The following is a 288,358-nucleotide window of genomic DNA, read 5'->3' as shown; positions in this document are numbered from 1 at the left end:
CACTGCTGATTTACTACCTTTACTATATATTTGCCTTTACCAGTGAGATTTTTCCTTTCATCATTTTCATGTTTCTAGTTGTGGCCTTTTCTTTTTCGTTTAGAGAAGTCCTGTTGACCTTTGTTGTAAAGCTGGTTTGGTGGTGCTGAACTCTTTTAGCTTTTGCTTGTCTATAAAATTTTGATCTCTCCATCAAATCTGAATGAAAGCCTTGTCAAGCAGAGTATTCTTGGTTGTAGATTTTCCCCTTTCATCCCTTTAAATATATTGTGCCACTTCCTTCTGGCCTGTAGAATTTCTGCTGAAAAGTCCTTTCTGTTGATAGCCTTATGGGAGTTCCCTTGTATGCAACTTGTTGCTTTTTCCCTTGCTGCTTTTAATATTCTCTTTATCTTTAATTTGGGTCATTTTGATTACAGTGTGTCTTGGTGTATTCCTCCTTGGGTTTATCCTGCCTGGGACTCTCTGAGCTTCCTGGACTTGGGTGATTGTTTCCTTTCCCTTGTTAGGGAATTTTTTTAGCTATTATGTCTTCAAATGTGTTCTCTGCCCCTTTCTATCTGTCTTCTCCTTCTGGGACCTCTGTAATGTGAATGTTAGTATGCTTTGTTGTGCCAGAGGTATCTTAAACTGTCCTCATTCCTTTTTTTATTATTTTCTCTTTTTTCTGTTCAACTTCAGTGATTTCCACTACTCTGTCTTCCAGCTTTCTGATCCCTTCCTCTGTATCACTGACTCTATTGTTGATTCTTTCTAGTATATTTTCATTTCATTTATTGTATTCTTCATCTGTTTAGTTCTTCTTTATATTTTCTAACTCTTTTTTAAAAACTTCTAACCTCTCACTCCATTAATCCAATCTTCTCCTGAGTTCTTTGAACAACTTTATGATCATTACCTTGAACTCTATTGAGCAGGTTGCCTATCTCCACTTTGCTTAGTTCTGTTGAGGTTTTATTTTGTTCCTTCATTTTGAACATATTCCTCTGTTGCCTCATTTTGCCTAATTTGCTGTTTTTATTTCTATGTATCTGGTAGGTTGGTTATGTTTCCCAATCTTGGAGAACAGGCCTTTTGTAGGAGACATCCTATGTGTCCCAGCAGTGCACTCCCTTCTGGTTACCAGAGCTACATGTTCTAGGGGTGCCCCTTATTTGGGCTGCATGAGTCTTTGTGTTGTGGTGGGCTGACTACTGTGGGTGGTCTGGTAGGTGTGGCTGGTAACCACTCAGGTTTGTTGCCAGGCCCTGCCTTGTGTGGAGGCTGCTGGCCCTGGTAGATGGGGCCAGGTCATAAGGGTGCTTGTTGTGGGGCCCTGGGGGGTCCTAGGGCAAGTGCTGGCCCACTGGTGGGCAAAGCTGGGTTCCTAGGTTACTGGTTGCAGGGCCTTGGGGGTTCTGGAGCTGTTGTTGTCCCTCTGGTAGGCAGGGCCATTTCTTGACACATATGGCTGTGGGGTCCAGGGTGCCCTGAAAATGGTGTTGAACAGCTGGTGGGTGGGGCCAGACTCAAGGTTGGCTGGCTGAGAGGCCTAAGGTGTCTCAGAGCTGGTGCCAGCCTTCTGGTGGGTATGCTGGGTCCTGGGGCTCGTAGGGCTGGTGCCCACCCCTTGGTGTGTAAGGCCAGATCCTGGGGCTAGAGTTGGCCCATTAATGGGCTGAGCCAGGTCCTGGGGTCTCTTGCTGTAGGGCCCGAGGTTCTTGGAGCTGGTGTGGGCCCACTGGTGGGTGGGGCCAAGGCTCAGGGGTGTCCCAGGGCTAATGCCAGCTCACTGGTGGGTAGAGCTGGCTCCCCAGGGTCTCTGTCTTCAGGGTCCTGTGGGTCCTGGAGTTGGTGTTTCAGCCTGCTGGTGGGCAGGGTCAGAGGTCAGGTGGTCCTAGGGCTTGTGCCTACCCACTGGTGGATGGATCCAGGTCCCAGTGTCCCTGGCTGCAGGTCCCTAGTAGTCCTGGAGCTAGTGCTGGCACACTGGTGTGTGGCACCAGGTTCCAGATCAACTATGGGTTCAGGGGTTCTTAAGGCAGCAGGCCTGTAGTTGCTTGGTCTGAGGCATCCTAGTACTGGCGATGACAGGCTGGTAGGCAGGGCTGGGTCTTGGTGCTGATAAGCTAGGGGGAGTATTCCAAAATGGCACTTGCCAGCACCAGTGTCCATGTAGCAGAATGAGCTCCCCCAAATGGCTGCCACTGGTGTATATGTCCCCAGGGTGAGCTACAGTTGCTTCCTGCTTCTCCAGGAGGCTTTCCAAGATCAGCAGGTGTTCTGACCCAGGACCCTTTCAAATTACTGCTTCTGCCCTGGGCCCCAGAGTGGGTGAAATTTTGTGTGCCCCCTTTAAGAATATCCCACAGCCATCTGGCTCTCCTGAAAGTAAGCCCCACTCACCTTCAAAGCCAAACATTCTGGGGGCTCATCTTCCTGTTACAGGACCCCCAGGCTGGGGAGCCTGATATGGGGCTCAGACCACTTGCTTCTTAGGGAGAACCTCTGCAGTCGTAATTATCCTCCTGTTTATGGGTCACCCACATGGGGGTATGGGTCCTGATTATATCATGTCTCCACCCCTCCTACCTGTCTAGTTGTAGTTTCTTCTTTATATCTTGTAGAAGATATTTTCTTCTAGCCTTCCAGTTTTTCTCATCAATAGTTGTTCTGTAAGTAGTTATAACTTTGCTGTGCCCATGGGAGGAGGTGAGCTAAGTGTCTTCCTACTCTGCCATCTTGGACACTCCCTCCTCTTGGGGAGCACTTTGAATATGTTATCCTACTGCCTTCTGGCCTTCATTGCTTCTACTGAGAAGTCTGCTGTTAATATTACGGGGGTACCCTTCTACGTGACATGTGGTTTTTCTCTTCCTGATTTCAAGATTGCATCCTTGTCATTGATGTTCAGTATATTTACTATGATGTGTCTGTTTGTGGGTCTCCTTGCATTTAACCTTCTTAGAGGTTGCTGAGTTTTCAGGATGTGTAAACAATTCTGGGGCTTTTTTCAGTAAATGTGAATTTCAGTCATTCTATCTTCAATTTTTTCTTCTCCTTTCTCTTCCTCTCCTCTCTTTCTTGCATTTCATTTATGAGTATGTTGGTGTACTTAATGGTATCCCACACTTCTCTGAGGCTCTGTTCATGTTTTCTTCAAGTTTTTCCCCCTCTGTTGTTCAGCATGCACAATCTCTATCAATATCTCTTCAAGTTTATTGGTTATTTTTTAGGCCAGTTTGAGTGTAGTGTTGAGTCCCCATAAAGATTTTTAAAAATTTTACTTATTGTACTTTCGACTTCAATATTAATCTGGTCACTCTCACAGGTAGTTTTTGTTGCCTGTTTTTTCCCAAGTGTATAGGTCATATTTTCTTGTTTCTTTGCATGCCTTGTAATTTATTGTTGGAAACTGAACATTTTGGATAATATATTATAGCAACTCTAGGTACTGCTATCCCTCTCCAACTTGTTATTTGCTTCTTTATTTGTTTAGAGACTGGTTGAATTTTTTTAGTGAAGTCTGCTTCCTCCTCCATCTTCAACACTGTTAAGTTTCTGGTTTTGCTTCTCAGGGGAGCACAGCTTTGTGTGTGCCACAGTCACCTTGGAATAACAGTAGTAAAGACAGTCCCTGAATTATGATTTTTCCACTTTACAATAGTGTGAAAGTGATACACATTCAATAGGAACTGTACTTCAAATTTTGAATTTTGATATTTTCCTGGGCTTGTGATATTCAGTACAATACTTTCTCATGATGCTGGGAAGCTGCAGCAAGCTGCAGCTCCCAGTCAGCCACATCCCATGAGGGTAAATAACCAATGCACTTACAACCATTCTGTACCCACACAACCATTCTGTTTTTCACTTTTATTAACAGTATTCAATCAATTACATGAAATATTCAACACTTTATTATAAAATAGGCTTTGCGTTACATGATTTTTCCCAACTGTAGGTTAATGTAAGTGTTCTGAGCACATCTAAGATAGGCTAAGCTCATGCTCTTTCAAGCAGTAGACATTGACTTCTTTCTTGTGGGGTGCTCTAATTTCAGAGAACCTCTAAAGTCAACAGAAATATTGTAACAGAAGCCAAATGCAATATGAAACAGGGTGCCAGAGTATTTCATCTCAGCAATAACTGAGGATTGTGTCAAGACTTTTGCAAGCAGGTACGTATGAGATCATAGTCTTCTAACTTCCTTTTAACAAATCAAAGCAGAACACATTTAATTAATCTTGTCATTCCAACTCACTGATAACTAGGTTTGATACTGCAATTTGTAAAGTAGGAGTCTAAACAGCTACAGCATTGCTTCTTTCCTTTTGATTGTTTTGACAGTTTGAAGCATCAGGTTTACACAGGTAGTATGATAGTGGGATTGTTTGGAATTATATTTCTTTCCATCATAAGTTGTGTGCCTTTGGAAACAGACTCTGAAGTAGAGATCTGTGTACAAGAAGTTTAATATGGAGTGATTTTGAGAACCACACTTAGGAATAAAGGAAGCAGAATTGTAGAGAAAAAAGTTGCAACAGAGGACTCAGACAACTTCATGAGAAGCTCTGAGGTTGGGATGGCCTTTCAGAGATGTTTCAAATTGAAGCAAGGGGTCTGAGTCTTTGTATCCTCACATGGAGCTGTCAGTGGATGCAGGCTTCCCCTGGAGAGGAGAAAGGGGTGTAGTACTGTGTGGAGGCAAATTCCTCAGCATAGGACAGTTCCTGTAGAGGGAATAAGTTGTGAGCTTGGCAGGTAGCTGCAGGGATGAATGCCTAAGTCCTTCACAAGGGGGTGAGGGTGACACACTACAGTATTCACACTTTCCTTCCTTTATATTGGTCTTCTCCCAATTCCCCACACCGCCACCTCCAACTGGTTTCTTTAACTCATTCCTTGTCTTACTCTTTGCACTATTAAGCCTGTAGCAGGGTTCAGCAGAATTGCACTCTCTTTCTTTTTGGTTTTGAAATACAGCTTTTGTTAATTACTTAAAATCTTCAGGCAGGAAGAAGTGAGGGAGACTGACCAGAAGCCAAAAGCCAGGAGCCATAACACCTCAGTTCTTTATAAAAACTTTTATTGTGGTAAGAACACTTAATGCGAAATCTATCCTCTAAACAAATTTTAAGTGTACAGTACATTACTGTTGACTATAGGTACAATGTTGTACAGCAGATCTCTAATGCTTATTCATCTTACTTAAATGAAATTTTATGCCTATTGATTAATATCTTTCCATTTCCCCTCCCCCAGCCCAAAGTAACCAGTCTTTGATTTTATGAATTTGACTATTTAAGATACTTCATACAAGTGGAATCATGTAGTAGTTGTCTTTCTATGTCTGGCTTATTTCACTTAGCATAATATCCTCAAATTGCATCCATATTGTCACATATTACAGATTTTTCTTCTTTTCTAAGGCTAAATAGCATTCCATTGAATGTATATGCCACATTTTCTTTATCCATTCATCCATTGACAGACACTTAGGTTGTTTCCATATCTTGGCTACTGTGAATTATGCTGCAATGAACATGGGAGTGCTAATATCTTTCTGAGATACTGATCTCAATTCTTTTGGATATATACCCAGGAGTGGGATAGCTGGACCATACAGTTCTATTTTGAATTTTTTTGAGGAACATCCATATTTTTTTCCATAGCAGCTACACAATTATTCATTTCTACCAACAGTGTGCAAGGGTTCCAATTTCTCCACATCCTCACCAACATTCGTTGTCTTTTTTTTTTTTTTGCAGTTCACAGGCCTCTCACTGTTGTGGCCTCTCCCGTTGCAGAGCACAGGCTCCGGACGCACAGGCTCAGCAGCCATGGCTCACGGGCCTAGCTGCTCTGCGGCACGTGGGATCTTCCTAGACCGGGGCACAAACCCGTGTCCCCTGCATCAGCAGGTGGACTCTCAACCACTGCGCCACCAGGGAAGCCCTCTTAGCCCATTTTTAAATGAGGTTATTAGCTTATTCAGTTGTATGAATTCCTTATATTTTGGAGATTAACCCTTTATCAGATATATGCTTTACAAATGTTTTCTCCCATTCCACAGATTGCCTTTATTCTGTTGTACAGGAGCTTTTTAATTCAATGTAGTATGACTTGTTTACTTTTGCTTTTCTTGACTGTGCTTTTTGTGTCATATCCATGAAATCATTGCCAAAACCAATGTCATGAAGCTTTTCTCCTATATTTTCTTCCAGGAGTTTTACATTTTCAGGTCTTATATTTAAGGTTTTTTAAATTTTATTTTTTTATTGAAGTGTATAGTTGTACAGTATTATATGTTACAGGTGTGCAACATAGTGATTCACAACTTTTAAAGGTTATACTCCATTTATAGTTATTATATTGGCTATATTCCCCATGTTGTACAATATATCCTTGTAGCTTATTTTATTAAAAATATTTAAGATTTAATCCATTTTGAGTTGGCTTTTGTGTATGGTGTAAGATAAGCATCCAATTTCATTCTGTTACATGTGAATATCTAGTCTTCCCAACACCATTTGTTGAAAAGACAATCCTTTCTCCGTTGTGTATTCTTGGCATCTTTCTCAAAGATTTGTTGACCAAATAAGCATGGGTTTATTTCTGCACTCTCTATTCTGTTCCATTGGTCTATATGTCTGTCTTTATGACAGTACCATACTGTTTTTATTACTGTAGCTTCATACTATATTTTGAAGTCAGGAAGTGTGATGCCTCTAGCTTTCTTCTTCTTTCTAGGATAGGCTTGGCTGTTCATGGTCTTTTGTGGTTCTATATGAATTATAAAATTGTTTTTTCTATTTCTCTAAAAAATACCTTTGGAATTTTGATAGGGCTTGCATTGAATTCGTAGATTTCTTTGGGGAGTATGGACATTTTAACAATATTAAGTCTTGCAATTCATGAACACAAGTTGTCTTTTCATTTGTTTGGGTCTTGTTTAATTTCTTTCATCAATATTTTGTTGTTCTCAGTATATGAATCTTTTACCTCCTTGGTTAAGTTTATTCCTAAGTATTTTATTCTTTTTGGTACTATTATAAAAAATGATTATTTTCCTAATTTCCTTTTCAGATAGTTTGTTGCTAATGTATAGAAATGCAAATGATTTTTGTATGTCGATTTTGTATCATGTAACTTTATTTAATTCATTTGTTACTTTTGTTTTTAAAGAAACCCATGGTCATTTTTTAAAAATTTTATTTATTTTCTTTACTTTTATGGCTGTGTCGCATCTTAGTTGTGGCACGTGGGATCTTTCGTTGCAGTGTACAGGCTTCTCTCTAGTTGTGGTATGCCGGTTCTCTAGTTGTTGTGCACGGTCTCCAGGGCACATGGGCTCTGTAGTTGTGGCACGTGGGCTCCAGAGTGTGTGGCCTCTGTAGTTTGCAGCACACGGGCTCTCTTGTCGAGGCACACAAGCTCAGTAGTTGTGGCGCGTGGGTTTAGTTGCTCCATGGCATGTGGGATCCTAGTTCCCCAACCAGGGATCGAACCCATGTCCCCTGCATTGGAAGGTGGGTTCTTTACCACTGAACCACCAGGGAAGTCCCCATTTGTTAGTTCTAATAGTTTTTTTTAAAATGGTGTCTTTGGGGTTTTCTATATATAAGATCATACCATCTTGCAAACAGGGATAATTTCACTTCTTCCTTTCCAATTTGGATAGCTTTTATTTCTTTTTTTGCCTAACTGCTCTGGCTAGGACTTCCAATACTATGTTAAATAGAAGTGCTGAGAGGTGGGCATCCTTGTCTTGTTCCTGATTTTAGGGGAAAAGCTTTCAGTTTTTTACGATTGAGCATGATGTTATCTGTAGGTTTTTCATATATGATCTTTATTATGTTGAGGTATTTTCCATCTACTCCTAGTTTGCTGGAAGTTTTTAACAGGAAACTGTTGAATTTTGACAAATACTTTTCCTGCATCTATTGATATGGTCATGTGATTTTATCCCTTATTCTCTAGATGTGATGTATTATTTGATTTTAGCATATTGAACCACCCTCACATTCCAGAGATAAATCCCACTTAGTCATGGTATATGATCCCTGTAGCTTGCAGACACCATAGTTCCCACTCCTGCCCAGTACAGAGCATGTGGACAAAAGGGTTGAGCTCTCTGCTTCCCCCTGGAGAGGGAAAGAGTCAAGCTCTGTGTACAATGACCCAACTTCTCCAAGACCTCACTCCCAGAGTACTGACCTCTGTCCTGCCAGTCTCAGCCAGGTCCACCACAGTCAAGCAGTCTGGGGGGAGAATGGAAATGGCAGCTTGGGCTGGAAGACACCATAGGTCACCCTGCTGGCTCACCATAAAGTGACCTGACAAAAACCACAGCTGCCTCCTTCTCCCTGGGGAGGGAAATGGTTGATAGAGGACCCCAGAATCTTGGGCTGGGCTGACTGGTAAGAGTTGTCTCCTGTACAAGTCAGTGTGAAGACCAGGAGACGTGCTTACTTTGTCTAACACAAAGATATCAACATAGAGAATCAATAAAAATGAAAAATCAATCAAAGATGTTCCAAGCAAAGGAACAAGATCAGTTTACAGAAATCAACCCTAATAAAAGGAAGCTATATGATTTACCTGACAGAGAATTCAAACTAGGTGTCACAAAAATGCTCACTGAGGTCAAGAGAATTGTAAGCGAGAATTGCAACAAAGAAATAGAAAATATTTTTTAAAGCCAAATATAAATTAAGGAGCTAAGGAATGCAATAATTAAGTGAAAAAAATCACTATAGGGATTCAACAGCAAACTAGATCAAACAAAGAAAGGATCAGTAAACTTGAAGACAAGTCATTGGAAATAATCCAGTCAGAGTAACGAGAAGAACAAAGAATGAAAAAAAGTTAAGAAACGTTAAGGGACTTATGGGAGACCATCACAACATCCAATATACACATTAAGGGAGTCCCAAAAGGAGAAGAGAGAGAGAAAGGACCAGAAAGGTTATTCAAAGAAATAGTGACTGAAAACTCCCCATATCTATAGAAGGAAACAGATATCCAGATGCAAAAGTCCCAAAATCATCAAATAAGATGAATCCCCCCCAAATCCACAATGAGACATTTTATAATCAAATTGTCAAAAGTCAAAACAAAGAGAGAAATTCGAAAGCATCAAGAGCAAAGTGACTGGCCACATACAACGGAATCTCCATAAGACTATCAGTGGATTTTTCAGCAGAAACCATGCAGACCAGAAGCGAGTAGGATGACTTATTCAAAGTGCTGAAAGACAAAAACTGCCAAGAATACTATATGTAGTAAAACTGTCCTTCAAAAATAAAGGAGAGATAAACACTTTCCCAAACAAAAGCTGAGGAAGTTCATCCCCACTATACCTGCCTTATAAGAAATGCTATAGCCAAGATATAAAAGCAACCTAAGTGTCCATCAACAGATGAATGTAGCAATATAAAGATGTGGGGTATACACACACACACACACACACACACACACACACTGGAATATTACTCAGCCATAAAAAAGAATGAAATTTTGCCATTTGCAACAACATGGATGGACCTGGAGGCTATTATGCTTAGTGAAATAAGTCAGGTAGAGAAAAACAAATACTGTATGTTTTCAAATTATATGTGGAAGATAAAAAATAAAACAGATGAATGAATATAACAAAACAGACTCACAGATACAGAGAACAAAGTAGTGCTTACCTGTGGGGACAGTAGTGGGGGTGGGGCAAGGTAGGTGAAGGGGATTAAGAGGTACAGACTACTAGTTATGAAATAAATAAGACACAAGGATGTAATGTACAGCACAAGGAAAATAGCCAATATTTTATAGTAACATTATATGGAGTATAACCTATAAAAATATCAAATCACTATACTGTACACCTGAAACTAATATAATATTATAAGTCAACTATACGTCAGGAAAAAAAGTGCTAAATGATGTCCTTCAAGTTGAAACAAAAGGGTGCTAGATAGTAACATGATAGCATAAGAAAATATTAAACTCATTGGTAAAGGTAAATATTCAGGCAAATAAAGAACACTATTACTGTAATGGTGTAGGTAAATCTATTTTAATTCAAATATAAAAGTTAAAAGAGAAAATTATTTTAAATAGCTATAACTAAAATATGTTTAAAGATACATATTAGGAACGAATGTAAATTGTGACAACAGTAACTTAAAGTGGGAGAGAAGTTAAAATGTAGAGTTTTTGTATGTGATTGAACTTAAGTTGTTAACAACCTAAGTTAGACTGTTATAAGATATCTTATGTAAGTCCCAAGGTAACCAGAAAACAAAAATACCTCTAGAATTTACACAAAAGAATAGAAAGGAATCAAAGCATGTCAATACAAAAAATCAACAAAACACAAAGGGAGACACCTCAGTTCTTAATATATCATTTTTACAGGTTCTCTTTTATACTTTTTATACAAGGTAAACTCTTTTATAGAAGATGGTATAATCTTTTATACAAAATCTGCCTGTCCTGCCCCACACATCTGCCAGGAATTGTTTAAGATCTACAGGAGAGGTTTTGTATTCACAAGTAAACTAACTTCATAAGGCTGTAAATATGTATTTGAAAAGTGATTCAAAAATTTTTGAATCTATGGGGAGTAAATGGTAAAGAAGAAATGATATATATATCTGAAAAGATATCCAAATAGACATTTTGAGGTCATTGGGAACCACAGAACAAAGGTAAGGTATACATCTGAAAGGTGATACAGCTATTCATTTTGAAAGCAAAGTGAATCACACTATTTTCTCAGAACATTGGCTATTCTTTTAATTAATAGATTTTTGTTCACAAGAAATTACAATGCAATGGTGTAAGCATCACCAAGTCAACTTCAGTTAGAGAACTGCTGGAGTTTATGGCACGAAGGGATTGTCAAGGAGTTCATCAGAGTGCTAAGCATTAATAGAAAACTATATCGGAATTCCCCAGCTCAGTCATAAAGTACAATTTTGGGTTCATAGGTTAAATCTGGTATTGTAGGTGAGATACTACATAGTACAAGCAAAAAGTATGGTGTACAGTAGAGGAATATAACCTGGGCTACTCTAAGGACCTGGGTTATAGAAACAAATTAACCTGATCACACTTAGGTTCAAATCCCTGCTCCTGCACTTATCACCTGTGTGACATTATCAAGATACCCAATCTCACTACATCTATTTTCCTATCTATAAAATGGGGATAACAAAATAGAGGCTACCTCCTAAGGTTGTTGAAAGGCTTAAATGAGATAACTAAAGCATACTGCATGGAAAATAGAGTTTAGTATTAATAATTTAATAATAAATTAACTCTTCTGCCTTCTCCTAACTCTACTACTTATGATGTGACTATAAATTCGGCTCCTAAGTTTCAATTTTCTCACCTGTAAAACAGGAATTGTAATACTGAGGCCAACTGCTCCACAGTGTCGAATGAGCTAACCTATATAAAAGTGTTTTGTAAAGGCACTGTGTAGACGCATGTGAAGGATATCTACTGATACATGCAATTGGTTTACTGCTTCCCATAATTTTTAGGGATCATCTCAAATTTATAACTCAAAACCTAAAATGAAGTTTATAGTCATCTCAATTATTACAGGAGAATTTTCCAGCTTTTTGCTTTATCTGGCTTTGTACCTCCCTCAAAAAGTGGGAAGCAAGAGAGCTATATTCACATTTGTCAGTTCTGCTGTTAGTATCTTTAGCATAGGCTTCCATGCTGCCTAACATTATCCTTTGGTTTTCAAAGATCCATATTATTCATGACCTCCATGCCCTCTACAACCATGGAGAATTCTAAGATCTTCATTCATTTTTCTTTGTATCTGTTCTAGCACCTAGAAACATGATTGGCAAATAGTAAGGACTCAACCAATATTTGTTAACTAAATGATTTCATGAATCTGTAGGTATGTGTAAAAAAGACTGGATTTAAAGTGAAAAGACTGGGGTTTCTGTCTCTGCTTTTCTCCATTTTGGATGTGTGACCTTGGAGAAGTCACTTTAGGAAAAAGAATTACATAGTTATCATCTATAAACAGGGCTTGGTAATCCTCAAACTTTTTTTTGAGAATGTATAGAAGGTCTTTGTAGGTTATAAACCACCAAATTTAAGGTGTTATCATTAATCATCAGTGACTTTTACTTCAATAGCATCTTAAATAATTAAATTGACTAGATAAATAGATTTGCTAATGATTATTGGTTAATATAGGTAAGTATATGCATGGGTGTTTCTTATAAGAGTGAAAACACAAGACACACTGGTGGTTGTACTGTTCTAATTCATATTCTGTGGCACTGAGAACAAGGTCATTTGCCTGATGAAACACTAGACAAAAATGACTTCAGTACAGTTTTGGTCCTGGGATGTCTCACAATACCATTTTAAATTCATTACTGCATTTAAAGTACTGATAATGAAAAATATTGTATTTCATTGTTTTCCTTAGAGTATTCATTGGCAAAGTAGCCATTTAACTGCTCCTGCCCACTTCATGTTATCAGATTCAGCTTTTAAACCCAGAGATCCTTTGAGTCACATTGTGTGCTAGGAGAAAAGATGCACAGGCTTTCAAAAATGAGTGGGATTACAGTTTAAGGCTGCAATTTTTATCATCCAATCAAATTTAAACTCTCTATAATTACAGCTAACAGTGTACTGACCTAGAGGGTAAGACACAAAGCAGAGAATATGGGAGAGAAAAAAGGGAGAAAAATACCATTAATACTGATACCAAAACAAAAACCAAACAAACAAAGAAAAAATGGAAAAGAGAGCCAGATCAAGGCTCAAGTCTCACCAAAGGCCTCGATATTCCTGTTATCCGTTACTCATATTTGTTTGAATCTCTGCATATGCTGGTTATGTTCCGGTGTGGAACAAGGAATTTTAAGAATTGGCTTTTGGAAGGCAAAATAGAATTACAGAATGTCAAAATTGGAAGAACATTTAGGGGTCAAATAGTTAATGCATCTCATTTATAGATGGACAAAGTCAAGTCCAGAGATGGGAGGGAAATTGTTAAATACTGCTCAATAATTTTTTAGTAGAATTAGCAGGTTTCTGACTTTGTAGCTCTTCAAAAAGGGAGCCTGTAAGCCACTGTTCTCAAAAAGTACCATTTAAAAAAAATCAGAATTGTTGGGTTACGTGTTAAAAATAAAGATTCTTGGGTCCCATCTCAGATCTACTGAATCAGAATCTCAAAGGTAGGCCACGACAACCTGCATTTTAACAAACTTTATAATTGTTCTAACACACAAAGGTGTTGAAAAGCACTGCCCTAGACATTCTTAGCTCAAGCCTTTATACTATATCCTCACGTTAAAAACAAACAAACAAACAAAAAAAGTGTCTTTCCAAGTATTTAAAAGAAGCAAAGCGGTAGTGGATCTGAAATGCTGTCAGAATCCTCATGGTAACTGTACAGTGTAGGGTCCAACCAATAAAGATAAGGAAAGCTCTAGTAGTCAAGCACACTTGGGAAGCTGCAGCTGGTACAACAGTCTAGTAGAGGGCAGGCTCTTCAGCATGCTGCTAGGCATTTTTAAACTTCCTTTTTGGGCTACACAGACAAGCATACAGTAGATGCAGTTACCGAAGTTTAACTTTTCTGCCAAGACACAAAGTCTGAAAACATGGGTCTTTGTGTGTCATCATTTTAGCACTCTCCAGCCCTAGTTTTCTCCCGGCTCTCTCACTCACTCAAAGTTCTGCAGGCAGAATCCCTAGAGGCTCCCGGGAGACCCGGAAACCAAATATCCCTGGCCTCACCTTGTCTGCCAAGTTCGGTGTGGGATCCCCACGCAGCTGGGGCAACGCAAAGGGTTAACAAGCCGTTCGCTGCAGAGTGGCAGGGAGCAAAGCCAATCGAGTGTCTAGGCGGGCTGTAAGTCTGGTGTGGGCGGGGCCGGGACGTAATGTGCGAAAGGGAAGCGGTGGAGGCCAAAGGGGTGAGAGGGCAGCGGCGGTTAGAGGTTGCGAGGAGGCGGGGCGACCGGGAGAGCATAGGAGCTTTGGTACGTTCTCCCTGCTCTCCTTTATCCTTAGGGGTCGGGGACGGCCTGGTGCCTGGTGTATGGCCACGGAGTTACGGTGTCTGGACTCCATGCCCTGTCACAACCAGCAAGTAAACTGTGCCTCGACCCAAAACCCCGAGCCGCAGCAAGCTGGCGAACTGATCCCGGACCATGCCGGGGGAAACAGCGACTTCGCGGGCAAGCTGACTCTCCTCAGGGGGAGAGTAAGCTCTTCTAGCGTACCGGCTGAGCGGGACTCACAGGCCTGCGGCGGCGCCACCCTCAACTCAGAGAGCAACGGTGGCACTGGCAACTCTGACAAGCCAGCCAGCGACTCCCTCCTAGGGGACTGCGAACTCTCCCGACAGATCGGGGCGCAGCTTAAGCTCCTGCCAATGAATGATCAGATCCGGGAGCTGCAGACCATCATCCGGGACAAGTGAGCCAGAGCGGAAGGGGAAGGGGAGGTGGAGGGTCTCTCAGGGGTTGGGCGGGGATTGGAAGTAAAAGGGCGAAGGTTCTTGGCCTAGGGAAGCTGGTCTGGAGATTTCGGCAGGGCATTTTCTTTGCGGGGCGGTGTCACTTGACTCAGGCCTCCTACCCTGTTTCCCAGTACCTGTGTTTAACATCGCTTTGTGTAGTTTGGAAGCATTTTAGGTAACCTCCTGTTTCCTCTTTGTCTCTTATGAGCGGAATACTCAGTCATTCCAGTCAGGTAAACGTGCTGATCAGCCCTGTGCCTGTTCTCGTGGGCAGTAACCATTTCTGGGTTGTAGGTTTACCACGTGAACAGACACAGGGCAGAGAGCGTAGCCCTTTCACTTCATACTGTTTAATAGACTCCCAGTTTGTTTCCTTGTCTCCATTTCTCTCTTCTACGTGTACCCACACATTACTGAACAATTAATCTTCTTAATATACTGCTTTGATTCGCTAACTACCGTACTCAGCAGCCTTCTTTGGCTTCTCTGAGCCTACCAAATAAAGTCAGGATCCTTAGCTTGACATTAAGGCCCATCTTCGTGGTCCCTAGCAACTATTCTGAAACATCCCCACTTCTCCTCGCATCTCAAATTCTCTTTACTCCTCTGCATGTTCAAATCCTACCTACTCTTCAACATTCAGCATTAAATGTCCACCTCTGCCAAGAAGCTTTCCTTCAATCATTCTTCCTCACTGATCTTCCCTGGCCTTTTTAGTGCAAGATTCACCTTCTGTTTTGTGTATTGTTGTTCGTTTCGCTCTTATCGCACTTGTTAGATTTTAAGCTCCTTGAGGGCAGAAGTATCTTTTACATTTTTGAATTCCAACTATGCCTTGCAAGCAGTAGTCATTCAATTACTAAAAGTTCTTTGTAGCTGTTAAAGTTATATTTATGAAAGTATTTAATGGTTTTTAATGAATTAATATTGAAAACTGTGGTCACATGAACCAATAAATGAAGTAGTGATCTTAAAAAGTAGGAGACAGGCTTGGTAGTTGTGGTGGGGGGAACTGAAATAAGACTTAATCTGTAAAACAAAGAAAATAGGATGATTCTTGTTTCTATAGAGCAAGAGTTACTGACTTTGTGTCTTGGACCTGTGCTGTCTTGGACCTTGTGCTGTACCTGTAGATGGGCTTCTGGGCTTTAGCAAACCCTCAGAAATTATCTGGGAAATGTTATTTGTATGTGCATTTAAAATGATTTTTTTAAATAGCATTATTTTTTAGTATTTTTAAAATAAATTTATTTATTTTTGTAAATAAATACAAAAATATTGCATTGGGTCTTGGTTGCTGCATGCAGGCTTTTTCTAGTTGCGGCGAGTTGAGGCTACTCTTCGTTGTGGTGCACGGGCTTCTCATTGCAGTGGCTGCTTCTGTTGTGGAGCATGGGCTCTAGGTGCACGGGCTTCAGTAGTTGTGGCACACGGGCTTAGTTGCTCCATGGGCATGTGGGATCTTCCCAGGCCAGGGCTCAAACCCATGTCCCCTGCATTGGCAGGCAGATTCTTAATCACTGCACCACAAGGGAAGTCCCATAACATCTTTATTGAGCTATAATTTACATACCATACAATACACCTTTTAAAGTGTACAATTCAGTGGTTTTCAAGTATGTTTATTGCTTTGCAGCCACCCACACAATTTTAGAACATTTTCATCAGCTCAACAAGAAAGCCCACACCCATGAGCAGTCACTCCCCACTTCCCTCCAACCCACCAAGAGCCCTAGACAACCACTAATCTACCTTCTGTGTCTATTGATGTGCCTATTCTGGTTGTTTCATGTAAATAGAATCATATGACATGTGGTCTTTTGTGGCTAGTTTCTTTTATTTAGCATAATGTTTTCAAGCTTTATCCATCTTGTATCAGTACACCATTTCTTTTTTGGCTGAATGATATTCCTCTGTATGGATATACCACATTTTGTTTATCCATTCATCAGGTGATGGACATTTGGGTGGTTTGGTTTCCATTTTTTGGCTATTATGAATAATGCTACTATGAACATTTGCATATGTGCTTTTTTATGGGGTGGGGATTCCTTCGCTTTCATTAGATTTCACAAAGGGGTCTTCCTGACCATGTAAAAGTGAACAGTTGCTATAGAACTTGGAGAGGGCATGACATTCAGCATTCATATATGACAGTATTAATACCTGATTTTACTGCATTACTCAGAAAAGCCTGGGTGGTGTAGTAAACCTGGGTGTAAGCAAAATATTTTTTTTCTTTTTTTTTCTCTGAGTTTGGGAGGAGACAGCAGGATCCAGAATCATCTTAGGCAAGATGTTTAGCATCTCTGTGCTTCAGCTTTATCATTTGTAAAATGAGGATGTTCCTAATATCTCATGAAGCTCCTGGGAGGCTAAAACAAGATACTCTATGAACATTTGTTGTAAACTGTGAACAGTATGCATATTTACGGCATTTCAAGCCTTTATGTTTAGATTTGTGCATGGTTCAGATTGTATCCGTAAGTGCTGGTTTCTTCAGCTTTTGGGAGACAGTAAAAGGAATTTAACTACATAGAATGCACATTCTTATTTTAAAAAACAACACTGAGAGATCCTAGATTATTTTTATCCTGCTATGATACAGAATAGAAAAACTCATTACAATTTTTAATAACTAATTGATGCTTATTTAGGGTGGAGACAGAGTTTTAGTTTTGTTTCTGTTAATCAAATCTGTTAATGGAGGCCTCTGTTCCTTTATCTTAAAAATTTGGCATCCCCTCACACAAACAGGACCTGTTTTATCCGGGGCTGGTGTGGAGTGCTCGTGGTTAGAGGAGCTATATTTACAGGGGTCTAGTTATGGAAGGTGCCATCAGTTATCAGTCTGTCTTCCTTGTACCCTTATGCTCTTCTCTATTTTGATGTGACATCATATATGTGCACTATGGAACTGTCTGATGATAGAGGCCATTGAAGTACTTGTTATTCCTTTTATTGTTCCTGGTCCTTAGTGTCTATCTAGTGAAGGGATTGCTTTCTGAATTGACTTGGCATGGGGAAATGGGGTTGAGCCAGAGAACTGCATGTTGTTGTAAATACATAAAGCAGGCAAGATTGAGAACATTGAACTTATTTAAAATATCTTTTTACTTATTTTTTTGAAATGTGCTGTATTTGCAGCATAAAATGTTGGTGGTATTATTGAATTTCAAGGAAATGTTTTTTTCTCTATTTGAGTATGCAGTAGTCTAAACATCAAATGATCAGATAATTTACTCTGTCACACAGGGGTCACTCATGAACTCAGGAAGAAATGACTGCTTCATTTGCAGTTTTTGTTGTTGCAGTGGATTTAAACCACACATCCTTCCCTTTCTGCCTCCTTTATATACTAAACCCAGCAAAATCTGAGTGTAATGCACTGTTCCCTTGAACACAGTTCATGACCTCATATATAAGGCAGTGCAGTGTATTTAAAAGATCATCTCCTAGCCCCAGTTTTTGTTTTCTTTCGTTTTCTGAAACATTAAAGTAAAGCTGTTTCATGAGCTATTGAATGTTTCCTGTATATTTGCCCTCAAAGGGGTTTCACCATGGCCTCAGCAGGCAGCTTGGATGAAAGTTGAGCCATCTTAGAGTATTTTAGTCCATGAAATAGCGCTAAAGAAAGAACACATTCATTCTTGTGACTTTTTTTTTTTAGTCACCTGGTGGGGAGACAATTAACCTCAGGATGGATGAACATCCTGTGCAGCCCTAATATGAGCACAGCCTGATGTGATTTGCGTCATTTGGCTAGGTAGTGTTCTTAACCAAAGCTGTACATTTGAATTGCTTGGGGAGTCTTTTTTTTTTTTTGGAACCCATCCTTAGAGTGGAGTAGTAGAGTAGTCTTGGGTGGAACCTGAGCACTTGTAGCTTTTCAAACACCACAGGTTATTGTGCTGTGCTCAGGCTGGGCCACTGCCTGTGGGAGAATGGCCATTCTCCCTTGCGTGGTGATTTGGCTAGTTTTGGATTTAGGGTGTAGGCTGAGCCAAGGATTCTAAACTAAACAGAACCAGCCTAGAGAACCTGGCCTGGTATCACCCTGAGACTGGAGGAATCTCAGAACTGTTCCCTTCAACTTATACAAAACCAAAATGTCCACCACAGAAAACACTATGACCTACAAGTTATTTATCAATAAATCACGGACATGGTTTTGGTTTTCCATGTGAATTTTCTAACTGGCTTTTAGGCCAGGAGTGAGGAAGTCGACTTTTTATACATACCTCTGTTATAATATTTATTGGGCATATCCTAGTAATCTCTTACCAGCTAGTCTGGACTCTGGGGAGGCAGAAAGAAAGTGTGGCCTGGCACAGTACCTGGCATATAGGGGAATTAATGTTCCAATCATTATAAAAATTAATAAATCAACTTGAATGACTGAGGCCTGGGTTCTAAAGGAAAATGATAGCTTCTCTTCTTTTTCTACCTGATCTCGAATGTTTACATTGAACTCTGCTTTGAGGTGCAAATAAATAATTAATGACACTATTTTATGAGATTCTTAAGAAGGTGCTGAAGATCTGTGGCCCTGATGACATGCACCTGGCAGGTAGTAAAAGCTATTTTCATTTTTTTTTGTTGTTTGTTTTGGTTTTCACATCAGATTAGGTTTGCTGCAAGTACTTCACTGCATTTTGTTTTTTTTGAGGGGGAAGGAAGGAGGAGGAAAATCATTTATAAATCATCTGCATACAATGACAGACTGAGCTTAGAGCTTCTTTATTTTAATGATCACATAACAAAGTAGCTATGGAAGTAGTGCTTGTGTTTTCAGAGCTTCCACTAAACATTAACTCTAAGTGAAACATTCCTTTGGTTTAAACCTGCCAGAAAAGCTTATATTTTTTACTTCCCTTTAAACTGTTGCTTAAAAAAACAAACAAAAAAAAAAACCAAGAACATATTAGAGCTAAAACTGAGTCCATTTAGTTCTTCCTCCTTAGCTTAGATTGCTAGATAAATACAGGACACCCAGTTAAAGTTGAGTTCAGATAAACAATGAATACTTTTCTTAGTATATCCTAAACATTGTATGGGACATACTTCTGAAATACAAATTTAACTGGGTGTCCTGTATTTTTATTTGCTAAATCTGGCAACTTTATGCCCAGACTTAACTTCTCCCACCCCCAATGCTAAAGACAATCTTTGTGTATAATCCTCATTTTCAAAAATGAGACCTAGGACAGCAGAAGCAAGAATAACTACAGTCCTGCAGCCTATGGAACAAAAACCACATTCACAGAAAGATAGACAAAATGAAAAGGCAGAGGACTATTTAGGAACAAGGAACGAGATAAAAAGAACAAGATAAAACCCCAGAAAGACAACTAGATGAAGTGGAGATAGGCAACCTTCCAGAAAAAGAATTCAGAATAATGATAGTGAAGATCATCCAGGACCTTGGAAAAAGAATGGAGGCAAAGATCAAGAAGATGCAAGAAATGTTTAACAAAGACCTAGAAGAATTCAAGAACAAACACCTAGAAGAATTCAAGAACAAACAGAGATGAACAATACAATAACTGAAATGAAAAATACACTAGAAGGAATCAATAGCAGAATAACTGAGGCAGAAGAATGGATAAGTGACCTGGATGACAGAATGGTGAAATTCACTGCTATGGAACCAATAAATAAAAAAGAATGAAAAGAAATGAAGACAACCTAAGAGACCTCTGGGACAACATTAAATGCAACAACATTCACATTATTGGGGTCCCAGAAGGAGAAGAGACAGAGAAAGGATCCGAGAAAATATTTGAAGAGATTATAGTCAAAAACTTTCCTAACATGGGTCAGGAAATAGCCACCCAAGTACAGGAAGCACAGAGAGTCCCAGGCAGGATAAGGAGAAACACGCCAAGACACATAGTAATCAAATTGACAAAAATTAAAGACAAAGAAAAATTATTAAAAGCAACAAGGGAAAAATAACAAATAACACACAAGGGAACTCCCGTAAGGTTAACAGCTGATTTCTCAGCAGAAACTCTACAGTCCAGAAGGGAGTGGCATGATATATTTGATGAAAGGGAGGAACCTACAACCAAGATTACTGTAGCTGGCAAGGATCTCCTGAAGATTCAACGGAGAAATCAAAAGCTTTACAGACAAACAAAAGCTAAGAGAATTCAGCACCACCAAATCAGCTCTACAACAAATGCTAAAGGAACATCTCTAAGTGGGAAACACAAGAGAAGGAAAGGACCTACAAAAACAAACCCAAAGCAATTAAGAAAATAGTTATAGGACCATACATAACAATAATTACCTTAAATGTGAATGGATTAAATGCTCCAACCAAAAGACACAGGCTCGCTGAATGGATACAAAAAGACCCATGTAGGGTTTCCCTGGTGGTGCAGTGGTTGAGAGTCCGCCTGCCGATGCAGGGGTCATGGGTTCGTGCCCCGGTCTGGGAAGATCCCATATGCTGCGGAGCAGCTAGGCCTGTGAGCCGTGGCTGCTGAGCCTGCGCGTCTGGAGCCTGTGCTCTGCAACGGGAGAGGCCACAACAGTGAGAGGCCCACATACAGCAAAAAAAAAAAAACAACCATATATATGCTGTCTACAAGAGAATCACTTCAGACCTAGGGACACATACAGACTGAAAGTGAGGGGATGGAAAAAGATATTCCATGCAAATGGAAATCAAAAGAAAGCTGGAGTAGCAATACTTGTATCAGATAAAATAGACTTTAAAATAAAGAATGTTACAAGAGACAAGAAGGGACACTACATAATGATCAAGAGATCAATCCAAGAATATATAACAATTATAAATATATATGCACCCAACATAGGAGCACCTCAATACATAAGGCAAATGCTAACAGCTATAAAAGAGGAAATCGACAGTGACACAATAATAGTGGGGGACTTTTAACACTTCACTTACACTAATGGACAGATCATCCAGACAGAAAATTAATAAGGAAACAGAAGCTTTAAATGACACAATAGACCAGATGGATTTAACTGATATTTATAGGACATTCCATCCAAAAACAGCAGATTACACTTTCTTCTCAAGTGCACACGGAACATTCTCCAGGATAAGTCACATCTTGTGTCCCAAATCTAGCCTCGGTAAATTTAAGAAAATTAAAATCGTATCAAGCATCTTTTCTGACCACAGCACTATGAGATTAGAAATAAATTACAGGGAAAAAAATGTGAAGAATACAAACACATGGAGGCTAAACAATACGTTACTAAATAACCAAGAGATCACTGAAGAAATCAAAGAGGAAATAAAAAAATATTTAGAGAAAAAAATGACACCTAATTCAGTACTACTTGGATTTAAATTAAATTGTTTTTTAAGTTATGAGTCAGAGGTTTTAATTTAATCATTTGAAAAGGGTGTATTCTTGTTTTAACCTTAATTACATACTCTTTACAAGCCACATTATAATAGCAGCTTCTCTATCTTGAGAAGGAAAATTTTAATGATGTTTTATGTGCCGGCCAGTCTCTTTATTTCATTATTTGCATTGTATGTACATGCCAGTCTGATTGACAGGGAGAGAAATCTCATTAAAATACACCTAAAAACTGGCTACCTTTTAGTAAACGTTCCCTTATTAGAGCAAAATATAGATAATGGCTTTACTCAGGGACTTAAGAGAGCTTCAGTCTGGGAAGAACCTTGGAATACTTCACCTCTATAAGCCTCACTACTTTCTTCACTAAAGAGGTGGTAAGAATAGAATCTACCTTTTAAGATTATGTGAGGATTAGACCAGGTAATGCACGAAAAGTGCTTAATACTTGGCACCAAAGAAGCTTTTAATAAATGATGACCTGTGGGAATGAAGGGAGTAATATATGTATAATATTACGTACCTGCTGTAACTTTTGGACCTTTTAAGAAAAGCCTTTTAAATAAATCTTGTACACTTGGGGGTGTGTGTGTGTGTGTACAGTTATTAAATGAATTTTCTTTAAAAAAGAAGAGGAGAGGTTGTCAAGTTTATTCTGAATAGAGAGAAGTAGCAGATAGTGATCAAATGGAAGTTTCTGCTGTAGAAATTGAAGTGTAATTGCCCCAGGAGAGGATGTCTTCCAACACACTAGAGAATCCCTCTAGTGGTGGTGATGATGGTGGTGGTGATGGTGGTGGTGGTAGTAGTAATAGCAGCAGCAGCAGTAGTAGTAGTGAGGTCTAGTAAGAAGAGGGGAGAGGATCTCTACTTGAAGTCTTAATTTTTTAATATTATAAAGACATTCCTCTCATAGTTCCATATGTTATGGATGATAAGTAAATACCTATTAGCCTTTTGGAAGAAAGGTCAGAGATTTCTCTTGATTTCATCTTCGTTGGGGTTTGCTATGAGATGTACGTGTCTTAAAATATATAAATATACAATTGCTATAGCCTCTCTGGAAATTTTAAAGTGCTTTATAGACGGTCTTAAGTAGGGAAGAGTCTGGTTTACCAAATCCACATTAAAATGAGGATTTGGCTTCTGGTATGATTCTCATTCTTTTGTTGTTTCTGTGTGAAGATCATTTTTTTAAAAAATGGCTACCTTTGGCTTTCATTTTGTTACTATAGATGTGTGACATATTTGTTGGGGGGAGTGTCAAGAAAAGTATATTCTCAGATATGGTTAGGTCTGCATTGTTAATCCTATATGGGGTTTGCACAATTTAAAAGATACTCTGCTTAACATTAGTTAGATTTCTATGCTCTGAATTATGAGCACCTGGATCTCACTGTTTAAATATTTGAATATATTTTAAAATATTCCAGGGATGTGTGTCAGTGTGTGTGTTGCTTTGTGATAATTTTGCATTAGATATTATTTGGGACAGTTATCAGATACAAGATGATTAAAATCTCTTTCAAAACTTTGTTTCCAGTATGATAGATTTTTTTGTCTCAAAAGTAGTTTTGAGACAAAAGTGTATAGAGTTATGATTTGAAACAAAGCATATGGAGTCAATAAGACCTGGGGTCTGGTTTACATTAAAACATCTTTATTAACACATACTTTAGTCCAGTGTTGGGCCTAAAGTAGGGGTCCAAAGATTATGTGCAACTCAGTTGATCCAACAAGTAAATATCTGTTTTATGAAACTCTAGTGTTAACAGTGTAAGGGATATAGATGTGGATATTGCAGACCACTGTGGGTTTTTTGTTGTTGTTTGTTTGTTTGTTTGTTTTACATCTTTATTGGAGTATAATTGCCTTACAATGGTGTGTTAGTTTCTGCTTTATAACAAAGTGAATCAGTTATACATATACATATGTTCCCATATCTCTTGCCTCTTGCATCTCCCTCCCTCCCACTCTCACTATCCCACCCCTCTAGGTGGTCCCAGAACACCGAGCTGATCTCCCTGTGCTACGCGGCTGCTTCCCACTAGCTATCTATTTTACGTTTGGTAGTGTATATATGTCCATGCCACTCTCTCACTTTGTCACAGCTTACATTTCCTCCTCCCCATATCCTCAAGTCCATTCTCTAGTAGGTCTGTGTCTTTATTCCTGTCTTATCCTTAGGTTTTTCATGACATTTTTTCCCTTAAATTCCATATATATGTGTTAGCATACGGTATTTGTCTTTCTCTTTCTGACTTACTTCACTCTGTATGACAGACTCTAGGTCCATCCACCTTATTACAAATAGCTCAAATTCGTTTCTTTTTATGGCTGAGTAATATTCCATTGTATATATGTGCCACATCTTCTTTATCCATTCATCAGATGATGGACACGTAGGTTGTTTCCATCTCCGGGCTATTGTAAATAGAGCTGCAATGAACATTTTGGTACATGACTCTATTAGAATTATGGTTTTCTCAGGGTATATGCCCAGTAGTGGGATTGCTGAGTCATATGGTAGTTCTATTTGTAGTTTTTAAAGGAACCTCCATACTGTTTTCCATAGTGGCTGTACCATTTCACATTCCCACCAGCAATGCAAGAGTGTTCCCTTTTCTCCACACCCTCTCCAGCATTTATTGTTTCTAGATTCTTTGATGATGGCCATTCTAACTGGTGTTAGATGATATCTCATTGTACTTTTGCTTTGCATTTCTCTAATGATTAATGATGTTGAGCATTCTTTCATGTATTTTTTGGCAATCTGTATATCTTCTTTGGAGAAATCGCTATTTAGGTCTTCTGCCCATTTTTGGAATGGGTTGTTTGTTTTTCTGTTATTGAGCTACATGAGCTGTTTGTAAATTTTGGAGATTAATCCTTTGTCAGTTGCTTCATTTGCAAATATTTTCTCCCATTCAGAGGGTTGCCTTTTGGTCTTGCTTATGGTTCCCTTTCCTGTGCAAAAGCTTAGAAGTTTCATTAGGTCCAGTTTCTTTATTTATGTTTTTATTTCCATTTTCTAGGAGGTGGTTAAAAAAGGATCTTGCTGTGATTTATGTCATAGAGTGTTCTGCCTATGTTTTCCTCTAAGAGTTTGATAGTTTCTGTCCTTACATTTAGGTCTTTAATCCATTTTGAGCTTATTTTTGTGTATGCTGTTAGGGAGTGATCTAATCTCATACATTTACATGTACCTGTCCAGTTTTCCAAGCACCACTTATTGCAGAGGCTGTCCTTTCTCTACTGTACATTCCTGCCTCCTTTATAAAAGATAAGGTGACCATCTGTGCGAAGGTTTATCTCTGGGCTCTCTATCCTTTTCCATTGATCTATATTTCTGTTTTTGTGCCAGTACCATACTGTCTTGATTACTGTAGCTTTGTAGTATTGTCTGAAGTCAGTGAGCCAGATTCCTCAAGCTCCGCTTTTCTTTCTCAAGATTGCTTTGGCTATTCAGGGTCTTTTTTGTTCCATACAAATTGTGAAATTTTTTGTTCTAGTTCTGTGAAAAATGCCAGTGGTAGTTTGATAGGGATTGCATTGCATATATAGATTGCTTTGGGTAGTAGAGTCATTTTCACAATGTTGATTCTTCCAATCCAAGAACATGGTATATCTCTCCATCTATTTGTATCATCTTTAATTTCTTTCACCAGTGTCTTATAATTTTCTGCATACAGGTCTTTTGTCTCCTTAGGTAGGTTTATTCCTAGATATTTTATTATTTTTGTTGCAATGGTACATGGGAGTGTTTTCTTGATTTCACTTTCAGATTTTTCATCATTAGTGTATAGGAATGCCAGAGATTTCTGTGCATTAATTTTGTATCCTGCTACTTTACCAAAGTCATTGATTAGCTCTAGTAGTTTTGTGGTAGCATCTTTAGGATTCTCTATGCATAGTATCATGTCATCTGCAAACAGTGACAGCTTTACTTCTTTTCCGATTTGGATTCCTTTTATTTCCTTTTCTTCTCTGATTGCTGTGGCTGAAACTTCCAAAATTATGTTGAATAAGAGTGGTGAGAGTGGGCAACCTTGTCTTCTTCCTGATCTTAGTGAAAATGCTTTCAGTTTTTCACCATTGAGGACGATGTTGGCTGTGTGTTTGTTATATATGGCCTTTATTATGTTGAGGAAACTTCCCTCTATGCCTACTTTCTGGAGAGTTTTTATCATAAATGTGTGTTGAATTTTGTCAAAAGCTTTCTCTGCGTCTCTTGATATGACCATATGGTTTTTCTTCTTCAATTTGTTAATATGGTGTATCACATTGATTGATTTGTGTATATTGAAGAAACCTTGCATTCCTGGAAAAAACCCCACTCGATCATGGTGTATGATCCTTTTAATGTGCTGTTGGGTTCTGTTTGCCAGCATTTTGTTGAGGATTTTTGCATCTATGTTCATCAGTGATATTGGCCTGTTGTTTTCTTTCTTTGTGACATCCTTGTCTGGTTTTGATATCAGGCTATGGTGGCCTCGTAGAATGAGTTTGGGAGTGTTCCTCCCTCTGCTGTATTTTGGAAGAGTTTGAGAAGGATAGGTGTTTGCTCTTCCCTAAATTTTTGATAGAATTCACCTGTGAAGCCATTTGGTACTGGGCTGTTGTTTGTTGGAAGATTTTTAATCACAGTTTCAATTTCAGTGCTTGTGATGGTCTGTTCATATTTACTATTTCTTCCTGATACAGTTTTGGCAGGTTGTGCATTTCTAAGAATTTGTCCATTTCTTCCAGGTTGTCCATTTTATTGCCATAGAGTTGCCTGTAGTAATCTCTCATGATCTTTTGTATTTCTGCAGTGTCAGTTCTTACTTCTCCGTTTTCATTTGTAATTCTATGGATTTGAGTCTTCTCCCTTTTTTTCTTGTTGAGTCTGGCTAATGGTTTATCAATTTTGTTTATCTTCCCAAAGAACCAGCTTTTAGTTTTATTGATCTTTGCTGTCGTTTCCTTCATTTCTTTTTCATTTATTTCTGATCTGATCTTTATGATTTCTTTCCTTCTGCTAACTTTGGATTTTTTTTGTACTTTTTACTCTAATTGCTTTAGATGCAAGATTAGCTTGTTTATTCGAGATTTTTCCTGTTTCTTAAGGTAGGATGGTATTGGTATAAACTTCCCTCTTAGAACTGCTTTTGCTGCATCCCATAGGTTTTGGATCATCGTGTCTCCATTGTCATTTGTTTCTAGGTATTTTTTGATTTCCTCTTTGATTTCTTCAGTGATAACTTCGTTATTATGTAGTGCATTATTTAGCCTCCATATGTTTGTAGTTTTTACAGGTCTTTTTCTGTAATTGATATCTAGTCTCATAGCGTTGTGGTCGGAAAAGATACTTGATACGATTTCAAGTTTCTTAAATTTACCAAGGCTGGATTTGTGACCCAAGATATGATCTATCCTGGAGAGTGTTCCATGAGCACTTGAGAAAAATGTGTATTCTGTTGTTTTTGGATGGAATGTCCTATAAATATCAACTAAGTGTTTCTTGTTTAGTGGATCATTTAAAGCTTGTGTTTCCTTACTTATTTTCATTTTGGATGATCTGTTCATTGGTGAAAGTGGGGTGTAAAAATCCCCTACTATGAATGTGTTACTGTCGATTTCCTCTTTTTTTTTACGTCTTTATTGGAGTATAATTACTTTACAATTGTGTGTTAGTTTCTGCTTTATAACAAAATGAATCAGTTGTACATATACATATGTTCCCATATCTCTTCCCTCTTGCATCTCCCTCCCTTAGACCCTCCCTATAGCACCCATCCAGGCGGTCACAAAGCCCTGAGCTGATATCCCTGTGCTATACGGCTGCTTCCCACTGGCTATCTACCTTACGTTTGGCAGTGTGTATATATATATATATACACTATATATATAGTGAGAGAGCCTCTCTCTCGCTTTGTCACAGCTTACCCTTCCCCCTCCCCGTATCCTCAAGTCCATTCTCTAGTAGGTCTGTGTCTTTATTCCTGTCTTACCCCTAGGTTCTTCATGACATTTTTTTCCTTAAATTCCATATATATGTGTTAGCATACTGTAGTTGTCTTTCTCTTTCTGACTTACTTCACTCTGTATGACAGATTCTAGCTCTATCCACCTCATTACAAATAGCTCAATTTCGTTTCTTTTTATGGATGAGTAATATTCCATTGTATATATGTGCCACGTCTTCTTTATAAATTCATCCGATGATGGACACTTAGGTTGTTTCCATCGCCGGGCTATTGTAAATAGAGCTGCAATGAACATTTGGTACATGACTATTTTTGAATTATGGTTCTCTCAGGGTGTATGCCCAGTAGTGGGATTGCTGGGTTATATCATAGCTCTATTTGTAGTTTTTTAAGGAACCTCCATACTGTTCTCCATAGTGGCTGTACCAATTCACATTCCCACCAGCAGTGCAAGAGTGTTCCCTTTACTCCACACCCTCTCCAGCATTTATTGTTTCTAGATTCTTTGATGATGGCCATTCTGACTGGTGTGAGATGATATCTCCTTGTAGTTTTGATTTACATTTCTCTAATGAATAATGATGTTGAACATTCTTTCATGTGTTTGTTGGCAGTCTGTATATCTTCTATGGAGAAATGTCTATTTAGGTCTTCTGCCCATGTTTGGATTGAGTTTTTTGATTTTATGCTATTGAGCTGCAGGAGATGCTTATAAATTTTGGAGATTAATCCTTTGTCAGTTGCTTCATTTGCAAATATTTTCTCCCATTCTCAGGGTTGTCTTTTGGTCGTGTTTATGGTTTCCTTTGCTCTGCAAAAGCCTTGTAGTTTCATTAGGTCCCATTTGTTTATTTTTGATTTTATTTCCATTTCTCTAGGAGGAGGGTCCAATAGGATCTTGCTGCAATTTATGTCATAGAGTGTTCTGCCTATGTTTTCCTCTAAGAGCTTGAAAGTTTCTGGTGCTACATTTAGGTCTTTAATCCATTTTGAGCTTATTTTTGTGTATGGTGTTTGGGAGAGATCTAATCTCATACTTTCACATGTACTTGTCCACTTTTCCCAGCACCACTTATTGAAGAGGCTGTCCTTTCTCCACTGTACATTCTTGCCTCCTTTATCAAAGATAAGGTGACCATATGTGTGTGGGTTTATCTCTGGGCTTTCTGTCCTTTTCCTTTGATCTATGTTTCTGTTTTTGTGCCAGTACCATACTGTCTTGATTACTGTAGCTTTGTACTGTAGTCTGAAGTCAGGCAGCCTGATTCCTCCAGCTCCGTTTTTCGTTTTCAAGATTGCTGTGGCTATTTGGGGTCTTTTTGTTTCCATACAAATTGTGAAATTTTTTGTTCTAGTTCTATGAAAAATACCAGTGGTAGTTTGATAGGGATTGCATTTAATATATAGATTGCTTTGGGTAGTAGAGTCATTTTCACAATGTTGATTCGTCCAATCCAAGAACATGGTATATCTCTCCATCTATTTGTATCATCTTTAATTTCTTTCATCAGTATCTTATAATTTTTGGCATACAGGTCTTTTGTCTCCGTAGGTAGGTTTATTCCTAGATATTTTATTATTTTTGTTGCAATGGTACATGGGAGTGTTTTCTTGATTTCACTTTCAGATTTTTCATCATTAGTGTATAGGAATGCCAGAGATTTCTGTGCATTAATTTTGTATCCTGCTACTTTACCAGAGTCATTGATTACCTCTAGTAGTTTTGTGGTAGCATCTTTAGGATTCTCTATGTATAGTATCATGTCATCTGCAAACAGTGATAGCTTTACTTTTTCTTTTCCAATTTGGATTCCTTTTATTTGCTTTTCTTCTCTGATTGCTGTGTCTGAAACTTCCAAAACTATGTTGAATAAGAGTGGTGAGAGTGGGCAACCTTGTCTTCTTCCTGATCTTAGTGGAAATGCTTTCAGTTTTTCACCATTGAGGACGATGTTGACTGTCGGTTTGTCATACATGGCCTTTATTATGTTGAGGAACGTTCCCTCTCTGCCTACTTTCTCCAGGACTTTTTATCATAAATTGTTGTTGAATTTTGTCGAAAGCTTTCTCTGCATCTATTGAGATGATCGTGCGGTTTTTCTCCTTCAATTTGTTAATATGGTGGATCACATTGATTGGTTTGCGTATATTGAACAATCCTTGCATTCCTGGAATGAACCCCACTTGATCATGGTGTATGATTCTTTTAATGTGTTGTTGGATTCTGTTTGCTAGTATTTTGTTGAGGATATTTGCATCTATGTTCATCAGTGATATTGGCCTGTAGTTTTCTTTCTTTGTGACATCCTTGTCTAGTTTTGGTATCAAGGTGATGGTGGCCTCGTAGAATGAGTTTGGGAATGTTCCTCCCTCTGCTATATTTTGGAAGAGTTTGAGAAGGATAGGTGTTAGCTCTTCTCTAAATGTTTGATAGAATTCACCTGTGAAGCCATCTGGTCCTGGGCTTTTGTTTGTTGGAAGATTTTTAATCACAGTTTCAATTTCAGTGCTTGTGATTTTTCTGTTCATATATTCTATATTTTCCTGGTTCAGTCTCAGAAGTTTATGCATTTGTAAGAATTTGTCCTTTTCTTCCAGGTTGTCCATTTTATTGGCATAGAGTTGCCTGTAGTAATCTCTCATGATCTTTTGTATTTGTGCAGTGTCAGTTGTTACTTCTCCTTTTTCATTTCCAATTCTATTGATTTGAGTCTTCTTCCTTTTATTCTTGATCAGTCTGGCTAATGAGTTATCAATTTTGTTTACCTTCTCAAAGAACCAGCTTTTAGTTTTATTGATCTTTGCTATCATTTCCTTCATTTATTTTTCATTTATTTCTGATCTGATTTTTATAATTTCATTCCTTCTGCTAACTTTGGGGTTTTTTTGTTCTTCTTTGTCTTATTGCTTTAGGTGCAAGGTTACTTTGTTTATTTGAGTTGTTTCCTGTATCTTAAGGTAGGATTGTATTGCTATAAACTTTCCTCTTAGAACTGCTTTTGCTGCATCCCATAGATTTTTGTTCGTCGTGTCTTCATTGTCATTTGTTTCAAGGTATTTTTTGATTTCCTCTTTTATTTTTTCAGTGATCACTTCGTTATTAAGTACTGTATTGTTAACCCTCCATGTGTTTGTATTTTTTACAGATCTTTTTCTGTAATTGATATCTAGTCTCCTAGCATTGTGGTCAGAAAAGATACTTGATACAATTTTAATTTTCTTAAATTTACCAGGCTTGATTTGTGACCCAAGATATGATCTATCCTGCAGAATGTTTCATGAGCACTTGAGAAAATGTGTATTCTGTTGTTTTTGGATGGAATGTTCTATAAATCTCAATTAAGTCCATCTTTTTTAGTGTATCATTTATAGCTTCTGTTTCCTTATTTATCTTCATTTTGGATGATCTGTTCATTGGTGAAAGTGAGGTTTTAAAGTCCTCTACTATGATTGTGTTACTGTCGATTTCCCCTTTTATGGCTGTTAGTATTTGCCTTATGTATTGAGGTGCTCCTATGTTGGGTGCATAAATATTTACAATTGTTATATCTTCTTCTTGGATCAATACCTTGATCATTATGTAGTGTCTTTCTTTGTCTCTTCTAATAGTCTTTATTTTAAAGTCTATTTTTCCTGATATGAGAATTGATACTACAGCTTTCTTTTGTTCTCCATTTGCATGGAATATCTTTTTCCATCCCCTCACTTTCAGTCTGTATGTGTCTCTAGGTCTGAAGTGGGTCTCTTGTAGACAGCATATATATGGGTCTTGTCTTTGTATCCATTCAGCCAGTCTGTGTCTTTTGGTGGGAGCATTTAGTCCATTTACATTTAAGGTAATTATTGATATGTATGTTCCTATTCCCATTTTCTTAAGTGTTTTGGTTTGTTATTGTAAGGCTTTTCCTTCTCTTGTGTTTCTTGCCTAGAGAAGGTCCTTTAACCTTTGCTATAAAGCTGGTTTGGTGGTGCTGAACTCTCTCAGCTTTTGCTTGTCTGTAAAGGTTTTAATTTCTCCATCAAATCTGAATGAGATCCTTTCTGGGTAGAGTAATCTTGGTTGCAGGTTTTTCTCTTTCATCACTTTAAATATGTCCTGCCAGTCCCTTCTGACTTGCATAGTTTCTGCTGAAAGATCAGCTGTTAACCTTATGGGGATTCCCTTGTGTGTTATTTGTTGTTTTTCCCTTGCTGCTTTTAATTTGTTTTCTTTTTATTTATTTTTTGACAGTTTGATTAATGTGTGTCTTGGTGTGTTTCTTCTTGTATTTATCCTGTATGGGACTCTCTGTGCTTCCTGGAGTTGATTAACTATTTCCTTTCCCATATTAGGGAAGTTTTCAACTATAATCTCTTCAAATATTTTCTCAGTCCCTTTCTTTATCTCTTCTTCTTCTGGAACTCCTATAATTCGAATGTTGGTGCGTTTGATGTTGTCCCAGAGGTCTCTGAGACTGTCATCAGTTCTTTTCATTCTTTTTTCTTTATTCTGCTCTGCAGTAGTTACTTCCACTATTTTATCTTCCAGGTCACTTATCCGTTCTTCTGCCTCAGTTATTCTGCTATTGATCCCTTCTAGAGTATTTTTAATTTCATTTATTGTGTTGTTCTTCGTTGCTTGTTTCATCTTTAATTCTTCTAGGTGCTTGTTAAATGTTTCTTGTATTTTCTGTATTCTATTTCTAAGATTTTGGATCATCTTTACTATCATTATTCTGAATTCTTTTTCAGGTGGCTTGCCCATTTCCTCTTCATTTGTTAGGTCTGGTGGGTTTTTATCTTGCTCCTTCATCTGCTGTGTGTTTTTCTGCCTTTTCATTTTGCTTATCTTACTGTTTTGGGGGTCTCCTTTTTGCAGGCTGCGGGTTCGTAATTCCCGTTGTTTTTGGTGTCTTTCCCCAGTGGGTTAGGTTGGTTCAGTGGGTTGTGTAGGCTTCCTGGTAGAGGGTAGTAGTGCCTGTGTTTTGGTGGATGAGGCTGGTTCTTGTCTTTCTGGTGGGCAGGTTCACGTCTGGTGGTGTGTTTTGGGGTGTCTGTGGACTTATTATGATTTTAGGCAGCCTCTCTGCTAATGGGTGGGGTTGTGTTCCTCTCTTGCTAGTTGTTTGGCATAGGGTGTCCAGCACTGTAGCTTGCTGGTCGTTGAGTGAAGCTGGGTGTTGGTGTTGAGATGGACATCTCTGGGAGATTTTCGCCATTTGATATTATGTGGAGCTGGGAGGTCTCTTGTGGACCAGTGTCCTGAGGTTGGGTCTTCCACCTCAGAGGCACAGCACTGACTCCTGGCTGCAGCACCAAGAGCCTTTCATCCACGCGGCTGGTTGCAGGTATTGATGTATATGCCCACCTTGAGATATTCCACTACTTTGTCTAAGTTGCCTGCTCTGGCAGCACGGAGTAAGCTTGCATTGCTGTCAGACATTTTTCGCCCCTTCAGTCCAGAAATTGTGCTTGAAGTGTCTGCTCAGAAATCCCAAATGATGCTGCTGATTGATGTGGATAATTTAAACATAAAACCATAACCCAGAATGAGGACTGCGACAGCCCCTGGTCACAAACCCGTGCGGTGTGACTGTGGGTTTTTAAGGAATGCAACCCACTTACTGTATTCTAACTGTACTTTAATTTCTAAATTGATTTAAGTAAACAGTGTCCATCTGAAGCCTGTCAAAAACATCAGGGGATAAGTTAGTAATTACTGTTTGTAGTGGGATGACCTGGAGCAGTGACTACTTTAACTGGAAGTCAAATAGCTATGAAGAGATAACAGTTCACATTAGGTTCTCATAGTGTGTACCTTTTTTGGAATGTAGAGAAGTGCTTATCATCCAGAAGTTATCAGATGATGCTGATACTTTTGAGGAGAGTGTGAAGATGTTACAATGTCTGTTTCTAAAGTAAAATAATGAATTTGGGCAACTCTGATCAATTAACCTAACTTTTCTATGTAATATATTTGTGTAACTGTTTAAAAATTAAAGACAAACATTTCAGATGTGTTCTCAAGATATACTATTGAATATTTCTTTAAGACAAATCCAGACTTATCTTCCCTATTGAAAAACTGTGTTCTGGCTACTTAGACAAGTTTATGTAGGTCTAGCAAATGGGGAAGTAGGCGTCAGTCTTTTTTTCTTTTTTCTTGGTAGTTCGCTGACTTTTACTTCTTTGACAAGCATGTTGTGAAGGTTAATTATAGAAATGAAAGGTGAAAGTGTAATATTATTAGTATAGTTTCATTTGAAAACCACAGTACATAAAGCCTGTTTTAAATGGGCTGTCTATGTGTAGGTGTGTGGATAGAGTTTTCTGAGTTTAGGGAGTATTTATATATAAAGAATACAGACTTAGGGATTTTGGAAGATGGCAGAAGAGTAAGATGCGAGATCACCTTCCTCCCCACAGATACACCAGAAATACATCTACACGTGGAAGAACTCATACAGAACACCTCCTGAATGCTGGCAGAAGACCTCAGACCTCCCAAAAGGCAAGAAACTCCCCACATACCTGGGTAGGGCAAAAGAAAAAAGAATAAACAGAGACAAAAGGATAGGGACAGGACCTGCACCATTGGGAGGGAGATGTGAAGGAGGAAAGGTTTCCACACACAAGGAAGCCCCTTCGTGGGCAGAGACTGCGGGTGGCGGAGGGGGAAAAGCTTCGGAGCCACGGAGGAGAGAACAGCAACAGGGGTGCAGAGGGCAAAGTGGAGAGATTCCCGCACAGAGGATCAGTGGACCAGCACACACCAGCTCAAGAGGCTTGTCTGCTCACCCGCCGGAGTGGGCAGGGCTGGGAGCTGAGGCTCGGGCTTCGGTCAGAGTGCAGGGAGAGGACTGGGGTTGGCGGCATGAGCACAGCCTGCAGGGCGTTAGTGCACCACGGCTAGGCGGGAGGGAGTCCGGGGAAAAGTCTGGACCTGCCGAAGAGGCAAGAGACTTTTTCTTCCCTCTTTGTTTCCTGGTGTGGGAGGAGAGGGGATTAAGAGCGCTGCTTAAAGGAGCTCCAGAGACGGGCGTGAGCCGCGGCTAAAAGCACGGACCACAGAGACGGGCATAAGATGCTAAGGCTGTTGCTGCCGCCACTAAGAAGCCTGTGTGTGAACACAGGTCACTATCCACACGCCCCTTCCGGGGAGCCTGTGCAGCCCGCCACTGCCAGGGTCCTGGGATCCAGGTACAACTTCCCCGGGAGAATGCATGGCGCGCCTCAGGCCTCTGCCACCGCAGGTTCACCCCACACACCGTACCCCTCCCTCCCGCGGCCTGAGTGAGCCAGAGTCCCTGAAGCAGCTGCTCCTTTAACCCCGTCCTGTCTGAGCGAAGAACAGACGCCCTCCGGCGACCTACACTCAGAGGCGGGGCCAAATCCAAAGCTGAGCCCCGGGAGCTGAGAGAACAAAGAAGAGAAAGGGAAGGCTCTCCCAGCATCCTCGGAAGCAGCGGATTAAAGCTCCACAATCAACTTGATGTACCCTGCATCTGTGGAATACCTGAATAGACAACAAATCATCCAAAATTGAGGAGGTGGACTTTGAGAGCAAGATTAATGATTTTTTTCCCCTTTTCCTCTTTTTGTGAGTGTGTATGTGTATCCTTCTGTGTGAGATTTTGTCTGCATAGCTTTGCTTCCACCATTTGTCGTAGGGTTCTATCCATCCTTCTTTAAAAATTTTTTTCTTAATATTTTTTATTTTAGTAACTTTATTTTATTTTTATTTTATTTTACTTTATCTTCTTTCTTTCCTTCCTTCCCTCCTTTAGACAACAAATCACCCCAAATTGAGTAGGTGGACTTTGAGAGCAAGATTTATGATTTTTTCCCCTTTTCCTCTTTTTGTGAGTGTGTATGTGTATGCTTCTGTGTGAGATTTTGTCTGTATAGCTTTGCTTCCACCATTTGTTGTAGGGTACTATCTGTCCATTTTTTTTAAATGTTTTCTTCTTAATAGTTATTTTTTACTTTAATAACTTTCTTTTATTTTATCTTACTTTATTTTATTTTACTTTATCTTCTTTCTTTCTTTTTTCCTTCCTTCCCTCCTTCCTTCTCCCTCTCTCCCTCCCTCCCTCCCTCCTTTCTTCCTTTCTTTCTTTCTTTCTTTCTTTCTTTCTACTTCTACTAATTCTTTCTTTCTACTTTTTCTCCCTTTTATTCTGAGCCGTGTGGATGAAGGGCTGTAGGTGCTGCAGCCAGGAGTCAGTGCTGTGCCTCTGAGGTGGGAGAGCCAACTTCAGGACACTGGTCCACAAGAGACCTCCCAGCTCCACGTAATATCAAATGGCAAAAATGTCCCAGAAATCTCCATCTCAACACTAGCAGCCAGCTTCACCCAACGACCAACAAGCTACAGTGCTGCACACCCTATACCAAACAACTAGCAAGAGAGGAACACAACCCCACCCATTAGCAGAGAGGCTGCCTAAAATCATAATAAGTCGACAGACACCCAGAAACACACCAACAGACGTGGACTTGCCCACCAGAAAGACAAGATCCAGCCTCATCCACCAGAACACAGACACTAGTTCCCTCCACCAGGAAGCCTACACAGCCCACTGAACCAACCTTAGCCACTGGGGACAAACACCAAAAACAACGGGAACTATGAACCTGCAGCCTGCAAAAAGGAGATCCCAAACACAGTAAGATAAACAAAATGAGAGGACAGAAGAACACACATCAGTTGAAGGAGCAAGATAAAAACGCACCAGACCTAACAAATGAAGAGGAAATATGCAGTCTACCTGAAAAAGAATTCAGAATAATGATAGTAAAGATGATCCAAAATCTTAGAAATAGAATACAGAAAATACAAGAAACATTTAACAAGGACCTAGAAGAACTAAAGATGAAACAAACAATGATGAACAACACAATAAATGAAATTAAAAATACTCTAGATGGGATCAATAGCAGAATAACTGAGGGAGAAGATGGGTAAGTGGCCTGGAAGATAAAATAGTGGAAATAACTACTGTAGAGCAGAATATAGAGAAAAGAATGAAAAGAACTGAGGACAGTCTCAGCGACCTCTGGGACAACATCAAACGCAACAACATTTGAATTATAAGGGTTCCAGAAGAAGAAGAGAAAAAGGAAGGGACTGAGAAAATATTTGAAAAGATTATAGTTGAAAACTTCCCTAATATGGGAAAGGAAATAGTTAATCAAGTCCAGGAAGCACAGAGAGTCCCATACAGGATAAATCCAAGGAGAAACATGCCAAGACACATATTAATCAAGCTGTCAAAAAATAAATAAAAAGAAAACAAATTAAAAGCAGCAAGGGAAAAACAACAAATAACACACAAGGGAATCCCCATAAGGTTAACAGCTGATCTCTCAGCAGAAACTCTGTAAGCCAGAAGGGACTGGCAGGACATATTTAAAGTGATGAAGTAGTAAAAACCTTCAACCAAGATTACTCTACCCAGAAAGGATCTCATTCAGATTTGATGGAGAAATTAAAACCTTTACAGACAAGCAAAAGCTGAGAGTGTTCAGCACCACCAAACTAGGTTTACAAGTGCTAAATGAACTTCTCTAGGCAAGAAACACAAGAGAAGGAAAAGACCTACAACAACGAACCCAAAACAATTAAGAAAATGGGAATAGGAACGTACATATCGATAATTACCTTAAATGTAAATGGAATAAATGCTCCCACCAAAAGACACAGATTGGCTGAATGGATACGAAAACGAGACCCATATATACGCTGTCTGCAAGAGACCCACTTCAGACTTAGAGACACATACAGACTGATAGTAAGTGGATGGTAAAAGATATTCCATGCAAATGGAAAGCAAAAGAAAGCTGGAGTAGCAATTCTCATATCAGAGAAAATAGACTTTAAAATAAAGACTATTAGAAGAGACAAAGAAGGACACTACATAATGATCAAGGGATTGCTCCAAGAAGCAAGTATAGCAATTGTAAATATTTATGCAGCCAACACAGGAGCACCTCAATACATAAGGCAAATACTAACAGCCATAAAAGGGGAAATCGACAGTAACACATTCATAGCAGGGGACTTTAACACCCCACTTTCACCAATGGACACATCATCCAAAATGAAAACAAATAAGGAAACACAAGCTTTAAATGATACATTAAACAGGATGGACTTAATTGATATTTATAGGACATTCCATCCAAAAACAACAGAATACACATTTTTCTCAAGTGCTCATGAAACATTCTCCAGGATAGATCATATCTTGTGTCACAAATCAAGCCTTGGTAAATTTAAGAAAATTGAAATTGTATCAAGTATCTTATCTGACCACAGCGCTATGAGACTAGATATCAATTACAGGAAAATATCTGTAAAAATACAAACACACGGAGGCTAAACAATACATGACTTACTAATGAAGTGATAACTGAAGAAATCAAACAGGAAATCAAAAAATACGTAGAAACAAATGACAATGGAGACACGATGACCCAAAACCTATGGGATGCAGCAAAAGCAGTTCTAAGACGGAAGTTTATAGCAATACAGTCCTACCTTAAGAAACAGGAAACATCTCAAATAAACAACCTAACCTTGCAACTAAAGCAATTAGAGAAAGAAAAACAAAAAAACCCCAAAGTTAGCAGAAGGAAAGTAATCATAAAGATCAGATCAGAAATAAATGAAAAAGAAATGAAGGAAACGATAGCAAAGATCAATAAAACTAAAAGCTGGTTCTTTGAGAAGATAAACAAAATTGATAAACCATTAGCCAGACTCATCAAGCAAAAAAGGGAGAAGACTCAAATCAATAGAATTAGAAATGAAAAAAGAGAAGTAACAAGTGACACTGCAGAATTACAAAAGATCAGGAGAGATTACTACAAGCAGCCCTCTGCCAAAAAAATGGACAAACTGGAAGAATAGGTCAAATTCTTAGAAATGCACAACCTGCCAAGACTGAATCAGGAAGAAATAGAAAACATGAACAGACAAATCACAAGCACAGAAATTGAAACTGTGATTAAAAATCTTCCAGTAAACAAAAGCCCAGGGCCAGTTGGCTTCACGGGTGAATTCTATTAAACATTTAGAGAAGAGCTAACACCTGTCCTTCTCAAACTCTTCCAAAATATAGCAGAGGGAGGAACACTCCCAAACTCATTCTACGAGGCCACCATCAGCCTGATACCAAAACCAGAGAAGGATGTCACAAAGAAAGAAAACTACAGGCCAATATCACTGATGAACATAGATGCAAAATCCTCAACAAAATACTAGCAAACAGAATCCAACACATTAAACGGGTCATACACCATGATCAAGTGGGGTTTATTCCAGGAATGCAAGGATTGTTCATTATACGCAAATCAATCAACGTGATATACCATATTAACATATTGAAGGAGAAACACCATATGATCATCTCAATAGATGCAGAGAAAGCTTTCGACAGAATTCAACACCCATTTATGATAAAAACCCTGCAGGAAGTAGACATAGAGTGAACTTTCCTCAACATAATAAAGGCCATATATGACAAGCCCACATCCAACATCATCCTCAATGGTGAAAAACTGAAAGCATTTCCACTAAGATCAGGAAGAAGACAAGGTTGCCCACTCTCACCACTCTTATTCAACATAGTTTTGGAAGTTTTAGCCACAGCAATCAGAGAAGAAAAGGAAATAAAGGAATCCAAATCGGAAAAGAAGAAGTAAAGCTGTCACTGTTTGCAGACGACATGATACTATATATAGAGGATCCTAAAGATGCTACCAGAAAACTACTAGAGCTAATCAATGAATTTGGTAAAGTAGCAGGATACAAAATTAATGCACAGAAATCTCTGGCATTCCTATACACTAATGATGAAAAATCTGAAAGTGAAATCAAGAAAACACTCCCATTTACCACTGCAACAAAAAGATTAAAATATCTAGGAATAAACCTACCTAAGGAGACAAAAGACCTGTTTGCAGAAAATTATAAGACACTCATGAAAGAAATTAAAGATGATACAAATAGATGGAGAGGTATACCATGTTCTTGGATTGGAAGAATCAACATTGTGAAAATGACTCTACTACCCAAAGCAATCTACAGATTCAATGCAATCCCTATCAAACTACCAGTGGCATTTTTCACAGAACCAGAACAAAAAATTTCACAATTTGTATGGAGACAGAAAAGATCCTGAAGAGCCAAAGCAATCTTGAGAACAAAAAACGGAGCTGGAGTAATCAGGCTTCGTGATTTCAGACTATAGTACAAAGCTACAGTAATCAAGACAGTATGGTACTGGCACAAAATGAAAAAGATAGATCAATGGAACAGGATAGAAAGCTCAGAGATAAACCCAGGCACATATGGTCACCTTATCTTTGATAAAGGAGGCAGGAATATACAGTGGAGAAAGGACAGCCTCTTCAATAAGTGGTGCTGGGAAAACTTGACAGGTACTTGTAAAAGTATGAGATTAGATCACTCCCTAACACCATACACAAAAATAAGCTCAAAATGGATTAAAGACCTAAATATAAGGCCAGAAACTATCAAACTCTTAGAGGAAAGCATAGGCAGAACACTCTATGACATAAATCACAGCAAGATCCTTTTTGACTCACTTCCTAGAGAAACAGAAATAAAAACAAAAATAAACAAATGGGACCTAATGAAACTACACAGCATTTGCACAGCAAAGGAAACCATAAACAAGACCAAAAGACAAGCCTCAGAATGGGAGAAAATATTTGCAAATGAAGCAACTGACAAAGGATTAATCTCCATAATTTATAAGCAGCTCATGCAGCTCAATAACAAAAAAAACAAACAACCCAATCCAAAAATGGGCAGAAGATCTAAATAGACATTTCTCCAAAAAAGATATACAGACTGCCAGCAAACACATGAAAGAATGCACAACATCATTAATCATTAAAGAAATGCAAATCAAAACTTCAATGAGATATCATCTCACACCAGTCAGAATGGCCATCATCAAAAAATCTAGAAACAATAAATGCTGGAGAGGGTGTGGACACGCTTGTGCTGCTGGTGCGAACGTGAATTGGTACAGCCACTATGAAGAACAGTATGGAGGTTCCTTGAAAAACTACAAACAGAGCTACCATATGACCCAGCAATCCCACTACTGGGCATATACCCTGAGAGAACCATAATTCAAAAAGAGTCATGTACCAAAATGTTCATTGCAGCTCTATTTACAGTAGCCCGGAGATGGAAACAACCTAAGTGTCCATCATCGGATGAATGGATAAAGAAGATGTGGCACATATATGCAATGGAATATTACTCATCCATAAAAAGAAACGAAATTGAGCTATTTGTAATGAGGTGGATAGAGCTAGAGTCTGTCATACAGAGTGAAGTAAGTCAGAAAGAGAAAGACAAATACCATATGCTAACACATATATATGGAATTTAAGAAAAAAAATGTCATGCAGAACCTAGGGGTAAGACAGGAATAAAGACACAGACCTACTAGAGAATGGACTTGAGGATATGGGGAGGGGGAAGGCTAAGCTTTGACAAACGAGAGAGAGGCATGGGCATATATACACTACCCAATGTAAGGTAGATAGCTAGTGGGAAGCAGCCGCATAGCTCAGGGAGATCATCTCAGTGCTTTGTGACCACCTGGAGGGGTGGGATAGGGAGGGTGGGAGGGAGGGAGACGCAAGAGGGAAGAGATATGGGAACATATGTATATGTATAACTGATTCACTTTGTTATAAAGCAGAAACTAACACACCATTGTAAAGCAATTATACTCCAATAAAGATGTAAAAAATTAAAATTAAAAAAAGAATACAGGCCTATATTCTTCCTATTGCTCAATTATAGTCCATATTTTAGAGAGTTAGTATCTGTAATAATGATAGAACTGTGGTTACTCTAAGAAACCTAATGCCATTTGTGTCAGGGGTATTTCATTGCTTTTCCCTGTCAGAGAAAGTAAATGAAGCTTGAAAAAGAGTCATGATTAATCGTATAGTGAGATAATATATGCTTGCATATGCCATTTCGATGCTGTGTTGGGGAATATTTTAGGTATGCTATGGATAGGCAGATGGGGATTTTTAAGTACATAAACTGTAAGTCTGTCAGATCGTTTAACTTACATGAGAGAAAGAGGAGGAACAATGCTAGGTTTTTACATACAGAAAAAATGTCAGCCTTATAAACATTCTTCTTTTGGCTGGGTAACAGTTTGTGGGTAGGTGCAACCCTCGATTATTATTACTTGGGTACCTCAGGATCTGAAAGTACTGGCCAGAAGGAAGTGTACAGGAAGTAGGTAGAAAGATGTACGGAATAAACTATTTGGTTGAAAAACAGGCAAAGGGAAAAAGTTATCAATAGTTTGAGAAAGGTCTTGGAAATTAGGTTATGTCTTCTTGAAAGCAATGGCAGAAACAGAGGATTTACTTGTTTGTGCCATTCTCATTCCAAAAAGGATTAGAGACAGAGTATCAGTAGATGGGTTACTTATGTTGGTAATAGGGTTTTAGATCAAGGTGAATGGTGCGTGAGAATGGGGAGAACCTGGTTTTCTAACTGCAAAGTTTTTTTCTTAACTTGAGCTCTGGACTTGCTGCCATCTTCCAGGGGGAACTTGTTCATCTCCTGATTGAAGAGTATATACTTGGGCAGTTCCGTGGGAGACTGCATGATCTTTTCAATTCCTCTCTCTAGTGTTAATATCAAATGAGCATTTTCAATAATATTTACCAAGTCATTCCATTTAGGTTCCTGTATCCTAGTGAAAAATGTCATGTCTCAATAATAGTCTGTTACAGGTAAGCCTTTAAGCTTTTAGCATGTAATACGTTTTAATATCAGAGTTACTATATATATTAAGTAATATTTCACTTTAAAGCTCTAATCTAGACTAAAACTTGTACTTTTTTTTTAGGACAGCCAGTAGAGGGGACTTCATGTTTTCTGCGGATCGTTTGGTAGGTGGATGGAGGCTTTCCATTTTCATTTCACTGTTGTTCCTAGTGATACAATCGTAGTAGGCCAAGGGGCTTTTTTGTTCTAGAGCATTCTGGGGTCAAAAGAGATTGTACCAAGTAACCCACATCTTGCTAGACTTTGCAAGTGTTGTTTCTACTGTTGCATTAAAGCTCTGCCTCAGTCCCATTCACCTCAAAGCATTGTCCATGAACTAATTCTCTGTAGTTCTGAGGTACCACTTACTACCTTTCAAGTGGATCTTGGTAACCTGATCCTGAGGCTTAAATGCCTCCTCTTAGGGCAGTGAAGTGAAGTAAATTAAAAGGAAATCAAAGATGTAAAAGACCTAGTAGTTACCCTTGTGGGATCCATCGAATGCACAAAAACTAATACCTAGCTTGTAGTTTACATGGGGTTGGATATCTATTTTGCCTCTTCTTTTCTGTAGTATCCTCACACGTGAAATACTAAGTTGTACTGTCTATGCTCAGGGACTTGCTGTTAAGAATTGACCAAGCCCAATTCTGTTTAGTTAGTGTCATCTGAGAGGTTCTCAGGACAAATTGGGCTGTCTTGGGTAAGCCCTGTTTACTTCTTGTGTTTATATCTAAATTTTTTCAGTGCTTAGAATGAGGTTGACACATATTCTGCTGTGGTTATTAGTATTCATCTGTTCATGAAATATACATTGAACTCATGTGAGTCAGACACTGTGCTAGACTGTGTTGTGGGGGGAGGAGATACAGTGGTAAAGCATATAGCATGGTGTCTGATATTGTGAGGTTTACAATCTAAATATTGTTCTCAGTATTTAGTTTGGGAAAGAAAGAAAAGTGACTTATTAAGCTTATAGTTATAATCAGATAGTAGAAGATATATTATTAAAGGGAATGTGATGGTGTTGGTGGGGGGAGGCGCGAAACTCTTTATTTACCTTTTCCCTAGGGAAATCTTTATTCCAAAAGAGTGTAGACAACTCCTGTTCCATTTTTGACTTTAAGTATTCTTGGTTCAAAGGCCACTTCTATTTGAGCTTCCAGGGCCAGTAATAATCCTTGGACTGCATCAAGATAAATGTAGTTGACATTCTTGGAGTGATAGGTTATTCTGTCTTTATGCTTTTATCAAACCAAAGGGACAGGGTCAAGGCAATTGTGTCAGTGGCTGCTGTGGGGAAAACAGAGGTCTTGGTGTTCACTGGTAGAAAATGATTGCTCTTTCTTTTGCTCTCCTTGTTCCATTTTTCTGGAGAACATAGGAAGTAAGTTCATGGTTATTGTAAAATGCTTGCCTGGAAGGGCAAGTATTATATCTTAGTCAAGTGAGATAATAAGGATCCAGGGCATAATTCACCTCAGGGGATGGTAATTAGGACCTGTTTGTTCTCTGCAGTTGGATTTGAAGGTCCTGATATTGGGGGTGGGGGGTGTGGAGGGTCAGTTGTGATTGTGGTAGGGACAGGAGCTGTTGAGGTTTCTAGTGTTGAGGATTTCTAGTACACTGTCTCTTCTAGCACAAGGGTCCTGTTATAGTGGACATTAATTCTATCCTGAATTTGTCAGGATTGGCTCTCCTGGCGCTCAGATCTTGAGTTCTTTATATTTTAGTCACCCTTCTTCTGGTTTTATGTTCTCCTGTAAGGCTTGGACACACTAGTTTCTGTCCCAGAGTTGCAGGAGATGGGCAGGAGGTAAGACTCTTTAGAGGAGTGTTACTAGGAGAACTAGGCTCTTCAAAGAAAATGATCCTCTTCTTCCCTTGTACTTTTTGCTCGTAAGAAACATTAACCTCCACAGAAGGTGGTGGCTAGAGGTGAGTATGCACACACACACGGTATTCATGAGCTTCCTTGACCCTCTGGTGCTGCAGGTTGACAAAGTGCTGGCCCATTTAGCATTGATCATTTTAATGGCAGCAGGATGTTTTGTTGTGATAACAGAGCATGGGGCCTGACATTTCTCTCTGATGCTCCTGAGTCTCAATCAGTAATGTAATATTGATTGGAGAAAATGTGCTTTGCAGACTCAGCACTGCCTTTTTGTAATGGGCTCTGGGTAGTCATAGAAATACCATAACCGGTGGTTTTTGGAGGCTATTCCTAGTAGTTCTGATGGATTCTTTCCTCTGTACCACATATTAAGATCATTAGGAGCCTTTTTTTTTTTTTTAAGCTGGGAAGTCCCAATGCATTCGACTGGATCCTTCTTCAAGTTCAGTAAATTGGTTCAGCCCCATCCACTCATTTATTTCCTCCTAAGAAATTCAGGCTTTATTTTGCATTATGGTGGGCCTTTGTTAAAAAGTATCTGACTTGACAGTTTCAGAGTACTAAACAAGGCAAAGAAGTTTCCAGTGAGCACTATTTCTAGAGTAGCCAGAAGTATATTACTTCCAAGTGTTCCTGCCATGACTCTTGACACTTGCTGTAGTATTGCATTTCTCATAATATAGCCTGGACTGACTGAATGAGAATCAGAAAGCATACTTGAGCCTTTTAGTGGCAATCATGTGCCTAACCGAGGTTGGATACCTAGCAGCAAGCAGCCTGGCATTTGTTTCTATCTCTGAATCTAACACATGATAGGGGCCCCCTTCCTACTTCCATAAGCTAAATCCTTGCCTAGTATGTTACTGACTTTTTGCCTAGTTTTCAGCTCCTGAGGCTTACAGCTAACAGGAGATTCTTAGCAAGTTCTCAACTTATTCTTCCTTTGACTCTCTAGATCAGACTTGTTGTGGAAGAGGGATTGAATCAGCTACCATATAAAGAATGCATGGTGACCACTCCAACAGGTAACCAGGGCTGTTACTCTCATATTCGCCTCATAAAAATTCTGAGATAGAATTGGGGGAAAATGGAAAAAAAGCAGTCTGAGTAAATCAGTATGCAAAATGAGGAGTCTATGTGGAGCTGTTCTTTTAAACAACTTAATAAACTTGGAGACATTTAGCAAAGAAATTTATGTGGATGACCTTTTGTTAATGGCTTGCTGGTCAGTTCAAGTTAAAGGTTAATAAATATTCTTCAGCATGCAGGTGTTGCCTTTGATGATGGCACATTGGGACCAGAGCTAAGAATTGCTGGCAGCTTATCTTCACCTCTGTAGGGAAGCTTCTGGTGTTAACAAACGGGTGGGCTGGTTTGGCATTGAAACTCCAGGTAAAAGGATGAAAAGTAAAAAAAAAAAAAAAACTAAAAATGATGAGGATTAGAGAAGGGGCTTTGTTCTGCTCTAATAGAAAGAAACCAAGGATCCCTATTTTAGGGATTTGAAATTCTGATTTGGTTCTTTAGTAAATAATGGAAGCTGTTATATCCAAAGGTTGATTTTATGAAAATTGGGGGCTGAATTTGCTGCATCATAATTGATACAAATTCAGGATGAGACCAAGGCATGAACATGTCTTGATAATTACTTCAACCTTTCTCTTCTGCTTTTTAATGCAGAATGGAGGCTCATAAAAAGGGACCGGAATGAGGAGCTCTCTGCTGTGGCTCACAGTGGGGTCCCAGTTTGAATTGATGGGCTTTCTAGCATTCTTGGAGTACAATTCTTGTCTGAATTCAGTTTGAGGAACATGTATGTGAATATCATTCTATCATAAGGCCTGTTCCCAGTCGATGAAGTCTACCTCTCTCCCAATTATTCCCACAGGTTTTTTATGAAGAATTAAAAAGTAAATATGAAAAATCATGGCTCTTCTTATTACTTTCACAGGGAACCTATGATGTTATACAGTATGTCTGGACAAGAGTTGCTCTGTACCCATCTGCTTTAAAGCTTAGATACTTTATTAAATAAGTAGGTCTCTCCAATGATGAAAGATAAATTCTTCGGTTTTATTCCCCAACAGGGTACAAGTATGAAGGAGTGAAATTTGAGAAGGGAAACTGTGGGGTCAGCATAATGAGAAGCGGTAGGTTTGCATATGTGTGACTTTGTCTCTTTGCGTGCATAGATGCAGTTGCTATTTTCCAGGAGAGAGGCGGTCTTGTCTGTCACAATTGCAGCCTTCCTTAGCTTAAATCTCACCACCTGTGTTGTCTATCCTCATGGTGCCTTGGAATCATAGCCTATGTGTCGCCGAGTTTGGCTAATTTTAACTGCAGAGCATCTTCCCTAGTGGCCTATCCCCATGGGCAAGCCAGCTTTGAAAGATTCAGAGGAGGGTGGGAGAACAAGAGGATGCAATGATGCTATCTTGGAGAGAACAGGGCAGCTTGAATTTTGAGGGAATACAGCACAAATTCAGGCCTGCAGAACTCTGAGCACCCAACTAGAGAAAATCTTTGTTCTGTTTTTTTTAATTTCTTTTGTGAGGAACAGTCCTACCCTGTCAGGAACTGGACTGAATGGCTTGTTTAATATTTTTAGTTTTATATTTGATGAGTATGTGACTATGTAGGCAAAAGAACTTAACTGTGATTAACTCTAGGTATTTCCAATTGCTAGTCTTATAAATATTTGTGTTTGAGTCCAACCGATTATCCTTCTAAACCAACCTTTGTGCAGCAAAATCACATGCCTGTAATTAGGACCTATACCTGTTACATGGGGATGATTATTTCCGTTCAGCAACTTAATTCCTTAATTATTCTTTGTACAGGATCCAAGGTATGGTAGAAGCCCCACTTGCTTGCATTGGAAACAGATTTTTTTTTTTTTGCCACACCATGCAGCATGTGGGATCTTAGTTCCCCTAAGGATCCAACCTGTGTCCCCTGCAGTGGCAGCATGGAGTCTTAACCACTGGACCACCAGGGAAGTCCCCGGATTTTTATTTCACATATAAACATTCCCTTTTCTTCTCTGGTTATGAAGTTCTGTTTGTGAACAATTGAATATCTCCAATAAAATAGGAGCTTTAAGCTCCCTTTTTTATAGAAGGTAGCTCTTAAGCAACGATAGGATTTTCAGGACAATGGTGTTCAACCTTTTAAAACTGGTGAAGACAATGGAGATGGGCTTTTAAGGCACAATTTCTTCTGTTTTAGTCCAGCTTCTGCCCTAAAGGCAGCAGCATGGTCCTCGCACCCCTAGTGTATACAGGATGACCTTGGGGGTGATGCATAGACAGGGTGTTTTTAACCTTAATAGCTATTGGTTGATTTTCATACCTAATAGAAAGAAACTGTTTTTATATTTTCACTAGTGATATAAAGTTTCCTTTTAAAATAAATGTAAAAAAACCAGTTAATTTAAAGAAAAATATTAAGTAAATAACCATACAAGTAGAATTTTGATGTGGCCTAAAATCTTGACGATGGTATGAAAATGGTTGACCTTTGGCAAACACTTCCTTAAAGGAATTCAGACTCAAAAATAGCTCTGTGTTCAGAAACCAAGGGTGTGGTGGTGGTGTTGGTTGTGGTTCTCTAGCGGGGAGAGGGAACATATATTACTTTTTCACTGTTTGCCAATGAAGCCTCTGCCATTGAAGTCATTGCTGGGTCTAAGTGATATCTCTTGACGCCAGCTTAATCTAAATGGAGAGCCTTTGGTCTGTAGCCCCCATTCTTCCATAAATATTTTATATTTTTGCCAGATGAAAGTAACACAGATTCTTTAAAATAATAGGAGTAAAATGTTCCTGATATTAGAAAAGTTCAAGGAGCAGCTTAATAAAACACTTTATTTACTGTAATCATGGAAGCATGACAGCTCTAAAACTTGCAAGCCAGCAATAAAACTAGCGTATCCTAGTTTCATTGACCTGAACTAAGTATAAAATATGAGCATATCCGAAGTAAAAGCTGTTAGCTTAAGAAGAATTGCTTCCATTTTGACAATGTCTTTATTTATTGTATTAATAACAGTCAAAAACTCTGCTTTGGCCTATTCTTGGACTTTCACTGTATCTCCTCCTAATCCCTCTTTCCTTCTTTTTTATTTCCTTCTTCAAGGTGAGGCAATGGAACAAGGTTTACGAGACTGCTGTCGATCCATACGAATTGGAAAGATCCTGATTCAGAGTGATGAGGAGACACAAAGAGCCAAAGTATATTATGCCAAGTTCCCCCCAGACATTTACAGGAGAAAAGTCCTTCTGATGTATCCGATTCTCAGTGAGTGGCTTGTGTTTAATTTGTAACCTTTGGTTAGGGTTTAAATTCAACTTAGTGCCTGCCTTCTAGGTACCCTTATATAAAGGCGAAAACCATTTCTAAATGTGTTTTTTGTTTTTCTCAAAAACCATTCTTTAGAAAGCCATTTCTAAATGTTTTGTTTCGTTCTAAATGTTTTGTTTTGATTTGGAGTTGCCCTGGGCAGTTCTCTGGGGAATTCTTATTGTGTAATAAGAGAATACACATTAGTCAAACTTTATTAGCTCCAAAAACTTCTATCTTAAAATTAACACATTGAAGCAAAGGATTTAATGAGGCAAAATATATAGAACACAGAAAATACATTGAAATATGTCCCTTCTCTAGCCCAATGAGTATAGCAATGATTTTCTCAAGGATTTATCCTCTTTGGAGGTAATTTTTTTTTCCTATTCTAGTCTGTTTCCTAAGCTTACTCATATCCTGGGGTTAGGGGTGGTGGGTGGGTGTTATATTTGATATCTCAAATACTGAACGAATTTAGGGCTTGTTGTGCATTTGAAAACTGAAAAGTATATGGGTTATGTCTGTTATTGAAAATAACATCATTGATAAAAAACAGGCACCTTCAAATGAAGCTTTGTCTTGTAGTATCTTTTTTTTTAACAGCTTTATTGGAGTATAATTCCTTTACAATGGTGTGTTAGTTTCTGCTTTATAACAGAGTGAATCAGCTATACATATACATATACCCCATATCTCCTTCCTCTTGCATCTCCCTCCCACCCTCCCTATCCCACCCGTTTAGGTGGTCACAAAGCACCGAGCTGATCTCTCTGTGCTATGCAGCTGCTTCTCACTGGCTATCTGTTTTACAATTGGTAGTGTATATATGTCCATGCCACTCTCTCACTTCGTCCCAGCTTACTCTTCCCCCTCCCTGTGTCCTTAAGTCCATTCCCTACATCTGCATCTTTATTCCTGTCCTGCCCCTAGGTTCTTCAGAACCCTTTTTTTTTTTTTAGATTCCATATATATGTGTTAGCATATGGTATTTGTTTTTCTCTTTCTGACTTACTGCATTGTATGACAGACTCTAGGTCCATCCACCTCACTACATATAACTCAATTTTGCTTCTTTTTATGGCTGAGTAATATTCCATTGTATATATGTGCCACATCATTTTATTTTTATTTTATTTTTTATTTATTTATCTATTTTTTACATCTTTATTGGAGTATAATTGCTTTACAATGGTGTGTTAGTTTCTGCTTTATAACAAAGTGAATCAGTTATACATATACATGTTTCCATATCTCTTCCCTCTTGCGTCTCCCTCCCTCCCACCCTCCCTATCCCACCCCTCTAGGTTGTGCCACATCTTCTTTATCCATTCATCTGTTGATGGACACTTAGGTTGCTTCCATGTCCTGGCTGTTGTAAATACAGCTTCAATGAACATTGTGGTCCATGACTCTTTTTGAACTATGGTTTTCTCAAGGTGTCTAGTAGTATCTTTTTTTTAAATTAATTAATTTATTTATGGCTGTGTTGGGTCTTCATTTTTGTGCGAGGGCTTTCTCTAGTTGTGGTAAGTGGGGGCCACTCTTCATTGCGGTGCGCGGGCCTCTCACTATCGCTGCCTCTCTTGTTCTCTGCGGAGCACAGGCTCCAGACGCGCAGGCTCAGTAATTGTGGCTCATGGGCCCAGTTGCTCCGCGGCATGTGGGATCTTCCCAGACCAGGGCTTGAACCCGTGTCCCCTGCATTGGCAGGCAGATTCTCAACCACTGCGCCACCAGGGAAGCCCTCTAGTAGTATCTTGTATTACATTACTAAACTGCCTTTACTTCAAAGAAACTCAAAGACATTTTGAGATGAATGTTAAAGTTGCCAATGCATTTGGTTGTCATTTTATTTCAGGCACTGGAAACACTGTAATTGAAGCTGTAAAGGTTCTCATAGAACATGGAGTTCAACCTAGTGTTATTATCCTACTCAGTCTGTTCTCCACTCCTCATGGTGAGTTCATGCTCTTGATGGTCATGGGGTGGTTAAGTGTACATCTGCCCAGCCTCTTATCCTGAGGAAAAGTTCATTTGCTTCCACATTAAATTCAAATTGAATTTTGGTAGTTATAACTTGTGTTTGTCATCTCTAAGCTTAGTGGTAATACTTTACACCATTCTACTGTTGTTCAAATTCAAATGAAGAAGTACGAACTAATTCCATTGAAGGGGATTGCAGTTGTTTTCATGGTGGCCCTGTTTGAGTAGAGCTTGCAAATGGCTGAAAGGTCACTATTTCTCCTGCCTCCCGACCTGAGCCTGAAAACTGCTCTCAAACAGCAAGAAACTCGAGGTTCTAGCTAGCCCTGTGGTCTTACTGAAGTAAGCTTTGCAGTGTGAAGCAAAGATCAAAAGTTTGTAAAGTTAGACTTCTGCTCAAAGGGCACAGTGAAAGAACTTGTGTCCTCTATTTCCTGAGAGAGGTAAGCCTAATTTATGACCCTAGTTTTTTTTGCCATGTAATCTAAGACGATTGTGAAAGTATCCTAAGAAAATAATCATAAAGGCATGTAGAAACTCAGCATTTAGGATAGTCACTGTAAAGCTGTATTTCATGTAAGAGAAAATTTGAAAGTATATAAATGACTTACTTGGAAATGGTTAAATAAATATACAGTTGACCCTTGAACAACGTGGGTTTGAACTGCGTTGGTCCACTTATACGTGGATATTTTTCAATACTGAAAACTACAGTACTACACAGTCCATGGTTGGTTGAATTCATGTATGCAGAGGAACTGCAGATACAGAGGGTCAACTATAAGTTATATATATGGATTAACCCCCATGTTGTTCAAGGGTCAACTGTATATTCAAAGAGTATAATATTATATAACTGTTAGATCATGTTTTTGAAAAAACATTTAATGACATCAAAGAATCTGGTAAATGTAAGAGCAGAATAAACAACAGCATTAGAATAGTATAAAATGTCATCACCAAGTTTAGAGATGACTAATACAAATTATGACTATTATGACTACCAAAATCAGACTTGGATTAAGATGGGACCTAATAAATCTTTCCTCAGCATGAAAGGCTAGACAGATGCACAATACTATTTCAATTTTCATTTTAAATCACATAATATTAATAGTGGTTGTCTTAGGGTGGTGGGATTCTAAGTGATTCATTTTCTTTTTTAAGCTTTTTTTTTGTATTTTCCAAATGTTCTACAATGAATTTGTATTTGTTTCATAATCGAAAAGAAAGAAATATGTGGCTTCTAGTTAGGGCGTTTCCTCATTTCCAAAGGTTCCAAGTCTCAGCCAACCCTGAAGAGGCTACAGAGAAACCAGTTGGGATGGCTGCATTTAGTATGCCATTGATTATCTTGCTGTTTCATAATAAAAAATTACCTGTAGTTCAAATGTTGTTGGTGACAAAGGGTAATTTGCTTGGTTATCCATCCATATAACAGAGGTGGCATTGTAAACACTGAGATAACCAAATAATTATTGGGTTTTCTGTCTTTGGGAGTAGAAAAGTAACCATGTTAGTTGTAATAGTATACATTAGAATAGTATACTAATTCTTTGACATTATAGATGAAAAAATCTTATTCCGTGGCAGCCTTGCTATGGCTTTTTAGTTTGACTGGCATCCTAGCTAGTCCCTTTCCTTTCTTCCTCCATCTCCTCCCCACCCAAGCTAGAGTCATAACTTCTCAAAAGCTAGCTTTCTCTAACATAACAAAGAAGTCTTTGCACTTGTTTCAACAGTGTTCCAGTTGAGAAACCAGCATCTTATGTATGATCCTGTTTCCAGAAAGGACTGTATTCTCTGTATTCCAGCTGCCTTTAAAATAAAACAAAAAAAGACCCTTCAGGGGAAAACTTGCTATAACTGAATATATTTTTCAAATCTTGGATAGAAAACAATTTGATTCTAAGAATTTATTAGTGAGTGGGTGGAAACATAGTCTGACTACTATCAACATTTTTCAGATACAGACATTATATAAACTAAGAGATTAACCAAGTCTGACTATGTGTCCAAAGGTCATTGCTCTTGGTCTGTCAATATTAGACCTAGTGACTGATTATAAAATTACTGAATTCCAAGTAATGTTATCAAAAAATTCTGCCATAATGACAATTCTCTTTTATTTTTTGAAGGTGCCAAATCAATCATTCAAGAGTTTCCAGAGATCACAATTTTAACTACTGAAGTTCATCCTGTTGCACCTACACATTTTGGACAGAAATACTTTGGAACAGACTAAGTTATTGAAGGAAAATTATCCTATTGTGTAATATTACAGTTATGAGTTTCTACCTGTTTGACTAATTCACTTGAGGAATGACATAGAAAATCATTTTAAAGATACTTTGTAAGTTTTGGAAATAGGTATATTAAAAGGAAATACTTGAGGTTTGTTTTTTTATTTAGCTATTTCTTGACCGTTGGCACCAAATTCAGCAATGAAGCACACGCAGCTCTTCAAAAATATTTTAATAATGTTCTTATGCAAATTGCTGATCCATCAGTGCATTAAACTGTTCCCTAATTTATGAACCTCAGTTTAGAGGTTGCTTGCAGCCACAAGTAAAACCCAAATGGGAGTCAGTTCATTGGCCCACTCTAGTTTGCATTTTGTTTAGTTTGCTTTTAGTTCTAGGGAGATTTCATATATGTGGCTGTTGTCACCTTCCTCTACTCTTTACTTCCTAGTACAATACACACTGGTAACTTGGAGAGGATGAATAAAGAATGCCTCATATAATTTTACGTTTCCATTAGTGTCCTTACTCAGTTGGCAGATCCAGGGTATACAGTTAGCTCTTCGTTCAAGCCATTATGTTCTTCATGGCTCACTTCCTACCATGTGCATTGTTGGTAGGTGCCTTGTCAAGTGTAATGCAGTGAAGACGATGGTGGGGCATTCCAGCAACTGGAAATGTAACACTACTTGCTCAGATTGAACCAGGGATGTCTGGATGTTGACAAGGGAGGGCTAAATACTGTTAATGCCATCAATGACCTAGAAATGAATTGGTGGTGATTTTTCTGAGGTGTGGGGGAATGGATGGTTTTTTGCTGGGCGTATGGCCAATAAGTAAATTAAAATGCTTCATTTTTGTGTTTTCATATAAATTGTGAAATTTTTTGTTCTAGTTCTGTGAAAAATGCCAGTGGTAGTTTGACAGGGATTGCATTGAATCTGTAGATTGCTTTGTGTAGTAGAGTCATTTTCACAATGTTGATTCGTCCAATCCAAGAACATGGTATATCTCTCCATCTGTTTGTATCATCTTTAATTTCTTTCACCAGTGTCTTATAATTTTCTGCATACAGGTCTTTTGTCTCCTTAGGTAGGTTTATTCCTAGATATTTTATTATTTTTGTTGCAATGGTAAATAGGAGTGTTTTCTTGATTTCACTTTCAGATTTTTCATCATTAGTGTATAGGAATGCCAGAGATTTCTGTGCATTAATTTTGTATCCTGCTACTTTACCAGATTCATTGACTAGCTCTAGTAGTTTTCTGGTAGCATATATAGGATCCTCTATGTGTAGTATCATGTCATCTGCAAACAGTGACAGCTTTACTTCTTTTCCGATTTGGATTCCTTTTATTTGCTTTTCTTCTCTGATTGCTGTGTCTGAAACTTCCAAAACTATGTTGAATAAGAGTGGTGAGAGTGGGCAACCTTGTCTTGTTCCTGATCTTACTTGAAATGCTTTCAGTTTTTCACCATTGAGGATGATGTTTGCTGTGGGCTTGTCATATATGGCCTGTATTATGTTGAGGAAAGTTCCCTCTATGCCTACTTTCTGCAGGGTTTTTATCATAAATGGGTGTTGAATTTTGTCAAAAGCTTTCTCTGCATCTATTGAGATGATCATATGGTTTTTCTCCTTCAATTTGTTAATATGGTTTATCACATTGATTGATTTGTGTATATTGAAGAATCCTTGCATTCCTGGAATAAACCCCACTTGATCATGGTGTATGATCCTTTTAATGTGCTGATGCATTCTATTTGCTAGTATTTTGTTGAGGATTTTTGCATCTATGTTCATCAGTGATATTGGCCTGTAGTTTTCTTTCTTTGTGACATCCTTGACTGGTTTTGGTATCAGGCTGATGGTGGCCTCGTAGAATGAGTTTGGGGGTGTTCCTCCCTCTGCTATATTTTGGAAGAGTTTGAGAAGGATAGGTGTTAGCTTTTCTCTAAATGTTTGATAGAATTCGCCTGTGAAGCCATCTGGTCCTGGGCTTTTGTTTGTTGGAAGATTTTTAATCACAGTTTCAATTTCAGTGCTTGTGATTGGTCTGTTCATATTTTCTATTTCTTCCTGATTCAGTCTTGGCAGGTTGTGAATTCCTAAGACTTTATTCATTTCTTCCAGTTTGTACATTTTATTGGCAGAACTATCAAACTCTTAGAGGAAAACATAGGCAGAACACTCTATGACATAAATCACAGCAAGATCCTTTTTGACCCACCTCCTAGAGAAATGGAAATAAAACCAAAAATAAACACATGGGACGTAATGAAACTTCAAAGCTTTTGCACAGCAAAGGAAACTAAACAAGACCAAAAGACAACCCTCAGAATGGGAGAAAATATTTGCAAATGAAGCAACTGCCAAAGGATTAATCTTCAAAATTTATAAGCAGCTCATGCAGCTCAATAACAAAAAAACAAACAACCCAATCCAAAAATGGGCAGAAGAACTAAATAGACATTTCTCCAAAGAAGATATACAGACTGCCAACAAACACATGAAAGAATGCTCAACATCATTAATCATTAGAGAAATGCAAATCAAAACTACAATGAAATATCATCTCACACCAGTCAGAATGGCCATCATCAAAAAATCTAGAAACAATAAATGCTGGAGAGGGTGTGGAGAAAAGGGAACACTCTTGCACTGCTGGTGGGAATGTGAATTGGTACAGCCACTGTGGAGAACAGTATGGAGGTTCCTTAAAAACCTACAAATAGAACTACCATATGACCCAGCAATCCCACTACTGGGCACATACCCTGAGAAAACCATAATTCAGAAAGAGTCATGTACCAAAATGTTCATTGCAGCTCTATTTACAATAGCCCGGAGATGGAAACAACCTAAGTGTCCATCATCGGATGAATGGATAAAGAAGATGTGGCACGTATATACAATGGAATATTACTCAGCCATAAAAAGAAACGAAATTGAGCTATTTGTAATGAGGTGGTTGGACCTAGAGTCTGTCATACAGAGTGAAGTAAGTCATAAAGCGAAAGACAAATACCATATGCTAACACATATATATGGAATTTAAGAAAAAAAAATCATGAAGAACCTAGGGGTAAGACAGGAATAAAGACACAGACCTACTAGAGAATGGACTTAGGATATGGGGAGGGGGAAGGGTGAGCTGTGACAAAGCGAGAGAGAGGCATGGACATATATATACACTACCAAATGTAAGGTAGATAGCTAGTGGGAAGCAGCAGCATAGCACAGGGAGATCAGTTTGGTGCTTTGTGGCCGCCTGGAGGGGTGGGATAGGGGGAGTGGGAGGGAGGGAGATGCAAGAGGGAAGAGATATGGGAACATATGTATATGTATAACTGATTCACTTTGTTATAAAGCAGAAACTAACACACCATTGTAAAGCAATTATACTCTAATAAAGATGTAAAAAAAATCTCCCACGTGAAAAAAATAAAAAAATAAAATGCTTCATTTTTAATTTGGATGTTTCTACTAGAGGCTTTTAATTTGGAACTTAGTTCTTTTGCATGTTTGTCAATTCTAGATGTATTAAAATGGGAAAAAATACCATGATATTAAAAAAAAATCCCTAAGATTTATATGTGTTCATATATAGGCTTCTGAAAGGAAGATAAATCATTTTAGGAAAGGATGTTCATGTTCTGAAACTTGCTTGTAAAACCCTGATCTCATTTTACATTGATATTAAAACATTTTAACAATGGTGGCTGGCTGATTACTTGATTAATTATACTCCTATAGCCCCACAGGCAGCTCTTGTGGCCTTCTGTTTTTTTAAAAAAAAAAAAAGCAGAAAAGAACAGAAGCCCATTTCTTAGAATCAAAGCTGACAGAAGTCAGCAAAAATTCCGGGAAAGGAAGGAAAGCTGGTGTAGAATGGACTGCATTTTCCCTTTGGAGCCTAGAAGGACTTCACTATATTTTTCCCTTTATTTTTGAAGACTGTCATAATAAACTGAGATTAATTGATAGATTACCCATATTACAATTCTTCCAAGGCAAATGTTGCTCTCATGTTCTTGTTGAAATTATCATCTGTATTTGTCAGTTAAGTATGTTGATACAGTGTCGATTTTGTTTACTACTGATTAGCAGAAGCTCTAACTGAAGCCCATTAAAACCAAGATCTTTATCTCCTTGTCCCAGGAAAGATGTGAGCCAGCAAATTTAGATAGAGACCAGGTTGATGCACTGAATTAGTTTGGAAAGGTGATGTCTACCACTGTAGGAATCAGTGCTTCTGAGTTAGTGCTTATATTAGGGTTTCAGTATTTTGTTTGAAGTGACTTTCCAGAACATTAGACAAATTCATATTCGAGTATAGGTATAAAATATTTCAAGCAAATTAATTTTATATTATCAGCCATTTAAATTTAATGTGTCTCTGTTCCTTTTCATCACTGAACATGATTGGGAATTGACTACATTTGGTTCCCACATAAACGGAATTCCTACTATAAGCAGTAGGAATTATTCAGTGGGGTCACATTTCCCACTGGTGATTGTCCTCTACCCCTCTGCAGATTTCAAGAGCAGTTGTAACTATGTCTTTTGAAGTCTGAATCTTTTTAGCAAATGAGGCATTATTTGTAGGGTTAACCAATTGCAGGACTCTTTTGAACCCATGAAATTTTCTAAATGACACAAAATCAACAGTCTATTCAAAACTAGATTGTTTTTTTTTTAAAACTAGATTGTTTTTAAGGACGTGAACTTCACAACAGTATAAACTGTGTAGATTCCTTATTGAAGAAAGAAACCCTAACACAATAAAAACAAGAAGCAGTATACATGAGTGTCTATCAAAAGTTGAATGTGCATCAGAATCACCTGGAGGGCCACAGATGGCTGGGCCTCACACCTAGAGTTTCTGATTCAGTAGGTCTGGAGTAGGTCCCAAGGACTTGCATATCTAAGTTCCTAGGTGATACTGATGTTGCTGGTTGGGTGGCCACAACTTGATTTGAGACATTTCTTATATAAGCATTTAATTATACAAATTTCCCTATAAATACTGGTTTGGTTATACCCCACAAATTTTGATATGTTGTGTTTTCATTTTCATTTGGGTCAAAATACTTTTTTCATTTCCCTTTTGATTCCTTCTTTGATCTAGGGCTATTTAGAAGTGTGCTATTTAATCTTCAAATATTTATTGGATTTTCTAGATTTCTTTTTGGTATTGATTCCTAATTTAATTCAGAGAATATACATCATATAATTTGAATCCTTTTCAATTTTAAATTTATTTGTCTTATGGCCCATAATATAGTCTCTCTTGGTAAATCTTCCCTGTGTGCTTTAAAAGTATGTGTATACTACTGTTGTTGGGTGGAATGTTCTATAAATGTCAGTTAGCTCATGTTGATTGATGGTGTTGTTCAGGTCTTTGATTTATTTACAAATTTTCTGTTTATTCTATCAATTATTGAGAGGGGTGTTGAAATCGCTGACTTAAATTCTGGATTTGTCTGTTTCTCCTTTCAGTTCTATCAGTTTTTCCTTCATGTATTTTGAAGCTCTGTTGTTAGGTGCATAAACTTTTAGGATTGCTATGTCCTCTTGATGGATTGATACTTTGTCATTATGAAATGTCTCCTTTTATCCCTAGTAATATTCTTTGTTCTGAAATCTACTTTGGCTGCTGTAAATATAAAAATTCCAGCTTTCTTTTGATAGTGTTAGTATGGTATTTGTTTTTTTCATCCTTTTACTTTTAACCTATTGTGTTTTATGTTTATTCTGGATTTCCTGCAGGCAGCCTAGAGTTGGATCTTGCTTTTTCATCCAAGTCTCTTTTTTAATTGGGATGTTTAGATCATTTTAATTTAATGTGATTATTGATATGCTTGGTTTTTAAATCTACCATTTTGCTATTTGTCTTCTATTAGTCCCATTTGCTTTTTCCTCTTTTTTGACCTTCTTTGGATTAATTGAATATTTATGATTCCATTTTGTCTCTTTTAATGGCTTATTAGATATAATGCTTTGTTTTTTAGTGGTTCCTTTAGGGCTTATAGTATACATCTTTAACTTATCACAATCTATTTCACATTTCAGAACTTAAACAATATATTGTACTTCCATTCCCCCCTCCCCAGCCTTTGTGCTATTATTGTCATACATTTTACTTCTACATGTGTTACACTCCACAATTCATTGCTATTATATTTTGCTTTCAACAGTTATCTTTTAAAGAGATGTAAAAAGAAATAAGAAAAAAAAAGAAGTCATTTTAATTAATTTATCTATTTTGGGTGCTTTCTATTTCTTTGTGTAGATCCAGGTTTCCATCACATATTATTTTCCTTCTACCCAAAGGACTTCCTTTAACATTTCTTATAGTGCAGGTCTCCTAGTAAGAGATTCTTTCAGCTTTTGTGTGTATGAAAAAGTTTATTTCACCTCTGCTTTTGAAAGATATTTCTCCAGTGTGGAATTTTAGCTTGGCAGTTTTTTCTCTTTCAGTACCATAAAGATGTTGCTTCACTCTCCTTCTTGTCATGTTATTGATAGGTCTGCTGTTATTCTTCCATTTATGTTTAATGCAATTACTGATAAAGTAGGATTTACATCTGCCATTTTGCTATTTGCTTTCTATATGTCTTATATATCTATTTTGTTCCTCTGTTCCTCCATTACTGCTTTCTTTTATGTTAATTGGATATTTTCTAGTGTGCCTGTGTCAGATATCTTCAAGACCACTCTCAGGGCTCATTAGGTCTCAGAATTCATTATAATTATGGTTATGATTTATTACAGCAAAAGAATATGAAGCACAATCAGCAAAGGGAAAGGCACATGGGGCAAAGTCTGGAGGAAATCAGGTACAAGCTTCCAAGAGTCCTCTTCCAGTAGAACTGCACAGGATGCACTTAATTCCTCTATCTATAGATTGTAACATGTGTGAAGTGTAGTCTACCAGAGAAGTTCACTTGCTTAAGATTCCAGAGTTTTTATTGAGGTTTGGTCACATAGGTACCCAATGCCTGCATGATTGATCACAGTTATCAAAACAGACCACCTTAAGGAAAGCAAGTGTTCACCATAAATTACATTATTTACAGACTATCTAAACATATTGATAGACTGTGTTTCAAACCTCCAAGTGTGCAAAAACACTTTTATGAGTTAAAATATTCTAAGAGCTCAATTCCTGGTAGTTGGACAAGGGCCATTTATGAAAACAGACTCTTAATGGGAATGTGCAGATTTTGAGCAACTTAGACCTGCTAAGTCAACTCTTTCTGCAAAATTCACCCTCTTGGCCTTTGGCTCTCTTACAGGAAAATGATTGTATTTTTCTGAGTACCTACATTTAGTTTAGCATTTATATTGATATAAAAGATGTAGTAATATATTAACATGAGTATGCCCAGCATGGAGGAGCCAGTGCAGGATAGGGATAGACATGAAGAAGCAACTAGTCCATCCTATAAAGCCATTATATAAATCTCCATATTTTTTTATTAATTTGTCTTTAGCCTATAGTTATTTGTACCTTATGATAAACTTGTGTAGAACTATTTAGCACATTAATTAACTGATGTTAACTACATCAGATTCCTCTTAACATCAACCATTTCCCATTGATTTCACATCCTGGCGAGGCTTTAATTCAGTTTCCCAATACATACACTTATCAATATATATATGAGATAATTGAATCTTAGGAGCAATGCCAATATTAAACTGTATCACACTATGGTTATAGTCCAGTTTTGTTTCATTCCACAGGCCAGTAAGAATCAAGAGAGGTACTTATTATACCTTCCCAGCATAACTGACCTTTGCTCGTTTACAAGGTGTTATTATGGATGGGTATTGTCGCAACTGGCCAGGATTGGGTTATTTCCAGGTTCTAAGTCACATGTATTAATTTGCTAGTGTTGTCATAACAAAATATCATAGACTGAGTAGCTTAAACAACAGAATTTTATTTTCTCAGTTTTGGAGTCTAGAAGTCTAAGATGAAGGTGTTGGCAGGTTTAGTGTCTTCTGAGGACTCTCTTCTTAGCTTGCAGATGGCTGTCTTCTCTGTCCTCACATGGTCTTTCCTCTGTGTGTACATATCCCTGGTCTCCCCTTGTGTGCCCTAATTTCCTCTTCTTATAAGGATACCAGTCATATTAGATAAGGGCCCACCCTAATGACCCCACTTTAACTTAATCACCCCCTTAAAGGCCTTGTCTCCTGTACAGTCACACTCAGAGTTACTGGGGGTTAAGGCTTCAACATATGATTTTGTCCCTAATAGGGAGACAAAGCTAGTCATCTTTTTGGCGTTTACATGATTTTACTGAGACTGTTTCCATTATGTGCTGTTGTGTAGCAGGGCCCATCTCTTTCCTATGGCAAGGACAAGAGTGTAATTCAGTATGGTTCTTACTCCTGCTGACTGCATTACAGGGTATATCTGATTTTGATCCATTCTTGGGATGAGGGCTAGCAGAGTTGCATCAATGGAAATTACTCTTTGCCCCTAGAGAACTTCCATACGTCTGAAGGTCCAAAAGTTTTCATAAATGTGCCCTAGGTGAAGAGTCATTGCTCCATTGCTACTTAAGGCTGAATCTGTTTTAAAATAATCAAGAGACCCTGTTGGGGATTAGGGTACAAGCCCTTTCCCAACATCAAGGCCTAGCATTGTCCAGCATTATTCATTGAATCTGCCTGGTTTAGTTCACTAAAGCCTCATCATCTTCCCAGGCTGATTCCCATTCTTTTCCTTTCTTCTGAAAGAGAATCCCTTCTAATTGGTCTGTCCTCACTAACACAACTTTTTCTTCTGATTGCCACTCATTAAAAGTGAATTGAGTTTGCCCTTTGATGCTTAAACTGGCACCTATCTCTCCTACAGCTCTCTTCTATATCATGACCAATGTCTCCTATCTCATGGACCAATCTACCAGGCATGTTGTTGCCATTGCACACTAATTGCCTGAGTTTGATTAGGATACATGTTTTGTACCCAAAAATGTTGGCTCCCCCATACTAAGGTTATATGTGTAGTAGTCACACCTAGATGCAATTTACTCTGAGTATGCCATAAAGGCCTCCCCGGGCCCTCCTTGTCTCAAGGTAGGGTCATTTCCTGTGGGGATACAAGCCTACCAGAACATTTTCATCAACTCAGTAAGAAACCCTGTATTCATTACAGAAAGTCCCCTACATACGAACAATTTCCGTTCCAAGAGCATTTTTCATAAGTCCAATTTGTTTGTAAGTCCAACAAAGTTAGCTTAGGTACCCAACTAACACAATAGGCTGTATAGTACTGTACTGTAATAGGTTTATAATACTTTTTACACAAATAATACATAAACACAAAAAAATAAAACATTTTTAATCTTACAGTACAGTACCTTGAAAAGTACAGTAGTCCAGTACAACAGCTGGCATACAGGGGCAGGCATCGAGTGAACAGGCAAGAAGAGTTACTGGAGGAGGGAGAGGAGGTGGGAGATGGTAGAGCTGAAGGATCCTCAGCAATAGGAGACGAAGGGCAAGCTGCAGTTTCACTCACACCTGATGTTGATGGCACAGGTTCTGGTTCCTTGCTGGATTCAATTCTATCTACCCTCTTGAAAAAACGATCCAGTGATGTCTGGGTAGTAGCTCTTTTTTTCTCGTCATCCTGGGCTTGAAATAAAGATGCTGTACTACTGTCCTCTATACAGTACTGTACAATAAAGTACACAAAAGCACAACCACTTGTAGAAGATACACACATGTGACAACATATGCCAGACATGTGAATTACGTGATTCGACATGCAAACATACGTTCACATCTTTGAAAGTTCGCAACTTGAAGGTTCGTATGTAGGGGACTTACTGTAGTAGTCACTCTCCATTTTCCCTCCATCAGTCCCTGGAAACCACTAATCTACTTCCTGTCTTTTTGGATTTGCCTATTCTGAACTTTGATATAAATGTAATCGTATAATATGTGATCTGTTTTCAGTTGATTTTCATGTATATTGTAAGGAAAGAGTTCGACTTTATTCTTTTTTTTTCTTTTTGGCTGAGCTGTGTGTGGCATGCAGGATCTTAGTTCCCCAACCAGGGATCAAACCTGCAGCCCCTGCAGTGGAAGCACAGAGTCTTAACCACTGGACTGCCAGGGAAGTTCCTGACTTTATTCTTTTGCATTTTGTAGTTATCCAGTTATCTCAGCACCATTTGTTAAAAAGTATTTATTCCTCACTGAATTGTCTTGGTACCCTGTCAAAAATTAATTGACCATAAATGTAAGAGTATACTTTTGGACTCTCAATTCTGTTTCATTGTTGTATATGTCTACCCTTATGTCAGTTTTGATTACTGTAGTTTTTTAGTAAGTTTTGATATCAGGAAGTTTGAGTTCTTCTACTTTTTTCTTCTTTAGGATTATTTTGGCTACTTGGAATCCCTTGCAATTCCTTATGAATTTTAAGATAAGCTTTTCCATTTCTGCAAAATGGGCCACTGGGATTTTGATATGGATTACATTGAATCTGCAGGTCACTTTGAGTAATGTTGACATCTTAACAATATTGTTTTCCAATTCATGAACATGAGATCTTTCCATTTATTTGTGTCTTTAATTTCTTTCAACAATATTTTGTAGTTTTCATTGTACAAGTCTTGTACCTCCTTGGTTAAATTTATCCCTAAGTATTTTATTCATTTTGATGCCATTGTAAATGGAATTGTTTTCTTAATTTCCTTTCAGAATGTTCATTGCTACTGTATAGGTATAGTAGTGATTTTCTGTGTTGATCTTTATTTTTTTCTTTAAAGTTTTTTGATGTGGACCATTTTTAAAGTCTTTATTGAATTTGTTACAATATTGCTTCTGTTTTTATGTCTTGGTGTTTTGGCCATGAGGCATGTGGGATCTTAGCTCCCTGACCAGGGATTAAACCCACACCCCCTGCATTGGAAGGCGAAGTCTTAACCACTGGACCACCGGGGAAGTCCCTGAGTTGATCTTATATCCTGCAACTTTGCTGAATTTGTTTATTAGCACTAAAAGGTTTTTGTGTGTGTGTAATCTTTAGGATTTTCTATATATAAGATTATGTTATATGCATATAGAAATAATTTTACTTCTTCCTTTTCAATTTGAATGCCTTTTATTTCTTTTTTGCCAAATTCTTGTGGCTAGAATTTCCATTATAATGTTGAATAAAAGTGGTGAAAGCAGACATCTTTGTCTTGTTCCTGATCTTAGGGGGGGATAATTTCAGAATTTCATCATTGAGTATCATTATAAAATGTATACCTCTTCATCTCTCTTAACATGTTTTGTTTGAAGTCTATTTTGGCTGATAATAGTATACTCACTTCAGTTTTCTTAAGGTTGCTCTTTGCATGATATGTCTTTACTTTCAGCCTATTTTTATTTTTGAATCTAAACTGTCTCTCCTGTTTACAGCATGTAGTTGGATATTATTTTATCCATTCTGACAATCTCTGCCTTTTAATTGTATTGATTAATTCATTCACATTTAATATTATTATCGATGTATCAATACTTGGGTTTATGTCTGCCATTTTACTTTTTCTTTTCTGTATGTCTTATCTTTCTTGTTCCTCCATTCTCCCTTCCCTACTTTCTTTTGCATTAAGTTTTATAATATTATACTTTAATTATTGTTCACTATATTTTTGTGTTATTTTCTTATTGGTTACTTTAGACTCCAGGGCCTACCATATACATCTCAACTTAACCGGAATCTACTTTAGATTCATACTGAATTCCAATGACATATAGAAATGTTACTCCTGTATAGCTCTATTCCCTCTTCCCCCTCTTTGTGCTATTATTGTTATATATATTACATCTAAATGTTACAAACCCAACAGTTCATTGTTACAATTGTTACTTTGTATAATTTGATGTCTTTTAAAGAACCTAAGAAAGAATAAATATATAGTCACAGAGTTTGTTATATTAACCTTCCTATTTATCATTTCTTCTTTTCTCATTGTTTTGTATAGATTCAACTTACTATCTTGTATCATCTCCTTACTCTGATATGGCTTTGCTCCCCCCTACCTCCCTTGTGCTTCAATTGCCAAATATATAATATTATTATATGTTATAGGTCCAACAGTACATTGTATACAAATTGTTTTGTACAATTGCTTTTATCAGTTAAGAAAGGAAAAAATATGCATTTATACATTTATAATTATATTATGAATTTTAATTGTGTATATTTATATTACATATAATTATAATTACCTTTACTGGTACTCTGTGTGTGTGGGGATTTGAATTACTGTCTGAGGTCACTTGTTTTCATACCAAAGAACTTTCTTTCACATTTCTTACTAAGCAGGGCTGCTAGCAACATATTCTCTTTCTTGTTTGTCTAGGAATGTATTTATTTCTCTGTTTTTTATCATGGTAAAATATATATAACATAAAACCTGCCATTTTAATCATTTTAAGTGCACATTTCACTGGCATTAATTATATTTACAGTGTTGTACAACCAAGCCACTATTTCATTTTTTGTTATCCAAACAGAAACTCTAACCATTAAGCAATAATTCCCCATTCTCTCCCTCCAGACCCTGGTAACCTTATATCTTCTTTCTCTCTCTATGAATTTGCCTAATCTAGATATTTCATGTAAGTGAAATCATACAATATGTATCCTTTTGTGTCTGGCATAATTTTTCAAAGTTCATCCACATTTTAGCATGTGTCAGAACTTCATTCCTCTAAGGCTGAATGATATTCCACTGTATGTAAATAACAGTATCTGTTTATTCATTTATCTGATGATGGACACTTGGCTTGCTTCTACCTTTTGGCTATTGTGATACGGCTGCAGTGGGCATTAACATACAAGTATCTGTTTGAGTCCCTGTTTTCAATTTTTTGGACATACATGTAGGAGTGGAATTGCCGGATCATATGGTAATTCTATGTTTAGTTTTTTGTGGAGTTGGTAAACTTTTCACAGCAGCTGTACTATTTTACATTTTCAACAGCAATGTACAAGGGTTCCAATTTATCTACATCCTCGCTAACACTTGTAATTATATATATAATAGCCATCCTAATGGGTGTGAAGTGATATCTCATTGTAGTTTTGATTTGAATTTTCCTGATGACTGGATTTTGATCATCTTCTCTTGTGCTTATTGCCCATTTGTATATCTTCTTTGCAGAAATGTCTATTCTAGTTCTTTGCCCATTTTTAAATTGGGTTGTTTGTTTGCTATTCAGTTGTGGGAGTACTTATATAAACAATATTAAGCCCTTACCAGTTATATGATTTGCAAATATTTTCTCCTATTCTGTAGATAATATTTTTGCTTTTATTGTTAATATCTGTTGATGCACAAAAGCTTTTCAATTTGATGACATGCAACTTATGTAGTTTTGGTTATTGTTGCTTGTACTTTGGGTGTCATATCTAAGAATCCATTGCCAAATCCAAGGTCATGAATATTTCCCTCTATGTTTTCTTTTAAGAATTTTGTGGTTGTAGCTTTATGTTTAGGTCTTTGATCCATTTTGAGTTAACTTTTTTATATGGTTTGAGGTAAGTGTCCAACTTCATTCTTTTGCATGTGGATATCCAGTCATCCCAGTACCATCTGTTGAGAGGCTATTCTTTCCTCACTGAATGGACTTAGCACACTTATGAAAAATCAACCAGCCATAGACATATGAGCTTATTTCTGGCCTCTCATTTCTATTGCACTGTCTATATGTCAGTCCTTATCCTAGCAGCACACTGTCACTGTTTTCATTACTATAACTTAGTAGTAAGGTTTGATATCAAGAAGTGTGAGTCTTCTTAATTTGTTCTTCTTTTTCAAGATTGTTTGGTTGTTTGGAGCCCTTTGCAATTCCATATGAATTTAAGGATCAACTTTTCCATATCCGCTAAATAGGCTGTTGGAATATTGATAGAAATTATATTAAATCTGTAGATTGTTTTGAGTAGTATGAAGGTCTTGACAATGTTAAGTATTCCTGTCAATAAACGCTTGATGTCTCTTCATTTATTTAGGTTTTCTTTAATTTCTATCAGCACTGTTTTGTAGTTTTTCAGTGTACAGGACTTTCATCTCCTTGGTTAAATTTAGTCCTAGTTATTTTATTCTTTCAGATGTTATTATAAATGGAATTGCTTTATTTCTTTTCTCAGATTGTTAATTGCTGATTTATAGAAACAAAACTGATTTGTGTGTATTGTTCTTGTACCCTACAACTTTGTTAAAATCATTTATTAGCTCTAGTAGCTTTCTTGCGGATTCCTTGTTGTTTTCCCTATATAGGATCATATCATCTGTAAATAGGGTAGTTTTACATTTTACTTTCCAATTTGGGTGCCTTTTATTTCTTTCTTTTGTCTAATTGCTCTGGCTAGAATTTACAATACAGTGTTGAATAACAGTGGCAAAAGTGGGAATACTTATCCCTGATCTTAGGGAGAAGGCTTTCAGTCTTTTCCCATTGAATATGAGGTTACTTTTGGGGTTTTCATTAGTGCCCTTTATAATATTGAGGAATTTCCTTTCTGTTCTAATGTTCTGAGTGTTCTTTCATGAAAGTGTTAGATCTTGTCAAATGCCTTTCTGCATTAATTGAGATAATCATGTGTTTTTTTTCCTTCGTTCTATCAATATAAGGTATTGATTGATTTTCTCATGTTAAACCACCCTTGCATTTCTGGAATAAATCCCACTTGGTCAGAGTGTATAATCCTTTTAATATGCTATTTGATTCAGTTTACCAGTATTTTGTCAAGGATGTTTCCATCTATAACCATAATGGATAATGGTATGTAATTTTCTTTCCTTATGATATTTTTATTTGGCTTTGGTATCAGAATAATACTGGCCTCATAGAATGAGATAGGAATTGTCCCTTCCTTTTCAATTATTGGGAAGGGTTTGAGAAGGATTGGTGTTAATTCTTCTTTCAATGCTTGGTAGAATTCACCAATGAAACCACCTGTTCTAGGGCTTTTCTTTGTTAGAAGGTTTTGATTCAGTCTCCTTACTTGTCATAGGTGCTCAGGTTTTCTGTTTCTTTCTGAGTCAGTGTAAATAATTTGTGTGTTTCTAGGAATATGTCCATTTCATCTAGGTTATCTAATTAATCGGTGTACAGTTCTTCATAGTAGTCTCTTATAATCCTTTTAATTTCTGTAAGGTTGATGGTAATGGCTCCCTTTCATTTCTTATTTTATTTTATTCCAATTCTATTGATAAATAATTGACATACATCACTCTATAAGTTTAAGGTGTACAGCATGATGGTTTGATTTACATATATTGTGAAATGATCATCACAATTGGTTTAGTGAACATATGTCATCTCATACAGATACAACAAAAGAAAAGAAAAAAATTCTCCTTGTGATGAAACTCTTAGAATCTATTCTCTTAACTTTCCTATATATCATACAGCAGTGTTAACTAGAGTCATCATGCTGTACATTACATCTCTAGTACTTATTTGTCTTAAACAGGAAGTTTGTACATTTTGACTGTTTTCCTCCAGTTCCCTATCCCTCACCCCAACCCCGCCTCTGGTGACTACAAATCTGATCTCATTTTCTATGAGTTGGGTGGGGTTTTGGGGAGTTTTGTTTTTTTAGATTCCACCTATAAGTGAAATCATACAGTATTTGTCTTTCTTGGCCTGACTTATTTCACACAGCATAATGTGTTCAAGGTCCATTCATGTTGTTGCAAATGGTAGGATTTCCTCATTTTTATGGCTGAATAATATAAATATAAGCATATACATATGTATATATATATACATATATATATATATATATCTCACAACATTTTTATGCATTCATCCCTCGATGGACACTTAGGTTGTTTCCATATATTGACTACTGTAAATAATGCTGTAATGAACATCTGTGCATATATCTTTTCAAGGTAGTGTTTTCGTTTTCTTTGCATATGAAACAAAATGAAATCGCTAGATCATATGGTAGTTCTATTTTTAATTTTTCGAGGAAAATCCATACAGTTTTCCATAGTAACTGCACAAATTTACATTCCCTTCAATGAGCAGAATTCCCTTTTCTCCACATCATTTTCAACACTTGTTATTTTTAGTTAATATTTTTGATATAGCCATTCTAATAGAATGAGGTGATATTGCATTGTGGTTTTGATTTGTGTTTCAGTGATGAATAATAATGTAGAGCATATTTTCCTGTACCTATTGCCAATTTGCATGTCTTCTTGGGGAAAATGCCTATGCAGACCTTCTGCCCATTTTTTTTTAAACTTCAAAACTCTCTTATAACCAAACTCATGCAGGGTTAGCCCTTTAACCCAGCTGACAGCAAAACAATGTCTCTAACAGGATCTAGGATGGAGGTGCACACCTAATGAAGAGAGTCTCTTATAAAAAGGATTAAAAAAATATATATACATATCTCCATAAGTGTTTTTTGGGTTTTTTTTTTTTTTTTTTTTTGCGGTATGCGGGCCTCTCACTGTTGTGGCCTCACCCATTGCAGAACACAGGCTCCGGACGTGCAGGCTCAGTGGCCATGGCTCACGGGCCTAGCTGCTCCATGGCATGTGGGATCTTCCCGTACCAGGGCACGAACCCACGTCCCCTGCATTGGCAGGCAGACTCTCAACCACTGCGCCACCAGGGAAGCCCGCATAAGTGTATTTTGTAAAAGGCAAAATTCACCAGTGTTGCAGAAAAAAAAATCCCAAAGTGATTTCAGTCCAACCCCTGCTCCCCAAATGAAAAAAACAGCATTGGCAGTCTGTGTTGGCTCAAAAACCCCAACTCGAGATGCATCTAAGAGAAAATCATTTCTTTTCTCTTAAAAACAAAACAACCTCTCTCCTCCTTCCTTTTCAACCTCCACAGCTTATTCCTACAAACACTCAAAGAATAACAGTATACATAAGCCCCAGCTCATTTTCCCCAGTCTCTGCCTATCGGTGAGGGTTCACACCAAGGATGGTTCCTTAGCAATTTTTGCCTCTACTACAGTCAGGAAATCAATCCCTAAATTCTGGGAACTTGCAAAACGTCCTCGGGCTTCCTGAGGGCACCGTGAAAGATCACGGGGACAGTGTACCTGACCAAGACTAGAATGCCAGGCTGCGCAAAGGGGGCCTTTCCAAATAAAAACACCCAACACTGTAAAACCTAAAGTCTAACCTACCATGTAAAAACAAGTAGCAGCTGGCTGTACCAAAAAGGTGCTTATCTCCCCACTTTGACCATAAAAGTAATAACAAAGGGAAGGAAAGTGCAGAGTATTTGACCTCATCTCCTTTCCAAGAACCTTGACTCATGGACATGCATATTCCAGGCCAGAGGTTCCAGGGCGATCTTTCTGTTTCTGGCTGGATAAAGCAAATCAAAAAGACAACCTACTAAATGGGAGAAAATATTTGCAAGTGATATGTCAGATAAGAGGTTAATATCCAAAATAAATAAACAGCTCATACAACTCAATATCAAAAAAAGAAATAACCCTAGCAAAAATGGACAGAAGACCCGAATAGACATTTTTCCAAAGAAGACATACAGATGTTCAACAGGCACATGAAAAGATGTTCAACATGGCAAATCATCAGGGAAATACTAATCAAAACTACAATGAGGGCTTCCCTGGTGGCGCAGTGGTTGAGAGTCCGCCTGCCGATGCAGGGGACACGGGTTCGTGCCCCGGTCCAGGAAGATCCCACATGCCGCGGAGCGGCTGGGCCCATGAGGGATGGCCACTGAGCCTGCGCATCCGGAGCCTGTGCTCCACAACGGGAGAGGCCACAACAGTGAGAGGCCTGCATACCGCAAAAAAAAAAAAAAAAAAATACAATGAGATATCACTTCACACCTGTCAGAATGGCTATCATCAAAAACAACACAAATAAGAAATGTTGGCAAGGGTGTGGAGAAAAGGGAACCCTTGTACATTGTTGGTGGGAATGTAAATTGGTGCATCCACTGTGGAAAAGAGTATGGAGGTTTCTCATAAATCTAAAAATAGAACTACCCTATATCTTTCAAATGGAGAATTTACTCCATTGATATTCAAATTGATTGTTGATAGGTATGTACTTACTGCCATTTTGTTACCTGTGTTTGTGTGTGTGTACTTTGTTCTTTTCTGTTTTTTTAAGTTTCTTCCCTTGTGGTTTTTTTTTTAATTTAACTTTTATTTTATATTGGAGTATGGTTGATTTACAATATTGTGTTAGTTTCAGGTGTACAGCAAAGTAAATCAGTTATAAATATACATATATCCATTCTTTTTCAGGTTCTTTTCCCATATAGGTTATTATAGAATATTGAGTAGAGTTCTCTGTGCTATACAGTAGGTCCTTGTTGAGTATTTTATGGAGAGTAGTGTGTATATGTTAATCCCAAACTCCTAATTTACATTCACCCCCCACCTTTCCCCTTTGATAACCATAAATTTTTTTCAAAGTCTGTGAGTCTGTTTCTGTTTTGTAAATAAGTTAATTTGTATAATTTTTTAAGATTCCACATATAAGTAATATCATATGATATTTGTCTTTCTATATCTGACTTACTTCACTGAGTACAATTGTCTCTAGGTCCATTCATGTTGCTGCAAATGGCATTATTTCATTCTTTTTTATGGCTGAGTAATATTCCATTGTATATATGTGCCACATCTTCTTTATCCATTCATCTGTCGATGGACATTTAGGTTGCTTCCATGTCTTGGCTATTGTAAATGGTGCTGCAATGAACATTGGGGTGCATGTATCCTTTCTAATTATGATTTTCTCCAGATACATGCCCAGAAGTAGGCTTGCTGGATCATATGGTAGTTCTATTTTAGTTTTTTAAGGAACTTCCATACTGTTCTTCATAGTGGTTGTACCAATTTACATTCCCAACAACAGTGTAGGAGGGTTCCCTCTCCAGCATTCATTGTTTGTAGACATTTTTTTTGGGGGGGGGCCAAGCGGCACAGCTTGTGGAATCTTAGTTCCTTCACCAGGGATTGAACCCCTGCCCCATGCAGTGGAAGTGCAGCATCCTAACCACTGGACCACCAGGGAATTCCCTGCTTGTAGACTTTTTGATGATGTCCATTCTGACCAGTGTGAGGTGATACCTCATTGTAGTTTTGATTAGCATTTCTTTAATAATTTGTGATGTTGAGCATCCTTTCCTGTGCTTTTTGGCCATCTGTATGTCTTCTTTGGAGAAATGTCTATTTAGATCTTCTGCCCATTTTATGATTTGGTTGTTTGTGGTTTTTTTGACCATAAAAGTAATATGTTTGTTTGGGTTTTTTTTTATATTGAGCTCCATGAGCTGTTTTTATATTTTGTAGATTAATCCCTTGTCAGTCACTTCATTCACAAATATTTTCTCCCATTCTATGGGTTGTCTTTTCATTTTGTTTATGATTTCTTCTGCTGTGCAAAAGCTTTTAAGTTTAACTAGCTCCCATTTGTTTATTTTTTTTTAATTTTAATACTCTAGGAGATGGATCCAAAAAAATTATTGCTGTCATTTTATGTCAAAGAGTATTCTGCTTTTGTTTTCCTCTAGGAGTTTTATAGTATCTGATCTTACATTTAGGTCTTTAATCCATTTTGAGTTTATTTTTGTGTATGATATTAGAGAATGTTCTAACTTCATTCTTTTACATGTAATTGTCCAGTTTTCTTAGCACCACATATTGAAGAGAATGTCTTTTCTCCATTGTATATTCTTGCCCCCTTTGTTATAGATTAATTGTTCATAAGTGCATGGGTTCATTTCTGGGCCTTCTATCCTATTCCATTGATCAATGTGTCTGTTTTTGTGCCAGTACCATACTGTTTTGATTACTGTAGCTTTGTAGTATAGTCTGAGGTCAGACAGCATGATTCCTCCAGCTCTGTTTTTCTTTCTCAAGATTCGTTCTGCTATTCAGGGTCTTTCGTGTTTCCATACAAATTTTAAAATTATTTGTTCTAGTTCTGTGAAAAATGCCATTGGTAATTTGATAGGAATTGCACTGAATCTGTAGATTGCCTTAGGTATTATGGTCATTTTAACAACATTGAGTCTACCAATCCAAGAACATGGTAGATCTTTTCATCTGTTTGTGCCATGTTCAATTTCTTTCATCAGCATCTTATAGTTTTTGGAGTACAGGTCGTTTGCTTCCTTAGGTAGGTTTATTCCTAGGTGTTTTATTCTTTTTGATGCAACAGTAAATGGGATTTTTCCCCTTAATTTCTCTTATATTGTATTGCTAGTGTGTAGAAATGAGGCAGATTTATTTATATTAATTTTGTATCCTGCAACGTTACCAAATTCATTGATGAGCTCTAGTTTTCTTGTGGAATCTTTAGGATTTTCTATGTATGGTAGTATCATGTTATCTTTACTTCTTCTTTTCCATTTTGGATTCCTTTTATTTCTTTCTCTTCTCTGATTGCTGGCACTAGGACTTCCAAAATTATGTTGAATAAAAGTGGTGAGAGTGGGCATCCTTGTCTTGTTCCTGATCTTAGAGGGAATGTTTTCAGCTTTTCAGTGTTGATGATGTTAGCTGTGGGTTTGTAATAGATGTTGATAACCTGCAACAAAATACTAGCAAACCAAATCAATAATACATTAAAAGAATCATACACCATGATCAAGTGCGATTTATGCCAGCAATGCAAGTATTTTTCAATATATGCCAATCAATCAAAGTGATATACTACATTAACAAATTGAAGAATAAAAACCAGATGATCCTATCAATAGACGCAGAAAAAGATTTTGGTAAAATTCAAAATCCACTTATGATGAAAACTCTCCAGAAAGTGGGTGTAGAGGGAACATACCTCAACATATTGCCATTTGATTATTTTTTTTCCAGTTGTTTTTGTAGTTCTCTGTTCATTTCTTCTTCTTTTTGTTTCTCCTATTGTAGTTTGATGACTTTTTTAATAGTGTGTGTGCATTCATTTCTTTTTGATTTCTGTGTCTCTGTTGTAGGTTTTTGACTTGTGGTTACCATGGGGTTCATCTATGTTGACCCATAATTATATCTAATTAGCTTAAACTGATAGTCATTTAAGTTCAAACACATACTAAAATATCTACATTTTTTACTCTCCTCCCCCACTTTTTGTATTTTTGGTATCATATTTTATATCTTCATGCTTATCCCTTTATAGTTTATTGTAGTTATAGTTGCTTTTACAATTTTTTTGTCTTTTAGTCTATGTGCTGGCTTATTTAAGTCATCTTTAATCTTTAATATACATTTGCCTTTCCTATTGGGATTTTCCATTTTCTATAGATTCTTCTTTTCCATTTGGAGAAGACCCTTCCACATTTATTTTAGGGTAGGTTTATTATTGATGAATTCTTTTAGTTTTTGCTTCTCTGAGAAGTTCTTTATCTTTCCTTCTATTCTAAATGGTAATCTTGTTAGCTAGTATCCTAGGTTGCAAGTTTTTGCTTTCAGCACTTTGAATATATCATGCCACTCCCTTTTGGTCTGCAAAGTTTTTGCAGAAAAATCAGCAGATAGCCTTAAGAGGATTCCCTTGTATATGTTTTTTACTAGGAGTTTTATGGTTTCCAGCCTTACATTTAGGTCTTTATCCCATTTTGAGTTTATTTTTGTATATGTTGTGATGGAGTATTCTAATTCATTTTTTTTTTACAGGTAAGGTTTCCAGTTTTTCTAGCACCACTTATTGAAGAGACTATCTTTTCTCTATTACATATTCTTGCCTCTTTTGTTAGATTAATTGACCATAAAAGTTTGCATTTATTTTTGGTCTGTCTATTGTGTTTCATTGACATATATGTCTCTTTTCATGTAGGTACCATATGGTTGTGATTACTGTAGCTTTGTAGTATAGTCTCAAGTCTGAGAGGGTTATATCTCCAGCAATGTTATTCCTTCTCAAGATTGTTTTGACTATTCAGAGTCTTTTGTGTTTCTATACAAATTTTAAAACTATTTGTTCTAGTTCTGGGGAAAATGCCATTTGTGTTTTGATAGGGATTACATTGAATCTGTAGGTTGCCTTGGGTATTATGGTCATTTTAACAATATTAATACTTCCAATCCATGAACACAGTATACCTTTCCATCTGTTCATTTCATCTTCAGTTACTATCATCTGTGTCTTATAGCTTTCTGAGTACAGCCCTTTTACTTCCTTAGTTAGATTTATTCCTAGGTGTTTTATTCTTTTTGATGCAATGGTAAATCGGATTGTTTCTTTAATTTCTTTTTCTGATAGTTTGTTGTTAATTTATAGAAATTCAACAGATTTCTATATACTAAGTATCTTGAAACTGTACCAAATTCATTGATGAGTTCTAGTAGTTTTTGGTGGTTTCTTTAAGATTTTCTATGTATAGTATCATGTCATCTGCAAACAGTGACAGTTTTACTTCTTTCTTTACGATTTGGATTCATTTTATTTCTTTTTCTTGTCTGATTGCTGTGGCTAGGACTTCCAATACTGTATTGAATAAAAATGGTGAGAGTGGGCATCATTGTCTTGTTCCTCATCTTCGAGGAAATGCCATCACCTGTTCATCATTGAGTATGATTTTAGCTGTGGGTTTATCATATATGACGTGTATTAATTTGAGATATGTTCCCTCTATACCTACTTTGTGGAGAGTTTTTTTTTTATCATAAATGGAATTTGAAAATTGTCAAAAGCCTTTTCTGCACCTATTGAGATGATCACGTGATTTTTTTTTTTTCGTACGTGGGCCTCTCACTGTTGTGGCCTCTCCCATTGCGGAGCACAGGCTCCGGATGCACAGGCTCAGCAGCCATGGTTCACGGGCCTAGCTGCTCTGCAGCATGTGGGATCTTCCTGGACAGGAGCACGAACCCATGTCCCCTGCATCAGCAGGTGGACTCTCAACCACTGCACCACCAGGGAAGCCCAATCACATGATTTTTTTCTTCAAGTTTTTAATGTGTTGTATAACATTGATTGATTTGTGGATATTGATCCATCCTTGCATCTGTGCAATAAATCCCACTTGATCATGGTATATGATCCTTTTGTTTTATTTTTGGGTTCAGTTTCCTAATATTTTGTTGAGGATTTTTGCATGTATGTTCATCAATGATATTGGCCTGTACTTTTCTTTTTTTGTGGTATCTTTGTCTGGTTTTGGTATAAGAGTGATGCTAGCCTCACACAATGAGTTCAGAATGGTTAATTCCTCTGAAATTTTTTGGAATAGTTTGAAAAAGATAAGTGTTAATTCTTCTCTAAATGTTCAGTAGAATTCACCTGTTAACCCATTAAGTCCTGGACATTTGTTTGTTGGGAGATTTTTTAAATTATTATTATTGATTCTATTTTATTTCTGGTGATCAATCTTATCATATTTTCAATTTCTTCCTGGTTCAGTCTTGGGAGATTGTATATTTCTAGTAATTTGTCCATTTCTTCTAGGTTGTCCATTTTAGTTGTGTGATTTACTGCCTTATTACATATGTGCCTTTACTAATATGCTTTTTCTCTCATAATCTTCATGTTTGTTGTTGTGGCCTTTTCTTTTTCACTTAGAGAAGTCCCATTAACATTTTTTGTAAAGCTGGTTTTGTGGTGCTAAACTCTTTTAGCTTTTGCTTGTCTGTAAAACTTTTGATCTCTTTATTAAATCTGAATGGAAGCCTTGCCAGGTAAAGTATTCTTGGTTGTAGGTTTTCCTCTTTCATCACTTTAAATATATCATGCCATTCCTTTCCGGCCTGCAGAGTTTCTGCTGAAAAGTCAACTGATAGCTTTATGGGAATTCCCTTGTATGCAGCTTGTTGATTTTCCTTTGCTGCTTTTAATATTTTCTCTTTATTTTTAATTTTTGCCATTTTAATTACAGTGGGTCTTGGTGTGGTCGTCATTGGACTGATCCTATTTGGAACTTTCTGTGTTTTTGGGGCCTTGATATCTGTTTCCATTTTCAGCCTAGGGAAATTTTCACTATTATGTTTTAAATTGTGTTCTCTGCCTCTTCCTCTCTGTCTTCTTCTGGGACACCAGAATGCTAAAATTAGTAGGTTTGATGTTGTATCTGAGGTCTCAAACTCTCCTAATTTCCTTTTACTCTTTTTTCTTTTTTTGTTCAGCTTCAGTGATTTCCACTACTCTGTCTTCTGGCTTGCTGATCTGTTCTTCTGTATCACTGAATCTACTGTTCATTCCTTCTATTGTATTTTTCATTTCAGTTATTGTGTTCTTCACATCTTTTTGGATCTTCTTTATATTTTCTAGCTCTTTGTTATACTTCTCCTCTGTTCTCCACAGTTCTTTGATCATCTTTACAGTTATTACCTTGAATTCTTTATCTTGTTGATTGCCTAGCTCCATTTCACTTAGTTCTTCTAGAGTTTTATTTTGTTTCTTCAATTGGAACATGTTTCTCTGTCGTCTCCTTTTTCTTAATTTGCTGTTTTTATTTCTATGTATATGATAGGTTGGTTACATTTCTTGACCTTGAGAAGTTACCTTTTGTAGGAGACATTCTATGTGTTCCAGTAGTTCATTCCCCTCTTGTCACGAAAGCTATAAGCTCTAGTGTACCCCCTCATTGGGCTGTGTGGGTCTTTCTGTTTTGGCTGGCTGACTACTGTGCATGGTCTGGTAGTGTGGTTGGCCCCTAGTCTGGTTGTTTGCCAGACCCTGATCTGTGCAGAGGCTGTTGGTTGCTGGTTGGTGAGGCTGAGTCACGAGGCAGCTGACGGCAGAATCCCAGTGAGTCCTGGGTCTAGTGCTGGCTCACTGGTGGGCAGAGCTGGGTTCTAGGATGTGTGGTTATGGGGCCAGTGTTCCTGGACCTATTGTTGGCCCACTGGTGTATGGAACTATTTCTTGACATGGCTGGCTGCATGTTCTTTGATGTCCCATAGGTGGTGCTGGCCTGCTGCTGAGTGGGGCCAGGGTCTGGAGGTTCCCAGGGCTGGTTCCAGCCTGGTTATGTGCTAGTTGTGTTCTGACAAGGCAGGCTGCAGGGCTGCAGTTGTCCTGGGGCCTATGTCCAGGCTGGTGTGCATGGCCAGTGTCTAAGAGATCATTGTGGGTGAAGCTGGTTTTTAGGTTGGTGGGATCTGGTAGTTGGGCAGGGTCCTGCCATGGCAGGCTGTGGTGCTGCAGTTGTCATGGGGCTTTTGTCCACCCGCTGCTGGGCTGGTGCCTGCCCACTGGTGGGTGAGGCTGGTCCTGAGGTTACAGCTGGCTCACCAGTGGGTGGGGTCAAGTTCTAGGAGATCCTGTGGCTGGTGTCTGCCCACTGGTCAGTAGAACTTGTCCTGTGGTCTCTGGCTGCTGGTCTCTAGGGGTCCTGGTTCTAGTATCTGTGCACTGGTGTATGGTGCTATGTCCTGGGTCCTCTGGTAGATAGGACTGTATCCAGGGCGTCTGTATCCTCAGGGGTTATTAAGGCACCCTGCTTGCTGGTAGGTGGAGCTGTGTCCCTGCACAGCTATTTGCTTGACCTGAGGCATCCCAGTACTGGTGCCAACAAGCTGGAAGGTGGGGTTGGGTCCCTGTACACATAACTGGAGGGAGGTTTTCAAAATGGCACTTGCCAGCACCTGTGTCCATGTGGTAGGATGAGCTCTGCAAAATGGCTGCCATCAGTGTCTGTGTCCCCAGGGTGAGCTGCAGTTGCTTCTTGCCTCTCTGGGAGTCTCTCCAAGATAAGCAGGTGGGTCTGACATAGATTACTTTCAAATTACTTGCTTCTGCCCTGGGTCCAAGTGTGTGAGATTTTTGTGTGCCCTTTAAGAGTGGAGTCTATTTCCCACAGCCCTCTTAGTCTCCCAGAAGAAAGCTGTGCTGGCCTTCAAATCCAAATGTTCTGGGGGCTCATCTTCCCAGCACAGGACCCCTGAGCTGGGAAGCCTAATGTGGAGCTTTTTTCCCCTCACTTAGTGGGGAGAACCTCTGCAATTATAATTATCCTCCCGTTTGTGGTTTGCCCACCCAGAGGTGTGGGTCTTGACTATACTGCATCTTTGTCCCTCCTACCTGTCTTGTGGTTCTTTTTTATATTTTTAATTGTAGAAGATCTTTTCTGGTAGATTCTTGTTTTTCTGTTCAATAGTTGCTCTATAAGCAGTTGTAATTTTGGTGTGCCCATGAGAGGAGGTGAACTCAGAGTCTTCCTACTCTGACATCTTTCAACAATCTTGATGATCATATGATTTTATCTTTGATTTTGTTAATGTAGTGTATCACATTGACTGATTTGTGAATGCTGAACCATTCTTGCATCCTTGGAATAAATCTCACTTCATCATGGTGTATGATCCTTTTAATGTATTGTTGGATTCAATTTGCTACTATTTTATTGAGGATTTTTGCATCTAAGTTCATCAGGGATATTGGCTTGTAATTTTCTTTTCTTGTGGTATCTTTGTCACTTGGTTTTATTATGGTAGTCTTGGACTTATAAAATGAATTTGGAAGAGGTCCCTTGTCTTCAGTTTTTCCAAGTGTTTGAGAAGGATTGGTAGTAATTCTACTCTTAATGTTTGGTAGAATTTAGCAGTGAAGCTGTCTGGTCCTGGACTTTTGTTTCTTGCAATTTTTTTTAATTTATTTGCTTTATTTATTTATTTTTGGCTGCATTGGATCTTCTTTTCAGTGCACAGGCTTCTCACTGCAGTGGCTTCTATTGTTGCAGAGCACAGGCTATAGGCACGTGGACTTCAGTATTTGTGGCTCACAGGCTCTGGAGTGCAGGCTCCGTAGTTGTGGTGTGTGGGCTTTGTTGCTCCACGGCATGTGAGATCTTCCCAGAGCAAGGATCGAACCTGTGTCCCCTGCATTGGCAGGTGGATTCTCAACCATTGTGCCACCAGGGAAGCCCCTCGTGGAATGTTTTAGATTACTGATTCAATCTCCTTAGTAGTAATCAATCTGTTCAGATTTTCTGCTCCTGTTTTTAAAAAATAAATTTATTTATTTATTTATTTATGGCTGCATTTTGTCTTCGTTGCTGCACATGGACTTTCTCTAGCTGTGGAGAGCAGGGGCTACTCTTTGTTGTGGTTCACAGGCTTCTCATTGTGGTGGCTTCTCTTGTTGTGGAGCATGGGCTCTAGGCACGTGGGCTTTAGTAGTTGTGGCACGCAGGTTCAGTAGTTGTGGCTTGCAGGCTCTAGAGCACAGGCTCAGTAGTTGTGGTGCATGGGCTTAGTTGCTCCATGGCATGTGGGATCGTCCCAGACCAGGGATTTAACCCATGTCCCCTGCATTGGCAGACAGATTCTTAACCATTGCGCCACCAGGGAAGTCCAGATTTTCTGTTTCTTTATGATTCAATCTTGGTAGGTTGTATGTTTCTAGGAATCTATTCATTTCCTCTGTATTGTATAATTTGTTGACATATAATTGTTCATAGTAATGATTCTTTGATTTCTCTGATATCAGTTGTAACATTCTCTTTCATTTTTTATTTTATTTATTTGAGTCCTCTGATTTTTTTCTTGGTGAGCCTCACTGAAGTTTTGCCAATTTTCTTTATCTTTTCAAATAATGAACTCTTAGTTTTACTGATATTTTCTATTGTCTTTTTAGTCTCTATTTTATTATTTATGCTCTAATCTTTGTTATTTCCTTCCTTCTACTAACTTTGAGCTGTTTGTTCTTTTTCTAGAGGTAGGGTCCTAGGTTGTTTATTTGAGATTTTTCTTACTTCTTAATTTAGTTGATAATCGGTATAAACTTACCTCTTAGAACTGTTTTTCCTGCATTCAATATGTTCTGCTATGTTGTGTTTCCATTTTCCTTTTTCCCAAGAAACTTTTAAATTTCCCCTTTAATGTTTTCTTTAATTCATTGGTTGTTAAGGAGAGTTTGCTTAAATTATAGGTGTTTATGAATTTTCCAGTTTTCCTCTTGTTATTAATTTCTAGTTTCATGCCATTGTGGTCAGAGAAGGTATTTAGTATGATTTCAATCTTCTTGAATTTGCTAAGATTTATTTTGTGGCCTAACGTGTGGTCTATCCTAGAAAATGTTCCATGTGTGCTTGAGAACAACATGTATTCTGCTGTTGTTGGATAGAATGTATATATATATATATATATATATATATGTATATCTGTTAGGTTCATTTGATCTACAGTGTCATTCAGATCTACTGTTTCTTTATTAATTCTCTTTCTGGATGATCTACCCATTGTTGAGAGTGGGATATCAAAGTCCTCAACTCCTCATATTGCTGTTTATTTCTCATTTTACCTCTGTTAGTTTTTACTTAATATGTTTAGGTGCTCTGATGCTGGGCACATAGATATTATACTTGTTATATCTTCTTAATGGATTGACCCTTTTATGTTTATATAATGACTTTCTTTGTCTTTTTTAATTAATAGTTTTAATTTAAAGTATTTTGTCTGATGTATTATAGCTACCCCAAGTTTTTCTTGTTGTTGTTACTTTTGCTTGAACATATCTTTCTCCATTCCCCTACTCTCAGTCTATTTGTGTTTTTAAGGCCAAAATGAGTCTCTTGTAGGTAGCCTGTTGTTAGATCTTATATTTTATCCATTCATCCATTCTGTGTCATTTGATTGGAGAATTTAATTCATTTACATTTAAAGTAATTATTCATAAGGACTTAGTACTGTCATTTTGTTAATTGTTTTCTGGCACTTTTGTAGAGCCATTGTCCCTTGTTTCTTACCCTGCTGTCTTTTTTTTGTTTTTATGTCTTTTGATATCAGTGTGCTTTGACTTCTTTATTATATTTTTTTGTGCAATTGCTTCAGGTTTTTCCCTTGTGGTTACCATGAGGCTTATGAAAAATATCTTAAAATTATAACATCTTATTTTAAGCTGATAACAACTTTACTGCAATAGAATTCCCAAACTTTGCATTTCTACTTCTCCTCCCATTCACATTTTAGTTTATTACTGTTACAATTTCCATATTTCTATATTGTGTAACTAATAACAGGTTATTGTAGTTAAGCTTATTTTTCCTTATTTTCCTGTCAGGGAGGGGGAGGATGTGTGCTACTGGCTGAGAACAGCTGGATAGGACTTCTGGCTTGTTTCCCTACCCCAGTGAGGATGAGCTCCTCAGTTGCCTAGATTCTCTGATCAGGCTTACTAGGTGGTCAGGACTGGGTACTATATTCAGTAGTAGATGGGGCTATGAATTACATTCTCTCCCCTAGCAGGGCAGCATTATGGGATCCAGGGCCTGTATGGCTCACTAGGAACCCAAATCAGACAATAGTGTACACTGAATTCCCTCGTTAGGTATGGCCACCAGTTTTGCTCTGCATACAGGGAAAACCAGGGATGTGCTCTCTGTTCAAGTGCCACTGTAAGCAGGGCTATTGGTTGGATTATGCAGCCTCACATGCACTCTGGCTAGGTTCCCTGTTCAGGCAGACCGAAAGCTGTATTCAGTACTGATTAGGGCTATGAATTAGTTTCCCTGTCCAGGTGCAATGGAAGAAGCAGCTCTAAATCTAGTAAAATTCTTTTTTTGCCTTAAGCTAACCCATGACCCAAGTTCACTGGCTGAACAAGTCCACTGGCTTTTCCCTGGAGATTATTGGCTGTGCCTGCCCATATCCTGGCTTGAGTGTTGCTGGCTTAAACAGATTCCAGGTATTCTCACCATTCCTTCTCATAAGATGGAGCTAGAAGACACTCTCTAGAGTGGGTGGGACCATGTCTCAGTTCTCCTGCCTGGGCAGGATGGGGAGGAGCTACTCTAGACCTCTCCCAATTTTTCCCAAACAGGTTTTCTTGTCAGGAGGGTCTGAGAGCTACCTTCAACCTTGGCTAATTAATGAATTAATCCCCTTGCCTGGGGATAGCAGGGGAACCCACCACACCCAGTACTGGCTTTCTTCTGAGGACAATCAGTTCTGCCTACCCACCTCTTGGTACCCAGCTTCCAGGTACTCTCACCAGCCCCTCTGGCCAGAAGGGGCTGGAAGACACAGTCCCCAGTGGGTGGGGCTGACTCAGCTCCTGGTATGGGTGTGGGAAAACCAGCCTCTAGTGCTGGCAAAATTCCTCATTTGAAAAACTGAGTCAGACAGATCTGCACCACAATGAGTTCCTTGAGTGCACCATCTTGGTTCTGCAGATAAGCAAAGCCACTGGTTGAGATTACCACTTAAGCACTGCTGGTATGAACTCGGTTTGCCAATGCCTGTGTGCTGGTTGTTGTAAGCCCCTCCCCCTTCTTTGTAACAGTCAGATTCCCAGTGGTTGAGCCCTGCAGGCTCCCCTGCAGTCCCCATGAGGCAAGACTAGAATAGGGGCCACAATGCTGGGGGTGTTTGTTGTCCTCCCTGGGCTCTTTTCCCACTGGAAGAACTGGAGGCTCAGCAGAGACCCCTCCATGTGGTGCTGCACTGGCTTGGGGTATGGGCAATGTGGTTTTGTGTATAGCTGCTTCCCTTACCCTTCTAATGCAGTCTGTCTTGGTCTCTGTAGTGCAGGGAGCTGTTTTGGCCTCACCCGTGTGTTCTAGGATTATTTCAGTGGTGTCTTATTCATGAATAGTTGGTAGTTGTTCTTCTTGTGAGAGAGAGTAAAGTGACAAATAATCTATGTTACCATCTTGGTGACGTCACTCCTCATTTTTTATTTTAGTTGTTGGTGTATTCGCTTTTTTTCTCCCTCATTCTAGCTAGTTTTATCAATATTGTTGTCTTCAAAGTCTCAATTTTAGATATCTGTGATTCTATTGTCTTTCTCTTCTCCAGTCTTTATGATTTTCTTCTGTTCTGTGTTGAGTTTGCTCTATTTTTTTTTAGTTCCTCCAGGTATAAAATTAGGTTATTGCTTCAAGATCTTTCTTTCTTAATGTAAGCATGTATAGCTATAACTTTCCCTCTAACCACTGCCTTTGCTGCATCCTGTAACTTTTGGTCTGTGTTTTATTTTTCTTTTATCTCTAAGTATTATCTAATTTCTCTCATTATTTCTTCTTTGAGTATGCTGTTTAATTTTTACATATTTGTGAATTTTCCATTTTCCTCCTGTTTTAGATTTCTAGCTTCATTCCCTTATGGTCTATATTAGTCTGCTTGGGCCACCATAACAGAATACCACAGACTGGGTAGCTTAAACAATGGATATTTATTTTCTCATATTTCTGGAGGCTGGATGTCCAAGATCAAGGGGCCAACAGTGTCAGTTTATGTGAGTCCTTATTTTCTGGCTTGCAGATAGCTGCTTTTTTGCTGTGTCCTCACATGGCCTTTCCTCTGTTTGCATATGAAGAAATAGATCTCTGGTGTCACTCACTATTCTAACAAGGACACCAGTCCTATTAGATTAAGGCCTCACCCTTATGACCTAATTTAACTTTAATTACCTCCTCAAAGGCCCAATCTCCAAACATCATTACATTGGGGATTGTGGTTTCAACATATGAATTTCAGGGGAGACAAAATTCAATCCATATCATGGTCTGAGAGGACGTTTTGTTGATTTCAATCTTTTAAATTAATGAAACTTTTTTGTGGCCTAATATATGGTTTATCCTGGAGAATGTTCCATGTGTTCTCAAGAAGAATGCAGATTCTTCTGTTGTTGGATGAAGTGCTTCTCTCTCTCTCTCTCTCTCTCTCTCTCTCTCTATATATATATATATATATACTACTGAATATATATATATATATACTACTGAATATATATATACTACTACTGAATATATATATATATATAATATATACTTTATGTATTTGGTGCTTCTGTTGTTTGGGTCACATATGTTCATAATTGCTAAATATATATTTGATGAATAGACACTTATCAATATATAATGGCCTTCTCTCTTATAATAATTTTTGACTTAAAATTTATTTTGTCTAATATTAGTATAGTGATATTAACTCTCTTTTGGTTACTATTTGAATGGAATGTATTTTTCCATTCATTCACTTTGAACCTATTTGTATCTTTGGTTCTAAAATGAGTCCCTTGTAGAAAGCATATTCTTGGATTATGCTTTTTTTATCATTCTGCAAATCCCTGATATTGACTGGAGTGTTTAATCTATTTACATTCATGATAAGGATGGAATTTCTTCTGCCATTTGTTTTCTATCTTATAGTGTTTTTAATCCCTCATTTCCTCCATTTCTGCCCTCTTGTAGTTAGATGATTTTTTGTAGTGAACGTTTTGATTCCCTTCTCATTTCTTTTTGTGTATATGCTTTAGTTATTTTTATTGTGCTTAAAATGCGGCTATTATTTAGTGTCTGATGTTTATAACCATCTAGTTTGTATTGATACCAACCTAACTTCAATAGCATACAAAAACTATGCTCCTATATAGCTCCATAGCTCCATTCCCTCTCTACATCACTGTTGTCACAAATTACATCTTTATACACTGTGTTCCCAATAACATAGATTTATAATTATTTTTATGTACTCATCTATTAAATCATGTAGGAAATTAAAATTATATACATACATAAAGATACAATAGTACTGCCTTTTATGTTTTCCCATGTATTTACCTTTACCACAGATTTTTATTTCTTCAAATAGCTTTTTTTTTTTTTTTTTTTTTTTTTTTTTTTTTACGGTACGCGGGCCTCTCACTGTTGTGGCCTCTCCCATTGCAGAGCACAGGTTACGGACGCGCAGGCTCAACGGCCATGGATCATGGGCCCAGCTGCTCCATGGCACTTGGGATCCTCCCAGACCGGGGCACAAACCCGCGTCCCCTGCATCGGCAGGCGGACTCCCAACCACTGCACCACCAGGGAAGACCCTCTCCCTCATTTTTGAACGACTGTTTTGCTGGATATAAAATTCTTGGTTGACAGTTTTTTCTTTCTGCACTTTAAATATGTCATCCAACTGCCTTCTTGTCTCCATTGCTTTTGATGAGAACAGTTGTTAATCTTATCAAGGATCACATGTATGTGACAAATTACTTCTCTCTTGCTGATCTCAAGATTCTTTCATTTTCTTTGGCTTTTGACAGTTTGTTTATACTGTGTCTCAGCACGTGTCTCTTTGAGTTTATCCTGCTTGGAGTTGATTGACCTTTTGTCAATCATTTGTAAGTTCATGTCTTTCATCAAATTTGGTTATTTTTCAGACATTATTTCTTCAAATATTTTTGTGTCCCTTTCTCTCTTCTCTCTCCTCTTCCTTCTCTTCCCCCTCCTCTTCCTCCTACCCTACTCCTCCGTCCCTTCTTCTTCTTCTCCTTCTCCTCCCCCTCTCCCTCCTTCTCCTTCCCCTTCCTCTTCTCCTCTTCCTCCTCCTTCTTCTTCTCCTTCCCCTCCTTCTCCCCCCTCCTCCTCCTCCTTCTTCTTCTCCTTCCCCTCCTCCTCCCTCCCCTCCTCCTCCCTCCCCTCCTCCTCCTCCTTCTTCTTCTTCTTCCTCTTCTTCTTCTTCTCCTCTTCCTCCTCCCCCTTCTTCTTCTCTTTCTTCTTCTTTCTTCTTCTTCTTCTCCTTCTTCTCCTTCTCTTCCTCCTCCTTCTTCTTCTTCCTCCTTTCTTCTTCTTCTTCTCTCCCATAATACGTTAAGCTATGTTCACTTTCCTTCATTCTTTTCTGCTCTTCAGACTTAATTTAAATGGTTCTGTCTTCAAGTTCACTGATTTCTTTCTTCTGCCTGCTAAATTGCCTGTTAAATCCCTCTATCGAATTTTAATTTCAGTTATTTTAACTTTCAGGTTCAGAATTTCTGGTTTTTTAAATAATTTCTATATTTTTATTGATATTCTCATTTTTTATACCTAATTTTTTGGTTTCCTTTTCTTATCTGTCCATGGTTTCCTTAACTCTTTTGTCATATTTATGACAGTTGATTTAAAGATTTTACCTAGTAAGTTCAATGTCTGGGCTTCTTCAGGGTCCGTTCCTATCAATATATGTCTTCCTTTGTGCCATAATTTCCTGTTTTTTAAAAAAGACCCTTTTAAAACAGTTTGGCGTTTGAATATTATCATGTGGCAAGTCTGAAAATAAGATTCTTCCCTTTCTCATGTATATTAATCTGCTTAGGATACCATAATAAAATACCACAGACTGAGTGGTTTAAACAACAAAATTGGGTCTTCCCTGGTGGTGCAGTGATTAAGAATCTGCCTGCCCATGCAGGGGACACGGATTTGAGCCCTGGTCCGGGAAGATCCCACATGCCGTGGAACAACTAAACCTGTGTGCCACAACTACTGAGCCTGCTTTCTAGAGCCCATGAGCCACAACTACTGAACCCGTGGGCCACAACTACTGAAGCCTGCACACCTAGAGCCCGTGCTCCACAAGAGAAGCCACTGCAATGAGAAGCCTGTGCACTGCAATGAAGAGTAGCCCCTGCTTGCCGCAACTAGAGAAAGACCGCATGCAGCAACGAAGTCCCAACACAGCCAAAAATAAATAAAATAAATAAATTAACAAAACAAAATAAAACAAAATCAAATTTGTTTTCTCATATTTCTGGAAGCCAGAAGTCCACGATGAGGGTGCTGGCAGGGTTGGTTTCTGATGAGACTTCTCTTCCTGGCTTTCAAACTCCTTACTGTGATCTCACATGACATTTCTTCTATGTACATGCATGCCTAGTGTCTTTTCCTCTCAATAAGGACAGCAGTCCTAATACATTAGGACCCCACTATTATGCCCTCATTTAATGTTAATTACCTCATTAAAGGCCATATCTCCAAATACCATTACAATGGGATTTAGGGGTTGACTTATGGATTTTGAGGGGACATAATTCAATCCATAACACCAGGGTTTGCTGGTTTTATTTTTTGTTTTGGAAGACTGTTGTAGTCTGTTTAGTGACTTTTTAAAAATATTGATATAGTTACATTTTTTTTAATTTTTCTTTTTTTCATATAAACCCTTTTTAAAGTCTTTACTGAATTTGTTACAATATTGTTTTTGTTTTATGTTTTGGTGTTTTGGCCACAAGGCATGTGGGATCTCACCTCCCTGACAAGGGACTGAACCTGCACACCTGCATTGGAAGGTGAAGTCTCAACCACTGAACCACCAAGGAAGTCCCGAAATAGTGGCATTTATGATGCCATTTTACTTATTATTTTCTATGTTTCTCATTCTTTCTCCTTCCTTTATTCCTCCTTTGCTGATGTTTTTTTTTTTTTTTTTTTTTAGCCATGCAACGTGGCTTGCAGGATCTTAGTTCCCAGAACAGGGATCAAAAACATGCCCCCTGTAGAGGAAGTGAGGAGTTCTAACCACTGGACTACCAGGGAATTCCATGATTTTTTTTTAAAGTAAGGAAAATATTTATTTTAGTTAAATTGTAAATTAGGCAAAAGGCGGTTTTATGAATATTCAGGGCACATGTGCTACTTTTTGTTTTTTTTTTTTTTTACATCCTTATTGGAGTATAATTGCTTTACAATGGTGTGTTAGTTTCTGCTTTATAACAAAGTGAATCAGTTATACATATACATATGTTCCCATATCTCTTCCCTCTTGCATCTCCCTCCCTCCTACCCTCCCTATCCCACCTCTCTAGGTGGTCACAAAGCAGCGAGCTGATCTCCCTGTGCTATGTGGCTGCTTCCCACTAGCTATCTATTTTACGTTTGGTAGTGTATATATGTCCACGCCACTCTCTCGCTTTATCACAGCTTACACTTCCCCCTCCCCATATCCTCAAGTCCATTCTCTAGTAGGTCTGTGTCTTTATTCCTGTCTTACCACTAGGTTCTTCATGATATTTTTTCCTTAAATTCCATGTATATGTGTTAGCATATGGTATTTGTCTTTCTCTTTCTGACTTACTTCACTCTGTATGACAGATGCTAGGTCCATCCAACTCATTACAAATAGCTCAATTTCGTTTCTTTTTATGGCTGAGTAATATTCCATTATATATATGTGCTATATCTTCTTTATCCATTCATCCGATGATGGACACATAGGTTGTTTCCATCTCCTAGCTATTGTAAATAGAGCTGTAATGAACATTTTGGTACAGGACTATTTTTGAATTATGGTGTTCTCAGGGTATATGCCCAGTAGTGGGATTGCTGGGTCATATGGTAGTTCTATTTGTAGTTTTTTAAGGAAACTCCATACTGTTCTCCATAGTGGCTGTACCAATTCACATTCCCACCAGCAGTGCAAGAGTGTTCCCTTTCCTCCACACCCTCTCCAGCATTTATTGTTTCTAGATATTTTGATGATGGCCATTCTGACTGGTGTGAGATGATATCTCATTGTAGTTTTGATTTGCATTTCTCTAATTATTAATGATGTTGAGCATTCTTTCATGTGTTTGCTGGCAGTCTGTATATCTTTTTTGGAGAAATGTCTATTTAGGTCTTCTGCTCATACTTAGATTGGGTTGTTTGTTTTTTTGTTATTGAGCTGCATGTGCTGCTTATAAATTTTGGAGATTAATCCTTTGTCAGGTGCTTCATTTGAAAATATTTTCTCCCATTCTGAGGCTTGTCTTTTGGTCTTGTTTATGGTTTCCTTTGCTGTGCAAAAGCTTTGAAGTTTCATTAGGTCCCATTTGTTTATTTTTGATTTTATTTCCATTTCTCTAGGAGGTGGGTCAAAAAGGATCTTGCTGTGATTTATGACATAGAGTGTTCTGCCTATGTTTTCCTCTAAGAGTTTGATAGTTTCTGGCATTACATTTACGTCCTTAATCCATTTTGAGCTTATTATTGTGTGTAGTGTTAGGGAGTGATCGAATCTCATACTTTTACATGTACCTGTCCAGTTTTCCCAGCACCACTTATTGAAGAGGCTGTCCTTTCTCCACTGTACATTCCTGCCTCCTTTATCAAAGATAAGGTGACCATATATGCATGGGTTTATATCTGGGATTTCTATCCTGTTCCATTGATCTATCTTTCTGTTTTTGTGCCAGTACCATACAGTCTTGATTGCTGTAGCTTTGTAGTATAGTCTGAAGACAGGGAGCCTGATTACTGCAGCTCCGCTTTTCGTTCTCATGATTGCTTTGGATATTAAGGGTCTTTTGTGTTTTCATACAAATTTTGAAATATTTTGTTCTAGTTCTGTGAAAAATACCAGTGGTACTTTGATAGGGATTGCATTGAACCTCTAGATTGCATTGGGTAGTACAGTCATTTTCATAATGTTGATTCTTCCAATCCAAGAACATGGTATATCTCTCCATCTATTTGTATCATCTTTAATTACTTTCATCAGTGTCTTATAATTTTCTGCATACATGTCTTTGTCTCCTTAAGTAGGTTTATTCCTAGATATTTTATTCTTTTTGTTGCAATGGTAAACGGGAGTGTTTTCTTGATTTCAATTTCAGATTTTTCATTATTAGTGTATAGGAATTCCAGACATGTCTGTGCATTAATTTTGTATCCTGCTACTTAACCAAATTCATTGATTAGCTCTAGTAATTTTGTGGTAGCATCTTTAGGATTCTCTATGTATGGTTTTACTTCATCTTTTCCAATTTGGATTCCTGTTATTTCCTTTTCTTCTCTGATTGCTGTGGCTAAAACTTCCAATACTATGTTGATTAAGAGTGGTGAGAGTGGGCAACCTTATCTTGTTCCTAATCTTAGTGGAAATGCTTTCAGTTTTTCACCATTGAGGATGATGTTGGATGTGGGTTTGTCATATCTGGCCTTTATTATGTTGAGGAAAGTTCCCTCTATGCCTACTTTCTGCAGGTTTTTTATCATAAATGGGTGTTGAATTTTGTCGAAAGTTTTGTCTGCATCTGTTGAGATGATCATATGGTTTTTCTCCTTCAATTTTTTAATATGGTGTATCACGTTGACTGATTTGCATATACTTAAGAATCCTTGCCTTCCTGGAGTAAATCCCACTTGATCATGGTGTCTGATTCTTTTAATGTGCTGTTGGATTCTGTTTGCTAGTATATTGTTGAGGATTTTTGCATCTATGTTCATCAGTGATATTGGCCTGTAGTTTTCTTTCTTTGTGACATCCTTGCCTGGTTTTGGTATCAGGGTGATGGTGGCCTCATAGAGTGAGTTTGGGAGTGTTCCACTCTCTGCTATATTTTGGAAGCGTTTGCAAAGGATAGGTGTTAGCTCTTCTCTAAATGTTTGATAGAATTCGCCTGTTAAGCCATCTGGTCCTGGGCTTGTGTTTCTTGGAAGATTTTAATCAAAGTTTCAATGTCAGTGCTTGTGATGGTCTGTTCATATTTACTATTTCTTCCTGATACAGTTTTGGCAGGTTGTGCATTTCTAAGAATTTGTCCGTTTCTTCCAGGTTGTCCATTTTATTGCCATAGAGTTGCCTGTAGTAATCTCTCATGATCTTTTGTATTTCTGCAGTGTCAGTTCTTACTTCTCCATTTTCATTTCTAATTCTATGGATTTGAATCTTCTCCCTTTTTTTCCTGATGAGTCTGGCTAATGGTTTATCAATTTTGTTTATCTTCTCAAAGAGCCAGCTTTTCGTTTTATTGATCTTTGCTATCATTTCCTTCATTTCTTTCTCATTTATATCTGATCTGATTTTTATGATTTCTTTCCTTCTGCTAACTTTGGGTTTTTTTTGGTTCTTCTTTCTCTAATTGCTTTAGGTGCAAGGTTAGGTTGTTTATTCGAGATGTTTCCTGTTTATTAAAGTAGGATTGTATTGCTGTAAACTTCCCTCTTAGAACTGCTTTTGCTGCATCCCATAGGTTTTGGGTCATTGTGGCTCCATTGTCATTTGTTTGTAGGTATTTTTTGATTTCCTCTTTGATTTCTTCAGTGATCTCTTTGTTATTAAGTGTGAATTGTTTACCCTCCATGTGTTTGTATTTTTTACAGATCTTTTCCTGTAATTGATATCTAGTCTCATAGCGTGGTCAGAAAAGATACTTGATACAATTTCAATTTTCTTAAATTTACCAAGGCTAGATTTGTGACCCAGGATATGATCTATGCTGGAGAATGTTCCATGAGCACTTGAGAAAAATGTGTATTCTGTTGTTTTTGGATGGAATGTCCTATAATTATAAATTAAGTCCATCTAGTTTATCATTTAAAGCTTGTGTTTCCTTATTTATTTTCATTTTGGATGATCTGTCCATTGGTGAAAGTGGGGTGTTAAAGTCCCCTACTATGAATATGTTACTGTCGATTTCCCCTTTTATGGCTGTTAGTATTTGCCTTATGTATTGAGGTGCTCCTATGATGGGTGCATAAATATTTACAATTGTTATATCTTCTTCTTGGATCGATCCCTTGATCATTATGTAGTGTCTTTGTCTCTTCTAATAGTCTTTATTTTAAAGTCTATTTTGTCTGATATGAGAAATGCTACTCCAGTTTTCTTTTGGTTTCCATTTGTATGGAATATCTTTTTCCATCCCCTTACTTTCAGTCTGTATGTGTCTCTAGGTCTGAAGTGGGTGTCTTGTAGACAGCATATATATGGGTCTTGTTTTCGTATCCATTCAGCCAATCCGTATCTTTTGGTGGGAGCATTTAATCCATTTACATTTAAGGTAATTATCAATATGTATGTTCCTATTCCCATTTTCTTAATTATTTTGAGTTCGTTATTGTAGGTCTTTTCCCTCTTTTGTGTTTCTTGTCTTGAGAAGTTCCTTTAGCATTTGTTGTAAAGCTGGTTTGGTGGTGCTGAACTCTCTCAGCTTTTGCTTGTCTGTAAAGGTTTTAATTTCTCCATCAAATCTGAATGAGATCCTTGCTGGGTAGAGTAATCTTGGTTGTAGGTTTTTCTCCTTCATCACTTTCAACATGTCCTGTCATTCCCTTCTGTCTTGCAGAGTTTCTGCTGAAAGATCAGCTGTTTACCTTATGGGGATTCCCTTTTGTGCTATTTGCTGTTTTTCCCTTGTTGCTTTTAATATGTTTTCTTTGTGCTTAATTTTTGACAGTTTGATTAATATGTATCTTGGTGGATTTCCCCTTGTATTTATCCTGTATGGGACTCTGTGCTTCCTGGACTTGATTAACTATTTCCTTTCCCATATTAGGGAAGTTTTCAACTATAATTTCTTCAAATATTTTCTCAGTCCCTTTCTTTTTCTCTTCTTCTTCTGGAACCACTATAATTTGAATGTTGGTGCGTGTAATGTCCCAGAGGTGTATGAGATTGCCCTCAATTCTTTTCATTCTTTTTTGTTTCTTCTGCTCTGCAGTAGTTATTTCCAATATTTTCTCTTCCAGATCACTTATCCATTCTTCTGCCTCAGTTATTCTGCTATTGATCCCATCTAGAATATTTTAAATTTCATTTATTGTGTTGTTCATCATTGTTTTTTTCATCTTCAATTCTTCTAGGTCCTTCTTAAATGTTTCTTGCATTATGTCTATTCTATTTCCAAGACTTTGGATCATCTTTACTATCATTATTCTGAATTCTTTTTCAGGTAGACTGCCTATTTTCTCTTCATTTGTTAGGTCTCGTGGGTTTTTATCTTGCTCCTTAATCTGCTGTGTGTTTTTCTGTCTTCTCATTTTGCTTATCTTAATGTGTTTGGGGTCTCCTTTTTGCAGGCTGCAGGTTTGTAGTTCCTGTTATTTTTGGTGTCTGTCCCCAGTGGCTAAAGCTGTATCAGTGTGTTGTGTGGGCTTCCTGGTGGAGGGGACTAGTGCCTGTGTTCTGGTAGATGAGGCTGGATCTTGTCCATTTTTTTTTTTTTTTTTTTTGTGGTACACGGGCCTCTCACTGTTGTGGCCTCTCCGTTTGCAGAGCACAGGCTCCGGATGTGCAGGCTCAGCGGCCATGGCTCACAGGCCCAGCCACTCCACCGCATGTGGTATCTTCCTGGCCCAGGGCACGAACTCGTGTCCCCTGCATTGGCTGGTGGACTCTCAACCTCTTTGCCACCAGGGAAGCCCTGGATCTTGTCTTTCTGTTGGGCAGGTCCACGTCTGTTTGTATGTTTTGGTGTGTCTGTGGACTTATTATGATTTTAGGCAGCCTCTGCTAATGGGTGGGGTTTTTTCCTCTCTTGCTAGTTGTTTGGCATAGGGTTTCCAGCACTGTAGCTTGCTGGTCGTTGAGTGAAGCTGGGTGCTGGTGTTGCGATGGAGATCTCTGGGAGATTTTCACCATTTGATATTATGTTGACCTGAGAGGTCTCTTGTGGACCAGTGTCCTCAAGTTGGCTCTCCCACCTCAGAGGCACAGCATTGACTCCTGGCTGCAGCACCAAGAGCCTTTAATCCACATGGCTCAGAATACAAGGGAGAAAACATAGAAAGAACGAAAGAAAGAAAGAAGTAAAGAAAGAAAGAAGGGAAGGAAGGAAGGAGGGAAATAAGGAAGTAAGATGAAAGAAAGAAAGAAAGGAGGGAGGGTGGAGGGAGGGAAGAAGGAAGAAAGGAAGGAACGAGGGCAGGAAGGAAAGAAAGAAGATAAAATAAAATAGAGTAAGATAAAATAAAATAATTAAAATGAAAAATAATTATTAAGAAAAAAATGTTTTTTCAAAAAGAAAAAAAAAACCAAACAACAACAACAAAAACGGATGGATATGACAAATGGTGGAAGCAAAGCTATACAGACAAAATCTCACACAGAAGCATACACATACACACAAAAAGAGGAAAAGGGGAAAAACTAGTAAAGCTTGCTCTCAAAGTCCACCTCCTCAATTTGGGATGATTCGTTGTCTATTCATGTATTCTGCAGATGCAGGGTACCTCAAGTTGATTGTGGAGCTTTAATCCACTGCATCTGAGGCTGCTGGGATGTGGTTCCCTTTCTCTTCTTTGTTCTCACAGCTTCCGGGGCTCAGGTTTGGATTTGGCCCTGCCTCTGCTTGTAGGTAGCCGGAGGGTGTCTGTTCTTCACTCAGACAGGACGGGGTTAAAGGAGCAGCTGCTTCGGGGACTCTGGCTCACTCAGGCCGTGGAGAGGGAGGGGTACGGAGTGCGGGGTGAGCCTGTGGCGGCAGAGGCCAATGTGATCTTGTACCAGCCTGAGATGTGCAGTGCATTCTCCCAGGTAAGTTGTCCCTGGCCCCTGAGACCCTGGCAGTGGCGGGCTGCACAGGCTCCCCGGAAGCGGGGTGTGGATAGTGACCTGTGCTCGCACACAGACTTCTTGGTGGCGGCAGCAGTAAACTTAGCGTCTCATGCCCGTCTGTGGGGTCCACGCTTTTAGCCGTGGCTCATAGCCGTCTCTGGAGCTCCTTTAAGCAGCACTCTTAACCCCCTCTCCTCGTGCACCAGGAAACAAAGAGGGAAGAAAAAGTCTCTTGCCTCTTCAGCAGTCCAGACTTTTCTCCGGACTCCTTCCCAGCTAGCCCTGGTGCACTAACCCCCTGCAGGCTGTGTTCATGCCGCCAACCCCAGTCCTGTCCCTGCGCTCTGACAAAAGCCCAAGCCTCATCTCCCAGCCACCCACCCCACCCCAGCATGTGAGCACACAAGCCTCTCGGGCTGGTGAGTGCTGGTCAGCACTGATCCTCTGTGTGGGAATCTCTCTACTTTGCCCTCCACACCCCTGTTGCTGTGCTCTCCTCCACGGCCCCGAAGCTTTCCCCCTCTGCCACCTGCAGTCTCTGCCTGCGAAGGGGCTTCCTAGTGTGTGGAAACCTTTCCTCCTTCACAGCTCTCTCCCACTGGTGCAGGTCCCATCCCTATCCTTTTGTCTCTGTTTATTCTTTTTTCTTTTGTCCTACCCTGGTACGTGAGGAATTTCTTGCCTTTTGGGAGGTCTGAGGTCTTCTGCCAGCATTCAGTAGGTGTTCTGTAGGAGTTGTTCCATGTGTAGATGTATTTCTGGTGTATCTGTGGGGAGGAAGGTGATCTCTGCGTCTTACTCTTCCGCCATCTTCCCCTCGTCCCCCCTGATTATTTTTAAGTGGATATTTTGCACTGTAATGTTTTAATTTTAAATTACTTTAACTATATGTTTAGTGAATTTTACAAATTATTTTGTGTACACCATGTTCCTTTTGGTTGTAGTCACTGAAGTCTCTGTTCCTTTTGCTCATGTTCAGCTTATGTTTTGACAGAGATTTTCTTGAATGCCAGGAGATAAAGACAAAACAAGGGATAACAAAAGAAACATAAAAGAGAAATAAAATCAACCTCTCCAACAAAACACCTTTTCCAGTTTTTGCAGATCGGCTCTGTGCTGGGGCACTCCTTTAACAGGCTTGCACTGAACCTAAGGATAAGCCCAAGGTGAAAGCTGGGAACTTCTCTCTTGCCCTGGACATGGACGTGGGTATCTAAATTCACCTGCATCCATGGGTGCTTTAGGGTGCTTCCTAATTTTCCAAACAATCTCCCTCAGCTTTTCCTCTCAAACTTTAAGTAGTGTATTGTCTTAGCCATATCTTTTTCCCCAGGCATCTGTAGGGTTTTACTGCTCCTTGCAGTATTTTCCAGCAATGCCCACAACTATTCCATCCTGAGTTCCAAGTTTGGAAACTAAAGATTGGTGTCTTGAATCAGTCCTTCAAGTTGCTCCCAGACAGGCTAGAACAGACATACACAGGCCCCATCAGAGTAAGTTCTGCTCTGCTCCAACTGGAACTAGAGAGCAAAGTCTCACCGGGGGGAACATGGTCTGCCACCACTTCAAGACTGCCACTGCATCAAGGAGTGGGTATGGCAAGGGCAGGTAAAAATGCCAGAAAGTTTTCTTATCATTTTCAAATTTTCTTTTTCCTGATTCAGTGTTCACTTGGTTGCTGTAACTAGTTGACTGTTTTCCAGATTTCTGACAAAGTTGGTTGTTTATGCTATTTTTTATTTTTTAATATTTCTGTGAGGGACTTCCCGGAGGTCCAGTGGTTAAGACTCCATGCTTCCACTGCAGGGGGTGCAGGTTCAATCCCTGGTCAGGGAACTAGGATTCCACATGCCATGCAGTGTGGCCAAGAAAAGAAAATATTTCTGTGAGAGGACAGGAGCTTAGAGTTGCCTGGTCAGCCATTTTGTTGATGCAACTCTTTTAATTGTGAAAGATAGTTTTGCTGGTTGTAAAATTCTTCATTGATAGTTTTCTTTTCTTTCAGCCTTTTGCATATATCACTTTTTTTTTTTTTGGTAGTATATGGGCCTCTCACCGTTGCAGCCTCTCCCGTTGTGGAGCACAGGCTCCAGACGCACAGGCTCAGCAGCCATGGCTCACGGGCCCAGCCACTCTGCGGCATGTGGGATCCTCCCAGACCGGGACACGAACCCGTGTCCCCTGCATCGGCAGGTGGACTCCCAACCTCTGCGCCACCAGGGAAGTCCCATATACCACTTTTATATCTTCTGGCCTACATGGTTTCTAGTGAGAAATAAACTGTTACTCTTATTGAGATTGTCTTGTACATGATGAGTCATTTTTCTCTTGCTGTTTTCTAGATTTTCTATTTGTTGTTGGGTTTCAACATTTTTTTACTTTAAACTGTCTGGGTGTGGCTCTCTTTAAATTGGTCCTATTTGAGTTCGTTGAGCTCTTGGATATATAGCTAAATGTTTGGCATTAAATTTGGGAAATTTTCAGCCATTATTTCTTTGGATACTTTTTGTGCTCCTTTCCCTCTCTTTTCTCCTTGTGGTACTTCCATTACATATATGTTGGTTTATTAAAAGATGCCGTACATTTATTTGACTCTACTAACTTTTCTTCATCCTTTTCCCTCTCTATTCTTTGGATTACATAATTTCCATCATGTGTCTTTCAGTTTGCTGATTCTTTCATCTTCCAGCTTAAATCTACTGTTGAGCACCTCAGTAAATTTTTCATTTAAATTATTTTAGTTTTGAACTCCAGAATTTCCTATTGTTGGGTTTTTTTTTTTTTTGGTAAATTTTTGTCTACTGATTCTATTTGAAAAAAAAGTATCATTGTACTTTTATTGCTTTGATCATGGTTTCCTTTAGTTCTTTGAGCATATTTATTATAGCTGCTTTGAAGTCTTTGCCTAAGTCCAACATGTGGTCTCTCTCAAAGGCAGTTTGTGTTACCTGATTTTTTCCCCATGTATTGATCATACTTTCATTTTTCTATGCATGTTCCATAATTTGTTATTGGAAATTGGACATTTCTGATAACACATTGTAGTAACTCAGGGGTACTGATCACTCTGCCTTTGGGGCTTTTTTTGGCTTGTTTTCTGGTTTAGAGACTTAGCTGTACTATTTAAATGAGGTCTATCTCTGCTGCAATGTGAAGTATCTGATGTCACTCTTCAGAGCATGCAGCCTTGGACATGCATACAGTCCCCATGGGATGACATAATTTTAGCAGGCCTCTTTATTACTGTGTCTTTCCCTTATATATGTTAAGCTGTCTGCCTGTTAGTATAATATCCAGCCATTTGCATCTACTAATTGCTGGGTGATTGCTCTATTTATTAAAACAGTGACCTGGGTCATAAATTGCTGTACAGTCTGATCCAATTGACTTTGGGCATTTTTGCAGCAGTAGTCTTTGAAACCAGTTTTTGAAGTTTGTTCCTACTACAGGAGGGCTCTTGTTTGCTGTGTAGGGGTGGAAAATTTTTCCTTTCCCCCTTCTAGGTTATTTGGCTGGTCTAATAATTAAATTGATATAACAGATTAATGAGAAAAACAACAAAAGTTTAATAACATGTATACTTCCTGCATAAATGAGAGATACCCAGGAAAACTGAGTAACTCTCTGAAATAGGTTAAGTTGTCACCTTAAGTACTATCTTCAGCTAAAGACAAAAGATCTTGGGGGTGGGGAATCACTTATGGGAAGTTAACAGGAAAAGCATAGTAGTTATACAGATTGAAGTCATTGCCTCTCCACTGATAAGAGTTTTTAGAGATTTAGAGTCCTCTTTCTCTTCCTGGTACAGAAAGGGAGACATGCTTACAAATAGATTTCCCTTATAAATGTAAATGTTTCTTACAAAAGGATACATTCTGCTCAGTTTTCAGAGCTTCTCTTATGTCTATTTTTCTTTTTTAATAACCAGCTTAAGATAGTCAATATGCCAAAGAGTCATATTTTGGAGTGGCAAAATCTGCTCCCCTTCAGTTGTCTCTTTCCATGATTCTCCCTGTTAAACGTCTAGCTGGTCTATGGCTTATCTTGTTTCTCTAATGGAGCTATTGCATCCTCTTCATTGCTTACTACTAAAATCTCCATTGCTTTTAAGAGCACAATTAAGCTTGAATTACCCTACATTGTATTCCAAATAAATTCTGTTCTCTTGGGGAGAGCATTGAGCTATCTGTTCTTATTTCCTGCCTCTCATCCTTGGGCAAAATCTCTACACCACTGCCCCAGAACAGCTGGCAGGAAAAGTGGCCCACTTCTCTCAGAGTGAAACTTCTGATTTATGAGCAGGACACTGGTTGGGGGTAGTAACCTCTGGCCTTCTTGGCTTACCTTTCCTGGAGCTCTCTCCTTGGCTGCCTCTCCTTGCTGCATGAGCAAGCTTGTGTGAGGATGATCAGACACTGGTATTCTCAGTCTGCCTTGCCTGGGGTGGAACTTCTGTCCCACATTTGTGGGATGGTGGATGAAGAGTCCCAAAGTTATCAACCACTCTTGCCTAGGATAGAGCTTCTGCCACATGGAACTGGAGGGTGGGATGAGGGTGGTCTGCCACTCCAGGGCAAATTCTGTAGCCTTCACTGGTAACTTGCAGGGAGAGGTAGGCTGCACCTTCTTGGGGTAGAGCTTGCAACATGCTGAGCCAGTGAGGGGGGCAAATGCAGGGAGCAGGTTGTATTTCAAATGCCATAAAGTTGCTGTTAGTAGTGAAATGTAGTAGATTTTCTTACATCACTGTTTCTTCATTTGCTATATGCTCTTAGGAGAATTCCCAGAGACTTAAAATGCCTGTTTCTTTTTTTTTTGTTTTTGTGGTTCACAGGCCTCTCATCATTGCGGAGCACAGGCTCCAGACGCGCAGGCCCAGTGGCCATGGCTCACGGGCCCAGCTGCTCTGCAGCATGTGGGATCTTCCCGGACCGGGGTACGAACCCATGTCCCCTGCATCGGCAGGCGGACTCTCAACCACTGCACCACCAGGGAAGCCCTTAAAATGCCTGTTTTAAAAGTAATTTTTGATGGGGAAAGTGTCTGTGGAGGTTTTCACACCACTATTCTGGAATTTATCTCCTTTGGCCATTATTTCTTCAAAGTGTTTCTCAGCATCCTCCCCTTAGAACAAACAATTACTTTTATATTAAGCAGCTTGGAGTTGTCCCACAGCTCAATGATTGTATGTTCTTTTTATTTCAGTCTTTTTTCTTCTGTTTAATTTTAGATAATTTCTAAACAACTTGCTATGCAATCAAGTTCACGAATCATTTTTCTTCTGTTTCTAATGATCTGTTAATAGCATACAGCACATTTTTCATCTTTGTCATTTTTTTAACTATAGAAGTTCAATTTTTATATTTTTCATGTTTCTTCTTAACATGCTTATGTTTTCTTCTACCTTTTTGAACATATGGAATATAATTATAATAACTGTTTTAACATTTGTTTTTTACAATTTCTATAATCTCACTTCTGGGTCTATTTTTTTTTTTTGGGTCTATTTTTACCATTAGTTTTTCTTTCCTTTATTGGTTTTATTTTACTGCTCATTTGAATGGCTGGTAATTATGTATTGAGTGCCAGATACTGTGAATTTTTTCATGTTGGGTGCTAGATATGTTCTTTTCTGTTTCTTTTTCTAATCTTTTGGCCATACAGCATGTGGGATCTTAGTTTCCTGACCAGGGACCGAACCTGTGTCCCCTGCATTGGAAGTGTGGAGTCTTAACCACTGGACCACCAGGGAAGTTCATTAGATATTTTCATTACTGTTAATTCTTTTTTTAAAATTTATTAATTAATTTATTTGGTTGCATCAGGTCTTAGTTGTGGCAGGCAGGCTACTTAGTTGCGGCTCATGGGCTCCTTAGTTGTAGCTAGCCAGCTTCTTAGTTACGGCAGGCAGGCTCCTTAGTTGCAGCTCAAGGTCTCCCTAGTTGTGGCTCACCAGCTCCTTAGTTGCAGCATGTGGCTCCTTAGTTACAGCAGGTGGGCTCCTTAGTTGCGGCTCATGGGCTCCTTAGTTTTGGCTCACCATCTCCTTAGTTGTGACATGCATGTGGAATCTAGTTCCCAGACCAGTGATTGAACCTGGGACCAGAATCTTAACCACTGCACCACTAGGGAAGTCCTGTAATTCTTGAGTTTTGTTCTGAGACACAGTGAAGTTACTTATGAACAATTTGATTTTCATAAGGCTTGTTCTTAAGCTTTGCTCAGTAGGTCCAGAGCACCCTTTAGTCAAGGCAAAATTTTCCCCATTACTCACTACATAATACCCTTGTGAACACTTATAGCTCTTGGTCCATGAGTTACCAGTTTTTTCCACTCTGGCTGGAGGCAAAATGAACTGTTTCTGGCCCAGAGATTCAGAGATTGTTTCCTGTGTTCCTTTTGGATAGTTCTTGAGGGTCTCCACTTTGAGAACCACTGCCATGTAGCATAAATTCACACAATATTAAAAGAGATATTTAAACTTTAGGCATGCAATTTGCAAGATCTAATAAATGACAGGGGGGTTGAGAGTAAAAAAAAAAGGCATAATGCTTATAATAGAAAATTCTCCTTAAAAGCCCATTTCTGACATTTAAAAACCAGTGTCAGTGTCACTAAAAATAACACTGACATGAACTAAATATTCCAACAGCTGTCGTCTTAAAACTCCTTGAATTTGATGAGAAACATTTGGTCCCCTGTTGTCTGAAGAGAAGACTTTATATAGTACCTGCTGTGTACATAGCCGATCTCTCTGATATCCTTAGCAACAGCCATTCTGCTGCTCATCCAACTGCTCCAAAGCCTTGAGTAATAGGGAGGATTATGGAAATCGCAAATTCTGAAAATATAATAAACTCAGCCATAGACTTTGCATTAATTGGTAGCCTGTAGCCCAGTTTGATAATGCAACACAGTATCACATACAGGTTCACTTATTTGATTTGATGATTCTATAAATATGGGACACAATTTAAAGTAGGAATTCTTAACTAGGATATATGAACATATTTCAGAGTATCTGGAAACCCTCTGAAATTATAAATTCTCTGTGTGTTCGTGTGTGTGTGTACTTTTCTATGGAGAGTGTCCATGGCTTTCTTTAGATTCTCAAAGGAGTGCATGACCAAAATAAGATTTAGGGTCCCTAGTTTAAGGCAACCTCAAATGAATTCAATTTCCCTCTCTCCCTCTCTTCCTACTATCCTTATTTTCTTTCTTGACAATAGGATTCACAAAGGTAATAGCTCATAGCAGTGAGAATTATTATAAAGAAGTAGATTTAAAGCTGGATTGGGTAGCACTAGAAAAACTCCATAATAAATGCATTGTTTTATTTATCAACTAGGATTGTAGTGTCTACACCCTATGAAAACAGTCATATAAGGGCAAAGTTGTTTCTGATGACTTTGGTTGAACTGAACTTGTCTAAAACTACCTGTGAGTAAAAAGTAGAAAACTTCCCAAGTTCATGATAAGTGAAAGTATTTAAAAGTAATGTTTATATATAGAGCTCCAGGTAGTTTTGTTACAATAATCAGACAGAGGCAGTGATGGAAATGCAAATCTGAAGTTCTCTGGATCAGTATAGGCATAGAAGAGGTAAGTTAATTTTACCCACAACAAAATTACAGTTTTAATAGATTGATAATATGTAGGTAGAAAATAGAAGGCTTCAAAGTTTAGGGGAAATCATAATCAAGTGGAAAATAGGTTAAAATGTTAATGTTTCCCATCTTGGCTTGTTTCCCCCAGTATTCCCCCTTAATTTTTTACAACTCACAGAAACCTCAACCCTCAGTACCCAGTAGCCCTGCCACACACACACTTATGATTCAGAAGCCACTTCAGATTTGCATCTGTACTCGTTCCCTCTGAACTACATTACTCTAATAAGTGCCTTCTAATTGTCCAGGGTAATTTATGTTTGGTATGACAGTGGATTGGTAAATATAACTTAATAACAATTTCTGACTAATTGGTATCCCACAATCTTTAATGTTCCAATAGCAAAACTTTTGCTTTCCTTGTACAATGAATTGCATTTTATTTGTCTTGAAATTCTTATATACTACTGCCATATTTATTTTAGAGTTTGCCAATGCCAACTAAAGAATGTTGCTTGCCATCTGGCTCTAGTCACTGGACACTGTAGTCACTGACCTTTAACACACCCTGAAATGAGTTCAGGGTGGAGATCAGGAATGAGGCACTCTGGGAAAAGCTGGCAGAACAGGCCTTCAGATAGATATTTTCAGTAGGAAGTTTTATAAACCCAAATTCTTGCATCTTCTCATACCTAGAAAAGCACTAAAATCATTAACGGAGACAACTGCTCCCCGTGACTAGCAGCAACCTTCTACTGAGATGTGTGCTTAATTGCATATACCCCCTTCACCAAAATCACACATATACTGACCTCCCCCAAACCCCAACCTCTTCAGAGTAGTTCCTCAGAGCTATCTGAGAGGCTGTCTCATGGGCTATAGTCCTTAGCCCCAAATAAAACTGAGCTCACAGCTCTCACATTGTGGGTTTTTTCTTTTTTTTTTGTCAACACCAACATTGTCAGGATCTGGGTCTAATATTGTGCTAATTTGCAAAGTTGATATAAATACTTCAGTTAAGGTTTATGAGGAAAATTTCTTTTAAAACCATAAACATATTCAAATACTTTTAATAAAAGTTTGCTTAAAATGTACTTTTTACTATCATAAATTTTCCACCCCGTGAAAGTCTAAACAATGAAACATGCTACTGTGTGAGAATGAGTATTTTAACATTCAAAAAGAAACTAATTTTTCAATGTCCCTACATTTGGTGAGAAAATTAATTTGTAAATTTTGTTGTTTATAACATCAAGAAAATACATGTCTATATCTTTACACATTCCTGTATGAACCATTTTACGTATATCTATAAATTAAAGCTTCCTTTTAAACATCTATGTCTTGAATTTCCTTAGTAACCTCTACTCAAATAAGATTCCTGTATAAAGGTCTCCTCTTTTATGCATTTTTAAAATCTAGAATCATCAGCTACCTTTGTTTCTGGTATTTGAATTTTTTACATTGTGTTTGTTATGCAAATTAAAGCTGTTTGTAGCTGATGCATTGGAATAAATGAAATGGGATTTTTCAACTGAGATGTTCTGAGGTCTACCTAGTCTAAGTAAGTACTTTTAAAATAAGCTTAACTGGAATAAAAGACTTCTTTCTGGTTTGTGTTAAGTGTGACCTCTACAGGTTGGGCCTTTCCAAAGTGATTCTCCATTATTATTTAGTCATGGTCAGCAATTTTGTTTCAAACTTCAGCTTTCAGTGCTCTGCATTTTCAATGACTTCTGCCTTCTTGTTGGCTAATTCTGTCTTAAAATGATTTTTTTTGTGCAAATGAAGCATCTATTGAGGGGAAGCTTATCTGAGGCTTACTGAATAAGGGTGTCTCCAAATGTTTCCCTGAGGGTAAGATATAACTTAGGAGCAAGTGGACCACTGTAATCTTTTCTCAGCATCATCGTATTTTTTTTCAGGTAACATGCATCTGGAGAATAATAAACATAGTCTTCACTGTAAGAAAAAGGAAACCAGAGTTCATATCACCCTTAGACATATACGTTTTCTCTTTCTTTTTACTTATCACAATAACAGAGGGAAAGGCAAAAGATGTGTGAGGCTGAGCAGACTGAACTTAAGTGACATTAAACTAGTCAGCATTCTACCAGAAAGCCATTGCTGCTAATTTCCCAACTAATATCCATGTAGGAACATAAGAAACACTGAGCACAGGAATAGGGGGTGTTTGGAAGATGAGATGTTACAGAAGAGTCTACATACCACATACAAATCAACCTGGGAGTGAATAAACTCCACTATTATACCCATGAAATGAGAAGTATAGAAACTTCCATGAAGGTGGTCTGAAATTTTAGCCTTTGCCAACATTGTTTAACAACTCCATAATATAGAAAAGAAATGACAATTTTATGCATATGCTTTTAATAAAGAACTTAGGAAGATAAAGCTGGTCAGTATTTGTGGGTATTTTTGTAGCAAGACACATGGTTTTAAGAATATTATATACAATTACTTTGAGCAGATTGGTGGAAAAAAGGATTTGTAGCAAATTGGCAACTTGAGCTTAACTGCTGAGGTCTCCAGTGCTTTTCTTTTTCTGGCTCTCCAATGCATTTCGTATATTACCACGACCCAGTACAAGCTTTCCTGCTGCATCCCTTTGCTGATTTAGCCAGCAGGATGACAGCCATTATTCCTTAAATGCATCTTATCTTACTGTTTTTTTTCCCCTTTAACACCATTCCCTACTAAGAATCTATTTCCTGATATATTACATTCATGTCTAACTCAATCTGCTGATGGCCATATACGAGGCTGCTACAAAGAATACATTTAATAGTTTTGAACACTGTGTGGGACACAGCCCTAGCCCTTTTGGGGAAGTAAACGGTCATGGGTTGCATGCTATTAGGTGCCATCCATTCATTATTACATTACATAATACCTGCATGCAAAAGACTACTATTTAATATGGTACATTATAGCTCTGGTTAAAGAAATGCAGATGTACCATACCTCATAAACTATTTACTACTGATTGGATGGAACTCATGAATTTTCAAAGAACATGAGACTTGTGGAAAGGTCTAACAATCTTGTCACATGCCTTCTGTGACTCTGATAGAGGCACAGAACATGTCTTTGGCACCAACTGAGTACCTTAGCTACTCTAGGAGCAGAAGTTTTAGAATGTATGAATGGAATATTCACTTGCAGTGACTGTTGGACTTTTTTCTAAGAGGACAGAGACTCATTCCTTTAAAGTATTTGCTCCTGATGACCAGGCAGCCTGCTTTGGGGGCACTGTGTGTGTGCACACATGTATAGATATATATGTGTGATGATAGGTGAAAGGGATAGGCTTTGCATGACTGTTACATTCCTATGAATTTGGGCCACATTAAATTTCAGATGCACATTACAATAATGTATATTCAATATTCTTATACTGCTAGGATTGTGCTTAAATATTCATTAATCTCAATGTCTACACTTTGTGCAACTTGGCATAAACATGAGGAAGCACATTCTTTTCTCTGGCAAAGACAATCCTGAGAGTGGGCTCTATGGGTGCCAGAGGACATAATGGCACTGGCTGATGCCACACAGTGTGAAATATATGTGTCACATGGGGCCAGAAGGGGAAAGAGGCACATATTACATTTCTATCACATAGAAAATAAGAATTGTATAAATTGCATACTTTCAGATTTTGGACAAAGTGAGACTCTTCTGAAATGTGGTCCTGCCCCAATTGCTCTCAGTGTTCTAAGCTGCTCCATGGTTATCCCAGTACTGGGAAGCCAAGTCACTCTAACGGTGCACTGGACATGGCAACTGTGAGTTCTGTCCCAGAGAGCTATGTGCTTTTGGAGGGTGCTTCATTTCTTTTGTCCTTAATTTTTAAGGTTGTACCATGGGGAAAATCACTTCTATTCCACCTCTTTCCAAGGACATTGTTGGAATGAATGGAATATCATTAATAAGGTACTCTAAGTTCTGCAAGAACAAATCATCAATGAGAGCGTGGAAGAAAGAATGGAGCACACTGATTTGTTTAGAAATACTGTTCTGGTTAAACTTTGCATTCCATTCCTGCAATGAAGGATATATAAGAGCACTGGGGAGTTACATAGCACCTTTCACCTGTATGATCCCAACAATGAGTGTCTTTGTTTTGCAGATGGGGAAGATGGGTACCAAAGATTGGGGAATGAGGTCCCACGGAGGTTATTGGACATGGCCCCAAGGAAAAGCAAGCAAAGGAGCCAGATCAGGCTATGCTAATTATCAAACAAACCTGTCTGTCTTCCTAATAGTCAGCCAATTGGGGTGGTGGTGGTGGTGTCTAGGTACAGAAGTCAATACTCAATGACCTATAACGGGGATAATATCAGAATCTATAAGCTATTGGAATAAAGGTTCAGAGATAGGAATAGGGTTTCTTTATTTCCCTAAGCCCCCAGGTAAAACCCTGATTTATTTGGCCTTTTGAAGACAGTGTAAGTCTGTAAGACATTAAACAATCAACTTTGCATTATAGCTTTCCTGAGCTTTACCCTTCCAGTGCTTTTATGTGGTTCCCTGACACTGTCTTTTATGACCTGATTTCTATGAGTGCTGAGTGCTGATACACTCTATTCATTAAATAAGTTCTTGATTCCTTCATGACTTTGAATCATAGTTAGCGGCTATTCTGCCTAAACTCTTGGCAGAAGATGATGGATGGGAAAGATTGCTTTGAGGCCTACTGGCTGTGGAGTAAGCAACAGCCCTACCTTTAGGAAAGGTGCATTTCTATATGAATATAAGGCAAGGCTTGTCAAACATAAGACCATGTGGATGATCAAATAAGCTTTCAAGATAAACCCAAACAAGAGAGTGTTTTAAAGGGAAAGAGGAAGGGGAAAAAAAATCTTCCCATCTGAACATACACGATTTCTTCATGAAACCCAGTGTGCATAATCCTCTAGGCTGGTTCTTGGCATCTGAGTTTGAGAAACAGTCCCTGGCCCTAATAGATTTAGTCGTGTCTAGTATCCTCTCAAATGAAATGCTGGCCACAATCACAATCCATTTAATTTATGCTGAAAGTCTTACCGTGACCAAAATTACCTAGAGGATTCAAATGAACATGTCTTTTGTTGCTTTAAGTAGCTGAATTGCTCACATTCACAGCTCTACTGAAATCTGAACACTGAATTGTTTGTGGCAGGCAATTCTTTTTTACTCAAAAAGGTTTTAGGGGGAATAATTTAGCAAAACTAACATCCCTCTAGGAGCTCAATAACTTGATATCAGTACGATGCCTCTAACTCACTGATCTCTGTAAGAGTTGGGACTTCTATTGTTAGCAGCTGGGCACTATGACACTGACTGAGAAATGAAAACCATCAATACTCTTAGGTATTATTATTATAGAGAAGCAGCATTAATGTCCATACTCATTGATTCAGGCACTAGGACTAAAATAAAGGCTTATTATAAATAAATTGGGAAATGGATGTAAACTACCTTAATGGCTGCACTACTACTGGAACTAAAAAAAAAGCAAAGAAAAGAAAAAAGAGAAAGAGTTGGCATGTTACTGTTAGGTTTTTCACTATCTGTACATTAATCCCTGTTGTGAAAAAAAATACCTTTAGTGCTAATCCTTAGGCTAATTTCAACTGTGAAACTTCACCCTTATTAACAGTATTGTAATTAAACCTGAACATCATCCTTAAACCCCTTAACAAAGCCAATGGTCAATAACTTAGGCTTATAGTTTTTCTTTCATCATAAGAGTAATTCATAAAGGCTAAAATAAAGCTAGGTAGCAGAGAAAAGAATAAACGTTATTGGAGAATTTTACCACAGTGTGGCATTAAAAGTCTTTAAAACACCGATCATTATGTTAAATAAAACGGAAATCTGATCTGATCTTCTCTCTTAGCTGTGGTGTTTTCAGGAATATCACACATCTATGACAGAGAACAGGTTTTACATAGTTGTTCAATTCCCAATTTGAGGACCTTGATCACAGTGTTGAATCTCCCTCTTGAATTTTAGGTACCTGATATAGGGAAGGTGTTCACAGCTCAGCAAATATTTAAATTGCTATTTAAAAAAATATGATTGAATAAAAACTTCAGATTTTTAAGCCTAATTTTTCACAACACCACAGAAGAATTTTGTGTAAATATGCTGCACATATGCATGCTTATAAATGCACATGTGTACAAGCAGCAAGCTAATCTGATTCCCCTCAATAAAACAAAGACTCTATAGATATGATTAACAGTCTTTCTAGGGAAGTTAAAGACTCCAAGGAAGTCTTTTGAGTTCCCCTTTACCTGACAAGAGTAATGAAAAGAGCCTCTGGAAAGATAAATATGTTACATTTAGGCTTTCACAGATGGGGAGAGGGGAAATGAAGAAAGAAGCAGAGGAAGACTGGCTTGAATTAATTGCTACCAGATTGATGAGTTCAGCTAGTAAATTAAATAACCTGTAAAGTCCTGAAACATCTATCTGCACAGCAAGAATTTGATGGGATGCTTTCAAATTGTGAAGCTTCCAATCTGCCATGGTGACTTATTTTGAAGATTAGAATGGTTCCCAACACTGAACTCTGTAAGCTTCATTGGAGATAGAGGGTCCTGGGAATGAAAAAAAGAAATTCACAAGTGAGCTAAGCTACTGTAAATATCCACATGGTAACGTCCATTGACAATAATATGCAACTGTTATATATTTTTGAAGAGTATGCATCAGCATTGAAAAATATTAAGTGAAAAAAGCAGGATGCAAAATTATATATACAATGTTATACTTATTTTTAACCCAGAATCATTATCTGGAACAAAGACCAATGAAATACACTAAGTTGTTGGAAGTGGTGGATTCATGGGTAATTTATTTTCATTTTCTCTACTTTCTATTTTCCACATTTCCTCTAGTACATATACATAATAATTTGATAATGCAAAAATATTTATTTCTGAAATTCACAAGAAATAACATAAGCTTTGAAATTGGGCAATTCTGAATTTGAATTCTAACTTTGCTATTTGCTATCTCTGTGATTCTGGACAAATTAGTTTCTTCATCTGTAAAACAGGCATAACAAAATCTAACTAAAACGATATAGTAGGTACTCAAGCAGCTATTATTAGTATAAGCTTTCTGGAAAACAATTTGGCCATATATATTAATGGTCTTTTAAAAAGTTCATACCAGTAGTTTTGCTTCTAGGAGCCTATCATAGGAAAATGATTATAAATGAGGAAAAATGTTTAAGTTCAATGATATTATTGGCAACCTTACTCATAATAGTGAAAAACTGAATAAAATCTTAATGTTGGACAGCAGAGAATTGGTTAAATAAACAATAGCACTTTGATGTAATGGGAAATTACTTTCAGCATTAGTGAAAAAAGCAGAATTCGAAACTGAACACAATATGGTCTCAATGTTTAACAAATATATTCATATAAAATATCGATGGAATATAACAAAATGTTAACATGAGTTATCTTCAGGTGGTGGGATTATAGGTGATTTAAATTTTCTTCATAGTTTTTCTCTTTTCTTTTATGTTTAATATACTTTTAAAATTATTTCTAACTTTTCCTTTTGGCCATGCCGTGTGGCTTGCGGGATCTTAGTTCCCTGACCAGGGATTGAAAATGGGCTCACGGCAGTGAAAGTGTTGACTCCTAACCACTGGACCTCCAGGGAATTTCTTAAAGTATTCTTTTATTATAAAAGCAATTCATGTTCATCATAGAATAATTGGAAACTATAGAAAGGGATAAAGAAAAAAATGACCTATCATCTCAGAGACTGTTTCCCATGCCCCCTTCTTCTCATTCATTCATTTGACAAATATTTATTGAATACTTACCATGTGCCAGGCATTGTGCTAGAAGCTGGCACTAAAATGTGAACAAGACATAGTGACTGCTCTCAAGGAGCTTACAATCTAGTTTGGGCGACAGAAAAGTAAGTAGGCTATTACAACACAGAATAAAAGGGCTCTCATAATGTTATGGTGGCACCCAAAAGACATCAGTCAGTGATATACCCGAGTAAATGATGTGGAGGCTGAAACCTAGAGAATAAATACTATATAGCCAGCTGAAGGAGACTGGAATGGAGGAGGTGGGAGGTTGCTGAGGAAGCATCCCAATCATGGGAAGCATCAGTGGCATGTTTGAGGGGCTGAAAGAAGTTGAGGTGTGGCTCAAGTATAGAATGTGGGGATAGAACTGGTGGAGAAGAAGCTTCAGAGTTAAGAATCTGGAGAGATGAGCAGGGGCTGGATCATAAAAGGTCTTGTAAGCCATGTTAAGGAGTTCAGACTATGCTGAAGCCAACAAAAGAGCCACTACACAGATTTAAGTTTTTCATCATTCTAGCTGCAATATGGAGAATGGACTGGAAGAGGGGCAAGACGGGAATCAGGAAAATCAGTTAAAAAGCTATTGCAGTAACACAGATGACAGACACATGGTTTGGGGTCATGGTAATCAGGCTAGAAAAAGTACACAGCTTCCAGAGATATTTAGGAAGTACAATCAACACACCTCAGTGAAAAATTAGATGTGAGTGGGAGATGAAGGAGAAGGAACAAAACAGGAAATGGATTTTGGGGTGGGTGAAATTGAAAGGCACTTGGTTATTCAGGTCTGGAACTCAGTAAAGAGTTCTGGGCTGGAGATACATATCCAGCAGTTATCAGCATACATATGCCCTTTAGCCAAGAAATGGGTAGATTCCCTAAGGAATGAGTAGATTTATGTGATGGTCAGGAGAAAACCTAGCAAAGTTTGGGAAGACACTGTCTTAAGAAGGAGATGTCTGATGGTAGGGGTGGGGGGAAGAAGGGTGTAGGAAGTTCCAGAGAAGCATGAGAGAAGGATTTTTTAATTTATAATTTAAATGTATTAAAATTAACCTGTTTGGTTTACAGTTCTGCGAGCTTTTACACATGGGTGGAATCTTGTAACCACTATCTCAGATACAATGTAGAACTTCCTCAGCCCCCTAAGCCAGGCAACCACCAATCTGTTTTCTCTCTATGTATTTTTGCCTTTTCCAAAATTTCATACAAATGGAATCATATAGCACATAGCCTTTAAAAAATATTTTTGTTTTTTTAAATTGAAGTATAGTTGACTTACAATATTATATTAGTTTCAGGTATACAACATAGTGATTTGATATTTTTATAGATTATGCACCATACAAAGGTTATTACAATATTATTGATGACATTCCCTGTGCTATGAACTGGGATTTTTTCACTTACAATAATGCATTTTAGGTTCATCTATGTTGCTATAAGTATCAATTGTTCATCAAATCAAAAGATTGCTGAGTAGTATACTTTGTTTACTCTTTTTTTTTTACATCTTTATTGGAGTATAATTGCTTTACAATGGTGTGTTAGTTTCTGCTTTATAACAAAGTGAATCAGTTATACATATACATATGTTCCCATATCTCTTCCCTCTTGTGTCTCCCTCCCTCCCACCCTCCCTATGCCACCCCTCTAGGTGGTCACAAAGCACCGAGCTGATCTCCCTGTGCTATGTGGCTGCTTCCCACTAGCTATCTATTTTACGTTTGGTAGTTTACTCTTTACCCATTGAAGGACATTTCTTTTGTTTTCCAGGTTTGGGCTAGTATAAATAAAGCTGCTATAACCATTCATATACAGATTTTTGTGTGAACACAAGTTTTCATTTTCTAGGGGAAATATGCAGGAGTAGGATTACTGGGTCATATATGGTAAGTGTATGTTTAACGTTGTAAGAAACTTTATAAGGAACTGTCAAACTGTTTTTCAGAGTACCTGAGCTATTTTGCAACCCCACAAGAAATGTATGAGAATTCCAATTGTTCTGCATCCTTATCAGCACTTGGAATTATCCCTATGTAAAAACAAAATTACCCATTCCAGTATGGGTATAAAGGAATCTCCTTGTGTTTTAATTTGCATTTTCCTAATGGCTAGTGATATTGAGCAGCTTTCCTTCCCCCCGCCTCCTCAATGGATATCTATATTTTATTTATTTATTAAAGATTTTTTTGTTTTAAAAAAATTTATTTTTTGGCTGCATTGGGTGTTCGTTGCTGTGTGTGGGCTTTCTCTAGTTGCAGCGAGCAGGAGTTACTCTTCGTTGCAGTGCACGGCCTTCTCATTGCGGTGGCTTCTCTTGTTGTGGAGCACAGGCTCTAGGCACGTGGGCTTCAGTAGTTATGATGTACGAACTTCAGTGGTTGTGGCGCACAGGTGTGCGGGCTTTCAGTAGTTGTGGCTCGCAGGCTCTAGAGCACAGGCTCAGTAGTTGTGGTGCAAGGGCTTTGTTGCTCCACGGCATGTGGGATCTTCCTGGACCAGGGCTCAAACCCATGTCCCCTGCATTGACAGGCAGATTCTTAACCATTGCACCACCAGGGAAGTCCCATGGATATCTGTGTTTTAAAAATAACTCCACTGCCATACTACCAATTTTCAAATGTGAATGACTATATTTTAACAAAGACTTTTGGCACTAATTTCATAGACTATTCACAATCAATTTTAATTTATTTTAATTGAAATATAGTTGATGTACAACATTATGTTAGCTTCAAGTGTACTACATGGTGATCTGACATTTGCATACATTATGAAATTATCACCCTGATAAGTCTAGTAACCATCTGTCTCCATAGAAAGTTATTACAATATTATTGAACATATTCGTATTTAAGGCCTTCGTTTATTGATTTTGTGTGGATGATCTGTCTATTGATGTAAGTGGGGTGGTAAATTTCCCTACAATTATTGCATTACTGTCAAGTTCTCCTTTATGTTTGTTAATATTTGCTTTATGTATTTAGGTGCTACTATGTTGATGTCCTTTTTTGTCTCTTGTAACACTCTTACACTTTGTTTTAAAATCTATTTTGTCTGATGCAAGTACTGCTACCCCAGCTTTCTTTTAGCTTCCATTTGCATGGAATACATTTTTCCATCTCCTTACTTTCAGTTTGTGTGTGGCTTTAGATCTGAAGTTGAGTCTCTTGTAGGGAGCATGTGTATGGGTCTTGTTTTTTTTTTCTTTTTTCTTTTGCGGTATGCGGGCCTCTCACTGTTGTGGCCTCTCCCGTTGCGGAGCACAGGCTCCGGACATGCAGGCTCAGCGGCCATGGCTCACGGGCCCAGCTGCTCCGCGGCATGTGGGATCCTCCCAGACCGGGGCACGAACCCGTGTCCCCTGCATCGACAGGCAGACTCTCAACCACTGCGCCACCAGGGAAGCCCATGGGTCTTGCTTTTTAATCCATTCAGCCACTCTATGTCTTTAGATTGGAGCATTTACTCCATCTACATTTAAAGTAATTATTGATAGGTATTACTTATTGCCATTTTGTGAACTGTTTTGGGGTTGGTTTTGTAGCTCTTTTTGTTGTTGTTCCCTTCTTCATTTGCTGTCTTCCCTTATAATTTAATGACTACCTTTAGTGTTTCTCTTTTTTGTGTATGTATCTATTATATGGTTTTGGTTTGTAGTTGTCATGAGGTACATATATGACAACCTCTCTCTATATATGTGATTATTTTAAGTTGATGATCTCTTAAGTTCAAGTGCATTCTAACCATCTTACATTTCTACTCCTCCCCATCCCCAGTGTTTATTGTTTTTGGCATCATATTTTACATCTTTTTGTTTTGTGTATCCCATAACTACTTATTGTGGATATAGATGCTTTTTCTGCTTTTGTCTTTTAACCTTCCTACTAGATTTATAAGTGGTTATTCTACTACCTTTACTGCATGTTTGCCTTTACCAGTGAGATTTTTCTTTTCATAATTTTCATATTTCTAGTTGTGGCCTTTTTTGCTTAGAGAAGTGCCTTTAACATTTCTTGTTAAGCTGGTTTAGTGGTGCTGAACTCTTTTTGCTTTTGCTTTGTAAAACTCTTTATCACTTCTTCAAATCTGAATGAGAACTTTGCAGGGTAGAGTAGTTTTGGTTGTAACTTTTTTCCTTTCCTCACTTCCAGTATATTGTGCCAATCCTTTTGGCCTGCAGAGTTTCTGCTGAAAAGTCAGATGATAGCTTTATGGGAGTGCCCTTGTACATAACATGTTGCTTTTCTGTTGCTGCTTTTAAGATTCTCATTTTATTTTAATTTTGCCATTTAGATATAATGTGTCTTGGTGTGCACCTCTTTGTGTTCATCTTGTTTGGGACCCCTCTGTGCTTCCTGAATCTGGATGTCTTTTCCTTTCCCAGGTTAGGGAAGTTTTCAGCTATTATTTCTTCAAATAAGTTCTCTAACCCTTTATCTATATCTCTTCTCTTTCTGTGATCCCTATAATGAGAATGTAGTATGCTGATGTTGTCTCAGAGGTCTCTTATACGATCCTCATTTTTTTAAAGCCCTTTTTTTCTTTTTCTTGTTCAGCTTGGGTGACTTCCACTATGCTGTTTCATCTAGATCTCTGATCCATTCCTCTGTGTCATCTAATCCATTGTTGACTCCTTCTAGTGTTTTTTAATTTCTGTTATTGTATTCTTCAACTGTATTTGACTCTTCTTTACATTTTCTAACCCTTTGTTGAAATTTTCACTGTGTTCATCCTTTCTTCTCTTGAGTTTGTTAAACATCTTTATTATGATTACCTTGAACTCTTTATCATGTAGATTGCTTATCTCCATTTCATTTCATTTAGTTCTTCTTCTGGGGTTTTATCTTGTTCCTTTGTTTGGAATATATTCCTCTGTCACTTCATTTTGCCTAAATTGCTGTTTTTATTTCTATGTATTTGTTAGGTTGGTTATGTTTCCCGATCTTGGAGAAGTGACTTTATGTAGGAGACGTCCTATGGGGCCCAGCAGCATGCTCCCCTCAGGTCACCAGTGCTATATGCTCTAGGGGTGCCCCCATGTGGGCTGCATGTGCCATTCTGTTGTGTCAGGGCTAACTACTGGGGTTGTGTTGGTGGGTAGGTCTTGATCCCAGTCTGGTTGGCTGTGAGGCCATGCCTTGTGCAGTAGCTGTGGGCCCACTGAAGTGTGGGCTAGGCTTCCTACATGGCTGGCTGTGTGGCCCTGACGGGTTTGGAGCTGCTGCCAGCCTGCTGGTAGATGGGGCTGTGTCCCCAGTGCTAACAGGCTGGTAGGAGGATTCCAAAATGGTGCTTGCCAGTGCTGGTATTATCATGATAGAATGAGGTCCCTAATGGCTGCTGCCACTGTCTCCATTCCCCAGGTGAGTAGCAGTTGCCCCCCTGTCTCTCCAGGAGTCTCTCCAAGATCAACAAGTGGGTCTGACCCAGGCTCCTTTCAAACTACTGCCTCTTCCCTGGGACTTGGAACATGTGGGATTTTGCATGTGCCCTTTAAGAGCAGAGTCTGTTTCTTACAGCCTTCCAGCTCTCTCAACCTAACCCCTGATAGTTTTCAATGTCAGATGTTCTGGGAGCCTGTTTTCCCAGTGCAGGATGCCCAGGCTGGGGAGCCTGACATGGGAGTCAGACCCCTTGCTCCTTGGGGACAATCTCTAGGACTGTGATATTCCTCCCATTTGTGGTTGCTGACCTGGGGGTGTGGATTCTGACTATACTGCATCTCTGCCCCTCCTACCCATCTCATTGTGGTTCCTTCTTTATGTCTTTAGTTGTAGGAAATCTTTTCTGCTAGGTTTCACGTCTTTCTCATAGATAGCTACTCTGTAAGTAGTTGTAATTCTGGTGTGTCTATCGGAGTAGATAAGTTCAGGGTCTTCCTACTCCGCTATCTTGGCAACCCCATCAAGCATGTTCTTATGTTTATTTCCACTTCTTTGGTGAAGTGTCCATTGAAAACTTTTGCCCATTACTTTATTGTGTTGGTTTCCTTACCTTTGACATTTTAGAGCACTTTACATTTTCTGGATACAAGTCCTTTATCAGATATGTGTTTTGCAAATATTTTCTCCCAGTCAGTGGCTTGTCTTTTTATTCTCTTAACAATGTTCTTCTCAGAGAATACATTTTTAATTTTGTTGAAGTCCAATTTGTAAATTTTTTCTTTTATGTATATTACTTTTGATGTCATATCTAAGAACTATTTGCCTAACTCAAAGTGATAAAGATTTTCTCCTACATTTTCTTCTAAGATTTTTATAGTTTTACATTTTACATTTAGGTCTATGATCCATTTTGAGTTAAGTTTTGCATATGTTGTGAGGTGTAATAGTATAGGTATGTCCAATTATTCTATCACTATTTGTTGAAGACTATTTTCTCCATTGAATTACCATTGTATCTTTGTGTAAAAATCAGTTGAGAATCTTTATATGGGTCTATTTCTGTATTTTATTTTTTATTCTGTTCCATTGGCTTATGAGTCTGTCCTTTGGCTAATACCACACTGTCTTGACTACAGTAGCATTATAGTATGTCTTAAAATTGGACAGTTTGAGTCCTTCAGTTATGTATTTTTTTCAGAATTGTTTTGGCTATTCTAGTTCCCTTTTCCATTTAAATTTTAGTGTAAGCTTGTCTATCTCTACAAAATATTTGATTAAAATAAAAAATTTTAATGAGGATTGTATTAAAGTTGTCTATCAATTTAGGAAGTATTGACATCTTACTTATACTGAGTCTTCTGACCCATAAGCATAGTATATATCTCGTTTATTTAGGTCTTCCATGGTTTTTTTCATCAGTGTTTTACAAGTTTCAGCATACAGATATTGTGTATGATTTGTTACATTTATATCTAGTTAGTTAATTTTTTGAAGTTACTGTAAATTGTATTGTGTTTTTGATTTTGGTTTCCCAGTTGTGCATTGCTAGTGTACAGAAACATAATAGATGTTTGTGCATTGATCTTGTATGCTGTGAACTTGATAAACTCACTCATTAGTTCTAGGAGCTTTTGTAGATTCTTTGGATGATCTATGTGGACAATCATGACATCTGCAAATAGAGATAATTTTACTTCTTCTTTTACAATTAGAGTTACTTTAATCTCCTTTTTTAGCCCTATTTCATGTGTTAGGACTTTCATTATGATATGGGATAGGAGTGATATGAGAGACTATATGAAGTTGTGGTTAATAAAGGAAAAAACTACTGGTAAATAGTGAAGACTTAACAGGCCAGGTAAGGTTGGAGGCCACAAATGTGTAGTCTCAGTTGTGTTATTTCTAATCGCTGCAAACAGTATTTATAATCAGTTGTGTTATTTTTGTAGTGGTTCTCAGCAGGCTGAGTACAGAAATGGAGAAGGCAGACAGCTGGATTGAATCTGGAATTTGGATTTTTGCTGGCTAAAGCAATGGAGTTAGGGAGAAAAAATATTGGCAAGAGAGAGGTTGAAGTATTAAGGCTTGATAGTGAAGGAAGTAACCCATGTAAAAAATTTGCTTTTACTTATATTTTTGGTATAATTCCTTTCAGTGTTTTTCTACACATGTAGATACATTTTAATACTTAAAAGTTTTTAATTAAATTAAAAATGTAATTTTATAATGTTTTCAAGGTCCATCCCATGTTGTAGCATGTATTCTTTTGGTTGCCAAATGACATTCCATTGTATGGATATGCCACATTTTATTTATCTACTCATCAGTAGATGGATATTAGTGATGTTTCCACTTTTTGGCTATTATGAATAATGCTTCTGTGAACATTTATGCAGTAGTTTTTGTTTGGACATATGTTTTCATTTCTCTTGGTTATACCAAGGAGTGGAATTGCTGGGGCATATGGTAATTTTATGTTTAACATATTGAAGGACTTCCAAACTGTTTCCAAAGTGATTGAACCATTCTACACTGCCACCAGAAATGTATGAGGATTCCGATTTCTTTACGTCCTCACTAACACTTGTTATCTGTCTTCTGGATTATAGCCATCCTAGTGGAAATTAAATGGTATCTCGTGGTTTTGATTTGTATTCCCTAATAGCTAATGATGTTAAGCATTTTTCATGTGCTTTTTTTTTTTTTTTTTTTTTTGCGGTACGCGGGCCTCTCACTTTTGTGGCCTCTCCCATTGTGGAGCACAGGCTCTGGACGCGCAGGCTTAGCGGCCATGGCTCACGGGCCCAGCCGCTCCGCAGCATGTGGGATCTTCCCGGACCGGTACACGAACCCATGTCCCCTGCATTGGCAGGCGGACTCTCAACCACTGCGCCACCAGGGAAGCCCCTTCATGTGCTTACTGATCATTTGTATATGGAGAAATGTCTATTCCAATCCTTTGCTCATTAAAAAAGTTGTATTATCTTTTCATTTATAGAATTGTAAGAGTTCTTTATATATTCTGCATACAAGCCTCCTAACAAATATTTGATTTACAAATGTTTTCTCTCAAAAGATCACATATCGTATGCTTCAGTGGAATCATGGATTATATTCAATGTCCAGAATAGGCAAATCTATAGAGACAGAAAATAGATTAGTGGTTTCCTAGGGGTGGGAGTGGACGAATGGGGAGTGACTGTTAATGAGTATGGGGATTCTTTTGGGGGCAATAAAAATGTTCTAAAATTGATTGTGGTGATCGTTGTATGACTCTGTGAATATCCTAAAAACAACTGAATTGTATACTGTAAGTGATCAAATTACATGGTATATGAATTATATCTTAATAAAATTTTAGAATTAAATGCAATCATATAGCTTTTCCACATAATCTTATCAATTATTCTTCAAAATAATTACTTTTAACAGTACATAATAGTTCATCATAATGATTTAATATTTCACTATTCCTCTATTGTTAGATATTTAGTTTTATTTCCAATTTTCTGATATTATAATAAATTAATGATGAATAGTCATACAGTTCTCTGATTATTTCATTAAAATACATTCCTAAAATGGAGTTATCAGATAAAATTGCATGGGCCATTTAAGGTTTTGATATATGTTATATATTTTGCCCGCAAAAAATTATCTAAGATTTTAACCTTATATCAGCAGCATATAAAAGCACGTGTTTCAACGTGTTCTTGCCAACATTGTAAAAAGTGGCTGCTTTAGTGGACAAAAATTGATATTTAGCATTATTTTAATTTGCATTTCTTACTAGTGAAGTTGAATAAGTTTAAAAACATTTCAGAAGAGAACAAAAATGTAAAAAATATCTAATAATTTAGACAAACATACTTCTTTTTATCTTTTTTAAACATCTTTACTGGAATATAATTGCTTTACACTGTTGTGTTAGTTTCTGCTGTATAAAAAAGTGAATCAGCTATACGTATACTTATATCCCCATATCCCCTCCATTTTGTGTCTCCCGCCCATCCTCCCTATCCCACCTCTCTAGGTGGTCACAAAACACCGAGCTGATCTCCCCGAATGATGCATCTGCTTCCCACTAGCTATCTATTTTACATTTGGTAGTGTATATATGTCCAGGCCACTCTCTCACTTCATCCCAGCTTACCCCTCCCCCTCCCCATGCCCTTAAGTCCATTCTCTACATCTGCACCTTTATTCCTGTCCTGCTGCTAGGTTCTTCAGGACCATTTTTTTTTAAGATTCCATATATATGTGTTAGCATATGGTATTTGTTTTTCTCCTTCTGACTTACTTCACTCTGCATGACAGATTCTAGGTCCATCCACCTCAGTACAAATAACTCAATTTCGTTTCTTTCTATGGCTGAGTAATATTCCACTGTATATATGTGCCACATCTTCTTTATCCATTCATCCAACGATGGACACTTAGGTTGCTTCCATGTCCTGGTTATGGTAAATAGTGCTGCAATGAACATTGTGGTACATGACTCTTTTTGAATTATGGTTTTCTCAGGGTATATGCCCAGTAATGGGATTGCTAGGTCATATGGTAGTTGTATTTTTAGTTTTTTAAGGAACCTCTATACTGTTCTCCACAGTGGCTGTATCAACTTACATTCCCACCAACAGTATAGGAGAGTTCCCTTTTCTCCACACCCTCTCTAGCATTTATTGTTTGTAGATTTTTTGATGATGGCCATTCTTACTGGTGTGAGGTAATACCTCGTTGTAGTTTTGATTTGCATTTCTCTAATGATTATTGATGTTGAGCATCCTTTCATGTGTTTGTTGGCAATCTGTATATCTTCTTTGGTGAAATGTCTATTTAGGTCTTCTGCCTATTTTTGGATTAGGTTGTTTGTTTTTTTTGATATTGAGCTGCATGAGCTGCTTGTATATTTTGGAGATTAATCCTTTGTCAGTTGTTTCGTGTGCAAATATTTTCTCCCATTCTGAGGCTTGCCTTTTCATCTTGTTTATGGTTTCCTTTGCTGTGCAAAAGCTTTTAAGTTTCATTAGGTCCCATTTGTTTATTTTTGTTTTTATTTCCATTTCTCTAGAAGGTGGGTCAAAAAGGATCTTGCTGTGATGTATGTCATAGAGTGTTCTGCCTATGTTTTCCTCTAAGAGTTTTATAGTGTCTGGCCTTCCGTTTAGGTCTTTAATCCATTTTGAGTTTATTTTTGTGTATGGTGTTAGGGAGATTTCTAATTTCATTCTTTTACATGTAGATTTCCAGTTTTCCCAGCTCCACTTATTGAAGAGGCTGTCTTTTCTACATTGTATATTCTTGCCTCCTTTATCAAAAATAAGGTGACCATACATGCATGGGTTTATCTCTTGGCTTTCTATCCTGTTCCATGGATCTATATTTCTGTTTTTGTGCCAGTAGCATACTGTCTTGATTATTGTAGTTTTGTAGTATAGTCTGAAGTCAGGGACCCTGATTCCTCCAGCTCTGTTTTTCTTCCTCAAGATTGCTTTGGCCTTTTGGGGTCTTTTGTGTTTCCATAAAAATTGTGAAATTGTTTGTTCTCGTTCTGTGAAAAATGCCATTGGTAGTTTGATAGGGATTGCACGGAATCTGTATATTGCTTTGGGTAGTAGAGTCATTTTCACAATGTTGATTCTGCCAATCCAAGAACATGGTATAAATCTCCATCTGTTTGTATCACCTTTAATTTCTTCCATCAGTGTCTTATAGTTTTCTGCATGCAGGTCTTTTGTCTCCTTAGGTAGGTTTATTCCTAGGTATTTTATTCTTTTTGTTGCAATGATCCCCTTTTATGGTTGTTAGCATTTGCCTTATGTATTGAGGTGCTCCTATGCTGGGTGCATAAATATTTATAATTGTTATATCTTCTTCTTGGATAGATTCCTTTATCATTATGTAGTGTCCTTCTTTGTCTCTTGTAATAGTCTTTATTTTAAAGTCTATTTTGTCTGATGTGAGAATTGCTACCCCAGCTTTCTTTTTTTTTTTTTGTGGTACACGGGCCTCTCACTCTTGTGGCCTCTCCCGTTTCAGAGCACAGGCTCCGGACGCGCAGGCTCAGTGGCCATGGTTCACGGGCCTAGCCGCTCTGTGGCATGTGGGATCTTCCTGAACCGGGGCATAAACCCGTGTCCCCTGCATCGGCAGGCAGACTCTCAACCACTGCGCCACCATGGAAGCTCTACCCCAGCTTTCTTTTGATTTGCATTTGCATGGAATATCTGTTTACAGCCCCTCAGTCTGTACGTGTCCCTAGGTCTGAAGTGGGTCTCTTCAGACCTAGAGACCCATACAGCATATATTTGGGTCTTGTTTTTGTATCCATTTAGCCAGGCTATAGACATACATAACTTATTCAACCATTCTCATGTTGATAGACATTCAAGTTGTTTTCTGTTTGGGGCTTTTACAAACATTACTGTAGTAATTATGTACATTAAAAAATTATTCATATTGTTAAACATTGAAATGATTGCCCCATTCTTCCCTCCTGTGTTCCCAAATACTTTTCTATTATTATTAGAACATGACCCTGTTATTCCCACAAAATTAATCGGCTAATTTATTTGAACAGAGTGCCCTGGGAAAAGCACTGCTTAAAGGCAATTTTGCTTACCTAGGAAATCATATCAAAAATATATTTTATGCTGGGTCACATGATAGTTCTATTTTTAGTTTTTTAAGGAACCTCGATACTGTTCTCCACAGGAGTCGTATCAATTTTCATTCCCACCAACAGTGCAAGAGGGTTCCCTTTTCTCCACACCCTCTGAAGCATTTGTTGTTTGTAGATTTTCTGATGATGCCCATTCTAACTGGTGGGAGGTGATACCTCATTGTAGTTTTGATTTGCATTTCTCTAATGATTAGTGATGTTGAGCATCCTTTCATGTGTTTGTTGGCAATCTGTGTATCTTCTTTGGAGAAATGTCTATTTAGGTCTTCTGCCCATTTTTGGATTGGGCATATACCCTGAGAAAACCATAATTCAAAAAGAGTCACGTACCACAATGTTCATTGCAGCTCTATTTACAATAGCCAGGACATGGAAGCAACCTAAGTGTCCATCAACAGGTGAATGGATGAAGTAGATGTGGCACATATATACAATGGAGTATTACTCAGCCATTAAAAGAAACGAAATTGAGTTATTTGTAGTGAGGTGGATGGACCTAGAGTCTGTCATACAGAGTGCAGTAAGTCAGAAAGAGAAAGACAAATACCGTATGCTAACACATATATATGGAATCTAAAAAAAAAAAAAAAGGTTCTGAAGAACCTAGCAGCAGGACAGGAATAAAGACACAGACGTAGAGAATGGACTTGAGGACACGGGGAGGGGGAAGGGTAAGCTGGGACGAAGTGAGAGAGTGGCATGGACATATATACACTACCAAATGTAAAATAGATAGGTAGTGGGAAGCAGCCCCATAACAGAGGGAGATCAGCTCGGTGCTTTGTAACCACCTAGATGGGTGGGATATGGTGGGTGGGAGGGAGATGCCAGAGGGAGGGGATATGGGGATATATGTGTACATATAGCTGATTCACTTTGTTATACAGCAGAAACTAACACAACAATGTAAAGCAATTATTCTCCAATAAAGATGTTAAATAAAATGAAATCTTATATATATATATATATATATATATATATATATATTTTATGGCTTAATATTTACCCAAGATATTCTGAAAAAAAGGGTTACATGGTCATATAAGTTTGGAAAAAACTTATTCCACTTTAGGGGATTCACAAAATTCCTTAGCATATTTTAAGTGTTGAGAAGTACTGCACTAAAGACAAAGTTCCATGATCTGCACACAAGAAAATTAGTTCAGTCAAATAAGTTCAGAGGGCTACTATACCCCCCTCTTGGAGAGTCACAAAACTTATTTGCATAATTCCTATGCTAAAGATAACTCTCTAATTTTGATACAGGGTTTCCTAAATTTATTTCACCAGGTAACTTTTTCCCCTTTAACTTCTGTTGGCATGTCAAAGAATACCCATAGTAAAATGCTAAAATAAGAAAATGAGAGAGATAAGCACCATGGATATCTGAAGTCTAGGTTCTAGTACCATACAAGTGTCACACATTTTATCAGGGCTTTGGATAAGAAGACAGATTTAATTCTTCCCTCTTTTTTTTTTTTTTTTTTTGCGGTACGCGGGCCTCTCACTGTTGTGGCCTCTCCCGTTGCAGAGCACAGGCTCTGGACGCGCAGGCTCAGCGGCCATGGCTCACGGGCCCAGCCGCTCCATGCATGTGGGATCTTCCCGGACTGGGGCACGAACCCGTGTCCCGTGCATCGGTAGGCAGACTCTCAACCACTGAACTACCAGGGAAGCCCAATTCTTCCCTGTTTTAAACCTTTGATTATAAGTGAAGGTGTAGTAAATATCCCAAGTCAGGTTTTTAAATGTAGTGCCATATTGGAAAGGGCATGATCTGAGGTCAGACAGATCTGTGTTGCAATCTTAGGTTATCCACTTACTAGCTAGATAGGTGGTTTAACTTCTCTGGACTTCAGTTTTCTCATAAGTAAAATGGGAATAGTAACATTCACCTGACAGAGTTGATGTGAGGATTAAATGAGATAACATATGTAAAGTACATAGCAAAGTGACTGTCATATAGAAGGTTTTATATAGTACCTATACTGGTGCACAGCAGGGTTCTGTAAGGTAAAGAAGTGAAGACCTGAGAGCCCATAGATTGATAGGCTTCTGAATAATTGCCAGCTTTTTCATGGGAATAGAATTGGAAGGCTTATCAGATCAGAGCTTCAAGCTCCATGGTATTTTTATTACTAAAGTTTTCCTTTTAATACTGAATTACATTGGGTTTATTTACCTGTCAATGTTTCAAAGAGAAGGCTTTTTAGCTTTTCACCAGGCCAAAGAGAATCCCATGTGTAAGGCTGCCTGCCACTGATGGACAAATTAGTAGCATTTCGGGAGAGTTGGAGTGTAGGGATGGTGCTTTTTGCCTGTGAGTGGGTAAGAGTAGGTTATTAACTGACATAATGGAGTCAGGCAAAAAGAACCTATTTGTAATCTTTTTCATTTCAGAGACCTGAAATTCACTAGGACAAGGTTTATAATTCATAGTATGAAAGTAAATAACCGAAATGAGATGTATGGCTGTTCTGGATACCCTGGGGTCTTTTAGCCAAAGTGAATAGTGTGAGTTTACAGGGAGTAAGGGAGTCTTTTTCAGTACAATACACAGGGAAATTATGTATAGAACTTCTGCTTACGTGAATAATACAAGAGGGAAGAATTCAACATCTTGTTTGCCAGGGTGATAACTTACTCCTTTTCCAGTTCTGCTCCCCAAGACTGCCTCTTAGCAGTCCAGGTGGTACTCTATGTGTCTCCCTCAGAATACTGACCTGTTTGAGAGATGCAGGAAATGTGAAAACTGCTACGTTTCCGTTTCCACAGCAAGAGATGATGATCCTTCTGGATAATCTGTAAGGTTGAAAAGTGAAATAAACAAATGTCCCTTTCTCTTGTATGGGTGGGTATCCGTTTATTGGCATGTTTGTTTCTCGGTCAATCCCTGGAGGCAGTGGACATCCACAAATATCTAAAGACTGATGTGCTATATAATGAAGCATTTGTAACCAGTCCAAGCATTCACATTTCAAGAGCTGTCAGCCTGCTGTACTATGAATTAAGATTATTTTATTTGTCAGCATTATCTGATCTATAATAGTGGCTGGTATTTGACTTAAATAGCTGTGATCACAGCTCAACTTCATTTGTTTTTAATAGAATGTTTTGGGTCTTGCTACTCACAAAATTACCCTGTCTTGTTATTCCACTGGACATAATTGAGATAGCTGTTATAGTACTTTAGGTGTTGGTGTGTTTCTAAAAAGGAATGAAGTATCCAGAAAATAAGAGGCTTTGGAATCAACAAGCAACATCATTTACGGTACAAATGTTCTTGTTTTCAACACCCAGCCTTTTGAGGAGCAAAGTACACTCTGAATCAGCTTGCTTAATGTACAGATAATCACTTTCTTTATATTCCTTGCATAATAATATACTTGGCACTTTGAGATAAAAAAAAGTTGACAGTGGTTGTCCCTTATAGTTTCTGCTTAGTACATTCTCCTTTATGAAATTGATGTGCTGTTCGGAGTGCTCCCATAAGTGTGAGGTCTGGATGCTAGAAGATAGAGGCCAGCCAGGGTGGGTTACCCTTGCCACAGCAGGCTGGCAACTTCTCATGCCACTGAGTTAACCAGGCACACTCCAGAGACAAGTTTGCTTTCTCCCAGGAAGAGTGGAAAAGTAAAAAGTGGCTCTTAGAATGTCTGTCTTTGGAATCATAGTGGGCACAACATTCTGTCTTCTTTGGAATCCTGGGCCCAGGGTATTCTTGCCCTTAAGTCTGAACAAAAAGCAGTTGTATTGGCCCAGCTCTTCAGTGAAGGATATACAGAGAATTACTTATGTTTGTCAAACACCTCAAAAGAGAAAAAGAGGGAGCAAGTGCTTGAGCATACATCTCATCTTACCTATACATTTCTATCAAGAAAGCAATTGATAAGTGTAAAAGACAATTCTGGAACTTCAACGCACTATTTGCCTTGTTGTTTCCTCCTGACGGTTGGCTGTTTCAGAACTTTGTAGGTATGGTTTGGTAGTGCACCTTTTCAGAAATTGGCTTTTAGTATTCTGCTGAATGGGTTTCTTTTACTCTTTACCATTGCAATCCACACTTCTATTTGGCACAGAACAATTCCCCCTAGCAATTATTTAAATTAAAATCAGTCTTGCAGACATTGAAACTTGAGCTGAAAAACTCGATTATCAACTTCCTTCATAGTTTCACTCCCAGAGGAGATTAAGCTAAGACGGCAAAGGTAGAGTCATCGCCAGGTGAGGACTAAATTGAAAGAATGCAGATGCTTAAAAAAATCAGGCTCTGCATAACAGAAGACAAATGCAGAACTTAGGAAAACAATTTACTTTCTCCTTCTACCATCTGCACCTACACTGCTTTCACCACCCCCACCTGTTCTTATTGCCTATGTTGTAGTGATTTTTACCATTATTCAATAAATGTTTACTTGAACCAAGAATGATGTCATTTTAGTCTTAGTGTATGGGCTCAGCTCTGTTTCTCTTCCTGTCTCATTCTCCTAGCTCTCCTCCCTTCCTTTAAAATCCTATATACCTACATAAACCTTTGATACTATGAGAAGTGACCATAACAGTATATGTACACTTCTTTGTAGCCATTGGTTCTCAGAGATTGGAAAGAATAGGGAAATGGACATAATGTGGAATCTTGAAGAACTTAGGTTGAGTTATGACTGCTTTATTGCCTTACATAAGTGACTTTACCTCCCCAGCTTCAACTTTTTCACCTGTAAAATAGGGCAATACTCTCTCATTCACAGTATTTTTGTAATGCTCTTCCCTGAATTATGAGTGTCTTTAGGTTTTATCTTTTACCCTCTGACTTTCTCTTTTCCATTCATTTCCTTGTCCACATGAATGCATGTCAACATTGCTTAGGTGATGCCAAATTTTATATTTTATCTCCTTTTCCTAGCTTTATTCTCTCTCTTGATTATCTCCTACACCATTCATGGGTTTAAACACCATCTCTATATGAATGACTCCCAGATCTCTCTAGTCACTGGGACTGTTTCCAGTTATTTAAAATGTCTCCTGGCTTTAATCCTTCTCCATTTCTAGTGTCACACCCCTCTGGAAGCCACTGTGACACATGCTCAACTACTTATTGCTTTTTCTGGTTCCTGTCTCTGCACATTTCAATATATCCTGCATGCTATTACCTAACTTTTCTAAAATTTATCTTTCATTATATTAACATCCCTCAAGATCATAAAATTAATATCTATTCCCTCCTGTAGTAAAACTACAAAACCCTCTACCATGTGGCCATCTTACTTCTCTAATATTACTGCTCACAACCCACAATGCCCACCCAGTACATAGGAATGGATGGCCTTCTTAGTGTTCTTACCACATTCAAGTCACACTTCTTACATAGAATGCCATTTCTTTCTTCCTAGCATCTACCCAGATGTTACCCATCCTAATAACATCTAGCTGAAGTCCTATTTCTTCCTCAAAACTTTCACCACTATAGCCCATACACTTATCTTCTTTATTGATATACTGATATTGATATCGATATTGTTTAAGCATCACTGACAATCACACACTTACCATGTGTACCACACAGTACTTAGCACAGGGCTAAGCTTACCTAGGTATGTAATTGCTAACATCACTTTTATAGCAATGAGCACATTAAATCTTGTGTTAGACTTGTGTGCTTTTCCTATCCTTCCGTACAACTGCAAATTCCTTGAGGGCAGAGGCCATGTTTTATTTATCTTTATATCCCTCCACAATGCCTTGTCTGAGGCATACCTTCAGGAAATACTTTCTGAATTGAACTGATTGATTGCAGACCTGGAATATTTCAGGGACATGAACCAATTTAGGGCTCAGGGTTGGACAATGCAGGTAAAGCAGTAAAATGAATATCCATGATATTACTGCATAAGTTAAGTTTTCCAGGAGCTGAGGGCATGGCCATTCCCTTCTTATCTAGAAACAGGAGGAACAAGTCTCTTGAAAAATGCCTAGGTGCTCAAAAGAGTAGCCCCTCCCTAACTCAGTATATTATGTTTTATGCTTTCAGTGTTGAGACCTAGGATTCTTATTCTTGAGTAAAGGCAAATGACAAGTGTGAGAATAGGTTGTTTATAGCTTGGTGGTCAAAATGCTAGGTGGAGGTTATAAGAGGGAGCAACTGGTGTACCTAGAGAGGATAGTTGAAGAAAGAAATTTGGTTCCAGGATACGGAGAGTATATTAATAAATATAAGCTTACAGTGGATGCTAAAATATATCAATATCTTCCAAAAAAGGAAAAGAGCCATTTGGTGAAAGATATAAAGTTGTGATTATTCAGCTTGATTCCTGACTCCTCATTATCAAATGTGATCATAGAACATCACACCTTAAAGCTGAAGATAGCTTAGAGATCATGGAATTGAAACTGAGCTCCAGAGAAGAGAAGGGACTTTCCAAAAGTCATACATTGAGCCCAGTGGCAGAGCTGGGAAATGATCCCCATGCCAGAGTATTATCCATGTTTTTCCATCATTCTATTTCTGATGAAAGAGGCACAGGAACTGAGAAGTTTTCTTTTAAATGGACCTTAAAAAAGTCTACAAATTGAAAAGTAAGTAGGATCAAAGGAGAGACACTGGGTGGTACAGTGGTTAAGGGTTTGGATTTTGGAGCCAGATTCTGTCACTGACCGGCTGTGTGACTTTGGGATTCTCTGTGCTTCAGTTTACTCATCTGTAAAATGGGGGTAATTTAATATTTACAACTTACAAAGTGATTATGACTCTTAAATGTGACAGTGCCTGTAAATCACCTGGCATATAATAGTCATTCAACAAATGTTAGTTGTACCCTTGGATTCAAACAATCATCTATACGTAACTTTACTTTGCTAGGGATGCAGAAAACATGAAATGAAGGTTATGAAGTCTTTAACTTCAAGGAGTTCCTATCCAGTCCCTTACCATTCAAACTCTTTTATGGAGCCAGGTTACTTTCTTCATCACTTAGCTTGAGGTCTCCTGATTATTTTTGACTTTCCTTGTACCTTCTGCCTCTTCATTCCTTGCCACCAATCCATATGCTATCTAATCTTTAACATTCAAATTCTACCCTCTCTGTAAAGCCTTTCCTGATGAGCCCAGCCTACAGAAATCACTTTCCTTTAAGTTCCTATAGCACAAACTTTATAGTTCTACTCATTTGGTCAACATCATATCCTGTATTGTGTTTTGTCAATCAACTTTTCATACATGTGTCTTATCTCCCCAAATAAATTTAATAAATGTTAGTTTCTCCCTTTCCCTTCTCTTTTTCCTATATGTTCTTGGTCAACCAGCCAGACATCCTCCCCCAGAGTAGTACTGTCTTCTATATGTAGGAATGAGAGAAAACAGCCTTTTGGAAAAGAGCCACACACTTAATCATCCCAAATGTGTAATCATAAGTATATGACTCATAGGAATACCAGGTTGGTAAGATGTTAGTATAGGCCAATGTATCTTGAATTCCTATATAGAACACTGATAAAGAATTGACTGAGACTGCCTCTCGCCTTCTGAGATGGCCCACACTCTGTCTATGGAGTGTGTATCTCTCTCAATAAATCTACTTCTTTCCTATCACTTTGCCTCTCGCTGAATTCCTTCTGTGCTGAGACATAAAGAACCTGAATTACAGCAAGTCCTGAGGCCAGGTGTGCGATCTCAAAAGACAGTGGGTTCAAGTCCCAATCCGGGTTTTGGCTGGGTTTGAGTCCCAGTCAGTGGGTTCAAATCCCAATCTGAAGTGTGCGGTTTCAGCTGGCAAGCCACGAAGGGACAGTGATAAGGTAGGAAAATGTTGAGAGTCAGGTCTTGGTCCTAAATGGGCCTGTGGGACGCCAGGAGCCAGGTGTACTGGGGAGGGTGCTCCACCAACGTCTACTCATTTCTGATGGGCCGGTCAACCCCATATGCCTAACGCAGGTCCAGGACAAAACTGTTGCTGCAGGATTCGATAATCTGTACTCTTCTCCTTGACTCTGAGGTTTTTCTCCTACATTCTATGTTTATTCCTGTTCCCTTTATTTCCCTCTCTCCCTTCTTTCTTCTTTCCTTCCTTCCTTCCTCTCTCTCTCTCTCTTTTTATTTCTTTCTCTCCCCTCCCTCCAACCCTTACAAGTGCTGATCCTTTATTCCCGACGTACAGCTAGGCCAACTCCTGCTCATCATCGACACTATGGGGGACACCTTCTGTACCATTCCTTTATGGCAAATTTTCAGGCATTAACACCTGGTTGGGAGACTACCTTGGAAGGGGTAGCATCTAAAATCATAAGTGCCAATCTTGACCAAATTGCATGGTGGATTTTGACATGAGAGCAGAACTTTTGGATACCACAAGAGTTAAAGACATTACCTCAGGCTTGGGTCTGAAATGGGTCAGGCTGCATCAATCCTGACTGATACCCCTCTGGACCATATACTCCGGGATTGGGAAAGATTCAGACAACAGGAATTAAAAGAGAAAAAACTTATTAGGCTATGTAATCAGGTTTGGCCACAATATGAGTTAGGAAATTTAAAATGGGATGAGGTATCATATGTCCAAATTTTCATGGACTTGTATTTAGGCAATAAAACACAAAAGGAATTTAAGGCATGCATAGCTTGGAGGGATAACTCTAGGAAGGACACAGAGGACATTTTAACTGACCTACCCTACAGGGCCATGCAGTACACCGGGTGGGGAATGATGCTGTCCCTGAGGTATACCCACAATGGAATTCTATTGATAGGGATAGACGGGGTCTGTTTGATAGATGGTATGAAGAAATTTACAGTAAAACCTGTTAATTATGAAAAGGTGAAAGAGGTCCAATAGGGACAGGATGAAAATCCTGCCATCTTCCAAGGGAGACTAGTAGAAGTTTTTAGGAAATATATGAACGTGGGTCCCTCCTCCCCTAAGGGACAGGACCTTTCGGCTATGAATTTCATAGCCCAGTCTGCCCCAGATGTCAGGCGGAAAATTCAGAAAGCAACTGCTGGTCCTCAGACTCCAATGAATGATTTGCTCCTATTGGCTTATTTGGTTTTCAATAATAGGGATGTGGCTGAAAAGGATAAATGCACCCAGATAATTATGCAAAAGGCTCAAAAGATGGCAGTGGCTTTGTCCCCTCAGAGACCACCAAAGAGGAAGCCAACTTTCCTGGGCCAATCTGGCCCTGGTGGATCATTAGTCCCACGGGTACCCAGACAGGACCAGTGTACCCTGTGTAGAAAAAAGGGGTACTGGAAGGAGGATCAAAATCAATGTGCCGTTTGCAAACAGCCAGGATATTGGAGAAGGGAATGCCCCAGATGCCAGACAACAATGGGGACCCCTTGGCCATTGATGGTTTTGCAATCAGAAGACTGAAGGGGCCCAAGGCCAAAAGCTGCTCTGCCTGAAACCGAGCAGGACCCTGTAGGGGCTCCTGGGCACAGAGAGCCTTTCTGTTCAGCCTCCATGACCTTCCCTAAGATTCATGAACAGTTGCTAATCTGGGAAGGGAAGGGATGCAGAGTCAAGGGAGGAACAGCCAAGAAACAATAGTGTAGCCTTGGGTCAGGGTCCTGGTTCCACCTCAAGGGATACACATAACAATATCTTTAAGCCCTTTTATAGAATTAAAAACCAATAAACGGAAGATGTCAGCATTCTCCATACCAGAGAAGGCCAATTAAGGCCAGACTAAAGGAACCAGAGAAGCCCATCAAGATTACCTGAGATGAGATTAAAGGATAGGCTCTGTACACACCCTAATCTTGTCAGCAACCTCGCCCTTAACTATTGCTATAAAACTCTTCATCAAGTCCTCCCAGGTTGGGACACATAATTTTCAAGGGCAGGAGTCTACTGTGTCCCCCTTTGCCTGGCAAAGCAATAAAGCTATTCTTCTTCTTCACCCAAAACTCTGTTTCTGAGATTCCATTTGGCACCAGTGTATAGAGGCTGAGATTTCTGCATCACGTCTAGAGATAACATCTCATAACTAGTGTTGAGCCTCAGGGGGTCATTGATGTGGCAGGCCACTCGACAGAATTTCTTATAGATACTGGTGCAACCTTTTCAATCTTAACCGAAAGAGTTGGAAGCCTTAGCAATCATAAGGAATATGCAGTGAGGTGTCAGGGAAGTGGAAGGGGCACACTTTCCAGGAACCCCTTTTGTGCAACATCAATGCCAGCTGTTTCTACATTCCTTTCTGTTTGTGCCTGATTGTCCCATCCCCTTAATGGGAAGAGACTTATAAACTAAGTTAGGGGCCACTCTGTTTCTTGAGGGGCAAGGGAACCACTCTCATCACCAAATGATTCTAACAGAAAGTGGAAAGGAACAGACTAAATCTGGAGCTGAAATAGAAGCCTTACTAGACCCTGGAGTGTGAAATATCAGGGTCCCAGACTTGGTCAAAGATATCCAGCTGGTGATTATTAATACCTGAACCAAAATGGGAGACCACCAGTCAGACTAAACTGACCATAGCTGATAGGATTTTGGGGGGAACCCTTCTCCCCTAAGGCAAATGGGGGAAAATAAAACATTCCAACATAGGTGAATGGGTGTGCCAGTTCTTTGATAACATTGAGGTAGCTACCCAATTCTTTGAGGGAAAGAAAAAAAAATTGTCTGGACTTAAGGGAACAAAATCATCCTAGAAGGAATTTGCCTGCCTTTTTCATGCCTTTGAGATGCAAATGTTCTATCTGGTCTTCTCAGGGAAACCCTTATCTCTGCCATTTTTTAAAATGCAAATTTTGGGAAAAGGGCTAGAGAATTTGGAACTTGACTTATCAAGGACAAATAAAAATCTTAAGTGTCTTCTCCATAAACATTACTAAAAAGGATTTAGCCATCTAGACAGGTGACCTTGATTTGTTCCATCTGCCTTTTCCATCTGCCAGAAGCCCAATTTGAATCCAACCTCTTGTAACTGATGGGTTTTACATTGTTTTACCTGATTCAAGGCTGAAATTTTGGAATGAGAACTATGAGGTCTCTGTGTTTGTTTGTGTGTTCATATGTATCTATGCGTGTGTTGTAGATGTATGGTATTGCCAAAATTAATTTGTAAAAGAGCTCTATTTAACTGACTTAAAGGAAATTAAGCACTTATATAAATACTCAGAAATGTAAAAGAATCTGGCTAGAATGAATTTCTGTTTCATGTCAACTGAGAAATATTCAGTACTAATCAGATAGCTGGTATTAAAGGTGGCTTAAGCTTGTTGGTTTGATGTCTTTAGAATCATCAATGTTAAGTATAGTACTTCTGTTGTACCTAGGTTTACTAGAGGTCAAATAAGACCTTATATCTGTTGCAAATTTGTCAGCAAGGAAAGTAAGTGACTCAATGTGAAAAAAAACTTTTAAGGAAAGTAAGATGTGTGTTTTCAGTAAAAGATGTGTGAGGAATGGGAAAGGAACACTGAGAAAAGAGTTGTGCATGATCAGAATTTTCTAAGATTGGATTGAATTTAGTTGGGTAAATGGATTTTGTTGGGAGTAAGCTGAGGCAAGACTTGGAATTGGTTTCTCTCTCTGTTAATACTTTGTTCTAAGTATTCTTGGAATGTTACTTTTGATAACAGATTGTGTGAGTTTCTTTGCCTTTAAGTGATCTGTATTTGCTTTTGAGATCTCTTGTAACTTTTGTAAAAGAATAAGTATTATCTCACAGTGACCTATGATCTTATTTGACTAAGTGTTTTGAAACATTTTGGCAAACTTCCCAAACATCGAATTTTAATTAAAGTTCTTTTGACTTCCAGCTAACTTTGGGATGCTTTAGCAGGCCCCTGAGGCATCTCAGAGAGAAATATTTAACTAGGATTATTTGGTATGTTAAATTAAATGTAATCAGTCATAATTCTGGTTATTGTAACCAAGCTTCTTTATCAATTACACTGCAATCAGATGTTTAACCATGCCTTTTAAGTCTTTTGTCATTTATAGATAGTTATTTTTGTACTTTGATGCTGTTGCAAAGGTGCTTCATCTTCAAGAAGATTCATAGGAAGGCTATGGAAGCAGTTACAATAGTTCCACAACAAGATGATGGCTATGAGAGGATTCCAGCCCATATCAACTTAAAACAAGGAGGCATCTGGCCCCTGGGGCCCCTATATCAGGCATCCAGAGAATTTTACTCCCTGACAGGCAGGGTCGAGGCATCTGCTCAGCCTTGAAGCAGTTACAGAAGACAGACCATTGCCCCTAAGCTTCCCATAAGAATATGGGAGTAAAATCTCTGAAGGGGGAATGAAACAGGAGGGAAGGGGGCAGGGCACAACCTTTAAAAGAATGACATAGCTGTTGAGGACACAACAAAAACTAGTTAGAAACAACTAGGTCCAAGATTGTAGAAGGTTCAACTTCCAGTAGACCTTGAGCCTTATTACATGCTCACTGTAATACATTAGCGTGTTAAATGACACACTCACAGGTGCCATGACAGTTCCAAGGCTGACCTGAAAAGGCCAAAAAGTGGGCGGTGGCCCAATTCCTGGAAATCCCCACCCCCTCCCTGAAATAGTTGGAATAATCCTCCCACTTATTAGCCTATGAAATTACCCAGCCCATAAAAACTAATCACCCCATATTTCGGTGCTTCTTGCCTTCCCCACACTCTGTCTATTGAGTGTGTATCTCTCTAATCTAAATCTAATTCTTACCTAAAAAAAAAAAAAGAATTGACTGAGACTAAGGACTCTTCCAATTTAGCCCTACCTATTGCCACTATGCATAGGAATAAGTAAGGGCACTTTGGTGCCTTTGAAGGGGTATATTCTTTAAGGTAGGAAGCATGAATTTAACTTATGACCTTGCCTAAGTCCTGTGGTAGTATCTTAAAGTTCCTCAGGCATAATCATAGAGGCCTGGTTAGGCCCAAAGAATTAAGTGATAAGGTAATTTTCTCTTCAAGCAAGATTCAGTGGCTGTCTCTGATTGGGAGGTGATTGCACAGAATATCACCCAGAGATGATTCTAAACAATAAAGCTCTTGATGTGTAAGGTCTCATCTTAGAACCAGAGTTCTTATATATAGGATATCCTTAGAGAGTCTGAGTTCTGATGAAGAGAAGGTCTCTTACCAATGCTTTCAGAAGGTACAGCATTTAGAGCAATCTCTGGCATAGAATGGAAGTGTGCTTTAGTAGAGTATCACCTCATCATCTTCCTAAACCAACATTATCCTCATAACAAGCCCCTGCTTAAAAACCATCAGTAGTTCCCCATTATCCACAGAAGAGTCCTTAGTCTTGTACCTAAGGTCCTATTCAATCTAACAATAATTCACCCGTGGCATTAAGCTAACAATCATCATCTATATGCAACCCTATTTTGCAAGGGTTGAAGATAGTACTGAAATGAAGGTGATGAGGTCTATGACTTCAAGTAGTTCCCGTTCAATCCACTACCATTCAAACTCTTTGTTGGAGTTAGGCTACTTTCTTCTTCATATCCTCCTCACTTAGCTTGGGGTCTCATGCATTATAACCTGTGATTTTCCTTTTAACTTTTGCTGTTTCATTCCTTGCCACAAATCCAAATCCCATGTCATCTTTAAGGCCCAAATTCTCTCTCCTCTATAAAGCCTTTCCTGAGTAGCCTAGCCTAAAAGAACCACTTTCTCCTTTGAATTCCTATAGGACAAATTTTATGGTTCTATTTATTTGGTCAATAACATACCCTGTATTGTGTTTTGTAAGACAACTTTTCATGTATGTGTCTTATCTTCCCAAATAAATGCAAGACACTTGAGTTCAGACACAAAAATGCATAATGTTCCTTATGGATTCAATGTCATACACTTAATTTGCTCTCAAATTATACTAGCTTATTTCTTCTGTTCTTTTTCGTAATGGGTTATTTATCACAGCAGCAGAAACTACCAGACTGAAAATAAATAAATCAGAAACCTTCTACCTTGAGCAGTTACTAATGATCTCATACAAAAAAAGTTTTGCCCAAAGGACTAGGAAATTATGCTATATATAAAGCATATAATATGCTAGAGTCTGAGGTCAATATTTTCCTGGATAAGTGTCCAGTATTTGACAAGGAGTTTAATTCTTCCAAGCCCTGGTTATCATTAACACTGGAAAGTTGTATTAGCAAATTCAAGCAAATTTTGTTTTTCATATGAAGATTTTTTAACTTGAAAAAAATATCTCACCTGGAATATTAAAATTATCAAATTTAAAGAGTTGGTTTTCAGTCTCATTAGCTACAGCTAGAAAGAAATTTTGGTGAGTTAAGGAAAGCTTGGTTCTTTTCTCCTGGATTCTTTTAAAATATCATTCTTGTCATAGTTAATACATTGGTATAGAGTAACTGGAATAGGCTGAGCATAATTATTGTGTACCCTAGGACTTGATCCTGACCTGGAACTCCCCACTGGATTCTCAAACCAGGCTGATGGAATACTCATGGATAGTTGATGGAATAGTTGATGGATAGTCATCAAATCACAAGAGAACAAAAGACGAAGGGAAGAAAAAGACCTACAAAAACAAATCCAAAACAATTAACAAAATGGCAATAAGAATATACATATCGATAATTACCTTCAGTGTAAATGGATTAAATGCTTCAACCAAAAGACAGAGACTGGCTGAAAGGACACAAAAGCAAGACCTGTATATAGGCTGTCTAAAAGAGATCCATTTCAGGTCCAGGGAAACATAGAGACTGAAAGAGAGGGGATGGAAAAAGGTATTCCATGCAAATGGAAATCAAAAGAAAGCTGGAGTAGCGATACTCATATCAGACAAAATAGACTTTAAAATAAGGACTGTTACAAAAGACAAAAAAGGACACTACATAATGGTCAAGTGATCAATCCAAGAAGAAGATGCAGCAATTGTAAATATATATTCACCCAACATAGGAGTACCTCAATATATAAGGCAAATTCTAGCAGCCATGAAAGGAGAAACCAACAGTAACACAATAATAGTGAGGGACTTTAACACCCCACTTAGATCAATGAACAGATCACCCAGACAGGAAATCAATAAGGAAACACAGCCATTAAATGACACATTAGACCACATGGACCTAATGGATATTTAAAGAGCATTCCATCCAAAAGCAGCAGAATACACATTCTTAAGTGCACATAGAACATTCTCCAGGATAGATCACATGCTGGGCCACAAAGCAAGCATCAATAAATTTAAGACAATTGAAATCATACCAGGCATCTTTCCTGACCACAACTTTATGAGAATAGAAATCAACTACAAGGAAAAAACTGTAAAAAACACAAACACGTGGAGACTAAACAACCAATGGATCACTGAAGAAAGCAAAGAGGAAATCAAAAAATACCTAGAGACAAATGAAAATGAAAACATGATGATCCAAAACCTATGGGACACAGGGACTTCTCTGGTGATCAAGTGGTTAAAACTCCGTGCTTCCACTGCAGGGGGCATGGGTTTGATCCCCGGTCATGGAATTAAGATCCTGCATGCCGTATGGTGCAGCCAACAAACAAACAAACAAAAACCCCACAAAACCTATGGGATGCAGCAAAATCAGTTCTAAGAGGGAAGTTTATAGCAATACAATCTTACCTCAGGAGACAAGACAAATCTCAAATAAACAACCTAATGCTACACCTAAAGTAACTAGAGAAGGAAGAACAAAGAAAACCCAAAGTGAGTAGACAGAAAGAAATCATAAAGATCAGAGCAGAAATAAATGAAATAGAGACGAAGAAAACAATAGAAAAGATTGCTGAAACTAAAAGCTGGTTCTTTGAAAAGATAAACAAAATTGATAAACCTTTAGCCAGACTCATCAAGAAAAGAAGAGGGCTCAAATCGATAAAATTAGAAATGAAAAAGGAGAAGTTACTCACTGACACTGCAGAAATACAAAGGATCATAGGAGACTATTAGAAGCAACTCTATGCCAATAGAATGGAAAACCTAGAAGAAATGGACAAATTCTTAGAAAGGAACAACCCTCCAAGACTGAACCAAGAAAAAATAGAAAATATGAACAAACCAATCACAAGTACTGAAATGGGAACTATGATTTAAAAAATTCCACAAAACAAAAGTCCAGGACCAGATGGCTACACAGGCAAATTCTATCAAACATTTAGAGAAGAGTTAACACCTATCCTTCTCAAACTATTCCCAAAATACTGCAGATGAAGGAACACTCCAAAATGCATTCTATGAGGTCACCATCACTCTGATACCGAAACCAGACAAAGAAACCACAAAAAAGAAAATTACAGGCCAATATCACTGATGAACATAGATGCAAAAATCCTCAACAAAATACTAGCAAACCAAATCCAACAACACATTAAAAGGATCGTACACCATGATCAAGTGGGATTTATTGCAGGGATGCAAGGATTTTTCAGTATCCACAAATCAATCAGTGTGATACACAACACCAACAAGTTGAAAACTAAAAACCACATGATCATCTCAATAGATGCAGAAAAAGCTTTTGACAAAATGTAACACCCATTTATGATAAAAATTCTCGAGAAAGTGGGCATAGAGGGAACTTACTTCAACATACTAAAGACCATACATGACAAAGCCACAGCTAACATCATACTCAATGGTGAAAAGCTGAAAGCATTTCCTCTAAAATCAGAAACAAGATAAGGATATCCACCCTTGCCACTTGTATTCAACATAGTATTGGAAGTCCTAGCCATGGCAATCAGAGAAGAAAAAGAAATAAAAGGAATCCAAACTGGAAATGAAGAAGTAAAACTGTCACTCTTTGCAGATGACATGATACTGTAAATAGAAAATCCTAAATGCACTACCAGAAAACTACTAGAGCTAATCAATAAAGTTGGTAAAGTTGCAGGATCCAAAATTAATACACAGAAATCTGTTGCATGTCTATACACTGACATTGAAAGATCAGAAAGAGAAATTAAGGAAACAATCCCATTTACCAACACATCAAAAAGAATAAAATACCTAGGAATAAACCTACCTAAGGAGGCAAAAGACCTGTACTCTGAAAACTCTAAGATGCTGATGAAAAAAATCGAAGAAGACACAAACAGATGGAAAGATATTTCATGTTCTTGGATTGGAAGAATCAATATTGTCAAAATGACTATACTACCCAAGGCAATCTACAGATTCAATGCAATCTCTGTCAAATTACCAACAGTGTTTTTCACATAAGTAGCACAAGTAATTTTAAAATTTGTATGGAGACACAAAAGACCCTGAATAGCCAAATAATCTTGAGAAAGAAAAACAGACCTGGAGGAATCAGGCTCCTTGACTTCAGACTATACTACAAAGCTACACTCATCAAAAGAGTATGGTACTGGCATTAAATAGAAATATAGATCAATGAAACAGGACAGAAAGCCCAGAAATAAACCCAAGCACCTATGGTCAATTAATCCATGACAAAGGAGGCAAGAATATACAATGGAGAAAAAGTCTCTTCAATAAGTGGTGCTGGGAAAACTGGACAGCTACATGTAAAAGAACGAAGTTAGAACATTCTCTAACACCATACACAAAAATAAACTCAAAATGGATTAAAGACCTAAATGTAAGCCTGGATATTATTAAACTCTTAGAGGAAAACATAGGCAGAACACTCTTTGACATAAATCTCAGTAATATCTTTTTGTATCCACCTCCTAGATTACTAAAATAAAAACAAACATAAACAAATGGGAGCAATTAAACTTAAAAGCTTTTGCAAAGCAAAGGAAACCATAAACAAAATGAACAGAGAACCCACAGAATGGGAGAAAATATTTGCAAATAAAGTGACTGATAATGGGTTAATCTCCAAAATATACAAACAGCACATGCAGCTCAATATCGAAAAAACAAACAACCCAATTAAAAACTGGGCAGAAGATCTAAATAGACATTTCTCCAACGAAGACATACAGGTGGCCAAAAAGCACATGAAAAAATGCTCAACATTAGTAAGTACTAGAGAAATGCAAATCAAAATTACATTGAGGTCTCACTTCACACTGGTCAGACTGGCCATCCTCAAAAAGTCTACAAACAATAAGTGCTGGAGAGGGTGTGGAGAAAAGGGAACTCTCCTACACTGTTGGTGGGAATATAAATTGGTGCAACCACTATAAAGAACAGTATGGAGGTTCCTTAGAAAACTAAAAATAGAAATACCATATGATCCAGCAATCCCACTCCAGGGCATATATCCAGAGAGAGGCATACTTTGAAAAGATATATGTACCCCAATGTTCATAGCAACACTATTTACAATAGCCAAGACATGGAAGCAACCTAAATGTCCATCGACAGATGAACGGATAAAGAAGTACATATATACAGTGGAATATTATTCAGCCATAAAAAAGAATGAAATAATGCTGTTTACAGCAACATTGATGGACCTAGAGATGCTTATACTCAGTGAAGTAAGTCAGACAGAGAAAGACAAATATCATATGATATCATTTATTTTGGGAAACTAAAAAAAGGATACAAATGAACTTATTTACAAAATGGAAACGGACTCACAGACTTCGAAAACAAACTTTTGGTTACCAAAGGGGAAAGGTTGGGGTAGGGGGAGGGATAAATTAGGAGTTTGGGATTAAAATATACCCACTACAATACATAAAATAGATAATCAATGAGGACCTAGTATACAGCACAGGGAAGTCTACTCAATATTCTGTAATAACCTATACAGGAAAAGAATCTGAAAAAGAATGGATATATATATGTATAAATGAATCATTTTACTGTATACCTGAAACTAAAATAACATTGTAAATCAACTATACTCCAACATAAAATAAAAATTAAATTAAAAAAAGAAGAACATACCAAAAATGATGAAGAAAAATTATGGTAATAAGTGATGAAAGGGTCAGAATTGCCAACAGTAGTCAAAAGGGATTTTATTCTATATATGTTTTACAACTTTTAATGATTTGTATATTCATGAATTCTTCCTATTGTTAAAGTTAATAAAAAGTCATAAAAGTCAAAGAAAATCTCCTCAGAATTATACATCGATCTGTCACTTTTGATTTGCACATTTTTTCTATGTATGTGTACATTAATCTCATCAGAGAAGCCTCTTTAAATCTCTTGACTTCATAAAGGTGTTCCTTTACCTCATATGTTGCTGTACTAAAATAAGGCAGGGACCTACCTACTGTATAGAACAGGGAGCTATACTCAATATTTTGTAATAACCTATAAGGAAAAAGAATGAAAAAAATAGATTTATATGTATGCATACCTAAATCACTTTGTTGTACACTGGAAAATAACACAACATTATAAATCAACGATACTACTATTAAAATAAATTAAAATAGATAAATAAATAAAATGCAAAGTAATAAAAAATAAATTAAGGTGGGGATTTTAAAGAAGATAAAGACTGTATATAGTTCCTGATTATGATATTATATATTTTTGAAACAGGTTACACTTTTTCCCTATTTTACCAATTTATATACATTTTAGAATGCTTTGCATTATATAATGTACAAGTACATAATTTATAGTAAACTAAATATTATATTTGGGGCTAGGACTGAAACCCTAATATTATTCCTTAAAGAAATTAAGTTCAATACACGAAATTTTAACTTATAGTAACTTTCCCAGGAATCTAAGTTGTCAAAAGTGCAAGGACTACTTGTATATAACCAGTTTTGCACAGAAATTTTGGGTAAGTGAGGATAACACAGAATCAGACAAATAGTACAGCATGAGAACGTGTGTTAGAGAAAAAGGAGAGTTTTCCAATATTTAAATTTGTTAGATACTGTAATGGGTGATAAAGGAGGGTTGTGAATCTCTTTCAATGGACTTTTAAAACACCTCACTTATTTGGGATGGTACAGTGTTCTTGCTAAAGCTATAGGTGGCTTATACTCTGGGACTTACCATTTATGTAAGAAGCAGTTGAATGAATTATATAGTAAGATGGCATGCAGTCACAGCACTGTGTCTCATGTGTATTTGTCCAAAGGACAGATACAACATTATACTGGAAAGAATCCAGTATTTGGAATCAGGATGCCTTACTTTAAGTCCAAGTTCTGCCTCTTTCTTGCTATGTGATCTTGCAAAAGTTATCTCACATCTCCAAATCTTAGTCTCCTCAGTTATAAAATGGGAATGGTATTAATAATAATGCCTACTTAACCTGACAGCTGTGAGACAAAGGATATGAAAAACAGTATATGAAAGTCCTTTGTAAACTATAAAATGGTGTACCTATTTTTTATGATTGACTAATTTTTAAAAAGTCTGGCACTGAAAACTACTTCAAGAAAATAACCTCTTTATAATGCGGTACTGCATCTATAATTAAAGTTTTCCACTTGCCAAAACAAGGCTCAGATATGAATAGTTTTTTCCATTGGGGAGATATTTCAAACCATGTTAAGACCCTAGAAGTCTATGATTTCTATTAGAGTTTGGATTTCTTAACACCAAAATAAAAGTTCTTATCACTTGTAACCACGGTAAGTAAAAGTCTGATAGCTGAAGGATGGTAGGTCAAAATACCATCAGTTTTTCAATAAAGAGTCAGAAGGGTGAGGTAAAGGAGCTGCTTGTGTTATAAGTTCTTTGGGCTGGGTAAGAACTCCTTCCTTTTCTAACTATAGATTTTGGACTGTTTTGTCTTCCTTAGTCGTAGTAACAATGCCTTACTCTAAAACTGGACTTCCAGGTAGAGAAGCTGGGACTAGATCACCTAACTGGGGAAACATTTAGAAAGGCTTGTTTCCCACCTCTGCTCCCCACCTCAATGCCTTTCCATGTCCTTATTCAGCTGCGTTCATCCCAGGTACAGTCTGTAATAACTACTACAAGTTCTCACTCAAAATTTTTGTCAGCTACTGTATTATTGGGACCAGTCTGCTATTAACAACATAAACAAATATTAGAGGCACAGAAGTAAGCATGGAGACAAAGAATAGGTGGCAATGGGGTTACAGGACATGAGAACTTAACTTTTAGCTCTTCATAAAAATCTCAAGATGACTCAATAATCTGGTGGGAGAAAGGTGGAGGGCAAAGTTCTAATTCCTTATTTTTCCTTTGAGGGCTGCCTTTTAGAAAAGTATACTATGTGGATGTGTAGCCTTGCCCCTATATGCTATCATTTATTTTTTCATGTACTAGACCATTCTAAAGCAGAATGGGAATGAGATTTTAAAGAAAATTTAGCCAATGTGCATGAACCAGGGTAGAGAAAGGTGAGCTGTTACCCACTGATTGAATCAATTCAAGAAAAGCACTCCAAGTGACAACCGGCAGGATTGTTTACAAACATGCACAACACTGTTTATTATGTTTCCTGATTTATCTGACTGGTTATAAATTATAGTATCACAAAGCTGATAAGGAACCTTCCAAGCTGTCATCTAATCCTACCTAAGCCACCTACATTTGCTAAACAAATCTGGCCATACTTGCCCTTTTCCATCCAAAGGGCACTTATGAGGTTGACATGCTTATATAATCTTTCTGTACACTATTTTCTCATTACACTACATTCGTTGTGTTAACATAGTCTTTATTAGCCTGCTGAGTGGAGAAAAGACTTCCTTCTCACCCTACTTACCTCGGTTGTCATCCTCATTTTCTTCCCAGGGCTCTTCATTTGCTAGCAATGGGTTCTGCGACTCATTCATACACCTCATAGGGAAAGAGTGTCCATCACCAGGGCTGGTGGGGAAATGAAGGCAGTGAGATCCTGCAGCTGACATAGACATTTTATGAAGGTAATAACCCTATTAGAAATAGGAGTGGGGTTCTTAGAAAGACTTAAACCATTTAGCTTATTGACTAAAGCCATTCTGGAATAGGCTCTTACAATAGCATCATTTAATTGCCCTACTGCTCTCAATTTCTATACCTGTTTGTTTGTCTGCATCAGTCTTGACTCTTTTAGTTTTTAAGCAACTCTTTAATTGCTTCCCACAATGGCCAGTATGGCAAAGTGCACATAAAGCAAACTTCATAAATATAATTTAATGATGAGGATTCCAATTTATATCCCATTATACTATTGATTTGGTTCTAAATTTTAAAGAAAAGTGAGCAGATTCAGAATCACTGAGAGAAGAAGAAGAAGAACTACAATCCTGCAGCCTGTAGAACAAAAACCACATTCACAGAAAGAGAGACAAGATGAAAAGACAGAGGGCTATGTACCAGATGAAGGAAAAAGAAAAAACCCTAGAAAAACAACTAAATGAAGTGGAGATAGGCAACCTTCCAGAAAAATGATTCAGAATAATGATAGTGAAGATGATCCAGGACCTCGGAAAAAGAATGGAGGCAAAGATCAAGAAGATGCAAGAAATGTTTAACAAAGATCTAGAAGAATTAAAGAATAAACAAACAGAGATGAACAATACAATAACTGAAATGAAAACTACACTGGAAGGAATCAATAGCAGAATAACTGAGGCAGAAGAACGGATAAAGGACCTGGAAGACAGAATGGTGGAATTCACTGCTGAGGAAGAGAATAAAGAAAAAAGAATGAAAAGAAATGAAGACAGCCTAAGAAACCTCGGGGACAACACCAAACACAACAACATTTGCATTATAGGGGCCCCAGAAGGAGAAGAGAGAGTGAAAGGAACAGAGAAAATATTTGAAGAGATTATACTTAAAAACATCCCTAACTTGGGAAAGGAAATAGCCACCCAAGTCCAGGAAGTCCAGAGTCCCATATAGGATAAACCCAAGGAGAAACATGCCGAGACACATAGTAATCAAATTGGCAAAAATTAAAGACAAAGAAAAATTATGGAAAGTAGCAAGGGAAAAATGACAAATAACATACAAGGGAACTCTCATAAGGTTAACAGCTGATTTCTCAGCAGAAATTCTACAAGCCAGAAGGGAGTGGCATGATATACTTAAAGTGATGAATGGGAAGAACCTACAACTAAGATTACTCTACCCAGCAAGGATCTCATTCACATTCGATGGAGAAATCAAAAGCTTTACAGAGAAGCATAAGCTGAGAGAATTCAGCACCACAAAACCAGCTCTACAACAAATGCTAAAGGAACTTCTCTAAGTGGGAAACACAAGAGAAGAAAAGGACCTACAAAAACAAACCCAAAACAATTAAGAAAATGGTCACAGGAACATACATATCGATAATTACCTTAAACGTGAATGGATTAAATGCTCCAACAAAAAGACACAGGCTCGATGAATGGATACAAAAACAAGAACCATATATAAGCTGTCTACAAGAGACCCACTTCAGACCTAGGGTCACATACAGATTGAAAGTGAGGAGATGGAAAAAGATATTCCATGAAAATGGAAATCAAAAGAAAGCTGGAGTAGCTATACTCATATCAGATAAAACAGACTTTAAAATAAAAAATGTTACAAGAGACAAGGAAGGACACTATATAATGATCAAGTGATCAATCCAAGAAGAAGATATAACAATTATAAATATACATGCACCCAACATAGGAGCACCTCAATACATAAGGCAACTGCTAACAGCTATAAAAGAGGAAATCAACAGTAACACAATAATAGTGGGGGACTTTAACACCTCACTTACACCAATGGACAGATCATCCAAAATGAAAATAAATAAGGAAACAGAAGCTTTAAATGACACAATAGATCAGATAGATTTATTTGATATTTATAGGACATTCCATCCCAAAACAGCAGATTACACTTTCTTCTCAAGTGTGCATGGAACATTCTCCAGATAGATCACATCTTGGGTCACAAATCAAGCCTCAGTAAATTTAAGAAAATTGAAATCATATCAAGCATCTTTTCTCACCACAACGCTATGACATTAGAAATGAATTACAGGGAAAAAAACCGTAAAAAACACAAACACATGGATGCTAAACAATATGTTACTAAATAACCGAGAGATCACTGAAAAAATCAAAGAGGAAATCAAAGAATACCTACAGATACAGATACACCAGAAATATATCTACACGTGGAACAAATCCTACAGAACACCTACTGAACGCTGGCAGAAGGCCTCAGACCTCCCAAAAGGCAAGAAACCCCCCACGTATCTGGGTAGGGCAAAAGAAAAAAGAATAAACAGAGACAAAAGGATAGGGACGGGACCTGCACCAGTGGGAGGGAGCTGTGAAGGAGGAGAGGTTTCCACACACTAGGAAGCCCCTTCACGGGCGGAGACTGCAGGTGGCGGAAGGGGAAAGCTTCGGAGCCGTGGAGGAGAGCACAGCAACAGGGTTGTGGGGGGCAAAGCGGAGAGATTCCTGCACAGAGGATCGGTGTAGACAGGCACTCACCAGCCCGAGAGGTTTGTCTGCTCCCCTGCCGGGGTGGGCGGGGCTGAGAGCTGAGGCTCAGGCTTCGGTCGGAGCGCAGGGAGAGGACTGGGGTTGGCGGCATGAACACAGCCTGAAGAGGGCTAGTGCGCCATGGCTAGACGGGAGGGAGTCCGGAGAAAAGTCTGGACCTGCTGAAGAGGCAAGAGACTTTTTCTTCCCCCTTTGTTTCCTGGTGCGTGAGGAGAGGGGATTAAGAATGCTGCTTTAAGGAGTTCCAGAGACGGGCGTGAGCTGTGGCTAAAAGCGCAGACCCCAGAGACAGACATGAGACGCTAAGGCTGCTGCTGCCACCAAGAAGAAGCCTGTGTGTGAGCAGAGGTTACTATCCACACCCCCCTTCCGGGGAGCCTGTGCAGCCCACCACTGCCAGGGTCCCAGGATCCAGGAACAACTTCCCCGGGAGAACGCACGGCGCACCTCAGGCTGGTGCAATGTCATGTTGGCCTCTGCCGCCGCAGGCCCGCCCTGCATCTTTACCCCTCCCTACCCCCGGCCTGAGTGAGCCAGAGCCCCCGACTCAGCGGCTCCTTTAACCCAGTCCTCTCTGAGTGAAGAAGAGACGCCCTCCGGTGACCTACACGCAGAGGCGGGGCCAAATCCAAAGCTGAGCCCCTGGGAGCTGTGAGAACAAAGAAGAGAAAGGGAAGTCTCTCCCAGCAGCCTCAGAAGCAGCGGAGTAAATCTCCACAATCAACTTGAGGTACCCTGCATCTGTGGAATACATGAATAGACAAGGAATCATCCCAAACTGAGGAGGTGGACTTTGAGAGCAAGATTTATAATTTTTCCCCTTTTCCTCTTTTTGTGAGTGTGTATGTGTATGCTTCTGTGTGAGACTTTGTCTGTATAGCTTTGCTTCCACCATTTCTCCGAGGGTTCTATCCATCCGTTTTATTTTTCTCTTAATAATTATTTTTTATTTTAATAACTTTATTATATTTTATCTTACTTTATTTTACTTTATCTTCTTTACTTCTTTTTTTCCTTCCTTCCCTCCTTATTTCCTTCCTCCCTCCCTCCCTCCCTCCCTCCCTGCCTCTTTTCTTTCTTTCTTTATTTCCTTCTTTCTTTCTTTCTTTCTACTTCTACTAATTCTTTCTTTCTACTTTTTCTCCCTTTTATTCTGAGCCGTGTGGATGAAAGGCTCTTGGTGCTGCAGCCAGGAGTCAGTGCTATGCCTCTGAGGTGGGAGAGCCAACTTCAGGACACTGGTCCACAAGAGACCTCCCAGCTCCACGTAATATCAAATGGCGAAAACCTCCCAGAGCTCTCCATCTCAACACCAGCACCCAGCTTCACTCAATGACCAGCAAGCTACAGTGCTGGACACCCTATGCCAAACAACTAGCAAGAGAGGAACAGAACCCCACCCATTAGCAGAAGGTCTGCCGAAAATCATAATAAGTCCACAGACACCCCAAACACACCACCAGATGTGGACCTGCCGACCAGAAAGACAAGATCCAGCCTCATCCACCAGAACACAGGCACTAGTCCTCTCCACCAGGAAGCCTACACAACCCACTGAAGCAACATTAGCCACTGGGGACAGACACCAAAAACAACGGGAACTACGAACTCACAGCCTGAAAAAAGGAGACCCCAAACACAGTAAGATAATCAAAATGAGAAGACAGAGAAACACACAGCAGATGAAGGAGCAAGATAAAAACCCACCAGACCTAACAAATGAAGAGGAAATAGGCAGTCTACCTGAAAAAGAATTCAGAATAATGATAGTAAAGATGATCCAAAATCTTGGAAATAGAATAGACACAATGCAAGAAACACTTAACAAGTACCTAGAAGAATTAAAGATGAAAGAAACAATGATGAATAACACAATAAATGAAATTAAAAACACTCTAGAAGGGATTAATAGCAGAATAACTGAGGCAGAAGAACGGATAAGTGACCTGGAAGATAAAATAGTGGAAATAACTACTGCAGAGCGAATAAAGAAAAAAGAATGAAAAGAACTGAGGACAGTCTCAGAGACCTCTGGGACAACATTAAATGCACCAACATTTGAATTATAGGGGTTCCAGAAGAAGAAGAGATAAAGAAAGGGACTGAGAAAATATTTGAAGAGATTATAGTTGAAAACTTCCCTAATATGGGAAAGGAAATAGTTAATCAAATCCAGGAACCACAGAGAGTCCCATACAGGATAAATCCAAGGAGAAATATGCCGAGACACATATTAATCAAACTGTCAAAAATTAAATAAAAAGAAAATATATTAAAAGCAGCGAGGGAAAAACAACAAATAACACACAAGGGAATTCCCAGACGGCTAACAGCTGATCTTTCAGCAGAAACTCTGCAAGTCAGAAGGGACTGGCAGGACATATTTAAAGTGATGAAGGAGAAAAACCTGCAACCAAGATTACTCCACCCAGAAAATATCTCATTCAGATTTAATGGAGAAACTAAAACCTTTACAGACAAGCAAAAGCTGAGAGAGTTCAGCACCACCAAACCAGCTCTACAACAACTGCTAAAGGAACTTCCCAGGCAAGAAACACAAGAGAAGGTAAAGACCTACAATAACGAACCCAAAACAATTAAGAAAATGGGAATAGGAACATACATATCGATAATTACCTTAAATGTAAATGGATTAAATGCTCCCACCAAAAGACACAGATTGGCTGAATGGATACAAAACCAAGACCCATAAATTTGCTGTCTACAAGAGACCCACTTCAGACCTAGAGACACATACAGACTGAAAGTAAGGGGATAGAAAAAGATATTTCATTCAAACGGAAACCAAAAGAAAGCTGGAGTAGCAATTCCCATATCAGAGAAAATAGACTTTAAAATAAAGACTATTAGAAAAGACAAAGAAGGACACTACATAATGATCAAGGGATCGATCCAAGAAGAAGATATAACAATTGTAAATATTTATGCATCCAACATAGGAGCACCTCAATACATAGGCAAATACTAACAGCCATAAAAGGGGAAATTGACTGTAACACATTTATAGTAGGGGACTTTAACACCCCACTTTCACCAATGGACAGATCATCCAAAATGAAAATCAATAAGGAAACACAAGCTTTAAATGATACATTAAACAAGATGGACTTAATTGATATCTATAGGACATTCCATCCAAAAAACAACAGAATACACATTTTTCTCAAGTGCTCATGGAACATTCTCCAGGATAGATCATATCTTGGGTCACAAATCAAGCCTAGGTAAATTTACGAAAATTGAAATTGTATCAAGTATCTTTTCCGACCACAACGCTATGAGACTAGATATCAATTACAGGAAAAGATCTGTAAAAAATACAAACACATGGAGGCTAAACAATACACTACTTAATAACGAAGTGATCACTGAAAAAATCAAAGAGGAAATAAAAAAATACCTAGAAACAAATGACAATGGAGACACAACAACCCAAAACCTATGGGATGCAGCAAAAGCAGTTCTAAGAGGGAAGTTTATAGCAATACAAGCCCACCTTAAGAAACAGGAAACATCTCGAATAAACAACCTAACCTTGCACCTAAAGCAATTAGAGAAAGAAGAACAAAAAAACCCCAAAGTTAGCAGAAGGAAAGAAATCATAAAAATCAGATCAGAAATAAATGAAAAGGAAATGAAAGAAACGATAGCAAAGATCAATAAAAGTAAAAGCTGGTTCTTTGAGATGATAAACAAAATTGATCAACCATTAGCCAGACTCATCAAGAAAAAGAGGGAGAGGACTCAAATCAATAAAATTAGAAATGAAAAAGGAAAAGTTAAAACAGACACCACAGAAATACAAAGCATCCTACGAGACTACTACAAGCAACTTTCTGCCAATAAGATGGACAACCTGGAAGAAATGGACAAATTATTTGAAAGGTATAACCTTCCAAGACTGAACCAGGAAGAAACAGAAAATATGAACAGACAAATCACAAGTAATGAAATTGAAACTGTGATTAAAAATTTTCCAACAACAAAAGTCCAGGACCAGATGGCTTCAGAGGAGAACTCTATCAAACATTGAGAGAAGAGCTAACACCCATCCTTCTCAAACTCTTCCAAAATATTGCAGAGGAAGGAACACTCCCAAACTCATTTTATGAGGCCAGCATCACCCTGATACCAAAACCAGACAAAGACACTACAAAAAAAAAGAGAAAATTACAAACCAATATCACTGACGAATATACATGCAAAAATCCTCAACAAAATACTAGCAAACAGAATCCAACAACCCATTAAAAGGATCATACACCATGATCAAGTGGGATTTATTCCAGGGTTGCAAGGATTCTTCAATATACACAAATCAATCACCGTGATACGCCATATTAACAAACTGAAGAATAAAAACATATGATCATCTCAATAGTTGCAGAAAAAGCTTTTTACAAAATTCAACATCAATTTATGACAAAAACTCTCCAGAAAGTGGGCACAGAAGGAACCTACCTCAACATAATATAGGCCATATACGACAAACCCACAGAAACATCATTCTCAATGGTGAAAAACTGAAAGCATTTCCTCTAAGATCAGGAACAAGACAAGGATGTCCACTCTCACCACTATTATTCAACAAGCTTTGGAAGTCCTAGCCATGGCAATTAGAGAAGAAAAAGAAATAAAAGGAATACAAATTGGAAAAGAAGATGTAAAACTGTCACTGTTTGCTGATGACATGATACTTTACATAGAGAATCCTAAAAATGCCACCAGAAAACTACTAGAGTTAATCAATGAATTTGGTAAAGTTGCAAGAAACAAAATTAATGCACAGAGATCTCCTGCATTCCTATACACTAATGATGAAAAATCTGAAAGAGAAATTATGGAAACACTGCCATTTACCATTGCAACATAAAGAATAAAATACCTAGGAATAAATCTACCTAGGGAGACAAAAGACGTGTATGCAGAAAGCTATAAGACACTGATGAAAGAAATTAAAGATGATACCAACAGATGGAGAGATATACCATGTTCTTGGATTGGAAGAATCTATATTGTGAAAATGGTTCTACTACCCAAAGCAATCTACAGATTCAATGCAATCACTATCAAATTACCAATGGCATTTTTTTTTTTTTCTGTACGCGGGCCTCTCACTGTTGTGGCCTCTCCCGTTGCGGAGCACAGGCTCCGGACATGCAGGCCCAGCGGCCACGGCTCACGGGCCCAGCCGCTCCGCGGCACGTGGGATCCTCCCGGACCGGGGCACGAACCCACGTCCCCTGCATTGGCAGGCGGACTCTCAACCACTGCACCACCAGGGAAGCCCTCCAATGGCATTTTTTACAGAACTAAAACAAATCATCTTAAAATTTGTATGGACACACAAAAAACCCCAAATAGCCAAAGCAGTCTTGAGGGAAAAAAATGGAGCTGGAGGAATCAGACTCCCTCCCTGCAGACTATACTACAAAGCTACAGTAATCAAGACAATATGGTACCGGCACAAATACAGAAACACAGATCAATGGAACAAGATAGAAAGCCCAGAGATAAACCCACGCACTTATGGTCAACTCATCTATGACAAAGGAGGCAAAGGTAAAAATGGACAAAGATGTTCTCTTCAATAAGTGGTGCTGGGAAAACTGGACAGCTACATGTAAAAGAAAGAAATTAGAACACTCCCTAACACCATACAGAAAAATAAACTCAAAATGGATTCGAGACCTAAATGTAAGACCGGACACTATAAAACTCTTAGAGGAAAACATAGGAAAAACACTCTAAGACATAAATCACAGCAAGATCTTTTTTGACCCACCTCCTAGAGTAAAGGAAATCAAAACAAAAATAAACAAATGAGACCTAATGAAACTTAAAAGCTTTTGCACAGCAAGGGAAACCATAAACAAGATGAAAAGACATCCCTCAGAATGGGAGAAAATATTTGCAAACGAGTCAATGGACAAAGGATTAATCTCCAAAATATATAAACAGCTCATGCAGCTCAATAGTAAAGAAACAAGCAACCCAATCAAAAAAAGGGCAGAAGACCTAAATAGACATTTCTCCAGAGAAGACATACAGATGGCCAAGAAGCACATGAAAAGCTGCTCAACATCACTAATTATTAGAGAAATGCAAATCAAAAGTACAATGAGGTATCACCTCACACCATTTAGAATGGGCATCATCAGAAAATCTACAAACAACAAATGCTGGAGAGGGTGTGGCTAATAGGGGACCCTCTTGCACTGTTGTTGAGAATGTAAATTGATACAGCCACGATGGAGAACAGTATGGAGGTTCCTTAAAAAACTAAAAATAGAATTACCATGTGATCCAGCAATCCCACTACTGGGCATATACCCAGAGAAAACCATAATTCAAAAAGACACATGCACCCCAGTGTTCATTGCAGCACTATTTACAATAGCCAGGTCATGGAAGCAAGCTAAATGCCTATCGACAGGCGAATGGATAAAGAAGATGTGGTACATATATACAATGGAATATTAATCAGCCATAAAAAGGAACGAATTGAGTCATTTGTTGAGATGTGGATGGATCTATAGACTGTCATACAGAGTGAAGTAAGTCAGAAAGAGAAAAACAAATGTCGCATATTAACACATGTATGTGGAACCTAGAACAATGGTGCAGATGAACTGGTTTTAGGGCAGAAGTTGAGACACAGATGTAGAGAACAAATGTATGGACACCAAGGGGTGAAATCTGCGGTGGGGTGGGGATGATGGTGTGCTGGCGATTGGGATTGACATGTATACACTGATGTGTATAAAATTGATGACTAGGGCTTCCCTGGTGGCGCAGTGGTTGAGAGTCCACCTGCTGATGCAGGGGACACGGGTTCATGCCCTGGTCTGGCAAGATCCCACATGTGGCGGAGCAGGTGGGCCTGTGAGCCATGGCCACTGAGCCTATACGTCCGGAGCCTGTGTTCCGCAACGGGAGAGGCCACAACAGTGAGAGGTCCATGTCCCGGAAAAAAAAAAAATTGATGACTAATAAGAACGTGCAGTATAAAAAAACAAACAAAAAACAACTAATACTAAATTTTCTTTGGGTTATTTGTATGGAAATATGTTAATATAGATGTTTCAGACATTACATGAAATTTCTAAAAATCTTATATGTTCTGGTATAATAAGTCATAATTCTAGTTATTACTTTAAAATGTATATCTCAGAAATAACTAAATTTCCTTGTCAATTGCATTATCATGAACTTTCATCAAATCTTTAACCATGGTCAGTTTTAAGTCTTTTGTCATTTACAGACAGTTCTGGGTGTACTCTGATGCTTTTGCAAAAATGTTCCTATAAAAGGGTTTCATCTTCAAGGAATTCATGGAAAACACTCTGACAAGTACAGGTTTCTGGTAACTGACTATACTGCTGAACTGAATGAATAAGCATTTTGAGAACTCCAATGGAAAACTGATAAATTCATAAAAGTGCTAACGAAAGATCAAGATGAAAAAAAAATTAATTACATGGGACTGAGTGTACTGATGAGGATGATTATAATTTTTGTGACTTTCTGTTTGAATAAAAAAAGAATCATTGAATTCTCTGGAGATAAGGTGCTGTGAATTGGTGATAGATAATAATAATGGCTGAATGCCCTGTTATTTGGCTTGTATGGCAGAAACGTTATTAAAAGCTGGGAGAAAGAGCCAAAGTGAGGCATTTCTAAGAGTGCAGATCCTTGGGGCAATTATCCTACCCCAGAATTGACAGTTCTCTACAGAGGATGTAACTATATTGATTATAAATGAGTGGGCTTTGATTTTTGCTCTTGTTCTTTATTCCAAAGAAGACTCATTTTAGACCTCCCTTTGGTGTAGTGATATTGTGTGTTTGTGTATGTATGTGTGTGAGTGGGGTGCAAATAATTGCTGGTATTAGTTATTAATCAACATTACCCACTGACACAGATTTGTCTTGTGATTTATAGCCAGGACATAGGATATACCACAGCTTTTAAATAAATGAGCCTGTAAACACTAACTGGTACAGAGGAACTACTAGGGCAATTAATGAAGAGGAGAAGATCTTTCTTAATTACCACCTTACTCCAGCAAAGTTTCCTCAAATAAGTGAACAAATGGCTGTATCCCTGTCTGAAGAATGGATCTAAAGGGGATTGCAAGAAGCCTATAAATAAGCTTTGCTCTAGAGCTAGTTTAGTTGATAGTAGTTTTAATCTGGTTCATGAAGTCACTCAGAGGACACAAACTCATCTCTCCTTCATTGCTTTCTCTTCATTCCTGTTGCAATTATAAGAATTACCTAGAATCTCTAAATCAATCTTTGTTTGTTCTTGCTTTTTGTTCTTGTTTAAATTTAAAACTTTAACTTTTCCCTCCATGAAAGTAATATAAACATTTAATCCCAAAATATGAAAAGTGGAGACAAAAAAAATAATTTCTAAGACTGTTGCCCATACCACTTAGAGCATTTTGGGGGTATATTTCCCCTCTGTTGTTTTTCTTCTCCATATATTTGTTTTTTTCATTTATAAATTATTTTATTTTTAATTGTTGTATAGTTGATGTACAATATTATATAAGTTACAGATGTACAATATAGTGATATACAATTTTTTTTGTTAATCCCAAACTCCCTATCTCCCCCCCCCCAACTTTGCTCCTGGTAACCATAAGTTTGTTCTCTGAGTCTGTGAGTCTGTTTCTGTTTTGTAAATAAGTTCATCTGTATCATTATTTTTAGATTCCACATAATTGATATCATACGATATTTCTCTTTCTCTGTCTGACTTACTTTACCTAGTATGACAATCTCTAAGTCCATCTATGTGGCTGCAAATGGCATTATTTCATTCTTTTTAATGGCTGAGTAATATTCCATTGTGTATATGTACCACAACTGCTTTATCCATTCATCTGTCTATAGACATTTAGGTTGCTTCCATGTCTCGGTGCTGCAGTGAATATTGGGGTGCATGTATCCTTTCAGACTATGTTTTTCTCTGGATATATGCCCAGGAGTGGGATTGCAGGATCATATGGCAGCTCTATTCTTAGTTTCTTAAGGAAACTCCATTACCCTGATACTAAAACCAGATAAAGATACCACAAAAAAGAAAATTACAGGCCAATATCACTGATGAACATAGATGCAAAAATCCTCAACAAAACACTTACAATCTGAATCCAACAATACATTAAAAGGATCATACAGCATAATCAAGTGGGATTTATCTCAGGGATGTAAGGATTCTTCAATATCCACAAATCAATCAGTGTGATACACCACATCAACAAATTGAAGACTAAAAACCATATGATCATCTCAATAGGTGCAGAAAAAGCTTTTGACAAAATTCAACACCTATTTATGATAAAATCTCTCCAGAAAGTGGGCATAGAAGGAAGATACCTCAACATAGTAAAGCCCATATATGACAAACCTACAGCTAACATCCTACTCAATGGTGAAAAGCTAAAAGCATTTCCTCCAAGATCAGGAACAAGACAAGGATGTCCACTCTCACCACTTTTATTCAACATACTTTTGGAAGTACTAGCTATAGTAATAAGAGAAGGAAAATAAATAAAAGGAATCCAAATTGGTAAAGAAGAAGTTAAACTATCACTGTTTGCAGATGACATGATACTATACATAAAAAATACTAAAGATAGCACCAGAAAACTACTAGAACTAATCAATGAATTTGGTAAAGTTGCAGGATACAAAATTAATACACAGAAATCTGTTGCTTTTCTATAAACTAACAATGAAAGATCATAAAGAGAAATTCAAGAAACAATCCCATTTACTATCACACCAAAAAGGATAAAATACCTAGGAATAAACCTAAGGAGGCAAAAGACCTGTACTCCGAAAACTATAAGACGCTGCTGAACGAAATCGAAGAATGACACAAACAGATGGAAAGATATACTATATTCTTGGATTGGAAGAATCAATATTGTCAAAATGACTATACTACCCAAGGCAATCTACAGATTTGATGCAATCCCCATAAAATTACCAATGGCATTTTTCACAGAACTAGAACAAAAAATCTTAAAATTTGTATGGAGACACAAAAGACCCCGAATAGCCAAAGCAATCTTGAGAAAGAAAAACAGAGCTGGAGGAATCAGGCTCCTGGGCTTCAGACTATACTACAAAGCTATAGCCATCAAAACAGTATGGTATCAGCATAGAAATAGAAATATAGATCAATGGAACAGGATAGAAGGTCCATATATTTGTATATATCAAAAAACATAAGAATCTCCATGTCCAGTGTTCCAGTAATTCCATTTCTGGGAGTTATTCTAAAGCTAGGGATAAACTAGGCACAAAAATGTTCATTGTGGCATTATTTCCAGGCAATAATTCGGAAACAAACTAAACAAACTAAACTATGGGAATATATATTTCCCCACTGGCTGGAATATGATACAGTTAAAAGTAATGGTTATAAAGACTATGTCACAGGGCTTCCCTGGTAGTGCAGTGGTTGGGAATCTGCCTGCCAATGCAGGGGACACGGGCTCAATCCCTGGTCTGGGAGTATCCCACATGCCACAGAGCAGCTAGGCCTGTGTGCCACAACTACTGAGCCTGACCTCTAGAACCCGTGAGCCACAACTACTGAGCCCACATGCACAACTACTGAAGCCCATGTGCCTGGAGCCCATGCTCCGCAACAAAAGAAGCCACCACAATGAAGAGTAGCCCCTGCTTGCCGCAACTAGAGAAAGCCTGTGCACAGCAATGAAGACCCAATGCAGCCAAAAATAAATAAATTTAAAAAATAAAGACTATGTCACAATAAGGGGAAATGATTACTATATTTTAAGTGAAAAATGTAAAGTTCAAAGTGGTATGTATACTGTGATTAAAAATATGTACAAATACATACAGAAGAAAAACAACAGAGTTGTTTACAATCCAAATTCATTTACAAATGACTGGTACCAGTTTACACTGCTACACACAAAGCATGAGAATGCTTATTGTATCATGCCCTCACCACCTGATTTATCTTTACTAACCTAGTAATGAAAAACACGGGAAATACAGTTTTACATTGGACAGATATCTAGTGCATAATACAGTCAAAATTGAATTTGCTACTTCAAGGCATGGTCCAGCATCAACTTCTTTCAGTGGTAATAGTTACCTACCTGGACCCAATAGGTATTAACCAGAACTTCTTGTTATCTCCAAACACCTGCTGGATATTTTTGATGAAGCCAAGGTTGAACCCATTTTTCTCTGGGCCACTTGTAAACACTGGAGTACAGAAGGCCTCTATGGTGGGGTAGGGAAGTTGAAGAAAAGAAGAAGAGAGCAATAATCAGGACCATTACAATTTTACAGTTCTCCATGAATGTGACTTGCTTCTACAATATTTTTTGCTGTGGTAGCACAGGCCCCTCATTCTTAGTTATTGCTAAATTACTTGGTAAAAACCAGCTTAATCACTTTAATACAAAGTAAGTTTGTTATTAAACATAAAGAATTGGTACACTCTTTTTAAAAAAAATGCAGAAGAAACACATGATGGTAGAAATAATTGAACAGTCATAGGGGTAGTATGTAGTTTGTACTGCATGTAAGGAGTGAAAGAACAAATCTAACAGCACTTTATTTGAATCTAAATGGCAGTAACAGCCAAATGGTCTCTATATTTAGAGCTGGGATGAAAGTAATGACGCATAAAGAGATGGTAATGACATTGATTTGGTTTTGAAACATTTCAGAAATGAACATGTTCACACTGAAGCCTGCAATGTAAGAAATTGAGTTTTACTCCAGAAAAAATGTCAATGGGTGAACTATAATCACCTCAACGACTATGAGAAATTGGACCATGTTAGTGCACATTATTTTTAGATACACATTTATCCCATTAAGCAAACACTTTCACTGTTGGACTCTGGCTGCATCTGACCATTTCCCTTTTGTTCTTTGTTTTCAGATTGTGTTATCATGAAGCTTTTAGTACTTTTCTAGGTTGTAGCTGATCTCTAAGCCAAATATGCTAATCTACTACCCTAGCAACTAAGTGCTACATATATATTTGGTTTAGAAAATAAGTGCAAATACGTTCTTAGCTGTTATCATTATTAGCAAATGAATTCCAAAAGTATAGTGGCTTTTGTACTATACTTTCCTCAAATTTATCTTAGCTAAACATTCAGTATTTGGACACTTTCTCCTTAACCCTCATGCATTGATTTGTGTACAGTATAAATATTTGTTTCACCATGAAAACGATTATTGCACTGGATCCATGAGAAATGCAATTCTCCAAATAAAAGCCGAGAATATAGAGTAGTGGAAAAATTTTCAGAGAAAAATTTTCATTTCTTGTGCTCATTTTCTAGAGACTCACTTGTTCAATGTGTTTATCTCATTCCCACAGTCCCTACACAGCTCCTTGATAACTGTAGATATTCAATTATTTGTTGGTTTGGATTTTTTCTCAGGACTCTGTTTTTAGAAGTGTTCAATAAATTAGATTTTTCTATCTTTATTGACCTTGACTTCCTCCTTCTGATGCTCCCTTCTGTACTGATTCTTTCCTTCACTTCCTTATGTGAACACCCTTTCAAAATTTTCAAGCTGTAAATCTGGAGAACTATTACCCAGAATGAACTATAAAAAGCAATGGTTATTTTTGGTTTTGTGTGAGGTTTTATTCACTAATGTTCTCTTTAGTCTGTAAGCTTCATTCACTATGGCTCTCCAGTTTGGTAAAACATGTTTACATCTGTTTCCGTTTGGAGGCAAAGAGATGTCACTGCAGGTGAAATGTTTCATTGGAAGTTTCTCTCTTCCTTAGGAACAATCCATAGGTCACAGGGATATACAGTCATATGTTTTTTTCCTAGCCTTAATATCCAGTCTTACCTAAGGTGGTTTTGTTTCTGCTGACAAGCCAACAATGGTAACCAAAGAGAATCACAAGGCTGACAAAAAACATGCAGGCCACAAAGAGGAGAAAAAGGACATGGAACTTAGAGCGAACACTGGGCAATTCCCCCTAGAAAAGAAATAATAAACAAACAGAAACAAAGGATTAAAGTCATAAGGTTTGGCTAGTTTTTCTGTATAGGTTAGTACTTTCTTCCATATGTATAAAATGTCTAGCTGTAATTAAAAAAGTAGATTTTGTAAAATTTTTACAAAACAGTTCTTTCTGTGGATGACCATACCTTATTATGGATATGCTATCAGCCTACACAGCCTAAAATGGATCTTTGCTTAAGTGCAGTTCAGTGTAAAATAGAGTATATAATGTACCAATTAGAAAAGGGTAAGGTTAAAAGAGTATACTGAAGCCACAACTGGTATGCAACCTCTTAAGCTTGTATTCCATTTAGTTTGTAAATTTTGAGTCATTGGCTAGAGGTGATCTTGAGGTCATATGGTTCATCCTCTTGTTTCAAGGTGGGTTATTCTGGAATACTTTATATGTCATGTTTCTTTGGATATATGTGTGCTAAAAATGTCATAGTGATATATGTAGGAAGTTAAAACACATAGGTAGAATTTTAAAATGTTCTACTTCTAAGTCGACTTGATTTTAAAGCTACTGCAAATTTTGTGTGGTTGTTTTTTATAGTTGAAGTAGAATGTGCTGGTATATTACATCCTGTGAAACAGCTGTTTAGACAGTAAAATCATGCAAGATTTGACAGGTAATTGTAAAAGTAGGTAGCTAAAGATTTTTATAGTTAGCTGGGACATCTCATTTTCCATATGGCAACAGTTTTATTTTTTTAAAGCAGCCCCAGACTAGAATGAATTTTCTAAAGTTTTATAGCATGCACAGCATGTAACATTTTGTCTTCTGAAGAGAATATTAGAAAACATTTTCAATTTTGGAGTAAGCAGTTGGGAGAAAGACTTTTCTTTATTTCCCCCTTTCCTGTGTTGATCATTGTTTTGGTGTGATGAATTCCTTTGAAATATTTCCAAATGCTCTTGAGTAGTAAAGGTGATTCTTGGTTGAAGTGGACCTTGACATTAGGATCTAGTTCTACTACAGTTTGGAAGGAGAACGTTAAGGCTTGGAAATACTTGGCAAATTCAGATGGTACAGATTTTTTTCGTCTCTTAGAGGAGATTTATATTTATTTTGATGTAAGGAAATATTGGGAATCTTCCAGACAGTATGTGTTTGAAGGATGAAGATAAAGTGAAGTAAACCAGTCAGATGCTTTCAGCTGAGGGGTGGTCTGGGTGAAATTTGCCTGGGGGCAGAGCACGCCAGGAAATAGCTATACCAAGGACTTTGACCTTCATGAACTTTTATGTGAAGCTCCTTTTTGAAATGATTCCTCTACAAAATCTTGGCCTAAGCACCCAAATTGAATTTGATTGGTTTTTGTTTGTTTTGTTTTGAATTTATAGGAAGGATTTTGTAGTGGTTTTTGCCTGGCTGTGTTTTTGTTTTCATAATCTCTACTTTTTTAATAAGTTTTTAAAAGCTTTTAAAGCTCACATTTATTTTACTTCTTATCTTTCATGTTTAAATGGACAATAGGAAATGGCTGGGCAGTAGGGACTGATATAAAGTCAGTTCACACTCTGAGGGGCTGAGCTGCAAGTCTTTCCCTTCCCTAATTGCTCTTATAGAACTCTCTTCTGTCTGCCAAAGCATATCTACTGTGTTGTCCCTTGATAAAGTCCTTAATATTTAACTTTCTTTTTTGTTAGAAGAGGGTGATGGCCCCATGTTCAAAATCACCTACTCAGGAGATAACCAAGTTAAATTACTCAAAGCAATAACCACCAGAAACAGTGGTTATTGGTAGATTAATCCTATTATCTCAGTTCTAAAAGAATTCATAGCCTCTATGAGGAGATTCATGGCCCAGTGTGGGAGGTGTATATTACTACTTTTTTCATAAGTCAAATATCAATTTCCTATCAAAGTGCTACTCTTTAAGTTAATATTGAGAGGAGAACCACAATCTGATGGTCTTCTGAATTCTTTATTTCAAAGGAGCTAGAGCTTCTCTATAGTAGGACCATAATGGGCAGTAGGACATGGTACAGTGTTTAAGATTACTGGGCTTAAGAGTCAGACAAGTTCAAGTTCTCACTTTGCAACTTAGAAGCTGGGTGATCCTGAGCAAGTCACTTAACTACTATGACCCTCAGTTTTATCATCTTTAAATTAGTCTAATAATTCCTGCTTTACCTAGTTCACAAGGTTGTGGTGAGGATAAGATGATATAATAGATATGAAAGTGCTTTGAAAATGGTAAAGTACCATACAAATGGAGGTTGCTATTCTTAGGAGCACAGCTAGTCTCCTTGATACATGGCTTTTAAAATACATGGCAGTGTTTACTTTTCATTTTAGGGGAGACTCAATTTGAACTGAGAAAGCCATCTTTAAACCACACTAAAGTGCTCTCTGGCTGGAGAGACTGCAAAGAAGCATTTCTCTGAACTGTCAATGCCCTTTTCATTATGAGGGCAAGCCAGGGTAGGTTTCCTCGCCTGGCATCTGTCAGGCATGAGCTAGTTTATTGTGGAGAAAAAAATGAAGGAATAGGAAAAGGGCAAGGCTATTTTCACCCCTTGCTTGTGAATACTGGCACATTTCTGGAGATTAATTCATATCTAGATATTACCTTTCGAGGGTAAAAGAAGCATACAGCACCTGGCTGGCATTGTGGTATTTGATTATTGGCTGACTAGGAGGGCCAAAGGCAAAATGTTTGAAATACAACATTGTTTACTCTGTTATCAAAGGGTAGTTTTTAAACAGTAGCCTACTCTGTTAAGGACCAAGTAAAGTCTGTAGTGAAGACCAAGGCTGACACTTTCCCTGCTGAATTGGTTGCAGGAGATTTTTTTTATGGTAGTGGCTTAGTGTGTGAATAGAATGCGAAAAAGGTCATGGAAACCTGGGCAATAGATAAGAGATCCTGTGATGTGGAAAGGGGCCAAAGAAGAGACACCAGGATGATGAAGCATTTTGTATTTGGGGACAATTTATGATAAAACTTCATTTCTGCTTATACTTTTATATCCCTGAGTTGAAGATTTTGATATGCATTATATAATTCTTGATTCTTAAAGTTATTAAATATTGGAATTGATTAAGCAAGTCGAAGAGAGAATGCAAAGCCCATACCTCTATAATATTCTACACTATATTTTCTACACTACTAGGGATCAAAGCACTAATTAATAATTTAAATATTCTCAGCTATTTATGCTCTCACTGCCTTGCCTTTCTCCTTTTTTTCTCCAGTTTATTATAAGCTATATTCTACTCACAGGATTTATGTGCTTCACCTCTCCCCCTGAGGTGAGATATTACTGTTATACAGGCTCTTGTGCAATTCCTAAAGTAATAACCAGTAGCTCTGCCCACATCTGCTTTTTGCTATTCAGGTTCAGTTTGGAAAGCCCTCATCATGTAAGGTTATAATGTCTTAGTAACTGTATTGTAGTTGTATGTGGGGAAGACATATCTTCTGGAGTCCATTGGCATGAAATTAAAAAAAAATCACTATACTGCTGCAGACCCCATATACATATGTAAACTGAAAATCTGCCTTCAATTTTTTGGAAATAGATGGGATATAACTGATATCTTCAAGTAGAAGAAAGGTGAAAGTAGGATTTTTAAAAAGATTTCATTATAATGATTGAAATCATGTTTTGAAAAGTAAAATATTTTCAACATCTGTTTCATTGTTTTAAAGGTATTATCCAGTGTAAGGTTAATCTTTTTCTTTTAACCTTACATTGGATAATATCTTATGATTTCCTCATTTTTTTCTTTCTTTTTTTTTTGATGTGGACTATTTTTAAAGTATTTATTGAATTTGTTAGAATATTGCTTCTGCTTTATGCTTTGGATTTTTGGCCGTGAGGCATGTGGGATCTTAGCTCCCTGACCAGGGATCGAACCCACACCCCCTGCATTGGAAGGTGAAGTCTTAACCACCGGACTGCCAGGGAAGTCCCTCAACATGTTTCATTTGATCTTGGCAATGAGCCAGTGAAGCAGGTAGCAGAGCCAGTATTAGAACTCAGTTCTCCTTATACCCTACCCAGAGTTTGTCATACAAAGTTCAAATAAGACTCTCCCTTTTCATTTTGAATGAGTTAATGAATCTTTCTGTCCAGTAGGAATTTTGCAACTTCCTTTGAACAGGGATTTAGAAAGTATTTTCTGACAACGAGGGAGTGCTTTGTCAGCCTTTTTCTTAGGAAACTAGGGATTTAGAATTAGTTTCAACATTTTTCAAATCTAAAATTGGTAAGAAGTAGATTTTTAAAACTTGATTAGATAAATACATTGTAAAGAATCAGTAAGTCTCAAGAGATTAGGTTCCTGGAGGCCCAACAAGATTCTCATGTATGATAGAAACTTTAACTGACATCTAAATAACAGCCTCTTAAATCTCAGAATATTTAATGTGGGAAACTTGTTTTCTGTGCTTTCCCTTCTGATTACTTCAGTATTAGCTACTTCAAAATGTAAAAAAGAAAAAGATAATGTGAACAATGTCACAGATTGGAATAGGTGTGTATTTATTCTTGGTGGGGGGACCCTTCTGGATTTTTTAACTTACTCTCCAGTATTTGATGAAATAGCTGAAGACCGTTGTAGCAATGTACAGGCAATAGAGAACAGAATAAGCTAAGAACTGAAGGAAGAATTTATAGTTGGAAAATCCAATGCAGTTATTAACCCTAAAAAAGGAAAAAAAGAAAAACTAATTTGAAATCAGGATCCATTGATTTAGAACACACTGATACAGAGTGAACTGTGTTACCCCTGCTGCTTCATTATCTGTTGTGTAGAAACTCAACAGAAATTTAAGTGCCTTAATAGGAACAGACTGGAAACACTAGTTCATGTCTCACTTGTTTTTCCTTTTATTTACAGACACAGAGACAGCTGGCCTACCTAACAGTTCTGGACTGGTTCCTGACACACCCAAGCAAACCTGGATCTTGGATGCTGAAAACCTACTACAATCTCCGCAGCTATACTTAGTATATTATGGCATGTTCTCTTTATAGTTAGATGATTTCATACTGGTTCTCTAGGTCAGACATACAAAATTTGGAGAATTGCTTAAATTAACAATCTAGAGTTTTTCAAACATCAAGACAGCTAAAAAAAGAACTGAATTATGTAATGTCAAAGGGGACAACTATCTGTACTCTCTTTCGTTATTATAGCTAATGGACAAGAGACCATTAGCTCTGTGACACCAGGAATTCACTATCACACCTTTGATGGTATATTTATTCTTGCTTTAAAATGTTACGCCTTCCCTGTTCCCCACACAAATACAAAGCCCAGTGAATTATGGTAGGGGAAACAGGCATTTTACAACTATGCTTAGGAAAGTAGGCATTGAACAACTTTGACCCTATTAGAGGGGAGAAATTAATCAAAAGGACATACCAAGGGCAATGATGATCCATTTTTAATACACACCTACAAAAGGAAGAAAATACAGTATGATAAACTTCAGAATTGAACTCAGGGTATCACCAGTATTTTTACATGGTCCCAGTACACTCATTCTTAGATTTCCACTATAGCTTCTCCAAAACTATTCTGTCCTCAGTTGTTCCTAGGATGAGCCAATCACAAAACTTTAGGATCATGCTGGCAGCAAGTTACATGACTAAAATTCCAACCTTTAAAAGGCATTTTTTAAAGGGAACTCTAGGATACTGACACAGAGGGTAGGTCCAAGATACCTCTCCTCATTTTATTTACTTAGTTTAATAAAAGTAAAGAAGAAAACATGACTGCAGCCTGTGCTTGAATCAAGGGTAAGAGAAACATGGATGGAACAAGCACTCAAGAAGAAGGACATGAAGCTTATATTTATTAGTATAAAAATGGGATTTTACAAAGCTGGAGCAATTTGAGTAACAAAATAAAGTAGTATTGACTTATAACCCCAAATGTAAAATGATTGTCCATGCCCACATATTGATATAAGTAAATGATTTAATAAATAAATGAGGGAAAAGAGACAAATCTCCCATGTAGAGGAATTCCAAATAATTTATGTAGATACTCTGCCTGCAAGGCAGGGTGGGGGAAGCATAACTTCTCATTCCTTTAGTGTTGGCTGTACACAGAGATTTCCTTCTAAAGAGTACAGTATGGAGTGGGGGTGGGAGAAGAGTAACTTTACAGTGGAGAAATCTGGCAAACACTGCCTCAGTCAGATGATTAAGATTAACATTGCAGTGATAAGTCATGTCTATAGTACGTACCCTTGATATGATATAATGAGAATGGCACTTAATCTCTCTGGTCTTCCTCCCCCAAAAGACATTATCTAAATCTAATTATGAGAAAAATATCAGACAAATCCCACCTGAGGGATAGTCTGCAAAATACCCGACAATTCTAAAAACCATCAAGGTTATCAAAAACAAGTAAAGTCTGAGAAACTATCACAGCTAAGAGGAGCCTAGAAGACATGACAACTAAATGTAATACGGTATCCTGGATAGGATCCTGTAACAGAACAAGGACTTCAGGGAAAAACTGAGAAAATCTAAATAGAGTATGGATTTTGGCTAAAAATAAAAAATCAATGCTGGTTCATTAATTGTAAGAAATGTACCATATTAATGTAAGATATTACATGGAAAATGGTGTGGGGCATATAAGATCTATCTTTACAATGATTCTATAAATCTAAAACTGTTCTAAAATAAAATGTTTATTTTTTAAAATGCAGTTTTATTTCTCTTTCCTATCTTTATAATAGTTTGAATCATCATCATCCCTGTGAGGGTATTTGGCATGTGCTCATTATGATTGAAAGGAAATGCTCTTTAGGATCAACATGTTAGGATAAGTCACTTGGTTTTTAAGGCAACCATCAGTGGCCAAGCTCAGCCCAGGGGAATTATGGCTGTCACTTACATGGCACAGACAGAGCAGTGGTGGCAGCGATCTGGCTTGATCAAATGGCACCGGTCACAGAACCTTACGGCTATAGGAAAAATAAGGTGGTTAGCACTGGTTAGGGATCAATATGACACCATATATCTTACTAGCAAATCTGGGTGACTTGTTATACACTGATTACAGGCACTCAAACTCATCTCATTTCAAGTTACCAAGCAAAACACAGATCACATAAGAGAATTGTGGTATGTATTTTTTTCCCTGTTGGATCAATCTTAAAAGCACCTTTTGGGGGATGAGTGTAAGGGGAAAAGTTTTCATATCTGGATATCTGATCATAAAATTCTGTATTATGAAACAAACTATACTGTCAATTGCTTGAGTTATCTTGGGAAAATCATTTAGCCTCTGTTTATTCCAACTTTCCTATCTGAAAACAGGATTCATAATTTATCTCCTGTCTCCAGAGGTTGGATTGTATGAGGTGGATAAAACTCCTAAAGCATGGTAAAGAAGGTAGTTCTTAGAATAAGAATTTGAAGAATAGAAGAGACATTCTAGAACAAATTAGTTCAATTGACCATTCCACAGATGTAGAAAATAAAGACCTGAGCCATGTCAAGTAACTTACACAAAATCACACAGTAAGCAAGTGGCAAGGCTGTGACTAGTACAGTTTTTCTGACCCTTTAGTTCAGGATTCTTTTCACTTTGTAAGTATGATATAAAAAATCAGTTCTCCTTCCCTCTCTACCTCCTTCCTTCTTTATTTCCTTGCATGAAAGACATTTTCCTTTCCTTCTAATTTTCTCTGTGTTCATTGATAGAGTATGACTGTTTATGTGATTATTAAGTGTAACAACTAAAATTATGAAAATTTGAGCTAATATAATAATTAAACCTAAAGTGTACCTTAAGCACACATAACTGATTCAACATAATGAACTATTAATTCAGCAGAGTTTCTGTGTTCATTCTAGCAATGTGGTGGTGGTGGTGACCAAAGTATGCGTATAACTGAGGTAACAAGGAGGGGAGAGGGACATGCATGTTTAGTTCCTTCAACATGTTTTTAAAGATACGGTCAAACACCACTGTCCAGTTTAAGCCACCATCACCTCTAACTTAGATGACTGCAATAGCTGCCTAATTATTTGCTTTCACTCTTGCCCCCTCACAATACATTCTCTACAGAATAGCCAGGTGATTTGTTAAAATCTAAATCAGATCATATCACTCTCCACTAAAAACCTTCAATGGAGTTCCAAACCCTTAGCATGGCAAGTTACTTTTTTTTTTTTTTTGGTGGCTCTGCATGGATTGTGGGATCTTAGTTCTCTGACCAGTGATTGAACCTGGCCCCGGTAGTGAAAGCACTGAGTCCTAACCACTGGACCACCAGGGAATTCCTGCAAGCTACTTTTTCTTATTAAGGTCTCAGATCAAATGACATTGCCTCAGAGAAGCCTTCTCTATTACTCTATATCATGAGCACTGCAAACAAATGCTTCAAGGGTCCAGGGAACAGTGAGTAGTGAGTGAAGAACCTGAGAATTCGTGCTGTGTTTAAAAAGAGCGGCTACTACTCAGCTCTAGCTAATTTTTGCCATGGGGAAGTGCAGATCGAATGTTACCAGTGTCTGAGTTTTCAAGAGTAGGCAAAAATTGTGGATTTTCATGCAGAAATATTCTAATTGTTAAAAATTAGTAAAAATGTGAAGTTTTAAAAGACACATTAGAGGTCAAACAGAATATATCTCTGGGTCCAATTCCTCCCATATACTTCTAGTTTGTAATCTCTGCTCTATCGCACCATTCTGTTTACTACTGTTTGAAATTATATAGAAAATTTCCTGTCTGTCTCCTTTTCAATATACTTCAGTATGCATGAAGACTTTTAAATAAACCATAACCACCATGACATTATTGCTCTAACAAAGTAAACAATAAATCTTTAATATCATCTAATACCCAGACTATATTAAGACATCCCCAATTGTCATATGGGATCTTAATAAATATTGGTTGAATAAATAAATGATAAATAGATGAACGTAAGTGTCCAACAGTATACTTCCCAGAGCCTTGAAACACAAACTTCCTTATTAGAAACATTAGAATTACTTGTCAAAAAAGCATTCGTTTTCAAATTTTAAAAGGTGGAGAGGGCTTCCCTGGTGGCACGGTGGTTAAGAATCTGCTTGCCAGTGCAGGGGACACGGGTTTGAGCCTTGGTCTGGGAAGCTGCCACATGCTGAGGGGCAACTAAGCCCATGCATGAAAACTACTGAGCCTGTGCTCTAGAGCCTGCGAGCCACAACTACTGAGCCTGTGCTCTAGAGCCCACGAGCCACAACTACTGAAGACTGCACACCTAGAGCCTGAGCTCCGCAACAAGAGAAGCCACTGCAATGAGAAGCCCGTGCATTGCAATGAAGAGTAGCCCCCACTCGCTGCAACTAGAGAAAGGCCACGCGCAGCAACAAAGACCCAACTAAGCCCAAAATAAATAAATAAATGTATTAAAAAAATAAATAAAACGAGGAGAATTGCTCAGCCAGTACTGTTCTACTCATGCATATGAAAACTAACAATAAAACTCCATAGTGAGTATTACTGAAGAAAAATGAAGACATATCTGCACAATCACTTGTACAAGAATTTCATAGCAGATTTACTCATAATAGTTGAGCACTGGAAACAACCCACTTGAGCATCAACTGGTGAACTGATAAAGAAAATATGATATTCATACAATGAAATACTACTCAGAAATGACAATGAAAATACTAGGACCCAAAACCTATGGGGTGCAGCAAAAGCAGTTCTAAGATGGAAGTTTATAGAAATACAATGTTACCTCAAGAAGCTAGAAAAATCTCAAATAAACAACCTAACCTTACACCTAAAGCAATTAGAGAAAGAAGAACAATAAAAACCTAAACTTAGCAGAAGGAAAGAAATCAAAGATCAGATCAGAAATAAATGAAAAAGAAATGAAGGAAACAATAGCAAAGACCAATCAAACTAAAAGATGGTTCTTTGAAAAGATAAACAAAATTGATAAACCTTTAGCGAGACTCAAAGAAAAAAAGGAAGAGGGCTCAAATCAATAAAATTAGAAATGAAAAAGAAGTTACTCACTGACACTGGAGAAATACAAAGGTTCATGAGAGACTACCACAAGCAAATATATGCCAATAAAATGGACAACCTAGAAGAAATGGACAAATTCTTAGAAAAGTACAACTTTCCAAGACCGAAACAGGAATAAATAGAAAATATAAACAGACTAATCACAAGCACTGAAATTGACACTGTGATTAAAAATCTTCCAAAAAACAAGAGCCCAGGGCCAGTTGGCTTCACAGGAGAATTCTATCAAACATTTAGAGAAGAGCTAACATCTATCCTTCTCAAACTCTTCCAAAATATAGCAGAGGGAGGAACACTCCCAAACTCATTTTATGAGGCCCCCATCACTCACCCTGATAGCAAAACCAGACAAAGATGTGACAAAAAAAGAAAAATACAGGCCAATATCATTGATGAACATAGATGCAAAAATCCTCAACAAAATACTAGCAAACAGAATCCAACAGCACATTAAAAGGATCACACACCATGATCAAGCGGGGTTTATCCCATGAATGCAAGAATTCTTCAATATACACAAATCAATCGATGTGATACACCATATTAAAAAACTGCAGGATAAAAACCATATGATCATCTCAATAGATGCAGAAAAGCTTTTGACAAAACTCAACACACATTTATGATAAAAAGTCTCCAGAAAATGGGCAGAGAGGGAGCCTACCTCAACATAATAAAAGCCACATATGACAAACCCACAGCCAACATAATTCAAAATGGTGAAAAACTGAAAGTATTTCCTCTAAGATCAGGAACAAGACAAGGGTGCCCACTCTCACCATTATTCAACATAGTTTTGGAAGTTTTGGCTATGGCAATCAGAGAAGAAAAAGAAATAAAATGAATACAAATTGGAAAAGAAGTAAAACTGTCACTGTCTATGGATGACATGATACTATACATAGAGAATCCTAAAGATGCCACCAGAAAACTACTAGAGTAAATCAAATTTGGTAAAGCTGCAGGATACAAAATTAATGCACAGAAATTTCTTGCATTCCTACACAATAACAATGAAAAATAAGAAAGATAAATTAAGGAAACACTCCCATTTACCACTGCAAAAAAAAGAACAAAATACTTAGGAATAAACCTACCTAAGGAGGCAAAAGACTAGCATGCAGAAAACTATAAGACACTGATGAAAGAAATCAAAGATGATACAGACAGATGGAGAGATACACCATGTTCTTGGATTGGAAGAATCAGTATTGTGAAAATGACTATACTACCCAAAGCAACCTACAGATTCAATGCCATCCTTACAAATTACCAATGGCATTTTTCACAGAGCTAGAACAAAAAATTTTACAATTTGTATGGAAACACAAAAGACCCCAAACAGACAAAGCAATCTTCAGAAAGAAAAATGAAGCTGGAGGAGTCAGGCTCCCTGACTTCGGACAATACTACAAAGCTACAGTAATCAAGACAGAATGGTACTGGCAACAAACAGAAATATAGATCAATGGAACAGGATAGAAAGTCCAGAGATAAACCCATGCACATATGGTCACATTATCTTTTTTTTTTTTCTTTTTTTTTGTGGTAAGTGAGCCTCTCACTGTTGTGGCCTTTCCTGTTGCGGAGCACAGGCTCCGGATGCGCAGGCTCAGCGGCCATTGCTCACGGGCCTAGCCGCTCCGTGGCATGTGGGATCTTCCCGGACCGGGGCACGAACCTGTGTCCCCTGCATCGGCAAGTGGACTCTCAACCACTGCGCCACCAGGGAAGCCCTGGTCACCTTATCTTTGATAAAGGAGGCAAGAATATACAATGTAGAAAAGACAGCCTCTTCAATAAGTGGTGCTGGGAAAACTGGACAGCTACATGTAAAAGAATGAAATTAGAACACTCCCTAACACCATACACAAAAATAAACTCAAAATGGATTAAAGACCTAAATGTAAGGCCAGATGCTATAAAACTATTAGAGGAAAACATAGGAAGAACACTCTAAGACATAAATCATAGCAAGATCCTTTTTGACCCACCTCCTAGAGTAATGGAAATAAAAACAAAAATAAACAAATGGGACCTAATGAAACTTCAAAGCTTTTGCACAGCAAAGGAAATGATAAACAGGATGAAAAGACAACCCTCAGAATGGGAGAAAATATCTACAAAGAAACTGACAAAGGATTAATCTCCAAAATATACAAGCAGCTCATGCAGCTCAATATCAAAAAAACAAACAACCCAAACCAAAAATGGGCAGAAGACCTAAATAGACATTTCTCCAAAGAAGACATACAGATTGCCAATAAACACATAAAAAGATGCTCAGCATCACTAATCATTAGAGAAATGCAAATCAAAACTGTAATGAGGTATCACCTCACACCAGTCAGAATGGCTATCATCAAAAAATCTATAAACAATAAATTCTGGAGAGGGTGTAGAGAAAAGGGAACCCTCCTGCACTGTTGGTGGGAATGTAAATTGATACAGCCACTATGGAGAACAGTATGGAGGTTTCTTAAAAAACTAAAAGAACTACCATATGACCCAGCTATCCCACTACTGGGCATATACCCTGTGAAAACCATAACTGTAAAAGATACATGTACCACAATGTTCATTGCAGCACTATTTACAATAGCCAGGAAACGGAAGCAACCTAAATGTCCATTGACAGATGAATGGATGAAGAAGTTGTGGCACATATATTCAATGGAATATTACTCAGCCATAGAAACTAATGAAATTGTTTTTGTAATGAGGTGGATGGACCTAGAGTCCGTCATACAGAGTGAAGTAAGTCAGAAAGAGAAAAACAAATACCGTATGCTAACGCATATATATGGAGTCTAAAAAACCGGTACTGATGAACCTAATGGCAGGGCAGGAATAAAGACACAGATATAGAGAATGGACTTGACACAGTAGGGGAAGGGGAAGCTGGGACGAAGTGAGGTAGTAGCATTGACATATATATACTACCAAATGTAAAATGGATGGCTAGTGGGAAGCTGCTGCATAGCACAGGGAGATCAGCTCGATGCCCAGTGATGACCTAGAGGGGTAGGATAGGGAGGGTGGGAGGGAGGCTCAAGAGGGAGGGGATATGGGGATATATGTATACATATAGCTGATTCACCTTTTTGTACAGCAGAAACTAACACAACATTGTAAAGCAATTATATTCCAATAAAGATGAAAAAAATGATGTAAAAAAAAAGAAATACTACTCAGCAGTAAAAGGAATGAAATACACAAGAGTGTGAATGAGTCTCAAGAACATTATACTGAATAAAAGAAGCCAGATACAACAGTACATACTGTATGATTCCATTTATACGAAATTCTAGAGCAGGTAGAAGTAATCTATGGTGGAAAACTATCAGAATAGTGGTTGTCTTTGGTTGTGGTGGTGGGCTTGACTGGGAACGAGCATGAGAGAACTTTTTGGGGTGTGGTAATGTTTTCAGAGGTTTTAGTTACACAGGTGTGTACATTTGTCAAAATACTGAATGGTACACTTAAGATTTGTGCATGTTTTGTATGTAAATTTCACCCAAAAAAGAATAATAAAATATTTAGGTGGATGTGTATGGATATCGGCTACTTACTTTGAAATGCATCAAAAAATAAAATGGCTTGCCATCATTAAAAATCTACAAATAACAAATGCTGGAGAGGGTGTGGAGAAAAGGGAATCCTCCTACACTGTTGGTGGGAATATAAATTGGTACAATCACTATAATGAACAGTATGGAGGTTCCTTAAAAAACTAAAAATAGAACTACCATATGATACAGCAATCCCATTCCTGGGCGTATATCCAGAGAAAAGCATACTTCGAAAAGATACATGCACCCTACATGTTCATTACAGCACTATTTACAATAGCCAGGACATGGAAGCAACCTAAATGTCGATCAACAGATGAATAGATAAAGAAGATGTGGTATATATATATGATGGAGTACTACTCAGCAATAAAAAAGAATGAAATAATGCCATTTGCAGCAACATGGATGGACCTAGAGATGATCATACTAAATGAAATAAGAGAGAAAGACAAGTACCATATGATATCACTTATATGTGGAATCTAAAAAAATGTTAGAAATTAACTTATTTACAAAACAGAAACAGACTCACAGTCATAGAAAACAAATTTATCATTACCGAAGTGGAAAGGAGGTGGGGAGGGATAAATTAGGAATTTGGTATTAGCAGATACAAACTAGTATATATGAAATAAACAGCAAGGACCTACTGCATACCACAGAGAACTATATTCAATATCCTGTAATAAACCATAATGGAAAAGAATATGAAAAAGTATATATATACATATATATATATATATACACACACACATTTATGTATGTTTAATTGAATCACTTTATTGTATACCAGAAACTAACACTACATTGTACATCAACTATACTTCAGTAAAAAAAAATTTTTTAAATAAGATATCTTGATGGATGATGGATAGAGGGATGGATTTGTGGACAGATATGTGATAAAGAGATATAGTAAAATGTTAGTGGTGACTCCAGTGGTGGGTATACAGATGTTTATAATTATTCCATCTTGGGTAAATGTTTGACCTTTTTTATAATAAAATGTTGAGAAAAAACTCCACAGTGTTCTTCAGAAGAAAGGAGGAAAAAGTGGGCTAGATTGAGGATATTTATGACTCAGTCTTTCTGAGATCCTTGTTGATCTGCCTCTCTAAGCGACTTTGGATGAACTGACCTCCACTCCCAGTTCTTGTGTAAACTGGTAGCTTCTTGGCCATATCAGAAAGCATCTGCTTCTGGACCTCAGGTCTCTCTTCATTTTCATAGCGCTCCTTGTCGGTATAGGACAGGTGGAACTGGAAGGAGAAGTGAGAGGCAAGACTTTACTTTCCAAAATTCACAGAAAAGATTAAAAACAACAATAACTATTTGGATGAAAATATTTGTTACCTATCCTTGAAGCTCAGGTACCAATTTGGTTTATAACTTTCTCTGGATAATTATCTCATTTATCTTATTTGGCTTTTATCTAAATATTCATAACTCTATGTGATAGGTAATATTGTTTTATAACTAAAGAAAATAAAACTTAGATTAAGTACCTTATCTATGGTTACACTCACTCAACTAATAAAAGCAGCAAAACTAAGCCCCAAACCCAGTTCACTTGACCCCAAGACTTATGCCATTTCCACTCCATTATACCATAATATGATATTGCATGTTGATATGTGATACCTTGTTGCCAGGACCCTGTTGATGATAAACTATGCTTCTTATTAAGTTGTGAGTATTTTTCATAGGTGACACTCTTGGAGAAGCTGGATGAGACTACTTGCAACATTGTCTTCACATTCTATAATAATTTTTCAAATGAATAGAAATTTGGATATTCTCACTATTTCAGAAATTTTTAGTCTGGTATGGAGCTTGTTGCCATGTTTGTGCTACACTTTGCTAATCTGGCAAAAAAAATGCCAATGATTTTCCAAAGTAATACAAACCTGTAAGTTTTCTTCTGTTTGGGCCAAAGGGTAGGCAGAGGTGAAAAAGAGAAAGATCTGTGATCACATTCTCTGGATTTAAACTTAATCTCTGCCATTTAATAGTTCAAAAATCACTTTGGAAAATCAGATACTCTCAACCTAAGTTTCTTTGTCTGTAAAACAGAGGAAATAATACTTACTTCACAAGACTGGTGTAACAGTGCTGGATAATAACAAGTAATTAAAGTCTCTTTTACAAGTCCAATTTCTTAAATCATTTAGAAATATTTGATATAGCCAATCTTTAAATTTTTAACTATTCTAGATAGTGTGTAGCAGTATGTTATTCTGATTTTAATTTGCACTCCTTTGATTACTAATGACATTCAGCACCTTTTTATGAGTTTATTGGCCATTTGGGTATCTTCCTGTGAAATGCCTATTCAAGTCTTTGTCCATTAAAAAATAATTGGGTTATGTGTATTTTTTATTATTGATTTTGTAATGATTTGAATAGTAATTTATGTATTTTGTATACTAGTCCTTTGTTGAATATTTTCTACCAGTCTGTGGCTTTCCTCTTTACTTCCTTTATGGTGCATTTTGAGGATCTGAAGATCTTGGTGGGAGTGTAGATTTATGCAACCACTTTGGAAAACTGTTTGGCATTATCTACATAAGCTAAATATGTGCCGCCCTATGACTCAGCAATTCCATTCCCAGTTATATACCTAAGAGAACAATGAGTGTGTGTGTGTGTGTGTGTGTGTGTGTATACGTATGTGTGTTTGTGTGTATGCCAAAAGACAGGTACAAGATTGTTCATAGCAGCTTTATTCATAATAGAAATAAATGGTAACAACACAAGTGTCCTTTAATTGGTGAATGGATAAATCAACTGTGATAAAAGAGAATAACTAACAGCAGTAAAAGGGAATGAATAACTGAAACATACATCAACATGAATGAATCTGGAAAACACTGCACTGAGTGAAAAGCTTACACAGAACAGTGCATACTATGATTCCTTTTTTGTGTGAGGCTCAAAAATAGGCAAAACTAATCTATGGTGATAGAAAGACTAGTGGTTATGTCTGATAGGAAGCTGATTGGGAAAGGGTATGAAAGAGATTCCTGAGGTGTTGGAAATGTTCAAATCTTAACCTGGATGGTGATTATATAGGTGTAAATATAGGTAAAAAATCATGAAATCATACTCTTTACAGCTTAGTTCTTGGAATAGAGTATGTATTTGTACATCAGTAAAATAGTAAAACAAATAAATTAATAAAATATTTAAGATAATTTAAATGTATCTGACTTTTAAAATTGGAAATGTATAAAATCAAACACTCTATTTTAAGAACCATACCTGTGGTGGTGCATTTTTATGGTATCATGTCATTCTAAACTAGATGACTTCCTGTGGGTATGTGGAAATGTATAGGGGAATTTTTGGCTATTACAGTAAATATGGTGCACTATAGGCATTTAATGCGTGGAGGCCCAGGAAGCCAAGGATTCTGTGATGAACTGTATAGGCACACACAACTAAGAATTTTCAGAACCAAAAGTCTATAGGTCAATATTATAAAATGGTAACTAAATAATATAAATTTAATATAAAAACAACTGGGTTTTTTTTTGTTTTCTTAGAAGAACAATTATGCTAACTGGAAAGTATAAAGTTTTATTTTTTAACTTATTTTTAACCTTCTTATTGAAGTATAGTTGATTTAAAAGTATAAAGTTTTAAACAATTCTTTTTTAATGTTGATAATTAAAAGTAGCACCTTGGGGCAGCGCTTTAAGTTTGGGGATGGTCTTGGGAATATAACTTTCTTGTGGTATACTGCCCAGCTTGAAAGGCACAGGCAGTGTTGTTACTGCTTGTATGTGATGAAACCTTGTGGTTATATAGCCAGTAGACTTTGGTTTGGAATAGGATGTCATGCCTGGATGCCCTATTTCTGGCACTAACCAAGCATTTTTGAGGGTTAGAATGCAATGAGCCAGTAAATGCACTTTGGGTGGGACAACTGGTGATAGACTGGGATGTATTTGTTATTAGATAAATTAATATCATGACTATCAAATAGGTCCAAAAGATTCACCTTTTCTTTTTACCCATTAAAAATGATTAACACGTGGTCTTAAATGTTAGACATTTGCAGTGATTATCTAAATCCTGTCATCATGTCACCCAGTTTAGGCCAACAAAATTCCTAATCACTCAGCCTTTTTACTGGTCTACAAGCTTTATAAATAGTGTGACAAGGACAATTATTTTATTGAGCTAAAATTCACATAACATAAAATTTCATTTTAAAATGTACATTTTATAGTGTACGAGTCAGTGGCATTTAGTACATTCACAGTGTTTTGCAACCATCACCACTATCTAGTTCCAGAATATTTTTATCACTCCAAAAGGAAACCCTCTATACATTAAGTGGTGATTCCCTATTCCCTCCATTCCCATTCCCTGGCAACCACTAATCTACCTTCTGCCTCACTGGATTTTTCATATGAATGGAATCAAACAATATGGGGCCTTTGGTGTCTGCTGTATTTCAATTAGCATAATGTTTTCAAGGTTCATCCATGTTGTATCATGTATCAGTAATGTATTCCTTTTTAATGGCTGAATAATATTCCATTGTATGGACATACCACACTTGGTTTATGAATTCCCCTGTTAATGGACATTTGGCTCCTTCCCATCTTTTGGTTACAGTGAATAGTGATCTGTGAACAGCTGTGTATAACTATTTGTTTGAACAACTGTTTTCAATTCTCCTGAGTATATACTTAGGAGTAGAACTGCTGGGTCACATGGTAATTCTATGTTTAACCTTATGAGGAAATGAAAACCTGTTTTCCACACTAGCCACGCCATTAAAATTCCCAGTAGCAATGTATGAGGATTCAGAATTCTCCATATTTACACTAACACTTGTTATTTTACATTTTTCTTTCTTTCTTTCTTTTTCTTTCTTTCTTTTTCTTTCTTTCTTCTTCCTTCCTTCCTTCTTTCTTTCTTTCTTTTTGTCTTTGTTTTGTTTTTATTACAATTATTTTATTACATTCATCTGAGGTTGTACATATTTGATTTCATGGAATAAAATTCAAAGATGTGAAGAGACCTTCATTATTAGGGAAAGTCATGAACTGATCACAAGATGATATACCTCTAGATTGGCTCTACTCCAGTCTTGTTTTCATATTCCTGCATAGCATTATTCAGATAGCCTTCCTTATTTAAAAAAATAAATTAAGACACTAGCACTTCAAGAAAGTGTGCCCAACTCCCACAGTTTCCCACCTCCCCAAAGTTAACATTTTCCTTGGTTTTTGCCTTTTTCTTATGGTTCATAATTCCTTACTTTTTGTACCAGTTATCTATGGTCACAATAATGTTTCATAACATACAACTTTGAAATCTAGAATAATAAGCATCAAGGTTCAAGGGTCTGTGTGCTGGCAATTTTGGCTGAATTGACTAAGCAGTTCTGGTCCCCAAACTCACTCACGTATCTGGTAATTGTCTGACTATTGATCCATCTTAGTTGGGATGACCCTGATGACTCAATTCTGCTCCCATGTTTGTGTCCCATCAGGCTAGACTGGCATGTTGTCAAGGTGGTGATAGAAGGCAAGAGGAGAAATCCAAATGGAAACATGTAAGTGCTCTTTCAAGCATCTACTTATCTCACATCTACTAACATCCCATTGGATAAAGCAAGTTACATGGCTAGATGCAGAGAGAGTGGGAGGACATCAGAGGTTATGGCAAAGTTCATGACTACAAGAAAGCATGAGAAATTGGAACAATTGATGTGATCACTCTACCACACCTACAATCTTCTTTTTCTACTTCCTGGGCAAAGGAAGATAGCTCATCTGAATAGGAATTTGGCTTGATTCAATATTGGAGGATCACTGACAATTTTTTCCTTTATGTTAAAAAAATTTCCATTCAGTAAAATTTACCTTTGTATGGTATATGATTCCATGATTTCTTTTATTGAAATGTATCTGGCATACAATATTATATTAGTTTCATGTGTACAACATAATGATTTGACATCTCTATGCATTTCAAAATGATCACTACAATGTCAAGTTACCATCTGTCACCATACAAAGTTAACACAATATTGACTGTATTCCGTATGCTATACATTACATCCCCATGACTTACTCATTTTATAACTGGAAGTTTATGCCTCTTGATCCCCGTCACCCATTTCCCCCCCCACTCTTACCCCTTTTCCTCTGGCAACCTCCACTGGGAATCTGCTCTCTGTATCTGAGTCTGAGTTCAGTTTTGTTTTGTATTTTAAATTTCACATATAAGTGAAATCATGTGGTATTTGTCTTTCTCTGACTTATTTCACTTAGCATAATACCCTCAAGGTCCAACCATGTTGTTGCAAATGACAATATTTCTTTCTTTTTAATGACTGAGTAGTATTCCATTGTATATATACCATATCTTCTTTATCCATTCATCCACTGATGGACACTTAAGTTGCTTCCATATCTTGGCTATTGTAAATAATGCTGCAGTGAACATAAGGGTGCATATATCTTTTCTAATTCATGTTTTTGTTTCCTTTGGATAGATACCCAAAAATGGAATTCCTGGATCATATGGTAGTTCTACTTTTAATTTTTTGAGGAACCTCTATACTGTTTTCCATACTGGTTGCACCAATTTACATTCCCACCAACAGTGAATAAGGGTACCCCTTCCTCCACATCCTTATCAACTCTTGTTATTTCTTGTCTTTTTTATAACAGTCATTCTAACTGGCATGAGGTGATATCTCACTGTGGTTTTTATTTTCATTTCCCTGATGATTAGTGATGCTGAGCATCTTTTCAAGTGCCTGTTGGCCATCTGTACATCTTTGGGAAAATGTCTATTCAGATACTCTGCCCATTTTTAATCAGATTTTTTTTTGTAATTGAATTGTATGAGTTCTTTATATATTTTGGATATCAACCCCTTATTGGGTATATGACTTGAACATACCTTCTTCCATTCAATAGGTTGGCTTTTCATTTTGTTGATAATTTCCTTTGCCGTGCAGAAGCTTTTTAGTTTGATGTAGTCCCATTTGTTTATTTTTCCTCTTGTTGCCCTTGCCTTTGGAGTCAGATCCCTAAAAGCGTTGCTAAGACCAATAACAAGGAGCTTACCAGCTATGTTTTCATCTCAGAGTTTCATGGTTTTAGGTCTAACATTCAAGTCTTTAATAGATTTTGAGTTAGTTTTAGTATTTAGTGTACGATGTGGTTCAATTTCATTCTTTTGCATGTATCTGTTCAGTTAGTCATATTTTAGCCATCCGGTGTGAAATGTTATCTCATTGTGGTCTTAATTTGCATTTCTCTACTATATATACATATACATACATATATATATATATATATACACACACACACACACACACACACACACATATGTATTGTTTAGTGAACTATCTATTCAAGTCATTTGCCCATTTTTTAAAGGATAGTCCGTATTGAAAACATTAAGGATCATCTTTTCAGCAAACTGTACTATAACAATTGGACATAATATTAAAAAAACAAACCCTCAATATTACCTCACATCTTACACAAATTACCTCAAAATGGAGGATCTTCAAGATGGAGGAGTAAGACAATGGAGACCACCTTCGTCCCCACAAATTCATCAAAAATACATCTATATGTGGAACAACTCCTACAGAACACCTACTGAACACTGGTAGAAGACCTCAGACTTCCCAAAAGGCAAGAAAATCCCCATGCACCTGAGTAGGGCAAAAGGAAAAAGAAAAAACAGAGACTAAAGAATAGGGATGGGACCTGCACCTCTGGGAGGGAGCTGTGAAGGTGGAAAAGTTTCCAAATGCTAGGAAGCCCCCTCACTGGCGGGAATTGGGGGAACTTTGGAGCCTCAGAGGAGAGGGGAGCAACAGGGGTGCTGAGGGAAAGCAGAGAGAATCCTGCACAGAGGATCAGTGCCAACCAGCACTCACTGGCCCGAGACACTTATCTGATCACCTGCTGGGTCAGGTGGGGACTGGGTGCTGAGGCACAGGCTTTGGAGGTCAGAAACCAGGGAGAGGACTGGGACAGGCTGTGCAAAGACAGCTTGAGGGGGTTAGTATACCACAGCTAGCTGGGAGGGAGTCCAGGAAAAAGTCTGGACCTGCCAGAGAGGCAAGAGACCATTGTCATGGGGTCCACAAGGAGAGGGGCAGGCCCACCATATGAGCTTCTTGTTCCATGTGCTCACAGATGGCAGGGCACCACCTATGCAAGCTCCAGAGGTGGGCGTGAGCCTGAGATGTGGGTGCAACGGCTGCTGCCACTGCCACCAAGGGTCCTGTGAGCAAACCCAGGTCAATGCCCACACCTTCCTGGGAGCCTGTGCAGCCCACCACTGCTGAGGGTCCTGTGATCCAGGGCCAACATCCCCAGGAGAACGCATGGTGCACCTAGGCTGTTGCAGCTTCATGCCTGCCTCTGCCACTGCAAGCAGTCCCAGCACATCCCAATTGTGACTGCTGTATCCATCCCTCTCGCTGAACTGAGAGAGCAAGTGAGCCCTAATTAGTCATTGCTTTCGCCCCCTCTTGCCTGGGCAGGGAACAGACGCCTGAGGGTGGCCCACACGCAGAGGTGGGGCCAAAGCCAAAGCTGAACCCCAGGTGCCATGCGACCAAAGAAGAGAAAGGGAAATCTCTCCAAGCACCCAGAGGAGTAGCAGATTAAACACCCACAATCAGCTTGGTAAACACTGCACCTGGGAATATCTGAATAGACGAGTGTTCCCACAATTGAGCATGTGGACTTTGGGGGCAACTGTGGACTTTGGAGGCAAGTACACACAGGAGTAAGGCCAGATAAGAGTCTGAGCTGGTGCCACAGTGCCCACAGCAGGTCCAGAGACCTACCTAGAAGTATTGGAGGACTTCCTGGGTAGGCAGGGACTGGCTATGGTTCACTGTGGGGGCAAGGACACAGAAAGCTGAAGCCACAGAAAAATATTATTATTATTGCTACTTTTAAAAATTTTGTTGATTTTTTATTATTCTTTTAATTTTTATTTACTTTATATATTCTCTTTTATGCTTTTATTTTTAATATATTTTTAATTTTATTTTTTCCTATTTCTACTGTATTTTTTCATTATATTGTAGTTTTTACTTGTTTTGGTTTTTCTTTGTTTTGCATTGTTTTTCTCTTATTTTAAACTATAATTTATATTTTTCTATGTTTACTTCTTTGTTGTTTCGTACATTTTTCCTTTTGTTTTCATCTTTCTTTTGTTTTTAGTTTTCTTTTGATCATTTTTGTGTGTTTTATGCTTTCTTTGCCTTTTTTTACTTTGCTTTCTGTGTTTGATTTGATTTTGTGTTTTTGTTAGTTTAGTTCTTAGTGTTTGTTTTCATTATGAGGTTTGTTTATTGGTTTGGTTGCTCTCTGCCTTTTTGTTTTCTCTTTTTTATTTGTCTTTTTGTGAGTGTATGTGTTTGTGTGTTTCTTCATGTAATTTTATCTGTTTAGTTTTGCTTTTACCATTTGTCTTGGGGTTTTGTCTGTTCGTTTTCTTTTTTTCCATGCTATGTGGCTTGCAGGGTCTTAGTGCTCTGGCCAGGGGTTGGGCCTGAGCCTCCGAGGTGGGAGAGCTGAGTCCAGGATGTTGGACCACCAGAGAACTCCCAGCCCTATGGAATATTAATTGGTGAGGGCTCTCCCAGAGGTCTCCATCTCAACACTAAGATCTGACTCCACACAACAGCCAGCAAGCTCCAATGCTGGACACCTCATGCCAAACAACTAGCTAGACAGGAAAACAAGCCCACCCATTAGCAGAGAGGATGCCTAAAGTGATATGAAGCTCACAGACACCCCAAACACACCAACGGACATGGTTCGGCCCACCAGAGGGACAAGATCCAGCCACACCCACCAGAACACAGGCACCAGTCCCCCCGACCAGGAAGCCTACACAAGCCACTGGACCAACCTCACCCACTGCGGACAGACACCAGAAGTAAGAGGAAGTATGACCCTGCAGCCTGCGGCAAGGAGACCCCAAACACACTAATTTAAACAAAACGAGAAGACAGAGAAATATGCAGCAGATGAAGGAGCAAGGTAAAACCCCACAAGACCAAACAAATGAAGAGGAAATAGGCAGTCTACTTGAAAAGGAATTCAGAGTAATCACAGTAAAGATGATCCAAATCTTGGAAATAGAATAGAGAAAATACAAGAAACGTTTAACGGGGCTTCCCTGGTGGCACAGTGGTTGAGAGTCTGCCTGCCGATGCAGGGGACAAGGGTTCGTGCCCCAGTCCAGGAGGATCCCACATGCCACAGAACGTCTGGGTCCGTGAGCCATGGCTGCTGAGCCTGCATGTCTGGAGCCTGTGCTCCACAATGGGAGAGGCCACAACAGTGAGAGGCCCGCGTACCACAAAAAAAAAAACAAAAAACAAAAAAAAACGTTTAACAAGGACCTAGAAGAACTGAAGAGCAAACAAACAGTAATAAACAACAAAATAACTGAAATTTAAAATACTCTATAAGGAATCAATAACAGAATAACTGAGGTAGAAGAATGGATAAGTGAGCTGGAACATAGAATGGTGGAAATAACTGCCATGGAGCAGAATAAAGAAAAAAGAAGGAAGAGAATTGAGGACAGTCTCAGAGACCTCTGGGACAACATTAAACACACCAACATTCGAATTATAGAGGTCCAAGAAGAAGAGAAGAAAGAGAAAGGGTCTGAGAAAATATTTGAAGAGATTATAGTCGAAAAGTTCCCCAACATGGGAAAGGAAATAGCCACCCAAGTCCAGGAAGTGCAGAGAGTCCCAAACAGGATAAACCCTAAGAGAAACAAACCAAGACACATATTAACCAAAATAACAAAAATTAAATTCAAAGAAAAAATATTAAAAGCACCAAGGGAAAAGCAACAAATAACATACAACGGAATCCCCATAAGGTTCTCAGTTGAGTTCTCAGCAGAAACTCTGCAGGCCAGAAGGGAGTGGCATGATATATTTAAAGTGATGAAAGAGAAAAACTTACAACCAAGATTAGTCTACCTAGGAAGATCTCATTCAGACAAGCAAAAGCTAAGAGAATTCAGCACCACCAAACCAGCTTTAAAACAAATGCTAAACGAACTTATCTAAGCTGGAAACACAAGAGAAGAAAAGGACATACAAAAACAAACACGAAACTATTAAGAAAATGGTAATAGGAACACACATATGTGAATGGAGTAATGCTCCAACCAAAAGACACGGACTGGCTGAATGGATACAAAAACAAGACCCATATTTATGCTGTCTACAAGAGACCCACTTCAGACCTAGGGACACATACAGACTGAAAGTGAGGGGATGGAAAAAGATATTCCATGCAAATGGGAATCAAATGAAAGCTGGAGTAGCAATTCTCATATCAGGCAAAATAGACTTTAAAATAAAGACTATTACAAGAGACAAAGAAGGACACTACATAATGATCAAGGGATCAACCCAAGAAGAAGATATAACAATTGTAAATATTTATGCACCTACATAGGAGCACCTCAATACGTAAGGCAAATACTAACAGCCATAAAAGGGGAAATCAACAGTAACACAATAATAGTAGAGGACTTTAACACCCCACTTTCACCAATGGACAGATCATCCAAAATGAAAAAAAATAAGGAAACACAAGCTTTAAATGACACAATAGACCGAATATATTTAATTGATATTAAGAGGACATGCCATCTGAAAACAGCAGATTACACTTTCTTCTCAAGTGCACATTGAACATTCTGCAGGATAGATCATATCTTCGGTCAGAAATCAAGCCTTGGTAAAGTTAAGAATATTGAAATTGTACCAAGTATCTTCTGCGACCACAACACTTTGAAATTAGAAATCAATTACAGGAAAGAAACTGTAAAAAACACAAACACATGGAGGCTCAACAATACGCTACTAAATAAACAAGAGATCACTGAAGAAAGCAGAGAGGAAATCAAAAAATACCTAGAGACAAATGACAATGAAAACACAATGACCCTAAACCTATGGGATGCAGCAAAAGCAGTTCTCAGAGGAAAGTTTATTGGAAGACAATCTTACCTCAAGAAACAAGAAAAATCTCAAATAAAGAATCTAACCTTACACCTAAAGGAACTAGAGTAAGAAGAGCAAAAAAAAAAAAAAAAAAAAAACCCCAATGTTAGTAGAAGGAAAGAAATCATAAAGATTAGAGCAGAAATAAATGAAATAGAAACAAAACAATAGCAAAGATTAATAAAAACTAAAAGCTGGTTGTTTGAGAAGATAAACAAAATTGATAAACCTTTAACCAGATGCATCAAGAAAAAGAGGGAGAGGACTCAAATCAAAAAAATTAGAAATGAAAAAGGAGAAGTTACAACGGACACCACAGAAATGCAATACGTCATAAGAGACTACTACAAGCAACTCTATGCCAATGAAATGACAACCTTGAAGAAATGGACAAATTATTAGAAAGGTATTACCTTCCAAGACTGAACCAAGAAGAAATAGAAAATATGAACAGACCAATCACAAGTAATGAAATTGAAACTGTGATTAAAGGTCTTCCAACAAACTGAAGTCCAGACCACACAGCTTCCCAGGTAAATACTGTCAAAGATTTAGAGAAGAGCTAACACCCATCCTCTGAAACTCTTCCAAAAAATTTCAGAGAATGGAAAACTCCCAAACTCATTCTACGAGTCCACCATCACCCTTATTCCAAAACCACACAAAGATATTACAAAAAAGAGAAAATTACAGACCAATATCCCTGATGAATATAGATGCAAAAATCCTCAACAAAAGACTAGCAAACGGAACCCAATAACACATCAAAAGGATCACACACCATGATCAAGTGGGATTTATCCCAGGGATGCAAGGATATATGCATTCTTTAATATATGCAAATCAGTCAATGCGGTACACCATATTAACAAATTGAAGAACAAAAACCATATGATCATCTCAGTAGATGCAGAAAAAGCTTTTGACAAAATTCAACACCCATTTATGATAAAAACTCTCCAGAAAGTTGGCATAGAGGGAAACTACCTCAACATAATAAAAGCCGTATACAACAGACCAGAGCAAACACCATTCTCAATGGTGAAAAACTGAAAGCATTTCCTCTAAAATCAGGAACAAGACAAGGATGTCCACTCTCACCAATATTATTTAACATAGGTTTGGAAGTCCTAGCCATGGAAATCAGAGACAAAAAAGAAATAAAAAGAATACAATTTGGAAAAGAAGAAGTAAAACTACCACTGTTTGCCGATGATATGATACTATACATAGAAAATCCTAAAGATGCCACCAGAAAACTACTAGAGCTAATCAATGAATTTGGTAAAGTTGCAGGATATAAAGTTAATGCACAGAAATCTGCATTCCTATACACTAACAACAAAAGATGAGAAAGAGAAATTTAGGAAACAATCTCATTCACCATTGCAACAAAAAGAATAAAATACCTCAGAATAAACCTGCCTAAGGAGGTAAAAGACCTGTATGCAGAAAACTATAAGACACTGATGAAAGAAATCAAAGATGATACCAACAGTTGGAGAGACATACCATGTTCTTGAATTGGAAGAATCTATATTGCAAAAATAGCTAAACTACCCAAAGCAATCTACAGATTCAATGCAATCCCTATCAAATTACCAATGTCATTTTCCACAGAAATAGAACAAAAAATCTGAAAATTTGTATGGAGATACAAAAGCCCCCAAATAACCAAAGCAATCTTGAGACAAAAAAATGGAGCTGGAGGAATCAGGCTCCCTGACTTCAGACTATACTACAAAGCTACAGTAATGAAGACAGAATGGCACTGGCAAAAAAACAGAAATATAGATCAATGGAACAGGATAGAAAGCCCAGAGATAAACCCACGCACCTATGGTCACCTTATCTTTGATAAAGAAAGTAAGAATATACAATGTAGAAAAGACAGCCTCTTCAATAAGTGGTGCTGGGAAAACTGGACAGCTACATACAAAGGAAAGAAATTAGAACACACCCTAACACCATACACAAAAATAAACTCAAAATGGATGAAAGACCTAAATGTATGACTGGACACTATAAAACTCTTAGAGGAAAACAAAGGCAGAAGACTCTTTAACATAAATCACAGCAAGATCTTTTTTGACCCACCTCCTAGAGTAATGGAAATAAAAACAAAAATTAAAAAATGGGACCTAATGAGACTTAAAAGCTTTTGCACACCAAAGGAAACCACAAGGAAGATGAAAAGACAACCCTCAGAATGATAGAAAATATTTCAAATGAATCAATGGACAAAGGATTAATCTCCAAAATATGTAAACAGCTCATGCAGCTGAATAGCAAAAAAACAAACAACCCAATCCAAAAATGGGTGGAAGACCTAAATAGACATTTATCCAAAGACATACAGATGGCCGAGAGGCACATGAAAAGTTTCTCAACATCACTAATTATTAGAGAAATGCAAATCAAAACTACAATGAGGCATCACCTCACACCATTTAGAATGGGCATCATCAGAAAATTTATAAACACTGAATGCTGGAGAGGGTATGGAGAAAAGGGAACCCTCTTACACTGTTGGTGGGAATGTAAATTGATACAGCCACTATGGGAACAGTACAGAGGTTCCTTAAAAAACTAAAAATAGAGCTACCATATGACCCAGCAATCCCACTCCTGGGCTTAAACCCAGATAAAACCATAATTCAAAAAGACACATGCACCCCAGTGTTCATTGCAGCACTATTAACAATAGCCAGTCATGGAAGCAACCTAAATGCCCATCAACAGAGAAATGGGTAAAGAAGAAGTGGTACATATATTCAATGGAATATTACTCAGCCATAAAGAGGAACAAAATTGGGTCATTTGTAGAGATGTGGATGGATCTAGAGACTGTCATACAGAGTGAAGTAAATCAGAAAGAGAAAACCAAATATCGCATATTAACATATACCTGTGGAATCTAGAAACATAGTACAGATGAACTAGTTTGCAAGGCAGAAATAGAGACACAGATGTAGAGAACAAATGTATGGACACCAAGCAGGGAAAGGGTGGGTGGGATGAACTGGGAGATTGGGATCGACATATATACACTAATGTGTGTAAAATAGATAACTAATGAGAACCTGCTGTATAGCACAGGGAACTGCACTTTTCTGTACAGTAGAAACTAACACAACATTGTAAAACAGCTATACCCCAATTTAGAAAAATTACTTCAAAATGGATCACATGGCTAAATGTAAATTTTATTTTTCATTGTATCAGTATAAAAGAGTTATTGTTTTATTTTTATAAAAGTAATGCAAGCTCATTGTAGAATATATAGACATTACAGAAAAACATTAAGAAAAAAATCCTTCTAATCTTATTCATAAAGAGCCAGTACTATTTTGGTGTAGTCTTTCCTTTCATTTGTATATACAATCATTCCTTTAATTTTCCATACTACTTTTTCACCTAATATTTTTTCTTCCAGTTTTATTGAAGTATAGTTGACATACAGCACAGTATAATTTTAAGGTGTACAGCATAATGATTTGAATTATATACATAAGGAAATGATTACCACAATAAGTTTAGTGAACATCCATTATCTCATATAGATACAAAATAAAATTATTTGCCCATTTTAAATTTGGTTGTTTGTCTTTTTGTTGTTGAATTGCAAGAATCTTTTATGTATTCTGAATACTTGATATCAAGTGGATACTTATCAGATATATAATTTGCATTGGATACTTATCAGATATATAATTTGCAAATATTTTCCCCCTTCTTTGAGTGGTCTTCTAAATTTTTTGATAGTGTTGTTTGATGCACAAAAGTTTTAAATTTTGATAAAGTCTAATTTATATGTTTTTCTTTTGTTTCTTGTTTTTAATGTCTTATCTAATAATCCATTACCAAATCCAGGGTCATTAAGATTTACCCCTAGGTTTTCTTTTAAGAGTTTAAGAGGTTTAAGTTTTACATTTTGGTGTTTGATCCATTTTTTTATTGTGATAAAATATACACAACATATAGTTCAGCCATTTAAACTAGTTTTAAGTGTATAGCTCAGTGGCATTAAGTACATTCACATTGTTGTGCAACCATCACCACCATCCATCCTAAACCCTTTTTTCATCTTTCCAAACTGAAATTCTATACTCATTAAACAACTCCCTATACCTCTTCCCTCCAGCTCCAGGCAGACACCATTTTACTTTCTGTCTCTGTTAATTTGACTACTCTAAGTACCTTATGTAAGTGGAATCATACAGTATTTGCCTTTTTGTGACTGGCTTATTTCACTTATCATAAAGTCCTCAAAGTTCATTCACGTGGTGGCATGTGTCAGTATCCTTCCTTTTGAAGGTTGAATAATATTCCATTGTTTGTATATATTACATTTTGTTTATCCATTCATCTTTCAGTGGACATTTGGCTTGCATCCACCTTTTGGCTATTGTGAATAATGCTGCTGTGAACAAATACTGCCTTGAGACCATGCTTTCAATTCGTTTGGGTACATAACAAGAAGTGGAATTACTGGATCATATGGTAGCTCTATTTTTATTTATTTATTATTATTATTATTTTTTGCGGTACGTGGGCCTCTCACTGTTGTGGTCTCTCCCATTGCAGAGCACAGGCTCCGGATGCACAGGCTCAGCGGCCATGGCTCACGGGCCTAGCCACTCCGCAGCATGTGGGATCTTCCCGGACCGGGGCACGAATCCGTGTCCCCTGCATCAGCAAGCGGACTCTCAACCACTGTGCCACCAGGGAAGCCCTGGTAACTCTATTTTTAATTATTTGAGGAGATACCATACTATTTTCCATAGTGGCTGCACCATTTTATGCTCCCATCAACATCTCACGAGTGTTCCAGTTTCTCCACATTCTCGCCAACACTTGCCATTTTCTGCTTTTTTAAAAAAAATAGTATCCCTCCTTATGGATGTGAAATGGTATTTCATTGTGGTCTTGATATGCATTTCCCCAATGATTAATGATGTTGAGCATCTTCTCATGTGTTTGTTGGTCATTTGGAAAAATGTCTACTCAAGTCCTTTGCCCATTTAGAAATCAGATTGGTTTGTTTTCTGTTGTTGTATAGTTGTAAGAGTTCTTTTATATTCTGGATATTAACCCCTTATCAGATATATGATTTGTAAAAATTTTCTCCCATTCCAAAGGTTGCCTTTTCAGTCAGTCTGTTGTGTTTTGATGCCTAGAACTTTAAATGTATTAATGTCATCCAATTTATTTTTACTTTAGTTTACTCTGTTTTTGGTGTCATATCCAAGAAATTATTGCCAAATCAATGTCATGAAATTTATTCCTAGTTTTTCTTCTAAGTGTTTTCTAGTTTTAAAAACTATAGGTTTAGGTTTAGGTCTTTAATCCATTTGAGTTGATTTTTGTACATGGTATAATGTAAGGGTCCAACTTCATATTTTGCATGTGTGTATCTAGTTTTCCCAACACCATTCATTGAAAAGACCCTCCTTTCCCTTTGAATGGTCTTGGTACACTTTTCAAAAATCATCTGACCATATATGTGAGGGTTTATTTTGGCCTCTTTATTCTATTCAATTAGTTTCTATGTCTGTACCACACTGTTTTGATTACTGTAGCTTTGTAGTAAGTTTAGAAATGAGGAAATGTGAGACCTCCAACTTTGTTCTTTTTCAAGATTGTTTTGGCTATTTGGAGTCTCTTGAGATTCCATATGAATTTTAGGATGGAATTTTCTATGAAAAAAGTGTCATTGGGATTTTGATAAAGATTGCACTAAATCTGTAGACTAATTTGGGTAGTAATGATATCCCTAACAATATTAACTGTTCCAATTAATGAACACGGGATGTCTTTCCATTTATTTGTATCTAACTTCATTCAGCAACTTTTTTTAGTTTTCAGTACACAAGATTTTCACCTCCTTGGTTAAGTTTATTCCTAAGTATTTCATTCTTTTTCATGCTTTGTAAAGGTAGCTGTTTACTTAATTTTTCTGATTGCTCATTGCTAGTGTATAGAGATGCAACTGATTACTGTCTGTTGATGTGTTAATTTTGCATCCTGCAATTTTGCTGAAATCATTTATTAGTTCTAACAGGATTTTTGGTGGAACCTTTAGGGTTGGATATAAGTAAGATCATGTTATCTGTGAACAGAGGTAATTTTATGTCTTCCTGTCCAATTTGGATGCCTTTTATCTATTTATTTTTCTTGCCTACATGCACTGAGTAGAAAAAGTGTTTCTCCATCTTCTTCTCTTTTTTTTTGGAATAATTTGAGAAAGATTGGTGCTAATTCTTCTTTAAATGTTTGATAGAATTTACTTGTGAAACTTTCTGGTCCTGGGCTTTTATTTCTTGATAGGTTTTTGATTAATACAATCTTTTTACTTACTATAGGTATATTCCATTTTTAAAATTTCTTCTTGATTCAGTTTTACTAGTTAGTGTGTTTCTAGGAATTTGCCCATTTCATCTTGGTTATCTAATTTGTTGGCACACAATTATTCATGGTATTTTCTTGTAATCCTTTCTGTTTCTGTAAGGTCTATAGTAATGTCCTACTTTCATTTCTGATATTAGTAATTTGTGTCCTCTCTGTCTCCCTCTCTCTCTCTGTTGGTAAGTGTAGTTATAGGTTTGTCAATTTTGTAGATCTTTTCAAAGCCCCACTTTTGTTTTCTTAATCATCCCTATTGTCTTCTATTCCCTATTTAGTTTACCTCTGCTCTAATCCTTATTATTTACCTCTGCTATCTTTGGGGTCAGATTGCTCTTGATTTTCTGTTTCTTTAAGGTGTAAAGAATACTGAATTAATATATTACTCCTTTTTATACTGTAGGTGTTTATAGCTATAAATTTCCCCTGAGCACTGTTTTCTTGCATCCCATAATATTCGGAATGCTATTTTTCAATTTCATTCATTCACAGTATTTTCTAATTTCCTTTGTGGATTCTTATTTAATTCACTGATTGTTTAAGAGTGTGTTGTTCAATTCCACACATTCATGAATTTATAATTTCCCTTTGGTTATTGATTTCTAGTTTCATTCCATTGAAATCAGAGAAGATTCTTTGTGTGGTTTCAATCTTTTAAATTTATTAAGACTTCTTTTGTTACCAACCATATGATCTATACTGGAGAATGTTCCATGTGCGTATGAGAAGAATGTGTATTCTTCTATTTTGAGGTGGAGTGTTCCATACATGTGTGTTACATCTAATTGGTTTTTTGTGTTGTTAAATCCTGACTTTCCTTATTGATATTCTGTCTAGGTGTTCTATCCATTACTGAAAATAGGGTATTGAAATCTCCAATTATTACTGTAGAGCTGTATATTTTTTCCTTCAGTTCTGTCAATTTTTCCCCCTATATTTTGGAGCTCTCTTGTTAGGTACATATATGTTTATAACTGTTACACAATTCTGCTCTGTTACTATGAGTCTGACTTTTTTTAAACATTCCATATATAAGTCAGATCATGCAGTATTTGTCTTTCTGTGTCTGGTTTATTTCACTTAGCATAATGTCCTCCAGGTATGTCATGGTGTTACAAATGGCAGGATTTCTTTATTTTTAAGAGCTGAATAATATTCTATTATATGTATATACCAAATTTCTTTATCCATCTGTTTGTAAACAAATAGGTTATCTCCATGTATTTATGACTGTGAATGCTGCAATGAATATAGGAATGCAGGTATCTCTTTGAGATACAGATTTTGTTTCCTTTGGATATATACCCAGAAGTGGGATTGCTGGATGATACAGTAGTTCTATTACTAATTTTTGAGGAACCACTGTACTGTTTTCCATAATGGCTATACCAATTTACATTCCCACAAACAGTGTACAAAGGTTCACTTTCTCCACATCCTCACCAACACTTGTTACGTTTTGACTTTTTCATGATAGCCATCTGACAGCTGTGAGGTGACACCTCATGTAGATTTGGTTTGCATTTCCCTGATGATTAGTCAGGTTGAGCACTTTTTAATATACTTGCTAGCCATGTGTATGTCTTCTTTTGAAAAATATCTATTCAGGTCCTTTGCCCATTTTTAAATGGGTATATTTGGCTTTTTGCTATTGAGTTGTAAGAGTTCCATATATATTTTAGATAATAACCCATTTTCAGATATATGGTAATCAAATATTTTCTCCTATTCCATAGGTTGCCTTATTATTGTGCTGATTGTTTCCTCATGTGCAGAAACATTTTAGCTTGATATAATCCCACTTGTTTGTTTTTGCTTTTGTTTGTATGTGCTTTGGTCTCAAATCCAAAAAATCATGCCAAGACCACTGTACAGGAGTTTTTCCCTTTTCCCTTCTAGGATTTGTATGTTTTCAAGTCTTATATTTAAATCATTAATCCATTTTAAATTAATTTTTGTGAATGGTCTGAGATAAAGGTCCAATTTTATTCTTTTGCATGTGGATATGCAGTTTTTCCAGCAACGTTTATTGAAAGATATTATCATTTTCTCATTGTGTATTCATGGCAACTTTGTTGACAGTTAGTTGACTCCATATACATGAGTTTATTTCTGGGCTCTTAATTCTGTTCCATTGGTCTATGTGTCTGTTTTTATGCCAGTATCGTACAGTTTAGATTACTATAACTTTATAGTATAATTTGAAATCAGGGAGTGTGATGCTTCCAGCTTTCTTTTTCTTGCTGAAGATTGCCTTAACTATTTGGGATCTTCTGTGGTTACAAATGAACGTTAGGATTCTTTTTTCTATTTCAGTAAAAAATGCCATTGGAATCTTGATGGGGGTTGCATTGAATCTATAGATGGCTTTGGATAGTATGGACATTTTAACAATATTAATTCTTCCAATCCATAAGAATGATATGGATTTATTTGTTTTTTCAATTTCTTTCATCATTGTTTTATAGCTTTACTTGTACAGATCTTTCACCTCTTTGGTTAAATTTATTCTTAAGTATTTTATTCTTTGTTTATGCTATTGTAAATGGGGTTGCTTTCTTAATTTCTTTATTGGAGAGCTTGTTTTTAGGATATAAAAACACAACTGATTTTTTTAAATCCTGCAACTTTACAGAATTCATTTATTCTAAATTGGTTTTGGTGAAGTCTTTAGGATTTTCTATATATAACATTATGTCATCTGTGAATAGAAAAGTTAACTTCTTCCTTTCTGATTTTTATGCCTTTTATTTCCTTTTCTTGCCTAATTGCTCTAGCTAGGACTTCCAGTACTATGTTGAATGGAAGTTGTGAGAGTGGGCATCCTTGTCTTGTTCCTGATATTGGAGAAAAATCTTTCAAATTTTCACCATTGAGTATGATATTTGCTACAGGCTTGTCATATATGGTCTTTATTATGTTGAGGTACATTTGTTCTATACTGAATTTGTTGAGAATTTTTATCATGAAAGAATGTTGGAATTTGTCACGTTTTTTCTGTATCTCTTGAGATAATTATATGATTTTTAAAATCTTTAATTTAAAAAATATGGTGTATCACATTTATTGATTTACGTATGTCAAACCATCCTTTTATCCCAGGTATAAATCCCACTTGGTTGTGGTGAATGATCCTTTTATTATGCTGTTGAATTTGGTTTGATAGTATTTTGTTAAGGATTTTATATCTATGTTGTTTGGGGATACTGGCCTAATTTCTTTCCTTGTAAGTGTCCTTGTCTGACGTTGGTATTATGGTAATGCTGTCTCTGTAAATGTTTTGAAGCATACTAAATTTTTTTGGAAGAATGTGAGAAGGTTTGCTATAAATCTTTCTTTAAATGTTTGACAGAATTCACAAGTGAATCCATCTGGCCCTGGACTTTTATTTGTTTGGAGGTTTTTTTTTATTACTGATTCAAACTCCTTACTTGTTATTGATTTGTTCAGATTTTTTATTTCTTCATGTTTCAGTCTTGGAAGGTTGTATATTTCTAGGAATATCCACTTCTTCTAGGTTATCTGATTTATTAATTGTTCATATTAATTGTTTATTAATTGTTCATTTATTAATTGTTCTTATGATCCTTTGTATTTCTGTGGCATCACTCACATCTCTTTGTAAAGTTTATTTATTTGAGTCTTCTCTGTTTTCTGCTTCTAGGAAGTGTAGCTAAAGGTCTGTCAATTTTTTTATCTTTGCAGAAAACCAGATTTTTGTTTCTCTGATCTTTTCTATTGTTTTTCTAGTTTTTATTTCATTTCTTTCTGCTCTGATATTTGTGATTTCCTTCCTTCTATCAATTTAGGGCTTAGTTTCTTCTTTTTCTAGTTCTCTGAGATGAAAACTTAGGTTGTTTATTTGAGATATTTCTTTTTTCTCAATGTAGGCATTAATTGTTATAAACTTCCCTCTTAGAACTGCTTTTGCTGCATCACATAAGTTTTGGTATATTGTAACGCCATTTTCATTTTTGTCAACATATTTTTTGATTTCTCTCTTGATTTTGATTTCTCTCTTGATTTCTTCTTGACCCATAGGTTGTCCAGGAGGGTGTTGTTTAATTTCCACGTATGTGTGAGTTTTCCAGTTTCCCTGTGTTATTGATTTCTACTTTCACACAATTATATTAGAAAATATCATCGATATAATTCAACTTTCTTAAATTTTAAGACTTCTCTTTTGGCCTAACATATGCTCTACCCTGGAGAAAGTTCCATATGTGCTTGAAAAGAATATGTATTCTACTGCTGTTGTGTAGAATGTTCTGGGTATATCTGTTGGGTACATTTGGTCTACTGAATTATTCATATTTGCTTTTTCATTAGTACTTTTCAGTCTAGATGATCTATCCATTCATAAAATTGGGATATTGAAGTTCTCTATTATTATTTAATTTAATTAATATTTTTATTTTTATAACATCTTTATTGGAGTTTTTTTAAACATCTTTATTGGGGTATAATTGCTTTACAATGGTGTGTTAGTTTCTGCTTTATAACAAAGTGAATCAGTTATACATATACGTATGTTCCCATATCTCTTCCCTCTTGCGTCTCCCTCCCTCCCACCCTCCCTATCCCACCCCTCCAGGCGGTCACAGAGCACCGAGCCGATATCCCTGGGCCATGCAGCTGCTTCCCACTAGCTATCTACCTTACGTTTGTTAGTGTGTATATGTCCATGACTCTCTCTCACCCTGTCATTTATTGGAGTTTAATTGCTTTAGAATGGTGTGTTAGTTTCTGCTTTATAACAAAGTGAATCAGCTATACATATACATATATACCCATACCTCTTCCCTCTTGCGTCTCCCTCCCTCCCACCCTCCCTACCTCACCCCTCTAGGTGGTCACAAAGCACTGAACTGATCTCCCTGTGCTATGCGGCTGCTTCCCACCAGCTATCTATTTTACATTTGGTAGTGTACATATGTCCATGCCACTCTCTCACTTTGTCCCAGCTTCCCCTTCCCCTTCCACGTGTCCTCAAGTCCATTCTCTAGTAGGTCTGCGTCTTTATTCCCGTCTTGCCCCTAGGTTCTTCACGACCATTTTTTTGTTTTTTAGATTCTATACATATGTGTTAGCATATGGTATGTGTTTTTCTCATTCTGACTTACTTCACTCTGTATAACACACTCTAGGTCAGTCCATCTCACTACAAATAACTCAATTTCGTTTCTCTTTATGGCTGGGTAATATTCCATTGTATATATGTGCTACATCATCTTTATCCATTCATCTGTCAATGGACACTTAGGTTGCTTCCATGTCCTGGCTATTGTAAAGAGAGCTGCAATGAATATTGTGTTCCATGACTCTTCTTGAATTATGGTTTTCTCAGGGTATATGTCCAGTAGTGGGATTGCTGGGTGGGATGGTAGTTCTATTTTTAGTTTTTTAAGGAAACTCTATATGTTTCTCCTTAGTGGCTGTATCAATTTACATTCCCACCAACAGTGCAAGAGGGTTCCCGTTTCTCCACACCTTCTCCAGCATTTACTGCCTATAGATTTTTTGATGATGGCCATTCTGACCAGTGTGAGATGATATCTCATTGTAGTTTTGATTTGCATTTCTCTAATGATTAATGGTGTTGAGAATACCTTCATGTGTTTGTTGGCAGTTGGCATATCTTCTTTGGAGAAATGTCTATTTAGGTCTTCTGCCCATTTTTGGATTAGGTTGTTTGTTTTTTTGATATTGAGCTGTATGAGGTGCTTGTAAATTTTGGAGATTAATCCTCTGTCAGTTGCTTCATTTGCAAATATTTTCTCCCATTCTGAGGGTTGTCTTTTCATCTAGTTCATGGTTTCCTTTGCTGCACAAAAGTTTTTAAGTTTCCTTATGTCCCACTTGTTTATTTTTGTTTTTATTTCCATTTCTCTAGGAGGTGGGTCAAAAAGGATCTTGCTGTGATTTATGTCATAGAGTGTTCTGCCTATGCTTTCCTCTAAGAGTTGGAGAGTGTCTGGCCTTACATTTAGGTCTTTAATACATTTTGAGCTTATTATTGTGTATGATGTTAGGGAGTGTTCTGATTTCATTCTTTTACATGTAGATTTCCAGTTTTCCCAGCACCATTTATTGAAGAGGCTGCCTTTTCTCCACTGTATATTCTTGCCTCCTTTATCAAAGATAAGGTGACCATATGTGCATGGGTTTATCTCTGAGCATGCTATCCTGTTCCATTGATCTGTATTTCTGTTTTTGTGCCAGTACCATACTTTCTTGATTACTATAGCTTTGGAGTATACTCTGAAGACATGGAGTCTGATTCCTCCAGCTCCATTTTTCTTTCTCAACATTGCTTTGGCTATTCGGGGTCTTTTGTGTTTCCATACAAATTGTGAAATTGTTGGTTCTAGTTCTGTGAAAAATGCCAGTCGTAGTTTGATAGGGATTGCATTGAATCTATAGATTGCTTTGGGCAGTATAGTCATTTTCACAATGTTGATTCTTCCAATCAAAGAACATGGTATATCTCTCCATCTATTTGTATCATCTTTAATTTGTTTCATCAGTGTCTTATAGTTTTCTGCATACGGTCTTTTGTCTTCTTAGGTAGGTTTATTCCTAGATATTTTATTCTTCTAGCTGCAATGGTAAATGGGAGTGTTTTCTTAATTTCACTTTCAGATTTTTCATCATTAGTGTATATGAATGCCAGAGATTTCTGTGCATTAATTTTGTATCCTGCTACTTTACCAAATTCATTGATTAGCTCTGGTAGCTTTCTGGTAGCATCTTTAGGATTCTCTATGTATAGTATCATGGCATCTGCAAACAGTGACAGCTTTACTTCTTCTTTTCCAATTTGGATTCCTTTTATTTCTTTTTGCTGTGGCTAAACCTTCCAATACTATGTTCCATAATATTGGTGAGAGTGGGCAACCTTGTCTTGTTCCTGATCTTAGTGGAAATGCTTTTCAGTTTTTCACCATTGAGGACTATGTTGGTTGTGGGTTTGTCATATCTGGACTTTATTATGCCGAGGTAAGTTCCCTGTATGCCTACTTTCTGGAGGGTTTTTAACATAAATGGGAGTTGAATTTTGTTGAAAGCTTTCTCTGCATCTACTGAGATGATCATATGGTTTTTCTCCTCCAGTTTGTTAATATGGTGTATCACATTGATTTGTGAATATTGAAGAATCCTTGCATTCCTGGGATAAATCCCACTTGATCATGGTGTATGATCCTTTTAATGTGTTGTTGGATTCTGTTCGCTAGTATTTTGTGGAGGATTTTTGCATCTAGGTTCATCAGTGATATTGGTCTGCAGTTTTCCTTCTTTGTGACATCTTTGTCTGGTTTTGGTATCCGGGTGATGGTGGCTTCGTAGAATGAGTTTGGGAGTGTTCCTCCCTTTGCTATATTTTGGAAGAGTTTGAGAAAGAGAGGTGTTAGCTCTTCCCTAAATGTTTCATAGAATTCGCCTGTGAAGCTATCTGGTCCTGGGCTTTTGTTTGCTGGAAATTTTTCATCACAGCTTCAATTTCAGTGCTTGTGATTGGTCTGTTCATATTTTCTATTTCTTCCTGGTTCAGTCTCAGAGGCTTGTGCATTTTTAAGAATTTGTCCATTTCTTCCAGGTTGTCCAATTTATTGGCATAGAGTTGCTTGTAGTGATCTCTCATGATCCTTTGTATTTCTGCAGTGTCAGTTGTTACTTCTCCTTTTTCATTTCTAATTTAAGTGATTTGAGTCTTCTCCCTTTTTTTCTTTATGAGTCTCATTAATGGTTTAAAATTTTTGTTTATATTCTCAAAGAACCAGCTTTTAGTTTTATTGACTTTTGCTATCATTTCCTTCATATCTTTTTCATTTATTTCTCATCTGACCTTTATGATTTCTTTTCTTCTGCTAACTTTCGGGTTTTTTTGTTCTTCTTTCTCTAATTGCTTTAGGTGTAAGGTTAGGTTGTTTATTTGAGATGTTTCTTGTTTCTTAAGGTAGGATTGTATTGCTATAAACTTCCTTCTTAGAACAGATTTTGCTGCATCCCATAGATTTTAGGTTGTCGTGTTTCCATTGTCATTTGTTTTTAGGTGTTTTTTGATTTCCTGTTCGACTTCTTCAGTGATCTCTTGGTTATTAAGTAGTGTATTATTTAGCCTCCATGTGTTCGTATTTTTTACAGACTTTTTCCTGTAATTGATATCTAGTCTCAAAACGTTGTGGTCAGAAAACATACTTGATAAGGTTTCAATTTTCTTAAATATACCAAGGCTTGATGTGTGAATCAAGATATGATCTATCCTGGAGAACGTTCCATGAGCACTTGAGAAGAAAGTGTATTGTGTTGCTTTTGGATGGAATGTCCTATATATATATATATGTATATATATTATGTCCATCTTGTTTAATGTATCATTTAAAGCTTGTGTTTCCTTATTTATTTTCATTTTGGATGATCTGTCCATTGGTGACAGTGGGGTGTTAAAGTCCCCTACTATGACTGTGTTACTGTCAATTTCCCCTTTTATTGCTGTTAGTATTCTTATTATGTATGAGGTGCTCCTATGTTGGGTGCATAAATATTTACAACTTTTATATCTGCTTCTTGGATCGATCCCTTGATCATTATGTGGTATCCTTCTTTGTCTCCTGTGATAGTCTGTTTTAAAGTCTATTTTGTCTGATATGAGAAACACCACTCCAGCTTTCTTTTGATTTCCATTTGCATGGAATATCTTTTTCCATCTCCTCACTTTCAGTCCACATGTGTTCCTAGGTCTGAAGTGGGTCTCTTGTAGACAGCACATATACGGGTCTTGTTTTTGTATCCATTCAGCCAGTGTTTGTCTTTTGGTGGGAGCATTTAATCCATTTAAGGTAATTATCGATATGTATGTTCCTATTATCATTTTCTTAATTGTCCTGAGTTTGTTATTGTAGGTATTTTTATTCTCGTGTGTTTCCCGCCTAGAGAAATTGCTTTAGCATTTGTTGTAAAGCTGGTTTGGTGGTGCTGAATTCTCCTAGCTTTTGCTTGTCTGTAAAGGTTTTAATTTCTCCATCAAATCTGAATGAGATCCTTGCTGGGTAGAATCATCTTGGTTGTAGGTTTTTCCCTTTCAACACTTTAAATATGTCCTGTTACTCCCTTCTGGCTTGCAGAGTTTCAGCTGAAGGATCAGCTGTTAACCTTATGGGGATTCCCTTGTGTGTTATTTGTTGTTTTTCCCTTGCTGCTTTTAAGAAATATTTTTGTATTTAATTTTTGATAGCTTGATTAATATGTGCCTTGGCGTGTTGCTCCTTGGATTTATCCTGTATGGGACTCTCTGTACTTCCTGGACTTGATTAACTATTTCCTTTCCCATGTTAGGGGAGTTTTCAACTATAATTTCTTCAAATATTTTCTCAGGCCCTTTCTTTTTCTCTTCTTCTTCTGCAACCCCTATAATTCGAATGTAGGTGTGGTTAATGTTGTCCCAGAGGTCTCTGAGACCGTCCTCAATTCTTTTCATTCTTTTTTCTTTATTTTGCTCTGCAGTAGTTATTTCCACTATTTTATCTTCCAGATCACTTATCCCGTCTTCTGCCTTAGTTATTCTGCTATTGATTCCTTCTAGAGATTTTTTTTATTTCTTTTATTGTGTTGTTCATCATTGTTGTTTGCTCTTTAGTTCTTCTATGTCCTTGTTGAACGTTTCTTGTATTTTCTCCATTCTATTACCAAGATTTTGGATCATCTTTACTATCTTTATTCTGAATTTTCAGGTAGATTGCCTATTTCCTCTTCATTTGGAAGGTTTGGTGGGATTTTACCTTGCTCCTTCATCTACTGTGTATTTCTCTGTCTTATCATTTTCCTTAACTTACTGTGTTTGGGGGTCTCCTTTTTGCAGGTTGCTGGTTCATAGTTCCCATTGTTTTTGGTGTCTGCCCCCAGTGGCTACAGTTTGTTCGGTGGGTTGTGTAGGCTTCCTGGTGGAGGGGAGTAGTGCCTGTCTTCTGATGGATGAGGCTGGATTTTGTCTTTCCTGTGAGCAGGTCCACATCTGGTGGTGTGTTTTGTGGTGTCTGTGACCTTATTATGATTTTAGGTGGCCTCTCAGCTGATGGGTGGTGTTGTGTTCATGTCTTTCTAGTTGTTTGGCATAGGGTGTCCAGAACTGTAGCTTGCTGGTCATTGAGTGCAGCTGGGTCTTGGCATTGATATGGAGATCTGTGGGAGATTTTCACCATTTGATATTACATGGAGTTGGGAGGTCTCTGCTGGATCAATGTCCTGAACTTGGCACTCCCACCTCAGAGGCACAGTCCTGACTCCTGGCCAGAGCCCCAAGAACCTGTCATCCACATGGCTCAGAATAAAAGAGAGAAAAAAAGAAAGAAATAGAGAAAAATATAAAATGAAATGAAGTTATTAAAATAAAAAATAATTATTAAAATTTTTTAAAAGTAATAAAAAAAAGAAAGAAGAGAGCAACCAAACCAAAAAACAAATCCACCAATGATAAGAAGAGCTAAAATGTATACTAAAAATAAATGAAAAGAAAACAGACCGACAGAACCGTAGGACAAATGGTAAAAGCAAAGCTATACAGAGAAAATCACACACAGAAGCATACACATACACACTCACAAAAAGAGAGAAAGGGGAAAATATATATATATCGTTGCTCCCAAAGTCCACCTCCTCAATTTGGGATGATTCGTTGTGTATTCAGGTATTCCACAGACGCAGGGTACATCAAGTTGATTGTGGAGATTTAATTCACTGCTCTTGAGGCTGCTTGGAGAAATTTCCCCTTCTCTTCTTTGTTCACACAGCTCCCAGGGTTCAGCTTTGGGTTTGGCCCCGCCTCTGCATGTAGGTTGCCTGAGGTCGTCTGTTCTTTGCTCACACAGGACGGCGTTAAAGTAGCAGCTGATTCAGGGGCTCTGGCTCACTCTGGCCAGGGGGAGGGAGGGGTACAGTATGCAGGGTGAGCCTGTGGCAGCAGAGGCCAGCGTGACGTTCCATCAGCCTGAGGCGTGCCCTGTTTTCTCCCTGGGAAGTTGTCCCTGGATCCCGGGACCCTGGCAGTGGCGGGCTGCACAGGCTCCCAGGAGGGGAGGTGTGGATAGTGACCCGTGCTTGCACACAGGCTTCTTGGTGGCTACAGCAGTAGCCTTAGCATCTCATGCCCATCTCTGGGGTCCGCACTGATAGCCGTGGCTCGCGCCCATCTCTGGAGCTCCTTTAAGCAGTGTTCTTAATCCCCTCTCCTCACGCACCACAAAACAAAGAGGGAAGAAAAAGTCTGTTGTCTCTTAGGCAGGTCCAGACTTTTTCCCAGACTCCCTCCCGGCTAGCTGTGGCACAGTAGCCCCCTTCAGGCTGTGTTCACGCAGCCAACCCCAGTCCTCTTCCTGCGATCCGAGCGATGCCCGAGCCTCAGCTCCCAGCCCCCACTCGCCCTGGTGGGTGAGCAGACAAGCCTCTCGGGTTGGTGAGTGCTGGTCGGCACCAATCCTCTGTGCGGGAATCTCTCTGCTTTGCCCTCTGCACCCCTGTTGCTGCGCTCTCCTCCGTGGCTCCAAAGCTTCCCCCATCCGCCACCCGCAGTCTCCGCCTGCAAAGCGGTTTCCTAGTGTTTGGAAACCTTTCCTCCTTCACAGCTCCCTCCTACTGGTTCAGGTCCCATCCCGATTCCCTTTTCCTTTTTTTCTTTTTTCTTTTGCCCTACCCAAGTACATGGGGAGTTTCTTGCCTTTTGGGAGGTCTGAGTTCTTCTGACAGCGTTCAGTAGGTGATCTGTAGGAGTTGTTCCACATGTAGATATATTTTTGATGTATTTGTGAGGAGGAAGGTGATCTCCACATCTTACTCTTCCGCCATCTTGAAGCTCCTCTCCTCTATTATTATTTTATTCTCTCTATTCCTCCCTTCAGTGTTGTTAATATGTGCTTGATATATTTAGATGCTTTAATGTTAGATGCATATATATTTACAACTGTCATATCCTCTTGATGAATTTACCTTTTTAGTATTATATAATGATCTACTTTGTCTCCACTTATGGTTGTTGACTTAAAGTCTATTTGCCTGATATATTGTAGATATCCTTGATCTCTTTTAGCTTCCATTTGCATGGAATATCTTTTTCCATCCCTTCACTTTAAGCTCATATGTATCCTTAAATCTTAAATGAGTCTCTTATAGGCATGTAACTGTGTCTTGCTGTTTTTTTATCCATTCAGCTACTCTATGTCTTTTGATTGGAGAATTTAACCAATTAACATTAGAAGTAATAATTGATAGGTAAGGATGCACTATACTAGTTTGTTAATTGTTTTCTGGCTGTTTTGTAGTTCCTTTATTCATCCTAAGTGTTTTCCTTTGTGGTTTGATTTCCTGTAGTAGTGTACTTTTATTTCCTTTTCTTTATCTTTTGTGTATCTGCTAGAGATTTTTGGGGGGGTTACCATGGAGCTTACATAAAACATCTTATATTTATAACATTCTATTTGAAGCTGTTAAGAAGTTAACTTCCACTGCATACATAAACACTATCATATTACTTCCTCCCCAACATTTTATGCGTTTGATTTCTCAATTTACATCACTTTATAGTGTATCCATTAAAAATATTTTACTCATAGTTATTTTTAATACTTTGTTTTTTAATCTTTATACCAGAGTTAAAAGTGATTTACACACCACCATTACAGTATTACAGTATTTTGAATTGTTCTATATATTAACCATTACCAGTGCATTTTTGTTTTACTTTCATAGGTTTTCACATTACTAATTGTCATCTTGTCATTTCATCTTCAACATTTCTTGTAAGGCACTTCTCCTAGGGATGAACTCCTTCAGGTTTTGTTTGGTGGAAAACTAACTCTCCTTCATTTCTGAAGGATGGCTTTGCTGGGTAAGACAACCTTTGTAAAAATGCTTGTAGTTTTTTCTACAGGCATTTTTAATATATCATTCCACTCTGTCCTGGCCTGCAAGATTTCTTCTCAGAAATCCACTGATGGCCTTATGCAGTTTCCCTTGTGATTGACCACTCTTTCTCTTTTTCTGCTTTCAAAACTCCTTGTCTTTGACTTTTGAAAGTTTGATTATAGCATGTCCTGGTAAAGTCCTCTTTTGGTTGAAACTGGGGACTTTTGAGCTTCATGTGCCTGGATATCCATATCTCTCCCCAAATTTCTGAAATTTTCAGCCATTATTTATTTAAATAAGCTTTCTGCCCCTTTCTCTCTTCTCCTTTTATCTCCATAATGCATATATTCTTATGCTTGATGGTGTCTCATAAGTCCCATGAACTGTCTTCACCCTTTCATTCTTTTTTCTTTTTGTTCCTCTAACTGGATAATTTCATATTACCTATGCTTGAGTTTTCAGGCTCTTTCTTCCGCTTCATCAAATCTGTTGTTGGTACTCTCTATATTATTTTTCCTTTCATTCATTGTATTTTTCAGCTCCAGAATTGTTTTTGTTCTTTTTTTAATGGTTTATCTCTATTTGTTTAACTTCTTGTTTTGTTCCTGATTTCGTTGTCTATCTGTGTTCTCTTGTAAACTGCCAAGTTCCTTAAAATAATTATTTTGATTTTTTTTATAGATCTCTTTGCAGTTGCTTACCAGGATATTGTGCTCCTTTGGTGGTGTTAGTTTTCCTTGAGTGTTTGCATTTCTTGTATCATTGCATGGATGTGTTCACATTTGATGTAGCAACCACTTCTTCCAGAATTTATGGACTGGTTTCAGTGGGGAAAGCCCTTCATCTATTGGTGGGTACAAGTCTGACAGCTGGGTGGGATGAAGCAGTTCTTACTCCAGGGAAGGTGCAGTCTCTGTGCAGCTCTGTCAGCTGTCATCAGCATCAGCAAAGATTGAAGGAGACGTTGGTGGCCAAGGCTGTGGGTGTCTGCAGAAGAAGTGTGGGCTGTTGAGGTCTTCAGTGGTAACAGCTTCTGGGGTCCTCCTGATACCTTTTTCTAGCATGGTGGAAGTCATGGCTGAGGGGATCCTTCGAGGCCCTGGGTCCAGTTTGTGGACACACTTACTGTGGTTGTGTCTACGATGTTTGATGCATGGGTGCCTATGGAGGAGCAATGGAGAGAGTCTGGAATGGAGGCATGCGTGAAGCCACTGGAGTGGCTCAGGGGTCTAGGGAGGTGGTGGTGTTAGTGCCTGGGGCACAGGCAACCTCACTGCAGTGTTGGTAATGGTGTGCAAGGTGCATGCACTTGCAGAGTAGATATGGAGCTATGGTCTGGATAGCAGGCATGCGTGGTGCATGGATGAGCCTGCTACAGTAGTGGCTTGGGTGTCCCATGTTTGAGCACTTGTGAAGCAGCTAATGGACCTGGGTTCTAGAGGGCAAGTACACCCACTGCAGCAGTGCTCTGGTTTCTGTGGTGCAGGCACTTGCAGATTGGCTGTGGATACAGGGTCCAGAGCATGTGCTCATGGAGTGATAGTGTCTCTAGTGTCTGGGCCATGGGATACCCTGCAGTGTCAGTGGCTCTGGTGTCTGAGTTATTGGTGTATGTGGAGTGGCCATGGAGCCAGTTTCTGGAGCATGGGCATGCATGGAGTCTGGTGGCAGGTGCTGGGGTCAGGTGGTAGGTACACATGGAGTGGCCATAGGTCTGGTGTCTAGGGCAAACACAGTGTTGGGGGGGGTGGCAGCCCTGGTACTAAGGCAGCACAACAGCAGCTTCTTCTTGTAGAGAAGTCTCAGCAGTGTCTCACTCCCTGGGGAGTCTGTGGCAATGTTGGCTGTTGGTTACTTCAGTGGCAAAAGCTGACAGTATCCTCTACAGAGCAGGCTGCTGGGGTCCACACCAACAAACACTATGGAGTCCTCTGCTGTTAAAGCTACAGAAATTCATGGCTGTCATGGGAGCTGTTGAGATCCTCAGAAGCAAAAGTTGCGAGGATCCTCCACAGAGGAGACCAGTGGGGACTGCATGGGCATCTGCCGCAGGGCTGATACTGATAGCCTCTGCCCTGTTTCTTTGTTCTTAGCCCTCTTCAGATGTCTCTGCCATGCTGATTTCCCCAGCAATCCTTTCTGTGTGGTTATTCTCCATTTTTTCCCCACTGTGTTGTTGCAGGCTCTTAATTAGATACTTGAGCCCCCCCAGGGATATTTTCATTTCTGTATAGCTGTCTGTTGTTTTTTGTGGGGGGGCGGGGATAGAGGCTGGTATCTCCTACTCTGCCATCTTTCTGACATCATTGAGTAGGTCTTTTTCTTCTCTGTGTCTTGTAACTGTTTTTGACTTAAAACCTCTTCGTGTGATATTAGTATGTCTACCCTTGCTCTCTTTTGATTACTATTTGCTTGGAATAACTTTTTCCATCCTTTCACTTTCAACCTATTTATGTCTTTGGCTCTAAAATGAGTCATTTGTAGACAGCATAAAGATAGATGATAATGTTTATCCATTATGCCAACGTCTGCCTTTTAATTGGATAGTTTAATCCATTTATATTTCAAATAATTACTCATAAGGAAGAACTTCTGCCATTTTCTATATAACCTATATCTCATGTTCCTCAATTCTTGCATTACTACCTTCCTTTGTGTTTTTTAAACATTTTATTTGAGTATAATTGATTTACAATGTTGTGTTAGTTTCAGGTGTACAGCAAAGTGATTCAGTTATACATATACATATATTCATTCTTTCTTTTCTCATATAGGTTATCACAGAATATTGAGTAGAGTTCCCTGTGCTATACAGTAGGTCCTTGTTGGTTATCTTATATGTAGTAGTGTGTGTATGTTCATCCCAAGCTCCTGATTTATCCCTCTCCACCATGTCTTCCCTTCAGTAACCATAAGTTTGTTTCCAATATCTGTGAGTCTGTCTCTGTTTTGTAAATAAGTTCATTTGCATCTTTTTTAAAATTAGAATCCACATATGAGAGATATCACATGATATTTGTCTTTCTCTGTGTTTAATTTTATTTTGTATGTGTATAATTTTGATCCCATAAATGGGAAAATTAAAACCAGTACTTTCCCTAATGTTTGGAGGCTGTTGAAACTTCTTCCATTGTTTTTTTTTTCCTACTTTGGAAACTAATCTGTTTCACAGTAGTCACATATTATAAATGCCTGATATGATTAGAATTTTTTATGCACCCTCCCAAATATTGCATGAAACACTTTCATTCAAGGGAACACAATTTGAAAATGATCAATTTAACTATTGTAATTTTTTCTAGTTGTCTCCTAGATTCTCACTGAGTCCTAAATTATTATAGTTTCATAGAATTGAAATAGATGAGTCCTCAGAATCCAAGTGTTTTCTTGTTTCTCTCAATCTATCACCAATACAGATAGTGGTTTCCTAGTCTTAAAGATATCCATGGCTGGTGATTTCACAAACTCCTTCAATAGACTATCTTATTCTTAATTTACATTTATCACTACAAGTCCTTTTTAAAGATCACCCTGAATCTCTCTTTTGTAATGGAAGGTTATTTGCTCCTCTTTTTGCCCTATTCTTGCCTTATTGACATTTCTACTTTCCTCTGTTTTTAGCCTTTGTGAAGTAACCAGTATTCTTACCTTCTGGTTTGGCTGTTGTGGGAGTGTAAAAATAGACTTCCAGTAGGTCCAGGTAAAGAACACAAAGATGGCATGGTAGAATATGAGGTAGATAACTGAAATTTAAGAAAAAAATCAGTGTTTATATTTTCATCCATTTCTAAGAGTTCAGTAAGATGTAAATCTCAACAAATCTCTATTTTGTTTTCCTATTACCAAGTATTTTCTAGTATTATTATGAAAGGTTAATTCTTACCTTTTTCCCATGCAGTGACAGAAACAATTTATAATGCCAAATTTGGAACCAGAGACTTTCTGGAAGTCGCGTATTTTAAAAGTTGCCATGTGATTCTGGGAGTAAAGGGGAAATGTCCTTTATGACAATGTGGGGGAAGCTACTGTTGCCAATTGTCATTCTCTCTGCCACTGTGGGTACTGAAAGATAATAATGATAGTATTTGCACAGTGCTATAGAGTTTACAATGTGATTTCATAATATTATCCAATTTTATTTTTCAACAAGTTTGTGAGATAGGTAACAGGATAAGGACAGTTGATTAACTATCAGGGGTAGTTGATTATCTGAAGTCACACAGCTACTATATAACATAGCCAGGTCTTAAACACAGGACTTCTGACTCTAAATCACAAGTTTTTGTTTCAGTAGCCCCAAAGACTACACACTTTTTTAAAAATATTTTTTATGTGGACCATTTTTAAAGTCTTTATTGAATTTGTTACAATATTACTTCTGTTTTTATATTATGGTTTTTTGGCTCCGAGGCATGTGGGATCTTAGCTCCCTGCCCAGGGACCGAACCCACACCGCCTGCATTGGAAAGCAAAGTCTTAACCACTGGACCGTCAGGGAAGTCCCCAAGACTACACACTTTTGAAATGTGAGTTGTACCTTTGAGACATTTGTGGCTCCCGACCACTTTTGTTTTTATATTCTTTGCCTCCTAGATCGCTCTTCTGATATGGGAAATTTCAGTATTCTTCAAAGAGGTCATTGTAAGACTGAAGGTCATTTTACTGTTTCATTGTGAGTCCTTGCATAGTAAGGTGTGATTACTTCAATCCATCAGGAAGACTCAAGGGAACGATGAGACTCAAGACCAAGTTAATAAGGCTGAGTCTCTCACATATTTATGACGGAATCGAAAAAAGCTGGCCCAGTGCTCCCAGCCCTGTGGTATAAGACCTTTTTAATGTGCTTGTTTTGAGTAATTATGAAATCTCATTTTGAAATTCAAGCAATAGAAAGTAAAAGTAAATGTCGACCACACACATATATCTAACCTCCCCCCTCTTCCTCCTAAGGCATAATACCTATTTTGTGTTTGATGTGTATGATTCCAGATCCTCTATTTGTATATGTTTATATAAGTATATAAACACAGTACACATATGGAATTTTTGTTATATTAAATTTTTTTCATTGTATTTTTGAAAGGTAATACACTCACAAGGTTCAAAATAGTACAGAGTGAAAAGTCTCCCTTCCATCGCTGTCCCTCAGCCACCCAGTTCCCCTCCCTGGAAGCCACAATTGTCACAGTGTCATGAGTTTATTCTGTATCCTATCAGATTTTATACATATAAAAGCACCAAAACAGTGTGCTTTTTCACACAAATAGCAGTATTCTGTACACACTGTTCTGCAACCCATTTCTTTTTCACCTGCTATAAGTTGGAGATCATTCCACGTAATATAACTTGGAGAGGGGGAGCTTCCTCATTCTCCTTTTAAAAAGTGGCATGGGATTCCATTGCATGAAGGTACCATAATTTATTTAACCAAATTGTCTCTGATGGAAACTTAGTTTTTCCCCTTCTCTTGCTAATACAAATAATGTTGTAATGAAAAGCTTTGTATACATGTCACTGGCACATGTACTAAAAATATGTATAGGATCAATTCCCTGAAGTGGGACTGCTAGATACAAACACAGGCCTTTTGATAGATACTGCCAAATTGCCATTTTAAAAGTTTTATTTACTTTACATTCTCCTCACCAATAAATGAGAGTAACTCTTCTTCCATAGCATAGTCCTTGTGAAACGTTATTAGAATTTTTTATCTTTGGCAAGACTTTTAAATTGTTTCTTTCTGTGTTATCCTTTGCTATGTTTTTGTTTCTTTGATTTTATGAGGTTTATACAGGGAAGATTCCATGACTATCTAAGTTACATGGGACATATAGTAACCTCTGTTCCTTCAGCGTGGAATGGGAGTATGGAACTTTTGGCTGCAAAGAAATTAAGAGAAAATAATTTTATGTTTACGTTCTCACTGTGCACTTCAAAGACAATAAAGTTCAGCAATTTGGATCACTTGAATGATGAGAACTAAACTCTTACACTTGGTAGTATTTTAAGCATATTTACTTTGCTTTAGTTCCAGTGATTGAGATGGGAAGTGTAGGATTTTAACTTGTTCTAGGTCATAGTACAAATCTATACCTGGCTTAATCATAGAACTAGAAATAGCTGGCTCCCATTTCTGCATTCCATGGTTTCATAGAAGTTATGAATACTTTATAGATGGATGGAAAATGAGGACTCATGAGGTCAAATGATTAAGTCAAAGTCATTCAGTAGATTGGCAGAATATACTATAGATTTCATAAAAATCTAGAGTTGGATGAGAACATAGAGATCATCTAGTTCAAAATCCTCATTTTATAGACAGGTAACTGAGGCCTAGAGAGGGTAAGTGACTTGATCAGGGTTACCCAGCAAAGTTACAGAAACACTGGGACCAGAATCCAGGTTTCCTCACCCCCAGTCCAGAGCTCTTTTCCCTAGAGGAGTGGTTCTCAAATTTTAGTGTGCATCAAAATCACTTTGGGAGATTATTAGAATGCAGATTCCCAAATTCTACACCAAAATATTCTGAGTCAGTAGTCTGTGATGGAGTCCAAGAATCTGCCAACTTCCCCAGGTAATTCTGAGGCAGAAGAACCATGAGAAATAGGGCCTTAGAGGTTATTGGGTTGTTCAGCTTACCATCCCAAGGAGGAAGCTCCTCTCCAAAATCCTTGACAGGCAATTACCATATCTCTGTCACATTTCATCCTGCAGTGAGTATTATGGATAGGCTTCGTGAGTCTCAATTTTATGTTTCTCCATATATATATATATAGTCTTCCTAAGCTATGGTCCCAAATGTATAGAAGTCCATTCTTTTACTGTCTTAAAAATGAGCAACATATTTCTCTATAATTACTAATTTTGTACCTAGAATAATCATCCCTATAAACTGCAAGGACACTGAGTCTTTCTTTTTAAGTGTGATGCTCTAGTGAGATTTCAGATAACTAGAGAAATCAAACAGCTTATGAACTGTATCCCTGAACTGCCACTACTCATTGACATTGGAATGAAATTGGAAAACATCTTTTTTAAGCAAACAGGCAAAGTAGAGCCCTTCGCTTATTTGGTAGTGATCACAGTCATGGGGCATCTGAAGCCGCTGAAGCTGTTTACCACATGAAAGCCAAAAGCCTTTCAAGTGTTCTTTTTTTCCTTCCATAATGTACAAAGGTTTTCAGGAGAAGGAGAAATCAGCCATAAGGAAATGACCAACTGTCAAAGAAAAATCCACCTCAGCATGCAGTTGTTCTGAATTTTGTCACTGTACTGCAATGTCAATATCCCATTGTGGGAATAGCTTCTGAAACGAGAATGACTACTTGAGCTTTTTCCCTGAAATAATGACTCATAAACTTCTTGATAAAAATTATGGAATCGAAACCACATGGTGGAAGCAGCATAAAGTTGTTATTAGCAACATCTTTGGTCAGCAGGATGCCTTTCTAGGTATTGCTCCCAGGGACTAATGAGAAGTGAATGATTTTGTGTGTATGTGTGTGCATGTGTATACATGTGTATACATTCTTGTGTGAATAAAAATGAATGCAGCAGATAGACTGTTCTGAATGCAGCAAGATCAGCACCAAAATGGGGAAAATAGGAAAATAATAATGCTTTACTATATATACTCAGACACATAAATGCTAAGGCTGTTGCTGTGGCAATTATCTAGCATACCTTTTTTCTTTAAAAAGCTATTGTTGGAAACTATGTTTAGTTTAAAAAGACACTATTTTCTGTAATATCTTTTATATCAATTGAAAAGCATTTTAGTTGGTAGAAGGGGGTGATGGGGAGATGGGTGCACCTTTCAATTACATACTATAATTCAAATAGAAATATCAGCTGTAGCTTTAGCAATTGAAAGAGTCCTCACTAAAATTCCCATTTTGGCTCAATATAGAAAATCCCAGATTATGATCAGGGGAAAATTGTCAACTAGATAGTCACTTCTCCCTTTGAATGGGATACCTAGTAAAGAGGTCTTGACTCTAATATTTGACTTCACTGCTTTACTTTACTTTCACTGCCTTACTTTACTTTCACTGCCTTAAAAGCTCTAACAAAGAGCTGAACCTTGTCTCTCAGCTATTTGAAGGAATGTTTGGAGACAATGGGGTTAGAGGCCCATAGGTTGTAATCAAGGAGCTAGGGACAATTCACAAGAATATAAGATTGGCTCAAGAGTTGTTTCTATGATTTAGTCACCCCTAGGAGAATACAAGATTTTCTAAATAGTTGTTTCTAAGGTTTAGCCAGCTACCCCCAGGAGTCTCTCTGATGGTGAAATCAAATTCTAGAGCCAAAACATGGCATCATGTTTTGAAAGAGCATGGTTTTCCTTATTGATACCAACTTCAAAAGTTAGGGTTGTCTCCAAGTATACTAATTTCCCCTAGCTACCCATCAGATATCTACCACTCATCAATTTATATAAACTTTTATGAAGCTGATTATGTCTTCAGTCTATACCAATTCTAGGGGGTGGTAAGTCTCATAAGTTTGTCAGCCACTGTGCAAAAGCAGGGCTTCATTTTAGTTGCCTTAAACTATTTTTCACTTTCAAAGAGTTTTCTAGTCCTGTGTATTGGAGTTTGGTAAACAACACAAAGCTAAAAAGATATATAGCCTTCGTATGTTTACAATCTTGGATTATAGCCCCTTTCAGTTTTTGTTTTTCCATGCTGAAGAGGCCTCTCTTTTTGGTCCGCTTTGGATATATATATATGTATATATATACATATATACATATATATATATATATACATACATACATACACACACACACACACACACACACACACACACAAACAACAACCACCTTGTCAGGTTGTGAGAACTAATTGACTTAAATACGGAAGTATCTCACATACTCTAAGGACTTAATTAACATCAGCTTTCTTCCTCTCCCATCCTTCCTCTTAAATCTTAGTGATCTGTTTTCTGACATATGGTGGTAAAAATTACACAGACTTCAGGGACAGACACACCATGGTTTTGTTCAAAAAGAGAAAAGTGGTTTGTTTCCAGTCCTCTTCTTGATAATATCTACTTAACATTTCATTGATTCATTCATCTTGGGGATAAAGAAGTACACAGAGCAACATTCATTGGGGAATTATCTTTGTCTACTTTCCTGGTTTAAAATGGATAGTTGAAATGTCATCATTCTGTATGTATCATATGGATTAAGTATAGCCCAAAGCCCCCATGTTGTCAGGGATATTCACAGAGGACACTGAAGCAGAACAGAGACACTTTACTGTCTTTATGGTGGCTAGGGATTTGTGAGCCAATTTTTCACTGGCTGGGGAAGTGGTAGAGTTTGTCAAAATCCCAGCTTGGTTCCCTCAGAATCTATTTCCTTTTGTTTATACAACCAATAAGAGCTCTACCTCATTAATATGATGTTGACTTGATTTATCTTAGTATTATAAAATTTTAGATTAGAAAGAGCCCTTGGATGTCATTTGGTCCAGCAGTCTCCATGATGAATAAATCTGCTTTGCATTATCCCTAACAATTGGTCACCCAACTTTCATTTGAACACCTGAAGTCACGGGAAACTTATCAACTCTCGGGCAGTCCATTCTATCGCTGGATAACTCTGATTGTTAGACATATCTTTGTCATATTAAACAGAAATATGCTTCCTGGTAATGCCCTCCTGTTGATCCTAATTTTTTTCCCATGGAGAGGAATCATATTTTCTTAAAAACATAGAGACTTGTATCTAGACATTTAAAGATCTCTTACAACTCAATAATAAGACAAACAATTCAAAAAAATTTGGCAGAAGACTTGGACACTTCATAAAAGAAGATATACAGATGGCAAACGAGCACATGAAAAGATGGTTATCATTAGTCATTACAGAGGGTAAATTAAAACCATAGGAGATACCACTTCATACACAAAAAACCTGACAACACTAAGTGACAGTGAAGATACAGAGCCACTGGACTTCTCATATCACTGATGGAGATATAAAATGGTAGGACTGCTTTGGAAAACAGTTTGGCAGTTTCTTATAAAGATAAACATAAAATTACCACAGAACCCAGCAATCCTACTCCTAGGTATTTACCCAAAAGAAATAAAAACACACATTTCCACAAAGGCCTGTACATGTATATTCTTATCAATTTTATTTATAATAGCCAAAAACTGAAAACAACCCAAATGCTCATCAGCTGATGAATGAATAAGCAAACTGTAGTACATTTATTATACAGAACACTACTCAGCAATAAAAAGGAACAAACTACTCATACATGCACTGACAAGGATGAATCTTAAATGCATACTGCTAAATAAAGAAGCCAGATACAAAAAGCTATGCATTGTAATATTCAATTTATATGACATTCTGAAAAAGGTAAAACTATAGGGACAGAAAACTGATTATTGGTTGCCAGGGTGGAAAGTCAGAGAACTCTGGGGAAAGGCGATATTTTGAGGGTAATGTAAATATTCTATATCTTGATGGTAGTGGTGTTTACATCATTGTATACATTTGTCAAAACTCAACAACCTGTACACTAATAAGGTGTGATTCTTATTGTATGTAAATCATATCTCAATAAACCTGACAAAAACAAAGAGATTTTAAAATGGGCCTTTTCCAAGGTAAAGTGATGCAGCCACAAGCCAAGGAACAAAGGCAGTCACTGGAAGCTGGAAAAGATAAGATTCGGAATCTCCTCTTGAGCCTCTGGAGGGAGCATGGCCTGCCGATGCCTTGATTTCAGACTTTTGCCCTCCAGGTCCATGAAAGTATAAATTTCTGTTGGTTTATGTCACTATGCTTATAGTAATTAGTAATGGCAGCCCTAGCAAACTAATATACTCACTATACTCAGTTTTCTCATCTGTAAATGGGCATATGATAATACTTACTTTATAGGGCTGTAAATGAGAATTAAATGAATCAATATACCTAAGGCACATTAGAGCAGTAGCTGGCACACATTAAGTGCACTTGAAGTAGTATTTATTATGACTCTTTAATAGTTAAGTGACCTTAGTTATCTTTAGCCTCCAGTCCCTTCACCTGTTAACTGATAATAATCAAAATATTTAGTTTAACACCCAAAGAAAATAAATAAGTAAATAAGAAAATAAATAAATAAGAGATTACATGGGCCTTTTCCTTTGATGTCTTTTCATCATAGATTTTCTAAAAGTTAGCTATTTATTCTTACTTCCAGTGTAATATTCTTATTTTCCTCATAGCCACATTTAAATGTGTTAGAAGTTATAGGCTGTATGACTGAAAACAGTGTTGACAGGTACACAGCTAGGGTAGGAAGCAAAATCATGTCTCTGAAACCTAGCATTGGCTGAACTCTGGATGATCTTTCCTCACACACATAGACCTCACCATTTTGGCTCCATACATGCCTGCACCAAATGGTAGCCAGATACAAGTGGGGGCTGCAGGAGACATATTGGGAAGGGCACAGGAGCATGGAAGTTCCAGCCCAGCCAACTGGGGAGGAGCAAATTGAAGCTTGGGAGAGTCGTATCTTTGAAATGGTACGTCTAGATGTAGCTATAGCAAAAGAGACTTGTCAAAATGTAAGGGAGGAAAATCACTTTTTAAAACATTTATCAAGCGGTGTGTACTATACACACCACTGAATCTTGCTTCATCCTTAACCTCTGCAGTGACTACAAAGGACTTACACTTTCTATTTTATCCACTTCTATACTGTTTGCATTTTATGAGGTTCTATTACCTTTATCATCAAGAAAAACAATAAGGTTTTGTTTTCTAAGTTCATCATTGAGGAATGGTTAAATAAATCATAGTATCAATATATCCATACCATGGAATAATTTGAGGTCATTAAAAAAATGAAATATGTTTGTATATACTAATATGGAAAGACATCTATGATATATTATTAAGTGAAAAAAGTAAATCATAGGAAAATATGCCCAGTGTCATCCAGATTAAAAAACAACCAATCCTAAACAAATTATACAAATCCATAATCATATGTTTATATGTAAATACAGAGAGAAAGATCTAGAAGAATACAAATCAAACCAAATATACTAGTTATCTGTGAATAGACATTGATAGGGGAGGGGAGAGTGTGAGGAGGACATTATTTTTTAATCTTACATATTTTTGTTTAGTTTGAATTTTCAATAAGTGTTATTTTTGTAACAAAATTATATTGATATAAATCAGCAAATTGATACTAATTATTATAATTATATATAATTATTATAATTACACTAATATTAACATCAACATAGTATTCTTCTAGAAGTGGGTTAGCCCATAAAGAGAGCTTTTGTCTGGTTCCCAAATCCTCATTACAAAGTAATTTTACAATAATAAATATAAAATAGTGTATTATACCCATGCACTTATGGTCAATTAATCTACAACAAAGGAGGCCAGAATATGTAAAAGAATGAAATTAGAACATTCTCTAACAGCATACACAAAAATAAACTCAAAATGGATTAAAGACCTAAATGTAAAACTGGATACCATAAAACTCCTAGAGCAAAAAAAAAAAAGGCAAAGCACTCTCTGACATAAATCGCAGCAATATCTTTTTGGATCCGTCTCCTAGAGTAATGGAAATAAAATCAAAAATAAACGGACCTAATTAAACTTAAAAGCTTTTGGACAGCAAAGGAAACCATAAACAAAACAAGAAGTTAACTTACAGAATGGAGAAGATATTTGCAAACAATGCGACCAACAAGAGATTAATCTCCAAAGCATAGACACAGCTCATAAAGCTCAATATAAAAAAAAAACAATCAAAAGACGGGCAGAAGATCTAAATAGATATTTCTCCAAAGAAGTCATATAGATGGCCAAAAGGCACATGAAAAGATGTTCAACGTCACTAATTAGAGAAATGCAAATCAAAACTACAATGAGGGCTTCCCTGGTGGCGCAGTGGTTGAGAATCTGCCTGCCAATGCAGGGGACACGGGTTCGAGCCCTGGTCTGGGAAGATCCCACATACCGTGGAGCAACTAGCCCCGTGAGCCATAATTACTGAGCCTGCGCGTCTGGAGCCTGTGCTCCGCAACAAGAGAGGCCGCGATAGTGAGCGGCCCGCGCACCGCGATGAGGAGTGGCCCCCACTTGCCGCAACTGGAGAAAGCCTCGCACAGGAATGAAGAGCCAACACAGCCATAAATAAATTAATTAATTAAAAAAAAAAAAACTACAATGAGGTATCACACACCAGTCAGAATGGCCATCATCGAAAAGTTTACAAAAATAAATGTTAGAGAGGGTGTGGAGAAAAAGGAACCCTCCTACATTGTTGGTGGGAATGTAAATTGGTACAGCCACTATGGAGAACAGTATGGAGGTTCCTTAAAAAACTAAAATTAGAGATACCATATGATCCTGCAATCCCACTCCTGGGCATATATCCAGAGAAAACTCTAATTTGAAAAGATACATGCACCCCAATATTCATAGCAGCACTATTTACAATAGCCAAGACATGGAAGCAACCTAAGTGTCCATCGACAGATGAATGGATAAAGAAGATGTGGTATATATACACAATGGAATACTCAGCCATAAAAAAGAATGAAATAATGCCATTTGCAGCAACATGAATGGACCTAGAGATTATCATACTAAGTGAAGTAAGCCAGACAAATATCATATGATATTGCTTATATGTGGAATCTACAAAAATTGATACACTTGAACTTATTTACAAAACAGAAATAGACTCACAGACATAGAAAACAAACTTATGGTTACCAAAGGGGAAAGGGTGGAAGGGATAAATTAGGAGTTTGGGATTCAAATATACACACTACTATATATAAAATAGGTAACCAACAAGGACCTACTGTATAGCACAGGGAACGATACTAAATATCTTGTAATAACTTATAATGGAAGAGAATGTAAAAAAAAGTATATATACATATATGTGTGTGTGTGTGTGTGTGTATGTGTGTATAACTGAATCTCTTTGCTGTACACTTGAAACTAACATAACATTGTAAACCAACTATATTTCAATAAAAAAAGAATATAAAATGGAGAAAAGACAGTCTCTTCAATAAGTGGGCCTAGGACAGCTGGACGGCTACATGTGAAAGAATGAAATTAGAACATTTTCTCACACCATATACAAAAATAAACTCAAAATGAATTAGGTGAATAAACTCACCTAAATGTGACTGGCAACCATAAAACTCTTCTACCAGAAGAGAATGTAGGCAGAACACTCTGACATAAATCATAGTAATATTTTTTTGGATCTGTCTCCTAAGGCAAAGGAAACAAAAGCAAAAATAAACAAATGGGACCTAATTTAAATTATAAGCTTTGCACAGCAAATGAAACCATCAACAAAATGAAAAGACAGCCTACTGAATGGGAGAAAATATTTGCAAATGATAAGGGGTTAATATCCAAAATACATAAACAGCTCATACAACTCAATATCAAACAAACAATTAAAAAATAGGCAGAAGACCTGAATATTCATTTTCCTAAAGAAGACATACAGATGGCCAACAGGCACATGAAAAGATGTTCAACATTGTTAATCATCAGAGAAATTCAAATCAAAACCATAATGTCACCTCACAACTGTCGGAATGGCTATCATCAAAACGAACACAAATAACAAATGTTGGTGAAGATGTGGAGAAAAGGGAACCCTCATACACTGTTGGTGGGAATGTAAATTGGTGCATCCACTGTGGAAAACAGTATGGAGGTTTCTCAGAAAACTAAAAATAGAACTACCATATGATTTGGCAATTCCACTCCTGGGTATATATCCAAAGAAAACAGAAACACTAATTCAAAAAGATACAGGCACCCCAATATTCATAGCAGCATTATTTACAATAGTCAAGATATGGAAGCAACCTAAGTATACATCAACAGACAAACAGATATAGATGTGGTATACACACACACACACACACACACACACACACACACACTGGAATACTACTCAGCCATAAAAAAGAATGAAATTTTGCCATTTGAAACAACATGGATGGACCTGGAGGGTATTATGCTTAGTGAAATAAGTCAGACAGAGAAAAACAGATACTGTATGTTATCACTTATATGTGGAATCTAAAAAATAAAACAAACTAGTGAATATAGCAAAAAAGAAACAGACTCACAGGTATAGAGAACAATCTAGTGGTTACCAGTGGGGAGAGGGAAGGGGGAAGGGGCAAGATAGGGGTAGAGGATAAAGCGGCACAAACTACTATGTATAAAATAAATAAGCAACAAGGATATATTGTATAGCTAGCACAGAGAATAACTGAACTATAAACTGAGCATAATCTATAAAAATTTTGAATCACTCTGTTGTACACCTGACACTAATATAATATTGTAAATCAACTATACTGTAATTTTAAAAAAAGGAAAATAAGAACAACAACAACAAAATAAATTGAAGATTCCCTATACAGTATGGAGGTGAATATAAAAGATCATATTGTGGCCCAAAGTTTTCCTCCCAATGCCCTCTCACCCTGATGGTGTCTAATATACCACCAATAAATTAAGGTTAGTATAATAAAAAAAACTGACACAAAGCAGAGTTTTCAAGTGGAAACCTGAATAAGTTCTTTTATTAGTTTGCTAGGGCTGCCATGAAAAGTACTACAGACTAAGTGGCTTAAACAACAGAAATTTTCTTTCTCACAATTTTGGAGGTTGGAAGTCCAAGATCAAGGTGTCGACAAGGTTGTTTCTTCTGAGGCCTCTCCTCTTGGTTTGTAGATGGTGATCTTCTCCCTGTCTCTTCACATGGTCTTCTCTCTGTGTGTGTCTTTTTCCTAATCTCCTCTTCTTATAAGGACACCAGTCATATTGATTAGGGCCCACCCTAGTGACCTCATTTTCATTTAATTACCTCTTTAAAGACCCTACCTCCAAATATGGTCACATCCTAAGTCACTGGAGGTTAGGATTTCAACATATGAATTTTGAGGGGACACAATTCAGCCCATAACAGTTCTATTATTTAGGAATTGCACCTATTTCTAAAATGGTAAATAATTACAATCATTTTTAACTTTAAATGGGAAACTAGAGAATTTAGTATGCAAACCATTCAAAATACAAATGAATTCTCAGATAATGAGTTAAATGTTTGCTTAAAATGATTGATGGTCCTTTTTGAAGATGAACAACTGTGGTCAATACATTACTCTTGATTATATATGGATTGCCTGACAGATTGTGCCTAATCTCATTTCTAAATTCATCCCTTAGCCTTACCAATCCTTGGACTCTACCAAATTCTTAACCTTTAGTTTATCCCATAGCCTCACTTTAGGAGTAGAGGAGGGAAGACCTTCTACTCAAGATCTTCAAAATACAGACAGTAAGATGCTGAATGAGATCATCCATGCAAAACACTCTTATGAAAGCAAATATTGTGTTTTCTAGTATGGTCTATGGAAGAACAGATGGACTCATGTCTTAAAGAATTTCTGAGTCCTGTATAATCAAGGATGACAAAATATATAATATTCTGGACTGTGGTTCAGATGATCTGAGCTTTAGTCCTTTCTGTGCACTAGAATCAGCATGACTAGGTCAAAATATTTTACTTCTTTGGGTCTCAGTTGTTCTACTTACAAAATATGAGTGCAAGGATTTTGACAATATATTTACGAGGGTAGTAGTTGGAATTATAGTCCTGAAATATGTTATCCTTCTTAGAAGAAAGATATTTTAGGTCCTTTCCAATGTTAATAACAATAGTATCTATTACTACTTATTTTGTACTTATCATATGCCATGCACTATGCCAAGAGACTTACATACATCATTTCATTTAGTGCTTTAAACCATGAAAGGTAGGTATTGTTATTCCAATTTTACAGAGGAAGAAAGTGAAACTTAGCTTAAATTCCCCAAGGTCATATATATAGTAAGTGGCAAAGTCAATATTTGATCCCTGGTACATCTAACACCAAAGTCTGCTAATTTGCTACTTAACAGTGCATTAGAGATTGAAATTTATCAGGAACTGCATTAGTTTCCTAGGGCTGTCATAAAAAATTATCACAAACTGGGTGGCTTAAAACAACATAAATTTATTCTCTTACAGTTTTGGAGGCAAGAAGTCTGAAATTAAAGTATAGGCAAGGCCATGTCCTCTCTGAAGGCTCCACGGGAGGATGCTTCCTTGTCTCTTCCTAGCTTCTGGCCATTTCTGGCAATCCTTGGTGTTCCTTTGTGGCAACAAAACTCTTATCTCTGCTTCTGTCTTCACATGGCTATCTTCTCTCTGTGTGTATCTGTGTATCCAAATTTCCCTCTTCTTATAAGGACACCAGCCATAAGGCCCACCCTAATCCAATGTGACCTCATCTTAACTTGATTGCATCTGCAAAGATCCTATTTTTAAATAAATTCACATTCACAGGTTTTGGGTGGACATGAATTTTGGAGGGACACTCTTCAACCCAGTAGAGGAACCATTAAGCAGACAAGAAATGGAAAAACTTTTGCAGTATGTTTGACTATGGTTTTCCTAAGCTGTGAATAATGAATAAAAGGTTACGTGAATTGAGGCTTTCATGTCTTTGTCCCTTATATTTTCTTTGCTATGCCAAATAATGTTCCTACTGGCAGTCATGTTGTACTGTATTCTAAGTTAGTAGTGTAGTATAATTTGAAACAAGTCACAGATTCACATGGTTAGAACTGTGGTTATTCACATGGTTAGATACTCATTAGGCCTGTTGGTCTGCTTCTAGGCAAGGCTCACTGATTCATGCCAGATAGTTGGGTGCCTGATACTTTCTGAATATTTTTCATGGCATCTGCTAGTAACCTGCCCTAGTGTTCAGAAGCTCTTTTCAAGTCTAACTTTCAAACTTCTGGCTACAATTGAATCTAATTTTAGTTTATGGATTCTACTGTCTTGAGAATCCTGACATAAAATGTTACAATGAGATTGTTAATACTTAACATTTACAAAGCAATTTAATGCTGCATATTTTACTCCTATATACTTTTACTCCTGCTAGCTTACAGTAAATCTGTAAGATGTTATTAAACTAGCCTTATTTTACAGAAATTGAAGTTCAGAGAAGTTGAGTTACTTACCAAAGGTCATAGAGCTAGTAAATGATAGAGCTGGAACTCCAACCCACATCTTCTGTCCCTAAATCCTGTGTTTTGCCCCATTATACCCCACTTCAGAATAAAGAAGCAAAGTCTAATCTTATTTTTTTAGTGTTATGATAAATTTAAGAGCTATCAGGAGAGAAGTGCTTTGGAATTACAGAATTCTAGAGTCAGAGGGACCTTAAAATTGTACATTGTGGTAACAGTTTCCTAAAGAGATCAAATTCTGGTAACTGGATTGATGCTATTAGAAAGGCTTTGAACTGAGTTTGGCTTACAAATGACACTCTACACTGGTGTGGTTGAGTTCATTGACAACACACAAGAAATGAAAATATACTACTTTGGACACTAGAAAAATGATCATTTGAGCATCAATTTTCTGAGTAAGGAGGTCAACTAAGCAAATGAAATGAGGGAGTTGTAGACTAAAAAGTAAAAAGAACAAGTATAGGTTTGCTTAACAGCATGGACTTTGAAGTCAGGTAGTTCTGGGTTTGCATCCTACCATTTACTAGCTAGATGACCTGGGATAAGTTACTTAACCTCTCTAAACTTCAGTTTCCTTCTCAATAAAATGGATATAAGAATGTCTACATCATTGTGTTGACGTAAATATTGAAAGATTATACACACACACACACACACACACACACACAATACTTAGCACAATAAGTTGTAGTTTCCAATAATAATAACAATATTATTGTCATTATTCCTATTATGGTGGAGCATCATCTAAGCCCCCACCCAACTTATCTTGAAAGGTTATTGTGGAAAATGACATTTATTTATAAATATTTATATATGTATACAGTAAATGATCTCTGACTTTAAGAACCATCCATAACAATAAGAGGCAACTCAAGACTTGCTCTAAAAAAAAAAAAAAAAAAACTTGCTCTAAGGCTGTAGCAAAAGTAGCAAATATTTATTAAGTCATCAGTATGTGCTTTATTCACCACTGTTCTAAGGGCTTTACATGCATACCTCATTAAATTTTCATAATAACTCTATGAAATAGGTATTATTATTATTTCTATTCTACATATGAATAAAGTGAGCACAAGGAGGTCAAATAATTTACTATGAGGTAGTGGAGCCAGGATTTGAATTTAGACAGTTCTCATACTTTTAACTACAGTGCTCTACTATCTTCCCACTACTCTGCTCTATTGCCTCTACAGCCAACACCTCTGTTAAATGAGTAATAGCAAACTTCAGCTTTAAAACAGCATAATATGAAAGTTATGTAGTTAATGAATTACAACAATTCCCATGAAGTGAGAATTAAAAGTGGCTATATGAATACTTATGGTTATACCTGATAAAATAATGTGAAACTAAAGGTTTGTTAAGACACATGTTTAGCTTACACATTTTTTAATGAAGAATGCCTCAGTCTGTTTAGAATGGTAGTATAAATTGCAGATCAAGCCAAGATGGGGGTGAGGAGTGAAGAGTAGTATAGTAAATGTATTGGAACTATGATGGTGAAGGACTTAGCCTTTAAAAGCCCCACTGTGGGACCCTTACTCCATGCCTTGAAGAGGGAATGAACTGGGCAGAAAGGCAAGGTACCTAGGACAATAGTGATGAACCAAGAGAAAGCCTAGGGTTAGTATGGCAAACAAACAGAGTGGCTACCTGTGCCCTTTTCTATCATAAATCCTGGTAACTTCAAATTCCTGTCCTACAGCCAGAGGAGCTACTTAAAATATGTTCTGCTCTATCTCTGGGTAAGCTTCCTAAAAACCATTATCCTAAACTTTCCACTAACCTCAGTGTATTCCTGGGAAAGTTGCTCAATTTATAGGCTTTAATGTAATTCACTTTTAGACAGAAAGAGGGATACAGTCCTGACCAAAACAATTTATAATACCCGCTTACCTTTTTCTGCTGGGCTCAAAACAGTCACTGTGAAAAGAGAAAGAAAGGTCAAGATTAGTGATACTTAGAAACATTATTTTTCTAATGCATTTTTCCATAGCATCATTTTTAGTAATTTATTCAATGATACTTTAGGAAACCACCAGCCTGCTAACATAACAGAAGGCAAGGATGATTAAATTCTATCTTTTGCTACCTTCCTTCATTTTAAACCTTGAGTAAGAATTTCTACTCATTCAACAAATACAAGGATAATCTGACTTTTAAAAAGCCAACAAATGGGAAACACTCAAGCTATATAACATGGCAATAAGAACTTAAAAGATGATAAATTAGGAGATGACTATTCATTTTCCCAAAGTATTCACTGTAGAACATCTTTAAAAACCAAGTTTCTCTTGTATATTTAGAGGCAATATAGTGTAGAGGTTGCATGCCAGCTCTGATGTCAGATTTTCTGGGTTAGAAGCCCAGTTGCACTATTTTGTGACCCTGGGTAAGTTCCTTAACTTCCATAACATTGCCTACCTCACAAGGTTACTTGAGAATTAGATGAGTTAATGTATGTAAATGCTGTCTAGCATAGTATCTAGCACAAGGCAAGTACTTAATGAATATTAATTATTATATTTGAATGAAGATTTCATAAAATATTAGAACTGGAAGGGACTTTAGCGATTATCTGGTTTATCTGTCTCATTTACAGATGGGAAAAATGGACTAGAGTAGTATCATATGATTTGCCCAAGGTCACAGAACAAGTTAGTGGTGGAGTTGGGACTATATTCCAGTCTCCAGGACTTCTTCCATGTATTATGTCTACCTTCTCCAATCATTCCTTGTTGGCTTACTGTGATATATATGTAACTTCTGTTCAGAACGTCATTTGTACAAAATGGGGCCTACCTGTCTTTACTCACCACCAACATCTGTGTGCATCTGTACTAGGTGCTAAGGTAAAGTGAAATTATAAGGCATAGATCTCAATCTTGAGAAGCTATTAAATTAAAGTGGTTTTCATACACATTGTTAAACTTTTAAGGATCAGAAAAGGGGAAAAATCCAAACAGAGAATGAGACTATACTCTAGGGGTTATTTCCTCAGGTTCTTCATTAGTCATAACTTCTCTTTATTTGCAGGTCTATTTTTGTTGAGTCTTTTAAAAATGCTCCTTGTAAGGATCTTTTGAATGGACTTTGTTAAAACTGTTCCATTTTGTCTGTGCTAAAAATCTGACCAGATGATGTCCTCTTTTTTCTAATACACTGGCCTGGAGATTGATACCAATTTCTTTGTTTTTTCTTTTCAGTTAGAGAATCCTGGTTAAGAATGATTGACAGAAGCACATCCTCTACTTTGACAAATGGAAGTGGAAACAAGAAGTCTTGATGGGTCAACCTGGGACTTCATGATTTTGCACATACATGTTGTGTGACTACATCAGTCCCACTAGGCCCTGAATTGGGTTAATAACATCTCTTTAAAATGGGACTAGAGAGAGCACAGTTGCTTGGAGAACAATATTAATAAAGAGTAGCTGACAAATTGCTGTTTGGTATATCTCCTTCTACCTCTATCAATGAACAATTACTGCGAAACAAAATGTGGAGATCCTAACTCTCATTTGATTGGCTACTTGCTACAGCATTTGTGGGTGAGGGAAGGAGAACATCCGGTGCCTTGCAGATATTGGAATGAGACAATGTATATACAGAAAAATGAGTGGGGACCTGTGAAGTCTCTAGGTGGGGGATAGCTGTTTTTAAGTAATTTTAGGACCATCATGTGCAAGTGGGATTGGTTTATATGATCCAAGAACAGAGGGCAGAAATAGAATCAATGAGTAAAAGCTGCAGGTCAACACATTTCAGTTCAATAAAAGAGAAGATGATGATGATGATAATAACAATGAGCAGCCAGACTGGCAGCATTGGGAAGGAGTAAGTTTCCCATCATAAACACTTGGAAATGTCCTGTAGGACATTTAGACATTAGTTAGGTATTGGACTTGACTTTTAAAGTCTTTTCACTCCTAAAATCTGTACGGAGTCAATAAGTCTAAGGGAAAAATATTTTCTTGTAAAATTCCCTGTTAGAAGTTACATACTTCTGAGAAAAAAAAAAAAGGTGGTCTTTATTCTAAAACATTGTGGCACTTATCTTGGTAGTTCTGCCTTTCCTTTATTTTTCTAATATTGCCTTTTGCGTTATTAAAGGAAAAGACTAAGATACTTCAGTCATATTTAAAATGAAAATGACTAAACTTTTCCAAAATGAATCCTTTATCATGAATCTCTTGGGGAAATGTACACTTAGTCATACTATGGGTAATTTGTCATGCATGATTATAGAGTGATGTGGTGATATGTGTAATTACACACCTGCTCTGTTCCTTCAAATTTTAGCTCACTACCCGGCAAGTTAAGTGACTGGGGTTATCATCAAATAGCTTTTTTTACTCTCTCCTCTTTTCTTTTACCTGTTTACTGATTCTTTGCAACCAAGTATGGAGAAAAGGTATGGAAGGGTAGAAAATATGCAAGGGCTTTTCATCAAAGACAACTAGTTTCAAACAAAAGCATATATCATGACTTCCTTTAAATAGACACATTTTAGAATTCACAGAAGGGTATTGGTAGAATAAACCTAATTTGGGACTATATGCAGATGGTCAACAATGTTAGTCCAAGGACATGGAAGAAAGTCTACAACGGTGCTGTCCAAGAGAAATATAATACAAACCATGTAATTTAAATGTTCTAGTAGGAACATTTTTTAAAATTAAAAATAATAATAAAAAAGTGGAGTTAACTTTAATAATATATTTTATTTAATCCAATATATCAAAAATATCATTTCAACATGTTATCTACACAGATTATTAACTATATATTTTGCATACTTCTTTTTTGCATTAAATTTTTGAAATCTGGTGCATATTTTAAGTTTTCCAGCACGTCTCAATTCAGGTGCCATATTTCACGTGTTTAATAGCCACATATGGCTAATGGCTACCAAATTAGTGAAGCTCAAAAGGACTTGTGGAAGGAGAGTGGGAAGGCTAAAAATATGAGTCTAGTGAGATGAGTGCTTAGTTACAGCATGAAGTTCTCTTTTAATTGATGACTCATTTGGGAAGGGAGTTTATTGCAGTGATGTTTAGCAATCATCACTGATGAATATGGTATGTATTCATATTCTGGCTCTGTCACTTACTTGTTCTGTAATTAATTATTTAATCTCTTTGTGCCTCAGTTTTTTTAATCTGTAAACTGAGGATAAATTAATTTATGTTATAAGGTTGTTATAGGAACTAAATTATAAAATACATGTAAAGTACTTGGGTGCCTGATACATAATAGGTAGTTCATTATTATTAGCTATTTATTATTTTTCTGAAAAAGGTAAACTGTTCAGTGAGGTTAGGTTTTACAATAGTTTGGGACAAAACAAGTCTTATTTTTAAAATTATTTATGATATTGATCCCAAAGTTAAATAGGATGGTTTTAAAATAATGTATTCAATGTCAAAATGAATATATTTGATACTCACTTTTTCCAATAGATGTTTCTTATACTTTAGGTTAGGAGAGAGAATAGAATTTGAAATGCAGAACCTAGATACATTTCTCATTATGTTCTGCTTGTTGAAAGCAAACTAATCATGCCAGTCTTCATTTACTCCTCTGAAAAAGTTACTCATACTAGCCATTCATTTACTTTTTCAGCATCCATTCCCAAATCTAGATGATTTTAATACCCACCTAGGGAACTGATAAAAATATAGATTCTAGGGCCCCCTTCATATAACACATCTCTGGGTGGAGGTGTAGGAATGTGTATTACAAAAAACTCAGCAGGTGATTATAATTATCAGCCAGGTTTAAAAATCATTGGAATTATTTTAGATGTTTCATATGATACTTAACTACTCAGGTGTGATGCTTTTGACTGTTTCATATATGGATGAGTTATAAAACTATTTTAGATATAAGAATACCATGATTCATATAGGCTTAAATGGATAGCTTTTACTTATATAGAAATTTGGTTTCTAGAAACTGTTCCTTCTGGTTTTTTGCCTTATCAGTTTTCATTTCTTCTGACTCTCTTTGAAGAAATTCTAGCTTCTCAGTAGAATTATTTCCTGGACCTTTTAATTTTAATTTCAAAATGGATACTGTTAATCACCAAAAATGGCAGAGTAGGGAATTCCAGGCTTTTGTCCTTCCCTAAAAGCCATGCATGAAGTGGCAGAAACTGTCAGAATCAACTTTTGCAGAACTCTGGAAACTGAAAGTTGGGACCTTGAAAAGAAAACAAAATTTACAAATCTTTAACTAGAATGGACAAGAAAAAAGAAGGGAAGACTCAAATTACTAATATCATAAATGAAAGTGGAGATATTAATAGAGAACATTCATAAATGGAAAGGATTATAATAGAATAGTAGGAACAATTTTATGCTAACAAACTGGATAACCTAGATGAAATGGATAAATTCCTAGAAACACAGAAACTACCAAAACTGACAAAAGAAGAAAGAAAATCTGAGCATATTTTTAACAAGTAAAAGATTGAATCAGTAATCAAAACCTCCCAACAAAGAAAAAAGCCAAGACCAGATGGCTTCACTGGCAAACTGTACCAAATATTTAAAGAATTAACACCAATCCTTTTCAAACTCTTACAAAAAATTGAAGAGAATTCATAAACTTTGTCCATCCACATTTATATGTTTTCATGCAGTTCTTTGGATAAGTGGGGTTAATGTGATTTACTGGTGATAATAATCAAGACTAATACATGAATCTTAAAAATGATTAAAAACCAATAGCAGAACATTTGTGTAGGCTTAAGGAAAAGCTTCATTATTATTTAGAAAAAACTAATATGATCAAACTTGATTTCATTCTAAATCCATTCACATTATCATAAGATATTATATTTGTCAATGAAAGAAAAAAAAAGCTGCTGGATTTAAGTAAAGAATCATCTTACCCTTAAATAACAACTTAAATAGATCAAATTATATAAATTCTGGCTAGTGGTGAGGGGGAAGTTTCTGCCAGCTGAGGAATAAAAGACATTATTCTGCTATTTGCTACAACATATGTGTTCCAATGCTAATTATTAAAATCTTGATTACGATTTATGTACAGCCATTTCAAATATAAAACCCGATATTAAAAAGTAAGTTTGTGAAAGCAAGCTCAAGTTTCTCATTAAAGATTATTTTCAAAAAGTTAAAAAAAATATTGAAGAGAACACTTCCTAACTCATTCTATGAGGCCAGCATTGTCCTGACACCCATGCCAGATAAAGACATCACAAGGAAAGAAAACTACATACATATTTTATGAATATAGATGCAAAACTACTCAAGTAATTACTAGCAAACCAAATTAAACAGCATATTAGAGGATTACACATCATGATCAAGTGACATGCACCCAAGAAATGTAAGGGGTGATTCAACACATGAAAATCAATAATGTAATACAGTACATTAACAGAATGAAGGAAAAAAATCCACACATTCATCTCAATTGATGCTAGAAAAACATTTGACAATATTCCACACACTTTCATGAAAAAAGATGCTCAAGAAACTAGAAATAGAAGAAAAGTTCCTCAACTTGATAAGGGGCATTTACGGAAAACCCACACCTAACAGTATACTCAATGGTGAAAGGTTGAAATCTTCTCCCTCAGCTAAGAAATAAGGTCACAATGTTGATTTTCATCAATTCTATTCAACATTATACTGACAGTTCTAGCCAGTGCAACTAGGCAAGAAAAAGAAAAAAGCATCCAAATTGGAAAAAGGAAATAAAATTATTTTTATTTGCGTATGATATGATTCTATGTATAAATAATTCTAAAGAATCCACCAAAAAACCCTCTTAGAACCAATGAACAAATTCAAGCAAAGTTGCAGAACACAAGATCAACACTCCATATCAGTTTTATTTCTAAATACACTAGCAGTGAACAATCAGAGAAGGAAATTAAGAAATCTATTCCATTTATAATAGCATCAAAAAAGAAATACTCGGGAATAAATTTAACCAAGGAGGCTCAGGACTTATACACTTAAAATTCCAAAACAGTGCTGAAAGTGACTGAAGACCTAAATAAATGAAGAGACATCCCATGTGCATGGATTGGAAAACTTGATTTTAAGATGGCATTCTCTTCAAAACAATACACAATTCAGTACAACCCTTATCAAAATTCCAATGAACATTTTGCAGAAGTGGAAAAGCTGATCCTAAAACTCATATGGAATTGCAAGAGACCCTAGCCAAAACAGTCTTATAAAAGAAAAATAAAGTTGGAGGATTCACACATCTTGACTTCAAAATTTAAAACAAAGGTATGGTAATCAAAACAAGTGTGGTACTGGCAGAAGAACAGACAAACGAATCAATGGTACAGAATTAAGAGTACAGAAATAAATCCAGAGCTCTATGGTCAATTGGTTTTTGACAATCATGTCAAGGCTATTCAATGGGGTAAGAATAGTCTCTTCTATAAATGATGCTAGCACAACTGCATAGCCATATGCAAAGAATGAACCTGCACTCCTCCCTCACACCATATACAAAAATGAACTCAAAATGGATCAAAGACTTAAATGTAAGAGATAAAACTATAAAACTCTTAGAAGAAAACACAGGGGTAAATCTTTATGATCTTGCATTTGGCAATGGGTTCTTAGATATGATACCAAAAGCATAGGCCACAAGTAAAAAATATAGATAAATTGAACTTTATCAAAATTAAAAACTTTGTGTATCAAATGATGCTATCAAGGAAGTGAAAAGACAATTCACGGAATGGGAGAAAGTATCTGTGAATTATTTATCTGACAAGGGTTGAGTATCCAAAATACATAAGGAAATCTTATAATTCAACAACAAAAAGATAAATAACCCAATTAAAAACGTGCAAAGGACTTGAATAGACATTTCTTTAAAGAAGATATACAAATGGGCAACAAACACATGAAAAGATGCTCAGTATCACTAGTCAACAGGGCAATGCAAATCAAAATCACAGTGAGATACCACATCATACCCACTATGATGGCTATAATTAAAAAAAGGAAAATAACAAGTTTTGGTGAGAATGTGGAGAAATTGGAACTCTCCAACATTACTGATAGAAATGTAGATTGTGCAGCCATTGTAGAAAATAGTTTGGAGGTTCCTCAAAAAGTTAAACATAGAATTAACATACAGCCCAGCTTTACCACCCCTCTCCCTGGTATTTACACAAAAGAGTTGAAAACAAGTATTTAAACAAATACTTGTACATCAATGTTTATAGCAGCACTATTCAGAATAGACAAAAAGTGGAAACAACCCAAATGTCCATCAACCATCAAGGGATGAATGGATAAGATGGATAAAGTGTGGTATACAATGGGATATTATTCAGCCATAAAAAGAAATGAAGTACTGTTACATACTACAATGTGAATAAACCTCAAAAACAGTACACCAATTGAAAGAAGCCAGGCACAAAAGGAGATATACTGTATGATACCACTTATGTGAAACATCCAGAATCCATAGAGATAGAACACAGATTAGTGGTTGGTAGAGACTAGGGGAAGGAGCGAATGGGGAGTGACTGTCTAATGCCTATGAGGTTTTCTTCTGGGGTGATGAAAGTGTTTTGGAACTAGATACTAGTGATGACTGTATAACATTGTGAATGTACTGTCACTAAATTGAATGCTTTAAAATGGTTAATTTTATGTTATGTGAATTGTACCTTAAAAAATGGATCCTGTTACTTTTCTCCCTGTTTAAAGTCTAAGCTTATTTTCTTGAGTCAAGCAGAATCTTATATCCTCATTAATAATAGTAATAACAAGTTATTATTTAATGAGCTCTTACAATGTGCTGTCAACTGTGATGTGTGCTTTTCATGCACCATATTATTTAAATCTCATAACAATGCTATAATGGCATATAGTAGGTGACAAGGAAGTATTTGTGGTATGAATGAACAACTATATAAGCAAAGTGCATGTGAGGCAACTGAAGTTGAGAGAGATTAGGTAAGTTGCATCAGGTATCCTAATTAGTAAGTGGCAGAATCCAAACTCTAAGATTTATAAGACAAAAATACCATTTTTGACTTCAGCTCTAACCTGATATTAGGGAGAAAGACATCAGGTTCTGTTTTTAGAAAGAAGTGAGGTCCTTAATATTACTTTTTGAGTCATACTGAAACTCAAATCTGTTGTTTTGGTTGTGTTGCTTTGGTTATCAGGCAGCTTTGATATCCGATTCTATATTATTTACTAAATATGTGAGTTTAGGAAAATTTGATCTAACCTTTCTGAAACCAAGGCCACTCATTTGTTAAAGATTGTCAAGTGAAGATGACAGGATGGACTGGTGGAACCAGAATTGGAAATCAAGGCTACCTTACCCTCCTGGTTTTTAAATAATGGAATCTGATGTAAAATGTTAAGAAAACACTGTGCAGGCCAGTGTTCTGTGAGGTGATGTCCAACAGGACAAATAGGAGTCTTAATGTGAGGGGACTGGAAATATACTGGGACCTCACACTGAATGAATAGGGAACATTGTAGAACACAGTTTTAAGGGTATTAGAAGTGGGATTCTAGCACTGAAGTCACAATAACTATTAGTGGAATCTCCTTTGAGAAGACACAGGGATTCTTCAATGTGAGAGGCAAGGGGAGATCTCACTATGAGAAAAGCAGAGGCTCTTGAGGAGACAGGATATACCATGAAGACTACACTGTGAATTGATTTATAGTGATTAGAACACTATAAAGCCATTAGTGATAAAGATAGGGGGCTGGGGGTAATCCAAGTGGGATAGGGTCTTGAGATTTGTGTCCGGAAATACTGTGGAATTCTGAGTTTGAAAGCAGAAGATACACTGTGGGAACCATTTTATAGATATGGAGGGGATGAAATGCTCCCTGGTGTTACAGGACAGGGTACAAAGAGGAGACCTTGGATTTATAAAAGGGTGGTCTAGGAGAGGGAACAAGAAATGAGGCTCCCATTGGAAGGGGCAGGAAATACTAGAAACCCCTGTAGGAAAGGATGGTGTTTCCCTAGTTCGAGAAGACAAGGGACAAGTGCAATCCTAGAGGAAAATAAGTGAAGATAATAATAATAACCCAGAGGAAGAAGATGGCAAAATGTGTGGCTAACAGTGGAAGCGTATTGCAGGAGGTAGAGAGTGGTTTCAAAAAATATAGCAAGGGGAGATCATCATTAGAAAAGTAATGACCCTTGGAAGGGGAGTGGGGGATACTGTGGGAACTCTTGTGGGAGGGTAATGAGGATACTCTAGTGTGAGAAGACAGTGGACAAAGCAGGACCATAGTGTGATAAAAGCAGGGTGACTAGTATGAGGTTCACAAAATAATGTGGGGCCCCAAATGGGAAGGAGTGAAAACACCTCAAAGCAGCCAGGCAGGAGACTACAGGGAGCTCCAGTGTAACAAAATCAGGGCCTCTTGCATGAGGAGACAGGACAGGATGTATTGTAGGACTCGTATTCCGCTGGAGAAGATGAGAAAATGTTGAAGCCACAGGGAAAGAGGAATGGAGGGCTTATTACTTTGTGAAAAGGGGAGACCACAGTGGGATAGAACAAGGTGTACTGTGGGGTCCCAAGTGGCAGAAAAATGTGAATCAGCTGGCTTGAGAGGATCACGGGAAAAGGAGGAATCCTAGTGTTGGATAAAGGCGAGCTATTAAGAGTACAGGAAATATTTTGGGATTCCTAGTAGGAAGGAATGGGAAAATGTGGGGCTTCTAGTTGGGTGAATTGGTGGGCTTCATAGCGTAAGCGGACAGTTTAAGTATACAGGGTATGTTGTTTCCTCAACTCTGTAGGATGGGAGCCCCCAGAACCAGAGCACAAGGCACAAGTGGTTGTCCTGTATGACAAAAGGGGGCCCCAGTGGAAAAAGCCAGTAAATTCTTGTGGGTAGGGCCAGGAAATAATGTAAGAAACCTTGGGTAGGAAGCGATGGTGACATGGCGGGACCCTCGTGGCAGGCCGCAAGAAATACTGTGGGAAGCCAGAGGTTGGAGACCAGGAGCTCTCCAGGGAGCTAAAGGAAAACCGCAGTGTGAGGGCTAAGAACATAGGGGGAGCATATTTTCCCCATCTTAGGTGCTAGCTCCACTTACCCAAGCAGAGTTCAAAGACGTAGGCATAGTAGGACCAGAGCACGACGAGGACGATAACAAGCACAGGCACCCAGGAAAGTACACGGCGACAGCACCGTAGCCCTCCGGACAGAGCCATCTTCCAGCCCCGCCGCATCTTCGGCTCGAAGATCGACCGAGCAGGCCTGCTGGCGCTGGGTCGGAACTGCTGGGGCAGCAGTTGAGAGGCGGGAAGGCGCGCTGTGCGGCGCTCCACTGCCTAGCCTGGCGGGAACAGTCTCCCCTAGTCGATACCACCTGTGGGGCTGCAGGGCAGAGTGCGCCCTGCCTGGCACAATAGGCATGAGTCACGGCGAGAAGGAACTGGCGGTGTTGGTGCGGAAAGTGATCCGTCAGGCAGTCGAGGCTGGACACGCTCAGAGGGAGTGCAGTCCCTCCTCTTTCCTCCTCTCCCACCCCCGTGCCACAGCACTGGATGCAGGGCTGGACCTCTGCAAAACTGTAAAGCGGAAGAAATTTGGGTCCGCCCATCTGTTCTTAACCGCACTGCGTCCAGCCTCATCTCGTCTCTGATCTCTGTCTCTGTTTCTCTCTCTTTGTCCCCTCCCTCCCAACCCCCCCCCCCCCACACACACACGAGCATACAGACACGCAATGTGAAAGATGCGAACCGTAGCATCTAATGACTTAAAGGTCATCCAGCCCCATCCTCTGACTGCTGCTTGAACAATATGCTTAACACGTAGTGCCGCAGTCGCTGGTTGGGTAAGTCCATTGGCAGGGCGCTCCCTCCTTCCTTCTCTTCTTCCCTTTCCCCTGAGTCAGCTTAGTCCATTTTAAGAATAAATAAACATATTGGTACAAAAAAAGCAAATGGGGGAGATACTAATTCTGTGAGGGGTCAGGGAAAGCTACAAGGTAGTGATATTTAAGCTGAGCTTTAATAATAAATGAGTTTGCTGGGCAGATGGAGGTGGAAGGAACTTTCAGACAGAGGAAACAGCATTTGCAAAGGCATAGAGTAATGAAAATCTAAAAGTGTTCAAGGAACAGTTAGCATGGCTTGAGGAGAGTGTCGGTATATGAAGAGGAGAGGCTGGGAATGAGACTGGGAATACAGGCTGTGGGCACAGAATGCCCTGCCAGGGTATGTGGACATAATCTTGTAAAGCAGATTAGGAACAGCCAATAAAGATTTGGGGACAATAAAAGTGACATTATCAGAATTGTATTTTTGTAAAAGAACTGGCAGGATTTTGTAGAGGAGGATGGCCTGGAAACACAGACACAAATTAGGAGGCAATTTAATTCAGCAAATGTTCTTGGAGTGGTTGCATTGTGTTAAGTCAACTTTGGTATAAAAAGAATGAAAAGAGGGGGCCTGTCTCCAGGAAGTTCATGTTCTCATCAGAGCAATAGGTGTTCAATGACATAAGTACAATGATAGAAGTATAGTAAACTTTTGACATGGATTTGATACCTACTGTTCAAAGATTTACAAAGGTCTATGACATGAAGAAATTTGTGATTTTGCTGAGACCCATGTTGCTCTCTATTCTTTTTCATGGTTATGTATGGAGTAAATTTCTGAACTGATATAAGAACTTTGTTGTTTCTTTCAGATTAAGTTACATTCATGGTTGATATTACTAAATTAATGTTGTAATGAAATGCAGACTCATTTCAGTTACAATATTTATTTTAATAGCCTTATTAATGATTTGTACCCTAAGGTTCTGACATGGATACTTAGATATTTTTCCACCTTTCTGAGATATAGTTGACAAATAAAAGTATATATATTTGATGACTTGATATACATATACATTGTGAAATGATTACCACAATCAAGCTAATTAACACATCCATCACCTCACATAGGTACCATTTTTCGACAATTTTTTTTTTTTGGCTGTGTTGGGTCTTCGTTTCTGTGCGTGGGCTTTCTCTAGTTGTGGTGAGTGGGGGCCACTCTTCATCGCGGTGCGCAGGCCTCTCACTGTCGCAGCCTCTCTTGTTGCAGAGCACAAGCTCCAGACGCGCAGGCTCAATAGTTGTGGCTCACGGGCCTAGTTGCTCCGCGGCATGTGGGATCTTCCCAGATCAGGGCTTGAACCCGTGTCCCCTGCATTGGCAGGCAGATTCTCAACCACTGCGCCACCAGGGAATCCCTCGACAATTGTTTTTTATTGAGGTATATTTGACATACAACATTGTGTAAATTTAATGTGTACAACATATTGCTTGGCAGTATGATTACCATTGTGGCAGTATGATTGCCATTGTAGCCTTAGCTAACACCTCCGTCGCATCACATAATGCAAATATGTGCACTTAAATAACTTCCCTCTTATTCCGCCCCCCCCCCCACTGCAGCTTCTGGTAACAATATCTGTTTTTTTTTTCTTTTTAGATTCCACATGTAAGAGATATCATACAGTATTTGTCTTTCTCTGTCTGACTTATCTCACTTAACATAATGTCCTCAAGATCCATCCATGTTGTTGCAAATGGCAGAATTTCCTTTTTTCTCACAGCTGAATAGGATTTTATATGTACATTAGCTATTGTGAATAATGCTGCAATAAACATGGGAGAACATGTTTCCTCAGTAACCTTTTTTATTTCCTTTGGATATATACCCAGAAGTGGGATTGCTGAAACATATGGTTGTTCTATGTTTAATTTTTTGAGGAACCTCCATACTGTTCTCCATAGTGGATGAACAAGTTTACATTTCCACCAACAATGCACAAGGGCTCCTTTTCTCTCCACACTCTCACCAACATGTGTTATCTCATCTTTTTGATGATAACCATTTAACAGGTGTGAGGTGATATATCATTGTGGTTTTGATTTTCATTTCCCTGATAATTAGTGATGTTGAGCACCTTTTCACATACCTGTTGGCAATCTGTATGTCTTCCTTGGAAAAATGACTATTCAGGTTCTCTGTCCATTTTAAAATCAGGGTTTGTCTTGCTATTTAATTAATTATATAAGTTCCTTATATATTCTGGAGATTAACCCCTTATCAGAAATATGGTTTGCAAATATTTTTTCCCATTCTATGGTTTGCTGTTTCATTTTGTTGATTTGTGCTGTGCAAAAGCTTTTTAGTTTGATGTAATTCCACATGTTTTTTTTGCTTTTGTTGCATTTGCTTTTGGTGTCATATCCTGAAAATCATTGCCAAGACTAATGTCAAAGAGTGTTTTCCCCATATTTTCTTCTAGGAGTTTTACAGTTTCAGTTTATACGTTTAAGTCTTTAATCCATTTTGAGTTGATTTTTGTGTATGATGTAAGACAAGTGTCCAATTTCATTCTTTTGCATGTGGATATCCATATTTCCCAGAACCATTTATTAAAGAGACTATCATTTTCCCATTGTGTATTCATTGTGTATTCACTCTTGTCAAAAATTAGTAGACTGCCTATGTGTGGGTTTATTTCTAGATTCTACTCTGTTCCACTGGACTATGTGCCTGTTTTTATGCCAGTACCATACTGTTTTGATGACAATAGTTTTGTAATAGAATTTAAAATCAGGAAGTGTGATGCCTCCAGTTTTGTTCTTGCTCAAGATTGCTTTGGCTATTCAGTCTTTTGTGATTCCATATATATTTTGCAATAGTTTTTTCTATTTTTATGAAAAATACCACTCAAATTTTGACAGAGATTGCATTGAATCTGTAGATCACTTTGCGTAGTATGGACATTTTAATATTAATTTTTCCAGTCCATGACCATAGGATATCTTTCTATTTATTTGTATCTTCTTCAATTTCTTTTACCAATGTCCTAAAGTTTTCAGTGTACAGATTTTTTCATCTCCTCAGTTAAATTTATTTCTAAGTAGTTTTTCTTTTTCATGCTATTGTAAAAGGGATTGTTTTCTTAATTTCCCTTTCAGATAGTTTGCTATAACCATATAAAGATGTAACTGATTTTTGTTGAGTTTGTATCCTGCAGTTTCACTAAATTCATTTATTAGATCTGGCAGGCTTTTGGTGGAGTCTTTAGGGTTTTCTACATATAAGATCATGTCATCTGCTAACAAAGATAATTTTACTTCTTCCCTTCTGGTTTGGATGCCTGTTATTTCTTTTTCTTGCCTACTCTGTCTAGCTAGGACTTCAGTCTATGTTGAGAAGAAGTGGTGAGAGTGGGCATCCTTGTCTTGTTTCTTATCTTAAAGGAAAAGCTTTCAGATTTTCACCACTGAGTATGATGTTAGGTGTGGGCTTGTCATATATTACCTTTATTAAGTTGAGGGACATTTTTTCTGTACTTAATTTATTGAGAGTTTTTAATCATGAAAGGATGTTGAATTTTGTCAAATGCTTTTCCTGTTTTTATTGAGATGGTCTTATGATTTTTATTCTTCATTCTGTTAATATGATGTGTCACATTTATTAATTGCATATGTTGAGCCATTCTTGCATCCCAGGGATAAATCTGATTTGATCATGGTATATGATCCTTTTCATGTGCTACTGAATTTGGTTTGCTGGTATATTGTTGAAGACTTTTGTTCATCAGGGACATGGTCCTGTGGTTTTCCTTATTTTAGCGTCCTTGTTTGGCTTTGGTTTCAGAGTAATGCTGGCTTCGTAAAATGAGTTGGAAGTGTTTCTTCCTGTTTAATTTTTTGGGACGAGTTTGAGAAGGTTTAGCATTAATTCTTTTTTAGATGTTTGTTGGAATTCACCAGTGAAACCACCTGGCCCTGGGCTTTTATTTGTTGGGAAATTTTTGATTACTGATTCAAAATTCTTATTATTGGTCGGTTCAGATTTTCTATTTCTTCATGATTCAGTCTTGGTAGGTTATATATTTCTAGGAACTTATCCATTTCTTCTAGGTCATTCTATTTGTTGGTATATAATTGTTCATTAAAGTCTCTTATTATCCTTTTTATTTCTTGGTATCGGTTAATATGTCTTCTCTTTCACTTAAAATTTTATTTATCTTTTTTCTTAGTCAGTATAGCTAAAATTTTTCAATTTTCTTTGTCTTTTCAAAGAACCAACTCTTAGTTTCTATGATCTTTTCTATTGTCTTTCCAGTCTCTACTTAATTTATTTCTGTTCTAATTTTCATTAATTTCTGCCTTCTGCTAACTTGATCTTAGTTTGTTCTAGTTCCCTAAGGTGGATTATTGAAGTCCCCTGCTATCATTATAGTGCTGTCTATTTCTCCATTCAGTTCGATTAATAGTTCCTTTATATATTTAAGTGCTCCAGTGTTGACTGTGTGTTATATCCTCTTGATGAATTGACCACATTATCGTTATATAGTGACTTTTGTCTACTGTGGCAGATTTTGAATGAAAGTCTATTTTGTTTAATTTAAGTATAGCCACTTCTACTCTCTTTTCATTACTATTTGCATGGAATATCTTTTTCTATCCCTTCACTTGTCCTTAAAGCTTAAGTGAATCTCTTGTAGGCAGCACATTGTTGGATCTTTTTTTTTTAATCCATTCAGCCACTCTGTGACTTTTGATAAGAGAACTTAATCCATTTATTTTTAAAGTAATTATTGACAGATAAGTACTTATTGTTGCCAATTTGTTCATTATTTTCTGACAATTTCTTTAGTTTATTTGTTCCTGTTTCCTCTCTTGCTATGTACCTTTTGATTTGTTAATTATTCCAGTGGTATGCATTGATTCATTTATCTTTATCATTTGTGTGTGCACTAGAGGTTTTTTTTTTTTGCATGTGAGGTTACTGTGAAGCTTACAAAATACATAATTATAACATTGTTTTAAGCTAATAAGAACTTAACTTCAGTCATTTGAAAAAATACTTTTACATTTCCCCACATTTTATGCTACTGTTATGACTTTTCACATCTTTTTTATATTGTGTATCCATTAACAAATTATTATAGCTGCATTTACTTTTAATACTTTTATATTTTAAATTTTATTCTAGAGTTCAGTGATTTACATACCACCATTACAGTATTAGAGTGTTCTGAATTTGACTATATATTTGCCTTTACCACTGAGTTTTATATTTTCATATGTTTTCATGCTGTTTCTTAGCTTCCTTTCAAGTTGAAGAACTCCCTTTAGCATTTCTCATGAGTCAGATCTAATAGTGATTATCTTCCTCAGCTCTAGTTTTTCTGGGAATGCAATTATCTTTCCTTCATTTCTGAATGACAGCTTTTCTTGGAACAGTATTCCTAGTTGGCATGTTTTTCTTTGAGCAGTTTGAACATATCATCTGACTCCTTCCTGTCCTGCAAGGTTTCTGCAGAGAAATCCACTGAAAGCCTTAGGGGGGTTGCCCTGTATATCACACATTGCATTTCTCTTGCTGCTTCAAAATTCTCTTTGTCTTAGACTTCTTACAATTTGATTATCATGTGACTTGGGGAAATCTTCTTTTGTTTGATCTTACTTGGGGATATTTGGTTTCATGAGTCCAGATGTCCATATCCATCCCAAGATTTGGGAAATATTCAGCCATTATTTCCTTGACTAAGCTTTCTATCCCTTTCTCTTTCTCTTCTCCTTCTTTGACTCCCATAATGTATATATTTGCATGCTTGATGGTGTCACATAGGTCCTGTGTGACTTTTTTATTCTTTTTCAGTCTTTATTCTAATTCTTCCTCTAATTGCCTTATTTCAAATGACTTGCCTTCAAGTTTTCTGGTTATTATTGGTTGGCCAAAAAGTTCGTTAGGGTTTTTCCATAAGATGTTATGGAAAAACCCTAACGAACTTTTTGGCCAACCCAATACTTCTGCATAATTGAGTCTGTTGTTGAAGCTGTGTATTGAATTTTCTAGGTTTTGTCATTGTATTCTTCAGATTCAGGATTTCTGTTTGGTTCATTTATTTTTTAATTTTTTAAATAAAATATTGTCTATATTCCCTGTGCAATGCAATATATCCTTGTAGTTTATTTACTTTATACGTAGTAGTTTGTACCTCTTAATCCCCTACGTATATCTTGCCCCACCCCTTCCTTCCCCCTCTGGTAACTGCTAGTTTGTTCCTTATACCTGTGAGCTGGTTTCTTTTTGGTTATATTTATTCACTTATTGTTTAGATTACACATACAAGTTATAACATACAGTATTTGTCTTTGTTGGAATAATTCATTTAGCATAACACACTCCAAGTCCATCCATGTTGTTGCAAATGGCAAAATTCCATTCTTTTTATGGCTGAGCAGTATTCCATTGTGTACACACACACACACACACACACACACACACACACACATACATATACCACATATATACATATACCACATCTTTTAAAAAAATTTATTGGAGTATAGTTGATTTACAATGTTGTGTTAGTTTCGTGTGTACAGCAAAGTGAATCAGTTATACATATACATATATCCACTCTTCTTTAGATTCTTTTCCCATATAGGCCATTACAGAATATTGAGTAGTGTTTCCTGTGCTGTACAGTAGGTCCTCATTAGTTATCTATTTTACATACAGTAGTATGTATATGTCAATCCCAATCTCCCAATTTATTCCTCTCCACCTTACCCCCTGATAACCTTAAGTTTGGTTTCTACATCTGTAAATCTATTTCTGTTTTGTAGATAAGTTCACTTGTACCCTTTTTAAAAATTCACATATAAGCAATACCATATGATATTTGACTTACTTCACTCAGTATGACAATCTCTAGGTGGATCCATGTTGCTGAAAATGGCATTATTTTGTTTTTTTTTTATGGCTGAGTAAAATTCCATTGTATATATGTACCACATCTTCTTTATCCATTCATTTCTGTATGGACACTTAGGTTGCTTACGTATCTTGGTAATTGTAAATAATGCTGTTATGAACACTGGGTTGCATGTATCTTTTTGAATTAGTGTTTTTGTTTTCTTCAGATATGTATCCAGTAGTGGAATTGCTGGGTCATATGGTAGTTCTATTTTTACCATCACATCAAAAAAAAAAAAAAAGGTACCTAGGCATAAACCTATCTAAGGAGGTAAAATGTCCATACTCTGAAAACTATAAGACACTGATGAAAGAAATTAAAGATGACAAAAACAGATGGAAAGAATATTGTGTTCTTGGATTGGAAGAATTAATATTGTTAAAATGACCATACTACCCAAAGCAATACAGATTCAATGCAATCCCTATCAATCCCTATACAATGGCATTTTTCATAACACTAGTACAAATAATTTAAAAGTTTGTTTGGAAATACAAAAGACCCCAAATAGCCAAAACAATCTTGGGAAAGAAGAACAGAACTAGAGGAATCAGACTTCCTGACTTCAAACTATACTACAAAGCTACAGTAATCAAAACAGTATGGTACTGGCACAAAAACAAACACATGAATCAATGTAACAAAAGAGAGAGCCCAGAAATAAACCCATACACTTATGGACAAATAACCTACAACAAAGGAGACAAGAATATACAGTGGAAAAATGACAGACTCCTCAATAAGTGGTGCTGGGAAAACTGGACAGATACATGTAAAATAATGAAATTAGAACTTTCTCCCTCCCACCCTCCCTATCCCACCCCTCTAGGTAGTCACAGAGCACCGAGCTGATCTCCCCGTGTGATGCGGCTGCTTCCCACTAGCTATCTGTTTTACATTTGGTAGTGTATATATGTCAATGCCACTGTCTCACTTCGTCCCAGCTTACACTTCTGCCTCCCTGTGTCCTCAAGTCCATTCTCTACGTCTGCGTCTTTATTCCTGTCCTGCCCCTAGGTTCATCAGAACCATATATTTTTTTAGATTCCATATATATGTTAGCATACGGTATTTGTTTTTCTCTTTCTGACTTACTTCACTCTGTATGACAGACTCTAGGTCCATCCACCTCACTACAAATAATTTCGTTTCTTTTTATGGCTGAGTAATATTCCATTGTATATATGTGCCACATCTTCTTCATCCATTCATCTGTCAATTATTTCTATTATTGTTTTTAGATTCTACATATAAGTGATATCATATGATATTTGTCTTTCTCTAACTTACTTCACTTAGTATGATCGTCTCTAGGTCCATCCATGTTGCTGCAAATGGCATTATTTCATTCGTTTTTATGGCTGAATAATATTCCACTGTATATATGTACCACATCTTCTTTATCCATTCCTCTGTCGATGGACATTTAGGTTGTTTCCATGTCTTGGCTATTGTAAATAGTGCTGCTATAGACATTAGGGTGCATGTTCATTTTCATTTCTAGTTTTCTCCATATATATGCCCAGGAGTGGGATTCCTGGATCATATGGTAGTTCTATTTTTAGCTTTGTAAGGAACCTCCACACTGTTCTTCATAGTGGTTGTACCAATTTACATTCCCGCCAACAGTGTAAGAGGGTTTCTTTTTCTCCACACCCTCCCTAGCATTCATTGTTTGTAGGCTTTCTGAGGATGTCCATTCTGACCAGTGTGAGGTGACACCTCATTGTAATTTTGATTTACTTTTCTCTAATAATTAGCGATGTTGAGCATCATTTCAGGTGCTTTTCGGCCATTTATATGTCTTCTTTACAGAAATGTATATTTAGATCTTCTGCCCATTTTTTGATTGTGTTGTTTGTTTTTTCTTATTGAGCTGCATAGTCTGTTTGCATATTTTGGAGATTAATCCCTTGTCAGTCGCTTCATTTGCAAATATATTCTTCCATTCTGTGGGCTTTTTTTTTTTTCAGTATGCGGGCCTCTCACTGTTGTGGCCTTTCCCGTTGTGGAGCACAGGGTCCAGATGCACAGGCTCAGTGGCCATGGCTCACAGGCCCAGCTGCTCCACGGCATGTGGGACTAGGAGGTGCAACCAAAAAGATATTGCAGCAATTTATGTCAAGGAGTGTTCTGTCTATGTTTTCCTCTAGGAGTTTTATAGTGTTCGGTCTTCCATTTAGGTCTTTAATCCATTTTGAGTTTATTTTTGTGTATGGTGTTAGTGAATGTTCTAATTTCATTCTTTTACATGTAGCTGTCCAGTTTTCCCAACACCACTTATTGAAGAGGCTGTCATTTCTCTGTTGTGTATTCTAACCTCCTTTCTCATAGATTAATTGACCATAGGTGCATGGATTTATTTTGGGGCTTTCTCTCCTATTCCACTGATCCATATTTCTGTTTTATTTGCCAGTACCATACTGCCTTGATTAATGTAGCTTTGTAGTATAGTCTGAAGCCAGTAAGTCTGATTCCTCCAGCTCCGTTTTTCTTTCACATGATTGCTTTGGCTATTTGGGGTCTTCTGTGTTTCCATACAAATTTCAAATTATTTTGTTCTAGTCCTGTGAAAAATGCCATTGGTAATTTGATAGGGATTGCATTGAATCTGTAGATTGCCTTGGGTAGTATACTCATTTTGACAAAATTGATTCTTCCAATCCAAAACATGGCAGATCTTTCCATCTGTTTGTGTCATCCTCAGTTTCTTTCTTCGGTGTCTTAGAGTTTTCAGAGTATGGATATTTGACTCCTTAGGTAGGTTTATTCCTAGGTATTTTATTCTTTTTGATGTGATGGTAAATGGGATTCTTTCTTTAATTTCTCTTTCTGATCTTTCATTGTAAATGTATAGAAATGCAACACATTTCTGTGTATTAATTTTGTATCCTACAACTTTACCAAATTCATTGATGAGCTCTAGTAGTTTTCTGGTGGCATATTTAGGATTTTCTATGTATAGTATCATGTCATCTCCAAACAGTGACAGTTTTACTTCTTCTTTTCTGGTTTGGTTTCCTTTTATTTCTTTTTCTTCTCTGATTGGCGTGGGTAAGACTTCCAAAACTATGTTGAATAAAAGTGGTGAGAGTGGACATCCTTGTCTTGTTCCTGATCTTAGAGGAAATGCTTTCAGCTTTCACCATTGTGTATGATGTTAGCTGTGGGTTTGTCATATATGGTCTTTATTATATTGAGGTAGGTTCCCTCTTTGCCCACTTTCCAGAAATTTTTTAACATAAATGGGTGTTGAATTTTGTCAAAAGCTTCTTCTACATCTACTGAGATTATCATCCAGTTTTTATTCTTCAATTTGTTAATGTGTTGTATCACACATTGATTTACAGATATTGAAAAATCCTTACATCCCTGGGATAATCCCACTTGATCATGGTGCATGATCATTTTAATGTATTGTTGGATTCTGTTTGCTAGTATTTTGTTGAGGATTTTTGCATCTATGTTCATCAGTACTATTGGTCTGTAATTTTCTTTGTTTGTGGTATCTTTGTCTGGTTTTGGTATCAGAGTGATGGTGGTCTCCTAGAATGCATTTTGGAGTGTTCCTTCCTCTGCAACTTTTTGGAATAGTTTCAGAAGGATGGGTGCTAACTCTTCTCTAAATGTTTGGTAGAATTTGCCTGTGAGGCCATCTGTTCCCAGACTTTTTTTGTTGGAAATTTTTAATCACAGTTTCATTTTCAATACTTGTCATTGGTCTGTTCATAGTTTCTATTTTTGCCTGGTTCAGTCTTGGAGAGTTGTACCTTTCTAAGAATTTAACCATTTCTTCCCAGTTGTCCATTTTATCCGTGTATGGTTGCTTGTAATAGTTTCTTATGATCCTTTGTATTTCTGTGGTGTCCATTGTAACTTCTCCTTTTTCATTTCTAATTTTACTGATTTGAGCCCCCCCTTTTTTTTTTCTTGTTGAGTCTGGCTAAAGGTTTATCAATTTTGTTTATCTTTTCAAAGAACCAGCTTTTAGTTTCATTGATCTTTGCTATTATTTTCTTCGTCTCTATTTTATTTATTTCTGCTCTGATATTTATGATTTCTTTCCTTCTACTAACTTTGGGTTTTGTTTGTTCTTCTTTCTCTAATTGCTTTAGGTGTAGGGCTAGGTTGTTTATTTGTGATTTTTCTTGTTTCCTGAGTTTAGATTTTATTGCTATAAACTCCCCTTTTAGAGCTGCTTTTGCTGCATCCCATAGGTTTTGGATCATTGTGTTTTCATTTTCAATTGTCTCTAGGCATTTTTTGATGCCTTCTTTGATTTCTTCAGTGATCTATTGGTTGTTTAGTAGCATATTGTTCAGTCTCCACGTGTTTGTGTTTTTTTTACAGTTTTTTTTCTTGTAGTTTATTTCTAATCTCATAGTGTTGTGGTCAGAAAGGAAGCTTGATATGATTTCAGTTTTCTTAAATTTACTGAGGCTTGCTTTATATCCCAGCATGTGATCTGTCCTGGAGATTGTTCCATGTGCACTTGAGAAGAAAGTGTATTCTGCTGCTTTTGGATGGAATGTTCTATAAATATCCATTAAGTCCATTTGGACTAATGTGTCATTTAAGGCCTGTGTTTCGTTATTGATTTTCTATCTGGATGACCTGTCCATTGATGTAACTGGGGTGTTTATTTCCCCCGCTATTATTGTGTTACTGTTGATTTCCCCTTTTATGGCTGTTAGCATTTGCCTTATGTATTGAGGTGCTCCTATGTTTGTTGCATAAATATTTATAATTTTTATATCTTCTTCTTGGCTTGATTCCTTGATCATTGTGTAGTGTCCTTCCTTATCTCTTGTAACAGTCTTTCTTTTAAAGTCTATTTTATCTGATATGAGTATTGCTCCTCCAGCTTTCTTTTGATTTCCATTTTCATGGAATAAATTTTTCCATCCCCTCTCTTTCAGTCTGTATGTGTCCTTGGATCTGAAGTGGGTCTCTTGTAGACAGAATATATATGGGTCTTGTTCTTGTATCCATTGAGCCAATCTATGTCTTTTAGTTGGAGCATTTAATCCATTTACATTTAAGGTAATTATTGATATGTATGTTCTTATTGCCATTTCGTTAATTGTTTGGGGTTTTTTTCCATAGGTCTTTTTTCTTCCCTTCCTCTTTTGTACTCTTCTCTTGTGATTTGATGACTAACTTTAATGATGTGTTTGGATTCCTTTTTCTTTATGTGTGTGTGTATCTATTGTAGATTTTTGGTTTGCAGTTCCCATGTGGTTTTGATATTGAAGTCTATATCTATACAAGATTTTCTTAAATTGCTGGTCTCTTAATTTCAAATGCATTTCCGATATCTTGCATTTGTGCTCTCCTCGTGATTGCTGGTTTTGATGTCATATTTGTGTGACATATTTGTGTGGATGATTTCCTACCATTCCTGTATGTTTGCCATTACCGGTGAGCTTTCCCCTTACTAATTTTCTTGTTTTTATTTGTGGCCTTTTCTTTTCTGCATAGAGAAGTTCCTTCAGCATTTGTTGTAAAGCTGCTTTGGTGGTGCTGAATTCTCTTAGCTTTTGCTCATCTGTAAAGCTTTTGATTTCTCCATCATGTCTGAATGAGCACCTTGCTGGGTAGAGTATTCTTGGTTGTAGATTTTTCCTTTTCATCACTTTAAATATATCCTGTCACTCCCTTCTGGCCTGCAGAGTTTCTGCTGAAAAATCCGCTGATAACCGTAGGGGATTCCCTTGTATGTTATTTTTTGCTTTTCACTTGTTGCTTTTAATAGTTTCTCTTTGTCTTTAATTTTTGTCAATTTGAGTAATCTGTGTCTCAGCGTGCTCCTCCTAGGGCTTATCCTATATGGGACTCTGTGCTTCCTGGTTTGAGTGAGTGTTTCCTTTCCCATGTTAGGGAATTTTTTTGGTGTTATCTCTTCAAATATTTTCTCACGCCCTTTCTCTCTCTCTTCTCCTTCTGGGACCCCTATAATGTGAATGCTGGTGCATTTAATGTCATCCCAGGGGTCTCTTAAACTGTCCTCCTTTCTTTTCATTTTGTTCTTTACTCTGTTCTGTGGTGGTGATTTCTACCAATCTCTCTTCCAGCTCACTTATTTATTCTTCTGCCTTGGTTATTCTGCTATTGATTCCTCCTACTGTATTTTTCATTTCAGTTATTTTGTTGTTCATCACTGTTTGTTCTTTAGTTCTTCTAGGTCTTTGTTAAACATTTCTTGTATCTTCTTGGTCTATGCCTCAGTTCTTTTTGTGAGACCTTGGATCATCTTCACTATCTTTACTCTGAATTTTTTTCAGGCTGTTCGTCTATCTCCACTTCAACTAATTGCTCTTCTGTGGTTTTACCTTCTTTTGGAATATATTTCTCTGTCATCTCATTTTCTCTGACTTTCTGTGTTTGTGGTCTCCATTCTGCGAGCTGCCAGATTATAGTTCTTCTTGTTTCTTGTGTCTTCCCTTTCGTGGGTGAGGTTGGCCCAGTGGCTTGTGCAGGCTTCCTGTTAGGAGGGACTGGTGCCTGCTCACTGGTAGGTGGAGCTGGGTCTTGTCCCTCTTGTGACCCAGGCTGTGTCAAGGTGTGTGTTTAAAGGTGGCTGTGGGCCCAGGATGACTTTAGGCAGCCTGTCTGCTGGTGGGTGTGGCTGTATTCCCACCCTGTTGGTTGTTGGGCCTGCAGCGTCCCAGCATTGGAGGCTGCACACTGCTGAGTGGGGCCAGCTCTCAGTGCCAAAGTGGTGACTTCTGGGAGAGCTCACTCCAGTGAGTATTCTCTGGGGCCTCTGGCATCAGTTTCCTTGCCCCCACAGTGGGCCACAGCTGACCCCTGCCTCCCCAGGAGACCCTCCAAGACCCACAGGTAGGTCTGGCCCAGTCTCCTATGGAGTCACTGCTTAGCCCTGGGTCCCAGTGCATGTGAAACCTTGTGTGCACCCTCCAAAAGTGAAGTCTTTGTTTCCCCCAGTCCTGTGGATCTCCTGTACTCAAGCACTGCTGGCCTTCAAAGCCATATTCTCTGGGGGCTCCTCCTCCTGATGCCAGACCCCCAGGCTGGGTAGCCTGACATGGGGTGCAGATCTCACTCCTGTGGGAGAAACTCTGTGATATAATTATTTTCCAATTTGTGGGTTGCCTACCCAGTGGGTATGGGATTTGATTATATCACAAAAAGTGCCCCTCCTACTATCTCATTGTAACTTCTTTGTCTTTGGATGTAGAATATCTTTTTCAGTAGTTTCCAGTCTTTTTTTGTTGATGATTGTTCAGCAGTTAGTTGTTATTTTTCTGTTTTTGTGAGAGGAGGTGAGCTCAGGTCCTTCTACTCCACTATCTTGTCTCCTCCCCCTGCCTTGGTGTATGGTGAAGACTGCCAAGTATGACACCAGTCAGGCTTCTTTCTTCACCTGAAGACTCCAGAAGGAAGACAGTCCAGCCCATACCTTGATTTTAGACTTCTGACCTCCAGAAGCAGACACTTGAGGATGTGCTGTGACCTCCCAGAAGCTACTTTTCTCCTTCCCCAAAATAATTCCTCATAGGAGGAAGCACAGGTTGGTGCAGGCAGGAGGAAGAGAGGAATGTTTTTAAGGCAAAGGTGGCCTTGGCAGCTGTTGTGGTGGCCCCTCTTCTGTCCTCCACTCCCACCTTGGAGTTTTGACTGCCAGGATGGTGGGCTGGGTATGACTGGGGCTCAACCCTTTTAGGAGTCCCAGGCAATCTGGTCTCCTAAGGAATCCTCCAATCCTCTGCTCTCCTGAAGGAAGCTGGCATGGAGGAAGACCTCAGAGTGTCCAAGCCAGGGGAACCTTGTGGGGTTGCTTGCCTCTGAGTCAGATCCCAGGTGAGACCCCAAATTTGTAGCTGAAATTTGGCCTCTGTACACCAGTACTGAATTGAATCTTGGAGAGAGAGTTTCTTTTCCTTTGTGGTTTTGATTTTCTTTAGTCGTATGCTTGTGTTCTTTCTTTCTAGTATTTTATATATCTATTTTAGGTTTTTGATTTGTGGTTACCATAGGGTTTATATATGTTTACCTAAAACTATATCTACTTGTTTTAAATTGATCATCATTTAAATTCAGACACATTCTATTCTTTTTAAGAAAATTTTTTATACAATTGTAAAGGCTACTTTTCATTTACAGTCATTTCAAAATATTGGCTATATTCTTCATGTTGTACAATTTTTAATTTTATTCCTTCTGTTCTTTTTCAAAAAAAATTAATTTGTTATATAGTTTTTAAAGATTACTTTCCATTTATAGCTATTACAGAGTTGTATATTTGGCTATACAAACACATTCTAAAAGATCTACATTTTTTTACTCCCCTCTCCCACACTATGTGTTTTTGATGTCATATTTTACATCTTCATGTTTATCCCTTTACTGTTTATTGTAGTTACAGTTGATTTTACAAGTTTTTTGTCTTTTAATCTTTTTACTGGCTTATTTAAGTGGTTGATCCATAGCCTTTACTATATATTTCCTTTCCTATGAGGATTTTTACTTTCCTACAGATTCTTACTTCTTGTACCGTTTTCTTTTCTTTTCTTTTCTTTTTTTTTTTTTGCAGTATGTGGGCCTGTCACTGTTGTGGCCTCTCCCATTGCGGAGCACAGGCTCCAGATGCACAGGCTCAGCAGCCATGGCTCACGGGCCCAGCTGCTCCATGGCATGTGGGATCTTCCCGGACCGGGGCACGAACCCGTGTCCCCTGCATCAGCAGGCGGACTCTCAACCACTGCACCACCAAGGAAGCCCCTTGTACCCTTTTCTTTTCAACTTAGAGAAAACTCTTTAACATTTCTTTTAGGGTCAGTGTAGTATCCATGAACTCTTAGTTTTTACTTGTTTGAGAAGTTCTTTATCTCTTTTATAATTCTGAGTGGTAGTCTTGCTTGGTAGAATATCCTAGGTTGTAGGTTCTTCTCTTTCAGCACTTTAAATATATCATGCCACTCCCTTCTGTGCTGCAAAGATTTACAGAAAAATCCACTGATAACCTTATGGGGGTTCCCCTGTATGTGACTCATTTTTTTCTGTTGCTGCCTTTAGAATACTCTTTTTATCTTTAACTTTTGCCATTTTAATTATATGTCTTGATGTTGGATCTGCTTGGGTTCATCATTTTTGGTACACTTCGTGCTTCATATAATGACCACCCTCTGTGACCCATATAATATGAATGTTGGTACCACTTGATGTTGTCTCAGAGGTCCTTTAATATGTCCCATTTTTTTAAATTTGCTTTTCTTTTTGCTGTTCTAATTGGGTCATTTCTGTTATCTATCTTCCAGATTGGGTCATTTCTGTTATCTATCTTCCAGATAGATAACACTGCCTCCAGAACCTTGGTTGTAGGACTAGCATTGAGAAAACATTCTACTTCAGGGTCTGCAGATGGTGGGCCTGTCATCAGGTGTATGGACAAGTGTAACTCCTGCTGGTCACTGGGTGGTTCCCTGGGTGAGCAGGAATAGCTCCAGACTGTGTCTGAGAAGGACTGGAACCAAGTCACAGGGCTGCTTCATCATCCATAGCAACACTGGAAGTTTTTAGGCCTGCCTCTGGGGTACGGATAAGTATGTATCCTGCCAGATCTCTAGATGCACAGGACGACTCTCACCATGGCTGAGAGGAGCTAGAGCTAAATCACAGGGCTGCTTCAGGATCTATAGTCGGACCAAAGTTGTGAGTATGTCACTCAAGGCATGGGTGGGTGTGTCTGCTTCTGGTTCTCTCAGCAGAGGGTGCTGATGGCAGGACCAAGGCCAAGTGGGGCTATAGCTGAGTCAGGGGACAAGGTCTGTTCTTGTGTCTGTAGCCCTGATCACAGTTGGTAAGCCTACCACCACTATCTGGGTGCATGCCTGCCTTCTCAAAATGACCCTCCTTGGTGTTGGGCTCTATTGGGATTTCATAATCTCCTACCTAGATCCCAAAGCGCTCCCAAAGGCACTTTTTTCATGGATTGCTGCCAAATTATTGTTGCTGTGGGGGGGTATGTGCTGAGGTCTTCCTATTCTACTGTCTTACTCTAAATTTGCCATTATTCATGAATTTTGGGCTGTTGTCCACCGTCTTGCTCTAAGTTTGCCATTATTCATGAATTTTGGGCTGTTGGAACATATCTCTTGAGAATGTCAAGGGTATACTATTTAAACAAAGTATCCTTGAAGAGGCAATGATTAAATGTGAAAGGGAAGGTCTGATATGGGTTTTGAATAGTGAATAGGAGTTGAACAAGAAGGTAAAAGGTGGGAGTAGGAGTTAAAGGGAAGGAGATTCCAGGAAAATAGAAATATGTAGTGCATTTGTGAAACATCACAGCATATTTGGAAGACTGCAAGTAATCTGATCTTTCTGGAAGCTATTATGATAGTCTAATCAAGAGGAGACAGAGACAGTGGGGAGGAAGAAGATAGGGCAAATGTAAGAGTGTTTTGAGGAAAGAATCAACAGAACTTATTGACCAGGTGAGGAGTGGGATAAGTCAAAGCTAACAACCATATTTCTAACTTCATTGCTAGATGAACAGTGTTGTAAGTCACCATGATAAGGGCTATGGTGAGAAGAGTGGCTTTGGTGGGGGAAGATGATAACTTTAATTTTTAGACATGATGAATTTTGTCTAAGTCCTCCTCTCACATGGTAGTCTAGACATCAATCAAATAGACTGGGGCAGGGGGCTTATGATAGGGATAGCTCATATCCAGAGCAGTATGAAGGGATAAGAGTCACAGAGACTGTTTTATAAAGTGTTATCAAAACATATTTATGTCCGTTTGTTTACTTATAGTTTATCGCTGCTTTTGCTCTATAGCAGCACAGTTGAGTAGTCATGATAGAAACCATATGTCATTCAAAGCCTAAAATTTTTACTATCTATCTGGCTCTTTTTGGAAAAAGTGTGCCATCCCATGGTCTAAGAGAAAGATAAGATTCTAACACCAGATTCCAACTACAGACATCGACTAGAGGATCAAAATCTCATCCAGGCTCTGTAAGGAAAGAAGTGGATATTGGCCAAGGTGGAGGTGGGGGGTCTCACCCTGGGGCCCAACATGAGAAAGGGGAGTTTTCATCCAAGGCATCTTGGGATGCCCAAACCAGAGAACAAGGTAAGCTGTAAACAATGTAGAAAGATGAGGAGTCAGAAGTAGGGGGGATTTACTGGAGGTATTCCAAGTTAAAGAGTGCTAGAGGCAGGAATTTGAAGCTGAGACACAGAACCAAACACCCAGAGCCAAGGAAATTAAAATATGAGAGCAAGAACAAATGCAAATAATGTTGTCGAAAATTCCAACTAATCTAGTGACAGAAAGCAGATCAGTGGATGCCTCTAGACAAGATTTGGGAGTTGGGAGGGGCACATGGGAGGGATTAAAAATGTGCACAAGAAGATCTTTTGGGTGACATCTATGTTCACTGCCTTGATTTTGTTGATGGTTTCCTGGGTGTATACAAATATCAAGGTTATCAAAGTGTACACTTTAAATATGTGAAGCTTGTTGTATTAATTATATAAAATAAAGCTACAAAGACATATGTAAGAAACAAATATATGTAACTCTGTTTAATGTATTTGAAAAGCTTGAATTATAACCATGGTCTCTCTCTCAAAAAGAAAAAAAAGAACAAATGCAAATGAGTTAGGATCAATAACAGTAGTGAGTGGAGTAAGTGTGTCATTGGAGTAGTGAGAATGAATGTCAGAATGAAAGTGTACTTTGAGAGGTAGTGAGGGAGGTCTGAGACGATTGCTAGAATGCCTATTAGTGTTTGTAGCTTGGTTTTATGAGTTGACTGAGGTGTGATACTTTGGTGGGTCAGTTAGATTAAAGGAGCAATGCCAGAACAGATGCTACCCTTTCTTGGGTCAGGGCACACTGTTCCTAGGTTTTCCTGAAAGAAAATTATGACATATTCTGGAGTGTTTTTTGGTGATAAGAAATGCTCTTCTAGCTGATATGCATCAAACTACACCAAGTATTGGAACTGATTAGTATCAATGGGAGTCTATTACTTGTTTTACCATGTATTCTGGCTCCCCATATGGAGTTTCCCAGACTCCATATGGAGAGACATGGGATGGCTTTTATGGGTAGGATCTAGCAGGGAGTGGGGGAAAAGATATTGAAACCATTTGTATGGGAAGCATTGGAAATTGAAAGGCTAGCATGGTCTTCAATAGCCACAGATGTTATTGGCAGGGTTGGGCAATGCTGATGTGTCTTAAAGAGAGCAAGATAGCATGTCACACTTTTATATCTCCCCTGGAGCTATTCAGCATACTGTCTTGTAGATCTTTTTGAGTGGTTTTTACCTCTTCTGGGTATCATGGGGACTGCCAGGGTTGTGGTATTTGCTCAATGGTATGGGGAATCTGTGGAGGTGAAAGCCACAGTTGTGGATCAGTGTTTGGGTAAATAGTGTAATGAATTGTTATAAACAAAGTCAGTGTGGTAGAGTAGAAATAGTCATATTGTTTGAGGGGGTATATCAGTGCAGGTGCACTTCCAGAACTTGGATAAAGCATGCCTATTGCTTTACCTGTTGTTCTACAGGTATTGGCTGATATAGAGGTGGATCTGCACGTGGAGGACTCTGAACAGTGCTTTTCAGATCAGGATATTAAATGAGGGTCTTGGGCAAATTTTATATTGTTATGAAATTCATGGAGATGGAATACTTCTTTGATAAAGAATGTGACAGTAGTAGTTGTGAATGGGAGTCCAGGAAAGGGGATAAAACATCCCATGTTAGTGAGGATGTCTACCATTTTCAATATGGAATTATATGTTAAGAAGGAGAAAGATCCACATTGAAGTCCAATAAAATGCTATTTCATGGAGAATTTGGTGGTCAGGATAGCGTAGAGTAATACTTTGGGCCTTCCAGGTCCGTCTTCAGTCTGAGACCACAGTGCCTGGCATACGGTGGGTGCTTAGTAAATATTCATTGCATGAGTGAATGAAGTTTTCACTTACTAGCCATGTTCAGCATTTTGAATAGGCTGTAGTGTCCCTTCAGTGTAGTGTGGAAGAACTACATACCCGAAGTAGAGGCTACTCCCACCAGGACATAGAACACTCTTTGACCATTGGGGTTATCTGTAAGTGGCTAGGTGAATAAGCATCTTATGTCAGAGGTTCCCAAAACTATCACTAGGTTCAATGATTTGCCAGAGAGGGTCATAGGACTCAGTATATAGTCTTACTTGTGGTTAAGATTTATTGTAGCGATGCAGTAAGGACACACAGATGGTAAGGGAAAAAGACACAGGTGGAGTCTGGAGGAATCCCTTTGCAGGCTTCCTTATGCTTTCTTCCACCCATAAGGGGTCACACAGAGTATACTCTTTCCCCAGCAACAAAACTACAGCAAAATAAATGAAATGTTGTCTACTATGGTGGCCCATTAGACTCAGTGCCCAAGATTTCTGTGGGGAGACTAATGACATAAGCACTCTTCCTAGCACATACCCAAATTCCTGACTCCCAGAAGGAAGGCAGATGTTCATCATGGAACCAGATTGCTTACACAAAGAGTCTAGGCACAGTGACCCACCCCCCTGAGTCAGTTAACTGTTGACTGGAAATACTCCAAAAGCCAAGTTCCCAGATGCCAGCCAAGGGCCAAACTTATAAGCAGGTTCTTCTAAGGATAGCAGTCTCAGGTCTGGTACATTAACTCTTTTCTGCACAGTGCCCATCTGCTGTGTTACAGCTGATATAGATGACCAGAATATTCTCAGGTCAGATCATCTTTCAGGATAAGATTCCTCTACCACCCCTCTGATATTTGTGTGCTGTTTTGACTCTAGGATCATAGGAAAAGGAAAAGTTAAAATATTTGTAAAATAAAGTCTACCTACTTGGCATAGACTGAGGTTTTCTGGCATCTGCTGCCCTGAATTGTAATGATTAGCTTAGCCTTCCACGAAATTTTGAGATCCTTCAAGGTAATGTTCTCCATGTCTTGATGGTGGCCTTGATCATCAACTTCTTTTTCTCACTTTGGGTAGCTGCTTTTAGCCATGACCAGTTTTTGTTTTTTGTTTGTTTGTTTGTTTTTTGAGAATTAGAGGCAGAGTAGGAGTTTGCCAAGGTAAATGGATAATTGGATGGATGTGGTTAGGCAAATATTATGGAAGAAGTAGTTTTCAGCTCCTGAAATGTGGCTGTTCAGTATAACTTTCCTTTACTGGACAAGTCAATTAATGGAGTGGTCATTATGAAAGAATGTTAAGAAACTATCAATAATATCCAGTAATCCCAGGAACTGCTGAACTTTCTCAATTATGTGGAGAGCTCCTCAGTATAGAACTTCTGAAATTTTCTCTAGAATTATGTGGAACCCTCAGCTCAACATAGTTCAAGAATTTCTCTTTTAGGATTTTAAGAGCAAGTTTGACCTAGAGATGGTAGTGCTATACCTGGTCTAAAATCAAGGATGTTATTCATTTTTAACACAGATGTCACTTAGAGCTTCCTTTTCCTTGGGAATTTGGTGAATGTATCTTGAATCCTCAATTTCACTACCTGGACAAGTCCAACATTCTCCCCATGATTTCTGTGAATGTTCAATCTTATATCCTCATATATGCCTCTTTGCTGTTTAAAGACATAAAGTAGATATTAGTGATTGCCTAGGGCTGGGGTTGGAAGGAGGGGCATGAGGTGAAATGAGTGACTGTTAATGTGTATGGAGTTTATTTTTGTGGTGACGAAAATATTCTAAAATTGATTTTGATGATGGTTACACACCATTGTGAATTTTTTTAATTTTTAAAATTTTTATTTTATATTGAAATATAGTTGATTAACAATGTTGTATTAGTTTCCGGTGTACAGCAAAGTGACTCAGTTATACATATACATGCATCTATTCTTTTTCAAGTTCTTTTCCCATATAGGTTATTACAGAAATGAGTGACTGCTAATGTGTATGGAGTTTCTTTGGGGAGTGATGAAAATGTTGTGAATTTTCTAAAAAACATTAAATTGTACATTTTAAATGGATGAAATGTATGGTATGTGAATTATATCTCAATAAAGCTGTTTTTTTAAAGTAAGGACATAGGGACTTCGCTGGTGGTGCAGTGGTTAACAATCCACCTGTCAGTGCAGGGGGCACAGGTTCGATCCCTGGTCCGGGAAGATCCCACATACCGTGGAGCAACTAAGCCCATGCGCCACAACTACTGAGCCTGTGCACCACAACCAATGAGCCCATGCACCACAACTACTGAAGCCCATGCACTCTAGAGCCTGCATGCCGCAACTACTGAGCCTGCATGCTGCAACTACTGAAGCCCACCTGCCTAGAGCCCATGCTGCGCAAAAAGAGAAGTCACCGCAATCAGAAGCCCGCGCACCACAACAAAGAGTAGCCCGCACTCGCCGCAACTAGAGAAAGCCCATGCACAGCAATGAAGACCCAACGCAGCCAAAAAATAAATAAAATTTTTTAAAAGTAAAGTAAGGACTAAGTAGATTTGTTAGATTTATCACCAGAAGAATTGTAGCAGTTCGCCTTCCTACAGTCTATGTGTGGGAGTGCCTATTTCCTCATAGTCTCACCAACAGAATGTGTTGTCATATTTTTGCCAGTCTGATAGGTGAAAAATAGTGTCTCTGTATTTTCACTTCATATTTCTCTAATTTTGAGTGAGCTTAAACATTTTCCATATGTTTAAGGATCATTTTTACATCTTTTTTGATGAATTGTCTATTTATATTTTCCCCATTTTTTTAATTGAGTTTTCGTTTTTTTTTTTGTGGGGGCAGGGTATGTATGTGTGATCTTGTTCACTTAATTCTTAACATCTCTTTGTAAATAGGTTAGGTATATCAGCCCTTGTCAGTCAGTGCCCACACTCTTTGCCATTATACTCTACTGCTGCTCTGCTCTGGCACTTTATCCACTTAAACCCTATTTTTCCAACCTCTATAATTGGAAGTGGCTCAAATACTTGCCATAGAATAATTTAAATGTAGTATAAGCCCTTAAAACCCACTATCTAGGACCACGTTTCACAACTGTGTTCCCCTGAAGCTCCACCAGTCCTGGGGAATGGAGGCAGGTAGAACAGCTTGATAGCCTATTCTGGGTGGTTTGGAGAAGTCTTTGATTCCAAGACTTTCAGCTATTTATTTTTTCTGTAGTCCTAGCCCTACAAGGTGAAGAACCTAATATCTCTTTGTTGCAATCTTTCTGGCCACCCTCCCTACACACACATACTACTAATAAATCAAGGTGAAATCACTTTCTGGGGTATCAAGGCTTCTTTGCCTTGGCTGTCAGCTTATGCAAGAGGGCAGTGAAGGAGGTCCAATGTTCTGTTTCCTGGGCTGTAGATCAGCTTAAGAAAAAAGCTATAAAGCTTTTTTGTTTGTTTCAGTCTTATCTGTGCCACTGTCAGAACCTAGTCCAACATCCTTACTATTCTCCTTTTTGGACTGAATCTGCTGTATCTTTTTTTAAAGCTGGTTCTTGGCTTCTTCAGCTGCCTTCTCCTTGACAAATTGGAAGTTACTTTAAAAATTAAAAATGTAATTAGCATATGACACATCAATTACATTGTTGGGCATTTATCCCAGAGAAATGTAAACTTATGTTCACACAAAAATTTGTACATCAGTGATCACGTGGTTTTATTCATAATAGCTAAAAAGAACCCAGTTGTCCTTCAACAGGTAGTTAAACTGTGGTATATTCATACCATGGAATATACTAAACAACAAACAGGAATGAATTATCAAAACACACAACAAGTTGGATGATTTGAAAATCATTATGTTGAGTGGAAAAAATCCAGTCTCAAAATGTCACTTAGAGTACAGTTCTATTTATGTGTTCTTGAAAAGACAAAATCAAAGTGTCAGAGAACAAATCAGTGGTTCCCAGGGATAATGGGTGGTGGTAGGGTGTGAGTAGAAAAAGACAGCACAAGGAATTTTTTTGGTGATGCACGTGTTCTTTGTTATGATTGTGGTAGTGCTTATACCTGTGTTAAAATTCATAGAACTGTATGGCAAAAATCATTTTTGCTTTGTTTTAAGTTTTTAAATAAACTAAATTTTTTTTCTTTTGGTATCAGTGTGATGGTGGCCTCTTAGAATGTGATTGGAAGTGTTCCTTTCTCTGCAATTTTTTTGGAGTAGTTTGAGAAGGATAGGTGTTAACTGTTCTTTAAATGTTTGGTAGAATTCATCTGTGAATCTGTCTGGTTCTTGACTGTTGTTTGTTGGGAGATTGGGAGTTTTTTTAATCACTGTATTTTACAGTATTTTGTACAGTACTGTATATTGACTATACTATATTCAATTTCATTACTGGTAAGTGGCCTGTTCATATTTTCTATTTCTTTCTGTTCAGTCTTGAGAGATAGCACATTTCAATGAATTTGTCCATTTCTTCTAGGTTGTCCAATTTATGGGCATATAATTGTAGTAATTTATTATGATCTTTTGTATTTCCTTGGTGTCAGTTTTAACTTCTTTTTCATTTCTGATTTTATCTATTTGGACCCTCTCTCTTTTTTTCTTGATGAGTCTGACTAAAGGTTTATCACTTTGGCTTATCTTTTCAGAGAACCAGCTGTTGATTGCACTGATCTTTTCTACTATTTTTTAATCTCTATTTAATTTATTTCTATTTTGATTGTTATTATTTCTTCCCTTCTACTAACTTCGGGCTTTGTTTGTTCTTCCTTTTATAGTTCATTTAAGTGTATGGTTAGGTAGTTTATTTGAAATTTTTCTTGTTTCTTGAGATAGGTTTGTATTGCTATAAACTTTCCTCTTAGAACTACTTTTGCTGAATCCCACTGTTTGGATCATTGTGTTTTCATTCCCATTTGTCTGCAAATATTTTTCAGTTTTCTCTTTGATTTCTTAAGTAATGCAATTGGTGGTTTGGTAACCTATTATTTAGCCTCTGTATGTTTCTGTTTTTTTATAGTTTTTTCTTGTGGTTGATTTCTACAAGAAAATTTGTGGTCAGAAAAGATGCTTGATATGGTTTCAATCTTAACTTTATTGAGATTTGTTTTGTGGCCTAGCATGTGATCTATCCTGGAGAATGTTCCATGTGCATTTGAAAAAAATGTGTATTCTACTGCTTTTGAATGGAATGTTCTCTATATATCTTCTAAGTTTGTCTGGCCTACTGTGTCACTTAAGGCCAGTGTTTCCTTATTGATTTTCTGCCTTGATAATCTATCCATTGATGTAAGTGGGGTGTTAAAGTCCCCTACTATTATTGTGTTGCTGTCAATTTCTCCCTTTGTGTTTGTTAATATTTGCTTTATGTATTTAGGTGCTGCTGTGCTGGGTGCTTATGTATTTACAATTGTTATATCTTCTTGGATTGATCCCTTGATCATTATGTAATGTCCTTCTTTGACTCTTCTTACAGTCTTTGTTTTAAAGTTTATTTTGTCTGATATAAATATTGCTACTCTAGTGTTCTTTTTGTATCTATTTGCATGGAATACGTTTTTCCATCTCCTTACTTTCAATCTGTGTGTGTCTTTAAATCTGAGGTGAGCCTCTTGTAGGCAGCATATAGATGGGTCTTGGTTTTTTTAACCATCCAGCCACTCTATGACTTTTGACTTGAGCATTTAAATCATTTACATTTAAAGCAATTGTTGATAGGTATGCACTTGTTGCCATTTTGTTAATTGTTTGGGGGCTGTCTTTGTAGTTCTTTTTTATTCTTTTCTTCTTTTTTTGCCCTCTCCTCTTGTGGTTTGATGACTATCTAAAGTGCTATGTTTGGATTCCTTTCTCTTTTTTGTGTGTATATCTATTATGGATTTTTGGTTTGTGGTTAGCATAGTGTTTATATACAGGAACCTATATATACATGAATATTTTAAGTTGATGATCTTTTAAGTTCAAACACATTCTAACAACCCTGCATTTTTGCTGCCCACCCCCACCACATGTAATGTTTTTGACATCATATTTTACATCTTTTTGTTTTGTGTATCCCTTAACTACTTATTGTAGATATAGATGATTTTACTACTATTATCTTTTAACCTTCCTACTAGCTTTATAAATGGTTGATCTACTACCTTTAATGTATAGTTAAGGGCAGAGTCTGTTTCCTATTGCCCTCCAGCTCTCTGGAATGCAAACACCACTGGCCTTCAAAGCCAGACATTCTGTGGGCTTATCTTCCCAGTGCAGGAACCCTGGGCTGGGGAGCTCAATGTGGGGATCAGACCTCTCATTTCTTGGGGGGAATCACTGCAATTGTGATTATCCTCCCGTTTGTAGGTCATCTAGCTGGGGATGTTGGTCTTGACTATGCCATGTTGCCTCCTCTCTTACCCTTCTTCTTTTGGTTCCTTCTTTATATTTTTAGTTGTGGAAGATCTTTTATGCTAGTCTTCAGGTCGATCTTATCAGTAGTTTCTCTGTAAATCGTTGTAATTTTGGTTTGTCCTTGGGAGGAGGTGAGCTCAGCATCTTCTTACTCTGCCATCTTGGCTACTCCTCCTTCCATACAAAATCAGAGGATTACTAGAGTGGTGTTTCTTGTACTGTGGTCCCCAGGCCCCAGATCTGGGAACATGTTAGGAATGTATATTCTCTACCCTCACCCCAGACTTACTGAATCCAACACAGCATTAGAAGTCCTAGCCACAGCAATCAAGTAAGAAAACGAAATAAAAGGAATCCAAATTGGAAAGGAAGAAATAAAACTGTCACTGTTTGCAGATGATATGATACTATACATAGAAAATCCTAAAGACATCACCAAAAACTGTTAGAACTCATAATGAATTCAGTAAAGTTTCAGGATACACAATTAATATCCAGATGTATGTTGTGTTTCTATACACTAGCAATGGACTATTAGAAAGAGAAATTAAGAAAATAATACCATTGACAATTACATCAAAAGGAATAAAATATCTAGGAATAAATCTAACCAAGGAACTAAAAGATCTGTACTCTGAAATCTATATGCATTGATGAAAGAAATTGAAGATAACACCAACAACTGGAAAGATATATGTAGGTAAACACAAAAGACCCTGAATAGTCAAAACAATCTTGAGAAAGAAGAAAAAATTTGAGGGTGTCACACTCCCTGATTTCAAACTATACTACAAAGCTTCAGTCATCAAAACATTATGGTACTGGCACAAAAACAGACACACAGATCAGTGGAACAGAATAGAGAGCCCAGAAATGAACCCACACTTACCTGGGCAATTAGTCAACAACAAAGGAGACAAGAATATACAGTGGAGGAAAGAAAGCCTCTTTAATAAATGGTGTTGGGAAAATTGGACAGCTACATGCAAAAGAATCACCATATACAAAAATAAACTGAAAATTGATTAAAGATTTTAATCTAAGCCCTAAAACCATAAAATTCCTAAAAGTAAACATTGGCAGTGCACTCTTTGACATTGGCCTTAGCAATTGTTTTGGATATGCCTCCTCAAGGAAGGGCAACAAAAGCAAAAGTAAACAAATGGGATTACATCAAACTAAAAATTTTTGCACAGCGAAGGAAACTATGAACAAAACAGAAAGGTGGCTTACTCAATGGTAGAAGATATTTGCAAACAATATATATGATAGGGGGTTAATATCCAAAATATGCAAAAGACTCATTCAACTCAACATAAAAAAAAAACCCAATTAAAAACTGGGCAGAGGACCTGAATAGACATGTTTCCAAAGAAGACATGCAGATAGATGGCCAACAGACACAGAAAAGATACTCAACATCACTAATTATTAGAGAAATGCAAATCAAAATCACAATGAACTATCACCTCACACCTGTCAGAATGGTTATTATCAAGAAGGCAGCAAATAACAAGTGTTGGTGAGGATGTGGAGAAAAGGGAACCCTCATGCACTGTTGGTGGGAATGTAAATTGGTGCAGCTAATATGGAGTTTCCTGAGTAGTTAAAAATAGCACTACCATACATTCCAGAAATTCCACTTCTGGGTATTTTTCTAAAGAAAACAAAAACACGAATTCAAAAAGATATGTGCACTTCCCCCATGTTCATTGTAGCATTATTCATAATAGCCAAGATATGGAAGCACCTAAGTATCCATCAATAGATAAATGGATAAAGAAGATGTGGTATATATTTACACAATGGAATATTAGTTAGCCATGGAGAAGAGTCTTGCAATTTGCTACAATGGGTTGGACTTAGAGGGTATTATGCTATGTGAATTAAGTCAGAAAAAGAAAGATCAATACCATATGATTTCACTTATATGTAGAATCCAAAAAACAAAAGAACTGAACGAACATAACCAAGTGAAAAAGAGTCATAGATATAGAGAAAAAACAGGTGGTTGCCAGAGGGGAGATGTTGGGGGATGATTGTAATAGGTGAGGGAGATTAAGAGGTACAAATTTCTAATTACAAAATAAATGAGTCTCAGGGATGAAATGTACATGATGGGGAATATAGTCAATTATGTTGTAATATCTTTGTATGGTAACAGATGGTAACTAGACTTATCAAGCTGATCATTTTATAGTGTATAGAAATATACACTATATTTCAAATCACTATGTTATGCAACTGGAACTAACAGTGTTGTGGGTCAATTAAATTTCGATTTAAAAAAATATGTAGGGCTTCCCTGGTGGCGCAGTGGTTGAGAGCTCGCCTGCCGATGCAGGGGACATGGGTTTGTGCCCCGGTCCGGGAGGATCCCACATGCCGCGCAGCGGCTGGGCTTGTGAGCCATGGCCACTGGGCCTACGTGTCCAGAGCCTGTGCTCCGTGGCGGGGGAGGCCAAAACAGGGAGAGACCCGTGTACCACAAAAAAATAAATAAATAAATAAATAAAAATATGTAGATACTGGGTGGAAATGTGTCAAACTCCTAATGGTGGTTATCTCTGGGTGGGGGTAGGGATTATGGGTGATTGTTATTTTTAACTTTATGCTTTTATATATTTCTGCTTGTCTGCAATGTATATGTATTGTTTGTATAATTAGAAAACAACAGATGTCATTAAAATAATAAACTAAGTATAAATTCAACATAAAAATACTAAACATAGCAAAGTTAATGAAGTATGGACCTAATTCACTTAAAATATAGTGGAATGGACCTAGAATGTAAAGGACACTGAATGCCCAACAGAGGAATTTGGGATTTATCCATCAAATAGAGGAAATCAAAGTTTTTAAGTGTGGCAGTGAAAAGTATATTGGGATCTAATTTGTACAAAGACCACTCTGAAAAGACTGGAGGGTATATTGAAAGGAGTAAGATAGAAAGTAGGAGATACTCTAGGTAAGAGATTAATACCTAAATGTGGGACAAGGAGAATAAGAACAGAAAAAGTTTGGCTAGGGGCTAGATTTATTAGACATTATGATAAAATCAGAAGGAATTAGCCACTAATTTGATTGGCAGAAGAAAACACTTTGTTACCGAATTCATTATTTGAAAGTATCCTTCCTTCCTCTGCTGTGGATAAGAGCCCAGTTTCATAAAATTATGTATATAGCAGCAGGCCTTCAGGTCTATTTGGTAGATGAAGTCACTACCTGACAGACTCATCACTACCAACAGTTCTGTGAATGCTGGCTCTGTCCCCAGTTTCCCATAATAATGATACTTAACAGTTATTGACTGCTTACAATATGCTAGGCCCCATATTAAGTGCTTTATATGCACTGTTTTTTTAATCATGTCAAAAACTCTTAGAGATGGTACTATTGTCCTTCCTTGTTTTGAGATGCAGAAACTATGGCACAGACTTGCCTAAAATTCACACAGAAAGTAAGTGATTGACCCAATATTGACAACTTAGACAGCCTAACTGTAAGACCCAGTTTCTTTTTTTCTCCTTTCTTAAATTTTATTAAGGTATACTTGATTTACAATGTTGTGTTAGTTCAGGTGTACAGCAAAGTGAATCTGTTTTATATATATATATATATATATATATATATATATATATATATATATATATATATATATATATATATATATATACTCTTTTTTAGATTCTTTTCCCATATAGGCCATTATAGAGTACTGAGTAGAGTTCCCTGTGCTATACACTAGGTCCTTTTTAATTATCTATTTTACATGTAGTACTGTGTATATGTCAATCTTGATTTTCCAATTTATCCCTCCCCCCGCCTTACACCCTGGTAACCATGAGTTTATTTTCTACATCTATAATTATATTTCTGTTGTGTAGATAAGTTAATTTGTAGCCATTTTTTTAGATTCCACATATAAGTGATATCATATGATATTTGTCTTTCTCTGTCTGACTTACTTCACTTAGTATGACAATCCCTAGGTTCATGTGTTACTGCAAATGGCATTATTTTGTTCTATTTTTGCATTTTTTAGTATTTATTATAGTTGCTTTACAATGTTGTGTTAGTTTCTTGCTGTACAGCAAGGCAAATCAATCATACATATACATATGTCCACTCTTTTTAGAGTTCCTTCTCATTTAGGTCACCACAGAGGATTGAATAGAATTCCCTGTGCTATACAGTAGGTTCTCATTAGTTATCTATTTTATACATAGTAGTGCATCTGTCAGTCACAATCTCCCTATTCATCTCACCTCCCCTTCCCCCCTTGGTAACTGTAAGTTTGCTCTTTACATCTGTGACTCTTTCTGCTTTGCAAATAAGGTCATCTCTATAATTTTTCTAGATTCCACATATAAGCAATATTATACGATATTTGTTTTTCTCTTTCTGACTTACTTCACTCTGTATGACATTCTCTAGGTCCATCCACGTCTCTGCAAATGGCACTATTTCATTCCTTTTGAGGGCTGAGTAATATTCCATTGTATATATGTACCACATCTTTATCCATTCCACTGTTGATGGACATTTAGGTTGTTTCCATGTCTTAGCTATTGTAAATAGTGCTGCAGTGAACACTGGAGTGCATGCATCATTTCGAATTATGGTTTTCTCTGGATATATGCATAGGAGTGGGATTGCTGGGTCATATGGTAACTCTGTTTTTAGTTTTTTAAGGAAGGTCCATACTGTTCTCCATAGTGGCTGTACCAGTTTACATTCCCACCAACAGTGTAGGAGGGTTCCCTTTTCTCCACACCCTCTCTAGTATTTATTGTTCGTACACTTTTTGATGACGGCCATTCTGACCAGTGTGAGGTGATACCTCACTGCAGTTTTTTTTTTAACATTTTTATTGGAGTATAATTGCTTTACAATGGTGTGTTAGCTTCTGCTTTATAACAAAGTGAATGAGTTATACATATACATATATATACATATACATATATATACATATATCCCCATATCTCTTCCCTTTTGCGTCTGCCTGCCTCCCACCCTCCCTATCCCACCCTTCTAGCTGGTCACAAAGCACCGAGCTGATCTCCCTGTGCTATGTGACTGCTGCCCACTAGCGATCTATTTTACATTTGGTAGTGTATATATATCCATATATACACTACCACTCTCTCACTTTGTCCCAGCTTACCCTTCCCCCTCCCCGTGTCCTCAAGTCCATTCTCTAATAGGTCTGCGTCTTTCATTTCTCTAATTATTAGTGACATTGAGCATCTTTTCATGTGTTTGTTGGCCATCTGTATGTCTTCTTTGGAGAAATGTCTATTTAGGTCTTCCACCCATTTTTATTGGGTCGTTTGTTTTTTTGATATTGAGCTGCATGAGTTGTTTATATATTTTGGAGATTAATCCCTTGTCGGTTGCTTCATTTGCAAATATTTTCTCCCATTCTGAGGGTTGTCTTTTCATTTTCTTTATGGTTTCCTTTGCTGTGTAAAAGCTTTTAAGTTTAATTAGGTCCCATTTATTTATTTTTGGGTTTTTTAAACATATTTATCGGAGTATAATTGCTTTACAATGGTGTGCTAGTTTCTGCTGTATAACAAAGTGAATCAGCCATACATATACATATATCTCCATACCTCCTCCCTCTTGCATCTCCCTCCCAACCTCCTTATCCCACCCCTCTAGGTGGTCACAGAGCACCAAGCTGATCTCCCTGTGCTATGTGGCTGCTTCCCACAGCTATCTATTTTACATTTGGTAGTGTATACATGTCCATGCCACTCTCTCACTTCGTCCCAGCTTACCCTTCCCACTTCCCATGTCCTCAAGTCCATTCTCTTCATCTGCATCTTTATTCCTTTCCTGCTCCTAGGTTCTGCAGAACCATTTTTTTCTTTTTTTTTTTTTAGATTCCATATATATGTGTTAACATATGGTATTTGTTTTTCTCTTTCTGACTTACTTCACTCTGTATGACAGTCTCTAGGTCCATCAACCTTACTACAATAACTCAATTTTGTTTCCTTTTATGGCTGAGTAACATTCTATTGTATATATGTGCCACATCTTCTTTATTCTTTCATCTGTTGATGGACACAGGTTGCTTCCATGTCCTGGCTATTGTAAATAGAGCTGCAATGAATATTGTGGTACATGCCTCTTTTTGAATTAGGCTTTTCTCAGGGTATATGCCCAGTAGTGGGATTGCTGGGTCATATGGTAGTTCTATTTTTAGTTTTTTAAGGAACCTCCATACTGTTCTCCATAATGGCTGCATCAATTTATATTCCCACCAACAGTGCAAGAGTGTTCCCTTTTCATTTTTATTTTCATTACTCTAGGAGGTGGATAAAAAAGAACTTGTTTTGATTTATATCAGAGAGTGTTCTGCCTATGTTTTCCTCTAAGAGTTTTAGAGTATCCAGCCTTATATTTAGGGCTTTAATCCATTATGAGTTTATTTCTGTGTTTGGTGTTAGGGAGAGTTCTAATTTCATTCCTTTACATGTAGGTTTACAGTTTTCCCAGCACTACTTATTGAAGAGACTCTCTTTTCTCCATTATATATTCTTGCCTCCTTTTTCATAGATTAGGTGGCCATAGGTGCCACCTAATGGGTTTATCTCTCGACTTTCTATCCTGTTCCATTTATCTATATTTCTGTTTTTGTGCCAGTACCATACTGTTTTGATTACTGTAGCTTTGTAGCATAGTCTGAATCAGGGAGCCTTGTTCCTCCAGCTCCACTCTTCTTTCACAAGATTGCTTTGGCTATTTGGGGTCTTTTGTGTTTCCATACAAAGTGTAAAATATTTGTTCTAATTCTTTGAAAAATGCCCTTGGTAATTTGATAGGGATTGCATTGAATCTGTAGATTGCTTTGGATAGTATAGTAATTTTCACAATATTGAGTCTTTCAATCCAAAAACATGGTATATCTCTGCATCTGTTTCTGTCATCTTTTTTATTTCTTTCATCAGTATCTTAAAGTTTTCTGAGTGCAGGTTTTTAGTCTCCTTAGGTAGGTTTATTCCTAGGTATTTTATTCTTTTTGATGTGATGGTAAATGGGATTGTTTCCATAATCTCCCTTTCTGATCTTTCATTGTAAGTGTATAGGAATGCAAGAGATTTCTGTGTATTAATTTTGTATCCTGCAAGTTTACCAAATTCACTGATGAGCTCTAGTAGTTTTCTGGTAGGATCTTTAGGATTTTCTATGTATAGCATCATGTCATCTGCAAACAGTGACAGTTTTACTTCTTCTTTTCCAATGTGGATTCCTTTTATTTCTTTTTCTTCTCTGATAGCCTTGTCTAGGACTTCCAAAACTATGTAGAATAAGTATGGCGAGAGTGGACATCCTTGTCTTGTTCCTGATCTTAGAGGAAATGCTTTCAGTTTTTCACCATTCAGAATGATGTTTGCTGTGGGCTTATCTTATATGGCCTTTATTAGTTGAGGTAGGTTCCCTCATAAATGGGTGTTGAATTTTTTCCAAAGCTCTTTCAGCATGTATTGAGATGATCATATAGTTTTTATTCTTCAATTCATTGATGTGGTGTATCACACTGATTGATTTGCAGATATTGAAGAATCCTTGCACCCCTGGGATAAATCCCACTTCCTCATGGTGTATGATCCTCTTAATGTGTTGTTGGGCTCCATTTGCTAGTAGTTTGTTGAGGATTTTTGCATCTTTGTTCATCAGTGATATTGGCCTGTAATTTTCTTTTTTGTGATATCTTTGTCTGGTTTTGGTATCAGCATGTTGGTGGTCTCATAGAATGAGCTCAGGAGTGTTCCTTCCCCTGCAATTTTTTAGAAGAATTTCAGAATGTTAGCTGTTAACTCTTCTCTAAATATTTGTTAGAATTCACCTGTGAAGCCGTCTGGTCCTGAAGTTTTGTTTGTTGGAAGATTTTTAATCACAGTTTCACTTTTATTACTTGTGATTGGTCTGTTCATATTTTCTGTTTATTTCTAGTTCAGTCTTGGAAGGTTGTGTCTTTCTAAGAATTTGTACATTTCGTTTAGGTTATCCATTTTATTGGCATAAACTTGCTTGCAGTAATCTATTATGATCCTTTGTATTTCTGTGGTGTCCACTGTAACTTCTCCTTTTTCATTTCTAATGCATGTTAATAGTGAGTCCAGAAAACTGTAGCCAGCAGGTTAAAAACAGCTGTTACCTGCTTTTGTAAATAAAAATTTATTGGGACACAGCCATGCCCGTTCATTTATGTGTTGTTTATGACTGCTTTTGTGGGACAGCAAAATTGAGTAGTTTCAATCGATATCATATAGCTCACAAAGCCTAAAATCTGTTTACCCTTTACAGGAAATATTTGTTGACCCCTGATATATGAGATGACCCATCTTGCATGATTGGAGGTCTCTATGCATGGAAATGCTAAATCTATATTTTAGTTAGAGACATTTGGAAGTACTGAGAGGAAGAAGCTAGTTGCAGGAACCAGAGAGGAAGTTATCAAAACAGGGTAAAAAGAACTAGGGAGGGCTTAGTGCAAATAGATAAAAGGGATCAGCTTTTCAATATGCCAGTAGAAATAGTTTCTCCAGAATTTGGCTGAAGAGAGAGAGCAAGAGAGTGCACGTGAGAGAGAGAGAGAGAGAGAGAGAGAGAGAGAGAGGGAGAGAGAGAGAGAGAGAGAGAGAGAGAGAGAGTGTGTGTGTGTGTGTGTGTGTGTGTGTGTGTGTGTGTCTATACACATGTGTATTTTGGGGAGTGAGGTCTCCATTCAGAGCAAAAAAGAGGGTGGAGAGGAACCTAGTACAAAAACAAGTGGAAGGAAAAATACTCTCTCATTTCTTTAATTTATATTATAAATGAACACTGCATTCCTTCTCACAAAAAGAGTTCCAGAAATTTTCTCTAGGGCTGGTCTTCCAAGGCCTATACTTATGAGGCAACAGTGCCTCTAGTGTCTACATGGCAATATTGTCCTCTAATGTCATGAAGATTACTTGACCAGGACTGAAAATGGTATAGATCAACTGCAAAGATAACATTACTCAGTTTCTTCTTCTTTACCAAGGAGATATAGGTGACCAGATGTACTCAACAATACATTGGTAAAATTCACTTAGTGAGAGAGGCTATGAATAATGGTGGACCTGGTTTCTATTTTTCCTTGTGAGAACAATTCATGTAAATCTTACGTATAAAAATACTATGGATCTAGAGACAGTCATACAGAGTGAAGTAAGTCAGAAAGAGAAAAACAAATATCGTATATTAATGCATATATGTGGAACCTAGAAAAACGGTACAGATGAACCAGTTTGCTGGCAAGAAATAGAGACACAGTTATAGAGAACAAACATATCGACACCAAGGGGGGAAACTGTCGGGGGGGCGCGGGGTGGTGGTGTGATGAATTGGGAGATTGGGATTGACATATATACACTAATATGTGTAAAATGGATAACTAACAAGAACCTGCTGTATAAAAATAAATAAATAAAATTTAAAAAAACCTATTATCCACTCTTAAGAAACTGCCTCAAGTTCTACCATATCTATAACGTCAATGACTAAGAATAACACCTTAAGAAGTTTTGAGGGTCACTTGTTATGGTTGGTCATGGCAGGAATTACTGAGTTCATGAGCTGCCTCTCCTTGCTATTCCCCAGGCCAGGTTGTTTCCTTCCTGCTGAATCCCTGTGAAGATGTGAAAGCAGAAATAATATAGCAAGTCAGGATCCAGTCCTGAGTAGTATGCAAAGCACCACCTCTGTTATATTAAATGACTGGATGTCTTAGTCCCCGGGACTACCTTTTTTCCTCTAGGAATGACCATTAATTCTCAATCATGAGATATTACTCCCACCATGGACATACACTGAGTATGTCAGGCAAGTGCATGATACTCCATTACACCCTATAAGGGAGAATGATGAATTTAGTCCATTTATATTTAAAGTAATTATTGGTCAGTATGTACTTATTGCCAATTTGTTTATTGTTTTCTGGTTGTTTTTAAGTTTCTCTCTGTTACTTTCTTTTTCCCTTTTTCCTCTTCTCTTATATTTTGTGGTTTTCTTTAGTGTCATGTTTAGATTCTTTTTTCATTTTCTTTTGTATATTTAGTATAAGTTTTTTCTTTGTTGTTACCATGAGGTTCACATATAACATATTATGAATGGGATAGCCTGTTTTACATTGGTGCCAACTTAAATTTGAACACATTCCAAAGCTGTATTTGTTTTACTTCCCTCCCCCCATTTTATACTTTTGATGATGCATCTTTTTACTTTATGCATCCCTTCACTATTTGTTATAGTTTTAGTTAATTTTACTACTTTTGTCTTCTAACCTTCATTCTTGCTTTATATGTGATCAATCCACTACCTTTATTATATGTTCACGTTTTCCAGTGAGATTTTTAGTTTTGTATTTTTCTTCTTATTAATTAGTACCATTTCTATTCAGCTTAAAAAAGTCTCTTTAATATTTCTTGTAGGGCCATTTCAGTGATGATGAACTACTTTAGCTTTTGCTTATATGGCAACTCTTGATCTCTCCTTCAATACTGAATGATAACCTTGCTTGGTAGAGAATTCTTGATTGGAAGTCTTTTTCTTTCATCTTTGAATATATCATGCCAATCCCTTTTGGCCTATAAAGTTTCTACTCAATAATCTACTGATAGCCTTATGGGGTTTCCCTTGTAAGGAACAAGTTGTTTTTCTCTTGCTGCTTTTAGGATTCTCTCTTTATCCTTAACTTTTACCATTTTAATTATGTCTTGATGTGTATCTCTTTGGGTTCATTTTATTTGGAATTCTCTGGGGTTCCTGGACTTGGATGTCTGTTTCCTTCCCCCAGTTAGGGATGTTTTCAGGCACTATTTCTTCAAATAATTTTTCTGGTCATTTCTCTCTATCTTCTCCTTCTGGGGCCCCCATAATGAAAATGTTATTCTGCTTGACATTGCTCCAAATGTCCCATGAGGTATCTTCACTTTTTGAAATTCTTTTGGAATAATCTTATTCATTTTTATAGTCTGTTATTCCGCTAGTTGGTATAATGCCATTTAACACGAGTTACCATGAAGTGAATGTTTTAGGGAGTGTTTCATGTTGTTGCAGAGTTCTGTGGGCCCTGCTGTGGAAGCTCATTACAAGTGGAAGTGATAGCACGGAGAAAGGTGTGGTCCTCACAGTTGTAGTGCCTATATTAATGAAATAGCCAGGCATATGAGGGGACTGGAGCACAGAGTATTCTGAAAGATGTGTTACAGTTCACTAAAGTACATATAGAATGTTAATTTAAGCTGATCTGCCTCTGTTTATTAGATACAATTTATTTCTGACTTTCTGTTACCCTGATCAGGACAGTGCAGGAGCCAATTCACTTAGTGAGAGGACCAGGACCCAAAGGACCAGGGAAAGGGCAGGCTAGCAAGACAGAAAAACTTTTAGACAATAACCACCCTACTCCAGCCAAACACCATTGAAAAAAAACTGTGGCCTCACTCCAATCAATGCCAGAAAAGACCAGTGGAAAGCCTAGACTTCCACCCTCACCAAGCTGTAATGAAGTACCCCAACTTCTTTGCCAGAGTGATGTCAGAGAAGGCAAAGTAGGGAACCAGGACTTTCATTCCAGCCAAGTGGTATTGAGTAATATCCCTCCCCCACACTGTGGTGTCAGTGGAAACAATGTGTAGAGTCTGGACTTATGACTGTGCTCTTCCATAATGCGGCACCCCTCCTATTCCCTGAAAGGTCTGTATTGGAGAATACTATTGAGGAGCCAAGACTTTCATCCTTGCTAAGCAGTAACACAGCCTGCCCCCTATAGTGTCAGTGTAGGCCCTGTGAGAGCCTGGACTTGCACTTCCAACTGGCAGTAACAGGTATCTTTACTTCTTCCCCTCCCCTCTAAGGTGGTGTCAAAGGACTAGTGGAGGATCAGGACTTCCACCATAGCCCAGTGCTAATGAATCATCCTACCCTCTCCTCCCTACCACCCCATAGGGTGTTAATAGATGCCATGGTTAATAGATGCTATGCATTAATAAGGCACACTTGTGTCTCCCAGTCTGGGATGTATCAGGTAAGGCCTAGTGGGGAGCTATAACTCCCATCCCCACCTGCATAGCTGTCAATAGAGACCATGTCAGAAACTTGGACTTTTACTCACACCTGAAATTAACAAACTATCACCACCCCCCTTCCCTTGCTGGAACCCAGCTAAAATAATAAGTTTAAATATATCCAGAGTCTCATAATATAATAACCCAAATATACAGATTTTGAATAAAAATAACTCATAATACCAAGAACCAGGAAGATCTCAAACTAAATGAAAAAAGACAATTAATAGATGCCAACACTGAGATGACAAAGATATTAGGATTATTTGACAAAGATTTTAAAGCAGACATGATAAAAATATTTCAACAATGACACTGTTGAAATATATGAAAAATAGAAAGTCTTAGGAAAGAAATAGAAGATATAAAGGAGAACCAAGGGCAAATTTTAGAGCTGAAAAATACAATAACCAAAAATACAAAAATTAAAATCTTAATGGATGGGATCAACAGCAGAACAGAAGGGACAGGGGAAAGAATCAGTGAACTGGAATATAGAACAATAGAATTAACCAATTTGATAAAACACAGATTAACTAGACTGGAAAAAAATGATCAGGGCCTTAGGACTTATGATAGTATTGCAAAAGATCTAATATTCATGTCATCAGAGTCCCAGGAGAGAAAAAAGAGGGTGGGACTGGAAAGTATTCAAAGAAGCAATGGCTGAAAACTTTCCAAATCTGGAAAAACATAAACCTACAAATTCAAGAAACTGAGTGAATCCCAAACAGGATAAAACTAAAGAAATCCACACCAAGACACATTATACTCAAACTTCTGAAAATGAAAGATAATGTTACTTGAAAACAGTGACAGCAATAGCACAATCTATAAAGGGAAAAAAATGATAAACTGGACCTTATGAACATTAAAAACTTTTGTTCTGCAAGAGATCCCATGAAGAGCATGATAAGACAAGCTACAAGCTGTGAAAAAGTATCTGTAAACCAAATATCTCAGAAAGGAGTAGTATCTAGACTATATAAAGAATTCTCAAAACTCAATAGTAAAAAACCAAACAATCCAACTAGAGATATTTCACTGAGGAAGACATACAAATGGCAAATAATGGTATGAAAAGATGTTCAACATCATTAGCCATTTGGGAACCACAAATTAAAGGGAATGGGATATTACTACACATCTATCATAATAGCTAATTTTTTAAAAAGCTGTGACAACACCAAATGCTAGCAAGGATGGGAAGAAATTGGATCACTCATACATTGCTGTTGGGAATAGAAAATAGTGCAGTGATTTTGGGAAACAGGTTGACGATTTCTTACAAACTAAACATGTAACTATCATGTGACCCCATAACTATAGTCTTGGAAATTTATCTTAGAAAAATGAAAAGTTATGTTCACACAAAAACCCATGCATGAATGTTTAGGGCAGCTTTATATGTCATAGCCCCAAACTGGAAACAATCCAGATGTCCTTCAAAAGGTAAATGGCTAGACAAACCATGATATGTCCCTACCATGAAATAAAAAGAAGCTATTTACATGCACAGCAACCTGGATGAATCTCCAGAGGATTATGTTGAGTGAAATAAGCCAATCCTAAAAGGCTACACAATGTATTATTCCATTTATAAAACATCTCTGAAATGACAAAATTATGGAAATGGAGAACAGATTAGTAGTTGCCAGGGGTTAGGGAGGAGATTGGGGGCAGGTGGGAAGTGGATGTGGCTATGGTAAAGGAAATGTTCTGTATCTGATTGCATCAATGTCAATATCCTGGACTTGATATTGCACTATAGTTTTGCAAGATGTAGCCACTGGAGTAAACTGGGTAAAGAGTACACAGGATACCTTGGTACTCTTTCTTTTTCTTTTCTTTTTTTCCCAGCTTTATTGAGGTATACTTGACAAATAAAAATTGTATATATTTAAGGTGTACAATGTGATATTCTGATATAAATATACATTGTGGAATGGTTACCACAGTCAAGCTATTTAACATATCCATCACCTCATATAGTTACGATTTTTTTGTGGTAAAAATACTTAGTCAATTACCTTAGCAAATTTCAAGTATGCAATACAGTATTATTAACTGTAGTCACCATACTGTACCTTAGATCTCCAGAACTTGTTCATCCTTCATAAATGAACCTTTGTACCCTTTAACTTCTCCTCATTTTCCCATCCAACCCTCATCCCTGCAACCACCATTCTACTCTCTGCTACCTACAGAATGGGAGAAAATATTTGCAAGCCATATATCTGATAAGAGTTTCATATCCAAAATATACAAGGAACTCAACAACTCATTAGTGAAAGAAACACCACAAATAACCTGATTAGAAAATGGGGTAAGGACCTGAATAGACAATTCTCAAAAGACATACAAATGGCCAACAGGTATACGAAAAGGTACTCGAAATCACTTAACCAGCAGGGAAATGCAAATCAAAACCACAATGAGATACATCACCTCACAACTGTTAGAATAGCTAATATAAAAAAGACAAGAGATTAAGGCCTGGGGGCATAAACAGAGGGAATAACCCAGGATGTAGAGGGAAGAGAGGAAAAATTACATCCGTGTTGTCACAAATGGCAGGATTTCCTTTTCCTTTTTGAAGCTGAATAATATTCCATTGTGTGCATACATATCACATTTTCTTTATCCATTCATCCATTGACAGACACTTCGGTTGTCTCTATATCTTGGCTACTGTGAATAATGCTGCAATGAACATGAGAGTGCAGATATTTCTTTGAGATATTGATTTTCATTCCTTTGGCTATATACCCAGAAGTGGGATGGCTGGATCATATGATAGTTCCATTTTTTAAATTTTGATAAACCTCCATACTGTTTTCCATAATGGCTGAACCAGTTTACATTCTCACCAATAGTGTACAAGAAAGGATTTTCTTTTCTTCACATTCTCAACAATACTGATCTTTTTTTATTTTTTTCAATTTACATATATATGTATAGTTGATTTGCAATATTGTGTTAGTTTCAGGTGTACAGCATAGTGATTCAGTTATTTTTTCTGATTATATTCCATTATGGCTTATTATATGATATTGAATGTAGTTCCCTGTGCTATACAGTAAATTCTTGTTGCTTATCTTTTTTTTTTTTTTTTTTTTTGCGGTACACAGGCCTCTCACTGTTGTGGCCTCTCCTGTTGCGGAACACAGGCTCCGGACATGCAGGCTCAGCAACCATGGTTCATGGGCCCAGCCGCTCCGCGGCATGTGGGAATCTTCCCGGACCTGGGCACAAACCCGTGTCCCCTGCATCGGCAGGCGGACTCTTAACCACTGCACCACCAGGGAAGCCCTATTTTATATATAGTAGTTTCTATCTGTTAATCCCATACTCCTAATTTGTCTCTCCCCTTTGGTAACCACAAGTTTGTTTTCTATATCTGTGAGTCTGTTTCTGTTTTGTATATAGATTCATTTGTATTATTTTTTAGATTCCACATATAAATGATATCATATAGTATTTATCTTTCTCTGTCTGACTTACTAAACTAAGTATAGTATTCTCTAGGCCCACCCATGTTGCTGAAAATGGCAATATTTCATTCCTTTTATGACTGAGTAATATTCCATTATACATATATATAAAACAGATTTTCTCAAGCCAATTGTCTGTTGATGGGCACATTAATTGTTTCTGTGTCTTGGCTATTGTAAATAGTGCTGCTATTAACATTCGGGTACATGTATCTTTTCGAATTAGGTTTTTTGTTTTTTCCAGATATATACCCAAGAGTGGGATTGCTGGATCATATGATAACTTTGTTTTTAGTTTTTTAAGGAGCACCCATACTATTTTCCATAGTGGCTGCACCAATTTACATTCCCACCAACTGTGTACCAGGGGTCCCTTTTCTCCACATCCTTTCTGGCATTTATTATTTGTGGACATTTTGATGATAGCCATTCTGACCAGTGTGAGGTGATACATCATTGTGGTTTTGATTTGCATTTCTCTAATAATTAGTGATGTTGAGCATCTTTTCATGTTCCTGTTGGCCATCTGTGTGCCTTCTTTGGAAAAATGCCTCTTTAGGTTTGCTGTGCATTTTTTGATTGGGTTGTTTTGTTTTTTCAATATTGAGTTGTATGAGCTGTTTGTGTATTTTGGATCTTAACCCCTTGTCGGCCACATCATTTGCAAATACTTTCTCCCATTCCATAGGTTGTCTTCTCATTCTGTTGATGATTTCCTTTGCTGTGCAAAAGCTTTTAAGTTTGATTAGGCCCAATTTGTTTATTTTTGCTTTTATTTCTTTTGCCTTTGGAGACTAATCTAAGAAAATATTGCTATGATTTATGTCCAAGAATGTTTTGTCTAAATTCTCTTCTAGGAGTTTTATGGTGTCATGTCTTATATTTAGGTCTTTAAACCATTTTGAGTTTATTTTTGTATATGGTGTGAGGGAGTGTTCTAATTTTATTGATTTACATGTAATTGTCCAGCTTTCCCAACACCACTTGCTGAAAAGACTCTTTTCTCCATTGTATATTCTTGCCTTCTTTGTCATAGATTAGTTGACTGTAGGTGTGTGGGTTTATTTCTGGGCTTTCTATTCTGTTCCATTGATCTATATGTTTTTGTGCCAATATCACACTTTTTTGATTACTGTAGCTTTGTAGTATAGTCCAAATTCTGGAAGGGTTATGCCTCTAGCTTTGTTCTTTTTCCTCAGGATTGCCCCTGCCAATTCTGGGTCTTTTGTTGTTCTTTTGACATTTTGATAATAACCATCCTAACAGGTAGGAGGTGGTATCTCCTTGTGATTTTGATTTGTATATCTCTGATGATTACTAATATTGAGTAATTTTTCATATACCTGTTGGCTGTTTGTATGTCTTATATGGAAAAATGTCTGTTCAGGTCTTTTGCCCATATTTTAAAATTAGCTTTTTTTTTTGCTATTGAGTTGTATGAGTTATTTATATATTTCAGATATTAACCCCTTATTGTATACATGGCTTGCAAATATTTTCTCCCATTCTGTAAGTTGTCTTTTCATTTTGTTGATTGTTACTTTTGCTCTGCAAAAATTTTTTAGTTTGATGTAGTTCCACTTGTTTATTTATGGCTTTGTTGTGTATGCTCTTGGTGTCATATCCATAAAAATCATTGTCAAGACCAATGTCAAGGAGCTTTCCCCCTATATTTTCTTCTAGGAGTTTTGTAGTTTTAGGTGTTACGTTTAAGTGTCTAATCCATTTTGAGTTGATTTTTGTGTATAGTATAAGATATAGGTCTAATTTCATTCTTTCGCATGTGGATATCTAGCTTTTCTACCACCATTTCCAGATAGAAGAGACTGTCCTTTTCCCATTTTGTATTCTTGGCACCTGTTTGGAAGATTAGTTGGCCATATATGCATTGGTTTATTTCTGGACTCTCTATTTTTCATTTTATGTAAGTTAAATTTAATTTTTTCTGGCTTTGAGATATAATTGACATATAACATTGTGTAAGTTTAAGGTGTACAACATAATGATTTGATATATGTATATATTGCAAAGTGATTACCAGAGTAAGGTAGTTAAGGTATACATCACCTCACACAGAGTTACTTTTTTGTAGTGAGAATTTTTAAGATTTTTCTCTTAGCAATTTTTAAATATACAATAAAATATTGTTAACTGTACTCACTATGCTGTACATTATATCCCCATAACTTATTCATGTTTATAACTTTAAGTTTGTACCCTTTGACCACCTCACCCATTTTCCCCCATACCCCCCCACCCAAGGCAAATACCAATCTGCTCTCTGTTTCTATAAGTTCAGAATTTTTAGATTCCACATATAAGTGAAATCATGTGGTATTTGTCTGCCTCTGCTTTACTTATGTCACTTAGCATAATGCCCTCAAGTTTCATTCATGTTGTTGCAAATGTCAGGATTTCCTTCTTTTTATGGCTGAATAATAATATGGCCTTTATTATGTTGAGATACATACTTTTATACCTAATTTGTTGAGAGTTTTTACCATGGAAGCATATAAAATTTTGTCACATGCTTATTCTGCATCTGCTGAGATAATTATATGATTTTATGTGAATGAAGGTTCTGTAAACACTCATGTGCAGGTTTTTGTGTGGACATAAGTTTTTAACTCATTTGGGTAAATACCAAGGTGTGTGATTGCTGGCTAGTGTGGTAAGAGTATGTATAGTTTTCTAAGAAACTGCCAAAATGTCTTCCAAAGTGGCTGTAACATTTTACATTCACACCAGCAATGAATACAGGTTCTTGTTGCTCTACATCTTAGCCACCATTTGTTTTTTTGTGCTCGGGATCTTAGTCATTCTAAAAGGTGTGTAGTGGTATCTTGTTTTAATTTGCATGCTTATTTGCCATTTGTATATCTTCTCTGGTGAGGTGTCTGTTCAGATGTTTGCCCTTTATTTATTTATTTTTTTTGCGGTATGCAGGCCTCTCACTGTTGTGGCCTCTCCCGTTGTGGAGCACAGGCTCCGGACGTGCAGGCTCAGCGGCCATGGCCCACAGGCCTAGCCGCTCCATGGCATGTGCAATCTTCCTGGACCGGGGCACGAACCCGTGTCCTCTGCATCGGCAGGCGGACTCTCAACCACTGCGCCACCAGGGAAGCCCTGCCCATTTTTTAGTTGAGTTTTTTGTTTTCTTATTGCTGAGTTTTGAGTTCTTTGCATATTTTGGATAACAGTCTTTTATTAAATGCGTGTTGTGCAAATATTTTCTCCCAGTCTGTCCTTTGTTTTTTCATTCTTTTAACTGTGTCTTCATAGAGCAGAATATTTAAATTTTAATGAAATCCAGTTTATCAGTTTTTGCTTTCATGGATTGTGCTTTTGGTGTTGTATCTAAAATGTCATCACCAAACTCAGGGTTACATATATTTTTTCTTATTTTATCTCATAGGAATTTTATTGTTTTGCCTTTTACATTTAGGTCTATGATCTATTTTGAAAAATTTTTGAGAAAGTATAAGATCTGTGTCTAAATTTATTTTTTGCATGTGGATGTCCAGTTGTTCTGGTAACAAAATGATTACCATTTCTCCATTGAATTGCCTTTGCTCCTTTTTCAAGTATTAGTTGACTATATGTATGTAGGTCTGTTTCTGGGCTAATTTGTATCATTGATGTGTTTTGATCCACTGATTTGTTTTTCTCTTTCAGCAATACCACACTGCCTTGATTACTAGTGCTTTATGTTAAGTCTTGAAGTCAGGTAGTGTCAGTCCTTCAACTTTGCTCTTTAAGAATATATTGGCTAGGTTTGTATAATGCAGACTGGGGAGGGAAAGGGCAGGCGTCCTGAGCTTGTGTTTATAGACTGCAAATGAAAACTCAGGCCTCAGCTGCCATGAGTGCTGTGAAACAGGGACGGACTCCTGCTCGGGGTCAGGGCGCCCCCTTGGGAGCCCCTACTCATGGCCTCCTCCGCCTGCTTCTTGGAAGCCTTCACTTTGGCCTGCAGCTTGTCCACCAGGTCCTGGAGCCTGAATATGTTCTTGCGGTCCTCTTTGGCCTGCCAACACAGCGTTTGTGCCAGGGCCCCAGACCCTGTCCCCCGCTGCTTCTGCCGGGTCTGATCCAAGGGATGCAGGAGAGCTGTTGCCTACCTGACGCCCCGACCTTTGGGGCAACCTTCTGCAGGAGGTCCACGGCCCCTCATCTGGGGTCACTGCTTTTTCCAGCCCAGCTGAGCCACTCAAGTGCAGCTCCGAGCACCCAGGAATGAGAGTAGCTCTTGAATTCAGGAGTACAAGTTGCTTTCTGAGGAAGCCTTTCCTTGGAAGTCACATGCAGAGGTATGTTCCTGCCACCCCCCCAGCCCATGCAGACTGATTCTGATGGAGTTCACGTGCAGGAAGCAAGGATGAGGTGGGAAAGTAACTACAGGTGCAACTGGGCCCAGATGGGGAGAGACTCACAGACACCTCTGCCACCCTGTCCTCCTCTGGCTCTGCCCATCTGAGGAGGCTGGTCCCACCCTTGGGGCCCTTCCCCGCACTGCCCACACCTGCAGGGCTTCCTCTTCCCCTGTGGTGTTCCAAGGAAATAGGGCACCCTTGCGGGCAGCAGGATCTTTCCTGAGGTGATGATGTTCCCCGACCCCAGCCTGGCCCTCTTCTAAACGTACAGCTTTGGAGTCAGGCCAGGATTTGCAGCTGGCCTTTGTCACCCACTATCCACGTGACCTTGAGCAAGTTTCTTGTCCTCTGGGGGCCTCCCAGTAACCCCATGAAGGAGTCCTGTTCTGATGGATTCTTACTCACCAGGAGTCTTGGTCTCATTAGGAATCAGACATCGCACAAAGTGAGGATGAGTGCTCCTTAAATTGGCCATCAATTTGTTTAAATTTTCCTGGGACACAAACCAGAAGAAGCACATTTACCTTAACAAACGCTGTTGCACTGGGCAGAAATACAACCGAATGTGGAAGTTGCCAAAAAACAAACCCTGAACACAGCGGACAGGTCTGGAAAGAGGAGCCCTTCTTCTTCCCACCCTTCTTGCTCACACCGGCATCGCCTGAAGACGGACACAGAGGGTGTGTCCAGTGAGTCCAGAGGACACAGTGGTGGCCTTTCCTACCCACCTGCCCCACCAGTTTTATTGAGACATAACTGACATATAACACTGTATATGTTTAAGGTGTACAACATAATGATTTGATATATGTATATATTGCAAAATGAAAAAAAATAGAATATATTGGCTATTCTGAGCCAGGACATGGAAGCAACCTAAGTGTCCATTGACAGATGAATGGATGAAGAAGATGTGGCACATATACACAATGGAATATTACTCAGCCATAAAAAGAAACGAAATTGAGTTATTTGTAGTGAGGTGGATGGACTTAGAGTCTGTCATACAGAGTGAAGTAAGTCAGAAAGAGAAAAACAGATACCGTATGCTAACACATATATAGGGAATCTAAAATAAATGGTTCTGATGAACCTAGGGGCAGGACAGGAATAAAGATGCAGATGTAGAGAATGGACTCGAAGACACGGGGAGGGGGAAGGGTAAGCTGGGACAAAGTGAGAGAGTAGCATTGACATATATACACTACCAAATGTAAAATAGATAGCTAGTGGGAAGCAGCTGCATTGCACAGGGAGATCAGCTTGGTGCTTTGTGACCACCTAGAGGGGTGGGATAGGGAGGGTGGGAGGGAGATGCAAGAGGGAGGGGACATGGGGATATATGTATACATATAGCTGATTCACTTTGTTATACAGCAGAAACTAACACAAAATTGTAAAACAATTATACTCCAATAGAGATGTTAAAAAAATAAATAAAAGCAATGTATTAAAATTGACAACTATATATATATAAAATTCATAAATGTAAAATCTATAAGTATATATAATGTATATTAAATATAAACAATATATAATATATATAGTATATGTATAAAATTTGGAAAAAAAGAATATATTGGCTATTCTGGGTCTTGCTTTTGCATATGTACTTTATTTTTCATTTATTTTTCATATTTTTAAAGCTTTATTTATTTATTTATTTGGCTGTGCCAGGTTTTTAGTTGCAGCATGAGGGATCTTCGTTGCAGCATGCAGGATCTTTGTTGTAGCGTGAGGGATCTTTGGTTGTGGCATGTGGAATCTTTAGTTGTGGCATGTGGAATCTTTAGTTGCAGCATGTGGGATCTTTTAGTTGCAGCATGCAGGCTCTTAGTTGTGGCATGTGGGATCTAGTTCCCTGACCAGGGATTGAATGCAGGCCACCTGCATTGGGAGTGTGGAGGCTTAACCGCTGGGCCACCAGTGAGGTCCCTACATATATACATTAAAATTGGTTTGCCTATATCCACAAAATAACCTGGTGGAATTTTGATTTGGATTGTGTTGAATCTATCATCACAGGTTGGGAAGAACTAACATTTTAACAATATTGAGTCTTCATAACCATGTACATGGAATATCTTTCCACTGAATCTTATTTGATTGCTTTTATCAGATTTTTTTAGTTTTCCTCATATAGAACTTGTGTATGTTTTATTCATTTTATATTTAATTATTTTGTTTTTTTTTGTGCTAATATAAATGTCATTGTGTTTTTATTTTGAAATTCTGATTGTTCATTTCTGGTATATAGGAAAGCAATTGACATTTGTATGTCAACCTTGTCTCTTACAATCTTCCTGTGATTTCTTATTAGTTCTAAGAGTTTTTTTGGTTGCTTCTTTAGGATTTTCTACATAGACCATCAGGTAATATAAAAGAAGACATTTTTATTTCTTCCTTCCCAATCTATTTACCTTTACTTCTTTTCTTATTGCTTTAGCTAGAACATCCAGTACAATGTTGAACAGAAGTTGTGTGAGTAGATATCTTTGCCTTGTTCCTAATCCTAGGAAAGCATCTAGTTTCTCACCATTAAGTATTGTGGTAATTAATTTTATGTGTCAACTTGACTGGATCAAGGGATGCCCATATATTTGGTTAAACATTATTTCTGTGTGCTTCAATGAGGATGTTTCTGGAAGAAATTAACATTTGAATCAGTAGACTGAGTGTAGTGGATTGCCCTCCCCAGTGTGGGTGAGGATCATGCCATCTGTTAAGGGCCTTAATATAACAAAAAGGTGGTGCAAGGGAAGATTCACTCCCTCTCTGCCTGACTGCATGGCTGGGACATCAATCTTCTCCTGCCCTCCATGCTCCTGGTTCTTAGACCTTCAGACTCAGATTGGAATCTACACCATTGACTCTCAGGTTCTCAGGCATTGAACCACACCACTGGCTTTTGTGGGTCTCTGGGCCACAGACAGCAGGTCATGGGGGTTCTCAGACTCCATAATCACATGAGACAATTATAATAAATCTCTTTCTATCTCTATCTCTATCTCTAATCTACTTCTATTTCAATCCCTGTCACTTCTATTTCTATCCCTGTCACTATTTTTAGATTAAAATGATTTTGTCAAATGCATTTTATGCATTTATTGATAGTAAATGATTTTTCTTCCTTACCCTATTGATATGATGATAGGGGACATTAATTGATTTTCTAATTTTGAACTAGCCTTGCATGCTTTTAATAAATCCCACTTGGTCATGGTATATTATTCTTTTTATGCATTGTTGGATTTGATTTGCTAATATTTTGTTTAGGATTTTTACATTATGATAAATATTGGTCTGTAATTTTCCTTTCTTGTAGTGTCTTTGTCTGATTTTGATATTAGGGTAATCCTGGCTCCATGGAATAAGTTAGGTAGTATTTCCTGCACTTCTATTTTTTGGATGACATTGTCAAGAATTGTTACAAATTTTTCTTGAAAATTTGGTAGCATTTACCAGTGAAAGCATTTGAGTCTGATGCTTTCTGTTTTGAAGATTATTGATTTAATTACATATATTTTAAAAGTATTTTATATTATATACATATATGTATATGTGCAAGTATGTTATATGTATAACATACTAATGTATATATATATGTATATAAACATATACATATATATTCAGATTATCTATCTCTTCTTGTGTGAGTTTTGGTAGATTATGTCTCTCAAAGAATTAGTCTGTTTCATCTGGGGTGTCAGATTTGTGGGCATACAGTTTTTCATAATATTCCTTTATTATAGTATTAATGTCCATGAAATCAGTTGTGATGACCCTTTGCTCATTATTGGTATTAATAATTTGGATCTTACCTCCTTTTTTCATAGTTAACCTAGCTGGAGTTTTATATATTTTATTGATGTTTTCAAAGATCCAACTTTTGGTTTTGTTGATTTTCTCTATTGATTTCCTGTTTTCAGTTTCATAGATTTCTGCTCTAATTTTAAAATTTCTTTTCTTCTACTTACTTTGGATTTAATTTGTTCTTCTTTTTCTGGTTTCTTAAGGTGAAAGCTTAGATTATTTATTTTAGATCTTTCTTTTTTAATATATGCATTTACTGGTACAAATATCCCTCTAAGTCCTGTCTTTGCTGCATCCCACAAATTTGATAAGTTGTATTTTCATTTTAATTTAGCTCAAAATATTTTAAAGTTTCTATTTAGACTGCTTTGATACACGTGTTATTTAATCTCCAAGTATTTGAGGATTTTCTTACTGTCCTTCTCTTCCTGATTTGTAGACTAATTCCATTGTGGTCTCAGTGCATTCACTGTGTGATTTCTATCCTTTTAAATTTCTTAAAGTATGCTGTAAGGCCCAGAATCTCTTGGTGAATGTTCCGTGTGAGTTTGAGAATAACGTGTATTCTACTGTTGTTGGGTAAAGTATTATATACATGTCAATTAGATCCAATTAATGATGATGCTGGTCAATTCAACTATGTCTTACTGACTTTCTGCCTGCTGGATCTGTCAATCACTCATAGTGGAAAATTGAAGTCTCCAACTATAATAGTGGATTTATCTATTTCTCCTTGCAATTCAGTTTTACCTCATATATTTGAGGTATCTGTTATTAGGCATGTACAGATTAAAAAAAAACCTTTTATGTGTTTTTAGAGAATTTGCCCCTTAATCATTATTTAATATTCTTTTTTATCCTTGATAATTTTCCCTACTTGGCAGTCTATTTTGTCTGAAATTAACATAGCTACATCACATTTCTTTTTATTAGTTTTAGCATAGTTTATCTTTTCTCTATCCCTCTGTTTCTCAAGCTCACTTATTCTTTCCTCAGCTATTTCCAGTCTATTGATGAGCCCATGAAAGGCATTCTTTGCTGTTACAGTGTTATTGATTGCTCACATTTGACTTTAATTATTTATTTAAGTTTCCATTTCTCTTCTTACCTTACCATCTGTTCCTGTATGTTGTCCACCTTTTTCATTAGAGCCCTAGGTATATTAATCATAGTTGTTTTAAATTCCTGGTCTGATTATACTAACATCTCTGCTGTATCTGAGTCTGATTTTGATGCTTGTTCTGTCCCTTCCAACTGTGTTTTTGATCTTTTAGTATGCCTTGCAACTTTTTGTTGAAATATGGACAATATGTACTGGGTAAAAAAAAAAGCTGAGGGAAATAAGCCTTTAGTGTCAGGTTTTATGTTTATCTGGCTAGATGTTAGGTTATGTTTATTGTTTGCTGTACCTGTAGCTATATCAGAGGCTTAAATTTCCTCTGTCCTTGTTTGTGTCTCTTTTTGTTTCCTTAGAGACTTCTTAAATAATATCTGAGACATGCAGTTTTTACAGTAATACTCCCCTGTTATTACGGAGGAGATCTATTGATGTGATTTGTTAACTGTGGGGAGAGGGGAAGAATTCTATGGTCCTATGATTCAATCTCAATATTCTACTGAATCTGTGCCCCTGGGCTGTGACCTTCTCGAGTGCCTCTAGTTTTGTTTTGTTTTGTTTTGTTTGTTTCCCTTTCTGTGAGACAGGAAGACCAGGGAGGGTTAGAATAGAGCATTTCCCTCTCCATAGGTTGAATAGGGTCTGGTAAAACACCGATTAGTTATGCTCTGATACCTTGAGGGTACAACTTGTTAAGGAAAGCTCTGGGCATATTTCAAAATGCTTACTTTTACCCTCTCCCTACTGGAAGCAAGAAGGGATATTTTTTCCCCTGATCTTCATTGTGAGAACTTGGTTGCTCCCCTGGAGCCCAAACTCACAAAAGTATGAGTTCCCTCTATGTCCGGGCCATTGTGGAGTTTTTAGCTCTCAAACTTGTCCACACTGAGCCTCCAGGACTTTGTCAATTACAGTTAAGATTTTCCTACACCAGTACTGGTTCTCATGGAGGTTTCTGATCCAGTAAGCTGTGATTCTCTGTCTCTTCATTTTTAAATCGAGGTATAATTGATATATAACTTTATATGAGTTTCCAGGTATACAACACAAAGACTTAATATTTGTACATATTGTGAAATAATCCCTGCAGTAAGTCTAGTTAACATCCATCACCAAACATAGTTACAACATTTTTTCTTGTGATAACTTTTAGAATCTACTCTTCTAGCACCTTTAAAATATGGAATACAGTATTATTAAACATAGTTACCATACTGTACATTATATCCCAATGACTTAAATTATTTTATAACTGAAAGTTGTATCTTTTGACTCCCTTCAACCATTTCTCCCACCCCCTACCCACCCCA

General features: G+C 37.5%; 2 protein-coding genes across 5 annotated transcripts; one reads left to right on the top strand and one right to left on the bottom strand.

Moving 5' to 3' along the window:
* The first annotated feature begins 13,953 nt into the window (after positions 1-13,953).
* Positions 13,954-56,819, top strand: UPRT (uracil phosphoribosyltransferase homolog). Of its 3 annotated transcripts, none has more exons than XM_073799338.1 (8): positions 13,954-14,451; positions 42,552-42,602; positions 42,719-42,761; positions 45,486-45,555; positions 46,618-46,680; positions 48,668-48,829; positions 50,733-50,831; positions 52,996-56,819. In XM_073799338.1, exons 1-8 carry the CDS (start codon positions 14,072-14,074, stop codon positions 53,100-53,102), a joined length of 975 nt encoding a protein of 324 aa, XP_073655439.1. In that variant the 5' UTR covers positions 13,954-14,071; the 3' UTR covers positions 53,103-56,819. The 3 variants fall into 3 exon arrangements, with proteins under 3 accessions (XP_073655439.1, XP_019787724.1, XP_073655440.1); XM_073799339.1 differs by lacking the exon at positions 42,552-42,602 and adding an exon at positions 34,218-34,302 and having other exon boundaries at positions 14,323-14,451; XM_019932165.3 differs by lacking the exon at positions 42,552-42,602 and having other exon boundaries at positions 13,956-14,451.
* Positions 56,820-88,575: 31,756 nt separating this feature from the next.
* ZDHHC15 (zDHHC palmitoyltransferase 15) lies at positions 88,576-235,500 on the bottom strand. 2 transcript variants are annotated; one of them, XM_033849454.2, is made up of 12 exons: positions 235,120-235,499; positions 224,917-224,943; positions 208,536-208,630; positions 174,678-174,798; positions 166,824-166,893; positions 165,333-165,365; positions 164,488-164,608; positions 159,791-159,923; positions 158,059-158,185; positions 144,167-144,270; positions 125,300-125,378; positions 88,576-109,260 (listed from the first exon to the last, which is right to left on the bottom strand). In XM_033849454.2, exons 1-11 carry the CDS (start codon positions 235,253-235,255, stop codon positions 125,332-125,334), a joined length of 1,014 nt encoding a protein of 337 aa, XP_033705345.1. In that variant the 5' UTR covers positions 235,256-235,499; the 3' UTR covers positions 88,576-109,260; positions 125,300-125,331. The 2 variants fall into 2 exon arrangements, with proteins under 2 accessions (XP_033705345.1, XP_073655544.1); XM_073799443.1 differs by lacking the exon at positions 144,167-144,270 and having other exon boundaries at positions 235,120-235,500.
* Between the last annotated feature and the right edge of the window lie 52,858 nt (positions 235,501-288,358).

The sequence above is a fragment of the Tursiops truncatus genome, chromosome X, assembly GCF_011762595.2.
Source record: "Tursiops truncatus isolate mTurTru1 chromosome X, mTurTru1.mat.Y, whole genome shotgun sequence".
Taxonomy (NCBI): domain Eukaryota; kingdom Metazoa; phylum Chordata; class Mammalia; order Artiodactyla; family Delphinidae; genus Tursiops; species Tursiops truncatus.
Note: the sequence above shows the minus strand (reverse complement) of the source record. Positions and strands in the feature narration are given on the sequence as shown.

What these genes read in the sequence shown, in the direction of transcription:
- UPRT (XM_073799338.1), top strand. Translation starts at nt 14,072, where the DNA reads ATGGCCACGGAGTTACGGTGTCTGGACTCCATGCCCTGTCACAACCAG. An exon ending in TCTGATGTATCCGATTCTCA is followed by an intron (nt 48,830 to 50,732) that starts GTGAGTGGCTTG and finishes ATTTTATTTCAG; the next exon opens with GCACTGGAAACACTGTAATT. An exon ending in TCTGTTCTCCACTCCTCATG is followed by an intron (nt 50,832 to 52,995) that starts GTGAGTTCATGC and finishes TATTTTTTGAAG; the next exon opens with GTGCCAAATCAATCATTCAA.
- ZDHHC15 (XM_073799443.1), bottom strand. Translation starts at nt 235,255, where the DNA reads ATGCGGCGGGGCTGGAAGATGGCTCTGTCCGGAGGGCTACGGTGCTGT. An exon ending in CACAACAGCCAAACCAGAAG is followed by an intron (nt 174,799 to 208,535) that starts GTAAGAATACTG and finishes TTCTCCTTCCAG; the next exon opens with TTCCACCTGTCCTATACCGA. An exon ending in CAGAAACAAAACCACCTTAG is followed by an intron (nt 158,186 to 159,790) that starts GTAAGACTGGAT and finishes ACCCCACCATAG; the next exon opens with AGGCCTTCTGTACTCCAGTG.